Source organism: Carassius auratus, chromosome 1 (genome assembly GCF_003368295.1).
Source record: "Carassius auratus strain Wakin chromosome 1, ASM336829v1, whole genome shotgun sequence".
NCBI classification, from domain to species: Eukaryota; Metazoa; Chordata; class Actinopteri; order Cypriniformes; family Cyprinidae; genus Carassius; species Carassius auratus.
In genome coordinates this window covers 34,261,315-34,540,949 of record NC_039243.1, presented here as the reverse complement: position 1 = coordinate 34,540,949, position 279,635 = coordinate 34,261,315, and the positions used below count along the sequence as shown (strand labels likewise).

At 39.4% G+C, this 279,635-nt stretch overlaps 1 protein-coding gene across 1 annotated transcript; it reads right to left on the bottom strand.

The window, feature by feature from the left end:
• Positions 1 to 68,181: 68,181 nt before the first annotated feature.
• Positions 68,182 to 197,046, bottom strand: LOC113108623 (zinc finger protein basonuclin-2-like). The gene is given in 7 exon segments (XM_026271847.1): positions 68,182 to 69,241; positions 76,345 to 77,968; positions 77,971 to 78,661; positions 103,306 to 103,541; positions 106,048 to 106,150; positions 144,722 to 144,952; positions 196,542 to 197,046. Coding segments are annotated over 7 exon segments (3,648 nt in total). The 5' UTR covers positions 196,545 to 197,046; the 3' UTR covers positions 68,182 to 68,481.
• Between the last annotated feature and the right edge of the window lie 82,589 nt (positions 197,047 to 279,635).

Here is a 279,635-nt window from a genome sequence, read left to right as displayed (position 1 = left end):
TAGATAAAGTATTTCACCTCTGTGCTTACTGATTTCTATTTGCATGTTTTCCTTCTTTAACACCACCTCATCCACTTTCTCATTTCCTTTCACTCCTTTGTGAATCGAGACCAATTATAATGTAATGCCCCTGCAGTTAATACTATGCACACACTGCCATCTGCTGGGAAGATGTGCAAATGCTGGATTATAGAAATCAATGGATGAAAAGGTAATTATTACTATGATTTACAGAAGACACCCACTAAAAATGTAATTCAGTGTGAGAATAGTGTATATCTTGTTAACCATATTTAGAACCAGAATCATGAGATATCATGAAAAGACCATTGTTTAAAAGACTATCACCTGTGTATTTATATGCCCTCAGCTTCCTTTGTATGTCTTTATGTGTGAAGATGTGACAGTCTTCATTACCTGTTGGATTTCTGTTTTGATCCTCAGCTCCTCTTCCTCCTCCGTCATGACATTTTCTGCTTTTGTTTAAAAATGTTAGATTTTTTTTTCTTCAATATGCCAATTTTTGGCAAATTGCATGGAAACTAACGTAGGTCACCTTGACCCCCAAAACAGTTTTACCCAGTTTTTAAACACAACAGGATGGTTAAAAAACATTAAGTTCAGATTTGTGTTCATTATTACTGTAGTGAGCTTCAGTTTTATTAAAGATAAAGGGTTAGTTCACCCGTATAGCAAAATTATGTCATTAATAACTTACCCTCATGTTGTTTCAAACCTGTGAGACCTCCGTTTATCTTCAGAACACAGTTTAAGATATTTTAGATTTAGTCCGAGAGCTCTCAGTCCCTCCATTGAAGCTGTGTGTACGGTATACTGTCCATGTACAGAAAGGTAAGAAAAACATCATCAAAGTAGTCCATGTGACATCAGAGGGTCAGTTAGAATTTTTTGAAGCATCGAAAATACATTTTGGTCCAAAAATAGCAAAAACTACGACTTTATTCAGCATTGTCTTCTCTTCCGTGTCTGTTGTGAGAGAGTTCAAATCAAAGCAGTCTGGATATCCGGTTCGCGAATGAATCATTCAGTTCACCAAATCGAACTGAATCGTTTTAAACGGTTCGCATCTCTAATACGCATTAATCCACAAATGACTTAAGCTGTTCACTTTTTAATGTGGCTGACACTCCCTCTCCCTAACCCCGACGAGCTGGATGGCGCCTTGAATGGCTGACACCGCAGTCGGTGTGTGAATGGTTGAATGTGAGGCAAATTGTAAAGCGCTTTGGATGGCCATGTGGTCTGTTGAAAGCGCTATATAAATGCAGTCCATTTACCATAAATGGAGGTCTTACGGGTTTGAAACAACATGAGGGTAAGTTATTAATTACATAATTTTGCTATCTGGGTGAACTAACCCTTTAAGGCCCACTCTAGAAACTCAAATGGATGGCATGGTGTCTGTTTTACTCACCTCTTGGTCTGTAGACAGAGCAGGCGATTGCCTCGGGATTCGGCTCTGAGGAGAGGCCTCCATAACTAAAGCATCTGCTATATACTAGTCCACCAGTCAAGACCGGCAGCAAATTTTAGCCTTATTGTTCATTGGATATAGTTGAATTGTCACTCACCTGCAAATTAAACCAATTAATGTTGCCGTTTAAAGTGGGCCCAGTCTTCTGAATGTGTGCGTAACGAATGCATCCATCAGGTGCTGCGAAGTGTGTGATGCAAACGGCTAAATAGACCCACAAAGAAGTACAGCTCCTAATGCAGGTGTGTGAGATGTCATCATCTATTTTAGAGTGATTGCAGTGTATTCTAACTATTAACTTTTCCTGTCGATCAGCGATCAGAAATCATTCACCGCTTAATTACGAGTTTAAAAAAGCATTGAACAGTGAATTACGGCGCATCGGGAGCTGACTGTCAAAATAGCTACAGAAGTAAAAGCAGAGAAGTTTGTATTCAAAGTTAAAAAGCAAACACACTAGAATTTTTTAAAAAAAATCAAATAAAGGATCTCATATGTGTGTGTCTTCTAAATTCTGCTGGTGATAATATATTACTGCTCTACAGTAATAAAAGAGAACATAGATAGAAAATAGAACAGAACATTTATAATTTCAGTTTCAACTAACTAGAAAATAACTTTGTAATTTTTAATTTAATTAAAAAAAATTCTGCTAAGTAGTTTTTCTCTTCCACTTGATTTGTGTGTGTGTGTGTGTGTGTGTGTATATATACATATTCATCAGCCTGTACTCCAGTATTCAGTGTCACATAATCATTCAGAAATCATTCCAATATGTTAATCTACTATCAATGATGTTCTTTTTAGCTTTCTATTCATCAAAGAATCCTAAACAAAATGTTCATTTAATAAAGATCTTCATTGCTAGCAAACAATAGCCTTTGCAGATTTGCTTTCAATTCAGATCCAAAGTCATGTCTTCAACGCTCTTGATGCTCTTAAACTTTCTGTTACAACTCTGAGTGAGAACCACTTCAGACGGCTCAGCGTGCGCTGCAGGGATCTAAACAAAATTCACTGCTCATTAAGCAATGTTTCCAGCACTGATAATAAATCATCATATTATTCTGATTTCTGCAGATCATGTGACAATGAAGACTGGAGGAATGATGCTGAAAATACAGCTACGCATCACAGAAATATATTTTAAAGTATAGTAAAATAGAAAAACATAATTTTAAATTGTAATAATATTTCACAAAATATGTTTTCTCACTGTATTCCTGATCAAATAAATCCAGGCTTGATGAGCATAAGAGACTTTATTCAAAAACATTAAAAATAGTAATATGTCCAAACTTTTGCACTGTTAACTGTTACTGTTGTAAGTAAAAACATACAAAATGTAAAATTAAATGTAGTACAAACAAAAAGATTAGGGATCATATTTGTTTCAAGATCTTTTTATTGGTAGTTGGGGGGGGGGAGGGGGGGGGGGGCTCCAACTAGAGCCTCCTAATGTCTAGAACTGGTGTTCTGACAATTTGTGCTACCCTATCATATTTAGCTGCTTCCTATTAAAATAAATGGTACCATAATTCGATAGCGAAAAGTGCTACCTATCAGATCTCAGTGTGAGGCTTTATTAACATGTACACCTACCCCAACCCTAAACCTACCTTTACAGTATGATAAATACAGTGTTGGTAGCCCTGATTATCATTTTTTATAAATAAACTATTTACCTTTTACTTTAACTACAGAAGAAACAAGTTTTAAAAAGGAAAAAATTGAAAATCTTTGATCATTTTTGAGCAAGATGCTAACGCTCTAATCAAATTCAATAATCTATGCTAAGCTAAGCTAAAAGTGCTACGGCCAGACGTGGAGATCGGCTGAATGGATTCGAAAATGGTAAGAACCCAACTGAAAATTAGCATTTTTTTGGAGTGTTACTTTAAGTGTGTCTTTGATTAATTTTTAGATTTCTATAGTTTTTGGCTACTATAATTCACCTTAGATTTTGTTTTAATTTTCCAAAGTTCTAAACAATGGGAGGAGGGAAAAAAATCAATAATCTATTCTAGACTCAAATCTATCAAAGTGGATTCTCTGTTTTTTGTTTTAAAGTGGGATGTGTGGCACTTTAATGGGATCATGCAAGCTGTTTGAAATGTATGCCAATGATTCCTGTCATTTCGTGGCAGCCAAGCCATGGTTCACTGAGCACCCACTTCTCCATGTCAGCTCCACAGAAGACAAGCATTTAGTTGCAGTCTTTGAAGAGGTTGCAAAGACCAGAAATAATGTGACTGCTATCCTGTATCACCTAGCTATCTCCATTTAAAATCTTCCTCCTATAAAATGCACTGTCACTCATAGCACAGGGCAAACAGATTTAGAGTCATTGCCCCAATCTTCTATGAAGAAATTAATTCAAGCTATCATGGCTGAAGGTAGAGAAATGAAGATGTACTTAATTATTCAATACGTCTTCTTAAACAGTATCTTATCAAATAAAATTAACTAACTCAAGATCTATATATGTTTATGTTGGTGTATTTCTGTTGGTGATTCTCAAATTTTATCATGGCCTGCTTGGCAGTGCCTACAGCTGTGGTGACATAGCCACTGCCTCCTAGTATTTCCTGCCTTGTAACACAGTAAAGTAAAATCACTTGTCAGCCAGAGGTGTCTGTGAACTGACAAGATGCCCCAGTGACATTTGAGCTCCAAAGAGCAAGTGTCTTGCAACTGAGTGGTCAAATATCAAATAATAGGTCAAGCAGGGAAGAGCAGAGTGGGAGCCCTTAGAAAGGCAGGCTCTAGCAGCCAGCTTGACAGGCATGGGGGGGTTTGGTTGAACGTGTGACTGAACAAAGTGGTGCTCTGTAGGGCATTGTCAAAAGTCTGTAGTTTATTGCCTTCAAAAAAGCAGACGTTGACATTGATTAATCTCCTTAACCCCTTGAACACGGAAACAGGAGGCCAGCTTCTCCCCAAGGAGTAGGACAACTTCAGTAATTCATGGCCAATGAAATAGTCTCATTACTTGTCATTCTCACAGTAATCAAACAATCCTATGTGCTGTCCATGATCAGCCACTGAGGACATTTATGTTAATTTGACTACTATATTTACAGTAATTTCACTACTGATAAGTAAGATAATAGATCAATTAATGCAATAGGTGGAGAATACAATATTGATTAAATGCAATACATATCAAGTAACTTCTATCATTCAGCTGTTCAGCATTATCTTTCCCTGTTTACCTTCATTCTTGGGGTCTAACAAACATGTGGAATACATTTTCCTCCCCATTCAACTGGAACCAGGAACACTTCCTATGAAACCAATGTCAGTGGAAACCATGCCAACTAGATGCAGCCCAGAGACAGATCCCCAGTGAAGATCTCATCACCTCAACGGTCATCAGCACAAGACCACGGAAACCAGATGAGTCCTCTGCTCAATCTGACCTGTGTTGCAGCCTGGAATTAAACCACATAATGCTGGTTTCGTCTGGCCAGAGGAGGTCTGGCCCCCAAAATGAGCCTGGTTTCTTCCAAAGTATTTTCTCCATTTCTGTCTCCTTTGGCTTGTTGGGTGCACTTCACCCACTGTGAATGCAGGTCTCTTTGTGTCAGTGTGAAATTAATGCCTCCAGGATCCAGCAGTGATCACCGCAGGGCATGACTAAGCAGAGATCTTTGTCCAGTCAAGTTAAGTCACCTTTATTTATCAGTACAGATTGTGACAAAGCACTGTACAGCATAAATTGGGAACATATTGTGTCATTAGTGCAAAATTACAATGGTAAACACTTAATTTTCAGTTAAAGGCAGTTCATTGTTGAATTCAGTGATATCATCATCCAACTCAGTTCAGTTTAAATAGTATCTGTGCAATCAAGTCAAGAATAATCGCTGGATATTAAGCATCCCCAACTAAGCAAGCCAGAGGTGACAGCTGCAAGGAACCAAAACTCCAATCCTTGGGAGAAACCAGGCTCATTTGGAGGCGAGCTCTCCTCTGATCAGACGAAACCAGTAGTTCAATTCCAGGCTGCAGCAAAGTCAGATTGTGCAGAAGAATCATCTGTTTCCTGTGGTCTTGTCCTGGTGCTCCTCTGAGACAAGGTCTTTACAGGGGATCTGTATCTGGGGCTCTAGTTGTCCTGGTCTCCGCTGTCTTTCAGGGCAGTAGAGGTTCTTTCTAGGTTCTTTCTATCCACCATCTGGTCTGGATACGTACTGGATCCGGGCAACTGCAGTGACCCTCTGATCTGGATACAGACTGGATCTGGTGGCTACGGTGACCTCGGAACAAGAGAGAAACAGACAAATATTAGTGTAGATGCCATTCTTCTAATGATGTAGCAAGTACATCGTGTGTTATGTGAAGTGTTCCCAGTTCCGGTTTACCTTATTAATGCAGCCTAAAACTCCTTAACGGATTTGAATATTAGATATTTGTTAGTGTGTTATGTTTAAGCCAGGTTAAAGAGATGGGTCTTTAATATCTAAACTAACAATATTAGGTAGATTATTCCAAAGTTTGGGTGCTAAATAGGAAAAGGATCTGCCGCACACAGTTGATTTTGATATTGTAGGTATTATCAATCAGAGGTCATGGCAGGTGGCATGATAGCAGAGGTAGAGGAACTCCTACACATAAACCTCCAGGTCTCTGCCATACTGGAACAGGCATACTGTCACTCCTCTAAAAAGTTTGTGTCTCCCAAATGGGGAAACATTAATGGAAGCGATTTCCATCTTCCATTTAGGGTATATTTTTCTGTCACACATACAGTAGTTGTAAAGCAAATGGTGATGATGAAGAAAATTATGTGAAAAGTGTTTAAAACTGCATTTTTCCATCTCAAAAATATATCTAAATTACGGCCTATGCTCTCAATGTCAAATGCAGAAATGTTAATCCATGCATTTATGACTTCAAGGTTAGACTATTGTAATTCTTTATTGGGTGGTTTGTTCTGCACGCTTGGTAAACAAACTACAGCTAGTCCAAAATGCAGCAGCAAGAGTTCTTACTAGAACCAGGAAGTATGACCATATTAGCCCGGTCCTGTCCACACTGCACTGGCTCCCTATCAAACATCGTATAGATTTTAAAATATTTCTTATTACTTATAAAGCCCTGAATGGTTTAGCACCTCAGTATTTGAATGAGCTCCTTCTACATTATACTCCTCTACGTCCGCTACGTTCTCAAAACTCAGGCAATTTGATAATACCTAGAATATCAAAATCAACTGCGGGCGGCAGATCCTTTCCCTATTTGGCGCCTAAACTCTGGAATAACCTACCTAACATTGTTAGGGAGGCAGACACACTCTTGCAGTTTAAATCTAGATTAAAGACCCATCTCTTTAACCTGGCATACACATAACATACTAATATGCTTTTAATATCCAAATCCGTTAAAGGATTTCTAGGCTGCATTAATTAGGTCAACCGGAACCGGAAACACTTCACATAACACCGTACTTTCTACATCATTATAAGAATGGCATCTACGCTAATATTAGTCTGTTTCTCTCTTGTTCCGAGGTCACCGTAGCCACCAGATCCAGTCTGTATCCAGATCAGAGGGTCACTGCAGTCACCCGGATCCAGTACGTATCCAGACCAGATGGTGGATCAGCACCTAGAAAGGACCTCTACTGCCCTGAAAGACAGCGGAGACCAGGACAACTAGAGCCCAGATACAGATCCCCTGTAAAGACCTTGTCTCAGAGGACCACCAGGACAAGACCACAGGAAACAGATGATTCTTCTGCACAATCTGACTTTGCTGCAGCCTGGAATTGAACTACTGGTTTCGTCTGATCAGAGGAGAACTGGCCCCCCAACTGAGCCTGGTTTCTCCCAAGGTTTTTTTCTCCATTCTGTCACCGATGGAGTTTCGGTTCCTTGCCGCTGTCGCCTCTGGCTCGCTTAGTTGGGGTCACTTCATCTACAGCGATATCATTGACTTGATTGCAAATAAATGCACAGACACTATTTAAACTGAACAGAGATGACAACTGAATTCAATGATGAACTGCCTTTAACTATCATTTTGCATTTTTGACACACTGTTTTCCAAATGAATGTTGTTCAGTGCTTTGACGCAATGTATTTTGTTTAAAGCACTATATAAATAAAGGTGATTGATTGATTGATTGATTTAACAACACACTAAGAAGATAAATTAACAAATACAGTCACAATAGATTAACTAGTGCATTAAAGAGAACAGACAAATTAAAACTGAAAAGACTGAAATTTAAATACCAAGAAAATAAGGAAAATAATGATAAACACCTGAGAGTAAATTAATCATGATGACAAGTGATATGTGTGTGGGAAAAATAAACAACTGAGAACAGGAACTAAAATACAAACTAAGAGTCAGTTAAAAATAAAACTGAAAGACAAGATAACTAAAAGTCACATGCACATGCATATCACAACAGTAGGCGACAAATATTTAAACATGCAAATAACAAAATACTATACTAAAACTAAATAGTGGCCAAAGACCAAGATGTTGTTTTCTGGTGTGTGTGTGTGTTTCCCCTGCCTTGAAAGTATTTCAAATTTAACATCAGTTTAATACTTGCCTTAAACAAGCCGATGTAATTCCAGATGACGTCAATGTTAAATCACTTTCATCATAAGGACATTAAAAAGAATCAATCCTGGAAATAAATGGTGTGGTTTATTTAGATTACACCAGAAATCAACAATCCATCTAGATTCATAACTTTACAATACAAAACAGTGTTAAAAGGTGACTTGGAAGGTTGCTATTGTTCATGGTTGTGTTGTCATTGTACACAGCTTTGATCTACACAATACTGTCATAAATATTCAACAATGTGAGGTTATGGTGGCAAAGTTGTTTTGTCTTGTTTTGTTGTTAATCTTGCCTGACTCAAGCTGGACCTCATGACAAAGCACGTGTTTTGAGATAAGTTTTAGTGAACAATGTGTTTTGTTTTGAGTGTGTGTGCATGGCCCTCAGACCTGTGTGATTGTCCTGCTCTGATCGAAGGAAGCCTGTGGCAATGTGAACCATAGGGCTGCAGCCTCTGCAGTCCTCTGAGTGAATGAGCACTTCTCTTTTTCTCTTTTCCTGCCAGTGGGAAGCCCATTGTCTCCTTAATCAGCCAACTCTGCAGTGCCTTAGGGCTTTTGGGATGTGGTAATCCCAGCGTAGTGTGTAATACTTTGCCCTAATGAATTCATCTTGTGACCACCTAACACCCACTGCAAGGAATAGACTATTATTATTATTATTATTTTACATAGTTCATTATTTTTATCATTAGTTTATCAATTGTATTCAATAAGTTCTTATTGTAAAAAAAAGTACAGTATTAGGAAAGGTTTTTTTTATAGCACCTTATAGGGCAAACATCACAGAGAGCTTTTAAATCTAATATCTAATATCCAACCCAAACTTCCTCTGGCGTACAGGAGGGTTCATTACGTTTTTTCATGTCTCCAAATTGACTGGACTCGAGACAGAGGGGATGTGAATTTCAGTACCTGGTGGACTCGGAAGATTACGATCTGGAGGAGAGAAGTTGGGTTCCTGCTAGGGACATTCTGGATCACTCCCTTGTCGATGAATACGATTGACAGGTAAGTTCCTCTGGGAGTGCCAGGCCGTGCTCGTAGGGTGATTGGTACTGTCATGGTTGGTATATTCACTGCTTCTTTTCTTGTTTCATGTTGTGTGAGTGTCTGGTGGGTATGGTCCCTGTTCACGGCTGCTGATCCACACGCCAGCTGATTCGATCAGTGCACCAGCTGCAATGGATAAGCGTACCATATTTTAGTCTCCCTGTTGTTGCCTTGTCTTTGTCAGATCGTTGTGGATGTTCCCGGTCGTGTTTCCCAACCAGTCTCCTGTGATATTCACGATTAAGCTCTTCTGGTTCTTCACATCACCATCTGCCAGATCTCCATTCCCGAATCGCTTCCTGTCTTCGTCTCCAGAGAGATTCGGTAGTCCTCAGCGCTCCTGTGCTGCCAAGGGCTAATGCCGGAATTTTACCTTCACGCTTCCCACATCTGATATTCTCTCAGTAAAGATACTTTGTATTTGCTACTGAATCTTTATTATCATTACAGAACGATCTGACCAACACGGATTCAGCAAATACCGGAGACTTGAATGTGTTCTTGTCCTGAAGCATTTCCAGAATGGATCAACAAGAGGAAAACCTGGCCGTTACGGGATGAGCAATGCAAGCCTTGGTAGCACAGGTGTCCGAGCTCACCCAACAGCTTCAACATCTAGCTAAACCGCCTGTTCCCCCCACACCTGTTACATCTGGCGGCCAACCTGAACCATGCTTACCTACTCCTGAATTATAAGCCGGCGAGCCAAGCTTTTGTAGGGCATTTTTAATGAAATGCTCAATGTTTTTTTTTTTTTTCTTTAACCACAGACTTTCTGCATGGAGGAATCTAAGGTGGCCTTCGTGCTGACCCTACTTTCAGGACGGGTGGCTTCGTGGTGAATGGTGGTATGGGAGAACCAACATCAATGCTATTCCTCATTCCAGGCACTTTCCGACGACATGAAGCGAGTATTCGATTGAGCAGTTGCAGGACGGGAGGCAGCCCATCAACTCACTGACCTCCACCAAGGGAATCGATCTGTATCGGATTACTCGTTTGACTTCCGTACCCTGGCTTCCGAGTGCCACTGGAACGAGGAGGCACAGTGGGACATGTTCCTGCATGGATTTGCTGATCAGATCCAGAAGGAGATCTTCACCCTGGACCTGCCTAAGAAGCTTGACGGACTCATTGATTTAGCGCTGAGGGTGGATGCTCTCTTACATTGACTAGAACAGAGGACCAGAACGAACTTGCTTCCTGGAAGCAGGAGTGCTGAATCATGAAGATCACAGGAGACTGGTTGGGCAACATGAGCGGGAATATCCACAACGATCTGACAAAGACAAGGCAACAACAGAGAGACTAAATGGGGTATGCTGATCCATTGCAGCTGGTGCGCTGATCGAATCAGCAGCCATGAACAGTGACCACGCCCACCAGACACTCACACAACATGAAACGGGAAAAGAGACAGTGAATATACCAACCATGACAAAAATACAAATTTTCAAAAATAAAACCTTGCAAAACAAACAAAATAACTTTAGACTATGTATAAAAACAAGTAAACATTATTGCACAATTACTTTTCATTAAACATAATATTTCTCAAAAATGTTTGTATCACATGCACTTTTTGTGTAAAATTGTAACTTTAACATTTGCCTTGTGAGAGTAATTATTCTAGATTAATGCCGGATTCACACTGCACAATTTTCAGAGTGGTCGGATCACACATGCTTCACACTAACAGCTTGCAATCTAAGTTGTCCGTTTATTTTTTGCTAAGGAAAATAAAACATAAACAAAGAAGAATATGAGGGAGAGTTAGTTGCTTGCAGAAGCCATGAGTGCTGATGTTTGATTGCAGATCTATGACTACACCCTCTGAAATGTTTCGTACTCTCTCAGTAGCTGTCAGTCGTCAGCGATGTCAAAATCGATGTCCAGTCAAAGCATATTTCACACTGCAGCAGGGGCAATTCTATGATTTTTTTTAATGAGGTGGCACAGAGGGGACCAAGTCTTGTGCTATGGGAAAACACATGTGCCCCAACACAATTGGGATGAAATAAAAATGGCACTGCACAAGTGCTTTTAATCTTTGAAAGAACTGGAAGAAACTTAACATATGATTTTTATTTTAAGCGGTGCAGGTGCATTGCGCTAAAAAGCACAACTAAGCACACATGTAAACATACATTAACATATTTCATATATATATATATATATATATATATATATATATATATATATATATATATAGATAGATAGATAGATAGATAGATAGATAGATAGATAGATAGATAGATAGATAGATAGATCTGGCTTCATATAAACCCTGTCTGGGAAACAGCTCGTATGCGTCTGGTATTTCTGAGAAGTGGTAAAGTACCAATGAATTATTAATATGTGAAAGCTGCATATTTGTCACTCATCTGCACCGAACTCTACAAATTATAAGTACACCTATCTTGCCCTAGATGGAACTTTGCCTATGGCAGTACATCAGAGAGATGCTGAGTGGGCAGTGCTTTTTTAAAGGATATCTTCTTTTGGTTTCCTGCACTTAATGTTTACATTTCCCCCTCACCTTGTTTCTGAATAGTGATACCCATTTTTGAATGCTTTCGTTAAAATGTCCCTTTAGGGCAGGTGTGCAGTTAGCTATAGTACTGTGGCATCACAAAATCCCCAAATAAAGCATCTTTTCTCTTTTGACAATGTCCTCACAACCAGAAGTGTTTCAGCTGTGTATGTCCATGAAACTTAATGGATTCCTGTATATGTTTAAGTACGCCAAGTATCTGGGTATTTCTGGAAATTTACTGTTATGTGTTACTTGGCTCAGTTATTTTCCACATACATCCAGCAAATTTGAAATTACATTTTAGTTTACCATGTTCAGATATTACCAGAATTGACCATTTTCAGTTGCAGTGTTTTGTCAAGTAAGCTTGAATGAAATTTGAAAAATAATACTGTGTAATTGAAAGGATTGCAGACAGCCTTTAGATTAGTAGTTACACACATTACCTTGAAAATGTGCATTTAATCTTGTCAAACTTCTTACAATTAATGGCGTAAGACTACAATATGTTATTCATTTTTGTGTATGAATGCCTTTTTTATACTTAAAGTACAAAAAAACAGGAGTTTTGAACATCAACTTGCTTTAACACACCTGCCCAGCTGTTTCTAGGCTGTGTTTCAGTTTGTTTTTTATGCCCGTCCCTCACTAACTTTCCTCCATCTTGTTGACTCAGATGTATGTCATTGATTACATAGCTTGGGTGCCCACTACTGGCGGAACTATTGCAATGGGCTGAACTGGAATGTTCTAAGGTTAATTAATTGTGATCTGTGATAATGTCACAATCATTTTGCTGCCAGAAGAGTATCTATGAAGTAGACACACTCCCTTTGTGAAAATCGAGGGGTCAAGGCTCTGTCTATATAAACACAATAAATAAAAGAGCATACTTACTAGAGACTTACTTTTTGGGACTAGAAAATAGTAGCATCTCTCAAAGAGGAAAGCCTCAGTCCCTGTCTCTGGTCTGGAATTCTGTTGGTTCCTCTGTACTCCAATTAGTGAGCTGGGACAGGAATCAGGTGGCACCCATCATCCTGTCAAGCAGACAGTAGGAGGAGCAAGAGCATCATAAAAGAAACACACAGCATACACAGAAACAAGCCCCACATCAGTTAATTCAAAATAAAATCTCTATAGACGTAGTAAGTGGACAGGAAGCCAGTGGAGCGAAGCTAAAACTGGGGTAAGGTGCTCATGCTTTTTAGTCGCAGTTAAGAGCCAAGCTGCTTCATTCTTGACTAACTGTAAGCATTGAAGAGAAGACTGATGCAGTCCTACATATAAAGAGTTACAATAGTCTAGTTTAGATGTTGAATTACAAAAATATGAATTACTCTATCAAACTCCTTACACAGCAGGTAGGGCTTGATTTAATCCAACAACACTGATTTACAACAAAGCTAATCTGTTTTTCAAAACTAAAAGCCTTTGGGACTTGAAAAATATTCCCAAGTGCAAGAGAGTCCAGGGCTTGGTGAAATATGCTCAGGACAGTTGATGCAATTGTTTTATTTATAACGTATCAGCCAATAATGCACATATGAGATGCACATAAATTACTGATTTGTAATCAATCACTGGTTGATATGTAGTTTATGCTTGGTTTAAGCCATGTAATTATTCTCTTGTTAAGTTGATCATTCTGATAAGACACCAGCTGAGATCAATTCTGTATTTGCAAAGATGTACTCACTGGTTGTTTGTTAATTTCTTTACAATGTTTATGTTCTCTGTTTAAAACATCTAACTTTGTAAATCTATTTTGTGTATTGTTAATATTAGTGTTGGCAGAATGCATAAAGACTCCATACTAGAACCAAGTTCTGCTCAAATTAGAGTACTAAGCCGCAATAAAGTATCAAAGCTTTATTTATTCCTATGGTTTAGAATGTTTTGCATTCTTTATTTGTTACTTGATTGATTAACAGATCATCAAATAATCCCTATCAGTTCTAAAAAGAAATCTGTATCTCTAATAGTTAGATATTAAATAATGACAAAATTTACTTTTTTAAAAAAAAATTATGCAGTTTGAATAGGTATTTCATATATTCATGTATTTAAACTACTGGTTTCGTCTGGTCAGACGAGAACTGGCCCCCAACTGAGCCTGGTTTCTCCCAAGGTTTTTTTCTCCATTCTGTCACCGATGGAGTTTCCGTTCCTTGTCGCTGTCGCCTCTGGCTTGCTTAGTTGGGGTCACTTCATCTACAGCTATATCGTTGACTTGATTGCAAATAAATGCACAGACACTATTTAACCGAACAGAGATGACATCACAGAATTCAATGATGAACTGCCTTTAACTATTATTTTGCATTATTGACCCACTGTTTTCCTAATGAATGTTGTTCAGTTGCTTTGACACAATGTATGTTGTTTAAAGCGCTATATAACTAAAGGTGACTTGACTTGACTATTCTCTATACTAAGAATGAATTTTGTCTAAAGAAGCCTGAATGTGAAGTTTGTACAGGATAAAAATTATTGTCTTTTGGAAGACCTCTTAAAATACAAAAACCCACTCTGTTTTACACTCTCGATGTGGGTTTAACCAATTAATGGCTGTATGTCTTTTTTCTGTGGATGAGTTACTGAATTTAAGTTTGCAAAGAAAAAAAACTGTTATATGATACCGTAACACAAGTTTTGTGTTTGTGTGTGCACAAACATATGTGTATGTGAGTGTGTCTATTTTGTATTTATGTTTTTAAAGTTTTTTTAAAAGTTAGCCTTGACATGGAGGTGACTTTGGTGCTATGACCATGACAAATGGGATCAAGGGCTTGTTTGCAGCATGATGGTAACTCAACAAACTCAAGAGTTATAGGATTAGTTTTAAGTTGACAAAACTATACAAATCCAATCAGGCTTTATTCATACCATGATGCTGCTCATCAACTTTCTCTGTCAACTCAGGCTTTGATCGGTAAACTATGAATAGTCAGTGGCCAATGAAAAGCAACACCAGCTGCATGAGTACACTCTCAGGGAATTAACACTCAATTCATACCCTCACAGTTGGCTGCATTTACATGAAACCAAATAATCTGTGTGTAATCGGACAGATGGCTCAATCGGACTGAAAAACCTTCATGTAAACATCTTGATCAGATTGAGCTCGATTGGAATGAAATTTAGATCGGATAGAAGGGGGTGATTTATCCCTTTTCTAATACAATTGAGAGTGCATGTAACCACTCATTTAGATTGAACCCCAAAACCGAAAGCACTGTGCATGTGTAATGACACAAAAATAGTGTAATGACGCACGGAACGAGTGGTTCTTCCTTTTGATTAAAGTGTTGAATAAATGTATCCTGTCATTTTAAAACACTCTTTTCACTCAGCAACTGTGAAGTGGAGCACGACAACTTCCCATCAGTCCTTGTTTTTGATACTCCGTCACGGTTGGTAAACCATGATCTCTGGGTTTTGCACTTTGTGGTGAAGTCTGTGTGTTTTGTTTCTGCACTGATTAGTTTGTGGGTGTCTCTGTTAATTGTCATCAGCAGCAGCTGTCACTCATTACTCTCTCCCTATATATTGGTTCGTCTCATATCTTGTGTTTGTGAGAACGTTGTTTAATGTCGGTACCTCTGTCTTTTGCTTCTGTGTCGTTTGCGTTGGATGTCTGTGTCTTTCCCCGGAACCTCATCCACTCTCCGCACTTTCACTCAGCATCAAGACTTACCTTCAGTTCCATTCCCCGCAGTTCCTGTGCCATCCTCTCCTGCTGCCTTCTCACAGTCACCATCCGGATTACTCACCGCCTCACCGCCATCTTGGATTGTCGTCTTCCCAGCATTGTTTTTGTACTCTTGTTTGTTTGTTTTATAATCATTAAATTGTTAACTCGCACTTGTTTCCAGCCCCTCCTTCACCCAGTCGTCACAGAACGTTCTCACCACCATGGAAGCAGCGAGCACCAACACTCTCACAGACTTTATATACAACAGTGTTAAACGCATGGATCAGCAGCAGGAGAGCATCTCGAACACCGGATGCGCTATCCAAGCGCTGGTGGCACAGGTGTCCGAGCTCACCCAGCAGATCCATCAGCTCACTTCTCCCACTGCGCCCATTGCACCGCCTGCACCACCCGTCCCCCGGGAGACCCCTCAGGATCACTTCTGGCCAGAACCGCGACTTCTGGCGGCAGAAAACTACTCCAGTGAGCCAGTTTTCTGCAGAACTTTTCTAAATAAATGTTCTATGCACTTCACCTTGCAGCCCCGCACCTTCGCCAACGAGGAATCAAAGGTGGCATTCACGCTCACTCTACTTGCGGGCAAGGCCACCCTATGGGGGACGGAGGTGTGGGAGAATAAACATCCGTGTTGCGCCTCGTTCCACACCCTCTCGGAGGAAATGAGGAGGGTATTCGATCAAACCGCGGCCGGCAGGAAGGCCGCTCACCAGCTCTCAGACCATCATCAGGGAACAGCTTCGGTCACAGATTACTCCATTCAGTTCCGCACCCTGGCGGCCGCATGCCAGTGGAACGAGGCAACGCAGTGGGATCGATTCCTGCATTGGTTGTCCGACCATGTTCAAAAGGATATCTACCTCCTCGAGCTGCCCCTCACACTAAATGGTCTTATCGACTTGGCCTTACGAGTTGATGCACGGATTAATCGCCTGGGTCGTCAGACCAGACCAATTCACCATACCATCTCTCCGGTTAGGGGGCGCTCGAGTCGAGAGAATGTGGTCGGCCCCCGTCGACATGCAGGTGGATAGAGCTCGTCTGTCCCAGAGGGAGAGAGAACGGTGGAGGTCCCAAGGACTATGTCTGTACTGTGGAGGCTCAGGACATACCATCATCTCTTGCCCAGTAAAAGAGCCAGCCCGGTAGTAAACTTGAGGCTACTATCGGGTGGGATCTCCGCTGGGAAGTCCTCAACTACATCATCGACTCTCCTTCCGGTGAAACTGCGGTGGGAGAATCACTCCCACGACTGTCACGCCCTTCTGGACTCCGCAGCCGAAGGTAATTTCATCGACTCACTCCTTGCACATCACCTGAACATTCCTGTCCTACCTGTTTCTCTTCCCATCCATGTCACCGCACTAAGGAATAACGGCCAGGAACTGCCTCACGTCACACACTACACTGAACCCATCACACTGCTCACCTCTGGCAATCATCGTGAAACCATATCCTTTTTACCTTATGGACTCCCCTGTAGCTCCCATTGTGTTAGGTCACCCCTGGTTAATTAAACATAATCCACGAGTGGATTGGGGTTCCAACACCGTCACATTGTAGAGTGAAAGTTGTCATGAGTCTTGTCTGGTTTGTGCTTGTCCTGTTGTCCCTATTTCTGTCTTTCAGAAGGAGAACATGGTATTGCCAAACGTGCCTGCAGAGTATCTGAACCTGAAGGAGGTGTTCAGTAAGTCCCGTGCTGCTTCTCTTCCTCCGCATCGTCCTTACGACTGTGCCATAGATTTAGTGCCAGGTAAGTCTCCGCCTAAAGGCAAGTTATACTCTCTTTCTTTTCCTGAGAGGGAGGCCATGGAGAAATAAATTTCTGATTCCTTAGCATCTGGGTTCATCCGTCCTTCCTCTTCTCCAGCGGGGGCGGATTTTTTTTTTTTTGTGGGTAAGAAGGATGGTTCTCTGTGACCTTGTATTGATTACCGAGAGCTGAACAGCATTATGATAAAGAACACTTATCCATTACCACTCATGTATTCAGCTTTTGAGAGGTTACAGGGAGCATCCGTATTCACACAATTGGATTTACGTTATTCTTATCATTTGGTCCGCATCAGGAAGGGGGATGAATGTCAAGGCGGAGAAATGCGTATTCCATGCACAGTCTGTCCCCTTCCTACGGTATATCGTCTCATCCGAGGGAATACGTATGGACCCTGACAAGGTTAAGGCTGTGATAGATTGGCCATCTCCAGATTCCTGTAAGGCCCTACAACAGTTTCTGGGGTTCGCCAATTTCTATCAGCGTTTCATTCGCAATTTCAGCCAACTAGCCTCACCTCTGACAGCTTTGACCTCTCCCAGTACTCTGTTCAGGTGGTCGGACGCAGCTGAGACTGCGTTCACTAACCTCAAAAGCCGCTTAGTTTCGGCTCCCATCCTTGTGGCCCCTGATCCCACACGGCAGTTCGTGGTGGAGGTCGACACGTCAGAGGTGGGGGTAGGAGCAGTGTTGTCCCAACGTGCTGTTTCGGATGATAAGGTACCCATTGGTTATCTTCTGCTGAACGCAATTATGAAATTGGCAACAGAGAGTTGTTGGCCGTCAAATTAGCTTTAGAGGAGTGGCGTCACTGGCTGGAAGGCTCAGGGGTACCTTTCATTGTTAGGACCGATCATTAGAATTTAGAATACATTAGAACTGCCAAAAGACTCTAGGCAGGCTCGGTGGGCACTTTTTTTTCGGTCGCTTTGATTTTACTTTATCGTACCGCCCGGGTTCCAAAAATGTCAAACCCGATTCTTTATCATGTATTTTGATCCCTCCACCCGCCTGGTGACTCCCGAGTGTATTTTACCTGAGAAATTAGTGGTCTCCGCACTCGTATGGGAGGTCGACTCAAAGGTCAAGACGGCCTTACAAGGGGTAACGCCTCCGCCCGGTTGTCCACCGAACCGTTAATTTGTGCCGGAGGAGTTAAGGTCCGAAGTCGTCCAGTGGGGTCATTGTTCTAACGTGGCTTGTCACCCAGGGATAAGTCAAACTAATGGGTTGGTTAAACAACGATTCTGGTGGCCACGTATGGCTCGTGATGTCTGCGATTTTTGGCTTGCTCAGTTTGTGCCAGTGGTAAGTCATCTAATCGACCTCCTGATGGGCTCCTTCAACCGCTGTCTGTCCCTTCGAGACCCTGGTGTCAGCTACGGGCCTTTCTCCGTTTCAGTGCAGTTTAGGTTACCAGCCACCAGTCTTTCACAGTCTGGAATCTGAAGTCAAGGTCCCCTCCACTCACGCGTTTGTCCAGAGGTGCCACCACACCTGGACCAGAGCCCACGAGACTCTGGTCCGTATTAGGGAGCGCATTAAGGCCAAGGCCGATCGCCACCGGTCAAAGCCTCCCGTTTACGTCGTGGGTCAAAAAGTGTGGCTTTCTACCAGTAACATTCCTCTGCATTCCGTATCTAATAAATTAGCTCCCAAATTTATTGGCCCGTTTACAATCACCAAAATCAGCGTTGGGTACCTGCTAGGGACATATTGGATCACTCCCTTATTGATGATTACAATCAGCAGGTAGGCCCTTCTGGGAACTCCAGGAGACGTTCTTGGGGGGGGGGGTACTGATCTCTGGGTTTTGCACTTTGTGGTGAAGTCTGTGTGTTTCGCGTCTGTACTGATTAGTTTGTGGGCATCGCCGTTAATTGTCATCAGCAGCAGCTGTCACTCATTACTCTCTCCCTATATATTGGTTTGTTTCACGTCTTGTGTTTGTGAGAACGTTGTTTAATGTCGGTACCTCTGTCTTTTGCTTCTGTGTCGTTTGCGTTGGATGTCCGTGTCTTTCCCTGGAACCTCATCCACTCTCCGCACTTTCACTCAGCATCAAGACTTACCTTCGGCTCCATTCCCCGCAGTTCCTGTGCCATCCTCTCCTGCTGCCTTCTCACCGTCACCACCCGGATTACTCACCACCCCATCGCCATCTTGGATTGTCGTCTTCCCAGCATTGTTTTTGTACTCTTGTTTGTTTATTTTATTATCATTAAATTGTTAACTCGCACTTGTTTCCAGCCCCTCCTTCACCCAGTCGTCACATACTCATCCACAGGCAACTCATTTTGGGCTCAGGAAGGGGCCTTTTTACTGTGTGATAAATATGAGCAGCATGGCATGGTGGTTTATACGGATATTTATAAATTAATAAATATTAATTCTTAATTTCTGCTCACACAAAGATGATATGATGCATAATTGTCAGGACTACACAACATATAAGTGTTTTAAAACCAAGAATACACCAGATCAAAGTGAAAGACTCTGACACTGTTTTCACAAAAAGCTCAGTAATATAAAGGATGATTGTCTGTAAGGGAGCTGCTCTTGACAGTTTATGTCTCTAGCCATGTATGTTCTACAAAAATGCTCTGTGGCTCTGGAATGTGTATTTTTATGACCAAGGTGCCCATGTAAAACTGTGAAGTCTGAGTGACAGAAACAATTGCCCACCACTCTCAGTCAAAGGCGGACCAGTTACACTAAATATTTTCACAAAGTTGTATCTTATCGTAGAGTAGGGAAGACTAACCTGAGCTACAGAGCTTTCTACAGGCACACAGAAATCAGAGAGCATGTTCAGATGATAAACAAGGCCATTTTCAACAGGAACGTTTGCTTATTTTGGTTACAATATATCGTGAAAACTAAAGAAAACAAGAACAATACGTTTCACTTTAAAACCTAAAAACACCAGAGACTATGTCAAATGATGCACCATGAGTTTTGAAAGACCCACACAAGAAGGGCAGTCTTTCTTTCCACATTGTATCTGCGTTCACAGAACACCAACATATGAATACACATAAGAAAAACATGCAATATACAACAATTTATGAAAACCATTTTGACAGCACAGAGCATGAAATATAATTGGTAAACTCTCCTTGTCGCATGTGGATGCCTATAGAGTCTCCCTGACCGTAAGAGTTGAAACTAGCTTTAAACTCATAATAAAGTGATTAATCCTCCTAATTAGTCAGGCATCTCATTTTTGTAATGAATGTAACAACTTAACAAGATGGATAAAATAAAATAAAATTAGTAACACAAAACAATACAAAAAAACAGATGAGTATGGGTTTGTGAAGTGCTGGGTCTGTAGCAGAGCCATGCTGTAAAACAGTTGTGGGACAGCTGAGCTAAAAATGCTTGATGAGTATACTTGCATCGCTTTTCCACTAGCATGAACCAGATGCTAGTTCAGAGCCAGTGCTATTGCCGGTTTGGAGTTGGTTCAAGTGGCAAACCTTCTAAGAACCGGTTTGCCTTTCCACGGGCTAAAGAGCCACCACAGAGCCTTCTTACATTCTTACATCACGGAATACGCTTCATCTTCTCCAGTAATGCTACAGCAGCAGCTGCGCCAAACACAACAGGCTTGTTTGAGATGCAACGATGCCATGCGGATCAATCGGTGCATGACGCCAAAGCACCATGAAAGCGATCCAAAAGCATAAAAAGAGTCATCTGCTCACCTGCAGCACCCTGACCGGTACACACAGTGATGATGTAGTCCGAACAAGCCTAAAAAACAGAATCAACCAGTGGTGGATATTGCATTGCTATTGATGTTCATGGCCTTGCAAATCTACATCGACATCCAAACATGGCAAATTCAACACGTTTCATGTTTAGCTGACATTTCAAAAATGGTGGTCAAAGGTTTCTGTTCATTTTTGTTGGTCACATTAACCCTGCCCCCAGTCTCTGATGCAAGTGGTTTTTACTTCTAGACAATTCAAGTCAAGTCACCTGTATTTATATAGTGCTTTAAACAAAATACATTGTGTCAAAGCAACTGCACAACATTCATTAGGAAAACAGTGTGTCAATAATGCAGAAAGAATCATCATTGAATCAAGTCAACAATATCACTGTAAATGAAGTGACCCAAACTAAGCAAGCCAGAGGCGACAGTGGAAAGGAACCAAAACTCCACCAGGAGAGAGGCGAGGGGGGGGGGGGCAGTTCTCTTCTGACCAGATGAAACCAGCAGTTCAATTCCATTCAGATTGTGCAGAAGACTGTAATCTGATCACCGCTAATTTAAAGTGTAATTATAATGAAATACAGTTGCTCATATTTTTGTCACGATCGCATAAAGGACAGGAAGCAAGTTGCAAGCGAACATTCCTTTATTTGGGAGTTGGGCAGGTGGATTAATAGAAGAATGAAATACAAACTTTATTTTAGATACATGAAATGCGGGATGAATTCTCCTGTACGCTGGAGGAAGTTTAAGGCGGACTGCCACCGGACTAATGATCTTGGTGACCGTGAATGGGCCAATAAATTTGGGAGCAAGCTTATTAGAGACGGAACGGAGAGTGATTTTTTTGGTAGAAAGCCACACTTTTTGACCCACGACATATACGGGAGGCCTAGACCAGTGGTGGTCGTCTTTAGCCTTGGTGCGCACCCCCACTTGGAGTAGAGTTTTGTGGGCTCTAGTCCAAGTGTGGTGACACCTCTGGACAAAGGCGTGAAATGAGGGGACCGCGACTTGGGATTCCAGACTGGAAAAAAAAAAAAAAAAATCTAGTGTGATATGGGACCAGGGTCTCGAAGGGACTGGCAGCAGTTGAAGTAACCCATCAGGGGGTCGACTGGAAGTCTTACCAGTGGCACAAACTGAGCGAGCCAAAACAAAACTGTGAATGTCGCGAGCCATAAGTGGTCACCAGAGTGGTTGCTTGACCAAAAATTTAGTACAGTTAACTCTTGGATGACAAACCACATTAGAACAATGCCCCTACTGAATGACATTGGACCATTCCCTCCGCACAAATAATCGATTCGGTGGGTACCCGGGTGGAGGCGTTACCCCTTCTAAGGCCGTCTTGACCTACGATTCAACCTCCCATGTGAGTGTGGAGACCACTAATGTCTCAGGTAAAACACACTTAGGAGTAGACGGTCATTCGGAACGGTCAAAAATGCGCGACAAAGAATAGGCTTTGATGTTCTTGGATGCCGGGCGGTACGAGAAAGTAAAATCAAAACATCCGAAAAAAAAGTGCCCACCGAGCCTGTCTGGAGTTCAACCTTTTGGCAGTACTAATGTATTCTAAATTCTTGTGGTCAGTCCATACTATAAAAAGAACCCCCTAGCCTTCTAACCAGTGGCGCCATTCTTCCAATGCCATCTTGACTGCCAACAATTCTCGGTTACCAATATCATAATTACTTTCGCAGGGGATAATCGATATGAAAAAATGCGCATGTGTGCATCTTGTCATCTGAGGGAGAACGTTGGGATAACACCGCACCTACCCCCACCTCCGTAGCATTGACCTCCACCACAAACTGACATGATGGATCATGGGTGATTAGGATAGGGGATGAAACGAAGCAGCCCTTCAGTTTGGCAAATACAGCATCTGCTGTGTCTGACCACATGAAAGTAGTTTTGTGGGAGGTCAAGGCGGTCAGAGGTGCGGCTAGTTGACTGAAGTTGCGAATAAAATGCCGGTAGAAGTTGGTGAATCCCAGAAACCTCTGTAGGGTCTTACGGGAATCTGGACTTGGCCACTCTACCACAGCCTTAACTTTCTCGGGATCCATGCGTATTCCCTCAGTCGACACGATATATCCAAGAAACGGAAGAGACTGTGCATGAAAAGCGCATTTCTCCGCCTTGACAAAAAGCCCATTCTCTAGCAACCTAGAGTCGAACGTGCTGCACGTGTTCCTGGAGAGAAGAGGAAAAAATCTATATATGTCGTCCAGGTAGACATATATTAATTGATCGATCATATCTCGTAGCACGTCATTGATGAATGCCTGGAAGACTGCTTCGGGAGTTGGACAGCCCGAAGGGCATGACCAAATATTCAAAGTGCCCCCTAGGGGTGTTAAAAGCGGTCTTCCATTCATCCCCCTCTCTAATACGGGCCAAATGATAAGCATTACGTAAGTCCAATTTCATGAAGATTGACGCTCCCTGCAACCTCTCGAAGGCTGAAGACATCAAAGGCAAAGGGTATAAGTTCTTTATCGTGATGTTGTTCAGTAATCAATACTAGGTCACAGCAACACGTCTTTCTTCCCCACAAAAAAGAACCCCGCCCCTGCTGGAGAAGAGGAAGGGCGGATGAGCCCAGAAGCTAGAGAATCAGAAATATATTTCTCCTTTTCTGGAACAGAAAATGAATATAATTTGCCTTTAGGCGGAGACTTACCTGACAGTAAATCTATGGCACAGTCATAGACGATGTGGAGGGAGAGAAGCAGCACGAAACTTACGGAACACTTCCTTCAGGTGGAGGTACTCCGTGGGCACGTTAGACAAATCCACTGCTTCCTCCTGAAATATAGACATAGAAACAGACGGGACAAGCAGACACTAGACAAGACTCATGAAATTTGTTACTCCAGGCCAGGATGGAATGCAGTTGCCAGTCCACTTTGGGGTTGTGACGGAGGAGCCAGGGGTGACCAAGAACTATGGGTGCAAGGGGAGAGTCTAGTATGTAGAATGAGATGATTTCTGAGTGGTTGCCTGATGTGATGAGGGTAATGTTTTCAGTGATGAGTGAGATGACCGGCAGTCTTTGTCCATTGAGGGCGTGAACCGTGATCTGGTGAGTGAGGGGTCGGATGGGAATTTGAAATTTGCGTGCAAGTACATAGTCCATGAAATTACCTTCAGCCCGGAGTCCAGAAGTGTTTGACAGTCGTGAAATTCGTGCTGACCATCTTAGTCTTACCGGGAGGAGGGTAAATGATGATGAGGTCTTCTCGGCAGAGATCCCACCCGATATTAGCCTCATACTTACTACCGGGTTTGGTCTTAACCGGACAGATTTAGGCGTGTTGACCGGTCCCACCGCAGTAGAGGCAAAGGCCAGGGACTACCTGCATGGGCTCGTGATCGTAGGTGGGGCTGGCTGCGTCCCCGCCACTGACTCGGGCATCCGTAGGAGCTCTCGGTGTGGGATTGGGTAGGTTACGTCGTTCCGCTCGTGTCAGTCGTGCATCTACCCTTAGTTCCAGCTCAATGAGTCCATTGAGTGAAGTCAGAAGGTCCAGAACGTAGATCTCCCTCTGTATGCGGTCAGCTAGCCCATGCAGGAACATGTCCCACTGCGCCTCCTCGTTCCATTGACACTCCACCGCCAGGGTGTGGAACTCGATAGAGAAATCTGAAACTGATCTCTCTCCTTGTCGTAAATACGGCTAGCCTCCTAGCCGCCTCTCTCCTGGTGATGGCCCGATCGAAAACTCGCTTCATCTTGGCGGCGAGTGTCTGGAACGAGGCGCAGCATGGATCTTGATTCTCCCATTCCCCCGTTCCCCATAATGCCGCCCTCTCAGTGAGCAGTGTCAACATGAACGCCACCTTGGCTTGTTCGTTGGAGAAGGTCCTGGGTTGAAGAGAGAAGTTCATAGAGCATTGTGTCAGGAAAGCTCTACAGTAATTAGGCTCACCAGAGTAGGTTTCCGGAACTGGAAGGCGTAGTTCCGGCTGGGAGGGGGTCTCCGATGGTGTGGGAGGAACGGACAGTGTGAGCGTCGCAGTGGGGGCTCGCAGAAGCTGTATTTGCTGGGTGAGCTCGGACACCTGCGCCACCAAAGCCTGAACAGCACGACCAGTGTCGTTAAGATTCCGTTACTGGGAGTCCATCCTTCGAGCACTGGCACTGAGGAACTCTTCCGATGCCGATTATGGGTTACTCGCTGCTTCCATGGGTGGTCCAATCATTCTGTCATGATCGCATAAAGGACAGGAAGCAAGTTGCAAGTGAACAATCCTTTATTTGAGAAGGATTATTATGGTCAGGCTGGGTTGATGGTGGGTGACGCAGGGACCTCGATGGCAGCACAGACTGGTGAGAAGGTGATTGAGTGCGCAGGTGGGTGATGATGAGGGATCCATGAGATGAATGGTAATCCACAACGACCGAACAGGAACAAGACACAAGGAGTAGCTGAGCAGATGGGACACAGACAAGATTCACGGAGGACCTCAAACAACTATCTGACAAACAGGAGACGAAAGACAGGGCATTAAGTAGGCTGGTGGAATGAGCTGCAGCTGTCGCCCGCTTTTTTAGCACATTTGTCTAAATTGTGATAAAGAAACCATTTTATTACTTCTCAGGTCTTCAATTGAGATCATCCCTGAGATGGAGAGAGGTACAATGAGCAACAACAACATACATTTGGGTGGCTAATTATTATAAAACACTCATTGTGACCTTTGAGTAAAGTGATTGACATGAACTGACAGTTACAATCCCTAACCTTCACAAAAGTCTGGCTGTGCCTAAACAAGTGAGACAGCAGAGCCCTCTACAACATGAAGCCCTTACTTTACAGTATTGATCCATTTTGAGAAGAGGCTGTACTTGTTCAGCATATTCATTGTTTTATTTTCTAGCTTTTGTTTTACTATGAATTAAAAGTACTCTTCTAGTGTTAATATTTTGAGTGATCAGACAGCTTTTGTCAGTAATTAATTTTCATGTAAACATTTTACTATATCTTACACCATTTTTACTACATATTTTTGCTATATAACAAAATATTTTACAGTTATGTTCATTATGATATTTATAGTTTTGTTTTGAGAAGCAGAATTTTAACATTAACTAAAACAGACATTTTTTTATTCTTCTTTATGTGTTTGTCCCCATATCTGATTTATAAAAAATAAACAAATTAATTATTATTATTATTATTATTAATAAAAGCTTAAAAAAGTTATTATGATTTATTTAGTGTGTGTGTGTCTGTGAGGTTCATAAAACCATTCAACCCCAAACACAACTTTTTTTTTCTTTTTCCCCCCACCAATTTCAGTATAGCAAACTGTATCTTTTTCCCCCTCAGTTGTGAATATTGCTTGAAATTAGTAAAGTAGTTGAGGCAGATTAAAGTATTTCCCGTTAATTCTGACATTCCCAGTGGAGCACACACCGCAGTCAGAGTGATTAGTTGTGGCTGTGGAGGCCAACTCCGTCTCTTACTTAAAAGATTGGTCCTAATTTCATGAGAAGCCGAAAGGATCTATTTCTGTTATTTGCACTTTTATGTCAAAAAACTTCAAAGATCCTGTCTCATCTTCACCTATCATCAATGACAGTTACTGCACCTTGGGAAGTGAGGGAATAGCTGAGTTTATTTACTCATTTGCACTCAATAAAAAAAAAAACACCACACTCTTCTCTGTCTAAACAGAAAAATACATAAATACATGCAAAAAATGGTGAGAAGGAAGCTAGTGAGAGGTTCGCTGTTAATACATTAAAAAAGTGTTTTAAATCCCCTAAGGATCTTCAGTAATCAGTTTGTTCCTGTCTACAGTTTCTGGGTGAGGGGATGGCAGGACTAATCAGAAGTGGCATTTGCAGGCATGATGCCTAGCAAGAGGAAAAGGAAGATGGCATCTCAAAGATTTATTACTTCTGAATCCTTCTGAATTTTGCCAGCCTAACTTTTTCTCTCCGGGAGGATAGAAATTGTATATGGATATTTGAAGTTTAAAACCTTCAGATAAATGCTAGGCTAAATAGCTTTCCTGCACACCTTTATTATTTTCCAGCATTTGTGTACAGTGATAGTGTGTAATTCAGGCTGAGGGTAGCACCCAAATGTTGATTCAGGTTGTAAATACATACAAATAAAATCTATCTTACTCTTTTGTTATCTTGATGTAGAATATATTGTGTTTGCATGTTGATTTAGAACATTACAAGCTGTGGAAGAAAAACATCTGATTCTCACAAAAAATATCAAACAAAGACTAAACATTTCAACCTCTACTAATTTCCATTATCTCCCTTGCTCCTGTTCAAGGGACAGTTCACTAAAAAATAAAAATTTTCTCATTAAGTACTCACACTGGTTCGTGGTTCGGTACGTACCTCGGTTTTAAAGTCATGGTTCGGTTCAATTTATGTACAGTAAGGGAAAAAAATGCAAACATTAAACTGCAGGTTGTTTATTACTATAAACTTTACTTAACTTTACTTTTACTTAAAAAAAATATATATATATATATATATATATATATATATATATATATATATAAAATAAAATAAAATAATAAGAAATAAAATACTGCTGCAAAGTTCTCCACTAAATAAAATACTCTCAGTCTCAAACCAATATCATATAATGAAAAATATAAATAAATAATTATGATTACAGTGCAGCATTACCAATCCCAGCATGTAGGCCTGCTCATATTTAAAAAATATATACATAACTTTTTCAAAGTTTAAAATGCAGCATCAACAGTTTCAGTTTTTAGACCTGCTCAGATTTCATTATTCCGTTGGACCGATCGGAATTAAGGGCAAAGGTCTGTTTAAATGCCGACGGGAGCTGCGTTTTGATGTCACTTGTGTGATTCCTTTTGAAAACCTTAGGCCGGTGACACACTGGCATATTAGTCAAACATTGTCTATTTTGCCGTCAATACTGTTGAAGGTGTCCTTTATCAGTAGGCTTTGTATTTATGCTCAACATGAAGTATAGATATTGTTGTCGTGAAGACAAGATCCTGGTCTGTCGGCGGCCTCCCTCTATGTGAACTACAGTAGCAGCAGCGCGCCAGCGCTGAAACGGTCCGGTATGGATACACGTATCGTGACACCCGATATATATATATATATATATTAATATATACATATGTACGCACGCACGCACGCACGTGGGGAAGTCGTGGCCTAGTGGTTAGTGGTTGCTCCTAACCCTAGGGTTGTGGGTTCAAATCTTGGGCTGACAATACCATGACTTAGGTGCCCTTGTGCATGGCACTGAACCTCCAACTACTCCCTGGGTGCTACAGAATAAATGGGTGCCCACTGCTCCAGGTGTGCGTTCACTGCTGTGTGTGTGCACTTTGGATGGGTTAAATGCAGAGCACAAATTCAGAGTATGGGTCACCATACTTTACACACACACACACACACACACACACGTATATATAATATATATATATTTCTATTCCTGTCTGTCACGGTGCTGAGTGGTTTGTGATTGTAGCTCTTTGCAGCTTTGTTTTTCTGGTGGAATCTGGTATTTAAACAGCTTTTAAATACCGACGTTGTTCACTTTTTAAAGGGATACTCCACCCCAAAATGTTTTGTTTAATTAATCACTTACCCCATGTTGTTCCAAACCTGTTAAAGCTACATTCATCTAAAGCCCTATTCGGATTCGATTTTTGTGTACCAATTCGGATGGGACTAACATCTCTGTGTTTATTACAGAGGTGGGAGGGTCTGTTTTGTGCATCTGGGTGTCACAGAGATCACGCTCTCCATATGCGTGCATTGCATACAGTCGTTTGGATTGATTAATATCATTACACAATAAATACTACATGGCTAGTATACCTGGTTTACCTTTTCTTTTTTTCTTTTGTAGTAGGCTAAACACATGTTTAATTTTCATAAAGGTACATCTGTAATTAAAACATTATGTAACTGAGTGTGCATAAATGAATGTGAGTAATCTAACCTGATGCTGATATTACAATAGCCAGTATTAACAGTTTACGTGATCTGGCCCTTGATTTTATTATTATTATTATTATTATTATTATTATTATTATTATTTATATATTATTTATATTATTGGAAGCAAATATATAAGTGTGGTAAGAGCATCTACGGTAATTTGCGTTGGCCAAAACACACAAGGAAACGCGTAGTGAAATAAAATCTTGCTGGCAATCACAGACATTCGCATTCGGACAGGATTAGTTTTCTCAGAGGTAATTTAGTAATTTATTCTGGAATTATCACAGAGGATGTCTATCCTAACAACATGGTAATCACGCTAAAATCGCATGCTAATAATGTTAATCATGTTAAAGACATGCTAGCGACATGCTAGCAACATGCTAATCATGCAAGAAACACGTTAGCAAACATGTTAATCATGCTAAAATCATGATATCAAAATGCTAGTAGCATGTTAATCATGCTAGAAACATGCTAACAACATGTTAATCATGTTAAAATCATGTTAATCATGCTAGAAACATGCATGTTGCATGCTAGTCATGGTAGCAACATGCTTATCATGCTAGAAACATGCTAGTGACATTCTAGCAACATGCTAATCATGCTAGAAACATGCTAGTCACATGCTAATCATGCTAGAAACATGATAGCAACATGATAATCATGCTAAAATCATGCTAAAATCATGCTAGAAATATGCTAGTCGCATGCTAGTCATGCTAGAAATATGCTAGCAACATGCTAATCATGCTAGAAAAATGTTAGCAAAATGCTAATCATGCTAGAAACATGCTAGCAACATGTTAATGATGCTTAAATCATGGTAGCAACATGCTAGTCGCATGCTAGTCATGTTAGAGACATGCTAACCATGCTAACAACATGCTAGTGACATGCTAGTAACTTGCTAATCATGCTAGCGACATGGCTAGTCACTATTAATTATGCTAGAGACTTGTTAGCAACATGCTAATCATGCTAGAAACATGCTAGTCACATGCAAATCATCTCAACATGTTAGTTGCATGTTAATCATGCTAGAAACATGCTAGAGACATGCTAGTAACTTGCTAATCATGCTAGCGACATGGCTAGTCACTTGCTTATTATGCTAGTGACATGTTAGATGCCTTGCTAATCATGCTAAGTACATGCTAGTCACTTGCTAATCATGCCAGAAACATGCTATCAACTTTGCTAATCATGCTAATGACATATTAGTCACTTGCTTGTAATGCTAGCAATATGTTAATCACTGTCTTTTTTAAACTTCTTAAACTTTTAAACCTTGTTAAACTTTTTAAACTTTTCACATTTTCAAACTTTTCAACATTTCTAAAATTTTCACACTTTCTGGCCAGGCTTTCTCAAGACAACTTAAAGTTTGTCTTGACAATTAGAAGGCTTTTCAATCAACAAATCACCAAAGTTTACCATGGATTTACTGTAGTAACACTGACAGTAACCCTGTATTGCGTCAGAAATGTTGGATATTCATATAAAAATATTCCTATATCATTAATGGATTAAATGTAATAAAGGAGTAATGGAATGGTCTTAAAGAGGTGAAGTAATGTTCTGATAAGTTATTTTATATAATTCAATGATACCTTGATGTACCTTATGAAGTAAGCCACCACCACATAATTTTTTCCCTCTCATCATCTCGCATTTGGAAGTTTCCGCTTAGTTCGAGGTAATACAGACAAATGGGCCATTAATGTGTTTCAGAGTCCCATTCTACATTCCATTGCTTCAAGGTTGTTCTCAGTTTGCTGTTCTTTAAACACATTTTCCTACCTTAAGCAGCACTTTATTGTGGCGTGTTCCTTTTTGAAATCACATTAAATGGACACTAACCAGAAATCCATTTGAACCTGATCTTTAGTGAAGCATTTCCAGGAGACTCCATTACCTGTCATACCAGTGTACATCGGCCTACTTGTCAGGCTAAATTAGTAAGATGATGCGTTGTCAATATCAGCACTAAAGAACCCTTGTTGTCTGCAAAGGAGTCAGACCCAATTGCAGTGGCTTCATTGCAAGCAGATCAAATCAGCTACAGTTCAATCACACCCTAACACAACTAATGCTGATGCATGGCAACATGACACTCTTAAACAAGTACAAGCTCTCTGGATTGGATACATTAGCCTTTGCTGTTCTTTTACCAATATTTAGAAGCATCTTTCAGGGGTCTGTGAAACTGCTTTGAGATTTCTGTGCTGAAATCTTGTTTATGCAGTTGCTGCTTGTCCCTGAGCATTGGATAGCCTTAGAGAGAGAGATATGTCAACCCCAGAGACTTGAGAGAAGCCCTGAGCATAGCACTGCCTCAGATTTATTGAAACCCTGTGTCCTATCTCTCTGCACCTCATTTGTCAGGAGACCTAATTTACACTGGCCCTTAAGACTAATTGCTAGAAAATGCTGATGTTGTTGGAATGGGGATAGTTTTCATTTAAATGTTATTTATTTATTTAACCAATGTCCTGCTGAATCTTTATAACTATATAGTTTTTATATAAGATTAGCTTAGAGGTAGCTTTTTCCTGCTGAAATCGGACATAAGGACACTCTTTCAGTTGTAGTCAGTGTCATTGCAATTAGCATTTGGATCATTATAAAATAAAATTTTGCCAAAATCATTCTCTGAAAATATTATTTGAAAAAACATTATAAATAATAAAAAGCTTATTTGTTAAAAAATGATAGAAACTTTGATTTAACTTTTGTTTTGCATTCTAAATGATTTAATATATATATATATATATATATATATATATATATATATATATATATATATATATATATATATATATATATACATATATAATTATCAAGTGAGTACATATAAATATATTTCCCATAAGGTGGTCGTACACTGGAAGAGAAATGCACATTTTACAAATTCAAACACATTGTTTTCTATGAGTGTACACATACTGGTTGGCGTCTGTCCGCAACACCCAGCTATGACTCAGGACACGGTTTAAAATCTTGCCACGCCAATCACATTGTTCCATTGAGTCATATTTGTCCCAAATAATTGGTCATGTACAAAATGACATCACCCTGGAATGGAAGATTGTTTAGTTTTTTTGCAAAACATTTGTTTCTGTGGCTTGAATAAAGTCCTGTTTATTCTGAACTCCATCTTGGCTCCAAGCAGACCATAAGATAACAGTAGCACCATTTTACTGTTTCTAGGGTTCAAAGTAAGCAGTGCTGTATCAAAACACCCAGGTTGTTTATGGTAATCATGTTTTGGTGCTAGAGGTGTAAAGAGTACCTACAACCCATACTTGAGTAAAAGACAAATAACTTATAGTGAAAATGACTTCATTACAAATTACAAGTCACCTATTCCAAAATGACTTGAATAAAATTTTTATGTATTTTATGTTAACAGTACTTTTTACAGGTGCACTAGTGAAAAGCAAGTCCAGGGAGTACACACATTTCTAGGAAAACACACACTCTCTGAGCAGGAGAGCTCAGTGGCTTCAGCACGCTTTCAGAGACTGTAACATACCTAATACCTAATGCACATGTGTAAATTTGTGTTCAGAATTTGCATTTTTTTAAAATAAAATACAGATCACTATCTTCTCAGTTGTGTAAAAATAAATAAATAAATAAGGCAATTATAAAAAATTTATAAAATGTTAAATGATAATTTATGATAAAAGGTCTCCATTTTTACATTTGTTACATTTAATTACCACTTGGCAGATCTTGACTCATATATGAAACACTGTGATTCAGCAACTCGCTGATGATGCACTCTAAATTCATGAAAAGTAGATTTCCTGACAAGTTTGGGTGAGTAAGGGCAAACGCACAAGATATAGTACCTTCAATAACCTGTAGATGGTGATATCACTTCTTTTACAGCAAAAAAATAATAATAATAATTTGGATGCCATGCAAAAATTTATGATTAATTGCATTACTCATCACAAATGTAGTGGGGTGAAGAGTACCTATACTATGTCTAAATTGTAGTCAGGTAAAAAGCTACATTTGCTAATATCTTTGATACTCAGTAAAACTACAAAGTAGCTAAAAAGTTACTTAAGTACAGTAACTAAAAACATTTACTTGAATACTTTACACCACTGTTTGGCGCTATGTCCTCCAATATTTATATCTAGTGCCAAGCCCTTTCCATTCCGTGTGTGTTGCTTCTCTCCCCTGCTAAAAACAAAGTGCTACAAGAGCTCAAGATGACACCATTAATTTGACAACAGCAGCAGAAACACAGAGCAGCTAAATAGATAGATACCTTTGGTAAAACACTGCAGAAAATGAGAATGCAAGAAATACAGGTATTTTTATGTCATACATATATAACTCTGACCATTCAAAGAAATCAGGGTTGTGGGATGATGTTTTTTTTTTTTTTCTTCTGCCACTGGCACTCCTTTTATCGCTATTTTCCATTTCAATCCAGAATCCTTTGCTCATTTTCAAAGTTTTAAGGATGGAAAATCTCAAGGACATAACACCTCTATTGAAGCAACATGTGCTTTAACTGTAAATTTGTACTTGAATGTACAAAAGAGAGTTGGTGTGTGTGTGTTTGAGACAGAGAGAGAGAGAGAGAGAGAGAGAGAGAGAGAGAGCTAAGTGCAGTGAGACCTTATGATTGAGTCTCATATTCCCCACTGATGTTCTGAAAGCTGAGCATTGATCTCTATTTACATCCCTTATGTAAGTAAGAGGGCGCTAATGACTCTACTGTTCCAGCTCTCTGTGTGTGTCCGCTGTATATTGTGTGTGTTGTATATGAGTGTGTGTCTCTGGTAGCAGGGGATTTGGAGTGGGTGTTCACTCACTTTCAACAGTCACTCCACATGGCCTGCTGCCTCTTTTGTCTTTTTATAGCCTCGTTCTGGGAGACACTGCACTCCCCCAGAATGCAACACAAGCCAAACACCTCTCAGTTCCTCCGCCAGAGCCAGCCCTCAGGGATTACTGTGATTCCTTCCCTCTTTTTCAGCACACCTTCTCTGATCTCTCTCCACTCTGCGGTAACTGGCTGCACTCTGTGTTTTAAACATATGTGGCAACATGGGAAATATTATAGCAATCTTTTGGTAAAATGCAAAGGAATAAACTTGTGACAGAGAAGGCCCTTTTTCCACAAAACATAAAATAGATTTGGTTTCTTGTGAATGCATGTTTAATTGATGCATCTTATCCAAGTGAACACAAATATTTTCTTTGAGCTGAACTGACCTGAGAAGCCAACAAATAGCTCCAGATTGTGAATCTCTGAAACAAATGAGATGGATCAGTCATGGAATTACTTGTTATATTCAACAAATAATCCACAATAGCCCTCACACCACAAGCAAACTAGAGTTAGAGTTCTGTAAATGACCCCGAACTGCATGGCAGCAAAAACATTTTAGCAAGATACAACCCAAAGGAATTTAGAGAGTGTTTCAAATCTCACTTAATTGGCTTTGAAACAGATGAATAAACCCTTTTAATCCTATATATTATATATTTAACTACTTGAGAAATGTGTAAACATGCATCCATTTTTTCCTATCTCATGACTTTTCTTACTTTTTTGCATATATATTAATTCAAAATCTTTTTGAATTGTATACTACAGTTAATTTCAATGACTGGTATTTCTTTATTTATAATATGTTTTGATACAGTAAGTCTGTTGCACATTAGTATACACACACACACACACACACACACACACACACACACACACACACACACACATATATATATATATATATATATAAGTAAGGTTTCTTCTCTTAACACCAAATCCAGTTTCATAATAGAACTGTGAAAATAACTCATTTTTTAATTGTGATATATTACAATTCTTTTTGTATGATTATTCACACACTTTTTGTGAAATTAAGCATACACAATTTATCTTGTTTAGCACATTCATTTTGCCACCACTTACTATATCCAGCAAAGTAAACCATCAGATTAAAGGATGATTCTCAAAAAAAAATGTATTTTCTGTAAGCTTTTTCAAGGTCATTTAGATGTCTTTCCAAAAAGGACAATTGGAAACTCCAAAAGAACACCAAATAACCACATGATAAGAGTTCATATAATTAACTGATGAATTTACACACACACAAAACTGAGGGGAAAAAAAACTTTACAGTGTGTACAGTTCAGTGGCAAAGAACAAAGTCAAGTCAAGTCACCTTTATTTATATAGCGCTTCAAACAAAATACATTGTGTCAAAGCAACTGAACAATATTCATTAGCAAAACAGTGTGTCAATATTGCAAAATGATATTAAAAGGCAGTTCATCATTGAATTCAGTTATGTCATCTCTGTTCAGTTTAAATAGTGTCTGTGCATTTATTTGCAATCAAGTCAATGATATCGCTGTAGATGAAGTGACCCCAACTAAGCAAGCCAGAGGCATCAGCACCAAGGAACCGAAACTCCATCGGTGACAGAATGGAGAAAAAACCTAGGGAGAAACCAGGCTCAGTTGGGGGGCCAGTTCTCCTCTGACCAGACGAAACCAGTAGTTCAATTCCAGGCTGCAGGAAAGTCAGATTGTGCAGAAGAATCATCTGTTTCCTGTGGTCTTGTCCTGGTGGTCCTCTGAGACAAGGTCTTTACAGGGGATCTGTATCTGGGGCTCTAGTTGTCCTGGTCTCCGCTGTCTTTGAGGGATGTAAAGGTCCTTTCTAGGTGCTGATCCACCATATGGTCTGGATACGTACTGGATCCGGCTGACTGCAGTGACCCCCTGATCTGGATACAGACTGGACCTGGTGGCTACGGTGACCTCAGAATAAGAGAGAAACAGACTAATATTAGCCTAGATGCCATTCTTCTAATGATGTAACAAGTACATCGGGTGGTATGGGAAGTGTTCCCGGTTCCGGTCTACCTAATTAATGTAGCCTAAAAATCCTTTAACGGATTTGGATATTAAAAGCATATTAGTATGTAATGTGTAAGCCAGGTTAAAGAGATGGGTCTTTAATCTAGATTTAAACTGCAAGAGTGTGTCTGCCTCCCGAACAATGTTAGGTAGGTTATTCCAGAGTTTAGGTGCCAAACAGGAAACGATCTGCTGCCCACAGTTGTTTTTGACATTCTAGGTATTATCAAATATTATCAAGAGTTTTGAGAATGTAGCGGACGTAGAAGATTATAATGTAAAAGGAGCTCATTCAAATACTGAGGTGCTAAACCATTCAGGGCTTTATAAGTAATAAGCAATATTTTAAAATCTATACAATGTTTGTTAGGGAGCCAGTGCAGTGTTGACAGGACCGGGCTAATATGGTCATACTTCCTGGTTCTAGTAAGAACTCTTGCTTCTGCATTTTTTACATTAAGACAAGTCAAGTTGTTATACCGAATGCAAATGTATGGATTTGTGTTTGCAGAAATGCAATGTACAATCAGTGCCTCGATCATGCTCATACATGGTTTGATTGCACATAATACATGCTAACTGTTTGACTCCTGAACATCATCAAATCGTATTAGGTTACGAATGTAACCATGGTTTCCTGAGTAGGGAACAAGGCACTTCATCTTCTAGGGAAGCATACACTGAAAAAACACCAACAAGTTGGCAGGCGACAGCCCCTGACGTCACTACCATTGTGACTATAGAATATAGAAGGTGCCAGCACATCACATCATTCACTTCTTCATCTGAAGCTTGTGTCTGAAGCATGGCAGGAAATCTAGATTCTTAACATTCTTACATTCGTAACATGAGACATTCTCTTTCAAGGGAACTTCGATCTGCGTCCTCTATGGATCGCTATGGGGAACAATATACCCACACCATGCTGAGGGCAGTGCAGGCCAGAACCATGGCGAGTACGAAGTACGACTCTACCATTTCCATGGGAGTTGCCTCTAAGACGTTAGACAGCAGTCCGTGACATTATACCTTGTGGCCAAAAGCCTATGCTACATAACCAAACTTATCTGTTAGGGCTAGACTCCAAGGCCCGGGACAGAGCTCAATGCTTGGAATCAAGATAGATTCCTTTAAAGGGATATAACCTAGAGCCTAGCAATATACTAAGTATTGACCTGTCACACAGGGGCTACTACTTGCTCTTGCAAAAGCTTGCTGAAGGATCTGTCTCAACAGATCCCTAGTAGCAAAACCCTGTTTAAATAAGTATCTTGAGGATACATAGGTTGAGTGGTGCCCAGAATGAATGAGGCCTACCAGCTCAAGAAATGGCACAAAGCAACCGTGTAAAGCCCTCACCATATAGGATTTTAGAAAGAACTCAGAGAACTTGCGTGTAAACTTACCACACTGTGGATTTTAGAAAGTGCGCAAAAGCTTCACGTGCACACTTACCATAACACGGATTTTAAGATACTGTTCTAAGAGACTCTCATGGCACTCAATTAGATGGAATGGTGCATCCCAAAAACAATATGTTTGAGAGTCATCAACTTGATCTATGGTAATAATGCTGGAGCGGCTAGCATTAAATATCTAGCTGAGGGGATGGGCAAACACCCAACTCTCAAACGAGAGGGTAGCTCGACCTACTGCATGACCCAAAGCTGGGACAGCTAGCAGGTGGCTACCTAGCTGATGAACCACAAACCCAACTCTCAAGAGAGGGGGGCTCGGCCTACAGCCTGAGCATGAGAATCAGAAGGGTAATAATAATAATAATTAATTACATTTATATAGCGCTTTTCTAGGCACTAGGGGCTATGTCCTCCTCCACCACCCGTGTGCAGCATCCAAACTCTGCTTGTAATAACCTAGAACACTGTCTAAGACTTGATGGTTGCTCTATCAATTCTTCGTCATCAGTTAGGAACCTAGGTGTGCTACTTGATCGCAATCTTTCCTTAGAAAGCCACGTTTCTAGCATTTGTAAAACTGCATTTTTCCATCTCAAAAATATATCTAAATTACGGCCTATGCTCTCAATGTCAAATGCAGAAATGTTAATCCATGCATTTATGACTTCAAGGTTAGACTATTGTAATGCTTTATTGGGTGGTTGTTCTGCACGCTTGGTAAACAAACTACAGCTAGTCCAAAATGCAGCAGCAAGAGTTCTTACTAGAACCAGGAAGTATGACCATATTAGCCCGGTCCTGTCCACACTGCACTGGCTCCCTATCAAACATCGTATAGATTTTAAAATATTGCTTATTACTTATAAAGCCCTGAATGGTTTAGCACCTCAGTATTTGAATGAGCTCCTTTTACATTATACTCCTCTACGTCCGCTACGTTCTCAAAACTCAGGCAATTTGATAATACCTAGAATATCAAAATCAACTGCGGGCGGCAGATCCTTTTCCTATTTGGCGCCTAAACTCTGGAATAACTTACCTAACATTGTTCGGGAGGCAGACACACTCTTGCAGTTTAAATCTAGATTAAAGACCCATCTCTTTAACCTGGCATACACATAACATACTAATATGCTTTTAATATCCAAATCCGTTAAAGGATTTTTAGGCTGCATTAATTAGGTAAACCGGAACCGGAAACACTTCACATAACACCGTACTTTCTACATCATTATAAGAATGGCATCTACGCTAATATTTGTCTGTTTCTCTCTTGTTCCGAGGTCACCGTGGCCACCAGATCCAGTCTGTATCCAGATCAGAGGGTCACTGCAGTCACCCGGATCCAGTACGTATCCAGACCAGATGGTGGATCAGCACCTAGAAAGGACCTCTACTGCCCTGAAAGACAGCGGAGACCAGGACAACTAGAGCCCCAGATACAGATCCCCTGTAAATACCTCGTCTCAGAGGACCACCAGGACAAGACCACAGGAAACAGATGATTCTTCTGCACAATCTGACTTTGCTGCAGCCTGGAATTGAACTAATGGTTTCGTCTGGTCAGAGGAGAACTGGCCCCCCAACTGAGCCTGGTTTCTCCCAAGGTTTTTTTCTCCAATCTGTCACCGATGGAGTTTCGGTTCCTTGCCGCTGTCGCCTCTGGCTTGCTTAGTTGGGGTCACTTCATCTACAGCGATATCATTGACTTGATTGCAAATAAATGCACAGACACTATTTAAACTGAACAGAGATGACAACTGAATTCAATGATGAACTGCCTTTAACTATCATTTTGCATTATTCACACACTGTTTTCCAACTGAGTGTTGTTCAGTGCTTTGACGCAATGTATTTTGTTTAAAGCACTATATAAATAAAGGTGATTGATTGATGCGATGGCAGCCGTATTGCACCAGAATGCCCACCATTCACCAGCTTACTGGTGGAGAGGGGACAGAGTGATGAAGCCAATCAGCAGATATGGAGATTGTTAGGAGGCCATGATGGTCGGAGGCCAATGGACGAATTTAGCCAGGATACAGTGCACTTACTCTAAGCATAAGCACACCGCAAGCTAGCCAAGCTCAGTACATCAGAGAGGCGAAGGAAGGGCTTAATTAACCTGATGCTGCTGGTTGCCAGGTGCTCTGGGAAAAACAGAGAAGTGAAAGGAGAACTCTGAATTCAGGAAGAGAGTAGCTGGCTCATAGGCAAGTTTTTGGTAAAGGGGAGCACTGCTAGACTACCATGAGAACAGCCCATGGAGCAAGGAATTCAACTCCAATGAAGGGGAGAGAACACGGGTGCTTAAGGGGGAGAGCCACGCTAACAATAGCCCTGCATGTTGAGGGGAAGCAATGCTTGAAGTGTATTAATAAAGACACATTGGTTGAGTGGAGCCCAAGGAGCCAAGATCTAAAAAAAAACTCTAAGAAAGGGAACGAAGTTGAGTGTGTAACCCTTACCGTGCAGGAATTTAGAAAGTGTGCAAAGTGATAGCATGCACACTTACCACTTACAAGGATTTTAGAAAGTGTGTAAAGTGTTCAATGTGCACACTTACCACCATATGGATTTCAGAAAGTACACAGAGCTTAGTGTGTGTACTTAAAGCTTCGTAAGCATTGCAGAGGTGCGGATCTGAATGGGAGAGGCAAGCTCAAATACAATCCTCAAGGGTGAGGGGAGCACTGCCTGAGACAATATTATACAAGGAGATTCTCACAAATGCAACTTATACTTCCCACTCGATGGGTCAGTAAGAAGGGATATCCAGGTGACAAGGAAGCCCCACAGGGCGAACATTCAATTTTACGATAATGAGGGGAGTGATGCTTGAAAGTGTCTTACTAGAGACACGCTGATTGAGTGGAGCCCTCAGGGCAACTTGGCCAAACATCCAGGGAATTCTTGCAGTGCCGTGCTGGGGGCCTGATGATCAACAAGGCTCCCGGAGAATCCTATGACCTGACCACATGATCCAGGCAGTATGAAGCCAGTAGCAGGGCTATCATATCAGATGGGCATTATATTGATAAGTTTTTAGGAAATACTGCAAGTAGAGCACCCAGTTAGGAATCCAGCCAAGGGGGGATTCCAGAGGACCTACCCTAGACAAGACAGAAACCCACAGGTCCCGGAAGAACACTGCAACGAAATCTCACAGAGGAATAATACATTCTTGACCACAAGCTAATTAATAAATATATATGTATTGTAATGGGGTGGAAGGAACACATGACAAGGAGAGCTCAAATAAATACCCCAAAGGGTGGATTTATTCACAAATGACGTGTCCAAGTGAGTGCAGTGGGTGCTGAGGTTAGCAGGTGTATCTCCAGGAGTGTGTTCTAGTGGAACCGCTCATACCTGGGCTGACTGGTCACATTCTGGAATGGAAGGGGAGACAGAGCATGTTAGATCTCAGCTTCATGGAGAGTATTTCTCAAACACCGTCGGGCCTCATGGGGCTTATCAGGCTGCGGGCTGATTACTTGCAGCTGTGACCGATCACGTGCAGGTATTCTTCATCCATTTCCTGGGCAATGCTGATGTAAGCTTGGGATGCTCGTCACACTCCCTCCGCCCAAGCATTGTCCTGGTCCTGGTTTAAAAATATGGTGGTAACAAGGGGCATATTTCACATAGAAAGGACATCGACAACCCTCAAAGACAGCATAGACCAGGACAACTAGAGCCACAGATACAGATCCCCTGTAAGACCTTGTCTCAGACAACCACCAGGACAAGAAACAGATGATTCTTCTGCACAATCAGACTTTACTGCAGTCTGGAATTGAACTGCTAATTTCGTCTGGTCAGAGGAGAACTGGCCCCCCAACTGAGCCTGGTTTCTCCCAAGGTTTTTTCTCCATTCTGTCACGGATGGAGTTTCGGTTTTCGCTGTCGCCTCTTGCTTGCTTAGTTGGGGTCACTTCATCTGTGGTGAAGTCTGTGTGTTTCGCGTCTGCACTGATTAGTTTGTGGGCGTCTCTGTTAATTGTCATCAGCAGCAGCTGTCACTCATTACTCTCTCCCTATATATTGGCTTGTCTCACGTCTTGTGTTTGTGAGAGCGTTGTTTCATGTCTGGTAACTGTTCTATGCTTCTCTGTTGTTCTGCGTTGGATTTCCGTGTCTTCCTCCGAAACCTCATCCACTCATCGCATCTTCACAAGCATCACCACTTACCTTCTGCTCGATTCCCCGCAGTTCCTGTGCCATCCTCTCCTGCTGCCAACTCACCATCACCATCTGGATTACTCACAGTCTCCCCACCATCTTGGATTGTCGTCTTCCCAGCGTTGTTTGTATTCTTGTTTGTTTGTTTGTTTGGTTTTTATTAAATTGTTCATACTCGCACTTGTTTCCAGCTCCTCCTTCACCCAGTCGTCACAGTACATTTTAAAAATGAAGACAATTTTATTTGTCTCTTTCAAGAACACATTATATTATCTCTATAAAACACCTATTTATTTAATGTTTTATTTAAAAAGAGTAGTTAACTGTTGAAGTGGATTTACATGTTGTGGATTTAATGGAAGCTGTCATGTGCATTGTAATGTTCGAAGCAATGTCATTTTAAAATGAGTGGTTCATCAAAAAAATCAGATCGTACCTTCTCACTGTGGAAATACAAACTGGAAGACAGAAGTCGCAGTGCAGAAAAGGGGCAGAGCTACATAAGGTTAACACTGGGGGTTCGTTCTTCATACCTCGCTTAATATATCTGACATGATTTAAATGAATGTGGTCTAATAATGTGGTTATTCCAACAAATTTCTATTTCTATGACACCAGGACAAGACCACAAGAAACAGATGATTCTTCTGCACAATCTGACTTTGCTGCAGCCTGGAATTGAACTACTGGTTTCGTCTGGTCAGAGGAGAACTGACCCCCCAACTGAGCCTGGTTTCTCCCAAGGTTTTTTTTCTCCATTCTGTCACCGATGGAGTTTCGGTCCCTTGTCGTAAATTTGCTTTATGAAACCAAATCAAGTGAAAATAAGTCAGACTAACTGAAATAAGCCTGGCTAATTCTGTAAACTTGATTTATAAAACAGCCCCCTGGATAGGCTTTGAAGAACCAAATAATCTAAGAACATGTTGACTTAAGTTATATGACAGCCCCCCCCCCATATTGCAGTTTTCTATTTTCTATAATGAGCAAACAAGAAATACAAATAAAGTAAAAGTTATTAAAATGGTTTTCTTGGTTTTTGTTTCAGTTCTACCAAACATTGCACATGTGAATTTAAACATATCACTGTACACAAATACACTGTATAAAAGGGTCAGTCACATATGACATTGACGTAGTTGTTTCATCAATCATATGGGAATCAATCATAACTTTTTATAATTATCAGCGTGGATTCAAGATGGACTTTGATTTAAAAAAATTACTTTGTATGGCAGACATCTATGGTATAATAAATATCAGTTAATTCATTTCAATTGATTTGAATGACTGGAATAAATTTACTGATGAATGGAAATTGTTATGACTCCAGCCTCTAATATTCATTATATTTATAAATAATTATTGTAGAAATGAGTTACCAATGTAGCATATTTTAATTGTAGTATTTTTAAATGATTTGATGTCAAACTTAAGCATTATTCAACATAATTTTTGGAAACAGTCTGTATGCAGGTTCCAGGTTACAGCATTTTCTCTTTTTTCGTCTTTCTCTCTCTCTATGTTTTTTTTTTTTTTTTTTTTGATGCTACACCCCTGTGTTCTGCGGTGCTTTTGAAAAGCTTTATGACTTTGGGTGACTTTCTGAGGCAATTGATTCCAGATGCTCTCTGCGTGGGAATGAGGGGTAGAAAGGAAAAAGAAGGGAGAAAAATAGAGAAAAGAAGAATGTAGTGAATAGGCATTATCAGGTGTGAGCTATTATAGTGGCTAATTACTTTTTTTCCTCAATAACACATCTTTATACATGCACATATGGAGGGCAGTTGATGTTGCCATTAAGGAGTATATGGCTAAACTGTTGTTTGCAGCAAGATCCAGTATCCAGTGAATCCAGCAATGCTCTGTAACAGCAGCTTTTTGCAGGAAAAAAATAAACGGAAACATTTAGTTGTCTGGTAAAATTATTTGATTAGCATGATTTCACCAAGCACAATATGTTCCACAATATGAGCTAAATTCAAATTAACCAATCAGAATTTAGGGATAACTTTTCACGATATACCTGTTTTAGGCTTAAGGTCATGGTTAGGAGCTTCTACACCCTTATTAATCAGCTATTATTTAAAAACAGATTTTAGGAATAAATTAAGGGTAGGGTTAGGGTTAGGGTTAAGGGGTTGGGATTGGATTTAGTCTATATTTTTGTACAGTAATGTTGATCCAGAGTCAACAAAAGATGTTGATCCAGGAACATGTCTTACCTTGCCAAATCATTGCGACCAAATAATTTATACTGTTTAATTGAACTAGTAATTATCAATAATGATATTTACATTTTGTCAAGAAAAATTTATTTTAAAAGTTGACTGCTGGTATGTGCTATTGCTCATCTGCATGTCTTTCACATGCTATTCATATTCTTGGTTTCATATTTTGGTATTGCTAATAACAATGTAATTGCTGCAGTGTGAGGGAGCCCAGATCAGTGGGAAATGAAGATCCATCCATCCAGGCCAAAGGCAGCAGATGCACACCCTGCAGTCCATCACAGGGAAAAGGAAAATAACAGATTCAAACTTCCACACTAGCACTCAGAGGCCATCAGACTGAAATATGTATAAGTGAACATAAGCAGACCAGAGTCTTGGTCAAATCTCTGTAAAGTTAATTTACAAAGATACCAAATTTCTCCTTATCTCTGGCTTTAAAGGTTCTAAGGTTGATTAACAACACTCTTTCCTGTTTATCAGTTTAGTACAGAAAAGAAGAGCGATAACTGCATAGACCATTGAACAGTCTATTTCGCCTAATATTTGTCGACAACCATCTGATCTCCTTCCACTTTAATTAAAAGGAATTCCCCTCTGGATTAGGTCATTACAGTACAGGCAGTGGATCTGGGAGAAGGGTTTGTTATGATTTCAGCTTTTTCTTCTGTCTCTAGGTGGCGACCCCCCATTCAGCTCTCTCTTTTCAATCTCACCTCTGCTACACTATCCTTTTCACCACCTAGGATTCTCTCTGCTAAAGTACATGTTAGTCTTTTAGGAAAGAAATAGCCATTCATCTAGATTCCTGGTAATGTTTTAGATGGTGTAAATATGTGCACCTGTACATGTCAAGAAAGCACCTCAAACCCGCTACCCTGTGGTCATGCACAATGGTTTGATTGGCTGAAGTAGGATCAATACAGCTGTTTACAGTCTATCTCTCTCCTTGCTTTTGTCTTTCCTCTAATTTAGGGTTCCCAAACCATAGACACAGTCCTTAGTGTGTCTGCTGTGCTTGCATCTTGGCCCTGGTCTCTGCTCTCCATCACTGTCCATTGATGTTTTTTTCCCTACTCTCTTCCCTCTTGTCTCTTCTCTGTGCTTGCTAGAAGAAGCTGCATGCCTCCACAGTTTTATACAAGACTGATGGCTCGTCAATAGCATTATCCAGCATTCCAGGCCTCACTGGTGTAGAACAGAATCAATACCATTCACTTAAAAGTCTAATATGTTGACATGCCCATCGTTGGCTAAGCTTGTGTTACCAAAAATGAGTTTGTACAAAGAATGAGGCTCCCTTAGTACACTTCTGAAGGGTTAAGTCTTGGTCTAGATCTGTTTTGCCTCTTTCTTGAACTGATATTCACATAAAAATACAGTAAAAGCATTTTAGGTTTTATAGATTAAACTTAATTTGCAGTTAAATACTGCATATTTCATTAAATTCATTCATCTATAAAGAGATAAGAACATGAATTTATTTCTGTTTTCCATCTTATTATGGCACAACCCAGACAGCAACATAGTGTTGGCCCAGATCTGGCCCACGTCTGGCCCGCATTAAATCCATGTGGGCCAGATGTGGGCCAGACCTGGGCCAAACTGCTTGCTGTCTGGGGAATAATAACATTTCATGATTTATTTTTTATTTTAATGTTATGTTCCTTTGGGGTATAAATTAATTGAATGCTTGTCTGGTAATGCTTATTACAACATTTTAGCCATATTTTAAAGCATATCATTATTAATTAATAACTCACAGTAAATATTTGTTGTAGCATTCTGTTAAAGAATAAGTATAAATTCTATTTACAAATATATTAACCTACTGTATCATATTTGATACACAAATTTTTAGGGCCTATAAATTATCCACATGATCAAAACTTTGCTAATAAACCGGTTATACCTACTGATAAACCTGGTCATTAATTTTCATGTTAAAATATTAATGTCAAATATTACACAACAGACTTTTGAAAAAGGTATATTTCTCTCAGTCATCACCAAACTGCAATAAACAGCATATCTGACTCATAAAAGCTTGATGCTTGAAATACAAGATTTTTGGAGGGGCTGTAGCTTCAAGAGAAGGGCGAGTCTGTGGAGGGGAGCCAGACTTTAACTATTAAAACTATTAAAACCATATAAACACAGAGCGTTCATTTAAAAAAGATAATTATTATTGCTGAGTGCTTATAAATGCAGTGTATTCATTTAAAATTATGTACTGTAAGTATGTTGATGTGAGAAAAGGAATAGAAATCTTTATGACACCATTCAATTAATTTCAGTGCTTACCATTCAGTGATATGCAATAGGAACATTCTGTAGTTTTCACTGATTCACTTTTTGTCAAGGATGGGATTCTGCCAGTTTCTTCAAAATGCCTCCTTAAGGCCTCAGGATTTTGTAAAGCCACTATGCAGCAATAGTTTAATAGCATACAGTATACCCACACAGTAAATATCTAATTTGATAAAATTTAAAGGGGGGGGGGGGGGGGGGTGAAATGCTATTTCATGCATACTGAGTTTTTTACACTGTTAAAGAGTTGGATTCCCATGCTAAACATGGACAAAGTTTCAAAAATTAAGTTGTATGTTTGAAGGAGTATTTTTGTTCCCAAAACACTCCTTCCGGTTTGTCACAAGTTTCGGAAAGTTTTTCTTCGAGTATGGCTCTGTGTGATGTTAGATGACCCTTATATGGGTCCTAAGGCACTTCTGCTGGAAGAGCGCGCGCTCCCGTATAGCAGAGCACTGAGAGCACAACAGACATTCACTGACCAGAGCGAGAGCGTCGCCAAATGTCAAGATTGAAAATTATTGTAAAATAAAATGAATCAGCAATACACAATACAATTGTATAAACAATGAGATTGTCTTTCTCTTTCCCTTTAAGAAATGTATGGTTTGAGCTCCTTGGTGGTTACTTGATGTAATTATATATATTTGTATTATATTTATTTACCTTGGTATTTAAATCGTGTTTTTGTATATATCAATTTGTTAGAGACTTAGATTAAATTTTACTGTTTATGTAATTTTTAGTGTTCTAATTTATTATCTTTTTTTTGTTGGAGCTTTTTTTCTTATTAGCTGGGTTGAATTATAACCTTTACCAAAAAAAATGGAAATACAATTCAAACAACAGATTACTTCAAGAAAAAAACAAAACAACTGAAAATAATACAATACTTGACAGTAATTCAGTAAATAAACAGTTTTCAGTCGATGGAACAATTGTGTGTTTGTGTGCAAAGCTGTCTGTAGTGCAACAATTGTCTCTTTACGATACTCAGTGTTGTGGTAACTGCTGAGAAATACCACTTAGGATGAATTCCACTTGTGACGTCAGATAAGGCACTGATCACTCAACGAATCACAGGATTTCTTGTCTCTTTTTTAGGACTTTATTTAGCATTTGTAAGGTCTTCAGCAATACAATATATTCAGTTACATCACATTACACATACCATCTGAACACTTAATGCAAATAAACCCATATAAAACACTTCAGAACGTGAATTAACTCATTAACACTTCATTTCAGATAATTGGATGTTATATTGTCATGAAACCCACCAAATCCGGGGGATTTCAATAAACAATTAATCAGTCACATCGGATTCTACAGGGCTCGCAATCGGCTATCATCCACTCCAAAATCAATCAATCATCACACTAAAATGGCCCAAATAAGATTAAAATAAGGGTTACAACAACATACAACTTATTATTCATGTATATTAAGCAAGGATGATTGTTATATTTGCCTTTTGATCCAGTTTGAATTCACTCGCGATCTGTGAAACTGTGCTCTCTCTGCAACCATGCGTCTCATTACAGTGACGTCATGCACAGCGCCCGTCTTATGGCAAACGTCACGCTTTAATTATTATAGTAAAATTAATTGGTTTTAATGTTCAAGATACAGCAGAACGACTTTTGCAACACATCTTGTTACTTGTTTAAACATTTTGAGTAAGAATATAATTATTATAAATTATATTTATTTTTCTGATCAGCTCAATTTTGACCTGGGTTACACCCTCCCCTCTTAAGTCTATGCAAGTCCCTTTGCATGGCTGTTACATAAGGTATTAGGGCTTAGAGTGTCTAATTGATCTAGGTTGTTCTGCAAGTGACTCGACAAAGGCAGTGTTCAAACCCTGAAGCAAGGATTGAATTATGGATATCATTGGGTTTCCCAACTCTGGGTAAGTCAATCTTTTTGACTTCTGCTTCACTCTTTTAGACTTTCTTAGAGGACTTTTATCCTCACTTTCATCTTGATCTGTTTATTCCTCAGGTTCATCAGATTCAGCTAACTCCTGCTTGCTTTTCTTCAACGGAACAACAGGTACGGTTTCCTCAATTTTTACTGAAGGCGTTTCATTGTCCTTTCCCTTTTTCTTTCCACCAGGTACATCCACTGTCTGCTCTTCTACTTGAGGTGAGTTGTTTCTTTCTTTCAGGGTTTCCCTTACAGGTTCTGCATGACCAGATGAAGATTCCGCTTCAGGTAAGTACTGTGTATCAGTTGAGTTTTGGGTATCAAGTAAGTATTCTGCTTCAGGCGAAATCATCTCTGAATCATCAATTGGGATTGATGGTACAGTCTTGTTCAAAATAATAGCAGTACAATGTGACTAACCAGAATAATCAAGGTTTTTCGTATATTTTTTATTGCTACGTGGCAAACAAGTTACCAGTAGGTTCAGTAGATTCTCAGAAAACAAATGAGACCCAGCATTCATGATATGCACGCTCTTAAGGCTGTGCAATTGGGCAATTAGTTGAATTAGTTGAAAGGGGAGTGTTCAAAAAAATAGCAGTGTGGCATTCAATCACTGAGGTCATCAAATTTTGTGAAGAAACAGGTGTGAATCAGGTGGCCCCTATTTAAGGATGAAGCCAACACTTGTTGAACATGCATTTGAAAGCTGAGGAAAATGGGTCGTTCAAGACATTGTTCAGAAGAACAGCGTACTTTGATTAAAAAGTTGATTAGAGAGGGGAAAACCTATAAAGAGGTGCAAAAAATGATAGGCGGTTCAGCTAAAATGATCTCCAATGCCTTAAAATGGAGAGCAAAACCAGAGAGACGTGGAAGAAAACGGAAGACAACCATCAAAATGGATAGAAGAATAACCAGAATGGCAAAGGCTCAGCCAATGATCACCTCCAGGATGATCAAAGACAGTCTGGAGTTACCTGTAAGTACTGTGACAGTTAGAAGACGTCTGTGTGAAGCTAATCTATTTTCAAGAATCCCCCGCAAAGTCCCTCTGTTAAAAAAAAGGCATGTGCAGAAGAGGTTACAATTTGCCAAAGAACACATCAACTGGCCTAAAGAGAAATGGAGGAACATTTTGTGGACTGATGAGAGTAAAATTGTTCTTTTTGGGTCCAAGGGCCACAGGCAGTTTGTGAGACGACCCCCAAACTCTGAATTCAAGCCACAGTACACCGTGAAGACAGTGAAGCATGGAGGTGCAAGCATCATGATATGGGCATGTTTCTCCTACTATGGTGTTGGGCCTATTTATCGCATACCAGGGATCATGGATCAGTTTGCATATGTTAAAATACTTGAAGAGGTCATGTTGCCCTATGCTGAAGAGGACATGCCCTTGAAATGGTTGTTTCAACAAGACAATGACCCAAAACACACTAGTAAACGGGCAAAGTCTTGGTTCCAAACCAACAAAATTAATGTTATGGAGTGGCCAGCCCAATCTCCAGACCTTAATCTCATTGAGAACTTGTGGGGTGATATCAAAAATGCTGTTTCTGAAGCAAAACCAAGAAATGTGAATGAATTGTGGAATGTTGTTAAAGAATCATGGAGTGGAATAACAGCTGAGAGGTGCCACAAGTTGGTTGACTCCATGACACACAGATGTCAAGCAGTTTTAAAAAACTGTGGTCATACAACTAAATATTAGTTTAGTGATTCACAGGATTGCTAAATCCCAGAAAAAAAAATGTTTGTACAAAATAGTTTTGAGTTTGTACAGTCAAAGGTAGACACTGCTATTTTTTTGAACACACCCCTTTCAACTAATTGCCCAATTGCACAGCCTTAAGAGCGTACATATCATGAATGCTGGGTCTTGTTTGTTTTCTGACAATCTACTGAACCTACTGGTAACTTGTTTGCCACGTAGCAATAAAAAATATACTAAAAACCTTGATTATTCTGGTTAGTCACATTGTACTGCTATTATTTTGAACAAGACTGTATGTCAGATGAGATTTTGTTTGCTGGATTAGAATTAAGAGGAACCTCTAAAGGCTTCCTTATGACATGGTATTCCCGGATGAACCTTTCTGAGGTAATAGCTGGCACTTCAGAGATCTGGTGTACATAGTCATCCTCATCCAAACTTTGATAGTTCTCAGGACATTCCTCAGCTTCCTCATCTCTGCTTTGTCTGGTTGCCCGTTTTTTCGGAGGTTTCGTCACATCAACTTCATCCTCAGCAAGTGAAGACAAAAACCCACAAGGTAGTAATAAGTCTCTATGCAGTGTTCGTAAGGGACCTTCTTGTCTCTCAGGTTTCACCGTGTAGACAGGTAGTTTGCCAGCACGTCCCACTACAACGTGTACCACAGGGTCCCACCTGTCGGCCAGTTTATGTTTCCCACGTATCCTAACGTTTCTGACCAGCACACGGTCACCTTCATCAAGAGACGACTCTGTCACTCTGCGGTCGAAATGGACTTTGTTCCTTTCTGCACTTTTGGCTGCATTCTTCTGAGCTAGCTTGTAGCTTTCCTGAAGGTGAGTTTTCAAAGACTGCACATGCTGTGAATGAAACTTGGGACTTTCACGATTCACTGAGGTGTTATAAACCAAGTCTACTGGCAATCTTGGTTGCCGTCCGAACATAAGTTTCTACATTGAATCCTGTAGTCTCGTGTTTTGTACAATTATATAAATCAATCAATCAATCACCTTTATTTATAGTGCTTTAAACAAAATACATTCCGTCAAAGCACTGAACAACATTAATTTGGAAAACAGTGTGTCAATAATGCAAAATGATAGTTAAAGGCAGTTCATCATTGAATTCAGTTATGTCATCTCTGTTCAGTTTAAATAGTGTCTGTGCATTTATTTGCAATCAAGTCAATGATATCGCTGTAGATGAAGTGACCCCAACTAAGCAAGCCAGAGGCGACAGCGGCAAGGAACCGAAACTCCATCGGTGACAGAATGGAGAAAAAAACCTTGGGAGAAACCAGGCTCAGTTGGGGGGCCAGTTCTCCTCTGACCAGAAGAAACCAGTAGTTCAATTCCAGGCTGCAGCAAAGTCAGATTGTGCAGAAGAATCATCTGTTTCTTGTGGTCTTGTCCTGGTGGTCCTCTGAGACAAGGTCTTTACAGGGGATCTGTATCTGGGGCTCTAGTTGTCCTGGTCTCCGCTGTCTTTCAGGGCAGTAGAGGTCCTTTCTAGGTACTGATCCACCATATGGTCTGGATACGTACTTGATCAGGGTGACTGCAGTGACCCTCTGATTTGGATACAGACTGGATCTGGTGGCCACGGTGACCTCGGAACAAGAGAGAAACAGACAAATATTAGCGTAGATGCCATTCTTCTAATGATGTAGAAAGTATGGTGTTATGTGAAGTGTTTCCGGTTCCGGTTTACCCAATTAATGCAGCCTAAAAATCCTTTAACGGATTTGGATATTAAAAGCATATTAGTATGTTATGTGTATGCCAGGTTAAAGAGATGGGTCTTTAATCTAGATTTAAACTGCAAGAGTGTGTCTGCCTCCCGAACAATGTTAGGTAAGTTATTCCAGAGTTTAGGCGCCAAATAGGAAAAGGATCTCCCGCCCGCAGTTGATTTTGATATTCTAGGTATTATCAAATTGCCTGAGTTTTGAGAACGTAGCGGACGTAGAGGAGTATAATGTAAAAGGAGCTCATTCAAATACTGAGGTGCTAAACCATTCAGGGCTTCATAAGTAATAAGCAATATTTTAAAATCTATACGATGTTTGATAGGGAGCCAGTGCAGTGTGGACAGGACCGGGCTAATATGGTCATACTTCCTGGTTCTAGTAAGAACTCTTGCTGCTGCATTTTGGACTAGCTGTAGTTTGTTTACCAAGCGTGCAGAACAACCACCCAATAAAGCATTACAATAGTCTAACCTTGAAGTCATAAATGCATGGATTAACATTTCTGCATTTGACATTGAGAGCATAGGCCGTAATTTAGATATATTTTCGAGATGGAAAAATGCAGTTTTACAAATGCTAGAAACGTGGCTTTCTAAGGAAAGATTGCAATCAAGTAGCACACCTAGGTTCCTAACTGATAACGAAGAATTGACAGAGCAACCATCAAGTCTTAGACAGTGTTCTAGGTTATTACAAGCAGAGTTTTTAGGCCCTATGATTAACACCTGTGTTTTTTCTGAATTTAGCAGTAAGAAATTACTCGTCATCCAATTTTTTATATTGACTATGCATTCCATTAGTTTTTCAAATTGGTGTGTTTCACCGGGCTGCGAGGAAATATAGAGCTGAGTATCATCAGCATAACAGTGAAAGCTAACACCATGTTTCCTGATGATATCTCCCAAGGGTAACATATAAAGCGTGAAGAGTAGCGGCCCTAGTACTGAGCCTTGAGGTACTCCATACTGCACTTGTGAACAATATGATACATCTTCATTCACTGCTACGAACTGATGGCGGTCATATAAGTACGATTTAAACCATGCTAATGCACTTCCACTGATGCCAACAAAGTGTTCGAGTCTATGCAAAAGAATGTTGTGGTCAATTGTGTCAAACGCAGCACTAAGATCCAATAAAACTAATAGAGAGATACACCCACGATCAGATGATAAGAGCAGATCATTTGTAACTCTAAGGAGAGCAGTCTCAGTACTATGATAAGGTCTAAATCCTGACTGGAAATCCTCACATATACCATTTTTCTCTAAGAAGGAATATAATTGTGAGGATACCACCTTTTCTAGTATTTTGGACAGAAAAGGGAGATTCGAGATTGGTCTATAATTAACAAGTTCTCTGGGGTCAAGTTGTGTTTTTTTTATGAGAGGCTTAATAACAGCCAGTTTTAAGGTTTTGGGACATATCCTAATGACAATGAGGAATTAATAATAGTCAGAAGAGGACCTATGACTTCTGGAAGCACCTCTTTTAGGAGCTTAGATGGTATAGGGTCTAACATACATGATTTAACAAGTTTATACAATTCTTCCTCTCCTATAGTAGAGAATGAGTGGAACTGTTCCTCAGGGGGTCTATAGTGCACTGTCTGATGTGATACTGTAGCTGACGGCTGAATGGTTGCAATTTTATCTCTAATAATATCGATTTTAGAAGTAAAGTAGTTAATAAAGTCATTACTGTTGTGGTGTTGGGAAATGTCAACACTTGTTGAGGCTTTATTTTTCGCTAATTTAGCCACTGTATTGATTAAATACCTGGGGTTATGTTTGTTTTCTTCTAAAAGAGAAGAAAAGTAATCAGATCTAGCAGTTTTTAATGCTTTTCTATAGGATATGCTACTTTCCCGCCAAGCAATACGAAATACCTCTAGTTTTGTTTTCCTCCAGCTGCGCTCCATTTTTCGGGCTGCTCTCTTTAGGGTGTGAGTATGCTCATTATACCATGCCATTATAAGCATGTACCAGTGGTCTCACAAAGTCTTTCCAATGTGTTTTCTCTTTAGCTTTCAAAGTACCAAGCATTCCTAACAGTGTGCGGTTGAAGCGCTCGACCAGGTTTCCTCTAGGATGGTAAAGTGTAGTTCTGACCTTTTTGATGCCAGCGATTTCACAGAGTTCTTTTATTGTGCTGGACTCAAAATCAGGTCCTTGGTCACTGTGGAGCTTTTCGGGCACACCATAATGAAAAATAAAATTCTCCCACAGACTCTTAGCGACTGTTCTGGCTTTTTGGTTTGGGGTGGGAACTGCGACCGCATACTTGGTGAAGAAGTCTGTTATCACCAAGATATCTTTGGTGTTGCTACGGTCGGGTTCCAATGACAAAAAGTCCATACACACCAACTCTAGTGGTCGGGTGACTTGGATGTTCACTAGAGGTGCTGCTCTCTCTGGCAAGGTCTTTCTACACACACAGCAGCTGCAGGTTTTGACTTTGTCTTCAACATCAGTAGCCATCCTGGGCCAATAGAATCGGGACCGGATGAGATCAAGAGTCCGTTCTATTCCCATGTGACCCATGTCGTCATGCAAACTCTCCATAGCCATGGCTCTTAAGTCAGGTGGAAGGACGAGATGGTAAGTTGTGCAGTCTCCAACAGTTCTTTTGCGATAGAGAACACCATCCCTTATCTCAAGTTTTCTCCATTCTCTTAACAGGAAAGGAAGTTCTGGGAGCTCACGTCTCAATGAAGGTAATATAGCGTCTCCTGATTCTAATTGAAGAATCACTTCTCGCAAAGCTGGGTCATTTCTCTGTTTTTCTTTTAACTCCTGTTCTGACATACAGGGAACAACTGAAGATCCTTCCATCTGCTCATAACCTTCTGGAATTGCTTCCGGGCACATAGAGAGTGACTCAACAAGAGTGATGCAACTGTTGTCACCAGCTTGACATAACAAATGTTTGTCACAGATGGCTTGTATTACGTCAAAGGGAACAAGGCTGGAATTGGCTACTTCAGGTGAGTGATACAAGGTAAACTGACGTATTCGATCTTGTTCTTTCTGAGATATTAAATCATTCACCAGATCACCATGAGGCCGTCTTGAGAGTGCATCTGCGTCAAGATTGCTCTTCCCAGGACGATACTGGAGTGTAAAGGAGAAAGTGGACAAGGCAGACAACCACCTATAGCTAGTTGCATCCAACTTTGCTGAAGTTAAAACATAAGTGAGGGGGTTGCTGTCCGCGATCACCTTGAAACTACTCCCATACAGATAGTCGCAAAACTTCTTGGTAACTGCCCATTTCAGAGCTAGGAACTCCAGCTTGTGGGCAGGATACTGGGCCTCGCTCTTTGACAATCCTCGACTGGCATATGCAATTACTCGTAGCATGCCCTCTTGCTCTTGATAGAGCGCTGCACCTAGTCCGGTAGTGCTTGCATCTGTATGTAGCACATACGACAACCCAGGGTCGGCAAATCCTAACACTGGTGCTTCAGTGAGTCTTGCAATCAGTGTTTCGAATGCTTGCTGACAGTCAGTTTTCCATCGCCCTCCAAAAGGTACTTTTGGGATCAAGGTAGGTTTTCTCCTTGCCTTTCATCTTGCAACTCTTTTGAAGAGGAGGATATCCTACGGTTAGTTCGTTCAATGGTTTCACTATCTTCGCATAGTCCTTAATAAATCGTCGGTAATAACCGGAGAAACCCAGAAAGGAACGCAACTCTTTCAGGTTCCTTGGACTTGGCCAGGTTTTAATGGCTTCTATCTTTTGGGGATCCGTCTCCACACCATTTTCTGAGACGATGTGACCGAGATATTTCACTGACGTCTGGAAAAACTTGCATTTCTCCAATGAAAGCTTTAAACCATAGTCTTTGAAGCGTCCCAAAACATGAAGAAGACGTCTCTCATGCTCTTCTAAAGTATCTGAGAAGACAATTAAATCGTCTAAGAACACCAACACTTCTGAAAGGTTGATGTCACCCATGCACTTCTCAATCAGCCTTTGGAATCTGCTGGGAGCATTAGTGATGCCCTGAGGCATCCTATTAAACTCCCAAAAGCCCAATGGGCATACAAAGGCAGTCTTGGGTTTTTCTTTCTCTTCTACTTCGATCTGGTAATACCCAGATTTGAGATCGAGCACTGAGAACCACTTTGAACCTCGAAGTGCTGAAAAGGTTTCCTCCAAGTTGGGTAAGGCATATGCATCCTTGATGGTCTGAGTGTTCAACTTGCGGTAATCAATGCAAAGTCTTACATCACCATTCTTCTTCCTTACTAACACGATAGGAGAAGAGAAAGGGGATTCTGACTCACGAATGATACCTGCTTCAAGCAATTCTTCTAGGTGTCGACGGACAGCTTCAAGATCGTTAGGATGAATTGGTCTTGCTTTATGCTTGAAAGGAGTTTCGGTGTGTAACTTGATATTGTGCTTCACTTTGTCTGTTTGGCCTACATCCATGTCATGTGACGCAAAGACTTCAGGCATGGTGCGCAGTTTCTGAGTGATCCTCTTTCTCCACTCCTCTGGCAGACAGGAATCACCAAAGTCAAAACAGAGTTCTTTGTCAGACTTTTCAGGGCCACTTGACACTGAAAAATCAGATTGAACATTGTGTGACATTACTTTTTGCAAAGCATGTATGCCTGCAATCACGCTCTTGCCAGGGATGATAATGTCATGTTCTGTTTCGTTCTTTAACACCACTGGAACCTTGCGTGATGGATGCTGAGGTAAGTTTAGCAAGCAGCTGGCAACTAGCAGTCCTCCAGGAAAGGGTGAACATGAAGGAGGCTCCATCACAGCCCATTTTTCTGCTACTTGTCCTCTAACACTCACCACTCCTTCCAGAACGATATTTTGACCTGCAGGCACAACAGTAGGAGTACCATCAGGGAGCCTAACAATTCCTATGCTACTGTTTACTTTCTGCAGGCGTCTGTGTTCAATGGTCTGAATCACGGCTCTGTAGCCAAATGGAACAGCTTGACAAACTGAATTGTTGGTTTCAAGGTACTTGTCATATGCAAGATCCAAGTGTTCGTCCCTATTAATACATTTGGCTGGGCAGTGCCACCAGTTTCTGGAATCACCAAAGCAAGAGTTGATACTTCAACGTCAGATCCAAGAAAGTCTCTGGGGAATGAAATTTTTACTTCAACAAACCCCAGGTAGGGTACTGCTTGACCATTGGCTGCTTCTATTTCCAGCAGGTCACCTAGGGAAGGTATGCTTAGTCCAGGCAAATTCTGCTCATAAAACGAATGGGAAATGGTGGTCACTTGCGACCCTGTGTCAAGTAGACAAGAACAAGGGTTTCCCTCAATGTTCACCTGAGCAGTGCATTTTGTACCAATTAATCCTTTGGGTAGGCCAACTGGATGCCATTTTCCATGAGAGTTCAGTTTGCTTATATTCGCTGACTTCTTGAGACTAGTTTGACAAGTGACAGCCCTCGTACGTCTCTCTACAAGGACTGGTTGGCGTTTAAAGTTCCTGAGGCACTCGGACCATATTGACTATCCCATAGGGCTTGGCGCTCTTTCAATTGCTTCCTCTTATCGGTCACTAGGGTCGGGTTTGGATCATTTTCGCAGATTGAAGCAACATGCCCATCCTCACCACATTGAAAACAGTAGCCTGGCCTGGGCCGATGATGCGGCTTGTGGTGGTCAGCTGTAGGAGAGTTCTCTCTGGGAATGTGTATGCTTGTCTGCTTCACTTTGCCTGGATTGTTCTGTGGATCTGGGTTCTTTTGGACGCTTAGCTTTGTCATCTGACTCTGGAGCTCTGTGACTTGTTGTTTTAGCTCAAGAAAAGCATCGGTAGAAGGCAACAAACTTCTTCCAGTCGGTTTACTCTTTTGCTTGGCAAGCTGACTCTGGAGCTTGGCAACTTGTCTTTTTAATTCAGCGACCTCAGTTCCTTCTAAAATTTTGTTTAGACCTAAGTCAAGAGGATTAGCAGTGACAATATGGGAGTTGGCTCTTTGCCTCTGTGCGCCTAGGTGCTGTCTCATGCGGCTTTCTTTGGAAAAGTGTTTGTTCTCCTCACTGCGCAACTGTAAGAGTAGCTCAGGGAATGGGGGTGGTCGGTTTCTTTTATGCTCAAGCTGAAGGTTTGCTATTAGTGTGTCGTCCCAACAACACCGACAGAATTGTTTCAGAAGTTGTCGGTCAGCTTCATCAGCAGGAATACCGCCTCTTTTCATCACTTTGAGAAGGTTAGTGTGCAACCGTTGCAAGTACAAGGAAGGCTTTTCACCTGCGTTTTGTAGCGTACTCAGAAATTTTGCGAAAAGGTCATCCCCATCCTTTACGGTATCGAAAGCGGAGTCCAAGATATCGAGGTAAGCAACAGGTAAGGCTCTTGGACCTAACTGCTTGACAATTTCAGATGCTGGCGGCAGTAGGCGGTCTACGATCCTCCTAGACCGATGTAAGTGAAGGGTCTTGAAGAATTAACTCTACACTGTTCCGCCAGGTGTCATAATCAACTTCGCCAGTAGGACGAGGAACTTTGCCTGAGAACACTCTTAGCCTGAATGATGCACTACTAGAGGAAGAAACTCCATCACTTTTCACAATGTGCTCAATGACCATTCTTTGGACTTCAGGTGGGTTCACATCCTTTGCCTCAAGTGTGGGTGAAAAGCTTTCTGCACCCACTCTGTGAACTTTATCTGAGATTTGTCTTCCTTCTGAATTTTCAGTTCCCTTGGGTGGAAAAGGAGTGTCAGATGAAGAATCAGTCGTTTGTGATGACTCAAGATCGTTTGCATAAGTCAGATTGTCAGCAACGGAGGCAGCACTTGGGTAAAGCTGCTCTTTCAAGAGATCGTCAAAAGATCTGCCACTGAGCTTTGCTATTCTCTTCAGTTCAGCAAAGTAGAGGTTTGTTGCGTTCTCAGTTACTGCTGATGTATAGACATTTGACAGAATCCTTACGAGGTAATCGACGTTGCGCGGGCTCTTGAAAGTGTAAGGCAACAAGGGTTTAAGAGCCACTAATGCAGAACAACTGCTGTACTCTACTATGACTTCCCTATGATAAGGTGATTTGGGATCATCTATGGAAAGGTGTCTATGGACATGACCATACTTGTGTAGAAAATCAGTCAGATCTTCATCAAGTTCTGTATTTGTGAGTCCTCTAATTATCACTGAGTTTCCAATTATGACGTTTTCAAGCTCAACTACTTCCATATTGACACTATTTGCACAACTTCAAATCTTAAAGTTATTTTCCTGGTCTCTTGTGTCTTTAAAGGTTTTTTTTTTTTTTTTAATACTACAATGCCCTCCTGGCTGGCTCGCCACTTACTGTAACAGGCAGTGCTATGTACTGCACCGTAGCTACTCCTTCTCTGTGTGTATAATCTGTATGTCAGAATACACACTATGAACCAGAACTCTAGATTCGCTACAGATGGCAAAATGAGTTAAAACACATTCACACGAAATAACAGACAGACCAGGAAAATGACTTGTACTAAATTGTTTCCTTTTACTTTGCAGCAAGATTGAAAATTATTGTAAAATAAAATGAATCAGCAATACACAATACAATTGTATAAACAATGAGATCATCTTTCTCTTTCCCTTTAAGAAATGTATGGTTTGAGCTCCTTGGTGGTTACTTGATCTAATTATATATATTCGTATTATATTTATTTACCTTGGTATTTAAATCGTGTTTTTGTATATATCAATTTGTTAGAGACTTAGATTAAATTTTACTGTTTATGTAATTTTTAGTGTTCTAATTTATTATCTTTTTTTTTTGTTGGAGCTTTTTTTCTTATTAGCTGGGTTGAATTATAACCTTTACCCAAAAAAAGGAAATACAATTCAAACAACAGATTGCTTGAAGAAAAAAACTAAACAACTGAAAATAATACAATACTTGACAGTAATTCAGTAAATAAACAGTTCTCAGTCGATGGAACAATTGTGTGTTTGTGTGAAAAGCTGTCTGTAGTGCAACAATTGTCTCTTTACGATACTCTGTGTTGTGGTAACTGCTGAGAAATACCACTTAGGATGAATTCCACTTGTGACGTCAGATAAGGCACTGATCACTCAACGAATCACAGGATTTCTTGTCTCTTTTTAGGACTTTTCAGCTGGGTGGCTCGCCATCTCAGGATCACAGCTTATTTCGCAATCTCAAAAAAACCTGACCTGTTTATACAAACAGTGCCATAGCTATCATAAACATCATAGACAATTAGTATGATTTTTAAACTCAATATATATTTAATATATTAACTAAACCAAGTGGAAAATACTATTTGAGCATTTTTGTTACTCAAAGCATAACAAATAATTCTCATAAATGATATAACTCTGCTTATTTAGCATTTGTAAGGTCTTCAGCAATACAATATATTCAGTTACATCACATAACACATACCATCTGAACACTTAATGCAAATAAACCCATATAAAACACTTCAGAACGTGAATTAACTCATTAACACTTCATTTCAGATAATTGGATGTTATATTATCATGAAACTCACCAAATCTGGGGCATTTCAATAAACAATTAATCAGTCACATCGGATTCTACAGGGCTCGCAATCGGCTATCATCCACTCCAAAATCAATCAATCATCACACTAAAATGGCCCAAATAAGATTAAAATAAGGGTTACAACAACATACAACTTATTATTCATGTATATTAAGCAAGGATGATTGTTATATTTGCCTTTTGATCCAGTTTGAATTCACTCGCGATCTGTGAAACTCGTGCTCTCTCTGCATCCATGCGTCTCATTACAGTGACGTCATGCACAGCGCCCGTCTTATGGCAAACGTCAAGCTTTAATTATTATAGTAAAATTAATTGGTTTTAATGTTCAATATACAGCAGAACGACTTTTGCAACACATCTTAATACTTGTTTAAACATTTTGAGTAAGAATATAATTATTATAAATTATATTTATTTTTCTGATCAGCTCAATTTTGACCTGGGTTACAAGAGCATCAACGGAGTTGTGCAAGTTTTTTTGTTTGTTCCCTGCATTTCGAAGATGCGAGTCATTTTTTTGATTGTTCCCTGCATTTCGGAGCGAGTCATTGCTGCTGCTGCTCTCATTCAGTTTCAGCCTCGGGATCTGATTCTGGATCATAAATAAACGGCTGAATCTGACTGTAAGCCATAGTTTGTTTTGGATGATGGTTTTTCCCTCACGTTAATGTCACAGCTTCCACATGCTCTCAACGCAAAAGCCTACTGGCCCTCGTGATTCTTTAGCTCCGCCCACACATCACGCCTCCAGGCGCTCTTGTTTTTCCGGGAAAAATCGGAACAGACAATCTTTCTCTTATGAATATAATAAAACTAAAGACTTTTTGGAGTTATGAAGGATGCAGTACTACTCTATAGGTACTCAAGATTAACAGGATTATGAGTGAAAACGAGCATTTGACCCCCCCCCCCCTTAACATGAAAACCTCACAATTATCACAAAATAACTACCTTCCTTAGCAACAAAGATGAACTCACAATATTCTAGCTAATTATTCTGTTAAATGCTACACCAATTATTTAATTTCTATTATAGAGACCAGTTACAGATAATAGTTCAGCATGGATATTCACAGTGCCTGACTTTATCACTAGGCAATGGCGGTGGCATAATATGGCAGATGGGTCCTCCTGTGGCTGTCAGTCTTGATGAAGTGCTTTATAGAGTAATTCTTTGGAGAGGGTTGCTAATTATGTCTTGCTGAACAGACAGCTTCTATCAAGCTTTCAGAGCATCTCTCTTTCTATTGCATGTATTGCTCAGTCTTCAGCTCCCCTGTCTTAGCCTATTCACTGTCAAAATGAATGATGCTAATACATTTCATCAGTCCGTTTAAAAGACATTTTATCTATAAACAATACTATTACTAACAATACAGTACTATAGCAAACTATTAACAGATTATACTACACCCCCCCAAAAAAAAGTAAATAAATAAATAAATATCTCTCTCCAATAATTCCATGTAAACATTTAAATATATCTGTCTAATAAAACAAAAGCCAGCAATTAATCAGACCCTCTATTCATACACAGCTGATTTTCAATACTAAGTTGTAATGCTGCACAACAGTCTGACATACAGACATAATTACTGAGGCACCATTGAATCACTTGTTAGACAAACCTTGACCTCCTTGCTGACTGTTCAGAACACACTCTGTTCTACAGTGAAAGAGTCGGGCTTGGACTTGATGTATTGGTTGTGCTCAATCGATTCTGCCTCATTGGGAACACAGTAAGTTATGTTGCAGGTTTGCTGGATGCCAGCAGCTCTGTGTCCCTTGTGTGGACCTGTCATCCTTGTGGCAGTGGGTGGAGCAGTGGAGAAAAAAATCTTTAACAACCCTTGGATAATCAATAGCCTTGGGTCTATTATTCAACCATGTATTGACAGAGTCTGAATGAGAATGCAACGAGTGACAAAGAGCAAATTGGGCTCGACTCAAGGTCAGAGCACTCTCTTCATGTCCATCATGACATTATGCATTATCCTCAGTGCTGGGGAGTAACTAGTTAAATATAATGTTGTTACATAATTTAATTACAAAGTAAATGTAATTAAGAAAATAAATGAATAAAAAAATAATGATTACAAAGTGGGGTTATATCTGAATATTTAATAAATCTCTTGGTTTATACTGAAATCCTTCTAATTCCTGATCAGTGTTTTGTTTTGCTCTTCCTTCTGCTCTACCAAGTTCATCACTTTTCACTGGAGCTTATGCTACGTCTAATAACTAGAGATTATGGTTGATAAAGTTTTAAATATGTATATTATTCTTACACAAATCCATTGTTTCACTTTAGAAGGCCTTCATTTTTGCTTTAGAGCCATGGGGACAACCAGGTCCAGAGGGCCAAGGCAGAGCTGACGGCTCAAGTAAGCGAGGCAGAGATGGGGACCCAGAAAACCTTGGTGGAGTCAAAGCCACTGAGGATAACAGTGGAGCCAGAGGGAAGGAGGAGCCAGACAAAGCCAGGGGAATAGAGGGACATGACACAGCCAGTGGAGTGGAATCCTGCAGAGGAGGAAGGTCAATGACTGGCCAAGGTGGAGTCAGAGGGACTGGGAAGCCTAGTGGAGCCAGTGGGATGACAGGCCATGGTGGAGACAAGGTTGCAAGGAGCCAAGGCAGAGCCAATGGGTCAGAGGGCCGAGGTGGAGTCCGGGACTGAAAGGCTGGAGACAGGGAATCCTCATGCATAGGAGGATCTGTAGACTGAAAGGCCGAGGAAGGTCAGGGCGAATTCTGATTGCCGGTTATGTCACTACCTTATGCCATTTGGCAAACTAAAATTGTAGTTCACATGCTAAAGTGGATATCCACATCAGCTCAGGTCTTCAGGGAACTCAAAACCCACTGTCCCAGTGCCATTATCTTAAAACACCCATTTCCCACACTCCCTTTCATGGTGGAGTTTAATATTTTCTGATTCTAGAGTTAGAGTTTTCAATCTCAGTGTCACGGATCCCCTGCCAAGCTGTTTGCTTGTACCTTTTGTTCAGAGAAAACTGTCCCCAGTGAAGATAATGTAAGACATGGGGAATCATAAACTGTTGGCCATGAAGGTGGTTTTTAAGGATTGGTGACATTGGCTGGATGGTACTCAACATCCATTTCATGTCCTCACAGACCAAAAGAATCTAGAATATATTCAGGGAGCTAAGAGATTAAATCAAAGTCAGGCCAGCAGCTGCTGTTTTTCTCCAGTTCAAATTTAACAATTTTAGAATCAGGATGATATGTGATGGCAAAGCAGATAATTTCTGTCCCATTCATGATTGTACTCCATACCATGAGGAACCATTGCCTATCCTTGCATCGTCTTTGTTTGTTGCCCGGCTCCCCAAGGACATTATGGAGTAAATTACCCACATTCAACAAACTGCATATATACATTATAGTTTTTCCCCCCATCTCTCAATATTAGTTTTTTTTTTTTTTTTTACTCACTGTGAGCACAACAGCAGTCTTTGTGGGATAACTGGTGGATCCCCCCGGAATATTGTTTACACATAAGCTGTTTCCAAAAGGTAAAGGGGGAGGTGTTGCTACAATTTATACTAATATTTTCAGTATTTCTCAGAAATCTGGTTAAGTATAATTAGCTTGAAGCAATGGTGCTTCATAAAACATTATCCAGATAAACAAGTGTTAATGATAAATATTATGTGATGTTCATACTGGCTACTGTATACCTTAATTGTTGGTGATTTTAATATTCAAACTGATAATGAAAAAGATGCATGGGGATCAGCATTTATAGACTTTATGAATTCCATTGGGGTTAGAAGACATGTGTCAGGGCCTACACGTTGTAACTGTACTTTAGATTTAATACTGTCACATGGAATTTATATTAATGGTGTTGAAATTCTGCAGCAAAGTGAAGATATATCAGATATCATTGTTTTATATATATATATATAGAGAGAGAGAGAGAGAGAGAGAGAGAGAGAGAACAAAATTGTTTATGTTTATAATTGTTTACATATATATATATATATATATATATATATATATATATATATATATTAATTCATTGTATTTTCATATAGTTTAATAAAGCCCTATATAATAAGTATGCATTGTAATTTCTTACTTAAAAACCTTTTTTTATCTTAATTTTAATGGTATTGACAACATTTTTGTCAAATTGTCAGACATGATTAAATGCATGTCCAATTTAAGATATTGTAATATTGTGCAAATAATACTTCCATAAAGACTTATTTTCTTGAAAACAGACATGTCCATCGGAAAACTATATCATCTACACAAGCCATGGTGTTTGGACCACATCTCAAGTTAACCTGCTTTGCATTGTCCACAATGCTTTGGTGACAGCTAACCCTGCTCCTCAATTTTATTGACTCATTCTGATGCTGCACTAACGCAAGCAGATGTACATTATTATTTAATAAATATACTTGAATTATTAAATATAATTGAACAATTATATTTATCAAACATAATTCATGTTTCAAAAGAATTTTACATACACAATATTATTATAGTAATATATTTAACCAAAGTAATTGAAATTAGAAGAAATTATCATATTTGTTACACTATTATTAAAATCGAACAATACTGTACATTATTATTAGAACTTCTACTAATAATGTATTATTAGATTTTAATAATCTACTGTAGAAGCTAATAATACTGACACAAACAAAAACTTAACCAAACCAAACTCCATGCTGACAGTACATGAGCTTACGTCAATTTAAAGTTTTCTAGTTAGCTTTTGCCGATTAGCTGTATTCACTGCACAATGACACATAAACGCATCAAAGCAGATGTAACTGATGATGAAAGATGTAGCAGATCAAATGCACATTATGTGCAGTACCACAACATCAAACACACCAGAAATTATTGTTGTATTGTGCATAAAATTTTGTGTGCTCCAAAGATTTTGTTCAATAATTTAAGTAAATCTATATGATTTGATGTATCATATTTCAATAATACTCTTTGACATAAATAGGGCATTTCTGTGTTGATTTTAATGAAGAATGCAAATAAACTAAATAAATGTAATTGTCTGATCCAAAAGAATAAAGTACTTCAACGTGCCAGTGACTCATAAATCTTTAATATAAAATTGTACAAGAATTCTGATTTGTACAAAAATTCCATTTACACCCCCAAAACCATATGCATTTTATGCCAAAAAAAAGAGGTTATGATACAAAATATTCCAAGAAATGTAAAATCGTTAAAGGAGGACATCATACTGTCTCATGGGACAAAAGTAAACAATTTAGACCTAAAGTAGCATTGTTAGGCTATCAATAATCACCCTTAGTAAGTCACACAATTTTTTTTTTACTTCCTCTATTGTTAATGTACTTTTCTTCAGTTGGCAATAAAGGACGACCAAACAAGACAACTACATTAAACACCAAATTAGAACAAAAGAAAAGTTTAACAATTATTTCAGGCTTATTATTGTCTTTGTTGAACAGAATATATCATACTTGTACTGAATTATGCATTATGGTTTTTCTTTCCTTTTCTTTCCTTTGTATCATTGATCTTCATGTAACTTATCACACTGATCAGAATGCTCATCTGTGTTTGCTTTCACAACGTTTATTTGTATTTTTTCCTGACACAAGTCTTCTATTCTGCAGTTTCAATTCCATTTGATCTTATTTTTGTCCTGTATCACTCCATGTCCTCGAAGGAATGGCATTAACACAGCAAACTTAAAGATCACCATCACAAGATACTACATACTACAGTCTGGGATGGTCCTGTCCTCAGAGCTGCAATGAAATATTTAAGGCTGACAGACTCTTTTAGCCAGTGGTTCCATGGGAAAAGCCTAACTCTATGCGGACAATGCAGGACAGTTAATGAATGCCCAACTTTGGCCACCAGAGATCCTAGAGTACAACAGAAGGAATTTACTCTCCAAACGAAGATCAGCACATTACAGCAGAATGTCCTGAGAAACTCTGGCTTATTTTTATTTGGTTCTTCACTTCTTCCTTCTTACTGTTATACATATCTCTTGTTAAATGAGTGACACTAAAACCCATTTTGTAAGACCTAATTTCCCCTTCATATATTATTTGGATATTCAATGTACTGTACTTTTTTATAACTATCAGACACATTTATTGCTAATAGAAACACAATGTGCATGTAATCAGGGATTCAGATTTGGAAGCCTCAATAGATTGAAATACAAAGCTTTTCCTTTGTGTCCATGCTGTGTCTCTCTACACGTATTAGTTTGACAGTCTGGAAAATATGGAGGCCATGAGGATGATAACCTTCACTTTGTGATATCACGTTACCCATCTATATACATGTCTAAATATTATTATTATTATCGTTATTATTATTATTACTATTTGGGTTTTAATAAAGCACCAGCCTTTGTCAGTTTTAAAAGTGCATTCTGTTTGAGGGTAACAGGTTAACCTTATGTTAATGTCATCTTATTGATTAGTTATTGGTGCATGAACTACTTTGGCCATTGTTTTTCCGACATTAAAATGTCTCTGAAGTGGCACTCTTTCATAGGCCTTTCAGAGAGCAGGAAAGTAGAACACTGCTGTGACTCTAGAGGGAAACTTGGCTGTTTGTGCTCAATTTTTCCCTTTATATGGAATAAACAGGCAATTACAACTCCTTTACTGTGTTGTGTGCCATCCGGTGAAGTTAAGCGTACACTATTAGCCAGCATCCCTGTAGGACCCCCACACTGTCAGCAGTTGTGATGGGGGTAAGAGGCAGCGGATAGGGTGGTGGAAGAGCAAGAGAAAACAGAGGAAGGAAAGAAAGGAAAAGAGAAAACCAGAAGGAGAGCTTGGCTCTCTCTCCATGATGCAGTACTGTCAGCAACATTTTCTGAGTCACAGAATGTAACAAATTTACATTTGATTACTAGACAGATCAGTGGTGGAAATATCTCCAGGTTCTGTGTAACAACACATTTTTAGTGACTCACACTGCTGCAAATATCTCTTAATCTTCATTCCTTCCATCAGGCCTGCTACTGTCACTGCACATAAAGGAGGGAGCAACTCATCTAGTATTTGTCCAACATTAATAACCTTTTGAACGAAATGGAGTTTCAGTAATGTAAATTACATTTAATTCATTCATAATTATCTTTCATTTAATTTATTACAAATGACAGTAACATACATTAAAATGGCTAATTTGCATTCAGTTAATTATAAACAGATAACTAGAAATAAATACTCATTTCAAAATACCCACTAACTGGATCGAATTGAATAGTGCTTGGTTCGTTGTCTTGATATTGTGTGGCCAATAGAAAATACTTGCCAGGAACAAAATAAAGATGAAAATATCAGAGATTCTCAGAGGTTCTGCTATAAATTAACATCTGTACTGAAAGCCTAAACTCCTTCTCAATGTGTAGTTTCTGATCGTCTTTGATTTTGGTCACAGTTTAGAGCCTCTCTTGTGTGGCACCATGAAATGTCAATTTTTATATGATAAAACTGCTCAAATTTTAGAGACAAAATAAATTACAGGACACTTACTAACTCTTTTAAAGTAATACTACATGCAGTAGAAAGATTCTCTACCTAACCTCTGGGCTAATTCAGCCTGTAACCATACACTTATACTCATTAAATGATATGATCAGAGTCAGTAATACTTATTTACTGCATTCAAATGAATATACCTGAAACACTTACTAAATGGGAAGAATATTGGGTTTAATCATGTCAAATGAGATTACTCTCATATAAAGATCTGGCACACGTCTATTAAAGGTACAGTAACTATCACTTGGCACTGTATCCTTAAAAATGTCACTTTCACGTTGGACAACCATCATTGTAAAGTGTTATCCTTGTAATAATATTACAAGTCCCACTAGGGTAGATGCAAAGTGCAAAATTATATTTTTTTCTCCTTTTGATTTTTTTTTTTTTTTTTTAATTTTTGTACTAAAGCTATAAACATGAAAATAAAAGAAAAAAGGTACTTTGTCAGAGCTAAAAGCATGCCAGCTCCGTCTGTATATCTAACAGGTAGATAAAACAAGTCACAAGTCACATGTTTTTACTTTCTTTTCTAAGGTAAAACATTTTTAAAGCCAATATAAATGAATCAAGCTATGCATATGCTACTTTGTCTTGCTTAAATTTTAAAATGAAACTATTAGACTAAAAGAAAAACAATTGAACAAAAAAGAGAAATATCAACCATCAATACAACGGTTTCACACCAAAGCCCCTCACAACATTAGTATTTACATTTTTAAGCCAGTCATGCTCTTGTATGGAATTCTTTAAAAGCTATCATTACACAAATACGTTTTTTTTTCTTCTTTTTTTTTCTCATTATCGTTTCTGCAGGCAAGAGTCACAAATTAAAGACTGAAAATAAGTTTGTGTCAGGGATGGACAGATCTATGGTGTTCAGTCTTTTGTGTCCAAAAAACAAAACAAAAAAAACGGAAATGTCAAAAGGGCACAATTCTGCTCTAACTTTTCATACTCGAAAAGATGCCTGGAGAGAAATGATGCTGTTTTTATAGCATTATGGTATTGTTGCCTGGGAACAAAGAGGGGATTGTTGCATGGAGCATTTGGAACTTGAGGCAATGTGGTGGGCAGGGATGTCTGGGCTAGTCAATCATTGTGGTATAGGGGGCATTTTTGTGTAGGTTTGGGTTCTGGCTATGTCTGTTTCTGCTTCTCACAGAAGAAAACATCATGTTACAGCCAGGAATTTTGCATTTGTGCATTTCACGAAGGTGGACAGTCTTGTAGTGCACCCGAAGGGTCCCTTTGTTACTGTACAGTTTGTGGCAGATGGTGCAAAGGATGCCTCCTGTGCTATTACCTCCACTGGATGCCAAGAAGGATGGTGAGAACGAAGGGTCACAGCGTAGAAACCCCTCCTCTGTGGCTCCTTCTCTTCCTTCCTTCCTGGCGTCCTCACTATCTTTTCCCTCCATATGTAGTGTCTTAGCCACAGTACTAGGTGTGCGGTCCTCATTGTCACTAGCACCCTCCAGGTCATCCAGCAGGATGCCCTCATCGCTGCCCTCATCAGACTCCTGTGAGGATTGCACGCTGCCGCTTGACTGCACGCTAGAGGTGGTGCTCAGGTCCAGCACCATGTAGTCCTCACTGGGGCCATGGCAGTAGCCGTTGCTGTGTGGATATTCTCTAGTGACTGGGGATCTCATTCCCTCATGTCCTCTGCCTCGTGGTGGTCCAGCATTCCCTACCCCCTCCAGTCCCAGATGGTGGTCAGCATAGATCGTAGACAGGAACTCAGCACGTAGCTCTTTAGGCAAAGTCGTAAGCTGGGGATCCAGGACAATTTCATCCAGCTCTTTGGTCAGTAGTTTACGGTGCAGGTTGATGTTGGAGCTATGTCTGTAGGGAAGAGAGGATAGGGTTCTGTAGCAGTTTATTTGAACTGAAAATATATAAAGATCTTCAAACATACATACATACATACAGAAAAAAAGAAGAAGAAGAAAAAAAAAAATCACACTTTCTATATTTTCATGCTTTTATTTGAGTGACTGCATGGATGTGTGTTAGAGCACACTACTGTCTGACGCAGCAGAGAGTTCAATAACTCTAACACAGCTTAAACTGTATCCTGCTAAAGTGTTTACTCCTGTCAGCATGTCTGCAGGCATGCACAAATGCAATTGACTCTGACTCAATTAAATACTCCACCACATTGAATGGGAGTTTATCAATTGATTTGAGCCATGGTAATGCAATAATCGAGGGAAACTCAATAGCATATTAACTCAGACTCGGACAGCATTAGCACATTGACTCACTCCTGAAGATAGCTTAATCGAGACCCATAAGCATATTGTTAATTTAGGCTTCACTTTAATAAAGATGGGCTTTCTCTCACCCCAGTCCAGGATCACATAACACACAGTAAGAGGAAGTGACTTTACCTCATTTCATCTAAAGCTTGATTATATTCTTACATCTGCTCTGCCTCTAGACAACTGCCTCAAATAATTTCCTCAAATATGAGACCATGCAATAAGTCAGTCCTCATGATGTTCAGCCAACAATAGCATAAATATCGATGTAGAATTGGCTAAAAAATGAAGTAACAAAACCAAAATAAAGCAACCAAGATATCTTTGTGACTGAGCCTCTGTGAGTGCCATAAAACAACTGCCTACCACATTTCAATCTATTATTAAAAACAAATGTAGACACAAGAAAACAACAAAATAAAATAAAAATAAAACCCAAGGAATCCCAGGCCATGCAGAAGGGCTAAAAGTAACTTAAATAATCACCTAAATGTGACTGAGAAATAGATTGTACAATGTATTGTAGAGCTTACCAGCAGTGCCATGGTTGATGCAGTCAAAAAGGGTCCCTTTTCTTTAATTATTTAGTTCCCTATCCGACATTCTCCTGCAAGAAGTGAAAATAAATTCAATAGAGGGACCCTTTCTGGTGATAAAGGTATAGAGGAGTGGACCACCAAAGCATCATCATCAACACTGAAGAGAGCAGCATGTGGTGATCAATTGATAATAGGCATGGTACACATAGCTGATCGTTATCGTATTTTGCTTATTTATACAATATCAGACCAGTTTAATGTTTTAAGAAACAGGACAGGAAACAATTATCTATTATCAATGATATCTTCAAAATGCCTAAGGGGGTAGCTAGCTGTATTTGGGGGAACTTTTAGCAATTATTAAAACTTGTTCATTGTGACAGTCAATTGTTATGCAGTTGATGATGCTTAAGTCGACGGCTCCTTTTGCAGCATGTGACTATCCCTGGAAATTGCACCCTCACACTGCTCATAAGCTCTAGGCTGACATGACTAATTGGCATCTAAACACACTGGCATGCTGCATGATGTTATTACGATATGATATTACTGTGGTCTTAACTATAAGATGTATTTATGCTATGTTAAATCCCAGTGAAGTGGCTTGATGAGCACAGTGATGTTTTGACATGTTTCCTATTAAAAGGATTCGGGAGTGCTTCAATTGGCAAAAAAAAAAAAAAGATTTGCCAATAGTGTCTAGTTTACAGCACAGCTTGTCAAAGATGCACTTGACAGAAGACACTTCATTGCCACCAATTTTACCTACAAATCAATTTGAGCCGAGATCCATAGGTGACAGATCTAATGACAAACAGTGATGACATGTCTCAGTGGTATGCTTTAAATTATTTGTAACTGTAAACTACTGTATGTTGTATCTACAGGCAACCTTTCGATTTTACATCGAAATAATAGTAATAGCGAGCACAAAGCAGGACTGTTACAGTTGCTTTTTTAAATTAATATACTGCAGCCACTTCCTTCGCAAACAACTTACAGCTGGGAAACTAAATAAGTTATAGACATTTGAGAAACCCAAACACACAGACAACTCATGGTTCACTCTTTGTTAACCGCTATTAGTCATTAGTCAATAATTGGTACTTACAAAGGACCTCTTGATCAAGAACGCATTTAGTTTTACACATTTTAGGGATCCCTGTCCTCAGAAGAGAGAGACTGCAAATTTTAATTTTTTCCATTTTCTAAGAATTTTTATTTTATTTATTTATAAATTTGTTTAGAAATACACTAGTTTATATGTTATCTCAAAACTAATACATAAGATATTGAAGATCTTCATTAGGTCATAAAGGGTCTAAGAAAAGGACAAATTAATATTAATAATAAATAATATCACAAAAGCTTTAATGGAACTAGGCAAACAATCGATTTCAGTTGGTTTATTTTGATTAAAGTGGAAAAATCCAAAGGCCAAGACCTAACACTGCATGGTGGAGAGTCTACACTTTCATTTATCAGGTAAAGCCTTTCTGCCTCATTTCCTTCTCCCCTGCAACCCCATTTCAGGCCACAGCTCAGTTCTGCCCCTCAGTCCCCGGCTCCATCCCCCAACACCCCCACTGCTCGCTCTGCCTCCCTCCCTGTCGACCTCTAATGTGGCAGCCAAACTAATTTGCCCAAAGCTTGAGGCAGCTTCTCCTGAGAATCCATTTTTTTGCTCTGCAGAGGAGGCGAGAGGTATGGCTCTTAATGTGTCTTGTCTCGAGAATGTTAATCATCTTTAGGATTTGATGGCCCTTTCAGTTCCTGCCAAGTGTGCACATTTGTGAAATGAGTTGTAATACTCAATTGCAAAGGGAAAGAGAGCCGCATTAGATGATGAGGTGCTTTGTTTTGTCTTTATCTTTTCCTCTAATGTGTAGTGGGTAGCTGAAGATCAGATCACTTTCTCTGTGTCAAGGCCATCAATAGCTGAGAATATTCAACAAACACAAATGACAAAGTCTAGTCATAGTCTGGAGTTCTGAATTCTCTACGCCTGACATCACATGTCTCAACACCACAGGAAGAGAGGAGAGGAATGGGAAGATATAATTAACCTTCACTCTCCCTAACCACAGTTGGCTTGTGTGGGACCGTAGACTGAATATTAGCGCACCATGGGAATCTGGAGCCAGTCAGACACTCAGGGTCATTTGCAAAAGTGAGGGAGATCACATCCCTGATATTTCATTACACATTTTTTTTATTATTATTATTATTATTATAATCGCATCCTCTAGCAAATGTTTATTCATTTTAAAGCAGAAACAGATGCTTTTCTGAGATACCTGAACAGGATGCAATTTATGAAATCGACTTCTTATTCTGGGATGTCAAGAGCTCATTTAAAAGTCGGTGTGGCGGAGTCTGTTAACACTGAATTTAGATCCCACATCAGCATTTCTTATCTGGATTTTAAACCAGCTATGTTCAGACTGATTTTCTGTCCATCCATGCATCCATCCATCCATCCATCCATCCATCCATCCATCCATCCATCCATCCATCCATCCATCCATCCATCCATCTATCTATCTATCTACCTATCCATCCATCCATCCATCCATCCATCCATCCATCCATCCATCCATCCATCCATCTATCTATCTATCTATCTATCTATCTATCTATCTATCTATCTATCTACCTATCCATCCATCCATCCATCCATCCATCCATCCATCCATCCATCCATCCATCCATCCATCCATCCATCCATCCATCCATCTATCTATCTATCTATCTATCTATCTATCTATCTATCTATCTATCTATCTATCTATCTATCATCAGCTTTTGATGGATCCATTTCAAATTAGAAATTTTGCTAGACAATTAAATTGTTTAATGTGTACAACTGTAAAATGTGTAATGTGTTATTTTATCCCGACTTGACTGATTATTGTAAATCTCTTTTTACTTGTCTTATTAATTAATCCCTGAAACCTTTACAAGTGGATCAAAAAGTATCTGTTAAGCTTTTAACTAAGTCATCAAAGAGATCTCACGTAATCCCAATTTCAAAGCTCTTCCTCTGAAACTGAGATCTGTGGACATTTTTAAAAATCAGCAGAAAACTCACTAGTTCAAACTTGCTTTTGTCTAATCTGTTTTTTATTTTATTTTAATTATCATGTCTATTTTTAAATTTAATTTGACAATTTTGATGTTAAGCTCTTTGTGACACCTGCTCTTGGAATGTGCTATAAAAATAAATATTACTTAAAAACGAGTATTCAAATAATTACATTTTATGAACTTAAATTATTTTCAAACTTTAAATTATTGAAGGAATCTTAATAAGCAAATTTTGGTAATGTAAAACACTGATACTGACTAGTATATATTGACATAGGAATGTGTATGGTTTACATATTAGAGAGTTTACAGTGACAGCATTAGAACATATTTGAAAATATACATGAAATTATAATAAATGTGGATTATTAAATACATTTTCATAGCACACAACTAGTGTTCTTTTTAACCCTACTGCATAATCTCTGATCTTAAAATGCAATGATATATACATTACATACATTTAGCAGACACTTTTACCCAACACTTTTACTTTTTTTTTTTTTTACCAGTATGTGTAATATACTGTATCAGCAAGGGCATTGACCTGAATATCAATGAAAATATTTCTATCAAATACTATATTGTAATATTCTATTATCATATGATATACATTAAAACTCACAGTTGTGAGTGTTTTTCCTACATGTATGCTACTTACAGTATGTAAACTCTGGTTACACTTCATTTTACACTGTCTTTGTTACACGTTACTAAATATACTTACAAAATTAATAACAAAAAGTATGCATAATTACATGCAATTAACAATAAACCAAACCTCAACCATATAGTAAGTACGTGTAGTTAATTCAGTAATTAAACATATAATTATACTGTAACAAGGACACTGTAAATATGACCCTGGACCACAAAACTGAAATTGAAATTTGAAATTGAGATTTATAAATAATCTGAAAGCTGTATAAATACGCTTTCCATTCATGTATGCTTAAGTAGGATCGGACAATATTTGGCCGAGATACAACTATTTTAAAATCTTGAATCTGAGGGTGCAAAAAATCGAAAATACTTAAGTATACTTGAAGTGGTCCAAATGAGTTCTTAGCAATGCATATTATTAATACATTTTTTTTTTTAGTTTTTATATAATTACGGTAGGAAAATTACAAAATATCTTCATGGAACATAATCTTTACTCAATATCCTAATAATGTTTGGCAGAAAAAAAAAATCTAATTTTGACCCATACAAGGTTTTTTTTTTTTTTTGGGGCTTTTGCTACAAATATACCCTAGCAACTTAAGACTGGTTTTGTGGTCCATGTCACAAATAAAAGTGTTACCTAAACCCTTTTGAATTTCAGTTCTTGAGTTGATCTGATTGATATTCCATATACTCAATCTTCAAACTGCCCTGCTTTGGGTACTCTGTTTCTCTAGCCTTCTAGACTAGAGGAACATCCCCAAACCTTTGTTCTCCACTTCTGCTGGCAGGGATGACTCACATTAAAAACAAATCATTCTTCCCTCCACAGGTGGAAGGAAGTTACTGCAGCACTTCAGTATGAAAGCAGTGGCTCATAAACATCTTGCTACTCAAATTTCTACTCCACTCACCAATGATGTTTCCACTATAACACTAATAAACAAACGGCTGGGAACAGGTGCCACTCCTCACAGGAACTCAACAAATGCAAGGAAGATATCAGGGGTGGCTACACCTTAGCTTTTCAGTTTCAAGTAAAGTGGAATAATTGTGCACGAATAAACACACACACACGTACACACACATGTAAATTTAAATGTCATCTATCATTTGTTATCTAAATAAAAATGCCACTTGTGACCAGAGAGGGTGAGAAGAGACAGGCTCTTATCTCTCTTTCCTCTGGAGTTAATGAGATGGATGAGGTTTATTTCTCTCTCTCAAGTACTAAAAATATATAGTACTTAACTATGTCTAGAATGCTCTCTCTGACATGGGCTGCTCTGACACTGCTTTTTGTCTCACTCCACATCAGTGAATGTTGACTTGAGATGGATTCATGTTTGAATGTGCATGTCTGTCAATACTTTTTTATATTTCTTTATTTTGCCACTTCCTTGAGGTGTAAAATATAAAGACTGCATGCATTGATGTACAGTAGGCAAGTGTGTAAAAGGGCCACTAAATGAAACAAATTAGTGTAACTTTCAGCTAAATTATATTACTACTAACCATAAGTAACTTTGTGACAACAAGTCAGCTAACTCTCACTGGAGTATCAGTAGAATGTTATGGTTAGGGTTGGTATAATACTTTGTCATACCTGCAAAGTGACTTATAATCAGTAGAATATCCATCAAAATAAAGTGTGAGCAGATATTAAGCAAACAGTCGGCTAATACTGTAATCACTGCTAGCTGACATGGAGTAGCAAAGGTATTGTACATGTAGTTAGTAGAAAGTGGACTATCAAGATAAAGTGTTACCCATTTTAATTGCAGAGCCAAAACAATTACCTTTGGAGAGTCTACATTTGAGTGAAGAGAGGTTTGTGGCTTGCCCTCTAGCATACATGTATTTTGGGACTGTTTATGGTAAATGTGTTAACTAGCAGTGAGTGATAGCTGCACCTCCTGATGCGCTAATGAATGCAGTGGTTTGACAAGCTTCAACCTCTGCTAATGTATGCATGTCTACCTGTGTGTGACAGGTGAGCATGTACAGGTAAACAGCACATTAATGCATTAAATAAGTGTCTGCAGAAATGTACAATCAACACATGTTCTTCCTGTTAAAGCATAATTAGCCCCCCACCTTACTCCCCCAAAACATGCACTAATAATGAATGAAAATTAAACTGGTTCCCCAGACAGGTTATATCTCTATTTCATGCAACATAAAAAATAATGGTCATGATGGAACTACCTTTAAATGGATATCATTTGAAATAAATAATGCACTTAAAAATAGTACAGTGTAGTGAGTTATGCATATTTTGTTTCATTATTGTTTAAAACAATATATTCACATCTAATCTGCAGGTTTATAAATTTAAGATTTATAGAATAAGAATAAGATTTCAATGGAAAATGACAGTTATTTGTCTCACCTATCTCTGCTCCGTCGAGAAGGGAAAGCAGCATTGCATCCAGCCACAGTACACACATGCATCTCTTTTAGGTGCACATTCTTGTAATGCAGTTTGACACTGTATGAACTTTTAAAGCTCTTTTTGCAGACATAGCAGATCTTCGGATCAGGACTGGAGCAGAGTTCGCCGTCAGGGGATTGAGAAGGGAATTTTGGTGGGCTTGATCCATAGCTCATAGAGGAGATGAAACTTTCATGTAAAGCAGCCATGCTGGCAGCGGCGGCGGCAGCAGCTGCCATTCCCCCATTGTAAAGGCTATACTGACCCATGCAGAACATGTCATAAGTAGGATCGTTGATCTCTTCCTTGATTTTGATAACTGGCTGGTGTTGGGTGGGTGGGGAATGGGATTGGTCCTCCAAATCTTTCTGTAGGTGTCCCTCATCTTCTGGCCCCCGGTGTTCCTTGCTAATTTTTCTGTCCAGGGCAGGCTGATGTACGTCCGGGTCCATCAGCTCATCGCGGTACAGCATCTTGGATTCAGATGTTTCTGACTCATTTTCAAAGTCACGCTCATGATCTTGGTCCTCAGAGGTAAAGCTGTCAATACAGCGCATGTCGCCATGACCTCTACTACCGTGACTCCCACTGCAAACTTCTTGGTCAGGATGGAGCATGCCTCTAAGGGCTAGACTGGGACTCATTTCATCATGCAGTGGAGACTGGTGTCCACTACCTTCACAATGATGACTGCTGCTGCTGCTGCTGCTGTTATTGTTGTTGTTGCAGTTGCCATTGACATTGTTATGGATGTTTGATGGCTGATGGTGGTGATGGTGACAGCTATCTTCATCATCATCTTCATCTTTGTCCTCATAATCATCTGCCACATCTATCACTTCTTTCTCTATCTTTACTGGCATGCTGGACTTGCGAGGCTTCTTTTTAGGCATAGGGTCCAGAGTCACGGAATCTTGGGTACTGGGTGTTGTGGGCAGGCGATGAGAAAACATCGAAGTTTCATATGCATGCATATTGTGGGAGCTAGCAGTTAACATCTGTTGCTGGTCCGTCAGAGATGTGCTGTTGGTTGTGGTAGGTAAAATTGGACTGGTGGGCAGTGAGACTGGGGGACTAACTAGGTCAGCGGGAGAGAGAAGTGTGCGATAGAAGGGTGGCACAGGTTGCACTGGCTGCACAGACTTCAGGGAAGGAAAAACAAGAGGGCTCTGCAGAGGGGACTGTATCATGGCATCAAGAGGAGGTGTGGCAAAGCTTAGCGGTGGCCGACCGGGGCTGGTAAGATTGAAGCCACTTTTGCAGCTTGATATGACAGGTGTTGCTGTCCCAGAACTGGAGCGAATGAGATCCTTGTCCCGGTTGTTCCTCAACATGGGCATATGTAGCCGAGGATTGGGATTAGCGCTATGGCGGTTACGACTTCGCAATGAGCTGAAGACCATATTGCAGCCTTCAATAGTACAACGATGCTTAATCTTCAGATGCACAGCGTTGTAGTGGATCTTTAGAGTACCCTTATCATAGAAAGTCTTGCCACAGGAGTTGCAGCAGACACGACCCTTACGTGAGGTTGCACCCATACGACGCATGCGATGCATTTTGGAAGAGAAAGAAGAGTGTGTAATGTTTTCGATTGTTCGTTCTTTTCGAAATGGTGATGGATCTGGTGGTGGTTCAGATTGCTCGACTGCTGCTGTTGCTGCCCCTGCGCTTGCTGCGTTGGTGTCTGCGGTTGCTGGGACTGCTGTGTAGATGGTGTTGGAGAGATGGGGGAAGCTCTGTTGGGTTCTGTCTTAGGTTCAATGGCATTGGGTAAGGTTCCCATTGTTCCTCGGCTGGGACTTTGACCGCTACGAAATGGTGAAAGGGACACTTCAGATTCACTGGTCTCCACTGGCTCACTCTGATTGGGCAGATTTGGCTCTCGCATTCTGAGACCTGATTGCTCAATGGTCAGACCATTTGGTGGCAGCCCTAACATGGGGGCTGACACTGGGTTGATGTACTGAAAGGGCAGCAAGAAGGCCAAACTGTTTGGGATGTTTTCAAAATGGTGAATGCTAGAGGGGCTGTTGTTCTCTAGATGTGACAGAAGGCCAGGACTACGTGTGCGATTGTTGCTTTCAATGAAAGTTCTGATTCCAGAGTCAGTCTTTGATGAGGGCACTGTGACGGCCTGACCCTCCTTTTCCTGGATGGCCATCAGTTCCACAATAGACTTGGTTTCACCAAAGCGCAGAAACTGTTGAAGAGTAATGATCTCCTCTTCCCGGGACATTATAGTCCATCTGTCCAGAACCTTGCCTGCAGCATCCTAGAAGCCATATCAGAGAAAAGATAAAAACAAAAGAATAAATACTTTTATTCTGCATAGGACTGCAAGACATCAATCTATTTGGTGTATGACAACGAACAAAACTTCTCAGAAGATGTGAGAGGACAGCTGCCTCTTTCACAATTATCCACTGATTTCTGACAGACTGTAAATGCAGTAATAATATCTGCCTTGAATTTTGTGTCAAATACGATCTTAAAATATATCAGTATATCAAAGGGTACATTCACAACTTCACAAAATCTAAACAAGTCAGTTTTAAAACAATTTTCATTTTTGTGGTGGCAATGTTGGACATAAAAAATAAGCGGCTCATGTTTTTTTTTAACTGGGTTTAAAGAAGCCTTTGAGGTGACCGCAATCTTGCATTACTTTTATGAGGCAGGATGCAGATCAGTATTACCTGAGCTTTATGTTAAGCAGGGCTCAAGCTGTACGATTTTTTTAAAAGTCCTTTAGGATTGTACTTGTATGAACATGACGATCATGTCACACAGTGGGATCTCAGTTATCATTAATGTCATACTGTACGTTAGTCAAGACGTGTTAAAAATGGGTGCGTGCAAGAAAACTTGTCCGGAGTTCTACATCATCAACCCAAACACGTCCAGTGACTACGAGCTGCATTGCACGTGGATCTATAATGTTGGCTATCATTAAAGGTATATGAATGGCATCAATACCAGCTTATTTATGCAGAATAGTGTAAGCAGCACTACAAACCCACATGAAATGGCAATGCAACCGGTGTTTATATTAGCAAAGGCAACGAATCATATGAATTCCGTGAGCAAAGGATGAGAGCACCGGAGTTTATGCGGTTAGAAGGAATGTCTAGCATTAATTTTGATCATGACTTGTCTTGAAAAAACAAAGCTAGTTTGACATTTGTCGTAAGAGATGTCACACTGCAGGACTGTACGGCAAACCTTCTTAAAGTCAAACTAACGATCAAAGACTACAGATTTTAGCCTAGGATTATAGGAATCTTTTAGGATTTTCAAAATTTGTCTCAGACAACCAAATAGTGGTCAAAATCGCACAGTGTGAGCCAGGCTTTAATTGGAGTTTAGGGGATGCATGTCTCAAACTAGATTAAATATTAATTTGAAAGCATTCTTTATCAAGAAGATGGTGTCAACTTATATCTTATATACTGTTTGCCTTCAGGCACACAAGTCTGAAATGATGTAAATCTCAACATATCATAAAATGGCCTTGGTTGTTTGGTTTGTTTATTTATTAGATATCCATTCATTCATTCATTCATTTTGCAGAAACAGATCCATGGGATGTGGGAAGAGCAGCATTGCTCCAGGAGGAAAAATAAGCAGCACTTCCAAGGAGCTTGTTCTTCGGCCAGAATTCAAAGTAATGGTATTATTAACCACTGAAAAATAAAACAGTTTGAGCTTTACACACTTGCCTATTGCCAGATGCTGAGACATGGCAAGAGATTCTGGGAATGGAATCTTGGCAGAATTTTTTCAGTGTTGTGGTCAGGCTTGTAACTTTGATACATAAAATTTGTTCTGTTCCTTCTCTGGTACCTGCATTATTTGACTCTGAAGTATGTTTCCTGACATTAAGTTACTGTGCTTCATAACTGCTACCGATATGTGAAAACGAGAATAACAAGTTTGAAAATTAATCAACTGTTATAAATTACCTAACCACCAAAATCATCTTCATGTGACCAAGTAGGCTTTTAAAGCCATGTAGAGTAAGAGGCATTTCATGTACTATTTATGAACCGTCTGTAATTGTTCAATGGTATTTGGCTGTGGTACCAAAAGTGTGCTGCTCTGCTCATCCTTCCATGAGAGTTTATGAATGGCACTTCCAGTTTAAAGGGATAGAAGATTAGTTTGCTCTTCTCATACGTGATCCAGTTTACCCTTGACACAGAACAAGGGAACATCAAGGGAGCAATGGTTGTTCTGATGACAATTAGAGATGACACAAGGCAAGGCTTTGTCTGCCCTAGGCTGCTAGGCTCTATGAATGATAAATGGTTACTCTGGATTTTAAGAGCTGTAAAAATCAACAGCACAAAGCACAAAGGGCCTTTAAGGCGCAGACAGAGAATAAATGTTTAAAGAGAGTGGGAGAGAGAATGAGAGAAAGTAAAGAAAAGAGCAGATAGTAAGAGAGAATGAGAGGTGGGAATACAGAATGGTTTCACAACAGCATGGCCTCAGAAATTTAAGCAAGATAAATTCTTCAGAGACAGCACATCAATAGTCACTGGGGTATTTGTTGTTAAATATACATTAAAAACATTTTACACTTTCATTCTGTGTTTGAGTATGAGTTTAGCCTGGAGGTAAGACTTTAAATTTCAGCCACAACAATATTATTTTTTATGGCACTGTGGTTTGAACTCCTGTATTTCAATTTGATGTAAGTAAAAGGGAAAAAAGCAAATTACAAAGTGAATTTTTAAATGGTACTAAAAAATGCTTTAAAAAATAAATACTATGTGGAATATTTAAGCAATTCTCTCCTTAGTTCTGCTCTTTCTGTCTATTTTCTTACTTCTAGATGTTCATCACCTTCCTTCAGTCTTTACATTTCTAAAATGCATGTCATGCATATTCACACAAATGGTCTGCTAAAAGTCTGCTAAAGAACATCAGGAAAGTACCTATGTGTGTACATTTGATGAAGGTTCTGGTTCCAGTTTATATTGTGTCCCTAATACCTGTGTACTTACATAGTAACTACATGTGTATATAGTAGTATGTAACCACAGTGTAAGTACACATTGGTACATAGTATCTACAGCTGTAATATTTATGTAACTACACACATGTAACAACCCTCAGGGTTGCTTGTGTAACAGTACATTGGTAACAACACTTTTTTCACTTCACTAAGTACTCGTGTAACAGGAATTATATAACTACATTTTGTAACAACATGGAATTGGAATTTTGGTAATTGGAACCATTTGATCCAGGGGGTGGAGATGGGTAGGTTTAGGGATTTGTAAATGTCCTAGTGCACATTTGTACTTACACATACCATTCATTGGACTGTCATATATGTGTAATTACACAAACCTTACAGCTGTGTACTTACACTGTGGTTACATACTACGCACACTATTACTGTTTCTAGTTACTATGTAAGTACACAGGTATTAGGGACACAATATAAAGTGGGACCCAGGAAACATTTTAGAGATATACAGAATATGAGCAAACAGACACCTCATATGTTTTCCAAATGTTGTTGTTTTCCAAATGAATGTTGTTCAGTGCTTTGACGCAATGTATTTTGTTTAAAGCACTATATAAATAAAGGTGATTGATTGATTGATTGATGTATGTGTGCTATCTGTACAAATTACTATGAAATATTAACCATAAGCAGAATGTATACGTCACTTTCCCTTTAAAATCAATATCACATTTGCACTTGTGCTATTTTGGACAAAAACTGCACTTGTATCATTGTTATCCAGCACTCACTGTATGTGTGATATTGCGTAACTATATTATATGATATAAATATGAGACAATAACTTATACAGGGGTATTTGTGCCTGTATGAAATGTAAGATGGTTAGTTAAGTTTGGGGTAGGTGCATGAAATGCAATAATAATTTTAATGCAATATTTTAACCATAACTAATTAATACAGCCCCACAGTGTTGTTACATCTTTAATAATAATAATAATTCCTTACATTTACATTTACACTCAAAGCGTTTTACATAGAAGGGGTTTATCTCCTCAACCACCACCAGTGTGCAGCACCCACCTGGATGATGCGGTGGCAGCCATAGTGCGCCAGAATGCCCACCACACACCAGCTTATTGGTGGAGAGGAGACAGCGTTATGAAGCCAATCAGTGTATGGGGATGGTTAGGAGGCCATGATGGTCGGAGGCCAATGGGTGAATTTAGCCAGGATGTCGAGATCATACCTCTACCCTTTCTGTGTGATATCCTGGGATTTTAATGACCACAGAGAGTCAGGACCTTGGTTTAACGTCTCATCTGAAGGACGGTGCTTGTTGATAGTATTGTGTCCCCATCACTACACTGGGGCATTAGGAGCCACACAGAGCACACGGTTAAGCGCCCCCTGCTGGCCTCACTAGCACCTCTTCCAGGAGCAGAGTCTCCCATCCAAGTACTGACCAGGCTCAGCTCTGCTTAGCTTCAGTGGGCAACCGGTCTTGGGCTGCAGGGTGATCTTTGAAAAACTGTCCCAGTTCATAATGATAGTTAGTGACTGGTTCAAAGAATAAGATTAACTGCAATAATCCAAAAGCAGGTGTTGTTTACTAACTGTTTGCTAAGGCGTTGATGTCTAACTATAAACGCTCAGAGCTGCCTGAGAGCAGCCAGAGTACAGTTATTTTCAAACAGTGTCATTTGCATTCATAAGTTCAGCAAGAAAGACCTTCGACCATTTGTACCGCTGCCACTATTCAGCACTGGGCTTTTTATACAAATGTGACATGGCCAAGTATCACTTATGAGTTTAGCTAATTTTTTCACAATTTTCAATCAGAGTTTAAAGCAAGAGAAGACATTAGACTGTAATGTTTAGCAAATGGAGCTGGTTAGAAACAGTTGGGCCAGCCAGCGGTCATGACACAGGTCACTGACGGCGCTCTGTGTAAGAGAGGCTATACAAATACACCCATCCACAGTTCCAGAGACGCCTGGACCTGAGAAAGCCAAAGCTACAGAAAAGGTCCAGACTGTGTGAAAAGGAGAAAAACATCATGTGCTTTTGGTTACATTTAAGAATCTTTCATTGTTGCAATAGCTCTTTCCCATAGCTATATTTTATCAAGCATTCAGTTCTCGATTCAAGAAATATTATACTGGATGGAACCCAAAACTAAAGGGGGTGCTACATTTAGATTGACTGGTACGATAAAATATTAGTATGTCTGCCCACAAATCAGCCTCAGGTCTTTAGCCAACTCCCTTGCATTAGTCAGGCAACAAACCTGCCATTAGAAGCACTTTTACACCAAGGCACTCATCTCCCAATTAGCTTAATGTTGCTTCTATCTATGCATTCTGCAGATTTGCCATACTCAAATGAAATCTCATTAGAAGCATTCCCCATGCCCCCCACCCCCACCCCCCGGTGCTGTGATGGATTACACTGTCATTACACATCCCTGACTCCTTTACATAATGTGGCTGAACACTGTTTGTGAGGTTAAAGACAATTAGTTAATAATTATAGCATTAAGTCACAGGTCTCATCTATCCATGGGGCAGTCAGCAAATGCTGCAAATGTGTCAGCGGTGATGGCTGTATTTATCTCACTGCTGCTGGTGTCACTTACTGCAACCCAGTAATGATGCTAGAGGCTTGAGCTTTGTAAACGGTCTCTGAGGACAAGCAAAAGATGGCCACATATTCACCATGCCAATGCTGTCGGCATAAAAAAGCAGTCAGTTATGCAGTTATTATAGTAACATCTCCTAGTCTTGTGTTAAAGGCTGAACATGAAGTCCTTATGAAAATCCTCACTCGTCATAGTCGCCGGATCGTTAAACGTGGATAAATATACTACAGTGGGTACGGAGTATGAAAAGGCAAATGCACAGATCACGCCATTCCACCTTTTCTCTGATACTAGTGTAATATTCATATTTTGTGTTGTATTTCTTTATGAATATTTTTTTTCTTTTATTTGTTTGATCAAAATACATTTGCTTCTGCCTATGCCTCATACAGAACTAACATTTCAAAACACATCTAATTCGCCATGGACAATTGGTCTGGGAACCATATTGATCCAGTGACTCCCAGTGGACACAACATAAATTCACTATTGATCAAGGGCTAGCTATCATATCCCAGAACCAAAAATCCCTTCCATCCCCTGTGTTCACTACTTCAAGGGAGGTTAAGCAGAGGTTTCCCTGTGATCTTAGAAGGTCTTGAACCCATGAATTGCTCAGTATTCTACTTTCTGACCTTTTTTATTTTAAGCACTGAATAATTGAGTAGGGAAGTGGCAAAAAAGGGGGAAAGGCTCAGTCAAAGCCCAGCGCCTGGAGCAATGACATCAGAGGGAGAGCTCACCAGAGTCTTGTGTAACTCTCATTGGTCAAATAGTGCCTAGTGATTATCATACAGCCCTCTATTCTTGGATGGGCAAATGTGGACATACAATGTTATATAGCGAATCAACATCATGTTCAGTTATACTAAAATGTGCAAATGTACATGTCATTAGTGAGGTGTGTGGCTCAGCCACCCAGTGATACATATCATTTATCTGACACATATGAAGTAATCCAGACCTCCTTGCAAAACCATAATCATGAATGACTGCTCATGATCTCTGGGTGTACACTGACCAAGCTGAAGAAAACCTCAGCATCCAAATAAAGCGTGGCATATTATACAGCGCACACATGGCCCACTGTGCATATTCATATTTTCTATAATTTGGAACAGGTCTACTCTAATTGCATTGCCTTGCATTGTCTCTGTGCAGAACAGAGGCTAAAAAATATATCCCACGTACACCATAATCCTGATGATTTTGAATTTTCAGACATATTTGCTAAATTTATTTGAAAAGAAAAAAAAAATTTAGAAAAGGATGAATCAATGAATGAATTAATATTTATTGGCATTGTGTGCACCAGTTGTAAAGAACACCAAAATAGTGTTAGCAGCTCTTTAAGACACCAGATAATATGTAGAGAACAAAAAGTAATAAATATATAGATAAAATAAACAAATAATATAAACAGTAAAAACCCTTAACAGTAGACCAGCACCAGTTGTGTAATAAAATGAGATTGTGCATAAGAAACAAAGGCATCCAAGTGTGGCAGAAACTGTGGATTATTATTTTTGTTGCTATGAGATTCCCTGTGTAACAACTTTGGAGTTTGAGCTTAAACCCTTGTCAGTTTTCTTACTGTAAGAGAAAAGGCAAGTACAAAATGCCAATTGTGGTTGTATCTGCATCATTGTCGTTGCTGATGTTGGGCAACTTTCAGGTGCAGAGGGACTGAGGGAAAAGAATCGGTTCCATTTAATTAAAGAGGATTTCTGTGATCTCCCTCTGTGAGGGAATGGAAAGGATTTGCTGATCTGGGAAGCAGATGTTAGGTGGACATTGAATTCTTTAGGGAGAACAGTATAAGTGCATGAGAAATGTCCCGTCTGAGGGTCTTTGGTGTCTTTTTTATATTCTTTTTCATATCACATCTTTTTTTCTTTCTCTTCAGTGGTTCCCTGCTAATGCCTGAAAAAGGTGTAACATATGCTTACAATTTGCTTCTTGGCTGTCGTGTATTGTATCTGTGTGATACTAGGAGGTATTTTACATTACTGTTATCATTTAGAGCAATGCGTACACCTCTTACTCGAAAGCTATTATATCATTGCTTTAAAAAATAAGTCAAAGAGCAACCTTCAAAAGATAAGCTCAGCTGGAAGGAGAACAGACGGAAACATGGAGAAGATATGTATGTGTTCTTCTTACCTCTTACTTTAGACAAAATCTATGCCTCTTTGGTTGCAAGTCAAACAAAACAATTTTTTATATCCCCTCTCTGATCCTAATTTGACTGTGAGGTAAGCCAAGTGTTTTACATTTGGTGGCTTAAGAATCTATAGCACTCTCTCTCTCTCTTTCCAGCACACAAACCATTAGAGAGGTTATGCACAAACTGGCGCTGCCACGGCGCATGCAGGCGAAGAGAATAAGCTAATGGACTCTTTGCCTAATGTGATAAGAGCCATTATTGACATGCTGCCAGGAAGATGCAAGACCATTAGCTCAGAGGTGGCTTTTCCCTTCCCCTGTCTGCTTCAGCAGCATCTCTTGAGTTATTCCTGTCCGCAGGCCTCTAGAGATAGAGCTCACAGACCCATAGCAAGCACAGCTATTGTGACTGTCACCAGCAGCATTATTTAGTGCTGACGCACACATACAAACACTTCTCAGAGTGAACGGAAATAACGTGGAGGGGCAGGAGGATCAGCTAAACAGACCCATTAAACAGGGATCTTGGTAGATGTCAGTAATTTACCAAAGCAGATCTCTGGAAGGATGGATATTACCATCAGTGCTGTATGGCTAGGGATCAAAATAATAGCAAGAAGCTGTATTAGGGTTTTAGGAAGACATAGGTCTAGAAACAGGCCAATCTACTTCTGCTTCCAGACATGAATATGCTGTAATGACTGCCTGTGAAAATGAATGTAATTACCATCATGTATTGCTGCATCTGTCTGTCTATCCACTACGAGAACCAGCAAACCAGACACAGACCTGACTTGTGTGATTGACAATGTTAACAGGTATGAGCTACTATGCTTTATCATCAAAAAAAAATAAATATGTATAAATTATTACAGTGATGTGGACATTTTGTGTCAACCAATGCTGCTTGTTCAGTTTAAATAAGTCTGTGGAGCTTTCCATTGTGGACATTTGGACAGATTTGTTTATCTTAACGTCTTCAAAGATTAAAAAAAATTTCAGATAACTCTGAACTATGCATTTTAGCATAACTGACTAATAAACATGTTTCAATCTATGTTACGTTTGACTTCAACTTTGTGTAAAAGTAAAAAAAAAAAAAATTCTCTTAGAAATATATGTAACTACATGGACTCCTTCTCATGCATATTTCCTGAATACTAGTGTATGGTTTTCAAGCTTTCTGGGACAAAAAGTAGAACATCATCACAAAAGAAAAAACTTTCTTTGTTTGAACATCAAAAATACAGTTCCTACACTATTAAAAAACAACTTCAAGTGAAAAAAAGTAATCGAAGATGATGCAATAAAAATAGGTGAATATAAAAATACAGCATGTGACCACTTTTACCTTTTGTGACACAATCACAATGTTATTTATTGTTCTTAGCTACTGGTTCACCCTCTATAATCATCTGCACAGCACTCAGCTAGCACATATCCAGTTTATGCTGTCCCAGGGGTTTCTGGGAGATGGAGTCACTGAAGCACGCAGACTTGCCTGACAATCAAAGTGAAAAGTCATGCCAAGGTGCAGAAAGGGGAGTGCCCGTATCCGGAGGGAGTCGACACACTACATCACTGAGCTGCAGCCACTGTACTCAAGAGCCATTAAGCCCGAGTCCTTCTCTCTCCAGCCCTCCCTCCTTTCCCTTTCAAGAGTCCCTCTGGTCGAAGGCAGGTACAAATGGCTGTTTGCTGTACAACTCCCTCAACGTGTTTGTATCAGCTGCTGCCTCACTAACAGCATGTAGAACAAAAAGAGATCATAAATGGTTCCAGCGGAGATGGAAGTTTACAAAGTAAAGACATGGGAGTGCCATTAGAACCCACTCATACTCTTTCACAATTAGTCATGTGCTTCTCTTAGTACCTCACAGGCCTATACATTTTTTGAAATTTTTCAGATAGTAAATGATTTCCATTGCTATACTCCATAATGCATTAAATGGCCATATTCTGCAAAATTCTAATTGAACCATTAACAAAACTTGGTGTAATTTAGCATCTTTTGCATTCTATTTTCAAGAATTATGACCAAAACGGATGTACTGGCAATACTAATAATGATATATTCCTTCCGAATGTCTGGACATATAAAGATTGTCCAAGATGGAGTGATATGTACTGAAGGATGGAGCCAAATAAAGAAGTCCCTAATGTGTTCTGCTGTCTGCTGAAAATCTGCGGTGTATTCTGTTCTAGTTGTATACTCTCTGAAACCACCTAAACACAAACGTTCTTCATGTCTTTCTCTTTGTTAAGAATACATTCACATGACATTACAGAGAGCAATGTGAGAAATACAGTGGGGGGGGGGGGGGGGTACATGCAGCATCTCTGAACTTGACAAAATGACAAAAAAATTTCAAACTAAGGGCAATCAAAGGCATACTGTAAGGTACAGTTAGCCTTGCACTAGTTTGATAAGGATGTCATCCATATGGCTGGAAGTGAGAAAGACAGTGTGATCATCAGGATGTCAGGGCTGCTAACTGTCACCAGCTGGGCTGAAGACTGAATAGAGGAGGTCTCTCTCACACCTTGGCCTGTCTGTCAGGATAACAGCGCCTCTATGTCTCTGTGGCATTTTGAATCAGAGACATATTTCTCGCCTCTAATTAGTGTGCAAAGCTCCTTGGGGCAATCAGTGCAAGGTTAATTGGAGCCAGCCGGAAACACCCTGGCGAGAAGTGGCGTAGAGCTGTCTCTCATCATAGATTGTCACCCAAAGGGATCTCCTCTGAGCACGGCACACGCACCAAAGCCCTTCCCTTATCTCTCATAATAAAAGATCAGAGAGAAACAACAGCACACTGCTCTCATGCTGTCACACGTGTGCAATACATGAGTGTGATCGCATGTTCTCTCCCTGCAGAAACGTTACCTGACACACTGGAAACAGCTCAGGGTTTTATTTTATTTTATTATTATTTATTTTTTGGTCTGGGCTTAAATACCACTGTCCTTTTTCACTAAGAGAAATAAGGAAGGAAAAATACAGAAATAAATCCTATATTGTTCATAGCATATATTCTTGTTCTCTCTGAAGGTGACATAAGATCACTAACTAACTTTAAAGAGATCAAGGGTTTAAAGCAGCAGAAGACTAAACGTCAGTGTGGTATTAGAATAAACTACATTTATAATGCATTACTGTAGAAGCTAATATTGTTATCATTAGAGTTATCTTTCCAGTTCTCATTTTAGGTGTGGACGGGTTTACACTCTTACTGTTATTATGGCTACTATTTATTTTCCTCCTCCTTACTGTAGTTGTGTATTTATTTAGTCTCTGTCTATTTACACTAAGTTTGCATCAGCGGAGATGAGATGAACGTATCTCTAAAGAGAGCTGCTCTCTGTGATACGGTTGTTACTCAAATAGCTGTTATTATGATCATCTAGAACTAAAGCATGATAGCTTTGCCTCTTGCATGCTATAAAATATACACAGTTTGTTCTTATTCAAATTCTTTTGCCTTTTATTTTTAACAAATTTGCATGTTTTTGCATTGGCGATTTGGTTCCTTGCCTCTGTCGCCTCTTGCTTAGTTGGGGACGCTTGTCTGATTTCACAGATCCTGTTGGAAGAGAGATGAACTGATGATGACATCACTGAATCATCAGTGAACTGACTTAAGCTTGAAAATGATAAAAAATGATTTGTTATGGTCCTCTTGTATTATTTACTAATTATTTTCATGTTTGACAACGTAAAGCTGCTTTGAAACAATCTGTATTGTATAAAGCACTATAGAAATAAAGGTGACTTGTCTTGACAGATTTTTCTTGAAATGCTGACAGTAAGTTAAAATCATTGATACCACTTTGACATTGACGTCCTCGTGTTGATGCCCTGTTAACAGCTAACATTAGCACGGTCACACATTAACATGGTGTTAGCGACAGGCTCCTGTCGTGTCCCTGCGTGCGTTGCCTGACCCGCGGCCCTGTCCTGACACGCGACCATGGTTTACCGCTAATGAGCGCAGGACCACTAGGGGCCAGGCAGTGGACATTTCTGCTTTAATCTGTAAATCATGTGAGGGGAAGTGCGTTCCTCAGAGGAGATGGAGCACAGCCTGGCATAATGTCTGGAAGATGTGTTATGATAAGAGCAGCATGCAAGCTCTGAAAGAAATTATCAGATGTGCTTACATTTTTAGCAACTTTTTTCTTTTCATTCTGCTCTCGCACAGCAATCTGCACATTTAATTTGAGCAATAAAATCCAATTGTTTAACTTATTGTGCTGGATTGTGTGAGTGTGTGTATTTGTTCGTGAGTGTGTGTGCGTGTGAGTGTGTGTGTGTGTGTGTGTGTGCTTGAGCTGGCACTGAATGCAATAGTTACTTTGTTCAGTCAGCTTTTTTTCATTTTAAATAACTTCTCATATCCATGCAGGGTATATTTTATATTCACAATTTCTACATATTTGCTTTTATTATAAGCATTGAGAACAGTTTAAAGATCCCAATGCTTCATTTTGTGTGGAAACTGCTACTTTTTCTTCTTCTTTGAATTCTTTGTTAAATAGAACAGCAACATAAAAATGACTGTTATTACCAAGATACTTTATTTAATCTTGAGAAACTGTATGGTTAGAAAGTTTGGGACTCCATTTTCAACCACTATTTTTTGATATTTAAAAATTCTTCCGCTCAAAACCTTTGTGTAAAACTACAAGTATCACACGGTTCTCCTTTCTTGATCAGTGTGGCCAGGGCTTAATAACACAGTAACCCTTCATTCATGAGCAGCGAGGCACTGTGCTGTGTTTTTCACATCGGTCCGCTGTTTGCACAGGTCTAGCAGAGCATTACGCCGCCTGTAGCTTCTAAACGATACTCTAACAATCAGGCAAGCACCACGCTGAGGCGCCCATAATGGAGCCTCAATTACCTACTCCAAACACTGAGGCAGAGAACCAGAAGAAAAACAACCGGGGAGAGAGAGAGAGAGAGGGAGAGAGGGAGAGAGAGAGAGAGAGAGAGAGAGAGGGAGAGAGGGAGAGAGAGAGAGAGAGAGAGAGAGAGAGAGAGAGAGAATCATTGAGTATTGTGCTTCATGGCTCATTTTGCACATTCATTCTGCACATCTGAATGAATTGATTCCAATTTGCCTCCTCACTTAATAGTAACTGATTAACTGTTGGCGTTACTAAGCTGCTTAAGTTAACTCTTACTCTTTTATCACCGGGGGACTGAGCTCAATAGATTTTCTACATCTGTAATATTATATAAATGAACCTTAACGGTCAGCTTTCACACCCCAGAGATTTCTTTATAGAGATTGTATTGTTTAAATGGCCAATGAAATAAGCAGAAATACATAGTTAATTAACATACAAGACAAGTTAAAGTCATGCCCCTGAAAGTGTGGCTACACGGACCAAATCTTGCCTTCACAGAGGTCAGTAAAATGAGAGTTTTCTTATTATTTTAACACTATACTATACAACAACAGGACAGCTTTATTAGGACAGAACTTACTTTGCATTCCCTCCCATGGAGATCCAGTATAACAGTATTATTACTGAAAGAGATATTTTTAACTTTTGTAAATACTATAGGGATCCTCTCTAAGTGCACACACCACTGATTTGGGAACACCAGAGAAAAGTCTGCACATTCCTATTCATGCTGTATGTGTGTGATTTGAAAACTTTTTTGAGGAAATAAACATGACGTAATTCATTTTGCAGCAATGCCCTCATACTCCAGTCATTTTACTTTTTTTGACAGTTTCTCATGTTTTTACAGTCATGATATGGTCATATAATACATAAAAAAGGTAATTATAATCATGAAATTTGTTCATGTTTAGTTATTGGTTATTTCTTTGAAATAACATTTACATTATTATGTATAAAATATATTTACATATTGAAATAACTATAATATTATATAGTGTCACAGATTTACATTTAATGGACAGAGCTACATTACAACACATTTAAGAGGTCCTTTGTCTCTCTTGGGCTGATGAGTCTGTGACAGGCCCCCCACCCCCCCATGCTGCTGACCAATCAATAACTAGTCCTACCCAGCAACTTTAAGGAAAGATCTCTGAAATTCCCACTATCCTTAATGTTGCTGATCCTGAAGAAAATTCAATCTTCCTTCCCATCAACAGTGACAGCCATTTCTGCCCCACCAGCCATTTCCTTACTTGATTAATACAAGCACAAAACTACATCCACAAATGGAGGTAAAACAGCAAAAAGAAATATGAGGATTAAATAAAATACAAATTGCTAATGAAAACATGTTTCAGCTCCCTTTGAGCAGCAGCATCACCACAGACAGCGGCCCTTAAAGACTTTACAATGACTTTCCTTGTGTTAAAAGTCCCAACTTGGTTTCATTTACCAAATAATTTATCCCAAATAGCTTTTTGTCATTTACAGATTAAAGGAACCACACCAGCACCTGCTGACCAGTCTTTTATTGGTTTAAAAGAAATGGTTAAATTAGGTGAATTCTGTCACCATTTACCCAACTTCATTCTTCATCTGTGAAGCATATTTTAAGAAGTATCTCACCCTTGTTGTTGATTCATAAAATGAAAGTCAATGTTAACCAAAACTGTTCAGTTCCCAACATTCTTCTAAATATCTTCTTTTGCGATCAACAGAAGAAAGAATGCCATTTAGGTTTGGAACAACATGAGGGTCAGTGAATGACGGCAGAGCTACTGAACAGAGCTGATGTTCATATATTACAGGTAGGTGGCACAATTTCCATTTAACTTTGAAGAGGTAAAGAGAAAGAAATGAAGAAAGAGGCCACTCTGTGCTGCTTGTGTAACAAACCAGCCATTGCGATAAACCCGTTATATTAGCTTCAAAGCAAATCATTGAAAGTCCTATAGCTGGTTTCCTTGGACCCTAAATTGATTATAACTACAGCCATTTTACCCAGACTGCTGCCACCAAACATATGAGTTCATTCCCTAGCATTCATATTGACTTCAGATTGTAGCATCTAACAGCATGTGGCATCATAAAATGCTTCCCTGCAGGGAAGTCAGCCGTACTTTACTGTAACCAGAAGTAGGCCACAAACACATTAATGCACTTGTTCAGCCTAGTTTGAAGTGTCTCGTTTCAAATACAAAGCCTTTCAGTGAGAGTGGTCGAGCTATAGATAAAAACACTTTATTGTGATAGCTTGAGCTCTGTATTGATGGTTGCAGAGAAGGTCCCCCAAGGTTGAAGACGCAGAAACCGTGGAGTTGTGCCATTACTTTCACTGAGTGGATTTACTGTCAACAGACTCTAAAAATCATTTCTCTTTATCAGCCAGAATTGATGACCAAAGACCCTATGCACTTTGACTTGTAAATATTGTGTTATCATGATACAGTAATACATCGCGGAGACCCAGCAAAAGGCCGAAGAACTTCATTAAAGCAAATGCAGGTACAGAGACGCACACACATTGCCCTCATATATGACAGGCGTGCTTTCACGTCGAATCCTGCAAGGCTAACAAATAACTAGTGAACAAACAGGGCTGTGATGCATAAAAACAAAACGAGTGGAAAAAATGCTCTGAAGTAAAAAAAGAGAGGTGTAGTTCAGGACTTCCCAAACGGGGTTCGCCAGTCACGGAAAAGCTATCAATTAATTCAATTATAATTAAATAATAAATTTTAAATAACTAAAAAATAAAAAACCTACGGTTGAAATGTGTAAGAAAGTAATGTTTACAAATGTAGCAGCTGCTATCTGCACAGCGGTTACCGTGGAAACAACTCTGCTGCTGTTCCATAAGTGCCACCTGCTGTCACACGGTGGAGTTACATTTTCATTCAAGCTGTCTCCTGTTTTTGTTCAGATCAATGAGAAAACTGGACCAAATTTGGGTTGTAAACCTTAACCAGATGGAAAACAAGCTAATGTGCATTGTGCTTCAGATAATAAGGTAGCCTATGTAGAAACACTTATGGGGAATAATTTTGACTGAAATGAGGTTTATCATTTTATACAACTTTTTTGATATTACATATATTTAAACCAATATTTTAAATTAGTTTAAAATATGTTAGTTTTCAACATATTACTTGGTGAAATTATTTCAGTGTGTGTTAGGGTATTTATTTTATATGAGTATTTATTTAAACATTTCCAGCATATTTTAACAATGGCGTGATAATATTGATAATTGTGATCCTAAAATAAACAATTCTGATACAAACTTTAAAGCAGATTAAAAAAATTCAAACTTTTTTTTTTAAAGCAAACATGCAAAAGTGTAGTTAAATTATAGAGATATTTCCTTAAAGTCTCAGGAAGTACTTTTAGTAAATAACTGTCAGCTGATGAAATATTTTGAAAAGGTAAAGGGAGAGAGATGCAGCTGTCAGTGGCGTGATGCTCCGAGCAGAGAGGACGCTGACGTGACCTGAATGAGCTCACTGCTCTTACTGCCACTGAGGATCGATGACAGCAGTCCGGCAGGCACTGCTCAGACTCAGGGCTTGCTAATGAAGGCCAGATCCACAGCTCGACTGTGTGACGCTTCCAGGGACCAGTGCACACACTCTCTGCAGCGATGTGCCTGCACTTCACCACACACGGACCTGCATATGAACCTCCTTAAAGGTACAAACTACAAACACAAGCTATTTAGAGATGTATTTGCACACAAGTATAGAAGTAACGACTACTGGGTAAGAAATTTTACAGAATATATTTGATGGAGATAATGAGATTTAGTGTCAAAACCCTAACCCTGTCTAATCCTAACTCTGGTCAAGAGAAATGCAAGCGTATGTTCACACTGCGAAAACATTTAAAACTCTGATCCCGAAAGTTCTCTTTTTCCCACACTGGAGCAAACGTAAGGTCTCGTTTCTCCTCTGATCTTCTAATGCTTCTTTCTGCTTCCTGTTTCCAATAGTCTCCTCGAATCACCGTGGACTTATGCAAACTATCAAGGATGAGGCAGACTGGAGCTGTGTGCGTATCCAATATAAGAAGCATTACTTCTAAATTCCCTTGTACGTTGTAACCTACATGTAACCCTCCAACTTCAAAAACATCCGCTCATCTGTTTTTGGCACTAAGAGAAATGTGTTCACAATTACATAAACAACCTGGAACACATAGTGCATAGCGCTTAAAGGCAGCTAAAATGGCAGAAAGCTCAAATCATTTTAAATACGATGAGAATGTAATCTTTTAAGTCCACAATGTTGTAGAGTGGCTAACTAAAAGTGGCAATGCTACTAACTTTTCTTAGTAGCTTACAGTAGATCAGCGACATTCAGAACAGTGTTTTCTTGCAACAAACAATCTTTTTTTTTTTCTTCTTCAACAGATAGCTTTGGTGGATGAAACACAAAAGTTTGGCCATGCATCTTTTCTCTTTTGGGGAGAGTGATTTGCAGATTTACAGACTCATTTGAATTCCAGGTTACTGTTTTCAGCAGGGTCATCATTAGGGTTTTATTTGTTTTGTTTTTGTTTTATTAATGTGTTTTTTTTTGTTTTTGTTATTGCTTTGTGCCTGATAAATGCTGTTTTAAGAGCAAATAATAATAATAATAATAATAATAATAATAATAATAATAATAATAATAATAATAATAATAATAATAATAATAATAATAATTGATTAATATATATTTTTTTTAAACTGCACCTTAATGCCTTTATAATTTTTTTTTTTTTTTTTTTTTTTTTTCTGGTGCAACTTGAAAATGTAGCTTGACTTAACTACTACTCTAGTTTTAAACTAGCTCTCTAAACACTAGCATATGAAGTTTGTTCTCAAAAGACAAAATGAAATAAAAGCCTGGTGTTTATAAAAGGTGTGAGTAGACAAAAGAAAAGTGAAGACGGTCGTGATAAGTGATGTGCGAGTTTTGCCGCAGCTGGCCACATGTTCGGGTGGGTGGGAAGATGCTTCAGGCAGGGGGCTGAAGGGGAGATCGGCTTTGGTGAAATCACCTTGATTCAGTGCAATGAACCTTTGATGTGCCTGACGCTGACTTGGCTAGCCCTGAGCAAAGCATATGCCTTAAAAACTCAAATCCAGCTTGACGTACTGAAATCATAACCATATGCAAGAATTCCACCTTCAGAAACATTGTGGCTCCACAGAGCCCATGGACGAAGCGCTAGCCAGCGATAACAAAGAGCAGGTTAGATGACGGTGGGAGTCTGAGGAGGAGATGGAGGTAAAGGGATGGGACGGAGCACGAAACGGGGAGGGGGCGTCAGGAGACATGTGGTGCATAAAAGGTTTGGTTAAGGATCAATTCCAAAATTTCAGAACAGTGCTAGACTACCTAAAATGGAAGTTTTTCAGGAGTGATTAGAAGTAGAGCGAGGTGAAATGTAGAGCAAGAAAAAAAATGAGTGAGACTGAAAGGTTTGAATTAAACTGACTGAAAATACTTGAACTGACTCTTATGTTTCGGAGCACAGACCTTTTGGGTTCATCTCATGTTCGTCCAATGCAATGCAAATCTATGCACCACTAGCACAGTTCACTAAATGCTCTTTCTAAACTAAATTTAACTACATTTCTGTGCCGCCTCGAACAGATCACGATGGAAGATAAGTGAGGCTTCTGTATGTGGGGAGAGTAAAAAAATACAGTCTTCTGCACATGTGTGAAAATAAATAAATACATTGGATTCATATTCTCCTTAAAATAGTGACTTGTGAGTGAACAACTGCACAAATTAATAAGGCCAGACCAGGAACAATTGCTGGACAATATATCTCTTCCAGCATACTGGATCATATAAAGAAATGCTTGTAAAAAGTTACCCTGTTTTATTAATTTATTTTTTCTTCTTCTCAGTTAAATTATATGTTATAATTATATTGATATGTCTGATTGTTTGTTTAAATGATGTTTTCTCATTATGTATAAAAAACAATTTAAAACAATGTACTCTGATAAAAAATGTTCCTGTCATTCAAACATTTCAAAACTATATGCTTTCAGGGGAAAACTCCCAACATTTAATGTGAACATATTTGCATGTTTATTCAGTAATATGTCTAAGAATTGCATTTATTTTCAAAATGAATAAAGTCTAGGTATTTTTAGCGTGCTCTTTTGAGCACATGTGCTCGAGTGAAACACGCTCATGGCACTGAAGGGCTACTGTGCGATGTGTTTTTGTCTGTGTAATGACTGTCAGGCAGCTTGTGGTTGCTGTTTTCTGGGGTCTGTTACCTCCTCTCTTAATCAAATCATGTCTTTTGGCTAGAGGACATCCTTCATTAAATGTATCAGGAAGGGAGCATATTGTGCCTCACCGAAGCACTATGGGTTGTGCCCCTACAAATTCCTTTGCGCTATGCAAGATGGGCCAAGCATACTGCACCCAGATGTCAGGTTTATTTGAATAAAATAGGCTCATTGTGTGGACACCCTGCTCTGTCCCTGAGGGAGAAAAGAGAGGGGGGGGGGTCTGGGTAAATGAATGCTGTGGGGGGTTTCGGAGCTGAAGGAAAGCGGAGAGAAAAGGATGGGGCAAGGAAGGAGTTTGCTTCGCTTAGCAGTTCCATCTGGCTCTCCTAGAATCTATGTCAGAGTCAGAGAAACTGCTTCTCATAAAAGAGCTAAAGGAAGCCAGCGGAAGCTGAATGTTCTACAAGGACAAGAACATTACTGGGAATGTCGCTTAGCCTGGGGCGAATCCACAAGTTGGCTGCCATAGCCCCTTCCTCCACTTTCCCGTACTCCTCCTCCTCACTCACTCTTTCCAAAAGAACAAGAGACAGCCCAGACTGATCGGAATTCCATCTGTTGGGGAGCGGCCAAGTGACAGCGGAGAAATACAGGCATCTGGTCTCCATTTCTGTCAGGCTGGTGTTCCAGCTTACATCTTACAGCTGGGAGAGGATGAGGGAGAGGAGAGGGTGCTGGCCAGGGACTAGAAAGAGGGAGTGTGCTGGCACTCGCAGGCTTCTCCTCCATTTTTCACACATCACCCCACATCCTAACGGGAGATGTCTAGAAAAATGCACACACACACACACACGCACACACACACACACACACACACACACACACACACACACACACACACACACACACACACACACTCTCCCTCTCTCTCTTCTGAAGGGCCCAAGAAGAGCACACAGTTATCAGCAGTCAAGATTCGGACAACAGATCAGAACAAAAGCAAAAGAACAAAGGAGCACATGAAGCCAGCAGGCAAGACTTTGGCAGCCAGCGCACACTTAAACATGCACATGTGCATGCTCTTCTACTCCCATCTGAGAGTATACTCCGAAGTATTCTCTGCTGATCATCATATTCACTCGATGGATCATTCAGACTGCAACTCTTGCATTAATTTTGCACTAATTTACTCTGTGGTGCATGGTTTTTATTCTTTACATAAATATGCTTGTATTTAAAATATTATAGAAATAATATAAATTATTACAATAATATATACAGTACACACACACAAAGGTGTTTTTTGCAAAACTGAAAAATTAAACAATGCTGCAATCCATTGCAACTCCTAGAGTCTCGTTCACCTTCTCAAAAACTGATTCTATTTTCTTTTTTTCTTTTTTTTTTGTTTCATTAGATTTTTTTGTTTTTGTTTTTAATATTTATAAATGTTGGAATGTTCTAACATACACTCCATTCAGCATCTGTGTCTCAAATTTTGACGTCATATTTACATAATTATGTGTTACAAATTTAAGTAAAAAAAAAAAAATACAAAGAGTGCTTTTGTTACAAACTACTTCAAAACCATGGTGAGCACATTTAAAATACTCTGTATACATTTATTATAGTTAATTTTACTTCATAAATGCTTATCAACAAAATATTACACAATAAACACTTAATGAGTTAAATATAATTGCCATCCTACTCTCCAGAATACCACAGTATTCCCTAATATATTTAGACTTATTTTATCCCTCTAAAAAGCATTTATATTCTAAGTGTTTTTTTTTTTTTTTTTTACGGTTCAGATTGATACTGGCTAATCACAACCAAATAGTTATCTAGTTATATTTTATTGCTGTCAATATAAAGTAGGTTAACACATTTATGTTTTTATACATGTGTATAAATGGAGCTCATTCAGTTGTAATTTATTTTATTTTCTATCAAATCTGATGTAGTATAAGTGAGTTTTTATTTGTTTTGAAATAATATTTCTGCCTTTATTTCAGTATGTATGTATTTGTTTGTTTGTTGAATGGTTAAAGTTGTAGGGTACACAAAGCATATACATGTGTCATATTTTAAAATAATTACTCTGAAATTATGTGTGTCTCACTTTAAACAGTGTTAATTGTATATTATACAACTGTGGGGAAAAAGTATTATTGATATAGCATTATTTGATTGATATAGAAATAAATAATGGACTGAAACTGCATTAACTGGAATGGGAGCATATATACATATATACATATATACGAATGCCATATATTATAAGACTGGTTATGTATTTGTGCATTTCGGGATGCTTTTCCCACTAACAGATATCTCAAGTAGTAAAAATGTTACGAGTGGAAACTATTCAGAGTCAGAGAAAAAGGTAAAGAAAGAAGAGCAGAGAGGAGAGGTACAATGCTGGCGTATCTGATGTGTAGAGTGTCAAGATTCCACAGCGAAATCTCACCAAGAGGAAATCACCATTGTGTGTGTGTGTGTGTGTGTGTGTGTGTGTGTGTGTGTGTGTGATCTAGCAGATGATAACTGCACCAGAGAAAACTATGACAAGCAACGGGTTTGACTTCTGAGAGAAAGCGTTGTTGACTTATTAGTGGTGACAGGTATGCTATCTGGGAGACAGCTCGACAGCAGGCGGAAGGAAACAGAGCGAGTGAAGAGAGCAGAAGGGGATTATTCATAAAGCTCAGAGTTTAACAATGACCCGTGAACACTCTGACTCAATAAAGAACAGAACACATCACACTGCTTTACCACTGTGGCACCATGTGACTGCCAGAAACAAAGCGCTCCAAACTGACTGCTCATCTGTCACCCACACATGGGAAAATCTGATCAATTACAATGAACACTAATTCAGACAACATCGGAATAGGTGTACTGTCAGAAAAACAAAATCAGAATATTACAGAAAGCAAATCTTTAAATGTTCCTCTATCTCAAGAACATTCTGAAATGCTGTAAAATAATTAGATATTTATTTTTATTAACACAAGGGCCTGCTTCACTTAAAACAAAGATATTGTTGTTACAGATAAAGCTTAATGAGCAGAGCTTTTAAACAAGCATTTTATTAGAGCAAGCAATTTATTTGAGAATCATGTTTCTAGGCTGCATATGGAAAACAAATGAAGACATACAAAAATTATTTACACTACATTACCCTGTAGTTTTTCCCGATGACCAGTTACTGAGTCACAGGTTTGGATGACATATATTTAACCAAAAAAAACCCGCTGGTCTAGCTGCTTTGGATCCTTCGTTTTTTTTTTTTTTTTAAGTTGGTGCATCGATTATAGCTTGAGCCTCTAACATACATTTTAAATCTATCCATATCTACAGTGGTTCTATCTACAGTTCATCATTTAGTTTCATCAAAGCAGTTGTAAAGGTTATGAACGATATTTATAATGCCTTAGATTCACAACTAAATTCACAATTTTGTGCAGCAAGTTTTACTGATCTCGCTAAAGCTTTTGATACATTTTGATCATTATTCTGTTATTCAGATCACAAAGTATTGGGGAATTTAATTTAAATTTGTCGAACAACAACTATCTGAGTCACTAACGGTTAACAATGGTGTTCCTCAAGGCTCCGTGTTGGCTTCAACCCGGTTTTCAGTTTCTATTTAAGATTTTCTCCAGGCTATCTGTAGTAAGAAAACCTAGATTAATCTATATGTAGATGAAACCATTCTTTACTCTATATGACCCTTCTATGATAAGGTTTTAATATATTTACAATTTTAATAATTTAAACCTTGTCTGAAATAGCACGAAAGTAGCAACCAATCCTTGAATAGGTCAAAACTCGAAGTGGTGTCTTCATACTGTATAAATATTGTGGAATTTGGCTTGATAGCTTTTAAACTTTCTCTGATCATATAATCTTCAGAAGAAATTTAAATCTAGTTGCTTGTATCACAATGGATATATGTTTACCACGTCAGTCAAGAAATATCTTGTTGAATCCATTATTGTACTGTTATTTGACTATGGCTATGTGGTGAATAAAAATGAATGCCAATGTGTTCTAGAGCAATTAGATATGTTTCATGGAGCTATTAGATTGATTACTAATGCTCCTTACAGAACATATCCTCATTAATTATATATATATTTTTTTAATTAGACAGGAACTGTTTATGGCAGTTCTGCTTTCAGATTTACTGCTCCGAATGATTGTAAATTAGAAACATATATTTATTTGGATGTGTATATTGGGTTGGATATATATATATATATATATATATATATATATATATATATATATATATACACATACATACACACACACAGATACAAATGCAGTAGTGTGCGCATGCATGCATAAACAATCACTTTGTGTCTTTCCCTTTTCTCATTCTTTCTCTCTTCCACACCTCTTTCTTGTCTTTTTTGCATGAAATATTTATGAGTGTAGAATTAAGATTCTTGCGCACATGCTCCTGCTGGCACCTTCTGTGGGTTGTGACATCATGTGTCAAGGCTCTGATTAACAGTGCTCAACACTCTGCCTCCAGACTGACAGACAGATGAGGTCGAGAGGAGAGCGAGCAGGTAAATAACAAGAAAACAACTCCAAAAAAGAAGAACAGGCATATAACAGACAGTATGGGAATGAGCGAGAGAGAGAGAGAGAGAGAGAGAGAGAGAGAGCATTCATTAGTGCAGCTGCAAGAGTTGAAGTGTTGGGTTCTTTGTCAGTCCTGAATCAGACCTCTTACCCGCATTTTGTTAAGAACCGAATAAGGAAAAGTGCAAACTTTTTTTCTGGCCAATGGTAGAAGTTTATATTTAGCATTTATTTACTTTAGTTAGCATTTTCAGCAATTCATTAGGGTAGATGGGGTGGACGCCAAGATTCAAAAGCTATAAATTCCGCCATCTTTTACAGTCTAAAGGCTGAACTACAATTATATTAGAGTAGTATTGCATACAAAATGAATTATTTTCAAAAGTGATACTAATATCAATGTTATGAGCCCGAATGCCTGAAGTTTTCCTCCTACTGTACTCCCCGACATCTGGAACAATATTACAAACTAAAGACGACAACCCAATGTCCTTACTTGACTGCAAACCCACAAAAATTCTGGACTCTGCTGAGAGACATGATTTAATTCTCAAATTTCAGACTACATCAGTATTTTGCCATTTCATATTTAATGTCTGGGGGATTTTCCGATAACCGATCAGGGGCAGGGTGACGAGAAACACAAACAGCGAGAAACACAAACAGACAATGACTGTAAAACTGTACAAAAAACAAAAAAAAAAAAACTGCAGCCTTCCACAATTCCTTCCAGTCCAACGATTTGAGAAAAAGTGTGCGAGAGGGAGAGATTTACTCACAGAAGCCATTTCCTCGTACAAGGCCTCAAAACCGCCTTCAAGCTCAGCATGCTGTTCCACTTAGGCATGGTCTCCAAACCAAAGCCATCCACCTCGCTCTGCTATTGGCGTTGGACACACAAGGCTAACCACAAGCACATGTTCAGTTGCTCTTAACTAATTCATACAGGAACACTTTGGTTTTGTTGCGAACCCAAAAGCCCTGTACCTTTGATTAAGAAATGTGTCTGATTCCAATTAAAGGAGTGAGAGGGAGGGAAAGCATCATGGCGGCTCTATCGTCTGCTATTGGCTGCAGTCGTGACAGATTTCTTATCGCACTCATTTTCTTCCCTCGGTTTATTTATTTATTCTCTCTTTTCTCTGGCAGAAAAGGAGGTAATGTTATTGTGTGCAGATAAACAGACAAATGCACAGAACTGAAAATCCATGGTTCACAGGTTATTTTATGCATGGCTTTTAACATTCTTGTCTAGATATGAAAATTTAATTATGTATTAAAATTATATAGGGAACATATGAAAGTTCATTTTTGAAACGGCATCAGCTATGCCATCTAGTTAGTTTCTTCTTGTTGTTTGTAATGTACCTGTAGTATGTATCCTCTGACGTAGTCTCTGAGGGTCCAGCCCAGGCCGTGGAGGATGTGCAGAACCTCCTCCTGTTTGAGAACACTGAAGAGACGGTCCAGCAGGATCTTCAGTCTGACAGGAACAGCCTGTGTCCCGTACAGCATCAGACTGCTGATGTCAAACACCACGTTGGACTGTACGATCTCCACCTGCGTCGGGTGGTAGAGATGCTGTGTGCTCAGCTTGTCTAGCGCTACAATCAGAAAAACACACACAATTATTATCATTGTTAGTAATGCTAAACGCATACTATATCAGATTTTCTTTTCATTAGAAGGCTTATATTTAAACACGTGAACACACTATGCATTACATAGGAAGTAGATTTACATAGTGTGTGCTTTAATGGCTCTCCACCTTAATTATTTGTTTGTCTTATATTAACATGTAATGTGTAGCATGGACAGATATTGATATGCACATATAAAATGTTAACTATCTTCTGTGAAAACACTAACACATCAGAGAGAAATCTTAAGTGCATGAGATCATGATCAAAGGGCAGAGAAATAACTCAGGCTTTAAATCTCCAACACAAAGCTGGTCATAGCAAGGCACCCATAATATAAGATAAATGTGCTGTATTGTCTTTGATTTGAAGCATATTATTGATCTGTGAACTGTGTCCACACACACACGTTCTTTATTTTGCTGATTTTCCATGTGAACCAAATGCACTTAGATAATGATGCTTGTCTGAAGAAATTGACAGTGGCATCAATGTAATCCCTTTCTCTTTCTTCTCCAAACTCTCACTCTCTCTATGAGTTTGTCTGTGTGACACCTGTTTTTCTCCCCTCAGTCCAGGAATGACTTTTGTGCTGACTGGGTCTTTGCCTGACAACAGACCCTGCTAGACACGAACATAATAAAAAATGAAGAACTACTTGTCAGAATGGCTGCCAACACTACAGACAAAATGAGAACACTATGGCAGAGAGGAGTGAGAAGAAGAGGAGGAGAGGAAGGATAGCGGCTGACAGTTCTCAGTGAAATTAAGACTAGGCGAAGGGCCCCTGTGATGGTCCCTTTAGGCCTGTCTCTTTTCCTTTCATCCCAACCCAACAGGTGTTTTCTTTTGTCTCTCTATGAATCCAACTGTCTTTTTCTCCCTCTGTCTTTCCTTACTTAACTCTATCCTTTCTGACTGTCATCTCTTTCATTTGATGTCTGCACCAGAACCTCAGCTACTTTTTGACCTTTCTATTTTTTTTTTCTTGGTATAATGAAATAAGTGAGAAGACCATTATCAGAGAATTAAAAGCTGCTCGTATGAAGACACAGAGGCGCACAGGGAATGGATCTGCGAGTCAGAACACATCGACTGGATAAAGAGGCAGTTTTATGAGGAGCAATAACTTCAATGGGCTCAGATGAGAGAGAAGGGGACCAGATAAAAGGACAGATAAAGACGGATCGGGTGAAGACCATCCCTCGTGCACACACACACACACAAACACACACGCCAGCGAGAGTTTACCTGATCACATAGCATCATTTAATTAATTCAACCCATCAGACAGATGAAGTTCTACTGTAACTGCTGCACTGTATCCTACAGTATCCTGCTGTAAACACAGTAACTTCCCAAATCATGACAAAGGAAAACCCCTTTCTTGCTTATTTTTATTTTATATATATTTTTTTGTAACTAAATGATGGAATGCCTGACCATATTCTCTATTTTCACTTAGGGATTTTTGCGTGCTTTGGCTACAGCAATTTACAATTCAAATAGAAACATTTAGTATGTAAGTGTTATTAATGTCAAATAATAAATCCACGACTAAATCAGCTTTATATTTAAACTTGTGTTTCGCAGATTTAGAATCATCTGAAAGCATCACTGTGCAATAAAATGTAATGATTTTACTCAATTAGTGTTTAATGAAAATCAAAGATATGTGTATTGAAATAAGAAATGTGTGTGCACTGAAAAGGATGTAAGAAATGTATTGAATAATAAACCCATGAATTACAATTAGTATTAATAAAAAAAAAAAAAAATCTATGAATCTAATTGAATCTATGAATACTAAATTAATGCAATTAATAAGCAGATTCTATTGTATTTATGATCGATGAGTTTCCAATCACTTTTTATTTCAATTGACTCATTTACTTCATTTAAAATGACAACATTTGATTCTGTTTATTTTGTGTCACTTCTGGTGCAGATTCATTTCAGAGTAATACATCATTTTAAACAAGGCTACACTTTACAATCTTAATATAAATAAAACATTCTGCAATCACTTCACTGTTAGGGAATATTTATTTTGTTCACCGTGGAACACAAAATGAGTTTCTGAATACATTGTGACTCAAACATGGCTATAAAATAAACCACAAGGGCATCATAAAATGATCATAAAAGTCAATGTACATTTTTGTTTTGCCTGTTATCTTTTTATTGTTGAAAATGCTCAGGTTTGAGGATAGGGTTTAGGAATATTGTAATAAAATACATAATAACATATATAATTTTTTTATTTTTATTTTGTAAATAATTTAAAATATGAATCATTTTTATAATGTAGTGTAATAATGTTGTTTTAGATGCTGTTTGTCCCTATGGCACGTTTAAGCATCTATTCGTATGTATGATTTCACGCCTGTAAATGCTATTTATAAATACCGATGTATTGCTTACACACACACACACACACACACACACACACACACCGACGGATACTCACCATGAGCGACCCATCCATGCTTGCACTGGTCACATGTCCGTAAGTGGATCTTTCCAGGCTGGAAACACTCACATGTGCAGTTTACCAGAGTACAGCGGATGGCCTGAAAATCACAAGCAAATTATCATCAATGAACAATTCTCAAACTGTGATGTGATTATTAGCCTATTTCTGATTTATTAAACATGTATAAAAATAAATTAATAACCATATCATTTGTTAAATCATGCAGTCTTTTAGTTAAAGACAACATTCTTTGCAATAAATATCCCAAAATACCCCAAAAGGTTTTCAGTCAAAGATGTGGTCACTTATTAATGTAAATTGTCTCAAACGAATGCAGTCATGCTCGTGTCGGACTGTCAAGCTGACTGACGTTGTGCTAACAAGGCGTCCGCTTCTCTGTCTTGTGCCATATTCATGTAGGGGCATTTAGATGAGCTCTTCCTTCCTCTCACCTGAAACCTGGCCTGCTTTTGCCCCATTTGAATTTCCTTTGTTTTGACAAAAGCTGCCATTACTCGACGTGAAGACTTAACCGGAGATGAACCCAAAAGCTTTTAGCGATGAGGGGTTAAGTGTCCCAACGCCTGGCAGGACAACACAATGGCATTGTGTGATAAGACATCTCTTTAATCACTGCGCCACTGAACGTCTCCGGCAGGAGGAAACGTGTTCCCTCACACCTCGCCTGACAGGGTCCACAGATGATGAATTTAAAGTGAAAAAATAAAATAAAATGTGTCTTCCTGATTGTTATCTTTTCCAGCATTCTATAATAATATAATAATAACATTGTGTATTTTCAGTGTCGAGCAGTGACTTCATTAACAGGGTTTGCTATCTAACTGATGGGAGAACACAAATATGAAACACGAGGCGGTGTGGATCTAAAAGCAGGGCTGTTGCTGTAGTGAAAGTCATCTACACATTTGTAATAAATTCTATGCTGAATAATTTTATAAACCAACTTTTTTGTAATGTGTATTTGATGTTGATTTAATTTTACACATAATAACATATAAATTATCTTTTGGGGTAAATTTCTCAGCCAAATTTGATGCATGATTAATTTGTGATTAAGCAGATTAATTAATCACCATCATAACTGGAGACAAGACAAGACAGAACAGAGCTCAGGTCAGGTCAGTCTTTATTTACTGGCAACTATTATTCAGATGGGCTTTTTAAAATTGTTTATTAACAATATTATTATTATTATTATTTTTTTTTTTTTTTTTTTAGAATAAAAAAAATCGATAAAGCTGAAAAATTACTCTGAATCAATCATTGGAACAAAATAACTGCTGCTATGACATCAGTTTACAAGCCATGCTGACTTATGGGCAATGTGGTCTAAACATGTATGATTCATTGAAGAATGAGGCCTATTGTATCGCAGTCATTTATCACATAAGCCATGATAAATGAGAGAGAGAGAGAGAGAGAGAGAGGGAGAGAGAGAGAGAGAGAGAGAGAGAGAGGGAGAGAGGGAGAGAGAGAGAGAGAGAGAGAGAGAGAGAGACGGAGAGAGAGAGAGAGAGAGAGAGAGAGGGAGAGAGGGAGAGAGAGAGAGAGAGAGAGAGGGAGAGAGGGAGAGAGAGAGAGAGAGAGAGAGAGAGAGAGAGAGAGAGGGAGAGAGAGAGAGAGAGAGACGGAGAGAGAGAGAGAGAGACGGAGAGAGAGAGAGAGACGGAGAGAGAGAGAGAGAGAGAGAGATAAAGCAGGAACACTAAGGGAAATAGAAACATCAAATGTGGGGTCTGACAACTTATGTAATAGTTATTTTTTTGTTTAATTAACAGATCAGCAGTGTCAATGCTGCTCTTTTTCCATACTCTACATTTACATTAATGGCATACGCTTAAAACAATAAACAACAACAGATCATGTGTCCTTCTAAGATACTAATGCACAACAGTATGAAACAGCAGCTAAAGGTTTCCTCCCTTCACTCCACGAGGAGAAGATGCTAAAATACTGAACGATTACAGACTGAACCTGTAGCTGAGATCTTAAAGCATCATTCTAGCCATCTCTATTGATTCCTGTGTTTGTTACATTTACACACACACACACATTGCTGACATCAGGTCACCGGCAAACACTAAAAGCATCTTGTTCTCTTTACCACCACAATTTGTGATTTGATCTTATTCATGGCTTAGCTTTCAAAAGGCTGTCAATATTCTGCCATAAATGCACTGGCAGTGTGTGCTGGAAAACATGTGACAAAGAAAGACAGGCAGTGCACTATGATTATTACACATTATTATACAGCAACTTATAATAAATTATATATATGGAATTTACTCTCTCTTGGAGTTGATTTTACTGAGACTCAAGAGCAGCATTTCATTGCACGTATCCAGCATATAGTGTATATTCATTTGTAAAGTTTACACGTTAATTTTGTGCATTTGGATTTACATTGTAACATACGACATACAAGACAATTTGTAAAATACAAATGCTGATAAAATATAAAATGTGAACCTTTTTTTATGCATATGCAACTTTAGAGATGTACAAATCTTTTAATACTCTGAGCTTCAGAATGAGATTATTTAATATCAAATGTTTTTAATCAATGTGATGGCATTATAAAAAGCATTTAGTTGATGTAATTGACTAAAAATAACACTATTTATTCAATGTTCTATCAGCATAGAAGGATTCATAAACATTTAGAAGGGTTTACATGTGTACAGCTGTTCACGGTTCAGATGATGATACTGTATGAATCAAGGAACTCATGCGCTGGAGCTGGACACGACTGACACCTTCTCCTCATTCCCTTTACCGAGTTGTTTTCATGCATCTCTTTGACTTACTCTCTTTCCCACTAACTGTTTTACTTTTTTTAACAATGACTAATTATGATTTGCTTTAAAAATGAAAACAAATCATTGAGTTGATGATCATCATTGTAGAGTAATTTTACACAACATAAAGAGGGATAAATAAATAATAAAAAGTCAGATTTTCTCCAGGCTTTGGCCCTTCCATGCTTTCCTCAGTGGGATTGCATCTGTGATATTACAGTGAAACCGTGTGCTACTGACCCGAGGCCTGAATACTGATATCACACAGGCTACGTATGTTAAACAAGCCTTAGTTACAGCTGGAATAGATACTTTAATATTCAGCTGAATCGCTAAAAGATTTCTCATTAATAACCTACTCATCTTCTGAGACATTTATTTAATTATTGCTTACACTTTACATTAAGGTCTCTTACTGTATTTAATATTTTTTGTTAATGTTCGTTTATAGAAAACTATGTGTGCCATTGGTAATCATATCTGTGCTGATATAAAACTATAACACACAACTACGAGCGTGATATTGCGTTTATACACCAGTTTGACAGCACAAATGTGTAAATAAAGATTTTGTATGCAGAACTACTTCCTTCCACCACAGACTCAAATCTGTTTTACAGTTTAACAGATAAACTCAAGATCAGTTACTAATTCAAGCATGTTACTTTAGAATATTATAAGAGAGATTATAAGAGATTATAAGAGTGGTCGAGTGTGATTAGCTGCATCTGATACAGCATTCCTTCTTCAGATCAATCTCATATTCACAATAAAACTTTAGACTGAATGTCCGCTGAAGAAAGCGATATCTTTGTTGTACTATCTTTCATCTGTGCGGGGTCATCTGTGAGAACACTACTCACTCTGAGTGAAAATTAACTTATTTGTTTACAATTCTGTTTCAGTCTCTTTCAATATAAAAGTCTTAGAGTGGAGGGTTATGTCTCTTTTTGGAATAATATAACTAAAATCACCATCACAAACACACACACCATTTCCTAAATACTATTTATATAAAATATTACTTACTGAACAATAATGTTTAATGTTAAAGTTGAAAGCACTGATATAGGAGTCACAGATTACTTGAAATACATTAGTCATTTTTTATACAAGAAACAAATATAGGTGCAATAATTCATAATACAATTGGTATATTTTCACCAATAAGGACAAAGGTTAAGTTAAAGGTAGAAAAATAAGTACAGACAAATGCTGATTTCTGATTGGAGGAATTGAGTGTGTTACAATTGCCCCGGGTAATTAACTTCATTAACTTCTTGCTTTTTTTCTTTTCTATAATATATTATGTTAACTATGAGTCACAATAAAAAGTATTTAGAATAATACTTATTGAGAATTGAATAGTGAACATTTGTGGCCTGTAGAGCACCATCCTTTCTGGCTCTAGGTCTGAGCCTGTTCTAGTCAGCCAGTTTGTTCCATCAACTCTAATAATTCTGCTTTGCTATTCACATCAGTGCAGACAGGTCCAGCTAAACACAGAGCACAGTGAGCATCAGTCAGAGTGGACACTGAGCGGAAGAGAGAGACAAAGAGAAGTCCAGGACCACTGAGGACCCTGTGAGCTGCTCTCAAAGACTCAGCTGACAGAGATCAAACCAGTGACAGCCTGCTGCAGTATCCAGAGACAGAACTGTGTTCAAAGTGCTGGAGAGAGGGGCTCGGGGGGGGCACGCGGACGCCTCGGGAGGACAGGGGAGGAGGTGAGCCGCGTCTGCCAGCGACTGATCTTCTTTCTCTCTCTCGTTGTCTCTGTGCTGTCACCCGCTGATTGATCCAGGTGTTTTATAGCTATCTGGAGGCACAGAGCATTCAGACAAAGAGAGGCCTCTGTCAATCCTTTTGATTGGGGCTGCACATTCCTGAGCCAGATGGTGGACAGGCCTTCTTTGGACAACGCCAATCCACATACTCTCCCCAGCACTCAGGAGAGCTGCTGCGTGTGTGTGTGTGTGTGTGTGTGTGTGTGCTTCCTCTCGGCTCAGACAGCGCAGGTCAATCTTTACACGCATTCACAATGCTATAGAGAAAAAGGTGGCCTATTATGCTCTTTAAAAACTTTCAAAGTAAAAGGGGGAAAAGTTTCGAAAACCCATGTAAACGTGAAAGCAGTTTGAGAACTGTAATATTAACAATAATATCAGTCGTAAAATAGCATAATAATAATATCAGTGATATCAAATATAAATACTAAATAAAACTCTTCATCAGTCACACACACACATGTTTGTTTCTCTATCTTAGTGAGAACATTGCATGGGCTTCCATTGATTTTCTATCAGCTAACAAACCCCAAACCCTAAACTTGCCGATCAAAAAAACATGAGCAGAACACTAGATTTACATCGACAGCATCTTTCAGCTGATTTATAATCCTTTGAGACTTGTGACGACCTGTCAGATGAAGCACTAGTGCGTCGTCAAAATATTTCACAATAGAAGTTAGGACATCTAGTCTTCAAGTCAAAACGTAAACCTCACAGAGTGACCCTCACGGCCAACACACACACACACACACACACACACACACACACTCTCTATTGACCTCTGGATGAACTTCGACCCACAGATGAATTTATGAAATAGAACAGAGCAAAGTAGTGAGCAAAATAGTTACTATATAGCACTACGCAAAATACATAGTTACACATTCATCAATTATAATTTATGTATAGTAAATATATATAATAAATATAAATATGTTGAATATTTAATTAAATAATAAGTAATTTAGATGTGCAAGAATTATTTCAAGTATTTATAAAATAATTATGTTAGAATGAGAAGCTATTCTCAGCTGGGCCAACAAGAGACCAAATGTGTCAATTAAAATATAAATATGGATCAATATAAGTAATTACTGTGTGTGTGTGTGTTAAGAGAAAGAACGACTGTGGACTTAAAGCTTTAAATCCAGTAAAAATATTTAGTTAAATATTGCAGTTAAACATTAACTGAATAGAATATTACAACTTGTTTGTAGATAATGTCTCTTGTAAGTTTTGTATTTTGTGCACTTGCATATAAATATATATATTTTTACTTGTTTTAATTCTGTTTAAAAATCACTAATATAAAATAAATCCATGAATTAGACGGACATTATTTGTGCATCTTCATCAGGTGCAGGACCATTCAATGTGAAATTAGAGTCTGTTGCTATTATGACTCTTCAGTAGAAACACATCGCAAAAATTGTAACATACAAATCAGCTGGCTTTAAGTAAAAATATTTTACATCACTGAACCAAACTATATCCATACATTTTTCTCATATTTTTTTTTTTGGGGGGGGGGGGGTTGTGTTAAATCAGGTTGAAATAGCTCTTAATATTCTATCTATTAGCTTGAATCTTGAAAGGATGCACTGGGGGCATCAAGGTTAGTTTTTTTTTTCATTTACAGCAATATGACAACAATGTATTTTTTTTTCTCTCTTTGTAATTTCTCTTTCTCTTTCTCTTTTTTCCCCATATAACTTAATAAACAGGCTACAGAGAAGTGTTGTATGTAGTGCTCTCTGCATGTTCCAAGTCTTCTCTTATCAGTCTTCTGCTGATAAAGTCTTATTCCCAGCAGGCTTTGCCACCTGCTCTGATTACCCCACACAGATTATGTGGGATAGCAACCAAGGTAGAGTAAACTGGACAAAGAACAGAAGACTAATAAAACACACAGACACATCGTCAGTACCGCAAACACAGACACTCAGTAACTCTATATGAAACAAACTCCCCACTCCACTCACAAAGAGCAGCGGTGTTTTTCTGTGTAAATGTGGATCACAGTAGCAGCATTAGTCAGAACACAAGCATCTGCTCCCAGGTTGACCCCAGAAGGAGGGGACAGTAACATACTGACTACACCGCACCAGCGAGGATGTGTAGACATACAGACAAGACCTCTGGGGCTTCTGGGAAATATCCTGACCTTTCACCTATACACTCCCTATAAACATATACAAGTAACTCACATTTAATCTCTTTAAATTCACCTCTTAATGAATTGTACTCCTCTTGGATATTTTGAAATGCTCACTTAACTTGTATTTTATCTGGTTATTAAGACATATGAATAAACAATGTGTTTTCTTAATTTAAACATTTGGCATGTAAAAATGAATTTCAGTGCAATGTCACTGAATGTTTTACTGGTATTGTTGTTATTATAATTATTATTATTATTATTATTATTTACTTTAACAAGAAAAAAATACAAAATAAGAGCATGATCTTTTTCATTTCAAGAGTAAGCTGTAATATTCGCCTCCTTCTGCGTGTGTGTGAGCATTACCTGTGTCTGCATGATGTACAGCTTCAGACAGCTGTCCCTCTGAGAAAGGTATTGCTCCTTTAAGACTGTGTTTCTTCATTAGCATAAAGAGCATCAGATTGTAACAGAAAGGCATGAGAAGAGTGTAGTCGAGAGTGAGAGACTCCTACATGACCACAGTGACACTGCCGTCCGTCCCTCCCTCTGCAGCGCTCCGGCGCGCTGGATACACGCTGGAATGTGTGCTCCACCAGACTCAAAGAAAGTCCATCACACTCTCTTTATCAGGACAAACAAAGTTCAGAGATAGAGAGAGGATGAAGAGGAGATGAGGGTCTCAGCGTGTCACAGGTCATTCTCTGAGCGGACTGGGCTTTTTCAACCACCACAATATTGCACTAGACAAATGAATTTTGACTATTAATTTTTTGTGCGGATTAAACCTAAAACAGAACCCAGTGGAACTGTTCCTCAAGAGTTAAAGCTATACAAAGAGTTTTTTTTTTTTCATGTTTTTTTCTTTCTTCACATATGCAGCAGGGAATGTTTGCCAAGGATTTGATTGCCATCCTGCAATCGACCCGACAAAATTACCACCCTACTCTCTGGATCCTACAATGGTCCACTTCATTTGACTAAGATGGCCCAATGCAATTATACAGCTATTGACGGATGTTTGTGCGTCTTCTAGGCTGTGCAGTATTAAGTCATTAGCACTACAAATTGCGGCAGACCTTTTATTGCCACACAGTCATGCGAACAAGCAGTGGCCCGGAGTTAACGAGTCACAGACCCCACCCCCTCCCCCAATCTGCATCCCATATTTATGATTTTACCACATCCTAACAATAACACGACTAGAACTGGTGCAAAACACACGTCCAAGGATAATGAAACACACGCGTTACCACAGAAGGCTGTAAGTACAACCAGCTGTAACAGTCTCCACCGAGAGCGAAGGAGGGAGAGAGAGAGAGAGAGAGAGAGAGAGAGAGAGAGAGAGAGTCAGACACATGTGAATGCAGCTGTACTCGGGGGGGAAACCACACGCTCCATGTTTCCAGCTGCCTTCTCCGTGGCTCCTTCTTTCTCGGGCCCCTGTCCCTCTCCAGCCTCTCTTGGCCATCTTTGTTTTGACAGGGCTCTGCAGTTCCAAAAACCTCTCTCAGATGTGCTGAGGTAAGGGAAAAACAAAACAAGCGTGTTTTTTTATTCTTGTGCGCGCTCCCGGTCCCTCGTTCTCGCGTATACACGCACGTGAGAGAATTAACACAAGCGGTCGTTAGACTCCACTCTCTCCTTATTTATGTGTTTACTTATAGCTCTTAAAAATCTTGGAAGAGGAACTTTCCCTTGGTGAAAAGGTTTGAGTTAGCCGCAGTGATTTGAGGAAGGACACATTCTTTTGACGCTGTGGGTCTGCCTCGAATCCAAGACCTCAGCATGTGCTGAATTTTGAGCATACCTCAACATGTGTTACCTCTTTGTAATATTTATTTTGTAGGGCAATATGAAGTGGATAGCACAGCCAAATGCTGCTTTCACTGCTTTTAATGGGGGCCTCTCGCCCTTGTTAAAACCCAGTATTAACTGTGAAACTTAAAAACAGCACACAACCGTTTCATCGAATCACATTCAAATAAACAGTAAATTGTCCTCCACACCGTCTCTTGGCTTCTAGATTGTTTGTGTATTCTAATGTACCCAAGCATTTTCCTGCTAATTGCAACTTGCTTTATCTAATTATCAGTTTGATCATAATCTTACTGTAAGCACATGTGTAGTTTGTAAGCTGCGAGCAAATATTCAAATGAGCAAATACATTTATATGCAACATAACTGTGTCAGGTCTAAGTGTAATATAATGCAATTTAAAAACCCAGTCAAACGGACAGATAAAATTGCAATAAAACCAAAAGGAAGAGAGAAAGAAAAGTGTGGCCTGTTGGCTGATGATTACAGGATCACAGAGATTTTAGTAGAGAGAAGAAATGACTTGGAAGTGTAAATATCTGTGGTGTCTAGCTTATTGGCGTAGCATTCTCTCTCTCTCTCTCTCTCAGTTTTCTCCATTCATGTTTTTTGCATGATTATCGTGTTTGTGCCGTCCCCATGTGGCGACTTTGCATAGACATTTGAATAATGAAGGGAAGTCATTTAACTATTCTCCAGATATTAAAAACCAATGTTTTTTACACGATGCAGCAACATTAGCCATGTTAATTGGGCTCTTTGGACTTACCCAAAAAAGGGCCTAAATTAATTACTCATGTCGACAAAATGTCAGAAACACAGAGTGGAAAATAATAACCCAAGGTCTCGTTTGCATTTTAACATTTCTAATTTTGGAAGTCTTACATGTGAGTGGACTTAAACAACATTGATTAAAAAAATCGCTTTGAGATGCTTGAAATCAACATAAGTAAAATTCTTTACTGTTATACATAACATTTCTTGGATGATATTTAAACCCATTAGTGTGTAGCACACATCTTGTACTGTACACACACACACACACACACACACACACCCTTTCTGTAGCCGTGACCTCTGACCTCAGTCGAGTCTCTCGTGACACACAGAGGAGAGGCTGAATGCTGTTAACACTGTCTCTGGTTCAGTGCTGTCATTGAAGTACAGCGTTCTAGATGTTGAAACAGAGCAGATATGCACTTTTATCAAGCTTTGTCTTAGATCTTTCAGGTAAATATTACTGGCTCTCTTATGGGGTTTCTGGTTTGTTATTACTTTTAACCCGTCGCCCCTGGTACTGCTGGGCGTTTTCCAGCATCAGTGAGAAAAGGGCTGTACACTTTGCCATTTCCCCCAGCTATATGTAGACACGGACCCTTTCTTCGTAGCATTGACATGACAGAGAGAGACGGGAAGGGACTGCTGATATCAGGTTTCAGATATTCCCTTGAAGTGGAAATGAGGTTTTTCCTTGTAACGAGCCTTTTCTTACCAAGTCAGCAAAGCCCCGTGCCCACACACAGACAGAACGAACATTGCAGCTCTACAGACAGACGGTGATGTTAAACTGACTCCGCTGGAAGTGCCAAGACTCTGTTCACCATCTATCTCAATGTTTTTAATCTTTAATCTTTATAAGAGATCATTATTATCCGTACAGAGAGAGCTGGTGAGGAAGCAGTGGATACAGCTCGTGAACACACATCAGTATGCCAAACAAAAAATAGCCAGTTTAAAGCTGCTGTCTAATAATTACATACTATATGTTAAATTACCTATTGAATTAATGATTGAATTAATATTTTACAAGTATTTCATCTCTTCTCTAGCTTGCTTCCTAAAGTAGTTGACATTATATTTTATGAATATCCTTTACAAATAGTTTTTTGCTTTGGATAAAAGCCTCTGCTAAATGTAAATAACTGTACTTGCAGATAATATAATATTCATGGAATAAAGGCCATTTTTGAGGACGTTTCTTAACTTCCTTTAGTAAATATCTAAAATGCACCTTGTAAAAATGTCAAATTACACATTTTGCTTTTTGAATAATTTTGGTGACTGAAGTGTACTACTTTTTCACAAGTGCTGGATCAGTAGATCGACGATGATGCCTGTGTCTGAATGAACCACTGCTTTTGTTTATGTTTATTTATTTTTCATTATTGCTTCTATTTGGTAACAAAATTGTTTCCTGTCACACATTGCTGCTATGTGCATGATTAACAATTCGGCGAGAGGTCACTGTACAACTGGGTCATGTGTGCCTCCTGGTCGCCCCGTCGCTGTGTGTGTGTGTGTGTGTGTGTGTGTGTGTGTGTGTGTGTGTGTGTGTGCACCTGAGGGAGACGCACCGGGACAGATGTAACACAGAATGATCAGCATCAGCGCCCATTCAGACTAATTAGACCAGCAGCTCTGCTCAGAATGGCCTCACTAATTAATTAGACAGGCGGTGAAGCTGAAATTTTTAATCAAGAAACTGTATTTAAAAAAGTGAGAAAAAAACAAAAACAAGATAATAATTACTTGTAATAAACCTGACAGAAATCCTGTGCATTTCGATTTCCACTGAAAACAGCCTGCATTTTGTATATTACATTATGTCCCAACTGAAAACCCTCTCTCTTTAGGCTCGGAGGCATTTTTATTCTAAACCCAAACTCCAGTTTGAGAGGAACGGCAAATTATTACAAGTCAGCATAATAACATTTAATATGACTATTATAAGGAAAACACAGTTTATTGTCCCTGAAACATTTAGGTGCATTACAGATTACGGATTTAGGTGCACACTACTAATACTACAAAAATAAAAAATTGTTTAGTGTAAACTGTCGAACAATGTGTGTGTGCATGTCTGACAATGTTTTCTGCATTTTTTTAATTTTTAGATTAAGACAGCTGGCAAAGAAATGTTTGTCACTGTAATACGGATAGATGTCATGCTTCTACAGACTGTATTTAGGAAGTTTTTGTCCACCCAATGTTCAGAACCATTCAGTTTTTAATTAAACATTAAATTAAAATTAGAATCTCTCCCCGAAATCAGAATAATGTGGAGAATCACTCTGTTAGAAATCAATTACATAGAGACTGGTGGTAAGAGGCTGATTAGTTTATCTGATTAGAGTTCAGTTTAACCTCCAGAGCGCCTGGTATTCATATTGGTGATGTATTTTATTTTGATTCCCAAAGAAGTGTTTGCAGGAAGCCACTGCTTACACAAATTATAATGTTTATTCATATCGTGTCTTGTGGTGACTCAGAAAACACTGCATAATTGAAAAGTTGGGTTTTCATGGCTTTTTACCAGTTGTGTAATTATGTAGTACATACGCTTTAACTTTCTGCAGAAACCTTCACAACCAGCTAGCAGACAAATAAAGGCTCAAAGTACTCATCTATTTTACAATGATCTTTATGAACAGAAGCAAATTTGGAGCTATAAGATCTAGTGGTGATTCTAGACAATCCGTTTTATAAGGATGATTACAAATATTATATAAATATATAATAATAAAATAAAACTGAAACCACTTATCATTTACCTCCGTCACTGAGTCTAATACTGATCAGTGGCTAATATATATATAAACACACAGTACTGGTAATGGTTAAGTCAGTTATTTCTATCTTTTGCTGTAGTGTGTCAGTAGGAAATATCATTTTTTTGCCATTAATGTTAATAATCCAGTGAGATTTTTGTTTGCGGTCGGACAGCAGCCAGTGCTCCACACAGAGATGTGATCTGATCATCATCAGTCCGTCTGGAAGAACATGAAGAAACAGAACAAACTGAGACAGACTCAATCCAGAAGATCTGTGCCAATGTCTCCAAGACTCTTCAAGAAACCTACCTCCAAACTACCTGAAAAACAATGTGCAGGTGCAGCTAGGACAAAGTGCTAGTGTGGTCACGCCAAGTGTTGATTTAATTTAGTTAAGTTGGTAGAAGGTTATTAATAAAATCTATTTATGGCATTATTTTTTTTAATCTATACACAAGTGTCTAAAACTGTGCACAGAACTGTGGTGTTGCAGGTTCTTGAAGTGTTTTGGAGACACTGGCACAGTTCTTCTGGATTGAGTCGGTCTCAGTATGTTCTGTTTCTTCATGACATTTCTTCTGATTAATCCAGACTTTATTAACCATGCAAAATTGAGGGAAAGTCATAACATTTAAAATCAAGTGGCAAAAATTATAAGGCATCTTAAGAGTGAAAATATTTGATTCTGATTGTAATACTGGGCTGAAATACATCAGACTCCCTCTTTAATAACCTCTCGTGTTCGGGAGGTTAGAAGATGAAAGCAAACCACTCAGACATAGATTTAAGCTGCAAACTCCTTGAGATGAATGTATATGTGCAGACAGTACATCTCCAGTCCTGTGAAGAGACTAACAAAGCTATTTCCTGACAGTCCGATCGCCAGCTGTCACAGAAGCATGTTATTCCATGACTGTTCCCAGATCAGCCTGCTTCTCATTAACTCATTCAGCTTTCCCTATCTAATGCTAAGTGCTTTTCTTTTCTCTATTCTTTTGACAAAAGACAAAAATAATCATGTAGCACAAGAGACATCTGAATCAATATAGTACAGTCCAGAGTCACCCTTTTATCTGCCCCAAAAGAAGAAAAGAACTGCTGGAGTTAGGGTAAGAGCCGAGATGGAAGAGTGTTTGTGCAGAGCTTTGCTTCACTGACTACAGTATTCTGTATCCTTCAGGTTATTTTTTTTTCACCCCAAGGCTTTTAAGTCGGTGCCACAGCCTAATAATCTGTTCTAAGTGGAACTTAAGAGTTCTGGTCTACAGAGACATGGCTAGCTCTGTTGTGGAATCATTAGTGTGTGAAGTGCACTCATTTAAAGACAAATGGTGGGGCAGGAACCATGCAAATGACCGATTTCTGTCTGCCAGCCTCCCCGTGTGTGCCAGCCCTGGTGTACTGTGCCAACCTGCGACGGCTTGCCTTCCTTCCAGTCCCCGGGGAAGCAGCAGTGTCACAGACAGCAGTCCTCGTGCTGCTTAACACATTTATCAGCGTGTGAAATAGTTTAGGCAGCTGGTGACATGAATTTGCTGTAGCACATCATGCATAATTCAGACCTACAGGACCGCGCTGTAGCACTGAGTGCAAATTGAGATAGCAGATCTATGTCAGTGTTGGTAAACAAGGTCAGTGACGAGAAAGGGATGACAGCAGCGCTTTCACACATTCACGGGGTTTGGAATCAGTTTTTAATGTTTCAACTTTAATCTGTGGAGCTCCTGAAATATTCTGACGCTACAAAAAAATCCAAAGACGATGCACAGTACTGCTATCTTCTTTGTAATCAATTAACAGTAAGGTTTAATTACTATTTAATAGCCCTCAGAAACTCCTATAAAGTCCATGGAAAGATGTCTCCTTTTAGTGGCCAAGGAAAGACCAGGAGGAGGAGGAGAAGATGAAGAATCAGGATATGTGATGTTGAAAAAGACGGAGCCATCAGAACCAGATCTAATTCAATCAGTTCTGTGAGGAGGAGAACACTTGCTGTTCCAGCTGCTGTCCGTCGTTCTGAAGGAGGAGTCTGCAGGTGACAGGGCTGTGTCTTATTCAGCGTCACACTCCCACACGAATCATTTCTGTAGTACATCCTCTACCTCCTAACACACACACACACACACCTCCCTCCTCCATCACACTCTCTCGTCTTGTCTGTCTCAGAGTTATAGACCAGATTCAAGTCTCTAGAGGGAAATCTAAGTCAAGCTATTGTCATTTCAAACACTGTGATAACTAGACTCAAGGCTGCCCATGGAGAGCTCGGGGGAGCTGGACAGCGTGGACCGTTTCTTCCTCTCTCTCTCTCTCTCTCTCTCTCTCTCTCTGTTTCTATCTTCTCTCTGCTGTGAGATGAGCCCACGCTCTTTGCCATGAAGCAGAGCTGTGTTGTTGTCTTGACTGCATTGCTCTGAGCTTCAGTCGGGAGGCTGGGAATTGGGGAATAGTTGTCTTGGCTGTTCCAAGGTCAGGCCTCTCCACATGACAGTTACTGGCTTCCTACAAGCAGGGAAATCAATACTTTCGGACTGTGGCTGTGCCCTCAGTGTACAACAACACCATTCCTTGACATCTGGCACGTCTCCAGCCAATGTCAGGCCTCAAAACTCTATCTGATACACATTCAGGAGCAACTCTCTCTCTCTGCCTTCCTCTTTCAATTATTATCTCTGACTCACGTCTCATATCCCTCCATTCTTGTTAAAATTGTGTTACACATGTTGAGATAGGTGTTACACTATGTTTACATTCAACCAAATAATTACTAACCATTAGTGATCAGACTGATGAAAACCCACCTCAGAGTTTGATCTGAATATATTTCTGATTGGATTGGAAGTGGTAGACCTGAAATAATCTGTTCAATAGGACAAAAATTGGGCCTGTAAACACCTGAACCTGAATACAAATACCTTGTGCACATATGCAGTGTCACCTTACAAACATGTGTATGTTTATATATTTACATCTTAGCCTACATTTACAATATTTACATTTACATTAGCCTTACAAACATTCAGTGGAAGAAACTGAACATGTACTAAATATCTCAATATAAGTCTTTTTAGATATGTTATGAAAGAAATAATAAATTATATCCACAGTAGCTTTTGTGACATTACTGCATTTGCTTTCTCTAGTTTTATGTGTGTTAGAATGCACACATGAACAAACGTGAATCAGATCGCAACATAAAGGGTTCATATTAAGAACTTTCAGAATTAGAAATTGGATTGGATTCATTCAGATGATAATTACTCGTCTTTCAGCTTTTGGTTCAAAATGGTGCTTTATTTATGAAACTGGCCCAAATTTGAGTGTTGATAAAAATAATAATTAAAAAAAGAACGCATGAAGCTAGAATAAAACTGTTTTTTCTTTAGAAGTGAAGGCTTTGCTCTTTATTTTGACATATTGCATGTTCAGATATTCATTCAACAAAATAATTGGGGGCCATGAAAATGATGGCTGGACGGGAAAGAGTTAATCTTATATGTCATGCAAAAGTACAAGCAGAAAAAGCCACAGTACGGTCACATTTCGGTCCGCAAGAGAACGAGACAGAAGACCTGAGCAAACACAGGAAGAAAAAGGCGAGGACTCGTGTCCCAAAGCATCTTGTCACCTTCCTCTAAAGATGAAATACTGCAATGGTGCTCTCTTTTTCTAGCGATTTTCTTTCCCCTGCAACGGGGTAAGCCAAGAATCGACCAAACCTCTATTGCTTAGGGACGCGCTGAGTAGCGCTTCTGTGACTACGATCCTATCAAGAAAGGGTCAGACTCTCATCCCTTCCAATAAACATTAAGCTTGCAATTCATTCCTCTCCAGTTGCCTACAGAAATGCATCAAATAAAACAGTCACTTTAATGAATTGGATATTGAACCATTCATTAAAAAATTCAAATTCACTTAGGTCAGCATAGGACACAAAGAGACCGTAACCTGGGCTTTTGTAGCCTAGGCTCTTAAATCCAACTGGGACATTAAAAATCACTCTGTGAGGTTAACCCTTAAACTGCCTGTCTATTAACCACGGTTAGTCTTTGCTTTACTAAGCAGCACAGCATTTCCTCCAGTACGGCTTCAATAACGAAGACAGATGCCTTCACTTCAGAAACAGAAGTTTGTCAAGGACTCGACACCGGTGGAGAACAGCTCTAATTGACTCATACTTTATAATCCACCTTCCCTTCACTATCAGCCTCTCGAACGAACATGACAAACAGAGTAAGGGTTAAAGAGATCAACGTGTCTTCATGACACAGATGTGTTTATTAAAGAGATTGGGCCACTAAAACACATCCAAGAGCTGGAGAAATAAATATTATATATATATATGCACACACTTGGGGCAGTACATGTTCTTAATGGACTGGTCATACTGTAAAAGCCTCAAAGTGGCTATTTATTTTAACAATGTGCTGACAGTGAGAGATGGTTTTGAAAATTATTTGGTGTTAAGATGTTTATTTTTTTTAAGTACTGTAATTCAAGTAATTAAAAAATAGTGACGAGTATACTTTTTTTCCATCTATTAATGCCAATTTATTACAGGTGTAAATATTAAATTGCATACAGTATGTTAGATTTACATGTGCATTCTTGTGCAGAAGCCTGAAGCAGTGTGTGTGTGTGTGTGTGTGTGTGTGTGTGTGTGCTCGAAGAGAGAGAGGACACTATACAGGAACTTAACCCACTCAAAAATGATTAAATGACATGTTACACAAGAACCACCAACTGGAAATAAGTGGTCTCACTGAGAAAGAAAAAAAACACTTGTCCATTTCATAGGAGTAGAAACAAGACACCAGAACCTCAAGAAAACTCTGCAATAAATACACTACAGCACACTTGTGTATGACTGAGAACTGACAACATAATGCTCTCATCTGTTTCTGCTCTCTCTCTCTGTTTTACTCTATTAGTGTAAAAGTAATATTAGAGTAAAAGTATTAATTTGAATGCATAGATGTATATGTTTATCTGTCATACACGATGTGCTGGTGGTCTCGCGGCTGTCCTCACAATGCCATGCCCAGCCTGCAGCGTCTCTGCCAAAGATTTGCTGTTTTTGGCAAGCGTTCCCATGTGGCTTTGAGGAACTCGCAAAGACTGTTGTACCGTAGTGTTTACACACACACACACACACACATATTCAAATTCTTATTCTCTTCTAACAGTTCACATTCCATTCTCTTTGTCTCATACACACACACACACACACACACATATATGCTCATCAAGTATCCTTTACAGCGCCTCATCTGTTTCCATTTTCTTGCAAATGCTCAGGTTTTATTGCCTCAGTTTAGTATTTCATGGCAGATTTACCCAGTGGTTTGGTCCTTCACCAACTATAGCTCTAATGACGGCATATCTCTTGTAAATTGTGGCGTACCAATAATCTTCAGCTCAAAGGGACTTTTACCCCCTCCCTCCCAACACACACATTCTCTGAGTAAAACACACACACACACACACACACACCTAAACACACACTCAGCACTCTGAGGTGGCCTTGCTTGCATTTTTGCCCTTTTCAGAGAAACACCTCCTTATTTCCTGCACTGCACAGGCCACACAGTTTGGGCCACTAGTAAATGTGCTGTTCATATAGAGCGAAAAAGATGAAGATGAGATGAGAAGATGAATTTAAAAGGATCCCACATTTAATTTGGCACTTTTTTGACATCTGATTTCTAAATAGATTTTTTTCTTTTGGCATTCATTTTTCAGTTGTTTTTAACTCTTAATTCTCTTTCCTCCCAATGCTGTTTCTCAAGCTTCACACAAGCAGTGTTGTGTTTAAAGAGGCAGTGATGGAGGAAGCAGGAAATGTCATGTTAAACATGAATTGGGTCTAATGCCTCGCACGTCATCTGACAGGACTGAGAGGAAAGAGAATAACTAGTGCCGAGCTAAACCTTTACAATTTGCCAATTCAATTTACTTTGCTGCTTTCTTGACCCTATTTTCTGACAGTTCTCTAGAGCTCAATACCTAGATCATTTTACAATAAAAACAGAACACCAGACATGTTGGGCTGTATTTTTCTTAGAAACATACCAGTGTTATCCATGCTGCAGAATACATGATTCCTCACATTTTAATAATGTGTAATGCTCACACTTGCACTGTTTTACTCTCTTTGTTTTACAGTTGTCCAAAAAAAAAAAGTGTGTGTGTGTGTATCTCTTATTTAACCATGATGCTATGAAATTATTTCATCACAAACAATGACAGCCACTGAACATCCCTATGACATGCTGCCAGATGTTCAGGGACTGGGTCTCTCACACACACACACACACACACACACACACACACACATCTCTCACTTCAGCTGAAGAGTCACTTACTCTTGTGACAGAGGGCTAATTTGTGTTGGCAGGCTTTAAATTAATAACACTGGAATGTAGAATTAGACATGAAAATTGGTCTATTATGGTGGCATCTGCTCATAGTGTGCACATCACATATTAAATGAGGAATCAAACCTCAACAAATAATTTGCTTTATTCTATAAAAAAGAAAAAAAATCATACATTTGCAAATTCAAAAACGTTCTTGCTCATTTGGGGGGGGGGTTATTATAGAAGGTCAGATACAAGGCTGGCACAATATAATGCTAAATTATTGCTAAATTCTGGATTTATGCACAATAAAACTCATTAAACGAGAAGCAGAAGAAAAAATATTTTTTAATAAATTGGACTATTATGTACAGAAAGTTATGAGCGATTGAAAGTATTTTCTCAAAGTTCTACACATTGACGAATATCAAATATCAGTTTAAGTGAGCCACACATGGAATAGATTATGCTAGGTTTAGGGTTTATTTTCCTCTATCTGTTTGTAACATATATTTGACCTGAGCTTGTTAAGGCAGAAATGCAGTAATAGCTCGTATGATGCCAGGACTTGTAAACTCTCAGAATATAAACCACTGAATGTGCAAACCTGTGTGTATCTGATGCGCCCAAAATGGCTAATTTAATTTTCAAATGCTATTGATTTTTTCTACTTCCTTTCATTTTGCTAATGAAACACTTCAGAGAAGTGCAGCGCCGGGTTGTTAAGGACATTTTAATTTGCATCGATGCAAAAGGAATCACTTAAATTGAATCCAACTTTCTGTCCTTCCACTGCATTGTGTACACTGGGCTGGATCACGTCCAGAAGAATGAGAATAATTATAAAATATATATTTTTTTATATACAATGCAGTACAAACTGGTCTTCAAGTGTACAGTTTTACTGTCAGTATATGCATTTGTGAAGTACAGGGGTTAATATCCATGTTAACAAGAAGGGGTTGTTTAAAAGACAGGGATAAAGATTATAAGAAGTGCATTGATCAGAGGACAGGGAACTCTTTAAAATGAGCTTTCTTATGGAGATGATTGGGTCATTCATTTCACCACTGAACATATGAGAGTATCGACTGTTCCCACAGATCTCTAACCCGGCCCCGCTGAAATATAGCAGGAGCCTCGCAGCACGGGATTTATTCATTTGCAAAACAGATAAACAAGCAATATATTAAACCATTATGTTATTGCAAGCGGATGATATTGATCAGCATGTTTGTGGTGAAAGTGACAGGGACATGATCTAGTATTTACAAGTGCTTTGAGCTGGCTTGTATTAAAAATCTGAGATAAACGACATGTGTTGTCCGGATACACACGCTTCCACAACAGGAAGAAAGAGCTGCAGGGCTGGATATGATTAATTATGAAATATGAACAATGACATTCTGCATTCCATTAATGTTTGAGCAAGTCATCTGGCAGAGAAGTGCGGTCACTGCGGAGCGGTCAGGGACTGTTCTGTGTAACAGGACTCTCCTTTGGGTTCATCACCAGCCCCAGAGACTCGGCACAACCCAGATCGGTTCTGTGGTGCCCAAGAGCTTATATAAAAAGAAAATGTCAAAAAAAACTGCATTTGTTAAATGAAATTATTATTTGCAAATAGTTCCAAAAAATGACTTTATAATAATAATTATAATAATAAAATCTTTTAAAGATAGGTAAGGTACAAAGATGTCCCTCGTGAGGTACAAAGCTTCCGAGTCTGATTCCGTGTATAAGGAAAGACTGAGACTAAACGTTATTGAGGTGTGAGGTGTGGAGCGAGCACATTAACCTGGAGATCAGGAGCAGAGCACGCACCTCCGAGTCTCGCTGAAGCATCTGTAGCTCCTTCTCTTCTCCACACAGAGACGATCACTGTCACCTTCACTAACCACCGCTGCAGGCTTCAGACGGAGGACTCACTTAAGGCTTTCTGCACCTCATTAACAGTAATAAGTGGTATCTGCCACCTTCTTTGTCAGCAGGGTAAGCAATCAATAGGGTCATTTCACATCATAACAGCTACCGGGGCACATTACTATCTTGTTCATGGCGGGAATAGCAGCCATTAAGAGCTGGCGCAGATTAGATGAGAAGAGAAGACAGATGGAGAGAATTACATAGGAGTAAGAGACAGATCAATAAATGGATAGCAATGAAGATAATTCTACAACCGGGAAAGACAAAGAGAAGCCCCCCGTCCTTTTCTTAAGAGCATGTGTGTGTGTGTGTGTGTGTGTGTGTGTGTGGCTCCATGGCCTGTTGCCCCTTGCTGCGTGGTGCCAGTGTGTTTGCACTGCGCTGTCATCACAAAACAACTCTGATCAGGGCTAATTACAGCACCGCCGCGTCTGAACAGATGCACCCGCTCCTTTAATTACAGGAAACCCGCTCTTTAATATTTTATAGAAATGGACTTTAGCACGGAACCCCGACGAGTCTGACATTGAGAAGAGGAGACAAGCTCCATCCTGTGCTGGGGAAGTTTCTGTTTATTATGATCACATCCATCAGGTTTGTGTGATTCAGCTTTGCTTTGTTTAGCGAGACCCGCAGTAGATCTGTGCGCATAAACAGAAAGTGAGGGAATCTTGTCATGAATGCTTCTGAAGTCCTCGACCCATGACTGAAGACAATTAACAGAAGGAGGGCACGATTTCTCTTTTTATAATTAGCCGCTGTGCTGTCCATGTTCAGAAGGAAAGGGTTAAGAAATATATATTAAATATGAGGGATGGAGCAGCGAGGAGGATAAAGCTAAACCAAGCGGTCCCGAGGAGACGAGTCCAGACGTTTGATCATCAGCTGGTGGGCTTCTTCCCACGAACCCATTAGTCTCACACTTCACTGGAATCATCACCAAAAAAACGAACAACAACAATTACAGCCGATCAATTTCTGCCACTTTCTTGATCTCATTTTCCATCATTTTCTAGGCTAGACACAAAATCCCATTTAATATAAATAGCTCAATAAGCACAATTACCAACGCAGAGTCCGTCGGAGAGTACAATAGTGTAATATAATTATAATAACGATATTACTGTGGACATGTGTTAACACTCAGCTCTGCGATGAGATTGCATGAGCCCAAAAGCTCTCTGAGATGCGATATACTTAATGCTCTTTGATATGTTCCACCCATTAAAAATAGATGGCAATAAGTCATTAAAGGCATGTGAAGTAATTTAATTAGCCATGCACTGCTACGTGCAGCAGAATGAGGAAATACATACTGCAAACACAGAGAACGATGTGGAGACGGGTCAGTGTGTGTGGGAAGAGCTGGATTAACCATATGGGCATCTGGGTGCAGGACAGCTTTGGTGTGTGTGTGTGTGTGTGTGTGTGTGTGTGTGTGTGTGTGTGTGTGTGTGTGTGCAGCGAGCGATGGTTTAGGTGGAACAATCCAACTCATCTTCTTAGCATACGCAAACAAGATTTATTTCATCAAAGCAGAAGAGATGCAACAGCATGAAGAAATAATTCACATACACACAGATCACATCCAAACACAGCAGTTTAGTCACTCAAACTAAACTGAGTAAAAGTCTTTCTAACATCTTTATACTGTGAAATGTCATCAGATAATGTGCAGACGATGACTGCCCCGTCCCTGGTCATTCTTCACGACCGTGACAGCGTTTGAGAGCAGACTCCAGTCTAAACTGAGTTTATGTGAAATCAAGTGCTCCGCTCATGACTCTGTTTGACCTCGTCATATTTACGGCTTCAGTAAAGAAGTGGATGGTGATGTGCAGTCTTTAGAGTCTGTTTCCTCTGCTGGCCACACACACAAGCACCAGCGAAGAAAACTCCTTCCTCCTCATCATACAGACCCCAATAAAACCTTCATCACTCACGAAGACTGTCAATCAAGCCTTAAATACCTGCTCATTATTCTACTGGACAGAAGAAGAAAAGAAGATGAAAAGCAATGGAAAGACAAAAATAAAATCAGATTTTTTGGGAGTGTAGTATGACGTCTAAATAAAATCTTCTGAGTAAAGATATCATATGTTTTTTTTTTCTATTTTATTATTTTTATCCAACAGTATATATATATATATATATTTTTTTTTTTTCTTCTTTTTTAATCATGGACAACTTTATGTCATTGACCAATATGTAAAAAAAAAAAAAAACATTCCTGTGCAACTGAATAACCATGAAATGCCTTAATATAAAATGTCAAATCACTGAAGCAGTAGTTTTCATCAGGACAAGATTGAGAAAGCAGTGCTGTGGCCAACAAGGGGTGCTGGTAGCGACCCGCTTGGATCCTAATACTTCTGCTTATTCTAGTGCATTTCACTCTCGAGTCTCTCTGCCATTTTTCTATTTCCATTTTCTCCCCACCACACACACTCCAACAAACAGGCCAGCACACTAACAGCTGGCATTGTCTTTAGTCAACACACACACACACACACACACACACATACACACACACACACACACACACACACATTAATATCTGTTTGTCTTGGAATAACAGCAGAGTTCAAAAAATCATTCTTGACCACAACATCTAAGATCCGCTTGTCATGAAATAATCTAATCAAACTTCTCTCCACCCCCCCCCCCTCTCTCTTCCTTTATATATATATTTTTTTCTTTCTTTTTTTTCTTATAAACAAGAACAAGAACAAGAACTTATAAACAAATATTTTAGGGAAACATGATTTCATGGTCGATCTCTGTATCATGAGAAAATGTAAAACTGGTGACACATCTCTCAAAGCACTGCTGAACTCTGTAATCTGGGCCTGGTTTTCTCTCCGTCCTCACCCTCCTTCGGTCCTCTCAGGTTAAGTTACTACAGCAGGAATGAGGGAGTGCGAGCGGTAACACAAGGTACCATTATGAGCGATGGCCCTCTGTCAGAGCGGAGCAGATAACAGGTCGAACCCCCACCACACACACTCCTGCTCCAGAGCCTGCCAAGAGCAAACACCTACTCAGTGCCTCCAACACACTCCAGCACTCGCACGCAGAGTACACACACACACACTCACACACTCACACACACACACACACACACACACACACACACACACACACACACACACACACACCTCACTGCCTCCAACACACTCCAGCACTCGCACGCAGAGTACACACACACACACTCACACACACACACACACACAACTCACTGCCTCCAACACACTCCAGCACTCGCACGCAGAGTACACACACACACACACACACACACACACACACACAGTCACACACACAACTCACTGCCTCCAACACACTCCAGCACTCGCACGCAGAGTACACACACACACTCACACACACACACACACACACACACACACACACACACACACACACACACAAACACACACACACACCTCACTGCCTCCAACACACTCCAGCACTCGCACGCAGAGTACACACACACACACTCACACACACACACACACACACAACTCACTGCCTCCAACACACTCCAGCACTCGCACACAGAGTACACACACACACACACACACACACACACACACAGTCACACACACACACCTCACTGCCTCCAACACTCGCACGCAGAGTACACACACACACACACACACACACACACACACTCACACTGAACTAAATCCTCTGCTTCTCTCCTCCTCTCACATGTGTCTTGTCAAATTGTCTTCAGCTCGTATTGTCGCAGTATTCTTTCTTAAAAGTCACAGTTTAAAGAGAGTGAAATCCCTCTTAGTGACTGCCACAGTCTATTAGACTCACCTCCTACTTTTTGTTCAACCAAGTGTTTTCATGTCTCTCTCTCTCCCATTTGAAGCTCGGTCGAAGGCTTCCTCGGCCACTCTCCTGAGGCCCAGACAAGGACCTTTGACACTCTTGTGGCGATAAAACATTCATGCGACTTGGAATCTGAACACAATGCAATTTCCTTGGTTTAACCTGAAAGGAATGTACTAGTCACAACAGACTACATCATACTGCCATTAGGCCCTGCCAAGGAACTGCTTTTCTGGCTCTGCTTGGCTGCCTTTGACGGGAAAAGCACAGAGAGAGAGAGAGAGGGAGAGAGAGAGAGAGAGAAGGAGAGAGAGAGAGAGAGAGAGAGAGAGGGAGAGAAGGAGAGAGAGAGAGAGAGAAGGAGAGAGAGAGAGAGAGAACGGCGAAACAGAGAAAGAGACACACAAAGCCCCATACATGCTGAGTTTGCACAGGGGCCATTTCTGACTTCCTCCGGTGACTGTCTCCACCTACTGTCACACACACACACACACACACACACACACACTACATGTTCACGTACACTGATCTAGGGATCACCAGTGACTCTTTGGCTGACCTCAGCACCTCACATTCCTGTGATGCATGGATCTTTCCGTCGTCGCCACCCCATCTATTTAGCACGACACTGAAAACACACTCAAATACAAACATTTTCAGGTAAAAACACACTTTTTTTTCCATATTGTATTGCCTGTGGTCTCTCTCAAGAATACTTTTTAACAATAATAATAACAATAATTCCACCGAAAATATGTTTCTGACTGCTTCTGGAGAGGAGCTGAATGGAGTTTCTCTATTAGTGCTATCAGACTCTATATTGGGGCTTTATTGAGTGTTTTATGGGAGCTGTGGACGAAGCAAGCGGACATCAACCTTTCAGCGACTAATCGCACAACACATCAGGGAAATGATGCTCGCTCTCCCCAGTGAAGAAAGAGAAAGGAAGAGAGGAAAGTAAAGAGGAAGCAGACAGGACTACTAATGCACACATGTACTGTACGTATGTAGATGTGTGCAGAGGTCACACACTGGTCAGCAGATGGAGGGTATTTAGGCTAAGTTCACATCCAAAAACAAACAGTCTCCCGCTCATTCCAACATCGACAGAAAGTGCTGGGTCACCAGAACATCTCTTGGGTCAAGACAGGGACAGAAACAGAACTAGCTTCGAGAAGTTAAATCACACGGTGTTTGAGCGCAGACATCTGCTGGACACTGTAAAAATGGCAACCTTACAAATCACATTTACCTGATTTAAACCATGTTTCGATGATTTCATTGATATAAAATAAACATTACAGTTTTAAGTGCCGTCTCCTCCACTAAAATGCCTTTTCAGTGACTCTATACTTTGAATATAGCACCTTTTAGGAAAATGGTGAAGTACAGTTGGCACTGTTTCTGAGCTGAGTTACTGACAGGAAGTAACCCCCCCTCCCCCCATCCCAAACTTTCAGATTGCCTGCATGCCCTGCCAGTATCTCATCACAGAGTATCTATGCTGTGCCCTATGTAGTGTACACTAATACTATGTGAATGCAGTTGTGAAGCGAGCTGAACTGAGCTGATGGTAAATCTATTGCCACTGTGCACGGTGTGTGGCCGGACACAGTCTGGATATGACTCAGCCACTCTCTCCAAGGGAACCTTGGGAACTGCTTATGGAACACTTTGGCTACCTAATAAAAATGTGGACCCTCAGAGCAGCCAAACTCTATTCTGACCGAGTACGGCTCCCAGTCAATGTCAGACACAGCTGGGAGACACAGATTCCACTGGATCCTGGCATGAGAGAGACTGGCCGGGTTACGCTGAGTTAGCCTTCATTATTCCCCCAGTTTCATCTCACTACTGCGCTGGTGGTGGTGGTGGGGGGGGGGGGGGGTAAATGGAAGAACTCCATCTAAATTTGATGAACTCAACATGGTGATGTACTACAGCACAGAAGTGTTTTTTTTTTTTTTGTCTCCCCAAGAGATTGCGCAAGGGTCTGTGTGTGTGTAGCTGTGTGTCCTGAAGACAGGGAGAAGCTGGGTTTGCTCTGGGTCACAGCTGAGGTGTGTCTGCAGTATGTGTGTATGTGTAAGAGAGAATTAATGAGAGTTAAAGAGAGAGCGTGTGTGGCCCAGAGAGAGAGAGAGAGAGAGAGAGAGGGGCTAAGGGGAAATGGGAAAGAGTTGTTAAGGAGAAAATGAGCCCACGGCAGCACAGCAGTGAGCGGGCGGTGGCAGCTGGCGTTCTCTGCTAATTCAGCACTTTAACAAATCAATGCCACTTGACAACTACTTTCCCAACACATCACATTCAGAAAGCCTCTCTGTGTGCATGTTTGGATGTACACTCACAAATCTTTCTAGCATTATAAGAGTTATAGAGTTTTAGTGGGTGATGATTCTGTCATTATTTATTCACCCTCATGTGTTTCCAAACCCGTGTGCTGTAATTCTCTGTGAAACGCACAAGGAGAAATTTTGAAGAATGTTTCTCTACCATAGCATGAAGAAAAAATAATAATAATAAAGTATCATAAATGTAGTCCTATATGTGTCCCTGGAGCACAAAACCAGTCTTAAGTCTCTGGAGTTTATTTTTAGCAATAGCCCCCCCAAAATTATCTTATGCTAAAAATCATTAGGATATTAAGTAAAGATCATGTTCCTTGAAGATAATGTGTAAATTTCCTACTGTAAATATATCAAAACTTAATGTTTGATTAGTAATATGCATTGCTAAGAACTTCATTTGAACAACTTTAAAGATGATTTTCTCAATATTTAGATTTCTATCAAGTATTAAGAAAAATAAATATTATTAAAATAGCAATTAAATAGTATTAAAATAAGGGGCTAAGTAATTATCAAAATAAAAGGCATAATATGAATTTTAAATGTAAAATTTTTAAATTGTAAAATTTTTATTTTTATTTTTAATTTAAATGTAAAAGGCATAATATGCTATACATATTTGACATAATAAAAAACTGTAATCTATGTATGTGAATATGTTTTTGTGATGTTGTTTAAAGAAGTGGTTTTTGATTCTGTTTGAACTCCAAGTGTTTTTCTTCAGGATCCGGAAGGCTGTGCTTGATCCAGTTCCAGTGTGGAAAAGAGCTGCATGACATTTTTCTAAATTTCCCCCTTCTGTTTGCCACAACGTGAGCGTGAGTAAATACTGACAATGATTTATATCACACCGCTTTAGGAAATCCTGACCTATTCTTTTCTCCTCCTTTCTAGACTAAAGCTCTTTTGACTGAAATCGGGGACAAAAGCAGCGCGATGGGGTCACAATGAAGGCGCAGGAGGTTGTGATCGTCCGTCTATCACACAGTTCTGTCCCTTATTCCCTCGTCCAGACTTCAGCTGAAAAACAACAACACTCCTTCTGAGGCATCTATATTTCTGTGGACTACATAGCTGTTCTCTTTATTCCCTTTTTAGCGGTTTTAATTTATTGAATTTGATTGTTTGCATAATTTGTGTGGCCCATCTGGTTGTACACTCTCAAGTGTGCATTCTATTTTACTTTACTATTTAAAAGTGTATTTTCTGTTGTGAGTGTGCACCTTCACTGCCGTCAGCAGCTGGAAGCACTAATAACACACACACCACCTTTATCAATACTCGTATGCATTCAGTTTCTAAACAAGAACATGTTCCCTCTTGTCTGTGTGATGTGGATCAGAGAACGTAGCTCACGCTGGTTCCTTCTGGAGAACAAATGTAGCCAGAGGCTCTTTGCAGGTTTAAGGCTGTGTGAATTAGCTGTGTGCTGAATCTCAAAAATGCATTAACATTAATTCAGAGAAAAACCGTGGACTGCAGCTTTAAAGAAAGCAGTCCTCTGCTTCATAATGATGATAATAAAGTCAATAAGCTATTAAGACCAAGTGTCTGCCATGGAAGAATATGCAAAAAAGCATGCATTTACCGTCTCTACATGACCAGCAGTCTGCAGGAGTTACTCAAGATAACGGAACAAGAGCTTAATATGAAATCGGTTCTCACATGTTGGGTTTAATCTTAATATTAGTTCATAGCTCTATACTCCTACTATATACCAAAGTAATGTCTATTATGTATCATTAGCTATAAAGACTAAATTTTTTGATAAATCAAATTGAAAAGAACATAAATGAAAGCACGCAGTCTTTGTGTCACAGAATTCCTTCACTCCTCGAGTCATTCGTCTAGACGGAGGGACAAGTCAGCAAAGTTGTGTCCCAGACCGAGAGCGAGAGTCCGTCCTCAGCCCTCCCTCCTGACCATGAGGTGATTACACTCGTCTTCCCCAAAGAAAACCGCCCTTTCTTATCGCTGCAGAACAGTTAATCCTGCCTCTGTGTCCCTCAGGGGTGTCAGAGAGGTGGGGAGGGGAAACGCTGGAAGAAGAACACATTTGCCACTTGTCTATGACACATAATACCCGAGGTCCTTCAGGCAATCAACTTTTACCTCACATGTATTTGCTCATCTGAAGACCCCTGCTAGCTCAACTGCCTGTAAAAGGGGGTGGGGGGGGGTCACAGGAGAGACAACCCAAATTAACACTTGACATTCAATACGGTCAGGGCCTTAATTGGCCAGAGCCTTCCTTAGAAAGCAATTTTCTATTCCCCAAACTACCTCAGGAGTGTCGTGCATGAAATGAGCTGGAGGGAGTGTGTGTGCGTCTGTGTGCGCGTGCATGTGGCCTGATGGCGCCTCGCTCTCTCTAATGAGAGGAGATCAAATATTGGTACACAATATGAGTTGAACCGGGACAGGAGCGAACACACACACACACGGTTCCTCTCCTTGTTTTTCTATTCTTTGTGAGTTACGACAAGTGTCTAGTGACCACAAAATGCCAGAAGCAACCTCTGGGCGCTTTATTTTATGTGCTCACTCTTCTCTAAACAACACACACACACACACACACACACACACACACCGCTCCTTCTCAGCCCTCACTTCACAGAGGATACCGTTACCGGTGATGCTATTAACGCTTTCAACCTGAAAGGAATTACACTTCCTTTAGCTGATCAGACAGCATTTTAAACTTTGAAACGCATCCTCTATCTGTAATCCTCTCTATGCCGTGGGTATTATCAATTGACTTTAAGACCAGATAATGTACTTCTCCCACACATATGCTCCTGGAAATAGAGTTTCACTTCACATGATTATAATCTTCACTCCTTGAATCGTGTAATAGTTGTTGAATGGGTGCAAATCAATAGTGCTGAAATAACAGAAGCTTGCCTACTGTTAACTGCTCGTGTACATCTCACGCAACGGGAGACGGATTTATCTGCGCGGATCGATGCCATGCGCAACCCACCCCGCGAAAAAAATTGGATTCTCATGTTAGACTAGTCTTAATATAAATGTTTAAATATTCTTATTTCACTGGTCACTCTTGAAATAAATAATAATAATAAAAATCTGCATTGTGTTCTAGATAAAACATGTAATGGTCAGGAGAAGATAAGGTGAAGTCTAAAAATGAGCAGATCTGGACCTGAGGAGGACTGCGACCTCTGACCCCTTCGGTTGCTTAGATACACTGGCCACTTCATTTGGAGTCTATCACAAGAGCAAATGAGTTTATTTGAGCTTTAATTGACACCATGGATTGGAGAGAAGGAAGAGCAGTGCCGCTCAATATATGACAATAAACCCTCCCTAAATCACACCGGCCTTGCATCTGGGAACTTACACCGTGACATTTCGTGCATTTTAGGCTATTTGATTATTTAACATGCACACTTTTATATCCTCTGTGAAAATGATTTTTGCTGCCAGTGAATTCCTTGTAAAATTGACTCTTTTTATCATGTTTTTCATCCTGGTTTTGATCATTTTGAAAATGCTCATAAAAAATCATGAAATCGCTGCACGTGTGTTTTCATACAAAATCACAAAATAAGCCGAGCAAACTAATTTGGCAGATATGAGTGAAGCAATGGACTTCATCCGTTTGGAGAGTGCAGAAAATGGTAATATTTAAATGAACTGGAGTTCTTATGTCAGAACAGTATTTAACTAAACCAGCCTACACAGTCTATACCAACTCTTATTTTCTGTAGAAACAGCAGGTAGAAATATCTCTTTAAAGTAAGATAACAATTAGGGTTGTGGTACGTGTGGAGTGGATGTGTTTCCACAATCTGAGCTGCATCAGGTCCAAGCAAAGCAAGAAAAGCTGTTTCCTCAAGCGTAGAGCTACAGCACACACCGGCACAAGAGATCTGGATATAAAATACACCTCCGGATGATTGCCGTTGTGGCTGATGACCGCACAAGCCCACACACACACACACACACACACACACACACACGCACGCTCGCATATCAACATTTTCTAGTCAAGTGCTGGTCATAATTCATCGGGAGAAACAGAAAAACACACATGAAACGAAGCTATTTCAGGGCTTTTCAGATTTTTTATGCATGCAGCAAAAGATCAAACGAGAGCTTGCATGCTCAGTAAATCTCTTTCGATACAGAACTTGGTGATGGTCGTGGGATAGGGTTTTTGGGCTCTTTTCTTTAAATCATAAATCTCAGACAATTTTGCGCTGCAAATAATAATATTGTACATCTTGAAATTCATATGTGTTTTTATACTTCAAATAGCTGCACTAGAGCAAATTTTCTTGAATGTAAAATGAAAAAATTACTACATGAAAATAATTCCTTGCATAAATGGACCATTTGCACATATTTGTAAGTTTTTTTTTTGTTTGTTTTTTTTTTTTAATGCAATAATTGAAATACACTCCAGAAGAGTGACAATCAGAATTCATATTTCTGACATTAGTCTTTAGGAACTCAAATCAGAGAATGCACAAGTGTCCGTCCAGCAGCTGAGAAAGCATCTTTTCTTTGCATCACTATTTCGGTTTTTATGACTTGGACTGAGTGCTTTCCTTCATGTTCAACAACACCAGTGCAGTGTCACTAATGAGGAAAAGCACTGCGAGCAGCTGAAATTACTGTCATTATCTGCAGACATATGTAACTACAACAGTAATAATGGTGGAAGCTAGTAATAATAATAATAATAACAGTAAATTAGCCACAACATTAGATGGAATTATGGCGACACAGTCAAACCACACAGAAAAATGGAAAATGAGAGACTCTTTCCTGCAAGAGGGGAGTGTGATTTTCTTGTCAGTGTTTTGTTGATGGGAGAAATTGCCCTCTTAGCTGTTTAAGATGAGGTAGACTAACAGCTTAAAAATAGCGGCCTCTGAATGTGCCAGTGGCATTGGCAACAATCCAGCAAAGAACAAGAAAAATAGAAAAAGAAAACAGGAAGCAAAGAAAGAGATGTCATGCCCTCGTTTCACGGCCCATGTTCCCGTTACACTGTCATCCAGACACAGTCTCCCAAATATTAAAGTCTTGCTTGTTGTTCATTGTTCTAAAACAACGGGTAGTTTCATTTATTAGAGATTTATCATTATTCGTTTTTGTGTGGTTTGTGTCTTTAGAAGTTATACTATAATTATAGCAGCTGAGAATAAGGAGGAATTTCTATTGTTATTCGTAATTTAAATGTAATTATTAAAACCTCTGTTTCTGATTTCCAATGGCCTTTCTAATCTCATACATACCACACAAATTCAGTGAAGTTTCCTAACATTTTGCCTGAACGATGTCTGAAAAAAATAATACATTATATATATATATATGATTTCCCTGGATATCTGTATAAATTTGCCCAATGATTTTCAGGTCCTTGAACACACGGTGTTAAGATCTCTGTACCGACAGGAAGTGAGCGTTTGCGACTCCATCAATCACCGGGGTGCTGACATTTGATTGGCTTTCCATCACCACAAGGCTCTCACACCTGTTAAATATGTTAAAAGTGATAATAAAAATCATGTGAGAGCTTGAGGAGCATAATTCTTCAGGATCTCAGGTGGTGTGGAGTTGAAATGTGAGACTGACTGCGGCGTCCCGGAGTTAAAGATGAAACCCAGCGGTGAAGTGAAAACACTCACACTTTGGGGTCTGTCTGTCTGATCTGAGGGACCTTTACGGAAGGGCAGGTGTTTTCTGGATTGGACGTGGCATTGCTCCATATCAGCCAAGGTCTCGGAGGACTAGATAACTGACTCCAGTGACTCGGACGGACTCTTGTTAGAGCAACTGTGAATCATAATGCAAGCTCTTCCACGACTAAAGCTCTCGGCGCAGACAGCCGAGGGAAACCTGAAAATCACCTGTTTATCTGAGGCTTCGGACTCAATACTGAAACAGAGTATTACAGCAAAATCTAAATCTTACTTTAAGTTTCAATGTTTTCAATAAAATAAAATAAAAAAGTCTATAAATGACAGAACAACCATTCCCTCAATCTAAAATAAATCAAATGCATAAAAAAGAAGAACCCCCAGATTGACTGTAATCATATAATTCCAGCACATTCTCTCTTTATTTGAAAGGGTTTTCTCTCCGTCTCTGTGTTCACAACGCAGCCATCTTTCAACTCCTAACTAGGTTATGATACCTCTCCTCTCTCTTAAATAATTTAGGAACTGAGACCTTAACACTTATGAACATTTATGCATATTCTTCAGTCTAGCAACAAAATCCAAATATCATCTTTCTTAGAATTTTGCCACTAAAATGTTAAGCAGTTCTGTAAATACCAGCGCAGGTTGAATAGATTTATATATGCATTCAATAAATTAAATATAGATGTATATATATCCGGACAAATGTAACCGCAAGTTTGTGTAAGATATTTTTTTTTTTTTTTTTTTTTTTGGAGAGTATTTAAAAACATGAATAAATAAAATGTTTATGTAAATTTGTGTGTGGCTCAGTTTATATTTACATGGGTGTAGTACATGGTGTGTGTCATCTCTGGGAACACACTCCCTCAGGTCTGGCCTATCAGATCTCTCCGTCTCTCTCTCTCTCTCTCCATCTCTCTCTCTCTCTCTCCGTCTCTCTCTCTCTCTCTCCATCTCTCTCTCGCTCAGATCTCTGAGGTCCGAAGGGCAGCTGCTGCATTCTGATTGTGTCAGGCGCTCGGGGAACTAACAAGACGCAGAATGATGGTAATGTCCCCTCATTACCGCCACGCCGGGGGTGGTGACATCCTGACTCGAAGACTATTGAAACAGCAGTTTCCCTTTTAACCAACACTTCCCTTCTCTTCAGAAAAAAAAGGGGGAAAAAAAATTCCATGTCTAAAAAAAATGAAAAACTTTTCAAAGCTTTGGCTAGCTTGAAAGGGATCAAAAACACACACAAATTGCAACCTTAAATGGTAACATCTAAACTTACTGGTTTTATTAATGTCAAAAATATTATTTAATATCGCTGAATCAACCTTAATGCATTAATTTAGTTTTAATGGGTTAAATCAGGAATAAATCGTGCTTTAAGGTTACAGTTGCATGTTAACACTACAGTGCAGTAGTGCATTAAAAAGCAGCTGAAACTACTTCTTTATAAATGAAGCAAATACAGACATCTGCTTCACTGCAATCCCTCAACTGAGGGCAAGGTATTGTTTTACATTATTTCACAAATATTTGGCTCATTTAAAGCAGGATATCAGTGCAAACTATTTAAAATAATTATGAATGCTTGTACTGTGTTTAATCTGCATTTACCGTCAGGAAACACAGCTACCTTTTAACACGCACGGTCCTGATAAGAGCACGTTTTTATCGTGTCTGTGTCTGTGGCATTGACCCGCAGAGAGCACAACATCACCTCTTCTCTCCCGTGCAACGCCTCGGTTTTCTGACACTCCAGAAATATATTCCAGAATGAACATGTGAGTGTCCGTGTGGCCCCGGAGGACAGAGCGAGAGCAGAGAAGCATGTGAGTGATGTGCCCAGTGTCAGCTATTGATCATAGCCCAAGGAACACACCGATCTCAAACACCTACTCATATCCACTCACCGCTCCAGAGAATAGAGGAAAGATAGCAACCAAATCTTTGGTGAAGCTGAATGAAAATCTTAACTGGATCGATTTGTGTGCTTTTCGTTGTGGGACTGCGGGGTTGAGGGGGGGAGGTTGTCCCCGTTGTGAAGAGCTGATGAATCTGCCTCCAAACTGGCTCCGAGCCAGTCTCTCTCGACCCACCAGAGACCCCTTCCTCTTCCCCAAAAACAGCCGCTCACGTCCCTCACATTCACTCGCTCACGCTCTTCACTTTGAAATATTTGAGTTTAACAAAATCAAAAAAAAAAAAAAGCATGCATATTGAGGACAAATTAAAAGAGAACAAAAAATTGGGTTTTGAGATAATAAAATATCAGACATTTAATTTAAAGAAAGAAAAAAAATGAAGAATGTTCAAGACACAGAAACAGAGTGTGATATTTCTCAAGAGCATTTTAGCTTAATATTCTAACACTGCTTTGTGAACAGTGAAGGAATTAAATCATGAATATTAAAACTAATTTAACACAGAAACCGCTATAAACAACATGTTTATTAAAAGCCATAAATGTAGCATATTGATTAATACACTAATTATGTAATCACTTAAATGGAATGCGAAATACTGAATAGTTTTGTGTGTTATTTTGCTGGGCAGGAACAGTAATAGCTCCAGCAGATCTCCTGGACGGAGGGATGTAGGCAGAGGTGTAGGAGGCACAATAGTTGGCACAACATACACACGCTCACACACTCAGAAAGCACAGGATTCTCGTATGCAGTCGCCAAACATCTCTCGGCCGTTCCTCTCTCATCTTCTCATCACCTTCTACATGCACCTCTGTGTAACTCTTGACTTCCACAATAAAACACTCTCGCTTTACAACAGAAACAGAGAAAAGTTTGGCTCTCTCTCTCTGATCCTCTCCCGCCCTCTCTGCTTCCTCCACATTCCAGTTTCTCCTTGAACACATTAAGAGGCTGTCTGTCGGGGAAAGCGAGAGGAATTAGGAAAGAAAGCATCCCTGAGCCAGGTGAGATTACTCCCCTCGACTGAGTCCATTAGTTAACGGCAGGCGCCGGATCCTGAACCAGCTCTCGGAGAGCGACTCCACCAACCAAAACTCAGATTTAACTCACATTTTACTCAGATTTTACTCTGTTTAATTCTTTTCCAACACATTCTCAACCAGTGTCTGAACAGGTTTGTTGGCTTTAGCTGCAGCTGGGTTCTGACAGTGACCCTGTGACAGACACCTTCCTGTCCCCGATGGCTCTCTCTTACTCAGCACTAGCTGCCGGCCGCTGTTGGCACTGCCCTGGGCTCCGCTCCATCTCACAGAGAAGGTGGTGGGTGTCTCCCGAAACACATATCCTCTTTCACTCTCCTCTCCTCCACTCCACCCTTCTCTGTTTCTCAACCAAGGCCAGCCAAGAGTCGTTTCATCTCGCACCCACACACACATGCAGCAGGGGGGGGGGGGGGGGGGGCACTTCACTATAATCACATGTACACACACTCCTCTACACACACTCAAACACACACCTGTACATACACTCAAACACACACCTGAGAGAGAGAAGAGGAGAAGGAGAAAGAAAAGAAAAGAAAAATATTCTCGCAGATTCGCCACAAACCTACATGATCAGTAAATAAAATAAATAAACAAAAGTCTAAAAAAAAAGACAAAAATAAAAGATTAATATAGAAAAAAATGCAATAGAAGTGTTTCCTTCGCTGAAGTCTAACACTGTCCTGTTTAGTTTATTTGTTACATTAGAGAAGAGATTTGAAAAAGAGCAGCGCTCATAAACCTCACAGAACTAACAGCTGTTTTAGGTGTTAAACCTTTTTTTTACTTAAAAATATATGAGCACAAATAATACATGTTTTTATACATTTAAAATAGGTAATCAATTAAATGAGAGAAGCGGTCTAATCAGACGAATCGAACGGTTTTATGTCTGTTTCTTCTTTAAATGATTCTCTATCGCGTGTCGCACCTGCAGACGAGGGTCTTTAATTCTGCGGCTTTCATTGGATCAGTCCAGATTTAAAAAAAAATATTAAAATTAAAAATACATATTTAAGATTAAATATATTATACAGTTACATTGTTTTACTTTTTGATGTTGCGATTAAATTAATTCGCTCCTAAATAAGACTGGAAATCAAATCATCAAGAAGCAAATCATTTTGCAGGAAATCTTTAATTTTAAGCTTCATTCGTTTTAAAATTATTATCATTATTATTAGCAGCAGTAGTAGCAGCAGGCTAGTATTTGTATTATTATTAAACATTATAGCATTAATAACAACAATCTATTTGCCGCTTCCGTTGTATTATACATTCCTTAATCGAACATTTCTCGAAAATTGTAATGCAAAATCTATACATCTATAATATCAAATAAATGTCCTTTTTTATTTATTCAGATTTGCCGTTCACTGAAAAGGAAAAGGGGAAATAAGAAGTGTTTCAAACAGGAGAGGATGCTGAGAGAGTGATGCAGGAGCATCTCTGAGCTTCACACAGATCTGATCAGATTCAGCACCAGAACTCTTCACAGTCCTGATCTCAGCTGAAGAAGATTTAAGTGCTCGTTCATTCTGCAGAAGATTAGTCGGATTGAGCAATTAGAAGCCATTAATAACCAACCCACATTAACAAAACTAGGCTACTGCATTAAAATTAACCCCAGCACAGGCATTCACAATATTTGCTCGTGTGGTTTTGATATTAATTTCGGCCGCTGCACGTGGTCAGTAGTGTCAGAATCATTTGTGGAAATGCACAGGTACCTTTAATAAAAAATAAAAATAAAAATAAAAAAAAGAAAGTCGGATCGGAAATTAATTGCTGATGGTGTCTTGATCTTCTTGTTAACAGTAGTCTACAGGAAACGCTGAAATTAATTTAAGACGCACACATTTCGGTAAAAACACACGACCAAAAAGGCTGTTTTAAGCCGCTTTTTTTAAAATACAGAAAAAACACACATTTGGAAAAATACATATTTAGGAAAACAAACTGCAAACGTTGCATTGCATTTTAAAATAAGGAAGGAACATTAAAAAAAATGAGAGCCTAACTATTTGTTCTCGCCATCAGTGAGAGCCGCATCATATTTCATTATTGATTATGAGCAAGAATATACTTTCTTTTTTTTTCCTTTTCTTTTTTTTTTTTACATTACTCTATAAATCTTTGAGATTCATGACTCAAAAAGGTTTGTATGCGCATCATCTACATTATGAAATTTAAGCAGCACAAGTGCATTTGTAGAGCTGAGACAATGTTGTTCTGACATAATAACAGACAGCAGCCAGATTCTACTGTCAACGATGTTCAATACACACGAGACTCTTGATAAAATTATTGTATCCGATGATTATTGAGCGATTTACAGTCGAATTCAAATACACCGCATTTGATGTATCCCACTCATATTTTGTGTCAAGGATAAACAGTGTAAACATTTAAACACACGTTTAACAAATACTCTAATCCGCGTAATGATGCAAGAATTCAGAAGAATGCATTTATAGAAGCAGCGTCTGTGACTGAAGTGTGTGTGTGTGTGTGTATCGTGTGTGAGTGAAGCGTCGCGCGCTCCGTGTTCCGCTGAATACACCTGCGACGCGCGGAGACCAGCAGGAGCCGTGGGGGTTAAACCTCACAGTAAAACACAACACTGAATGATTTAATCACAAATATAGTTCATACTAAACGAAAGAAAAAGGTGTTGTTATTTTTGTTACTCTTATTTCATGTAAAAATAAATATTAAATGTTAATTCATATTGTTTTATTGCATTCAGTTTAAAGCAATACGCATCTTGGTGTTGCAAATACAGAGAGCAGATCGAGTGAAGAAAAAAAAAAAGTTTGTGAGGAATCTGGAAAGATATGTGGCTGGACCCCAAAATGTTGTCCAGAGGGAGTCCAGGGGCCTGTGCTCGTATCAGTGTGTGCATGGCACAGAGAAACCAGCCCTGATGATTAATGTTCTGCTCACCATCTCCCCGATCCCCCTCCCAGAAACACTCTGTCCTGATAAAAGCCTTCAGCACAGGAACTTTACATTAAGGACACACACTGGTATAGAGCTGCTGATTAGTTTTGCACCGCTACAGAATCTGCGGTGCTTTTAACGGCTGATGACGGTAAGGACTCCAGCAACAAGCAAATGAAGTCAATTAGATGTGTGCCACAGCCTGAACTACCAAGGGTCACCAAAACAAAATGAAAACCTCCCACACTGACCCGATGCATATTCACTAACGCAATTTATAAAAGCTCATTTTACCCCAGCACTCAGAAACTTTACAAAGAAGGCTGAAATTTGCATCAACCACAGCAAAAGTAGCAAACATTACACCACGAAAAAAAACATAACATTGTTTTTACACATTCGTTAAACAATAATCACAAACACACATTTTAACAGCGATAACAGCTGTACACACACACAGGGAGCATCCCGCTTACCTGCTGGGACATTCTGAAGAGGAGGTTGCTGTCAGTGCTCTGCTGTGTCCATGTCCCCATGAAGCCCGGCTCGGCGCTGGCCGGTCTGGTGCTGAACTGCATGGAGCTTTCTCCTTCTCCTCCTCCTCCCTCTGCACCGCTGCTGCTGCTGGCTCTGGCCGTGGACTCGTGTGCCCTCTCTCGCTCGCTCCACACCACACCGCCTCTCACATCCAGCTCCGTCTCCTCAGACTGCCGGCACACAACAGGGGAAGGGGGTGGACGGGAGCCGGAGAGAAAAGTACGTGAAGGTGGAGGTTCAAAGAGGCAAAGGGTGACTGCTCTGTTCTTTTTTCTCTTCTGTCCTATTCTTGCTCTTTTTTTCTTTCTTTCTTTCTGTTTTCTCTCTCTCTCTCTCACTTTCCTATCTTCTCTTGAGGGAGGGGGCAAAGTGGAGGGTCTTGCCTGCCAGTAGCAGGAGGAGTGTGTTGAGTTAATTCAGGAGCAGGGCTGCACAATGCATATTTCCTCTGGGGCATGTGGTGGTAGAGGGCAGGATGAGCCGAGTGTCGGAGGTAAGGAGGGAGGAAGAGAGGGATGGGGTGTGAATTGAAGTGAAGTGAAGGAGGGAGAGAAAAAAAGGGGATGGAAGAAAAATGGAGGAGGAGATGGTGAAGGAGAGGAGTAGCTTTTTTTTTTGTCCGCACCCCCCAAACACACACTCACTTTTTTTTTTCCAAATGTCAGTCAGGCGGTGTATGAGCTGTCCTCCAAACACATACACAAGCATACATTCCAAACAGAAATCAATCGCACTTTGAACCTTTGCACACATCGACATGCAACAAAAAACAAAACAAAAGAAAAACTCAACAACAAGAAAAATGCATCTATATTTTGCACAAAACACACTTTCAGTCCTCGCATGTCTATACACCACATCTTCTAATCAAAGCAACTTTCTAACCCTGTAACAATTTTTTCAAAAAGTTTAATTCAAAAGAAAACGAGTTTCAAACATTTTTGACAAATGGACCATCCCTTCTCCCCAAAAGGTGCCCTCTCTCACCAGTGTGTCCAGCGTGGTTTTCCTCCCAGCTGTGTGGAGATCAGGTGTTGAGTGTGTCAGTTCCAAAGCAGCCCCTCCTCTCTCTCTCTCTCTCTATCCCTCTCTTTCTCTTCCTCTTTCTTTAAGGCCCCTTCTCGCCCTCAGAGATGCCTGTCCTCTGTCTTCAGACTAACTCCAGCTAGCGCTGTGTCAGTGTGTGTGTAGCCGTGAGTACATGTGTGTTGTTGTGAGGTAGAGCGTGCCTGCGTGCGCGTGCGTGTGTGTGTGTGTGTGTCGGGCCGCAGCGCGTCTGAGTTAACTGCTCCTCTCTTCTTGCTGGCACTCAATGACACGGCTCTCTCTCTCCTCCACTGATCTGCTTTCCCACTGAGAGAGAGAGAGAGAGAGAGAGAGAGAGAGCGCAGGAGGGGAAAGGGTTGTCCCTGTCTTATTACCAGCTCTCCATGCCTGATGCTTCTCCACTCCAGACCTCAGTGGGATTGAGCCACTCTCTAATACATGCACTCACAGAGAGAGAGAGAGAGAGAGAGAGAGAGAGAGAGAGCCGGCCCATCCACACCACTATTCCAAGCAAATAATGCATTCATCAATACAATTGGACAAGCTCCAACTTCTATAATAACCTCAATGCTAAACGAAGAGATGCTTCTAAGCGTTCCAATTACGCTTTGTTTTACTTTTCTTTATTTCGTTTTTACTATTGACAGGCAGTAAACATGCAGAAGATGTTTAAGAAGTACCTGCAAAATAAAATAAATAAATCTAAATGAAATAATACAATAATTGTCTTGTCAACTTTCTTTTTTTGGAAGTAAAGCCGAATGTGTCATTGAGCCAGGTATTTTAAGATGGGCACACAACCATTTGATTGTATTACAAACTCTGATTCCTTTGTCTGTTTTTTTTCTCCTTGTATTAAACAGCTCTAGCTAATGGTGCTATGTAATCAGTCCACGCCCCCCCCCACTCCCCCTGCGAATGCACACACACACACACACACACACACACACACACACCGTCTTGTGGAGTAGTGCAGCAGAGCACATAATCATACAGACTCTCTCCCACTCACAAACACTCTCACACACACACACACACACACACACAGACACACACACGGGGAAACCTCGAGTGGATGCTTTCAGATTTTAATTAAGAAAAAAATGAGGAAGAGGCTCCATTTTTGCCAAATTGGTCCCCGCAGCAGACAGTCTCACAAAGGTGGGGAAGAGAAAGAAAGCCCTAACATATGCACTTACAGTAAGTGGCAGCATCTCTGCCTCATTGTACATGCCAAAACATTTTACATGAGAAATGTATTGTGTAATGAAGCTATTTTTTGTTATTATTGCGTGTTTTTCCTCTCGCACTTTCTCCCTCCAGCACTTCCCTCACGTCAGCTGTTAAAATTATAGTCTTTGACATTGTCGATTGTGTCTGAAGATGTCACCGTGATCTCCCTTCTATGAGACAGAAAGAAAGGAAATTAACTTTTCTTCCTTTCGCTGCATTAAATGGCTTCTCGTATGTAGAAAGCCACTTGAAATTTTGTGGCAATTTGAAGGAGACAGCTGTTACTGTCTGTTAAAAGCCTCTGTACTGGACTAATGACAGCTCTGGATAACCTTTACCTGAGTAATCTGCACAGCATTTTGTCTGATCAAATCTAGTGTCTTCTTTTTAGATTGAATGAAAAAATGCACAAGAAGCAGTGGCAGCCATGATGAGAACTTAATATGCTGTTTTGTTTCTCTCTCTCTCTCTCTCTCGAGTGCCCTCTGCAGTAACCAAAGAATTGAAGACTGCACATCTTTACAAGCAAATGGACACTAATGAGAGAGACGCTTCGAGTCCATTGTCACACATTTCATCTGTCCTCACAGAATATTTCTTCTTCTTCAATTCATGGACATTTAGAACTGAACAAGAAATATTCTGTGTATTAACTAGGACTAAAAAAATAATATTTAAAAATAAATATATATCTTAAATGCTTCCAGTTCATCAATAACTCCAATTCCAAAGAAATTGGTGCTTTATTTAGTCTCATCTCTCCCATGTCAGTTTCTCTTCCCCTCTTCTGTTCCCTTTCTCTCTGGAACGTGCCGGTCTCTTGATTTTTCGAGTGCTACCGAGTGTTTGGAGTCAAGCTGGCAGATCAGCTTCTGACCTCCCCATTAATAGTGGTTATTTGTGAGCGGTCTGAGAGGACTCCATCCCTTTCTCTGGGTTCGTCCGGTCCTCGTTCTCTCTCTCGGTGTCCTGTCACTGGCAGCAGCAGTCAGGGAAAGCAGAGAGCCACAGTAATGGACTCCTTTATTAAAACTATTATTCTGCAAGACTTCAAATTCCCCCAGACTAGGGCCATGTCGAAGCTGATATAATTAACTAGAGGCTCAGCTACGGATCAATTACCAGACAAGCAAGTGATAGCCAAATCAATGAAAGATCATCAGCCACATTATCTGTGTTGCAACTCATTAGAGTAAAAGAGAAGAGAGCATGCTGGGAGTCCTGGGGCTGTGGCACTGCGGCAGCACACAGGCCATTGACTTTCTCTTAGTGACCCATGTTTGTTCTAGGGCTGGGGTCTGGGACATTTTTGCAGACGTCTTAAAAGCCGTCTTTTTTTTATTTTTCAAGGTACCTCTGTAAAATCTAAGAAAAAAACGGTGGAAAGCGGATATAATGTCTGTTTGCAAAAGACTTGACATTGATGATAAACTTTGCCTGCGCTGAGGGAAAGCTGGTAAACAACCGAGAGAGGGAAGAAAATCGTTATGTGACAAGTGAATGGCAAAGCAAAGGCTAATTAATTATTCATGAGGTGACATGATGATTTCTGTTCCTGTAGAGGATGGTGCTGGCAACATCAAGGTCATGGGTTTGATACCCTGGGAATGCAATGTCTATTATTATTTAAAATGTAAGATTTAATGTAATTTGATATGGCCCCATTAAACAACTATTTTATGTATACAGATTCCATTTTTTTCTGACAAAATACAGTATCTCATTCTGTGTCGAGTTTCAGTAAAAAAAAAAAAAAAGACGGGAAAAATAAATTACAAAATAAATAAAAACGTATACATAAAAAATAAACAAGTTAGGTAGATTAAGTTAGGCGAGTGAATGATTCTCTTCCTCCCCTCATACTCCGGAAAGTCTTGGCATCCTTGAGTTTCTCTTAAAATAAGGGTTCTCCTTTTAAAAACAACAACTGTCATAATGACATTTTCTCCTCTCATTTTTAATCATTTTCATGTCTGCAGAGAGAAAAGAGTCTGTCTTGCACAAACATGCTGTGGTCACAAGCGAATGAATGAGTTGGATGTTAGTGTGCTCTTCATGTGACTTGAAGACAGCATGTCGATCAGATGGCAGCAGATAGGACTGTCACTGTTCTATTCTGTTGGAAGACGCAAAGGGCCACAAGACATCATATGACACCAAGCATAAACAACCTTTCACTTGTCTAGAGAACGAGAGAAAGTGGTGGTCCCCTGAACTCAAGAGCCACACATGATCTAAATGTCACTGATAGTGCAGTCGTTCAGTTTTCCAGTGTGACCAGACAGAGCAAAGGAACATTCAAGAAATTCTCATCTTGGCCTACTTAAAAGTGCAATTTAGCATCACATCCTTTCTCTTTCGGTTCGCTCATAAGAGATGTGACGTGACAAAAATAAACCTTCAACCTTCCTCTATTCTACTCATGGTTGATGGAGCCTGTTGATTCGGATTCTTTCCCACAATTAGCAGCATTACTCTTTGTCTCACATCTCCTCTGGGACTGAGGTGAAAAACAACGCTTGAACTCCATCAGTTTTGAAAAAGGTTTTGTTGTGTCTACTCTTTTTGTCACTTTTTTATCTCAGTTTCTTGCCCCATGACCTCTCGCACAGCCTCTCCAGACTCAACCAATTATAGCCCATAATTTAGTTTGGAAACCTGTCTATAGCTTCCTGTACAACAGAATATATGAATACAGTATGTTCAAGAAATGACTGCTGATCCCCAAAGTCACAGCTTAGAGAACGGAGCTTAGACTAGAATTCAATCACAATATATATATATATTTTTTTAACAATACCAGCCTTCATAAAAAAGGACTGCCTTAAATTATTAAGTGGCCTTTTGATTTTCATTCTTTTGGTAAATTAAACATGTTTAGTTTTATCTAATTAATCATTCCTTTGAATTTTGTATGTATGACGACTAAAAATCATATTGTAATTTATTATATATTTTCCTCGATTTTTGATGAGTTACAAACCAAGGAGGTGTATGATTTCTGCATTGCTCTGTTGTTAAACTTCATTGCACCACATAACTAATCTTCAGGTGTGTCTTCTTGACAACATGCACACCTGTTCCATATCAGCTTATTGTGTGGATAAACTGCATCTGCTGTTTATTTAGTTCATTGCACTGCCAGTAAATTGCAGCTTCATAAGTCCAATATCTCATTATTGGGTGACTGGGTGATCCAGCTTTTTTCCTCAAAAGGCAGGTTTTTTTTTTTTTTTTTTTTAGCTAATAAAGTACAGGCTGAATTTGAAGTTCTTCTGGAACTGCACGGTGACATGAAGGTAAAGGGTTCCAAGTGCAGTAGTTTACTGAAGGGGTAATCCACAAACGTAATCCAAAGGCAGGCTAAGGTCATACACTAATAGTCAATCCAAAACAACAACAGACATACAGAATAACAAGACCAGCAACCAAGATATGGGAGAACCGGAATAGTCTACTATCGCTGCAATGAAAGATTATTAAAAGTGTTAAATGCCATGTATTTGAACTGCAGAAATGTTCCACCCACAACCATAATCATGCATTATGGTGTATTCACACCAAACACAAGATTTATTATTCACACGAGTAGACTACATACAAAGTCAATGCAAAGATGCGAATAGATGCAAACATGCAACACGAATGACATGAAATGTGCGACATGTCGCAACTCGTCTTACACACAAGTTCAAACATTTCAACTCGAGTGGAAAATTCACCTGACGCAAGCCAATCAGTGAAGAGCTTATTGGCACATGAATCAGAAAGAAAAATGGAGGAGTACATTATTGTAGCTGTTTGTGGGCACCCCGAAAACTATTATGCAACTTCACTGAATTGTGTGCACCTCTGTATGGTGCTGTGAACTCAGACACGTCTGCGTTTGGCTTTCTGGTGTTTTTGGGAATTCCACAACAGGAAAAAAGCAGTGAACGCATTTTTTTTTGCCTCACTCATGCGAATAAAAACATACTATAGTACGAGTGAAAACATTTCACGAGTAATCAAGAGCGAGGGACATGATGGGCATATTCGCTTCACTTTTACAACATTAGATGTCAGACAGGGTGTCCCTCAAGGTTCTGTCTTGGGGCTACTGCTGTTTTCCACAGATATGCTTCCAATTTGGGAAATGTAAAAAAAAAAAAAAAAAATACAAAGAAAAAAATTCTCATATTTTTAGGTTTTTTATTTCAAAGAGAATTATTTCATTATCATTAATTTAGTTTAATCATCCTAAACAAAGCCTTAGTTCTTGTGCATTGGCAGGCCTTGTAACATTATCAAAAATAGATTTACCCCCCACCCCCAAGTTGTCTTGCCCAAAATACCTTGACAAGACATCAAACTAGGAGCCTCCACTCTTGCAGTACTGGAGTCTTTATTATCAATTATCTCTTTGCTTTTTTATTAATTGCTAATTATTTTCCCCAAGGACTTCTTGTTTCCTCTTGAGGAACATACCGCAGTGAGCCACGTACAGTACCTGCAATCCCACCAAACCTGAAGCTGAAATTAACACAATTGTCAGGTTTAAATATCTGTGTCATGACGGTTCTGCATTCTTGTATCATGTCTTATGTATAAATTATATTAATGACTTAATGATTTGTTGAGAAATATGGTCCTTTTTTCATATAGATATTTATTATTAATATTTAATATACATTGGTTAAGAAATGGTCCAGAGCAGCTCACAAATACTCCAGAATTTCCATTCATTACCTGTACTGTAAATTCACAGCATGGTGCAGAAATTTTTGAAAAAAGGAGGCAGCCAGAGACAGAGAGAGACAGTGACACAAATTGTGAAGCTTTCCTATTCTGCATATAAGAATCAGCGGTGCGTGTCCCTGGAGCTCCTGATGAGGTTTACTCACTCACACGCCTGTCATCAATTACTCCTCTTTGACACATGGACCAGTCCACTTCACGCTGCATACAGGGGGGTTCCTGCACTGAGAATGGTGTAGTCCTCACAGACATTGAAAAAAAAAAAACATTCGAAGCCCAACTCAAATTAAATGACATGCTGTGACTATCGTGCCATCCTGTCTATAGTACATCCAACATCATTCTCTCTACATGCTTTTGATAATGTTGCAATGTAATGACCTCATGAGGGAAGAACCAGAAAGCTGTCTGCCATCTGATTCCACTGCCCGAGCTCCGAGAGGAAGCAAAAACATGTGTGTCCTATTAGCCAGGGGACATTTATTGATGGCGCAAGCTGTCGTAGAACATGAATGTTAACAATCAGGAAACAAGGGCCTGCATGCAGTACAGTACTGATGAGCGCAAGTCTGCAATGAATCACATCTGAAAACAAGGCAGAGGTGCTATGCTTTCCTGAGACCGAAAGAAAGAAATATTTGATTATTTAATAATTTCCATAACACCAATAAGGTGAACTTTAATGCTTAAAATACACAATAACTGATACAGAGCCAAAGTACCTCTTTATAACTAGTTTACTCCCTATACTTTAATAAATTGTTTCAAAATTATTATTATTTTTTTTTTGCGTGTACACACACACACACACACTTTTTGGCTTGTCTGTACCTTCCCTCCCTCTCTTTGTGTTCGTATTCCCTCTTCTTCCAGAGACGGGACAGCAGAGCCGTAGCAGATACCACAGTCCCTTTTACCCAGAGACACGACTGAATAATTCAGCCACTCTTTACTCTTCTCCTGCTTCCCACCCATTAAAACTGTTAGCCTCTTGAATGCACCCGCCACCCTGTTTTTTCATCCCGCAGTGCCATAAGACCTTCTTGCTTTGCTCTGGCCTTTTAAAACGCAGTGATGAGTGTGTATGTGTGTAGAGTAGCCGCTTGAATGGCTCTCTGTCATGGCAGTAAATAAATAAATAAGCAGGTGTGTATAAATGTGTAAACAGGGCCGGCCACAGAGCTGACAACTGAGAGAGAGCCACCATGCTGCATCATGACAAGACGAGAGAGAAGTGTATCTCTGGGGTCCTGTCCACTCCATGTCTTTCACTTCTCTCTTTCTCGCTCTCTTTCTCAGGCGTGCCGTGACCAGCCTCGCTCTCACTTACAGAACCTGGAGATTTTGATTAGGCTCAGTCCAGGGCTGGTCACACCACAGCGTTCTGGTGTTAATTCAGAGGGCGCCCCAGAAAGGGTGATGAGCTATTTTATCAGCACTATCTGCCAGTGTTTCTGCCTCTTGAGAAAACCCTGTGCACTCTTGCTCTTTATTTTCTTGTTTTCCGTTTTTACTCCATTGATCGAGGTCATCTTTCTTTTTGCTTTAGTTAATGTTTTAGTCACTTTGCATTTATTAAATCTGCCTCTGTTTATGCAAGTATGTACACTGTAAAAGATACACACACAAACAAAATTTCACTTTTCACACAATGTGATGCCTGCTGCCTTTTCTTTGTAATTATTTGGGAACTTTACCAGCAATATGAGTTAAAGTAAATAACGTTTTTCCTGTATGATGATCTTTTGTTTGTACACTTGGGCAATGTAACAAGCAGGGAGAAAAAAAAATGCATATATGCACTCATATGTGTATACAAACACAATAAAATAAATGTTGCTTCTTTTTCAGTTATCTTAAATAAAACCAAAGTTAATCCAACGCTGTTATTGTGTTGTCACAACTTTAAACCAATTTTAATCTGTTTGAGATGTTAAAGTAGCATTGCAGCAACTGGTTTTCCAGTTCCCTTCATGATTAGGACATGACTGGACAATGAGGGCAAATGTTAAAATAAATTGCTATTGTTATTTTTTAGCACAATGAGAAAGGGGGAGACTTGTTCATATTTAAGGTTATATTATGATATCTATTTGGTTGATTTCTATCTATATAAGAGCATGTACTTTAACATAAAAGCAAGCAGTTACTATGAGAATGCTATGGATGCACTCACTGTTTTAGGAATATTAAAATATGATGACATTTATAAACAAAACACCAATTTCTGTAGGAGTGGTTTGTTCTTTCTGTTTGTAAGCATATAACCCTTCAGATTTCAAGGCTTTTTAAACTCAAAACAAGGTTAAGTCGACATTCTAAATTCATCTTGATAAACTATGATTTTTCTTTAAAAAAAAGGACAAATTGAATATCGATTTAAATTTTACTTCCTTAAATCCAAATTCAAACCACAAAATCTGTCGATTAAATAAATTGCCCTACCCACAATCATACTTCATGGTGTCCATCAAGGTTCTGTCTTAGGGCCACGGCTGTTTCCAACAGATATGATACCTCTTTGGAAAGTATTGAACAAAATGGTATCTCTTGTGTAGACGACAACCACTATCTACTTATCCAGGGGAACTGAAAGAAACGTTTTTTTTAATAAAAAGCTGGGAAGCCAACATTCAAAATTCCTCAACAATATATATATATATATTTTTTTTTTTTTCTATGATTCTATGATTGATTAGATTAAAATAAAATAAAAAATTCTTACGTTAAAATTTTAATTGTGACTACTTCTAGACCTGCGTCCACCTCCGGTCCAGTATTAGGGTGGTATTACAGTGGTACCTCATGGCATCAGCACAGCTTCTCTAGTTCAGTGTCTCCTGCCCACACCAGCCCAAGTACTGTGTGAATGCAAATTCAAGTCTTATTAAGACATGTCTTATTCATATCTTCGCTGCAAGTTTCAACTTATTAAAAGTATAATGATTGTGTCTAAGGTCATCCATTTTAAAACTCATTGACTGCAATTGATTAAAGATAGACGTACTACAGAAACACCAGCTACACTTCCGCTCTTCTCTCTTTTTCTCTCTCTCTCCCCTTTGGGAAGACACTTCTCCTTTTTCCAGTTCTGGCCAATTTGGATGGGTCCCAGCCAGAGATAGATTACACAAAATAGCATATCAAACATAATCAATCTTCAACCCCTGGAAGCCATCACTCTCACTATGAATAATTACTGTTGTGCGTTGCCAGAACCAAAATGTTGCCACCACTGTTTTTAGTCCAGACTGCCATTAACTTTGAGGATAGTATCAAGATGTATTTTTCAAAAAAGTTTCAAAAACCCCCCCTTTTTTGCATGCATTCCCTCTCTCACTTGTATGTTTTGTTTTTTCTCTTTGTCTGTCTCTGAGTTTGGACATGTAAAAAGAGCAGGAGAGAGGACAGTGCCTTCTTCCAGCTATTAACTTCTCTCTCTGCAGGTTTCCACCCCATTCGGACAGCAAACCTGCACAAGTCATCATTAACCCCAAGTGCTGTTATTTGTGCTTCAGCCAACACATTTTCTGCCTACTAGAATGTGTGGCAATGCAGCAAAAGCCTTTTTTCCTCCAGACTGCACTGTCAAACACTCTGAAGGAAGTGTGCAGCATTGTGTCTGGACAGCAGGGTAAAAGAGAAGGGAATGGAGGGAAGAAAAGAGTCAAGTACTCTGAAGAAAGAAGAGGCAGAGAAATCTTTAGACGAGCGAGCTGCACACTGGAGTTGGTTTCTGTGAAAATGAGGAGGAACCAGGAGTGGATGGCTGTCTTATCTGCTGGCAGCTGACTGATGTGCACCTAAAGTCAGAGTAGTGGGAGCAGAGAGACTCCTCACTCTACAGCGCTCGACTAAAGATGGTGGAGATGGGCGCAGCACATTAAATCACTTCAGATGGTGAGGGAGAATGCCTGCAGATCTACGAGCTCTCAAAACAAATCTCCGCTGAGCCGCTTCTCATAATATGCCACCTTTCATGCATCTGTATCACTGGTCCAGCTCTGTGAACTCATCTAATCTTCATGTAATTTTCCATTCACTCATCTGTTTCATTCCATTAATTATTACTTTAGTAATAAATATTAGAAAAACAAATTTATTGTTTATTGATAAATGATAAAATATACAACAGTTCATGCTAAAATTTTCAGAACTTTTAATGAATTAGTAATGTGTTTGATGGTGCTAATAATGCTTAGGTTATAGGTTCAATTCGCAGGGAATGCGAGGTAATAATAATAATAATAATAATAATAATAATAATAATAATAATAACAACTAGACATGTACATTTCCTTAAGAAAATGTAAGTGGTGCTTGTCATGCACAACTACAACTGTATACAGTCCAAAAAAGCTCACAACCATTTTTATAATGTATTCTGAGAGGTACATGGGTGTCTCTTTACGAAGATGCTAGCACAATTAGTATTTTCCAAATTAGTTTTTTGTCAGTCATGTTAGCAAAATGCTAACAAGACTGACATGTTTTTCAGCTTTTAACAAGATTAACATGTTTCTAGCATGAATAGCATATTCTTACCATGATGCTAATATAATTAACTAATATAATTATATTGCTATAATGTTTTTAACAAGATGTTAACATTAGCATGTTGCTAACGTTTTTAATAAGATGTTAACATTAGCATGTTGCTAACGTTTTTAACAAGATGTTAACATTAGCATGTTGCTAACGTTTTTAACAAGATGTTAACATTAGCATGTTGCTAACGTTTTTAACAAGATGTTAACATTAGCATGTTGCTAATGTTTTTAACAAGATGCTTACATGATTTGCATGTTGCTAGCACTTTTTAGAAAGATGCTAATATGATTAACATGTTGGTAGCATTATGCTAACACGATTTGCATATTGCTAGTATGATGCTAAAACAACATGTTAGCATGATTAGAAAGTTGGTAGTGTTTTATTTAACATTTACATGTTTTAACACTTGGCTGATCGCTAGTAGCTTACAGCTATTCACAGCTAGCATGTCGAAAATATTAGAAGTCATGTTTGCTAAGTCAAAAGAGCCAACCCCCGTGTCTCTACAATGTTCTTATGCAGAGATATGGGTCTTGCTGAATGGTTGCTAGGGTACTCTGTTTGGTTGCTAGGGAGTGTTTTTGCAGCTCTCAGTGTTTATACTCCAAAGGCTGCTTGCCAGTATGAATTATATAAAACAACCTTCATGTTTCTATGACATTCGAATTTGAAGATATAAGTCTTCGGCTTTGGGTTGCTAGGGTGCTTGACAGTGGTTGCTATGGCATGGCTAGGAAATGGTGAAGGGGATTAGTGATTGGTTGTTTGTTGCCTTGAGTCGTATTAACCCACCCTCATCTTTCTATGACACTTCTATCCAAAGACATCCCTTTTGATCTCTATGAATAGAAGTCTATGTTTTTTGTTGCTAGGGTACTCTAAATGGTTGCTAGGGCATGGCTTGATAACCTCCCAATAATCCAGAGAGAATGATTGGTTAACTGAGTGAAATTAGCAAAAATTAGTACAGAATTATTTGTGTTTTTGGATGTTCTGATCAAGTGATATTCCTCTCATCTTTTTTCACTGGAAGTCTATAGGGTTGTTGTTAGGGTGCTGTAAATGGTTGCTAGGGTGTGGTTATGAAGATTACAGCTCATTACTTATTGCTCATGTGAAGAGAGAGTGAGTGTGAGTGTGAGTTTGTAAAAGTTGAGACTCAAATTCACGAACATTCATTCGTGACATTCGATTTTTCTGATAATAGTGCATCATATTCATATTAGCTCGAAATGCATTGAATGTCACTTTAGTTAAAAGCATCTGCAGAATGCTTAAAATTCATTCCACAAAACTGAAGCATCGGTTTTCACCCAGTAGCTATACGTTACAGTGCTGCTGAATAATTTTTTCAGGAAACTATTTTTGTATTTTTCAATAATTTGCACCAAGGCAGCTGTATATTCTGTCACACAGCAGCAGAATATGGCTGTCAGTCCTGTATTTGATCCCTTTATACAGTTACGTTCATATACAGTAACCAAATTCACACCCGTAAATGTTCCTGACTCTAAACCTCAATTCTCTGAACACCAGTGCTGTGGACTGTAGTCTGTCACGTCATACAGTGTGAGAGAGAGCCGTGTGCTGTTTACCGTGTGCTGCGTGTTTTCATGTGTGCTTTCAGGAACCAGGCTACGTTCACACTGCAGGCAAATGTGGCTCAAAAGATTGGTTTTGCTCACATGTGACACAGACTGAACAGTCATTTTGGAATTCATGTGACTTTTACGTCACTCTAGAGCAACATTTGTCATGATCCTGTGCTCATGGGAGTCACTTCAAAGATTTCACACACCCAAAGTTATCAAGACAGTTGTGAAAGGTAGTCAGAATCACAGTGACGTATCAGAACTCATAAGTATTACAGTGACTCTACACTCAAGCAGAACATGAGCCATGCATCAAAAGCTTAAACTCTTCGGTCACATCCTTGTCTTTATTTTCATTTTGCCTGCGTATAATTTAAATGGCTTCTGTAGTAGATCACACTATAAATAAACGCATAATCGCGTTCTTTAAGTCACCTTTATTTATTTATATATATCAAATACTAAACTTGAACTTTATAAGTAATTAACGTAGACTTAGTAGACATTTATTTGAAAATGTTATGATAAATATAAAGGTTTATAAAAATGTCATATTATTTAACAACCCCCCCCCCCACACACACACACACTGAGTTAGTGTTATGATCGCTCGAGCTTATTTGGAATGGGTTAGAAATGTATAATGTGACAATTTCCCCATCTATATTATATCAGCCCTCTCATATTCATTTTATTGCTGAATTAAAGGTTGTAATTATCTCACATCCTTGAAATAAAAGAGAATAACTTGTCAAAAGTTAGATTTAAACGTATAAAACTAAATGCAGCTTAGGACAAACAAGGCTTGCAATTAAATTAAAGAGAGCTCAAATAAATTAAACAAATGTATTTATTTACAATCATTGAATAAATTATTGCACATCTGAACCTCACGGCTTTGACACACTGGATAGAGATCACTTATGATTGGACGTTATACCAATGGCTCTACAAATATTCAAATGAGGCTAAATGTTAAACATTTTTGTGTATGTAATATACACCGAAAAAGCAATAAACAATTATTTTTCTCTCTCAAAGCAGCAATCAGATGGCATAGTCCCTTTACATTTTCAAAAATATATAAAATGAAATATTCTGGCACAAAGCCTGTAACACAGAATATTAACAGGCTTTAAAAACACAATGCTTAACTATATTTCTATTAGTGTGGAGTCATGAAAGCAAAGCTGTACGCAGCACACAGACACCGTGACCTAACACACAGCCTTTAGGACGCGTTTCTCTCCGTTCTAGTCTAGACGTGTTTGGTCCTGAAGCTCGCTGCGTCACTGTGCTGTAAAAGTCTGCAGCTGCATTAGATTTGTTCACATTCCACTCCAGCTGTAGGTTTGATCAACAGCGTCACCTGTCTTGATAAATCAGAAGAGGTTTGCAGCAGCATTAATGTATTATGTGTAAGACCACAATGGTTTTAAATTTAATCAGGAATACTTTGGTTCAAATGTGCAGTAAATGTGGCTACATCTACAATAGATAGAAGAGGCTGTTATTACAAATATTTAATTGACTGACCCTTTTCTCCTACAAAAGACATAAAAAGTGTGCATTAAAGATGCATGAAAGTTTTCGCTTCCTCTTCTTCCTTCGACGAGGTACTCTGTCGGCTTGTTGTTGCTATACTCAAATATTCAACTTCTCCACAAAAAGAAAAGCATTTCTATGTAACGTAACAAATTATGCTTGAATTGAGGGAGAACAAAAAACTACTAAACTGAGATTCAGATATGACACGAATGAGAGTGTGACGCCGTTCTGCATTTTATTTCTTCGAGAATTCAAGACAGTCTGCTCACATTTTCACCATATGTGAATTTAAATATAAAAGAAAATCACAAACAGAGTAATGCTGTTAATAGTTTCTTATTTGTTTTAATGGTCTTGGTTATAAAAGGCACGTTTACAAGTGACAATGATATTTCAATGGTTTATTACATTTTTTTTTTTTTTTTTAGCAAAAAAGACCAGGAATGGTTCTAACACAGAACTGTTACACTGTCAGTTCCAGTTTGCAAATCAGGCAGGTTTCATTATTATTATTATTATTATTGCTACTACTATTATTATCTTAATCAGCAGATTAAGATACTTTTTTTTTTTTTTCATTTTCATTTTCGGTGGGGGGATTGTAACACTAGTCCTCACATTTTATTTTACTGAACAAAGATCAACAGCCAAATTTTATTTCTCTCACAAAATCTCCAGTATTTTGGCCTGTGTTTCATGTGTTTGTTTAATAATTCTCTATATATTTTGAAGTGTTGAGTGGTCATAATTTTGAGCGCTGGTCAGCATATATTGGATGCCTGAAAGAGCCGCAGCGGCCGAGACGGTGTTGTTTACAGCACAAATGCTAAGCAGCGAACGATTTCCGAGACGGCCGCACCGTTGTGACTGTTTTCTGTTTAATAATCAAAGCGCCATTCACGTGCGTCAGTGTGCACGGTTGATCCAGGGGGGGTCAGCGCCTTCTCTCACGCTTACTCACTTCAGCCCAGTGGTGTGGGGTTTGGGATCGAGGCATCAGTATTTTAATTGCCTCGCTTCTCATGCAAGAAGGGCTGGGAGTCTGCTTTGCCTGGAGGGCGGCTGGCCATCGCTCTCTCCCTGGCCTCAGCACGCACACGGGGAGTAGCATTAGTCTAATTAGCAGCGGTATTTTTGTGGCTTGTTTTCTTAAATTTGAAATGTGTGATCTGAATTAAATTTGCCTCAGTATTTGTTCCTAATAAAAAAGAAAACCGAAAAAACAGAGAGGAACAGAAACACTAACCTTACCCTCTTAGTCCTCATACGAAAGTAATTTAGCCTTCCAGAGAACTGTGTGCATTCTTTTCTGGGACCACTTCTCTCGGTGGGTGTCTGTGGGCCCTCAGTGCCAGTAATTGCTTCCATACCTCCGGAGAGAGCTGTGCGCTGTGGCCCTACCCTGTGCTCCAACACGTGGGATGCTTTCATCACATCCCTCCTCAGACTCCCACCGACGCACGCACACACACACACACACACACACTACAGCTCTCCGACTCAATTTCACTACACTTACACCCCTTTTGATCCTTCCAGCACAAGCTTCCCAATCGCCACTCTCCACAAGACACTAGACACTATTCAACATGCCCTGAAGTCATATAAGCAGGAAGTTGTTCTCAATCTGACATATTGCAAAACACAAAGCCCAGAGCTCTGAGAATGTGCAGCCGAAACGCTCGCCGATTGGAAGGTGGTCTGGGGCTATAATGTCAGAGCTAACTGCTACCTCAAAGACAGCTTTTATTAAAATGATGTTTACAATATGCCTTTTTATGAGCCTCGGTTGTAGTAAAGCAGCTCTTGTAAAGTGTGTTAAATCAGCACGGCTCAGTGGTGCTGATGTAAGAATATGAATCTTTGAGAAACTTCATGAGAACTATTGCAATGATTTGCCGTTGTTCTTTACTGATTGACATAGGTGGCATAAGCGTGAGCACACAAAGTGAACTACACACACAGCCGGCTGAAATAAAGAGACACTGGTTACACGCTGTGTGTGTTTGTGGCAGAGGTGTGGTCTGCCAGAGCTAGAACAATGGAGGGATGCTACGCAGACGAGAACAGATTACAGGAAAGAGAGAGAGAGAGAGAGAGACAGAGAGAGAGAGAGAGCATACTCTACCATTGACTGCTAGTCTGAATGGGAAGAGCAGATGCAGGACAGCACGCAGCACTGATCACACACACACACACACCGCAGGTCCAGCGTTTATACGACAATGTGTGTGTTCCCAAATGACCTTTATATGTGAATATGGAATCGCAAAAATAAGCAATGCTCAATGGAAAGATCGTGCCTCTACCTAGCTAAAATAAACTCTAGTGGCAGTAAAAGACCAGAACCTTTTTTCTTTTTCACACAAATTATGCAAACAATAGAAGATTATGAATTCATGAAGATTTATATTTGTGTGGTTCCTTGCTCAATGCTTCTATACTTTATAACTTCAGAACACCCATTCCAAAGTGCATGATATGTAAACTTATATATTTTGACATTTGCAGCACTAAACCAGCTCAATATGTATGGTTTACAGACTCTGTGTTAGCTCACCTGGTGCTTCGCTGCACGTTTGATGCAATGCGCTTTGGTTTGAGTCCCACTACAGTTAAATTACTGCATTCAGAAGATGCTTTTATCCAAAGCAACTAACATCGCATTAAAGCTACACATTTACATGTGATTAGATCTCACTTTCCCAGGAGTCAACCTCACGAGCTCGGTGTTGCTAGCGCTATGACCTGCAGGAGAGCAGTCCCATGAATCATGTGTCAGGATAAAAGAGTTCAGAGACTTGTAGAAGCAAGAGAAAATGGCACGGCTTCTTGAGTTACATTTTTAGTCTGGTCTGCCTCAGCGGTCGAACAGTGCTCGATGTCAAAATCATTGAGACGGCCAATCAAATGAAAGTAGGCGGGGTTTACTGTCCACCGAAGCAGGGTGCGAATTCCATTTCATGAAGCAGCGGTTTTAACGTTAAAGAGCAACATAAGATGGAAGTAGCGAAACGGTTAATATTAGGCGACTGTTTTACGATAGAAATGTTAAACGACTGACAGTTATATCAAGTGATGCGAAGTACTTGACTCTTTTTATGGCTGATTTGAATGGAAAAATATGGGATCATTTATGTGATTCGTGTAATTCCTAACTGAATGTGACGAGACAAGAAACGTTTTGTGTTCCCAACATATTAGACACACAAATAAACGTACAAATACTTCAAAATGACCATTTACAGACTAGAATTAGATCTAGAATTCCCATAACCATTATGTTTCTTTATGCAGTAGCCTATATAAAAATACATAAATTAATTAATTAATAATTAAATTAATAATGTTTGTCATTTTGTAAATGCGATAAAGCAATTACTTTTTAGTGCCACTAACTGAGCTGGGAATTTCATTTCCGAACTGCTGCGAAAAAGACAATAAAACTAATAAAAATATTGCCAGTTTCATGTTCATCTGTTTCTGATAAAACCAAACACACTTTTATCACCACTCACTGTGAATCTATCATGAATTGAGCAAAAAGAAATGTATATTATTCTGCAGAAAGGTTGCCAGAAGCACAATTCACCCAATTTTTGGGGTTGAAATAAATAAAGTGTTTTCCCAAACCTCCACTGTCTGGACAAACAGAAAGTCCTCAAACGATACACCATGAAAACAACTTGACTGAAGGAAATAGTTTCATTGGAAATTGTGTTGATTGATTAAACTATAATCAGATTTACTAATAAAGAACAACAACTAACAGGATTCATTATAAACAGGTTCCATTTATAAATATACTATTGTTGATTGTTACTTCATGTTCTTTCACAGCACATTCGTTCATTCTCTTGAGATATGCCATATGTGTTCAGCAGCTCAGGTGTCGAGACCTGTGTTTATCGTGCAGTGATGCTTCAGAGGAGATCAGAGTATCATGGAGACGATGTGAAACAGCGGTGACCTGCGGCTGGACTCGTGTAGAGGGATCTGGACGTCTGTGAGCGTTGGACCACACCTCGCACATCGCTCTCGCTTTAGAAGAGAGGCATGGTGCTGCTTTTACTGCGAGGTGACAAGGTGCGATTAGCTTCATGTGCGCCTCATCACAAGCTGTCAACAGTGCTCAGAGAAGGCTTCAACACCAGCACCGTGAGTCTCTGGGACAGTGACAGGAGGGCAAAAACCATTTGAGAAGAGGGGGAGCCATCATCACACCTTAGATAACAGATGAACACGGTGAAGCACGGCAGGACTGCAGCATTAAGCTCTGCTCCTCCTGCGGTTTGAGCCGGGCTCGCAGTATTTCTCCACTATAGCGGTCTAAAAGACAATTCATGTTGAGTAATATTATTGATTTGACTGCACTACTAGACAACGAGAACAGACTTTCAGTGGTGAACTGAGCGAAATAATGACTTTGCAGCATTGACACTGTTATTGAACTTAATTGAACGGACTTGAGCTGAACAATGAGACTCTTGTCTTCTGCTTATAGTTTACTTGAACCGGTTTGCATCACTGAATGAAACACTGAACTAAACTACTGATGAGCTGCTTTACAGATTAAATCCAATTTATTTGATTAAAAAAAAAGTTCATTTCAAGTTTATTTGTATAGTGCTTTTTACGATACAAACCATTACAAAGCAACTTTACAGAAAATTATGTTTCTACAATATTTAGTTGTACCTTAAGTGATGTACTTTACAACATTAATGCGATTATCTTCATGTTTTATTAATACACAAACACACACACACACACACACATATACATTATATATATATATATATTTTTTTTTTTATGATTAAATAAGATGATGGCATGATGGACTTTTTTTTTTTGAGGTGAAATAATCATATGATGCATGTATAAATGCTCAGAATATACAGTAGGAGCAGTGGGATAAGGCATGTCTGTTTTTCTCATCCAGTGTTGGACGGACTGAGGGTTTAATAATGCAGCTGTGTCCAGCAGAAGAACAGACAGACTGAGCTGAACAGGTGCACAAGCTTCTCAGAAACCGTTCATCAGTTCCTCTCAAATGAGGGTGCTCCACTACTAACCCTCGTCACAAATCAGAAGCCTTAATTTATTTTTATTATTCTGTTAAAATATATGTCATCAACATTAGGATGACCCATGCTATGTGTTTTGAACATAATGTTTAGGACTGGGCTATGATGATATATTGTGGCAATGATAAATGATAAAGTGTCGATCAGTTTTGTTACGTCATGTATGTCAATGTAAATACACTGAAAAGTGCTGGTACTGATGTCTTCGGTCAGGATTTATCCACTTACTTTACAGACATTTCCATTAACCCTAAAACAAAGTGCAAAATTTAACAAACACTTGTGTGTCACATCTTTTGAAGTCTCAAAAATAAATATGAGTCGAAGTTCCAACAGGAAGCTATTTAATAAAAGAATAAACACTGGGTAATCACTGCAGCATACACAAACAACAGCCCACGAAGAACTGAGCAAATACAGGAACCTACATATACACTGATAACTAAAAGACTAACAGGTGTGATGATCAAACGCATTGCCATAGTAACTAAAGAGAGCGGGAAACTAGAACAATGATGACAGGAAATGAAACGAAAACTACACGAACTAAAGACCGTTCCTGACACTGTAAAACAAATAATGGGAAACCCATTAATACACTGGTCCCTATAATTTTTTTTACATTTATTATAATTTTTTACAGTGTATAGCCACATGTTTTTGACATGTTAGAGTGGTAAAGAAACGTGCATGAAAGCGGAAAAAAGAGTGCTTAAAGTGTTTGATGTAAAGAGTTGAAAAGGAACTGCAAAAAAATAAAAAACTGCACACTAACCAATGAAGACAGCTGCTTCACACACACACACACACACACACACACACACACACACACACGACATGAAAATGCCCATCTTGGCAAGTATGCAGGTAAACATTTCTTAAGCTAATGTACTGTAAACATTAAATTGCACATCAGTATATTAGACTTGTGCATCTTCTTAAGCCTAAAATACCTGCTTCTGTCTGTCATTAATGCCAATTAACCAACAAAAGAAAATCAGTTCATATACTGTCTTTGTTCTTATATTTTATTTTAAAAATATAGCTACACGGCTATATAAACACACGTTACAGTGAAATTAAATTATTGTAAAATATGATTTTGGTCTGATCCCCCCAAATGTATGAATTTGCAAAATGTGATTTGTACAAGAACTGTACAATAAAAAAAAAAAAATAAAAAAAGAATAAAAAAAAAAAATAGCAACCGATTGCAAAAACGTAAAAATGTTGCTAAACGTTTCCTAGTCGCCATGTCAAAGAGATTATATAATCAACATGATTACCCGGCTCTGAGGAATACTTGATTCTGATTGGTCAATCGTGCCATCCAGCGGTATGTTATTCCCAGATAACAAACGCTAAAGTGAATAACACACTGCTCATACGGGTATTACTTATATTCTTAACGACTCACACCGCTATCGTTGAGTGTCTGGTGACATCTTCACGTCAGGGTCCTGATCTATCAGGGTTTATTCTGCCATAACAACAGACTGGACGTACATCATCCCTTACACAAACCGTCGTGTCCAGCACAGAGCAAACTTCTTCTCTAGCCGTTGATGAGGGCATTGACTCCCAGCATCTGACCATTGTGCGGTTCTTTCTTTAATAATGGAAGAAAACAAGCTGGTGAAACCCCCGACTGTGATGAAACATCAAGACCACACAGATTTTATGAACACTAGGTTTCCTTTGATGTGTTTCAAAAAGATTTGGCTTTTACCTTTTTTTATACTATTTTATTTGGCAGACACGGCAAAGGTAAATGAGTTCCAGTGCATTTAATTCACCGAAAGCGACTGACAGTCCACTAAATGCCGTCTCCCCGCTGAGAGCTTGGGTCTTGATCAAGGGCTTCTCGCAGTGACGCTCACATCTGCATGAGCCACCGGCTGCCATCGCTCCGGCTTGGTCCTCGTATGTTTTCCTAACCAGAAATCAAAGCCAGTAATTAAGCACGTCTTATTCTGTCAAACTGTACTTCCTAGTTTAATCCTTAAAATAAGTACTTCATCAAATGCTGAAATCAGAGGGGAATCCCGCTAATTATTCAGTTAGACTGAGGGCCTTAGACAAAGTCACACTTCTAACAGCATTTTAAAGTGTTAAAATCTCACACAGGATCCAGTTATTAAAACTTTATTTCACTGTGGCTGTGGGGAAGGGAGAACGGAAAGAGGTGAAACTTCCAGAAGAGTTTTTCCATTCAAAAATACATCCTCATACACTACTGAATGTGCTGTAGTAAACAAAGCCAAGGGAAAGGTCTTGAACTGAACTGCCATACTGTGATCAAATGAAGGAGAAGACTGTACAAACCAATCGCAGAAAAGGAGAGAGACAGAAAGAAAGAAAGAGGAGATGACTAAACCAAACAAACTGCGGTTTGGAGAGAGAGATGGGAGTTTAAGATTTCCAGGGGTCTCTCTTTCTTTCTCTGTGTCTGGCTCGAGTGAGAGTGTGAGGGAGTGTACAGCACACACACACACACACACACACACAAATGAGTAAACATAATCACACACAGCACGGGAGATTCCTCACAGGAAACCTAGTGGAAATACTAAAGCCATAACCTGTAACTCTCCAAAATATAATTCTGCAAATATATTCTATGACAAAAGTCATCATGATAAAGAAAAGAGAGATTTAGTTTAATAGGTAAAAGTAAATGTATTGTAAACATTAAAAAATAAGCATGTGACTTACTTTGCTTTATAATAGCTCAGATTATCTGAGATTTCAAGACATAATATATAGATGTGGTGCATTCAAGTCTTCGTATGTATACATTTTATCTTCTTAATGTATTTTTGAGTAAACTAATATAATAATAGGACATCAAAAAACCTGCATCATATCATCAACTCATTACTTTCTGTAGCAGTGCCTCCTTTTATAAACGCACAAGATGATGAGCCATAAACAGAATAATATATATATATATATATATATTTCCATTTTTAAATCCAACATAATTAACCCAATCAGTTCTCGTGTCTGAGGCTGAATGTCCATCTCATTGCTAACTAATGTACTGATCTTGTGAGTGTTTGCACCTCAGCACTACATTAAGAAGAATACAACTAAAAACACAGAGACGCCCTGTTAGTGCATGCATCTGTAAGCGAGCATTGCACTGAACCTGAGCGATGTTGTGTAAATCTGTAATGCTGGAAACCCCCATCAGAAAAACTGTCGCTGTACTTAACCTCTTCAGCTCCTGCACAGAGCAAATTTATCTGACTTTTTTAAGCCAGTCTTCCAAGAAGTAGATGTAATAGCGCTGGTAAAGATGGAGCCAGACTAGCTCGAATGATTCATGGTTCCAGAATGACCCTTTGTGCTCTATAATACACTGAATTAGGCTGACCGCTCCACTAAAACAATGACCTGAGCCGAGCACTCGCTGCACATTTATTTATTTGTGCGGATTTTTCATGTGTCCTAGTTGTTAATTCCTGGCTTAGTTCTTTCAGAAATGCTATTTTTTTCCTTTAACTGTACATTATGTACAAAGCTATTTATCTGTCTGTCTATGTATTTATCTATATTCACTGTCCTCTTATCTTCACTCAAACATGATGAGCACACACTGGTTTCCATGTTTAATGGGTTAATTCCAGAGCTGTAATGGTTTTTTCTACAGTACACACTGTATTTTCTATCCTCTTACCCTAAACATACACCGAACACAAAACAGGCAACTATAGGTCAAAATCTACTGCTATTACTATCCTGGTGGGAACATTTGGTCTTCATAATGTAAGGAATACCAGTACACACACACGGAGAATTGTGAGTACACTTAAACACAATCATGATGGATGTTTCCTGCTGCGCTGATGGAGGCCGCTGATATACAGGCCACAAACAAACAGGTACGACTCTCGCATTATAGACCGGAGACACAAATGTGTAACCTTTCATTTCAGCCTTTATCCCAAGGTAGATGGATCAGAGTAAATGGAAGAGGAGCAAGAGACTGAAAGAAAAACAGAATAAGAGAAACAGACAGACAGAAAAGTTTAATAAAAAAAGTACAACAAACAGGCGAGCATCTGTGTGTGCGCGTGTCTGAACCAAGGAAGCCTGATGTTTATTGGTTGTTGGAGAGCAAATGTATGTTCCCTCTGAATCGAATGAGGACAAAAAGATCGTAATTATTGCTGAGGAGCCATTAGGGCCACTTCTTTAGCTGGCTGTGCTGCCATAGCTAACTAATGGACTAACAAGAGCAGCGCCATCTCTTACTTTCCCACTCAGTCCCTGGGGCGTGTGTGTGTGTGTGTGTGTGTTTGTGTGTGTGCTTCTGCAGCTCTGACTAGCCTTTCAGAGTTGTTGACAAAATCACAGCGCTGGACGATTAGTTGGACTGCAGTGACTAATAGTCCTTGCTCTCATTAGTTGTATGCGTGGGGGGTGTTGGGGCGGGGGTCAGCGGTAAATGACCATTGTCTCTAGCTGCCCTTCTCTTTTCTCTTTCTTTAATCTGCTGTCCTCAGAACTTTGTCTTATTCTCGTCTCTTCTCACCTCAATGCTCACAGATGTCGTGTGTCTGTGCCTTCTGCCGTTATTTATGGAGACAGATGCATGTTCTGCATTCAGGTTTTGCAGACTTACAACCTTCCAGGGATGAGGAAGATTGCCACATGTAAATAACGACGACATATATACTCATGTCCAGGACAAAAAGAAAATCTTTCAAAGACAGGTCTCCGATGTCATTTGCCTGTTCAGAATGGCCAAAAAAGCTAAGGTTTCCTCAAGCACAAAGTATAGCAAAATCAGCCTTATCTAAGTAGCATGTAAAAATGCTCATAAATTCATTTAGTGAAACTTAAACAGATACTTCCCTTTCCTTTCAATTTATCAGAGACACATGTTTAATAAATGTGATTAAAGTGATAGTCATTGTACACTATATCTGCGGTAAACAGAGTTGGTGATATTTATGTGACGATGAGTGAACACTTCACACACTCAGGAAGAGCACACTGTTTAGTGTAGTGCACTACCTAGTGCATGTTTCCTATCAAAGAAAAGAAGGCTGTAAGCTAAATATTACTCACAATAATGCCAAAATGATCCAAATCATATCCCATTTTTAGGGAGAAAATTTCATTTAAATTCAAATGTTGACTAATTTTCAGTGCCTGTTTCTCTTGCATGTTGGCAGCATCGTCACCCGACTGACACACTATTTTAAGCATCAGGAAAATGACACTGAACCTCACATCTCCTGTCATTTCACCTACAGTGAGTTTCTAACACATGATGAGATGATCTTAACAGCGGCATATGCAACAATATCTCAAAACAAGGATGCATTCCCTGACTGAATGTTTAAAGTTTGGTATAAATCATTACGCTCCTCTGTGTTATTGTTAAAGACATGAATATGAATTAATAAGTGGATTAAGTTACTGTGAAAAATTGCTAAAATGCAGCTTGTTAAATTGCATGCCCATCCTAAATCACAAGGTGCATCTCCAGTATCTCCAGAAGAGAAAATGGAAAATCCTATACAGATTCTTGGTGAACTGTAGTGCATGGAAATGTGTTCACTATACTTGACTTTTATGCCCTCGGGTCAGCAATTAGTAATAACATAAATCTAGCCTTTATTTGTCATTCCAAAAGTCTGAATGAAACTGCGAGGGAGACGAGGCAAGAAAAGGGAGACAAAAGTGCACACTCATTTAAACATGACATAACTAGAGGACCATTCACACTTGACCCTTATTAAACTCAGCTCAGTTACTGTCAATTACAACAAACAGTGATCATATTCCATCATGCCCATACGGTCTCCTTCTTCCACACACACACACACACACACAGCGCATACACCGCTTAGACGTGACATTGCATGTGCAGCTGAATTGACTTATGTTACACAAGCGTTTAATTGCCCAGAGTGTTGCACCTGCTCGCCTAGGGCACTGCTGCTGGCACAATCTCACATCACACACTTCCTCAACACTGGTGTGTTAACCTGCTCTGGAAGACTCTGTCACTTACCTGTCTGCAGGGAGAAAGAACAGACACTTACCTTAAAGAGTGTGACAGCAGAGGGAAGAGCCGGGATCAGGAGCACATGGCAGGAGGAGAGAGAAGAAACAACAGAGTGAATATTAAACACTAGAAGCTCTCTGGGACTTTCACATGAACCGTACAACATGAGGGATGTTTGATGTAAATATTAGAAAAATACATATTTGGGTTATTTTAGAGCCATGCAGGAACATACAGTATAAAGGAGTGTAGGGAGAAGAAACAAAAAAACAGAATTGATTAGAGTTTGATCTGCAGTTTCTGGGCCTCGACCCTCCACCGAGATCATTCTTAAACTGAACCATGAAAAACACATTTATACGGCCAAATATCTGCCACTGATGCCAGGAAAGCTTGAGAGGACAGCTGGAACAAAACAGCTATATAGAACACAGTTTTATCAAATATTTTTGTAAAATTCATTTTATATTATCTGTAGATTTATTTTGTAAATATCCATCTTAAATCAAATCTTTAACATATAATTGCTATTGATGATCACTATGACAACAGTTTCTAGAGGGGGATAGCTTATTATTAGACATTTTAAACTGGCAGCTGGTTAAGAAGTAAAGTATAACAGTGTCTTTCAGACTGGCCAATATTAGCAATAACCTCAAGAACAGCTTCAGTTGAAAGAGAAACGCAGTGTGTTGCTGATGTTAGTTGGATGCTGGTGAGAGAAGGGGATCGTTTGCTGATCTGCTGTCTTTCACATGGCTCTTTTGACGCTGGCATGTGTTTGATTTGACCTGGTTTCCTGGTTTTTATTTTCCCGCCTCTAGCTTGTTTCCTAGGTTACTAATTGGTTAATTGATTATGTTCACCTGTGCTAGGGTTGGGCTGAGCCCCGAATGTTTTCAGTAAAGTCCCAAATGTTTTTATTACTATGCTCTGTGTGCATCAACACTGAGTTTTCATGTGCATTGAAATAATTTCCATTATAACTGCAGATTTGCTCTTTGTACATCTAGTGGTGGCAACTTGTGTTATTATTGACTTCTGACAGAGAACCGCCGCTGAGGACCGTGCTTCTGACCGACATGAACTGGCCAGCTGTCGATGAGAATACTGTAGGCCTCAGTTTGAGTTGTTCTTGGTCTGTCCTCGTTTATGTTTAGTTGGCTGTGATACTTTTGTTTATTTGTTATTTTGTCTGATTGTTAATAAAAGAAAAACAATTATGATTTACACTTTAGTATTGTTGTTGTTTTAATAAAACCACATAAAGCCTTGCACCACCTGCAAAATAATGCAAAGCAGTAATAAAGAAAAAGTCTCTGCCAAAATGATTTGCACTGTTAAAAAAAACAAAACAAAAAAATCATTATGGAAAATCAATTTTGTTAAGGTATAAAATTATTTTCCTGTGATGTGAGCTGATTTTATTCGGCTAGAGATATGTGTCACTATGCTTCAGCTAAAATAAAAAGAATCAGGATCAAATCCTCCCTAACTAAACTCTGTCGTTCAGGTCTCCACTCACGAAGCTTAAACAAACAGAGACGCAGCGTTTACACTTCACAAGGAAAAAAACTCTGGACATTAAACTTGGACTGGGGAAAGAATTTTAACACAGAAAAAAATTACTTTCACTTTAAGCAATGAATGAACGGCTCTTTTCTGAATCCACCCTGAGGAACACCATGCCACTTTGGCACAACGCACTCTTTAAAGCATGTGAATTATAAACTCGTTTATGTATAACATTGATGTCACAGTCTCTTAACGGCAAATGTGTCATATGGTGTTAAACAATACTTGTGTAAACTGCAAGTAAATAAAAAGATGTTGTGCAGGAAGTGCTTGTTTCTTTCTGTTTTTAAACAAGCACAATTTTGGCTATGACCGCCTCGACAGCTCAAACTCTTCTCCACTCAGAGGATTTACTCTTTAACCTTTTCTGTTCATTTCAAACTGTGAAAGGACTGTAATGGAAAACAGCACATACGCTATAATGAATTCTGAAATGTGTCTCATGTTTAGGCATTTATCATCTGACCTGTGACAGCATGTGAATTTTTAAGGGACAAGCTGCTTTTCGATAAGATGCCGCTGCACACAGTAATGGAGCAACTGCACTGATGGGAAAGACATGCAATTATAATCTGTTACAGGCCCCACTGGACAAAAAGTGATTTACTTGGAAAGCCACATTTTCTGTACTCAACTAACTGCTTGCCAGTCCACTCGGGCCCGTGACAGCCTTCCAGATGTCAATCAAATTACCCGCTATTTACTGCTGATTTGCTGGTGTCATTGGCAATCTTCTTCCCCTCCACTGATGACCGGTCCAGGAGCGGCTGGGGACGACAGCAGAGAGAACCAGGGTCTCTGTGAGATGTCATATGTCCACTTATTGTCCCAGATGAGGCTGGGGGAGGACTGCAGAGGAAGGACATCTTCCATTTGAGGTGCATTGCAGCGGCGCATGCAAATCTGACCCGGGGGAACGACAAGCACTGCTTTTAATGGAGTTCAGGAAAACTCATTTTACAGAGCCGAGACTCAGCAGATAATAATAATAATAATAATAATAATGCATTACGATAGGACGGGGTGTGTGCATGTGTGTGGTGTGTCCTTCTGTGATCTATACATGACTGATAAGCGCCTGAGATTGAAGGAGGGTTTGTGGCTAATGAAAGAGACGAGACACCAAAACACATCTTACTGAGAATGAATTCTGTCTCAAGTAAACACTCAAGTACACTGCCGGTCAAAAGTTTTATGTCTGTATGATTTTTAATGTTTCTGAAAGAAATCTCTTCTGCTCAAGGCATTTATTTGATCCAAAATACAGTAAAAACAGTGAAACATTATTACAGTTTAAAACCGCTGTTTTCTATGTGAATCTCTGTTAAACTATAATTTATTTCTGTATTTTCAGCATCATTCCTCCAGTCTCCAGTGTCACATGATCTTCAGAAATCAGAATAATATTCTGATTTGATTTTCAAGAAATATTTATTATTATTATTATCAGTGTTGAACATAGTTGTGCTGTCAGATATTTTTGTGTGATAAAAAGTGACAGTAAAAACATTGTTACAAAAGATTTCTGTATCAAATAAAGTGGTATCTTGAATGAAATAAATGCAGCATTGATGAGCAGAAGAGATTTCTTTCAGAAACATTAAAGATCTTCCTGATCTCAAACTTGTGTCTGTTAGTGTATATACTGTATGAATCAGTTGCCATCTACAGGAGTTATTTCCCAGTGACAAGAAGAAACAAATGCACACAGAAGAAAAGAGCAGACAAGGTGTAAGAAAAAAAGAGGTGGAGCAGGAATGAGTCTCCTGATTGATGTGGTTTGACTCAGTTTCCAACATGTGGAGACATTTGGGTGCCTTCGGCAGCGAGGTGAGTAGAGAGAAGATCAGCTTGAGTCGAGATGAGCCGTTCAACATTAAAGTCTACCCATACTCAACTTATATCATAAATCCCTTTCATAGAAATTCACAACTGGGACGAATGCAGAACAGAGAGTTTTTTCAAATTTAAAAATGTAAAATATTTCAGTCAAATGTGACCGAAGAGGCCCAGACGGTTTAATGCATTAAAAACTGTTCTACTTAAACAAAGGTTTCCTAAAATTGGCTTTCATTTGTTTCTTATAAGATAAACAGAGTAAATGCGTTCTGAAGCGCAGCTGGTCCTCGGGTTCTGACTGAATGTTCTCGGAGCAGCGTGTCACAGCTCTGACACACAGACCCTGATGCAGCTCCTGTCCTGACAAGAACAACACACCTACGAGCACCACACCTTCCCATCATCCCCCACTCCAGAGACACTCTCAGCTCCGCTAATCTAGCCTTAGTCATCCCCAGATCCTCTCGGCTCTCTCCATGCCACTGCTGATAAGTGTGTTTTGTGCAGTGTGTGTGGGGAAGGTTTCTGCTCAGATCTGCTACTCGCCCACCGAGGCCCACAGCCAATCAGCTGGTGACTGAAGACCGCTGCGAGCATTAGATGCCCTCCTCTAAACACACACACACACACACACACACACAAACACATTAAGCCAGTGAAGAGGAAACTTCCTGTGGGCCGCAGGAGAGGCATGCAGTAATCACTGTCTCTCTACTGGAAAATTACCTGAGCTGATTTCTGCTCCAATCTGTCTCCGCCGTCTCTGGAGAGGAGAGGTAGAGGGACACATCCCATCATCTGTAAGCGCAGGCGCACACACTTCTTGTCCTCCTACCTTTGGCCCATGTGACATCGTTCTGCAGTCAATACACTGGTTTCTGTGTGTGTTGTTACCAGGACATAACTCAGCGGCCTTCACCATGTGCTTTAGGTTTGTGTGTCTGATTGTTGGCCGTATCATTGCACACCACGCAAGGAAGGCAAGGCAAGGGGCATGAGAGTAGAAACAGAGGAGAGCGAGCAGAAGGAGGCGGATAGAAAGTTAATGTGCAGGATGTGCTGCCCTGTAATGAAGGCTAAGCCCTTCAGGGAGCTCTGCACCCCACCCCCAGACCGCAGCAGTTAAGAGTCTGATTGGGGATAATTGGGCGGCCTTCACTTGAAGTTACACAGTCTGTGCTCACTGTCATAAGACCAGGCCAGACCGGACCAGACCAGACCTCTCACAATGCCACCTGCTGTCATGAAAACTGGACATCTGCAGGGTCAAATAAACAACAACCTTTAGCTGTTTTATTATTGTTATTATTGCATCGTTGACTTAAAACAACAACTTACTGGTAACGATTGACGAACTGGTTAATGATAGTTTAATAGATTCCACTCTAAACAAAAGACCAAAATCATGTGCCAAGTTCTTAGAAATGTGGGTTTCATGCTTTTCAATTTTGAAAAAATAAACGTGATTTCTTAATTCACTTGCCGAGGAAGAATTATTATTATTATTATTTATTTTATTTTATTTTTTATTTTTTTTGTTACAGTACATGCTTTCAGTAGTGCATGTAATTGTATTAGTTTTAGGATAAAAGATAAAAAAAAGATAAAATTATAATATATATATTTTTTTTTTCACCATTTATTTATTTATTTATTTTTAATGAGAATTGAATTTTTACATTTGTTTTCCAGGAAACTATAATAAAACATTAGATTAAATTAATTTTTTTCAAGAGTTTTGTACATTTAATAAAAAAATAAAAAAGGAGTATGAAACATTTGTAACGATTTTACATTTTGTCCCCCAAGAGATTCATTCAAATCTTTTTTCTTTTTTTTTTTTTCTTTTTTTTATAAATTAATATAAAACACAAAGTTAACAGGACAAAGAGTATTGACCTAAATGTGAAACCAAACTCAAGCGAGCTTTTAGCACTTAATTAAATGATCTGCCAATAGTGTAAGTGTTCTTAGCTCATGTTGTAAAGGCATGTGTCAAATTAGTACTGGCACACTCTATGCAGTGTAATGAGTTAAGGCACGCATTCGCACACTCAGCTGCACAGAATGTGTTTGCACTTCTGTACACGTTCTCAAACCTGTTAGTATACACCGATCCATGCAGCAGAACACTGAAGACACCGTCTCCGAGCACAAAGGGAAGTGTGACCCTCCGAAGCCTCACACAGGTTATTGTTTTCCTATGCGTTTCTCTTTCTCTGTGTGCGACTGGAGGTGAGTAAGCGGCATGCTATGGAACAACACGCAGCAGCACAAGCAATCAGGAGGGTTCAGGAGCCTTTTTCCGCCCCTGACCTGGAAAGAGCCCATCAGCACTCGCGCTCAACTGAGTTAACATGCTGACGGGGGAGTGATAGGGAAAGGGGGGTCCTGCTTTTTGTTTTGAATGGCAGGAAATCCCTGAGAATGTTTTCTGTTCTCCTGGTGACAATCGGTAAAGGAGAGAGAGAGAGGGAGAGGGACATACAAAGAGACAGAGAGAGAGAAAGGCCAAGTTTTGCCCCTTTTGCCCTCCCCTCCTTCTTGCCCCAAGTTGTCTGGGAGAGGCAAGTAAACATGCCCTTAAACTCACAAAAGCACACACACATTGGCAGTCCCTCCTCCCAGATTTGTCTCTCTGCACAGATTTCCCGTGGTTTGCAGGAGTGGCTGAGCTGCTGTGTTTTGGGAGGATGGAATGAGGATCAGACATGTGGAGGTGTTGGGCAGAAACACCAGTGCTGTGCACGCCAGGGGTGCCGCCCAATCGCTCTTTTTCTCTTTCTCTCTAGTAGCCTTTTTATTTTTCTGTATGTTTTTTTTTTACCTTTTCCACTCTCTCTATAACCTTTGATCTCTATTCACTCAAGGCGTTTTCTTTAATTTCCCTAACTCTTCTATCTAACATTTTAATTTAGCTCTGATTTGTATTCCGTCTCAGCTCCTGTATACTTAACTGGCTCACGGTGACACCCTGAACTTTGTGAAGGCATGCATATGAATGTGAAAATGCAAGAAAAAACAAGTAAATGTTGGCTCATGGCTCAGCAGTTGAGGACTTCGGCTAAATCTTCTACAGCAGTGAAAGAGGTGCTTCCTGGAGTTTAAACTTCCTTTTTTTTTGTCAAAATCCCTATTATAAGAACCTCCCCAAAGTTTTTTAACTTGAGAAACCACGGGTTGATCTTTGTGACATGACCTTTCTTAAATTTCTAAAAGTTCAAAATGAAAAAGAATCCCAGAAAAACAGAGTCATCTCAGTACATGTGCGAGCACACTGTCACAGTCCTGGTTAGACACACAGCTTCACTCCCATCTCTTCTCTCTGCATCGGATCTCTTAAAGGGTCAGTGCACTCCATCATTACTCAGCACACAAGACTTTGGTTCTTTGGTTCTATCCCTCCAATCAAAGTCCATGGAGCCAGTGTGTTGATGTTTCATTGTAAATATAATGTATCAAGCAATTTAATCCAAGTATGGGAAAATATTAAAAATTAATTTCGTGTTCCGATTATGATTGAAAGTATAATTGGCTTGAAGAAACATAAGGATGACTAAATGGTGGCATTTTTAGGGGAACTAGCCCTTTAGATTGCTAGAACCACAACCAGTTCTGAGGATTTGTATTTTTTCATTTATAACATCAAACACCTCCATCATATTTGTTTGTCCTGCTTCTTTCTTGGGACACTCATCCCGAGCTTGATATCCTTCGGTGTTAGTGACTCCAGCCAGAGAGCAGGGACACCTGGGATGATCTTTGTCACATGTTCTTTCATTCAATCCCGTATGCGGCTCGCTAGAGGATGATGGGACGTCGAGTCCATTATGAATCCACACTGGGAGATAATGAAGTGTGTTCGGTTAGGAGCGCTCCATGAACTCAGTGCTTCAATTATAGTTTCAGAAAATGATTTGCAACGTTTAATCTCCTGTAAAACCACCTTTAGAGGTGTGCTTGCATTTGCATCTCCCCTGGTTTCGCACCAAATCATTTGGAGCTCAAACAGCGAATTAAACAATGCAGATGTTGGACTGGAACAATATGCTCACGGCGTGCTCCTGCCGAGGAGGCCGCGAAGACCCTGTCCACGGTCAAACGGAGCCCCCACTGACCCTCAAATTACATTTCTCCATCGTTATTACCACTATAAATATCACTGCGCACACTTTTATGGCTCTTGTTATCGTCTGCATTATTCAGCGTTCAGGACTTTTGAATGATCTTATTGTGTAAGTGCGCATGAATGCACGGTTACAGCCCTCGTATTTATTTACATGTGTATGGCTCGTTCGAGTGCTTGTTTTATTTCGCTTTTTTAATGAGAAACAAAGTGCTGGCAGTGGAGTAAATGTGACTCAAGCCAATAAAGCTGATTGAATAAAAGCAGATGTCTGTCTGCAATTAAAGCTCTTTTCATAAAATCAGCTCCATGCCAAACGGCCCTTTGATATCATCTGTGCTGGAAGAATCGACCGCCATATCTGGGGTCCAGGACGGAGGACATGAAAGGGTTGTGTGTCAAAACCTCCTGTCCTGGCCTCCACCCTCTCTAGAACTTCCCTCACTAGGTGTCTGAGCTTGTAAGACCGGGTGACTAAAGTTAGGAGGGAACTGAAGAGGGTGAGTCACTCACGAACCAATCAAAGACATTGTGTCCTACCCAGAAAACAGCATCAAAAGAGCACAGAGAGACGGGGAGGTGTTCCGCGAAAGCGAGCAAAATGGCATGCGGAAAAAATGGCTGCAAATTATGCATATTTTACTCTGACATTCAATGCTTCCAGACGATGTGTTTCAGAGCTGTCCGGTGGAGCTAGTGAGGGGCTGTGGGCATATGAGGCTCTAATGACGGGCTTGCATGGTTAACGCATCCTTTTAGCGCATTGCGACTCAAGTGGGTGGAAGTGAGTTAAGAGCAGGAGCGTAAAGGTAATTGAGTTGCAGACCTGACATACACGTTTGAGTGACAGCTAGTGCCACGCTAACACTACAGCGACGCCAAACTCTGGCCTTTCAGAGCATCAATAAGGCCCCGCTGAACACGTTAGGAGGAAATGAGTGCCTCTCCTCTCACATCTGTCAGCCGGGACAACACAAGAGGACGTTGTAGAAGACACGATTGGAGGAAGATATGGATAAGGGCCGATTTGTGACAATCGTGTCACCTTCAATGTAGAACGCTCTGTACTTCAAGCAATCAGGACGCGCGACACCTGATGGACAGATACAGGGACACGGATCAAACATATTGAAGCCGTTCCTAGCTGTGCTTCCAGATATTTGAGCCAAAATGCATTGAGTCTGAGAAACAAACAATGCCTTGACAAATTGGTATGAATAAGTCAGGCGTTTGCCTTGTTCAGATAAACAGTCCTCACCAAAACACACAGCTGAGATGCTACTGGTGACCACAGATCAAGCTATCACAAGATGATTTTCCAGCTTCACATTTACAAAGAAATATAAGTCAGTGACACATGAGAGTGCCCACTATAAAGATAAAAAGACCAGTTCTTTACAAGGCATTCTTTGGCTTCTCGTTGGTTTCATGTGGTTCTGAAAAACTGACACCAGAAACATTATTTACACTATTCTCACAAATGTTAAACTGAATGGCTGTGGCTTTTTCTGTTGTTGAAATATTATTATTGTTCTATGAAATTATAAAATATTGTTACAAACTACTTCATAAGATTTCATTTCAACTATTAACTTTTCTGAGGCTTTTTATTCACTATGTTATTAGAAATAAATATGAGCAAATGTGTCCAAGATCGAGAATACAATTTATTAATAATAGTCATATTAATAAAAACTAAAAAATGAATGCCATGGCTTTGACTCAGATACATTTCATGAGCTTAAATGTATTTTATATTCAAAAATGAGCTGAGGCGAGTGAGATTCGGTTGTGGTAAACCAGGAAGGATCAATAATTCTACAACTGCTGAGAAATGGATGGACATTCCTCGCAGGTTGTTGGGTAATTCTGAAGAAATGCAAAACAAATAATGTGACAGTGATGGTATTCGAGTTTTCAGTATACACGAGTGTGTGAGTGTGTGTGTGTGTGTGTGTGTGTGTGTGCTTGAACGAGTGCAAAGCTCTTCCTCCGGTGGCGTCTTTAAGAGGGGGCTGGTGCATTCCTGCTTCTGGACTCGCTCAGGGTCACTAATCCCCTGCAGCTGTGTGTCTCTGAGCAGCACAGCCCTGTGGAATAGATTTCTCACTGCCTACAATCTAGTGATACATGTAAACCAGTCGCTGCTTCCTCTAATGCCCCCTCCTTCCACTCTATCCACGAAGACTTGAGTAAGAGTTTCATCTCTCTTATTATCCAGGCTATGCTCTCTTTCCTACTGAGAAACAGAAAAAAGGCTTAAGCTTGTTTTCTGGCCTTGACTTGTCTAGTGTTTATTTCATTAGTGTGCATTATTTAGATGCTCATAACTGATCATCAATTTTTTAAATATAGGTTTGGTTAAATATGAATTTTGCTACACGGCAGTGTTGAACTACATTGTAGTTGTACTTGTAATTTCTATTTGGGGTTTTCAATTAACTTTTTACTTTTGTATTTTTAACATCATATTTGTTAATGTTCACCGTGATAGGAAAAATGAAAAAAAGCACAAGTATGAATTGTATTTATTTTTCTTCTCCAAACACAGGAATGTTTTCTAGGAAGGGTAATAAGTGCCAAGTTAAGCTGTTCCCAATGACATCGGTGAGAAGTTCAGTACAGTGTTTTTTATTTTATAGAAATACTTTTGAAGAACCACTGATAATGATTTACTCAATTTTAGATTTTTTTATCAAGCTCTAAGTGCATAAATGCATCAATTATTTATAAGAAATTTTCTCGGGGCCATTTCATAGTGGTACAAAGTTTCCATCTGTTTTCCTTATTTATTTATTTGTCTTGCTATTTTAATGGAGCTATTGTTTAACCATTAGAACATTATAAATGAACCATTAAAGAAACATTTTAAATACAACAAAACACAGTGTTGTAAATTAGTAATCATTTTATGAAAAAATAAAAAAACTACAAGCCTTATCTGACAAACCAAAAAAAAAAAAGAGGAAAGACGGCGGACAGAAGTGGACTGCTCGGCTGGCACACTAACCCCCAACCCCCCAGCACACATTCCTGCTCAAGACATCAAATCGGGAAGATGAGGCAATAATTCAAATGGTGACAATGTCAGGTTAGGGGGCTCTTCTCAGGAATGTCTCCTGTACAGACAAGATGTGGTTAATAATGTCAGACAAGAGAGGGAGCACATTAATAAAGTGACCCGTGGTAGGAGCCCTCTGTGTTCCCTGCACCGGGCTCAGAGGTGTATCGCAGCAGCTGGTATGTGGAAGGGCAGTGAGGACACTAACCAAAACAAACCTCACACAGAGAGCCCTTCAAACGAGGGAACGCTACACAATCCCAAAAATACTCTTTTGTCTTTGGCACATATCAGCTCCAAAGAATACTGTTTGCCATGCAGGGAAATTCTCAGAGTTTTGGCTCAAACACATGATCACCTTGGCTGAGGGCATCAGAATTATTTTTTTTTTCAAGCAATTTAAAAAACGTCTACGAACACCAGTTTTTAGAAACAAATACAAGCCTCCCATAGTAGTCCCATCTCTCATTCTCTCTGTTAATTTGTTAAACTTCCACATGAGAAATCACATCAGAGTTCTAAGGAATGCAAATGGAGCATTTCCTGATCTCTTCATCATGTCCTCTCCCTTTCTAAACTCCGGCCTTTGAAAAGGCCCCAAAGACGCTGCCTCATCCGTCGTCCAGGGGACTTCCCCTACTAGACCTGCCAAGAGTTTCCAAAGTCGCGCCTCCACAGCGAGTCAGAGATATCCATCTGTGTAGACAGGTATGTCGCCCCCACACACATGTGGATGAGATGAAGCACGAATGAGATGACTCACAGTGACTCTCAATCTCTTCCTTTTTTTCTTTCCATTCTCTCTCTCATTAGGAACCATGAGCACTGCTGCTGATTGGTAAACATGTTGCAGTTCTGTCACCTAACTAACTCCCCAGAGGAACCGGAGAGCTCTCGGTGCCGGAACTGCTGGGAATAGTGCTGTACCATTAGAGCCTTTTAATTGACAGTTTGTTGAGTTTTACTGCAGGGTCGACTGATTTCTTAGATCACACAACATCCTACTTGAGGAAGAAAAGTGCTTTCACTTTTCTTCCAAATGCTTCCCTCTCACCATTGGCCTTTGAAAGTCTCTTAAGACAGAAAACTATCCCATTGTCCTGCCGAGTTGTGTCTCAGAGGAGGTCGGGAGGGAGAAGAACACATGTGAGACTCCGAGTTAAACCTTGTCACACCCTAATCGTAATAGCTCTGTGTTTTTTCTCTCACTATGAGTGTCAGTTTAAAGAGAGCTCTCACAGTCAGCACTGACAATGCAGAAGTGAAAATTCCCCAAAAGAGAGCCGAGGGTTTTCTATGTCATTCGTTATGAGAAAAGTTTATAACGGTTTTGATGCTTGGCCCCTTTGCGTGTATAATGGTGATTCAGGTGGTCTTGAAACACTTCCAAAGAAAGAAAAGAGTGCTCACAGGGGGAGGGAACAGTATCTTGTGTCCAGCACTTGAAACTCCAAGAGTCCCTCTTGAATAAATATCAGACACTGTACATCACACATGCTCCAACACACACATTCCACCACAGTCTCTCATTTGTGTCGCAACACAACAGCTTCTGCAGACAAAGGCTTTCCGCTCCCTAATAGTTTAGCACTAACGGTCCACCCCGTAACATCTTTGGCTTTTTCCTTACCATACGAGGGCCCTGTTTTACTCTCCCACCAAAGACAATCATCTTTCTTTTGGCAGTGGCCTACAAAGTCTCTTCCAAGTGGGACACCTCTGTTATTCTTCACTTCTTAACATATGGGGCCAGGACTAAAGAGAAAGTGTGACTAAACAGGCTCATGTCTTTCTTTGACCCCCCCCCCCCCCAATCGTCCCGGCTCTCACTACCGCCACTCCCCCCGTCCAGATGCATCAGACCTCTTATCAGCACAATGTGTTTCTACTTTTCTAATCTGCATAATTTATTAAGGTCAAAAAGAGAGACTGGGGAACAAAGCCATGTACAATATTATGTCTTGGCTTTATGGGTGTTGTTGAAATGAACACCATTGCCCTGAATATATCACACACAGCTCTCCCCAACCACAAAAACTGTACTGGTACAGAAGGAAAAACACGGGGAGTGATGGATTGCTGGAAAAGTGTGGAGGTGGGGGGTCACAGGCTTTGTGTAGCTTGCAGCTCAGCTATGCAGAAGAGTACCATGGGACAATGGTACCAAAGAAGACTTAGAGGAGACCTGGGAGAGGTCTGACTCTGGAAGAGAGTGATTAAATCGCATGGGTAACCTTGGTTTTTGCAAAATATCAATGTATAAAGTCCAGTAAGTCTGGTCGAATGTAGTCAAGAAAGAAAGAAAAAAACCTGGATCATTTCATGTTGGACAAATATGGCTTGATTGGGCAATGGTAATTAAGGCCATTAGAAAACTGCAGATGTCGTGACTCACATGAAGAAATCATATTTTGCCCTTGGAGTCACAAGAATATTAGACTTCAAACTGAGCACATACCATTTCTATCAGGGCAGAACAAATACGTTATTAATGGGCAGGATATTTTTTGACAAAAAAGGTATTTTTCTTCTCTGAACAACAGAAGAAAACATTTTCGTCAACTCATTTGTGTGGAGTTATGTGTCCGACAAATGGCAAAGTAAATGTTCCCTTTTACTGGTAAAAGCAATAGAAGATAAAATAGCTTGCACACTCTCGAGCTCAAAAACAAGCCACTGAATATCTGCAAATTACTCTGCTTGTTGTGGAAGCCAGCCAATCAAAGGTATGCACTGAATGGACAACATCTGCAGGAACACATTTTCTGAAGGCGAGCGTTTCGGAGGAGGAGGGTCGGGAGGGGGCTTCACCCAAGAGCATGGTGGACGAGGTGGGAGAGCTGGACATTCCTGCCTGATGACAGCCGTCACAGTCACACACAGGCACAGGAATGTTCAGGGGGAGAGGCCAGGACCTGAAATGCGCTGATGGATTAGAAAAAAAAGAAAAGACAGAACGAGAAAAAGAGAAAAGAGATAAAAAGAGAGAGCGAAGGAACCAGGAAGAATTTCACTGCAGCACTTTGTTACAGCTTAAGGCTGATGTACCGGGAGGGCAATGGGATCTGTAATTACTTACCCCCCCCCCAAGCAATAGTAGCTTCAGTTTTCGCATTCGTACCCCATACCCTCACCTCCCTTCCCTGTCGTACAGCGAGGAGAGAAGATCGCCATAACAACATCTGAAATGATCTCATGGAATGTGTCTAGTGGCACTGGAATAACCTGAATATGCGCTCCAGATGTGTTGGCTGTCACGGAAAGAGTAAACACATCTGATGGACAACGAATGACTGAATGGCCTCTCGGTCCACCCCCGGGGAGTAGACAGAGGAGGGCCGTTACGCTGGAGAAACAGCGATAGAGTGAAAGAAGGAAGAGAGAGAGAGGGATGGGGCACGAGGGGAGCGAGGGTGAGAGAAAGGCACCAGGCACCCTGAGGACCCGAGCAGCCTTACAGGCTGCCGAAGAGGCAGGAGCACTGGGCTTGATTGTTCCCGGCCTGTCCCTCCTCTGTGTGGCCTCCGAGGGGCTCCTGCAACCTCAGCAAATTTCCGTCTGGCACAGACCTGCGAGCTCCTGGGAGCAAACTGAAATATGAACTGCAGGAAGGCAGGATGAGGGAAAGAGAGAAAAGAGGGGTCTGGGATGTGTTCGGGGCCGTCCAGATGGTGGTCGCAACTGTAAAAAAGACATCAGCCAAGTCGAAATAGCATGTTTGTGTGCACTCGAATGCGTACACACTAGCAGACATCTGTTCATCTCTTGGGGATGAGTTCTAACTCCTTGTCTGTTGGTTTAGTGGAAAAAGTGTTGGAACTTCTGTGAAAGCCTAGGGTAAATGATTGGTCCGTGCTACTTGCTATGTGATACTTCCCTGTAACATTATTATAACCAGTGTTGGAGCCTGCTGAAGTTGTTTCAAACAGAACCACACACACACACAGAATAAAGGAGGGGGGCTTTAAACTCAAGCAGACTACTTGAGCTCAGGCTCTGCGGTAGATCTGCCTTATGTTAAAGCATACGACAGCTACTTAAAATGTGAACAACCTAATCCCTGTCCAGTACGTAAACACAGATTTGTTTGGCTGGTTTTACAAATTTTGTGTTACACACCCTGTGCATCAGGTTGTTGTGCCCCAGGTGAAAGGGACGAGATATCAGCTATAGTTTCCAGATGTTACCCTTGTACCCTCGGATGCCAAACTGGTTGTTTATGTTTGATAACACACTACAGATGCATCTATCCAACAATAATGCTCTTTGAGTGTAGCAAACCTGGCCTGATTTTGATTTGAAAATATATTTAAATTGATGAAGTGAAGATTATATGTAGTAGCTTTACGTGTAAGCATATGTATACTGTAAAAAGTGGTAACCTGCAATCGTTACCTCAAAGAGCAATTTCTGCCTTATATAACTCATACAAATCATTTTTTTGTGGTACACATTAATTTATATAGGTTCAGTTAAGTTTTTGTGTGTGTGTGTGTGTGTGTGTGTGTTGCAGCTTGCATAAAGTGTCCATATAAAGCAGGTTTCACGCAATACAGTTTTTCTGTAGATTTCAAGAGTCAGTGGTATGGACTCTCTCTGATCCTCCAGTGACTATATAAAAAAGCTTGAAATCAACAGTCAAAAATCGTCTAGTATGACAGCTTCTTTATATAGACAGTATAATCCACTTCGATTTTCAGATATACTGTACACTTGTGAACTACCCTAAGAACTTCCCACTCAGGGGATCCTCACTGCCATTTTAACTGTATGTTCCACTTTGTTTTTATGGACAACCTTGACCCCTCAACTTTGATTGACAGAGTGAGCATACTCTTATGTACACTTTAGTCAGCTCCATATACCACAATGCAACCCGACCGTGACACCACAGCAGATCACACTTAAATTTACTCCACGCTACATAAATCTAGTATATGATAGATTAATTAATTAGAGATATAATATATATTATAGATTCTAATAATATATTTTATACAACGGCATGCATACAGGCCAAAAAAAATAACAACATAAACAACAAAATTTAAAATAGCGTTTATTAGGGCATCATTAGGGCATTTCCACCAGTAGTGGGTACTGCAGCATCGTAAGCAGTGACGTACATTTGAGTCTGCAAAACGTAGGGAAGTTAGCCAGGAAAGGGCATAAAATTTTTTATTGGAACAGAGCCCAAGTCTTTCAGCAGGTGGGTGTTAACACCCGCAGCGACTCAACTCCTTGCTGAGTTAATGGCTCTACCGACCCAAAGTCAACTTACGACATGTTTGAAATTATCAGAGGAAGTCAGTGGTGTCAGCTCTCATTGTCTTGGCAGTGACCAATAAAGAACTGACAAGATCCTGTCCCGCTGCTCATCCTAGTTTTCTACAAGGACAAACACTGCACACACTGATTTTATTATATGATGATGGTGTAACCAAACACGAAGAAAGAATAGACGGTGTTTTATGAATTTCATAATTTTTTCTCAGTGAAGCTGTGCATAGATGTATTCTTCCCACAGTAAGCCTCAAAAGGTTAAACACACATTCATTCAGTGGTTTTTGAGACAGAGACGCTATAATTCCCAGAAGTCACAATGTGCAAGCAAGAAAAACAAAAGCAGTTTGTGTCTCCGGAATCCTCCAGAATCACTTAAAAGTTGGAGACCTACCATCTTGCTGTCAGGCTGGGATTGGGTTCACCCTCAATGCACCAATGCACATCTCGCTAGGTTTAATGAACTAAGTGACCAAACTGCTGACACGCTGTCAAGTCATGGCACATGAGTGAACCTCCTGATTGTCAAGGTGATCCACAGTAAACTCAAGCACAAACCTGGTCCGCGAGTTTGACAGCATCACAGCAAACTGACAAAAAGGCATAGCTTTTAAACAAAAAAAATGCACTTTAGCAGATATAGAGAGAGAGGGGTTGTGAAAAGATTGTGAAGATGCCACTGCATTCTTTTTGCAGTGCTGTTTAAGCCCACTTAAAGATATGTTGTTATCTGGCCAATAAAATGTAATTGGAGCTAATTATACTGCTGATTAGCCTAATTAAAGCTTAGCTTATCCACTTAAGGATTAGGGGCTAAAGTAAGCCTTACACTGATTATAATGTGAGTGTGTTCAGAAATCATAACTGTACAACTCCCTGGCCTGCCCATGAGACAGAGTCCACATTAAATCACATGACTGCAAAGCTGCCAGAGGCTACACAGGAAACCTGTAGGTGACGGCAAGATTAAAAAGACTCATCCGATGCAACCTACTGACAGATTCAGAGTTGGTCATAGGGATTCATAAATACATTTGCATTGTGGTTTTTGCACAGCCAAATAACATGAAACCCATCATTTAAAGTTGAACATTTCTGAACTGTTTACTGTAGGTTTCCAAAGAAATGTAATCTCTCAGACGTCCACTTGGTTTGCAATCACGTCCCTCTAGACTGTAAGGAAGTCGTTTGTGTACTGTATCGTGTTTTATTGGTTGGGTCTGCACTCTTCTTGTCTTGTATGAATTCACAAAGGAGATCATTAGCTGGGACACAGAGACAAATGCTGGATTAAATTCTGTGGAACACTGAGTCTGAATTGTTGTTGAATGCTGTCTTCTGTTTACCACTTTAAAAGGCTGAAGTCACTCAACCTTCTATGGAAGTAGCCAAATGTTGTTCAGTGTATCAATAAGCTTTTTTTAATGTTACATAAACATTTTCTAATGTTGGGTTCCAGATAACAAAATGTTCTTAAATCATTTCCAACAATGACTTCAGCCCTTTACATACGGTAAACTAGATTGGCACTTGATTCCAGAATATTGCCATCAGACTGTCAGAGAGCTTGCTGTTTGAATGCAAGCTGGATTTGGAATGGCAAAAAATTCAATCCAAGCTCATATCAAGACCTTTGTAATATTACTGGGACCAATGAGCTTATGACTGTCCTGCTCTCGCTCGCCATGTACATGATATTGCAAAATACATAAATTGATAGGATAAACTACTAGCCAAGATGGGCCCACAGCACGAATCATTGCTCTCTCACTCCAAAGTCTAATGGTTCAGTGATCGAACATTAAAAACTTTATTCCAGCAGATGAATACAGATAGCTATCCAGTGCAGCAACTGATGAACTGCTTCCTTTTTAATTTTTCCACTGCTACGTACATAAAAAATAAATACCGATCACGTCTTGATGTTGAAAATGATCTGCGAGTAGCTCTATCCACCATCAGGCCACGGATAAAGCTTTTGAGCTCCCCAAAAGTCCACCCAACCCATTGAAAGGTAAGCCAAAATGAATTTGATCCATAGCAAATATAGTTAAAATATTATGAATGGCTTAAATCAATTTGTTTTGTTTATTGTTTGTGTATGCTATGGGGTCTTGTCGTTCTTACATTAGGGGTTGCTGGCTTAAAATTCTGAGAACCACTGCCTTACACAATACAATGGTTTTCGAGAGGATACCTCTTGCTCTGGCATTGTGAATGAATGAATGCACATGCAATGTCAGAAAACTATCAGTGTGCTGAGCCTCAGTGAATACCAGATTATAGTGCCATTTCAGTTTCCGTGGCTTCAGGTAGACATCAACTGCTGTTTATTTGAAGTATCCCATTATGTAATGTAGTCTTGTAGCAAGCCATTCAGCTGCAACCCTGCTTAAGGGCACAAAGACATGTTTGCTGAAGAGCAAGATGACCAGCACTGGTTTAATGTTCTCTCCAAGCTCGATGGCCTCTGAGATACAGTGTTGCACCCACACTGATATGAAAGAGGACATGGAAAGATTCTAGTGCTTTATGAAGAACTCTGGCCTAGTCAAGTTACCACGGGAGGAAAGAAATGGACAAGCTGAACAACTCAAAGGCTAAACTGTAACATATGAAGTTAGATCTTCCGTGACAAAGGAAACATCTCTGGGGTATGCTTTGTTTTTCATTCATCATTGCATCCCGCATTGCGTTCTATTGTTTCTGAGTATACTCTGAAACTCATGTTTGGGACATGCACACTACAACCACCTTCTTTAAACTTCTGAATTAATTTTTCTGTTTTTGTTGTTTCCCTGTTGTTTAATCAGCATTTTTCTTTGCATAGTAAAAAAACTGAGGCAGAGATCTTGAGTATGACCACCCAGAGGACCAATCAGTGGACAAAATCCTGGTGAATGCACACTTGTCGTTGTTTAGTTAAGGCACACAAATACACACAAGTGTAGAAAATGTGGGCTGCACTACCATTGTTAAACTCTTTCAGCCCCAAATTTGAGTACAAAATTCTGACCTGAAATATGTTTTTTGTTGTTTCCTCCTTAATCTTCTTTTGTTTTTATTAGAATTTTGTCTTTTTGTGTAGTAACAAAACGTGAACATTGCCACTATTCTGCTAGCATTATTGTGTGGCGCTCCAAACATGCTACATTTGCTCTGAGCTAATGCACTCTACAGGCTAGCAGGACTGTGGCTGGACAGAAGATGCCAGAAGCTTTGATGTGGGAGCCGGGGGAACTCCTGGACTGCTTCAGCTAAAGCTTCACAAAGACATGCTGGATGAAAGCTACAAAGGCACTATGCTAACATACCAACATGCTCTTAACATTTAATGTGGGCTTCCTGGCCAGCAAGATCTGAGAAATGAACTTACATCTTGCATACTTGCAAACAGGTATAAACTGGTATGAAAGCCCCGTTTTTAAGTTGAATGATATTTGATGAAGGTCCTTTGGCCTAAAAAAAGCAAGCGTTTTAGCAGCACTTTTTTTTCTTTTTCAAGTCAAAAGGGCAGCTGAAATTTTCATAGGCTCATAAAAGAGGCCTGAGGCGCTGGAGTGGAACAGAGTGGCGTTTACATGTGAAAACAGGAACGCAGGGCTTGCTCAGACGACACCGCTGAAAGGGGAAATCATACAGGGTGTCACCAGCCAAGCTACTGTACTAGCCAACCCTTCCATTAGCCGCTTATATACAGAAACAGAAACTACAGGCTCACTTCAGCTGTAAATAAAGAGGAAAGTGACTCTGCCACTCAAGATACTTTGTGTTACATGGTAAAATTATTAGGGCTCTGGAAGCATCTAATTATGAGTATTTATGACAGGGTGCTCCAGTCTGTAATAACAGCTTGTGCGAGTGGCACTCTTTGCGTCTCACTTCCCCTTCGTTCTCTGTGTCTCTGCGCTGTTATTTAAGTGTATCTGAGTGAATTCAAAAGAACAGAGGAAAATCCAGGTATCACAGTCCAGATCTGAATATATTATTAAGACACCCCTTTTTGGTGTTTTAGCACATAAACGTTTAATAATACACATCAGTAAACCCTTTACAATGAGTGCTCCTTAAACACACATAAATGTTTCTACAGCACAGTTCAGTGTCCTAATCTCTAAGCTCAGAGCTACTGAATAGAAAGGCTCCTTTCATAAGTTTCCTCAGACACCAGCCACACAGGACTGGCCACAGGCAATCCGACTTAACCAAGGACAAACATACAGGCAGGAGAGCATTTCTGCAGACCTCCTTCATCTCTGTTTGACATGTGCTGACTCTCTGCTCCATTAGGACATGAATAAAGCCTTCCATACAGAGACAGAGCTCCAGATCGGAGCTGTACTGTATGTTCACAGGAAGGGTACACTGACTAATCCATACTCATCCCTGCTTCTGCCCCTGAGACACAACATGCTTTATTAGTCTGCTGCCCCTCACCTGAGGCACAACCAAGAGAGATATTTGACCAAAACCACAAACCCAATAAGAGAATATCGATTAGCAGCCTTCACTTCACTATGGCACACGGTTATATATCTATAAAGAAATTAAAAAAGTGTCTCATAGCGGGAAACATTCGGAGGGAGGATCCTCACTAGAGCCCGAGCTGTAGCTTTCGTTCGGGTGCTGTTGGGTTACTGGCATCTAGCAAAGGAGAAAGAAAGAGAGGGCCAGGAGAAAAGACCTAATAAAGAAAAACGGCTTTATTGCATTTCTCCCCAAGGCTTTCCAGGTAAGATATTAATCTTTACTGTAGTTTGGAAATTCAAGAAATTTATTGGAAACCAACAGTTGCTTAACAAATCATTCATGTTTATGGCTATACGTGATTATGTTTAATCATTGGATGAATAGCAGGTTACAGTTCGTGTTAGTGGCATGAGTTATAATGATGCCACCATTGTCATAAATCTACACATCCTCCAGAACGGCTCAGAGAGAAAACAGCAATCACATGGGAGTCCATGAGCACTGACCGTACCTCCAAACATCTGTGAGAGGACTTTCATGTGCTAAAGAAAAGCATATTATTCTACAGGAGTAGCTTCAGTAGTCTTTTAACATTAACGCCAAAGACAACCTCACACTGGTCGGCCGATTTAAGAACTTTATATTGGCCCAAAAGTAATGTCAAGTTAAAAGTTTAAAACGCTGCTTTTTATTTCCCTTAGTTCAAGGTCTATTCCAATGCAAATTAAGCTCAGAACACAGTATTTGTGGCATAATGTTGACCATCATATAAATACATCAAGTGTAATGCCTCCAAATGCTTCTATACGTTTAATTCAATCTTGTGCTCTATGATAGGAGCCACAGTATAACCAACACTGTCCTATTAAAAGGAATCAAAATTCTTCTCCACACAGTTCCTGGAAAATAAATTTGCAGTAATGATCTGTTGAGGATTATTTCATCAGTTACTGAAGTCTTCAGGGTATAAAACAGCTATCAATGAGAACAGGTCAGAAGCAAGAGTGTCACCAATGTGAGCAACATGAAATGAGGAGCTAAAAGTCTGATGAAAATAGTTAAAAACTTCTCAGCTCTTCGCAATAAAACGCAGTCTTATTAAAGCTTTGAGGTGTGACGACTGATACGTGCCCCAATTAGCCAGTGAGCACTGATTTCAGGGATATAAACGCAGTTCTAGATGCAGAGGTACATTGCTACTTGTTGCTGTTTTTTTTTTTTACCATACAGAAGAAGAGAAACACGTGTGTACACGTCCGTCCTGTGAGCGCGGGCGTCCCGCTCTCATCTAGACACTAGTTAAAAACTGAATTTGTGCGCTAACTGTTTGTGTTAGCAGTAACCCCCCCCCCCCCCCCCTCGCTGTGTCCTCCTCACCCTGCTCTTCTGCTCTTCACTGCTATCAACATGTGGCACATGTCCTTGACACACTCAGCAAACTCTATCCACGGCTCATTTCCCTCTCTCTCCCTCTCTCTCTCTCTCTCTCTCTCTCTCTCTCTCTCTCTCCCTCTCTCTCTCCCTCTCTCTCTTTTAATATGAGGTTGCCTGGTAAAGAAGCAGGAATCTAATAATGGTGACAGTGGGGCTGTTTTGTTATTGTTCCCTCAATCTCAGACAGAGAGGCCTAGCTGATGTTAATGAAACTGATAGAAAGAAACAACACGGAATAAAAACATTAAAATAAAATAATATTGATCGTATTTTAGATACAAAGCAACTACTTATTCAAGAAATACACAAATAATCTGTGCTAAGGGACTTGATGTGAGAGTCAGTGTGTGTGTGTGTGTGTGTGTTGGTATTCTCTACATTACACGGATAGTAAAAGTACTACATTTTGACCTTTTTGGTCCCTATAAGGAAACAAGCGTATACATCATAAAGAATGAATTTTTTTGAGACTGTAAAAATGCCTGTAGTTTTGTGTGAGGGGCAGGTTTAGGGTTAGGAGATAGAAAATACAGTTTGTACAGTAGGAAAACCATTAAACCTCTGGAATGAACCCATCAAACATGGAAACCCAACATCGGTGTGTGTGTGTGTGTGTGTGTGTGTGTGTGTGAACATGTTCGCTCCCCCCACTGCACAGATGCTGAGAGGAATTTTGCACAGGGTTCTCTGATAAATGCTGAGGTCACAGAAAGAAAGAGAGCGACTGATGAGACGAGGGGACGCATGTCTCGTCTTGTGCACCGCTGCTGTGACTGCATTAGTGGAATGCTCCAGTCACATGAAAGAGCTCTCAGAGACACGGCTCAAAGCTGCACTGTCCCTCGCTCCACACACACACACACTTCTACGCCATTACTTATCAAAACACCTTAAGAGTATATACGAACTCAAAGCTGCACTTTTAGAGTAAGTAGTTAGTAACAAATAAAACAAAATGTTTCCTAACATGTCTGTAAATTGAAAATAATAATAAAAAAAAACACCAGGAAAAGGGATTATTAAAACACTAGGAATTTAGGATTTTCATAATGTGAATTTATAAATGTAACATTTTAAGATCTTCAACTTTACTAACTCACTCGATTTACTCCAAAGAGCTTCACTCATATAGAGAAGTTAAAAAAATGGAAGAAGAAATAAACAAAAAAAATGAAAATCGAATAATACAATTGTTGTTTATTCAGCTTAGTTGCAGAGAGGAGAGAAAACATGCATTTCTAATGTGCACTATATATAATCCATCGACTCTGTGCAGTTCTGGAGGATTTATTTAAGACCTAGCACTTATCTTGTCATATCTTATTTCTTTCAGCGCTCCGCTCCAAGCTCGGTCAGAAGTGACACTTTTTAATCAAACCTTTCCTCAGACCTCAAAGGGTCGCTAAACGGGTTTATCCCTGTTCTTTTTTATTAAAAGACAAATGCACTTCTGGAAATCCCATTGTTTCCTCTTTTTCCAGCACACTCTGTACGACACAATGTGAAACATCTTATTCTGTAGTACCTCCATATAAAAAATAAATCAGCCACAATAATCATACACCTCCCCACTGAGTACTTTAGTTACTGCAAGGCTTCTGGTTTGTGCGAGCTCGTAGATCCACAACATCCCCGGCCCAGCGCGCTTCACTCCACCAACAGAAGTGAATTATTGTCTTAGTTCTTTAAGAGAGCGGAGGTTACCCTTAAACTATCATTTCCTCAGGTCATCAATCCAGGTCTAGCAGCTGACACACTCCAGCATTTCTGTTTTACCTCAACATTTACTGATAATCCACAACAAAACACACTTGGCTGTGAATCACAGCAATACCACTTTTTTGCGGAAAAATTTAAATATGCTATTTTAATTTAAAAAGTGTGTGTTGGACACTTTGCTGATGTTATTGTGTGCATACAGCAGAAACATTTCATCATTTCTGAGATGTCTCTGGTACTTAAAACCTTTCTGTTGCATTTCTTGATGTTTCAAGAAAAAACCTGTATTTTATTTAAAAAACATGTTTCTTGATAACTATACATTGTGATATTGCATTAGAAAATACAGAGTGCAATTCAAAATAAATGAAATGCTTTGAAATAATCTCTGCATCTGTATGTGTAATTGTAGTTGTTCTTTAATAGTTTTTCTACCAAACAGAATATGATTAAGGTATAAAATGGATGTTAACATAATTGTATAGAGTTCATTTAGGCATTAATAGCTCTTTAAGGTAGGAATTGCAAGTTACCATTGTTTATAACAATATACAGCTGGACAAAGGAGAAGAAAATGCCTTTTCTAACCGTACAAATGTATTAAACGTCACAAGCAATTTAATTAAGATTCTGTGCTGGGTGCTCTCGCTGTTTCTCAGGTGTTGTGACACACACATTACAAAACAGTCTGTCTATTTATTATTGTTTTTATTATTATTATTATTATTAAATCCTAGATTTCCACTCGGAAACTGAGCATTTTACATGCCTCACCAACACGACTCACTGAGAGGCTGAAGAGAGCAGTGTGTGTGTGTGTGTGTGTGTGTGTGTGTGAGCAGGCGGAGGGTCAGAGAACACAGGGCTAAATGGACCTGCTCTTCATTAAGACGATGTCTCCGGGGGACGTCACTAGGGCTACCTGTCCGTGCGCTTATTGAACCGTCTAAGCATCATCTCTCCTCTCAGTCTCTGCCCGGGCCCCTGGAGAATCACACCAACACAGCTGACAAGTTCAGCCTTCGACTGCGCCGTAACATGAAAGCAACTCTTGGTTTCACCTCCTCCTTCCTTCTCTCTCACACACCCTCTCATTACTCCCATACTCCTGCCCTGGACCTATGCTCTTCCTTTCCTTTTCTTTTTCTAGGAAAAGAGGAGTTGAGACTGAGAAAGACAAAGAGAAAGAAAGAGACGGAGAAAGGGGGACATAACTGCGTTTGACTCTTGACACGGACCAGATGAAATGTTAAGTGTTCAGACAAGTCAGGAGAGCCGTGCAGATAAAAGTCATCAGATGACACTCTTGGAATGCAAATTGTCATTCTTGACCGCAGCACTTTTGAACAACTGTTCCCCGTCACAGACAGCCGCTGAGATTAGGACCAAAAAAAAAAAACCCTTATAAAAACCTCATAAAACCTGAAGTAAAGGAACAGGAGATGTTTTTCCTCTGATTGTATATATTCAGAGATATCTCCTCTTGTCTCTGTGTTCTCTGAGACTGAAATGCCTTTACAAATCACTTTCTCTTTTCAGCAAAATTAAAGCAATAAACGGTAACACACACAGGAAAAAATAAAATAAAAAAACATAATAGAAATTATATTTTTTTACTAACAGGTTACATAGGAATCTGTAAATTATCTTTTTAAATGTTTGCATTTATTATACTGCTCAGCTGAGAAATGTAGAAAAACTACATTCAAAATAAACCATGATGAATGCTGCCTATAAAAATATCATAACACTTTTTTTTTTTTTTTTTTAAAGAAAGAAATTGAGGGCTGATTCATTTTATCTTATAATTCATAAACATCTGGGTGAATACATTTTATTTGATTTGATGATAACTCATTGCATGTTGCTTATTATAAAGAATACTTAGGATATTATTTAAACGTTAGGATTTGTCATCAATTATATTAGTGCATGCTATACATTTCTGTTATAGTTGAGTTAAAGCACAGATGATGTGGACGGATTTTAAATGTGTTTATAGTGTCAACGATTTTCACGTGACCCTTATCATTTTGATTTATTTCTATATTTATGTTTTGATGTGCTTTTACTCAAAAGGGACTTGTGCACTCCTGAAGAGTGTTTATTTGAGAGAAATAAAGCACGAGTCGAGTGAGATGAGCGCAATCCCCAGGTAAAGCTGTCTGTGTTTTAACTTTAGTTTGTGAATATGCTGAAGGCGGTTGATTTTCTGATTAAAATGCCCAACTAACACTTTGGATAAACTTCAGTTAACTGAGTCATTAGGAGAGAGAATAGTTCGTCTATTGTTCACGCATATGTTTCTGTGGTTATTAAAGTGCGCGTGAAGCTCGGTTCGAGGCGCGCGCTATACATCAGATAATGTTTGCTCGTGTCATTAATGAGGTTTATGGTAAAGAGTGCATGTGTCGATAGCTCAGACTCACCATTTCTTCATATTGTGTGAATGGCAGAATGAAGTTCAGTCGGCTCTCGCCCTCATGTGGGGGACGCGCTCCTCTTCCTCTGCTCTTCTGTGCGCCAATCTCTCTAAACTCACTCAAAACTTTATGTCTGTCCCCTCACTTTTGAACCGATAGTGTTATTAGGGAGAACGTCACCGGCAGTCATTGGTCGTTAAGAAGAGAACCAGACTGGTTTTAAGAAGCGCAGCGCGGTGGTTCTGGCTCTCGTCCCCCGCGTGTGAAGCGTCAGAAGCCCGCCGCTGAGAGAGAAGCGGTGTCGGTGGATCCAGAAGAACAGCGCGGGTTCCGCTGCTCCAGATCCGCTCGTGTCGGACTCTCCTCCGGGACTGGAGCGGGACAGAAGTGGGTGGGAGGTTTGAAGCAGCGGGGTAAATCTCTGGCTGTCCGGGAAGAGAAAACTGACTGTCTTACTCACTCCCGGCTATTTCTTCTGCATAGTCAGCTCTCTCTGACTGCTGCATTACATCCGAACGAACATGCTCATATATTTTAGTCTAGTGTAGGCTACTTGCTAGTGCATTATCTTCTAGCGTAGTTGATTTTAGTCTGTTATCATCTTGTAATTTGGGGTAATTGTCTCCTAGTATATTTAGGTGTTTATTATCTTTAAGTAAGTTCAGTAATAAATTGCATTTAAGATTAGAGTATTATAAGTTCATATATTTACTGGTATATTAGCTAGGAGTTTTCTTTCTTTTCCTTTTTTTTTCTTTTTCTTCTGCTAGCATTGTTGGTGTAAACCCTGAGAGACTTTAGCTTTAAAACATGTTATGAATAGAACTATGTTATCAAACTTCAAAAAATCCTGTAGACACAAAACATTTAACTGTTTTCATTCTATTTTTTTTTTTTTTTTTACATTTCTACAGACTCTGAAAAAAAAAAGAACTGAATAATAATAATACTAATAATAATAATACCAATAATAACTGGGCTTTCATAGCAGTTTTCTTGAACAGTATAATCATGTCCTAAAGCAATGACTTTATGACCCATGGACAGAGCTATCATCTGTAATTCTGTGTGAATCAATGATTTTGAATCAGATTTTTGTCCTCGTTCTTAATATTTGCTTTACATTCATCAGGCCCTCTTTTAGCCCCTTTAATTTCACTTAATGCAGAGTCCCCCTAAAAAACACACACACACACATCACTAAGATACTTTCCTTTAGAGATGTTTGAGGACACTGATTTCCTATATATCTCCCAAACTTGTGTCCCCAGACTGTCTGAACATAGCGCTTATAAATGTTTAATTATGGACTTGTTTCTTTTTTTCCCCTCAGCGCGCACAGAGCTCGATTCTCCAGAGTGAAGGCTGAGGAAAGTCAAATGACAGACTTCTCCTTTGGACCAATAGAAGCCCCTAAATCCCAAGGCAGTCATTTTGATCAAGCTGAGTGCCTACAAGCCCCACTCACATGTTTGGTCAAGAGGTAAATAATAGATCAGGGATTAAACTTGTGTAGAATTTGTTCCAGGGTAACAAGCTGCACACTCCCAGGATATGCATATTCATCTGATGTGCAAGGCCATGGCAGAGTAAATACCATATGCCCGGTAGTTAGAGAGCATAAATCCCTAATTAAATGAGATATTACTGTACATTGCTCCCTGATATTTATTAACAGAAGACAGAAAATAGACCTTTAAAGAATTATGAGTAGTGGTAATGTTAGCATGGTCACGTGGGTTCGGTTTTCTGCAAGTAATTCAGCATTTGATGTTTGATGCAACTTCTAGCTTGTAGATGTAGCATTAAATAGCTGTGAAATTTTTATCCATTGCATAATCTTATGACACATTTTTGAATTTGTTTGATTATACTGCATGAAATGAGCTGAATGCAGTCATTTAAACATCATTGCCATCTTCTACGCAAGTCCGTCGAGTTATGAATTCAGCAGCTCGACTCCTTTATTTGCTAAAGAAAAACATGACATTACAGCAGCCTTCTTTCTGAAATCAGCTGCAGAAAGCCACTTGTGGGACCCCAGTGCAAGTATTGGTTGATGTCAGACCCCTTCCAATTGTCTAATTACTCAAAGGGCAGTTGATGATGAGCTATTGAACCTTCTACCGGTTTTGGTCCATTGGGACGGCCATCAGCTGTCATAGACTCTGTGTCTGTTCGATAAATGCCACACGTATTTCCTGTTTATGGGCACTGAGGAGAATGTCAAGCTAATGGAGTCACTCAACTCAGGAGAAGAGGCCAGGCGTGCTTCGCTCTACCCTCGCCATACACCCTCAATACAGAAGGCTTTTTTTTACCATTGATCTCTTCTCTTGCGTAAACTTTCCACACCCTAGAAGGAACATTGATTCGCGGTGGAAAGAAACAAAGTATGTATTTGTTAGCTATACGCTTAATGCCATAGTTTCAGAGGATAATGGCCGTGGACACCTCTTTGCACACATGCATAAGCATAAACAAAAACAAAGGAGTGAAAAGGTTCTCTGTGTTTGCCAGGGGCTTACATTATTTGAGCTGCATGATCCTCTCGGGGGAAATCTGATACAGCCTGTAGGGGAATCACTTCCCAGCTTTTTTCCCACAATTCAACAGAGGCACATGGGGCAAGCACTGCTCCCTCCACCCTGCTGGCTCCCTTTTCTCCCCACATCGCCCACAGGAAGAGAGCCCTTGTATCAATCCCCTCATTATCCAAACCCACTGCCTGCTGAAGACAGTTAGAAGGTCATCAGATGGAGCCAGAGACTCATGCACAGGGGACAAATGCTCAACAGTGGAGCCCGTCCTGGGATGCAGAGCTCCGGGTGTGTTTGCACGCAAGCGGACGGGCGCGTGATGACAGGTTTGCCGATGGGCGAGTGGAGAGATGCAGATCTGTAGTTTGCAAGCCATTGCGCAGAATAAATGACTGACTGTCACTGCTATGAAGGAGCTGCATTGTGCCTGACTGAGAATTATATGTATGAAGGAGTTTAGAGCTCGCTTTATATTAAGTGCACCTAAAAACAATAACATCTAATTCATCCGGTTTTATAAAAGTTTTACATTACTGAACAAATATACGTGAATTTGTATCAACTAATTTTTATATGTTTGATCGGACAGAAATATATATTTTTTTAAATTAACAATTGCAGTTGTCACTTTTTACAGTGTCTTTAACTAGTATGTGTTAACATTTAAATTAATAAATAGATACAATGATCTCTCTCTCTCTCTATGCGATAGTGATATCACATGGGTAGGTCTACTTGTGATATTTAGTTTATAAAACAGTTTGATGGCACAAGTGTGTAAATAAATAGTCTTTAAAAAATTTAACTACTTCTTTCCACCAAAGATTCGAGAACGTTACTTTAGAACTAGTGATGAAGGAACATTTAGTTGCTCCATTGAAAGCTTAATGTATCACTGTATTAGTTCCAGTCCTTGATTCTGATTGGTCAACAGCTGTGTTTTATTCACCTTGCAAAACCCTTAGCAACATAAACAATCAATATATAATATGTGTTTCAGCAAAATTAGCTGTTTATTATGTAATGAAGTATGAGTGACCCCTGCTGGTGTTGTGTTGCACCTTCAGCTATAACTTATTCTCATTAAAGCACGGTCTCTCATTCTTATTGCTTACTCGGGATCTCATATTCACAATAAAACATCGGTCTGAATGTCTGCTGAGGAAAGCGATATCTTCCGTCTGTTAAGAGTGATTTCTGATGACAAGTGTTTGTTAGCTGCGTCTTGCAAACCGTTGTTAAAAGTAAAAATAACTTGCTTGTTTACAACCCTGTTTCAGTCTCTTTCAATATAAAAGTCTTTACTAACTAAAATCACTATAGTCTCAACTAACTAAAATGACCATCACGAACACACACACTGTTTTATAAATACTATAATTAAATATTACTATCATTTGTATAAAATATTATTTATTGAATAATAATAATAAACCACAATAGCTATTATAAAAGTTACTAAGCAATTCAGTCAAAAGTACAATGGCAGCGCTCTGATATACAGCATTAAACACACCTCATATAAAGTGGGAACTTTTATTATTAGTGTTATCATTGTCTTATTCCTGTTTTTAATCATAATTGCCTGTTTTGGTGTTAAAATTTGGTTTATGCACATCCAAATTATTCTCGTACCTTATAACTCCAAACTTTTACCCGAACACACTTACTGTAATTCGGTTACATTTCAGGATAAAACAATAGACGTGGGAAGTAGGATAGGATAAAATTCAGTTTCCCTTTTTAAAACCAATATCCTGGGGCACATAAACTGTCAGAATCAGGTTTAACGCATCTCCATTATCTCAACTGGATTTGCACACCCACATCTTCATCCGCTGGGAAATGATGTGTTGTGCTCCTTTTTAAAGTGTCTCTCATTTCCATTCCAAAGTGACACTGCCAGATTTGCAGCCAGCATGTCTACAAAGCGAGCGTCTTGTACGTTTTTAGAACGTTATAAAGCGCGACGCCTTTTCTTTCCTTCTTTATCAAAGGTGAACGCTCAGCAGATGACAGTCCTCCTACCTCGGGTTGCAGGCGGAGAAGCGGGGCTTTCCCAATCCTCTGTGGCCAGATACTTCCCGTGCTCTGCCTACTCAGCCCACCGAGGGATTGTTGATGCTTCCTGATTTCTTGTGCTGCACGGTGTGAACACATCTCTGTTTCTCAGTGACATGGAAAAGGAGGAACAGATGAGTTAAATGGAATCATTTTATTTTACATCTCATCAGAAACAGCAAAGACCACATCAGCAGTATGAAATAGTGTTCTAGTATGCAATACAATTCCTGCTATTAGGGCTTCACAACAAGTAAGTAAAAATAAAAAATACTGAGATTTCACAACCTTATAAAATCTCCTGAACTTCTTACTAAAAACATCCAGTGAACAACAAAGGAAAAAGGTCTAGAACTGAAATACTACAATCATGCAGAGATGGGGACACAATTATTATCCTGAATTAATAAGCAATTTAATAATATATTGCTACCAATACTATAATAATATATGTAATATGCTATTGAAAAGGAAAATGAAATGTTATATTAACAACAGGATTTTACAAATGTTTTATTTGCAGTGTCTGATCGAATCACACAAATAAACTGAACTCAAGCCTCAAACCGCTGAAGATATGTAAACTGTATGACAAAGCTGGTGACTTTAAGATATGAAACGATTTAAATGTGTTCAAAATTAGCATCACTCAAGGACATTCCGTTTTTAACATTTATAGTTATTATTTTTATTCTCTATTTCCCTTGCTGCCGATTAAAATGAAATAGATAGCTGAAAAAAAACATAGTACTCACTCAAGCAGCATTTGCGTGGTTGTCTTTGTTGATCTGAACTGTAAATGGAGCATGTTTCGTTTGTGACGTTTGGCTGCTGTTGAACGGAAACTGATATTAGTGCCAGAGAGTGCATGTAAAATCACATTCGGAGCGGATGACTGCTAACTATCCTGAGTGAACAAAGGGCTTTGTTGAGCAAGAAAGAAAAAGTTGATTCAAAAGTGCCATGTGTCTGCGCTCCGAAGAGGGGCAGATGTTGTAAATTAGCAGCCAGTCCACTGCCTCTGAAATCGCAGCTCAAATGAGCATCCTAATGAGAGGCACTGTTTGCGGGTCAAAGAAAAGCCTAATCACGCTAAGTCAATTGACTTCTTCTGGAGCAAGAGAGCATGCGAGCTCCAAAGCAGATGACCTGCTGTCTGCTGCGCTCCTGCAACCTCCTCTATATCTGTCTAATCTAGTTTCTGTGGTTTAATCATCTAGCCTTCTGACTGTGATACGACTCTAGCCAGTGAGGACCATGTTTGTGCTCCATTATACAAGCTTATGCAACCAAAAAACAATGTCACATTCCTTAATCAAATCAGAATGTTACCCGAGTACAATCGATATGACAATTGATATTGTGTTGAGGGAGATAAACAACCCTTGTAGACATTTTAGCCTTGTGAAATCCAAAAGTTATAGGAGGAATAATCATTTTAACAAATTCAACATTTTGTTTGTGTGGATTCATTAATGTCACCTTAAGGCAAGTTTTTTTTTTTTTCATGCACTATTAAATTTGGAAATGTTGGGCTATTTGGCTTTTCATAACATGTTGTTTCAAACTAGTGGAAATAAAACATCCAAAATTGGCTTTTATTGCTCTTTATCTATTTGCATCTGTAGAGTTCAATTACAGACACATTTTCTCAAAATGAGTTGTTTCTCCTGCACTGAGCCATAAATCTTCACTTATTTTACATCCAGCACACTTTACAGTTTCTAGATCTACATATCTATATTCTCAAGATTTTTAAATAGGGGTTTGTTCATGTCATTTGACTGATGTTGCACAATATTTTATTCCCAAAAACAACTGAACAGTGGAAGTCTGAAAATCTGGCTTTCTGATTCATGCAGTGATAAAAAGATGCATTATAAATAAATAAATAAACTTTGACCCTAATATGTCAACAAAATGAAACCAGAACTTTGAACCTGACTTTATACAGTGTTCATATTCCTGTGCTGGAAGTGTATGCAAATTACTGCACATTTACATAGAAAAGCACTCATTTGCATATTTAAACATTTCAGAAAACTTGCAATTACAAAAAATGTTTGAAATATTATCAATCAAATAGGATGATATGTAGAGTGGCTCAGAGAAAGTTACTATATGAATCAGATTTTGAAAAACAATATGGTTAGGACTACTATAATAATTATTGTATAAATATAAGAAAGAAAGAAAGCAGCTGTATAAATAAGTCATATTAATTTATTGTTATATACAGTAGTAACAAGTTTTATAGTAACTATTGTAGATATTTGGAGACTATGGTTAACTATTTTCTAAGGCAAATACTTCTTAAGGAAGGTTTCAGGTTTCTGCCACATTTGTAAATCATATATATTATTATCATATCTTTTGGTCTTGTCTGTGAATTTGAGCAGCATCAAATAATACGAGAGTTAAATCATTTGATCCGTGTGTTTTATTGATAGCGTTCATATGTGACGTGTCCATGGAGACCAGCGAGCCGTAAAGTGTTCTGGACTGTTGTGAAGTGTGGTAAACGTTGAGCGGTTTCTAAGGACAGACTCAACAAACAACATGATAAAGAGACAGATATAGAGATAGACGGATACAGATGAGCTGTTTTCGGTTTAATAAACACTTATCAGCCTGTTGCGTTAGTGTAATGTACAGTAGTAAGTGCTTTTTATCTTTATTGTCGTAGATGTCATTAATTAAATGTGTTTTGCTGTGCTTTATTTCAGAATGCTGGACTGAGTGTCTGTTTAGTGAACTCTACGTTATATATGAAGCTGATCAGCTCAGTGCCAGGTACAGAATAGTACAATATTTATTAATATTTTCTCTGTGTCTGAGTATAGTATGGTTCTAAACTATGTTTGAAATATTCTAATATTCTAAGACCATATTAGAAGCCCATATTCCTTTGGATATATTTATTTATTCATTCATCTTCACAGTAGCAGTGCGTGACTCAATCCTGCTGCACATTGTTAAAGCCCCAGCAGGTGGTGCCTAAAAACAAACCCCTGCGCCGTCAACAGCATCTCAAGCTTGTAATCAGTATAGACAAAACAAGCCCTATTACTAATATATCATCATTTCTGAGTTCATAGCTTCCTTACAGACATCTGATCACGGAGAAGAGCCCTCAGTTCCTGGCTGTCCAGCAGTCGAAGGGTTACTCTGACCTGTTCATGATCAGTGGACGTCGACCGACTCTGTCCAGCTGTTTTCCACTGATTTCACTTCTAATGACAAGCATGTGTTTATAAAGCACCACGCATCATGTATGTGAAAGGTGCAGTCGCCTGCATTAACTGCTAAATGTTTCTAGTGGACCTGAGAATCATCAGGTAGGCAGTTTTACTTTAATAATATTTGTATTAATAGCAACATTCAATGAGTGCGCTCATCCAGTGGGCATTCACGGTCTGCTGTACCAGATAAATAATTCATCAATACGACTGCCTTTCAACATATCAAACACCTTCCATTCCACGAGAACATCCCTGTAATGTGCGGGAGCTGCTCAATCTTCTGATGTGTGAGCTTAAGCACCACCTTTCTGATGGAGGACTCTTCTTAATTTGTCATTAAACACAATGAAGACTAGGAATAGTGAGATCTCTATTTCTTTTCATTTGCACAGTCTCTCTCTCTCTCTCTCACACACACACACACACACTACTTTGTATGTTTAGCCCATGGTCTATCAAGGTCTGCCTGCACCATTTAGTAAATAATTAATTAGACACTTTTGAATAGGGTTTAAAATTCATGTACTAATTGGACACCAGCAGATTCTGCAGGGATTTATGACTTTAATCTTATAATGATGTGGACATAATTTAACAGATAATTTTATATTAAGTTGATCTGGTATAATTCTGTTTTTTTTTAAATGTCAGAAAATGTAGTTTTTAGATGTCTCTCATTAAATGTAATGTAGCTTAAAATCTTTGAAAGCCTTTTTTTCTTCTTCTTCGCAGAGTCACTGTCTCTGCTGCCACTTTCTTCTTCAGTCGACTCCAGTGAGTTTCTTCAGTCGTTCCTCTCTCAATAGGATTACTCTGATTTCATTTCTTTTTGGTTCATTTATTAGAGCAGAAATGTTTGATGCGTTTTGTTTGATTTCAATATCGGTCCACCCTATGATATCATATTTTTTCTTTTTGATTAGATCACATGACATTTGGCAGAGATTTTTTTTTAATATTAATAAGCAATTGTTAACCAGTTTCTAAAAATGAAAAAATGTCAAACTACTTCAAGTTTTCTTTTCAAGAATTTCTTTATTACAGTTATGACGATTTGCTCCATTTCTGACTTAATAGATTGGACCAAAAAAAAAATAATAATAATTACACATACCGTATTAAAGCCAATTTTTGCTGCTGAAAAAAAAACAAAAAAGATATTTGTGACTTTTTATCTCACACTTTTTTTTCTTCTAATTGCGAGAAAGAATGTCAGATTTGTAAGTTATTGTCAGAAACGGGCTTCCATACGTATGTGCTGCTCATGTGCTTAATAAAGCAAGCAAAAGAGAATATAAATGGACACGAATGACTGGAAATTGCTAATTCGGATGCTACTTTGAATGATGTTGTAGTTGTGTTGTGTTGGCGTCTCCGAGGCGGACGAGGAGTTTGTGTGGTCGTCCAGATCTCACACAGACAGTAGTCTCGAAGTGTAAAGGTGAGTACCTGTTCTCAGTCCCTTCCTTCTACTGAATCATTATGTTTTTACGTCTCAGGCTTGAAATAAATGCTGAAATCCCTGATTTGGCAGCGGTTCTGCAGAGGTGTGTGCCCAACTCAGTTATGAGAGAACCCCAGAGCAGATGATGATCTAAACCCTCTTATCCTCCCTCTCTTCTCATCTAAACGCTGAAAAAATGCCTCTTTGAGGGATATACACTAGATTTAACATGACTTATGACCCTCGGAGAGGAGTGGGGAGCTGCAGGAGTGGCATGGGAACGCGAGAAAAGAGTTCAAATCATCGTCTTTCAGAAGTTATTATGATGACGATAAGAGGTGCAGATAAAGCAGTATTCAGCACACGGGGGAAACTGAGGCCACTGGCGCGGCTTGGTGGAACAGTTGTGTATTTATTTGGGTGAATATGAAATAGTTCTTTCCACCACCTGATGAAAGGTCAGAAAGTTTTAGAGACCGAAAGCTTGAGCGAAAGTGTTCCTTGACTCTAGAAGCGCTGATAAACGCTGATCCGGTCTCTCCCGTGTCCCTCCCGAGCCTCGTCCTCGGGCGGAGCTCACACCCAGCGGCTCCTCAAAGAAGCGCAGCGCACCTGAGGGCCTGTGCATACATCAGCTCACGCCACCCGGGAGATTGACATGATCATTACACTGGCTCTGAGAAGCACACAGGCTTCTGGGAATTCTGGCCGGTCTGGTAGCGAGCGAACGCTTGGCTTGGGATACGGTTAACATCAGCGAGCTTCAAGGCAGAAGCGCTCTCTGAGGACAGCCGTATCATGTCAGATGTCCTCGGGGAGAGACGGTGGAGGAGATTGAAGAGTGAACCGGGGAAAGCAGGATCCCAGGTGAGTGGCGGCTGCTCAAACAAACTTGCCCCGATTGTGATTCTTTTGTCTTTTCCCCCCAAACGCCCACTAAAGAGGGTTAGATGCTGAAAGGGAAGCAGTGTTTGTGTTCCCCAGTGAGTAGTGTTCCTGTTTTGATATCCTGATAATTACTGATACCTGGAGACTGGAGTTATATCCCAGCATTCCCTGTTGACCCTCTGCGGTGTAAGCTCAGAGAGTGCTTGAAAGGCAGTTTTGCCTGTTTCTTCTCCCACAGCATCCAGTCTATCCTGCAGTGTTTTATCTCCTAACCGAGCATCGCTGTTGCATCATCCCAGTGTGAATGGCTGAGGCCGGCCGATCGCTGCTGTGTTCTGTTACTGTGACGGCCTGAGCCTTTAATTTGGCTCTTTTGTTGTACTAGAGAAAAGCGGAAAGCTGAGAACAAGGACGGGAAAGTTCTGGAGATCCTTCAAGCTATAGACGACAGAATCCGAGAGCTGGAGCAGGTACTGGGAGAGTTTACCCGACTCAAACCGAGAAACCTTCGGCTCTCCTTTTTTAATGAGCGCCTCTGACTGCTTGATAGATCTGCTTGGATGACAGCTAATGATGAAGCCGTGTTGTTAATTCACCTTTAATCATGCTTCTTAATGAAACATCTGTCAGTCAGCTTCATTAGGAGCTCAGTCTCTTCAGAAGCAGCGAGTCCGTCAGACGTGTGTGTGATCACACACACTCTTCATTTGAGTAAATAAGATTAGCCACAGCTTGATAACCCATCGCGGAGCAAACCAGAGCTTGATAAACACCAAGGCCGTGTTATTAATGGAAGGATGGTGTGTTTGTTTTTTACGTTTAGCCTCAGCAGCGGTGTAGATATGAACACCTAGGTGGCACATTAGCAGCGATTGCTAATTACAGTGATGCGTCTGCATGTCTGCCATATTGGAAAGGTCAAGATCTGCTTGTAATTGCAAGGAAGTGAATGTCAGACAGATGACAGCAGGCTGTAACAGTCCCTTCTTAACGATTTTCACAGGATTCGGTTTGTCATAAATGTCAGATGGTTCTGTGTATTGTTGACGATGCTCTGTTCAAAATGGAAGCGTATCGGTGAAATCAATGATCTGGAGAAACTGTCTGATTCGTGAACATTTGAATAAAACAAAGCTGTAAACCATAAATGAACCTGAAGATTGAAAAACAGTCAAACATAATCTATCTTATATTGTAAAATGGTATAACAGGTGGACCTCTAGGGATAAACCAAACTATTTAAATACAATCTTAATAAAGCAGTGGTTAAAAAAAATAATATTTAGTCCAGACAGGCTGCACAGATCTAGGGTTTCTTGAGAAACACGTGTTAACTAGACCTGCCACATTATGGTGTTTTATTTAGATATCCGATTGTGATTTACTCTCCATATACTAGCAAGAGTGTTGATAAGCATGCTTTGGCACAACAGCTTAATTGCAATTGTGATGTCTATTGAAACAGTTAATATTATCGCATGTTTCTGTCGTAGCATCAATCTTTAAATGTTGGCCGGCAGCAGAGTATGTGAGTGGACAGGAGTAACAAAGAAAGTCCCTCTCTGAACGATCCTCAAGCCAAAAAACAACAACAAAACTTCAAGTTATAACTCTGCTTACGCTGCTCACATACTCTGGTCGGGAATTCTGCAAAAACATAAGCAGAGTGATGCAAATATTGAAACATTCCAGTGCCGTTGTGCTCCAAATATACAGTGAATATGTAACACGATGAGACACAGAACTACAGTAACCCTTGATCACATTTAGGACTCATAGCGCTCTCAGTTGGTCACATTCATCATGCGCACAGTTCTAAATGATTAATCTGATAGTATTTATATCTGTATGAAAATAGCATCAAGTATTTATGATAGACAGTGGATTGTAAACGCCCAGCAGTATATTAACATTATAGACACATCCAGAGCTATGTGTTCATGTCTAATCCCTCCGTTCAGTGGTTTTTGCACACGTATGGCATTATTTCAGATTCAGATCCAGCTGTTGATATTTCAGTATGCTGTATTATGAAGAGATCCAAAATCTTTCTTCCGTCAGCTTTTAGTTTCACTGGCCATTTAGTCCTGTTTGAGAAACTCATTAACAGTCAGAATCCTGGGTAACAGTCAAAACCACTGGCATTTGTCTCGTCCAAATTTTGCGCCAAACGAACCCAAATGTGATTAATTGCTTTTTCCTTCCTTGGCTGTGTGATGGTCTGCTGAATCCTCGTCTCATCTCTGCGTTTCCACCCTAACTTTGACCAGCTTTCCTCTCACCCACTCCCTTCCATTACCCCTCTTCTTCCATTTCTGTAACATAATTAGCTTTCATTTGAACTGCACTGGGGATTTCTAATGCTAATCTCTCTGTCCTAGACCTCTTAACTTCTTTAAACCTCTTTTCCTACCAAATGAGAAAGACTGGGGTTAAAACAGTGCTTGCCTACCTCATTATCAACATTTTGAATTGAGCTTCACTTGTGCTATAAATCTCTATTAAAACCTGCATTTGCATGGTGTGCAGACTGAACATACGTCCTGTATCTTCAGAGATTCAAGTGATTTCTCCCAACATGGCAGTTAATTGCCTCCCGCAGCTCAGGGTTATTTTTGAGATATCATTGTCGAGGCGATACAACCGGTTAAAGTGCGTGTCAGCGATAGGAGCGTGTTATCGCAATATAAGAGATCGTAGAGGGATAACAGTGACCCATAGTGAGTATTTGCACTCAACACTTCTTAAAGGGGTAGCTCACGCAAAAATTAACGTTCTGTCAATCAATTATATACTCTCATCCCATGAGATTATTGTTCATCTCCAGAACGAAAATGAAGATATTTTAAATGATTCCTGAGTGATTTCCATCCCTACATTGAAAGTGCATTACACCAAAACCTCTATGCTTCAAACCGTTCTATGCTTTTTTTTTTTTTTTTATAATGCATTATGCATTCATTATAATGGCTTAGGAATACCATTAAAGTGTGTTATAAATGCAGGCTTAATAGAAAGTGTTAGCTTTCTATTGTTCTCAGTCGTAGTAAGCAACAAGCCACCTCTCAGTATTTCAGCTGAACAGATGTGACATATTCATACTCTATCATCAGTTTCAGACACGTTCCACATTGATTTCTTCGGATAACGATTACAGTTTTGGCCAAATATTACCCGTTGCAATCCCGACACATAGCAGCAAGTGAACCACTGAATCATTCTTGTTATCGTGCTTCATCATGTCCCGGTACAGCACCGTGATCCCTGCGTCCCGCTGCGAGCGTTTAGCAGTGCTTTCCCTTCTCCGTATCATGGAGCTGACCCCATTAAAGAAACCTAGCTCTCAGTCCTGTAAACACTCATACCCAGATTGCTTGTGACTAACGGCCGTCTCTCACGATCAGCCGTATGGCTCTTTAAACAGAAAGTGACGGCACAGTAGCAGGAGGTAAACAGCCGAGTCCAGCGATGGCGTGGCAGTGAGGAGGAGTGCGGTCTGATGAAGAAAGGACTGGCAGCTCTGCAGCACAGACTGGGGAATAAGAGTTGACAACTTAAGGTTTGGACAAATTTCCACTGGCACCACTTTTAAAGCTCTGCCTCTGTGCCTGTGACTCCGGGAAGCGAGGGAGGGGAAGAACTGACAAGCCCCCGGAGGCAATCGCCTACGGCCTCAAAACCCCGGATCGGGGCGACAGCAGAGCTCCGAAAAGCAGCTAACTTTCTCCAATAAATACTTAATGATGGCCAAGCAGGGGAAAAAGTGCGTATGTGATGTGGCTTCTCCTTAATTACCTTCTGATGTGACTGGCATGATTAATTGATAAAGTGAAGATCTGGGGAGGATGCGTCTTTGCAGGGCTTCTCTTAGCAGAGGGAGGGAAGGATAGTGAGAGCGAGAGCCCAGCATCAAAGGCAGGCTGCAGGACTAATGGGCTGTAGAGGAGCTCTTCTCATTAGAACTAAAGATGGCCTTCCTGCATGGATTCGGCTTGCCCTGTCAGCGCAGGTAAGCTCCAGACGCCCGCTCATCCCAGCGCTGTGACCGTCTCTTGCTCTCTCTCCCCCGGCAGGAAGTGAGGAGGAGGCCAGGCGTGCCCTACAGGAAACCAGACAACAATTAGATGTTCAGCACTCGGTCTCCGGTGGAGCGGACCAAGAGGCCCTCAGCGGCTCCAGAGTCAAGGTAAGGTCCCCCGCTTTGCACTCCGTTCCTCTTTCTTCATGTAAATGAGCATGTCTCACAGTGCACAATTGTTAAATATTGATAGATATGTTTGGGGGGGGGGGTGACCGTAGCTGTTTTACATGTGGCCTGCTGTCGCGGTGCTGTAATGACCCGAGCTGTTGTTAGCACGTTCCACAGGGCCTCGTTCAGCATTTGTGTGTGTTTAATAGGGCTTGTGTCCTCTTGGGCTGAGTGTCACTCAAGCACCTGTGTGATTACCTGCTTTACATACAGATTTGTGTTGGTTGCTCTCTGCGGTGAAGGGCTGGAGCAGGTCTATGTGGACTTTAAACTCTAACTAGTCCAATTAAAGGAGACTGTAGTGGTGTTTGGATGGGGTCCCCTGTCCTCCTGCGCTCTCCGTCTCTCAGCACTGGCTAGTTTTAATGAGGGCTGGCCTGTGCTCTCACTGGCCCGAGCGTTTGATGCTCTGCATCTGTTTGCTTCTCATTATCTCCATCAGCTCCTGTGATATAGGCTTCCCGCTTTAGCTGCTCGTGCTTTCCTTTCCTTCTGCTGTCTGTCTTTTGTTCCTTCTTGCTCTGTGCGGTCAGCTCCCTGTGAGGAGGGTCGGGTCTACAATAAAGACAAAAACAAGTCTTTCAAAAATGCTAGTTTAAAACAGATGTCTTAGTAATGTACTCTCTGGATTCATGTTGGATTTATATGACTTTTAAAAATATTATCTTTTAATACAAAAAAACTAAAAAAGGTTTTTATTTATGATTCATCAGTGTCATGTGGTGTAACCATCAGGTGGAAAGATTAAATCACATTTTCACACCTTTTTCAATACACTTATTACACATAATTTACACTTATTCAATAAATGGAATAAGAATAATACGACACTATAGGCTGTTACCAGTCTAATGACAATATATGAATGCATCATGAAAACATTAATTTGTTAAAAACGCTGATTTGTTCGGGAGCGAAACACCATTGTTTGTTGTTGGTCAGAGACGCACAGTAGTTCCATTGTGGCTTCGTTTGGAACAGATTTCTTTGCGAAACAGTGTAAATACAGACCATATTGACATTACTGTGTCTAAAACGTAACTCTAACCTGTTGTATACAATCAAATCATATTTGCAATCATGCAAATCATGAACTAGGCTGAACTATATCATATAGAAATAGAGGGCCATTTTTGCCACAACATATTGAATTTTGTGGACATTCTAACTGCATTCTAGTAGGCCTTTCTTTGTTTTTCAGCTTCCAAATATTTAAAATAACAGCTACAATATCATATTGTAGACAGTGCATATCTCACACTAATTATTCCAGCATATTTCCTACATATTTACATGACTCTGTTGGTCCACCACATCATATAATAAACAATAATAAAATATTTTCTTCTCAAGAAATTGATGCTTCAAACTGGATTTTAATTCAGAAAATAAAAATGTTCCTCACCTTACATTAGGCATGAATTGCATTTTTAATGGATTTCTGAATAAATGAATGGACTGGGACGAGCAGTATATGAATGTCATGTTACTGAGCCAGCTGCCGATTAACCTTCAGTGTCTCTTACAGGATTCGGAAGAGGAGCTGTTCAGAAGCAGACAGGACGAGCTGGAGACCGCTTTGTCCCTTCAGCTCTCCACCGCAGAACGGGAAGGGGTCTGTCAAATCAAGTAAGCAGCGCTCGCACAGACCTGGCTGTGTTTGATTAACCCCGTGTGTATGAGCTGACCGTGAGCGGTGTGTCCGTGTCCAGGTGTGAGCTCCAGGACCTGCGGTGTCTGTACAGGCCCACACGGCACACACCGGCTCCTTCCAGAAGGTACAGGAGCGCATCTGTTGTTTGAACTCAGCGGCTGTCCTCACGAGCGAACACGGCCCCCTGGAGGGGTGAACTCGTGCTCTAGCAAGGACTTAACTGCATTAACCGAGCTTGTCCTTCACTGTCTGTTTCTGCTGTGACAGCTCCACAGCGAGCTGAGCGTGTCATCTCAAGCCCAGGAAGAGATCAGCAGGTCGGAGAGCTCCAGGCACAGCTGCGGAGCTCCACATCAGCCGCGGGGCACGCCGAGGTGAGACCGTGTGGGGAGCACCGTGACAGATTTACATCATGCTCAATGCCCTTTGTATGCAGAGCAAGCTGAATGAGCACTTCTGCAAAACCTCACACCGTTGGCTTGCTTTTCTCCTCTTAGTATAACCGCATCCATAATAAATGAAATGCCTTTCGGTAAGAGATGACCAGGAGTTTTTGCTCAGTTTTGCAAGACTTCATGCTGTCTGACAACTCCAAAGCGTTGGCATTAACCCTGCGTGAACACGGCCAGAGCTCCTCTCAGCAGATCTGCATAGGGAATTAAAGTATATGGAGCTGCATTAGCTTGATCATAAATACTGTCAAAGAAGTAATACTGCCAAATTTTCATTACAGTTTAAATAAAGGTTTTCTGTATGCAAAATGTTCAGCATCATTCCTCCAGTCTTCAGTGTCACATGATCTTCAGAAATCATGATAATATGATGATTTACTGCTCGAGAAACATTTCTGATTATTATCCGTGTTGAACACAGTTGTGCGGCTCAATATTTTTGTGAAAACTGTGATGCATTTTATGTTTCAAGATTATTTTATCAATATAAAGTTAAAAAGAACAGTTCTCTTCATAAATTTTACATTTAGTCATTTAGCAGAAACTTTTATCCAAAGCTACTCACCAATGAGGACAATAGAAGCCATCAAACCAACAACAGGGCAATGATATGTGAGTTAGTCTAACACAGCACACGCAGGAAGGGTTTTTATATAATCAATAAAAAGAAAGATTGATAAAGAAAAATATTAGAATAGAATAGAATAGAATAGAATAGAATAGAATAGAATGAAGAAGAAACAGAAGAAACTGAGACAGACTAAATCCAGAAGAACTGTCTCCAAGAAACCTTCCTGAAAGAAACTGTGTGCATCAAGGACACAAGCTGCTCTAAACACAAAGAGTGCTCACACCAAATATTGATTTGATTTAGTTAATAGAATTTAATTGATAAATAAAATCTATTTGTCGTTATTATCTATTTGTTCCTAAAATTTTTCACAGTACTGTAGCTTGTGTGTCTGATAGCCTTATAGACTTATGAGTCTGTGTGTGTGTGTGTGTGTGTGTGTGTGTGTGTGTGTGTGTGTGTGTGTGTGTGTGTGTGTGATTTTGGGCATGCGCCAATCATCCGTGCATTCTTTATGTAGACTTCCAATGTAGTGTTTTGAATATGAAATTGTGTTTACTGAACACATGTAGCGGCTGCCTTGCTGTTTTGTTTCTTAACAGTTTTACCTACAGACATCAAAGTGATCTGATCAGTTATCCCAAGGTGTAACACAGTCAAGAGGGCTTTCCGTTCTGCTGTAATTGCACTGACTGGGATGTGTATTCTAGTCGAATCTGAAATTCTGTATCAGCTTCTTCCTCAACACCTGTTAAATTCTAATGCACTGGTTGTTAGAGCTTTATTTTAATTTTAAATGTTGAGGATGATCAAAGTGCTGATCAGCAGAGGGATCTGAGCGAGTCCAGACTCTCATTTGAATAAGAGAGGAGTGATAGAGCAAGGAAAGTCCGAGAGGAGCAGAGACGAAGCCCATTGTGTGTCTGTTTGGGACTGAAGAAAGGCCATGTTCTTCTGAGGTTAGAAAGATGGATGTGGCCTGTCCCACACACAGTGGGTCTAGAGAAGAATCAGCCCCCCTATAAAATAATCACATTTCGTTGCTTCGCAGCCTGAAATAAAGATTGCTGATTGACTGGATAAAACAAAAACCGTCTTCATTTCAAGCTGCAAAATGTGAATATTAATGTGATTCTTTTTTATAATCCAAAAATCAAAGATACAATAAAAACCTTGCTTTAGTGGGATCAGGCTTAATAAATCAGGTTTTTTACATTTTATTACATTTACTTGGAAGACAGTTGTCAGCTTTTAATTAAGAAATATTTTGGTTACACTTTGTTTTGTTAGTCCAGAAACTAACTTTGCAACCACATGTTAACAAACTCTCATTAATGTGCATCTACTGTACATATCTACCCTCATTAGAGTATTAGTACTGTTAGATTCAGATTGGTAGAATATTTTGACATGTATTTGCAAAGATACTTATAATCAGTAGAATATCCATCAAAATAAAGCTAGCAGATATTAAGCAGACGGTCACTGATATTATGAAGACTGTTATCTGACACGGAGTTACTTTAGTTACTAGAAAGTGGACTTTCAAAATAAGTACATTACTCAATAATAAAATGATTCAAAATTTTTGCCATAATAAACTCTGACAGAGGGATTAGTGTGTTTTATCGTGTCAAATATTGAGATAATCATGGACTGACTGTTCTTTTGTGAGAAGAAAGAGAACATGAAATGATCCAAAAGACATGAAGCTAGCTCACATATGTAGGTACTTTTCCTGGGACAATAGTCCATTACAATATTAGGAAATAATTATATGACTGGAATAATGCAGCTGACCAATCAGAATCAAGTTTCCAGGAAGTGATGCAAGGCTCCATCTGTAGAGTTCACTCCAAAGCAACAGTAGGACATGGTTTGTTGTTGACTTTTGGTTTGACTTTTGGGCTCATAGTTACTTGCAGCTATATACTTTAACTATTATATAATGTTTTATTATGAATGCTCTCAGAGAACTGAGAACCGCATCCCAGTGTTTCTTGCTCTTCTCTGGAATATTGATCTTGCGGTGTGGATTGATTAGACATGCAGATTTTTATTAACCTGTTTCGAGTGAATTCATTGATTAATCTCAGAATTAATTCATGCTTTTCTTTTCTTTTTTTCTGTGTTTAGCCAGATCTTTATAGACAGCCCGGGACATTTAGGTGCCACTTAATCAGCTCCATCACCTATAGAAGTATTTATTTAATAGGTGGAATGTTATGAATTTAATTAAAGTCTGAGATTGCAAGAAACCTCCCAAGTGATGAAATTTCAATGTCTCTCTCCCCGTTTCTCTCTTTTCCAGAGTGCAGACGCTCCTCTCAGCATCTGGCTCTGCGTGTTATTAGTGTTAGTGCAAGCCGAGCTGTCAGATGTATAATTGAAGTGTCCGCTCCCTGCACACACGGCTGGTTATGTGGGGTCATGTTTAGATGAGTAGATGTGTTTCTTTTGATCACTATCTGACGCTCAAACCCTGAGCTTCCAGCGTACTGAGAGTCTTCAGGAGGCAGATCCCGTTTGTTTCACTCAACATGTTTAGATAGCATTCGTCTCATCAGGACTGTTGTGCTTCCACAGTAGGTGTAAACTAAACTTTGTGTGGCTAACACTGGTTCATACCAAACGCAGATCACAATACTTCAAAAAAATATTTGAAGTTGCATTCTAAACCGTTATTGGTGCTGCTTAGTTTGAAGGTTGAAAGCTAATGCATATATATATATATACAATATTACTCTGAAATCATTTAAAACAATCTGTTTTTGTGAGTATTGCGTGTTGGAGCCTCTTTCCATCTTTTACCTGACATGACTCCACCATACGATGCAATGTAATAAATTATATTTTTCTACGTTTATCTGACTCTTGGTTGTGTCCAGCTCACAGCTGACAGTTCAGCTACTGATTATGTTTTGTATGATGTTAAAATGGTTTATTTTGATTTTGCGTATATTTTGTGGGGTAATTCACCACTGGCAATATGTCCTCTTAATAAAATGTGATTGTCTATGCAGTAAAAAGGAAAGATTTTAGGATTTAAATAACTAGAAATCATAAAAGAGAAACTTCAAATCCCATAATGCACTGGGCTTCTGTGGGTGGGGATACAAAAACACATCATGGAACTAGGATCAAACCTAGAGAAGTCAGCTGGATGACATGAAATAAAGAGGAAAATCTGCGTTTTCATGGATCGTGTATTTATCTACAGGTCTTCTACTATATAATGGACCTCAGATCACAAATAACTGTCAACACATAGGTGTATTACATCAGTCACTTATCACAGGTTAGGATGTGTTGCTATGCTAAAAATTATTTAGATTAAGTAAGACAAAGTAAAAAAAAAGTGACAATATAAAGTGACACTATGACATCTGCAAATTCACAATTTCAAGAAATTACTTTCGAGAAAATAATTTACTTACTCTTCCATAACTGTTTATATATAAATATTAATATTAATAATATTTATAAATATTAATGAACATAGTTTTCGTTTAAAATATATTACAGTCTAATGTTTTATTATTATTATATATATATTTTTTTTTATTGAGTTTGCAGGTATGCCATAAGCATTTGTATTGTAAGATGAAACATAATTTTTTTAAAAGCTGTTGTCTTAGACAAAATTTGTAGATAAAATATTTTTTCCGGTGAAACACAAATATCAAAGATGAAAAAAAAGATGAATATTTTTTTGCAGATGCTCATGGAAAGCACTGTCGGGGAATAAAGCTTTAAAGTCCTTCCTTTATTTTTGGCAGCAGTCAGTCGGCTGGAACTCTAAGCCAATCTTACAGTAGATGTCTGATTTGTATAAGAAAGATGCGATGACCTTTCAGTAGTTTGACTCGGTGTAGAGAAGCGAATCACGGTCATTCCTTCCTTCAACGTTCTGCAATGCAGTACTGTGTTTGAACAGAACGCCGCTGAATGAATCCAGCCACTGGCTGTCCTGAAACACTCGTCTGGATGCTGGTGAGTTTGTTTGGAGTGTTTTCTCCTGTAATGATATGACCTCTTGTGCTCAAGTGCTTTCATCAGATGAGCAGCGTGTGTACTGAGACTCATTAATAAACCCCAGCCATGTGTTAAAGACCCGACCGGTCACTTGCTCGCTTGCTTGCGATCCCCGCCATCTGCAGGCCTCTGATCAGCAGCTGAAAACACGGCCCTGACCCGAGAGCCGCTCACGTCTGTGTTCACACAAACAGCAGCTCGGGCCCCGAGCGTAGCTTCATGCAGTCAGGGGCCTGATTATAGCTGTTTGGTAATTAACAGTGATCAGATTTGTTTTGTGGCAGGAAGGGTACATGTGTAATTCAGACGCAGCTCTGCCAGCAGACGGGTCACGGGCCTCGGGGAGAGCGATCACGAGCCGCTCCATATGTTCCCTCTGCTTCTACATGGAGACCACCAGCACCAGCCAAACTCCCAGAACATCCTAATCGTGTTCTGTAATTACAGCACGCTGTCTCCCCCTCTCTCTTTCTCTCTCACACTCTTTCGCTCTTTTTCTCACCATTTTATTCTCCTTCTTTACCCCTCATCTTCCCTGCTGGAAAAGACTCAAACACTCCCTCATCAGATCATTTGTAAATTGCTTTATGCGGCTGATGCCGAACTCTGTTGGTTTTCGACTGCTTGAAATTATAAATAATTGTAACAGATGCGCCAATGTGGCCGGCCTCCAACAAATGAGGCCCCAGATAATTTGGCCGACCCTTTTGGCAGGCCAATTTAATAAAATGTGAACAAAATCTACCTGCTAATAATTTATCATCCCCTCTCCCAATTGGTTAAACTTAATTACCCTGGCAGTTAACAAGGTCACGCCCAGACGCCGAGCCCGGCTGTAGTTTTGATAATGCAATCAGGAACCCGAAGGTGATGACAGCGCTGTTGTTTTTCATTATCTTGCTCTCAGAGAAAACACAGGTGCCAAGGCCTGCTTGTGTAATTACCAGTCATCACAGTCTTCAAACTCGCTGCCGCAAATGTGTCAGAAACACGACTCAACTTTACACGCTTTCTTACAGTCGTCTGTCTGCAGAGAAAGAGAAGGGTTATGTAACATCTGTTTTCATCCGGTCCAAAAGAAAGCGTCGGCTCTTGTGTTTGCCGGACTCTAAGATTCGCTTTCACTTGTCATATTAGTTTGCTAGGAGTTGAATTGGTAATGCTGTAATGCCTCTTTCAAGGCTGTGAAACACATCCAGCGGTGAACATGCCGTTCACTCTCAGAAAAAAAGTCAGAAGTAAGGCACAAAGCTGTCACTGGAGCACAATCTTTTCAAAAGGTACACCTTGAAGTATTATACTGTAAGTAGTACTATATACACTGTTAAGGTACCAATCTGGACCCTTAAGGCACAAAGATGTACTTTTTAAAAAGGTTCGGCCCCAACACATGAACCAAAGCCATTAAATGAGGAACATTTCAAGCGAATGATTCACACATCACTTTAAACATGAGACTCTAGAGCACAAGGAACAGAATAGAACGTGAAGCAAACACGGTCTCACTCCAACTCATCACATACTGATGCTTCGTCAGGACACTTTGCCATCGCTTTTCGACGCACAAGGTAACGTTACCCCTCTAGCATAATTTTTGGATATGCAGGGTCCTCCATTGCTTTAAATAAGAAACCCTTCGCGTCAATATGCCAACACACAAAATGCTTATCATTATGATTAAATTATATATTGAGCAATAACATGCCATTATTGCATACAGTATATGTTGGGGTGTGATTTTTCAATGTAAACAGTCACAACAGTTTTATTTATATTACACTATTTACACATTTCTGAGCCGGTAACCCAAGCCCTGTCCCTAAACCTGCCATTTGTCAATAAGACACAATAAATAACAGGCAGATTCAACTACCATCATGATTTATTCTACATTTATTTACTTTTATTTGCCTGTTACTTGATTTATATTGATCAGAAGTGGGTAGGTTTAGGTTAAGGGTGGGGTCACGTGCTCCAATGAAAGTATAAAGTTATATAAAATTATTTATATTTAATACAAATGCATGAAAACCATTAAATTAAGAGAAACAATAGAAAAAATTACGCTAAAGGAGTACCTTCAGCGTTAAAAAGCGACACCAAAGTGTCCTGACCAAGCGTCGATATATGAGGAGTTGGACTGACCGTGCTGGTTCCAACAAACACTCAGCAGGACATTCTGTCTCTTTAGATTATTGCAGAAATTAAACTCTAAGTTTAGGTTCATCAAGCCAAACGCAGGTTATAATCTCTCTACTCCACGACCGCATGACGTCAAAGTCACAACCATTAATAGGGAACTACAATCTCCACGATGCCAAAAACACAGATGGAAAGCAATCATAAAAACATAATTTACAGTACAACATGGAATGTCATGGAATTTGCCAAATCTTTTGGATAAATAAATCAAAAGTAGATCAACACACTTAAATCTAAACACAATACAGATTAGTGTTTGTTAATATTAAGCCACAAAAATATTATTTCAATATGAAACCTGCTCAGAGAGTCACCTCATGAGAATTTAACCATTTCAGACTATCTTCATATCATATACAAACAGAAACTCAAAGTACTTCACAGCAACCTGTCAAAATAAAAAATGGTTTAACTTGAAGAAACTGTGACAGAAATATATGACTTATTTTAGTGATAGTACTACTAATAATAATATGATTATTATGATGATTTTTTTTTACTAAAAAAATTGTTTTATACACAACACTGTACTTAATGTACACTGTATATATATGGTTACATTAAATTTTAATAATCAAAAGCAACTCTAATTAACAGATTTGTATATATATATATATATATATATATATATATATATATATATATATATATATATATATATATATATATAAAACTTAATTAGAAATGCTTTTATTATAAAAAAAATTATGAAACCATTCAAATGGAATCCAGAAAATAACTGGAAAATACAGAGTTTGGTGAAAATAAGTATTTCATACAGTAGGTCCTTAAAAAATGTAATTTCTGTTAAAATTATAATAAATTGATGTTAAACTGTGTACGTTTCTTGATTTCAATCAATTAGGCATGCTTTTGGATTAATATTTTTTAATTGAATCATTACAACACAGTCTAAAAATGTAAATGGAAAAATGGAATTTGGATTAAAAAAAAGGAAATTGAGAAAAAGTACAAAGGAATTCATAGGGCCCTACATTAAGCTCCAGCAACTATTTCAGTCCTTTTTAATAAGAAAAGAAAAGAATTAAGAGTTTGAGTTTCACTATTTTGCAAGCGTGTGATTATAAGGGCACCTCAAGTCTTTCCCTGTTCAGCGTGACGATGTTTAAAGCCCTACAACCTCTGGATCCCATTGAACCCCTTACTAGATAAAGCTTTACAGAAACACAAGGGCTCATTACTGATTCATAAAAACTGAAAATATCTTCAGATCCTCAGCCATTTAATACAATGTAACAAAAATTTGACATCAATTTTTTTTTATGGTTCTATTACTATTACTGTGCTGTTTATTTTCTCATAGCATCAGTATTCTGGTAAATATTCAAGTCAGGTAAATTTCAGAATTTCTATCATTAAACTATAAACCATAAACTATTTGCACAGAGAATATTTGTACCTCAAACTCAATTACAAATTAAATCCAAACTAAACTTTTATAAACATGTTTCACTGTGTTCAAAACGGAAGCAAGCTGATAAATATTGACACGCCTGTCTGTCAGAATTTAATGGGTTTTATATAAGTAGTAGTAGTATTAGAAGTATTAGTATTATATAACTAGTTTTATTGTTAGTCTTTTCTACAGAAATATTGAATTGGCATTAATGTCACTAGCAGCCCATAAGTTGAAGCATTCATACATTTTCATTCGTACATGGTTCCCACATTTACTTCTGCTTGTTTGTTCTGCTTTCAGATGATGTAAAAATCTGAAAATATTTCAGCTGTATCAGAGCACACAGACTGAGATGCTTTATATTATACACTTCATAACAATGAAGAGGATTAATGTTTAATACAGATACAGAACGCTAGCTCTCAAACATTTGTGTTGGTATGATTTGTAAAAATAGAACTCTCTTATGTAAGTCTACATTGATAAAAAATCTGGTAAAAACTGTGATACTGTGATTAAAAAAAAAGTATTATATAGTCTGTCAGAAATCATTCTAATTTGCTATTTTGGTGGTCAAGATAAGATTTGTTGCTTTATTTTTATTTATTTATTTTGTCACAATCTAGAAGATATTATATTGGCGCTTTTGATTAATTTAACACATCCTTAAATAAAACAATAATTTGCGTCCACATACACCGCTGTTCAGAAGTTTGGGATCAGTAAGACTTTTAATGTGTTTTAAAGAAATCTGTTCGGCTCATCAAACCTGCATTTATTTAATTAAAAAAAGAAAAAGAAAAAGCAATTTAAAATAATGGTTTTCTTTTTTAATATCTGTTAAACTGTCATTTATTTCTGTGATCAAAGCTGAATTGTCAGCATCATAATATGCTGATTTATTATCAGTGCTGGAATCTCTTGTGCTGCTTAATTGTTTTGTTTTATTTTTGGAATATGTGATACTTTTTTATGATTCTTTGATTAAAAAAAGTTTAAAAGAACAGCATTTATTTAAAATATAAATCTTTTCTAACAATAAAAGTTAAGCATTTCTTTCAAAAAAAAGGAAAAAAGAAACGAAAAAAGAAATAGAAATTGTATGTTGTTAAAAAGATTTCTGTTTTTAGTAAATGCTGTTCTTTTTATTCCTCAAAGCCTGTTTAATGGCACTCTGTACTTTACCTGCTGGACCGTCATACACTCATAACACATCTGACTGATGATTTAATCACTAGTCTTTACTCTGACACTTCACAGTTTGTCACTTGCACTGCACATTTATTCTGTGTATAATTTTTTTATTGACTTTTATTATTATTATTAACATATGGATTCTCTTTTCCTTTCATCTCTTTTTTTAAGCTATTATTTTTCTATTTTTACTTACTTTAATGTATTTTCAATCTTTTTTACATACTTTGCATTGTCTGTGTAAGTTATATTTGTTCCCATTATACCGTCATTCTCGAGAGGAGTAAGCAAAGTAAGAATTTCATTGTACTCTACTACATTTGTTAAATAAAGTCCTTGAATCTTGAATGTTGAAAAGAAACCTGAAAAAAAGTATCTTAGGATCCAAAATGTATATATGAAGCAGCACAAGAGTTTCTGGCACTACTAACAAATTACTTTTGAAAGCATATTAAAATAGAAGACCATTACTTTAAACGATAATAATATTTCACAGTACTGATGTTTTTTTTCTGTGTTTTTGATCAAATAAACGCACATCATTCAAACGCATCCCAAACTTCGGAGCAGCGGTGTGTGTAAACTGCACAAGTACAGGCCTGTGACTGCAGTGTGTCTCTGTCTTTGTCTTGATGGAAGATTAATTGTCCCAGTGCTCCTGCTGATTGCAGCTTAATTAACTCCTGAGGTTTTCTGTAGTTAGTGCTGTCTGTTGTTTTTTTATTTTTTAATCTTTACGCTCTCTTTACTCTGATTCCCTCCAGACGCAGTGACGTGTTCTCAGTGTGATGGGATCGGTCAGTTTGCCAGAAACAGCACTGAGCTTTAATGCTCAGAAGTTCAAGATTGGTCTGATCTGTGATCTTCTGATTGTTTTGTTGAGTCTCTCACAAGCTTTATGCTCTGTGTTTGGGGACATATTACTTACACTTTTAGTTTCTCTTTGGTCTTGAAAGTGTCACAATGCTCTCAAATACATGTCAGCCGGCTCACCAGTCATCATTTATGCCAATATATGAAGAAACCTGCTTGCTTCAGTGATTTATTGTTGTTCTTTTCTCTTCACAAATGGCCAAAGCTGTTGTGATTATACAGTAAGTCAATATAATCACATCATCATGAGCTGTTCATTTGTTAACTCTGAAACATACAGCACACACATTATTTAATTCACACCCTTTGCTATTTTTATTAAAAGTCATGTTTGTCTCTTGTGATGTGATAGAGTGATATAGTTTCACGTTAAAGCAGTATTTTCCAGGCTTCTGTTCTTAATGAAGGTGAATGTGAGCTGAACACAGACTGTGCTTTAACATTCATCATGTGATAGTGTGTCTCTATCCCGAGGATCCACGCATGACAGGAGCCTAGACACTCAGAAAACACTCTTGAGCTCCATCAGATGTGTTTAAGATTAATAAATGCTGAAGAAGTGTTGCTCATGCTTAGTTCCTGTTAACTAAACCAATCTTATCTAATGTACCTTACTGTAAATTCACAGACATGACTTAAGGTAATAAAACACTAATAATAAAGAAAGGAGATAATAAATTATAAATAACTATATAGTAGTAAAATACAGAGAAATAGAAAATATCCGTAGACAGAATTGTGAATGTGCATGTGTGTTATTTACAGATGAAAAGTTAAGCTTGATAAGTTATTAACAGATGTACAGTCCTGAGATGTCTTTAATTGATTTATTAAATCAGAACTACCACATCAATAATAAATCATAAGAAAGCATCAGTAGTAGCTGTGTGAATGTGGTCTGAGAGCGACTTGAGAAGTGCATCAGTCCAGTGTTTAACAGAAGTCCTCCTTCAGAGCTGATATTTGGGAAGTGTTCTCACATCTCACATCACTTGGACACTACTTTCAGGACGGCTGGAACCCTTTCTTTGTTCTCCATATTCAGCTATCGATCGCTCCTCCTTTGTGAGCTTTAATTTGTCTTCTGCTAATCCTGGCCGAGCCGAGGTCTTTGATGCTGAGGACAGCACTGTTCCCATGAATGTGGTGAATGTTAAGTCTGGTTTTGGGACAGGAAAGTTCAGCTCTGCTGTTAATGACTCGACTTCAAGACGTCAGTCAGAAGATCCTTTGGACGGAGAGCTCCAAGTTAGTTGTGATTAGCCTAGTCAAGAGCTAATCAGCTTTTAAAGGATCTTTTCCAAGTATTGTTTTTTCCCTATATTAAGAGTTTTTGATCAGCTCCCTGCAGATCTCCTGCTCTCGAACCGTAGCGGTGCGTCTGTGTTTCAGAGTTTCACTCTTTCAGTCGCACACTGCTCTCCACTGCTTTTAGGAATTTAAGAGAAGACCCTCTCTCTCTCTCTCTCTCTCTCTCTCTCTCATTTGCTCTTTTCCTTCCTCCCCAAAGTCTGCTTCTGTTGTCCTATCAAGTGTAACTCTGGGCCCTGATAGAGCAATTAAAGGCGCCTCCCTCCCCACCTTTGGTAATGAGGCCTGGCGCGTTTCTCACTCTATAACCCTTTAGTCTCCCCTAATGGGACATCATTATTGTCAAAGAAACAATGTAAATGGAAATGAACATGCTCATTAGGTCCCTTCAGCAGCGTGTCCTCGTGATTCCACCGTGTCCCCCGTTAGATTTGGTTTGTGTGCTCGTTCGTGAAGGGCTATTGCTCATCTTTGGCTTCTGATAATTAACAGCTTGCCTGTTGTGTTGATGAGGAGGGTCTGGGTGTTGTTCACAGATTTGGTCTCCAGGTGATGAGCAGAAGTCTGCAGGAATTACTTGTTTATGAGGTGAACACTAAACACTGGCTTCATTCTGTCACTTTGGCCAAATTCTCTTGCCTCCTTGACAATGTAAACGATGAAAACAGTAAAGTATGACACGCTGCAGTAAAGAGTTTTCAAAATAGAAATCTTCTGTAATTATAAAGACTTTCATTGTTAGAAAAGATATGTATTTCTGAAGATCCTGTGACACTGAAGACTGGAGGAATGATGCTGAAAATACAGAAATAAATTCACATAACAGTTTTTTGACACTGAAATAAACAAAAGATATGTAACTGGGAAATAAATATTGGAGTTGAGGCACGAACAAATTTTAGTTTTACTGAATGATATTAGAAATGACAATTTAGAACATCATGCTCTGCAAAATGTAATGTTGTGAAACAGTTTGAAATTATACCATTTAACAAATAAAAGCAAATGAATTAAATATAAAACAGAATAGTTCAGTAAACTATAGTCATTTGAGACAATAGTGTGTGCATCTGAATAAGTGTGTGTTTCAGCATGAAGAAGCTCATAGCAGATCAGACACTGACCACTGACCTCTGACCTCTAACTGACCTCCATCCTTCATCATACACACACACACACTCACACACACACACACTCACACACTCACACACACACTCACACACACACACACTCACACACACACTCACACACTCACACACTCACACACACACTCACACACACACACACACACACACACACACACACACACACACACACACACACACACACACTCACACACTCACACACACACTCACACACACACACACACACACACACACACACACACACAAACACACACACACACACACTCACACACACACACACACTCACACACACACACACACACACACACACACACAAACACACACACACACTCACACACACACACACACACACTCACACACACTCACACACACACACACACACACACACTCACACACACTCACACACACACACACACACACACACACACACACACACAAACACACACACACACACACACACACACACACACACACACTCACACACTCACACACTCACACACTCACACACACACACACACTCACACACACACACACACACACACACACACACTCACACACACACACACACACACACACACACACACACACACACACACTCACACACTGTCTGCTGGGGCAATGAGGCAGCGGGAGAGAAGGCTGCTAAAGAACTCCCGCTCTTCACTAAACCAATCATCCATATCTCTCTCTCTCTCTCTCTCTCTCTCTCTCTCTCTCTCTCTCTCTTCTTCCTCTTATATCTGGAGTAAACTGATCTAGAGTGTGTTTTGTCTGTCAGACGCTCAGCTTGTAAGGCTCAGTGACAGTCAGTGTGGAGCGCTCTTCCTCCAGTCCGTATTGATCTCCATGTCCAGGTGGACGCGCGCCGGCCGCTTTAATGCGGTGATGTCACTCAGACACGAAACATTGGTCACTCAATCTGAGCAGGCCTTCATTAGCGCTCTGCTTTCCTTCACGTCTCTGTCTCAGATTCTCGCTCTTTCTGTCTGAAGGCTGAGTGTCCTCTTGTGAATTTCTGAGCAGTAAATCCATACTTGTCACATTGGCAGCCGTTCTGGGGCCGGCTTGTTCTCTTTGTCCTTGTTAATAATAACAGGGTTCAGGGCCTGCATTTCCTGCCCAGCAGGGCTCTCGTGTCATAGCAGCGGTAAACAAGCTCTCCTCCCTTTCAGAAAGCCTTTCGACGAGTCTCCTGGCCCTGGCCACTCAAGCTGAAAGGTGCGCTTGCTGTCTCTGCCAGAGTTCGCCTTGGCTAAGGTCAGAATAATAGAGGGCCTTCTTGTCAGGAAAATCTATATGTTCACCCCTGAAAAGTCCCATGTAATCTTCGGTGGAGATCCTTTTTTTCAAATAGCTGTGAAGCAAAGAGCAATATTTACGGGCATTTGTGGAGCGACCCGGCTCACCGAGGCGTTCCTCCTGCTGCGGGGTTTAAGAGCCGGGAGAACTCAGCCTTTTCCTATTGGCTGACAGGAGAAATGTCAGGCCACAGTAATGCTACAGGTGACAGGGTGTGTGGAAACACTTATCAGCGCCAGAACAAACCCAGAAGGAAAACAGCCTCTCTTTGATAAAACTTTGGTAGTGATCTTCACATCTGCTGCCAATGACGTAGTGACTTTGGTCTGTTAGCTCTAATGCTGCTAGCTTTTACTGCAGCCTCACGGTGTATTATCAACTCAAGAAAGACACCTTAAGAAATATAATAGGAAATATTACAAATATTCATCTGAATAAGCATATGTTTATCATATCGATTTATCTTACAGCAATACAAACTGATGTTTTACTGTTTCACCAAAATTAACCTTTATCTTTTCATTTTAAGTCAGAATGAAACTGAATCAGCCACAGATCTTTCTTCTGTATTGTCACATTTGTCTCTTCCCATGACCTGTTCTCATGACTTAATGGGTGACATTCACAAATAAAAATAAAAATACAGAATTTTTTAAAATCGATATTACTGCAATTTAAAATAACTGTTTTCTATGTGAATATCTGTTAAAGTGCAATGTTTTTATGTGATGTGCGGCTGTATTTTCAGCATCATTGCTCCAGTCTTCAGTGTCACATGACCTTCAGAAATCATTATGAATATGCTATCAATATGCTGACGTATTATTGATGTTGGAAACTTCGATTTTTGGAACTTGTGATAATGTTTTCATGATTATTTGATGAATAAAAAGTTGAAAAGTACAGCATTTGTTCAAAATAAAAATATTTTCTAACAATATACACTACCTAAAACTGGAGTAATGATACTTGTTGAGGTTTGGATTGTGTAACAGGTAATGTTTACACCCCAAAATTAAATGTTTACATTATAGGGCTGTTAAAATTAACACATTAATTGTGTGATTTTTTTTTTTCAGTTTATCGCTTTGAAAATATTTTACAGAATTAAAGCAGGCATTATTTGTATTCTGCCGTTGCCAGGGAAACCACTGTATTTCTGCTGTTCCGAAAGCGCCTCCTGCTGGCAGAGAATGAATGTGCATTTTTATAAAGCCCATCTGCTGTTATTGTGAAAATAAACATGTTTTTTATGCAGCAAACACAAAGAGTTGTAAATGTGAACTAGTGGATTTACAAGCAGATTACAAAAATTTTAACAATTAAGATTAATAAATATTTATATTTTATTTAATAAATAGACTATAATAAAGTTAATCATAAATTTTTTTTTTGTGGAAAACAGTATCTGAACACTAAATCATGCTTTTTACAGTCATTTTAATGTTATTTGTGCAGGTCTTAAAAAGTCTTCAATATGAGATTAAATATCATGCAGATCTCATTATCTCATTATCATTATCTCATTATCTTTCAATAACTGTAAATTCATGTTTTAAGGTAGACCTGTTTAATTGTCCGGACTTGCTGTAGATAAATCAATGAAATTATCATGCTTTCTGTTTTTTTTTATATTTAAAAATAAATAAAAACACTAGGCTTATATAGGCTCAGGTTAATTTTGCAATCAAACTGACATTAGTTCTGCAGTATCATTAGATAATCACATAATGCAGAGCTCTCTGGACAGTGATTTTCTTCTTGCTGTTTATGTTCTGTGTGTTTGGATGATCGCTCCGCTGCTGAGGAATGTTCTTGAGCTTGTTGAGACTCAGAGCCAGGTGCGTCTTTTATTAAAAGCAATATGGCACTTTTCCATTCCTGTGTTGTGATTGGCTGTTGAGATCAGAAAGGGTCGCACTGGGATGGCCCTAGCCATTTTCTCCATATGGAGTGTGTTTGCACAGTCTACACACCCGGAGCACAGTGCCTTCTCCTGTGTTTTCTTTCCAAAACTCTCTTTCTCAGAACAGTGCTGGCATTATGTGGCATGCAGAAGACCGAACACGAGCTGATGGTTGATTGGTCAGCCGTGCACTCGTGTATATTTTGACAGAGGATCACACTAGTCTCTGAATCAGCCTGAAATGGCTGTGCTCCAGTTTTATCTATATTTTGTGAAAAGAAAGTGTGTGAAGAATCATCTGTTATTGTGGCCTGGCTCGGGTAAGGCCTGTTCACACCAGATGCACATGTTCAGGGCAAGGACACTTAAAAATAGAAATATTCACATGGGGGATCTGTTATGAGCATTCACGGGGCAACAGGCCAACAGTTTAAATTGTTTTCTATGTTGAGCTGTCAGATTTTTTCTTCTCATAGGACTATAAAGAAAACCACTTGCCAATGAGATTTTTTTTGTAACTTTTACACAATCCACTGCATTAGTGCCATTATTATTTGTAATTATTTATTTTTATTGCCTTTCTTTAAACACATTATTATCCTGTCAGCAAAATCCAATATCGATCAACCTCTAAATCGTATGCATTTATATATTAGTGGATTCTAAACAGCAGAGAGTGTCATTCTTGTCTTGTAAAGAAATTTCACAAATGAAAGCACTGTGTGATTGTTATCTGTTTTTGGTGTTTTTTAGATCAGTGTTTGCTAGAATTATGAAACAATGACACATTAAAAGCATGTATGAAGTGTTTTGTTTCTGTAGTTTTAGTGCTTCAGTATTTTGGAACACGTCCTCGGCTCTCAGGAAGAGGAGTGCAGAAGTGCTTCATCCTGAAAAGGCCAAGGTGACTGTTTTTATCGGCAGAATAGAGAGGAAGAAAAAAGCATTGGGAAAGATTGAGAGAAAAGGTTTTGATTCCCTCCTTTGAGTCTTTGGTTTAAACCTAAACCCCTGGAAGCAGCAAAATGTCGGGACAATTTCCCCAACCCCCTGACATTTCCCCCTTTCTTTTTCACAAGCCTTTTAAATGTATATAATGGAGGCGTATGTAGAGTATCCACACGGGATGCAAGTGTTGACCTTGTCAGCCGTGCTCTCTTTGGGTTAATTAAAGAAAACAGCAGTGCAATGTGATCCCGTGTGAAAGCAGTGTGATTTTACCCACCTCTGCTGCGTGTGTGTGTGTGTGTGTGTGTGTGTTTCTAACAAAGGCACAAAGAGAAAGAGCCTCTGATAATCTCCTTCCTCTTAGTTTTGATAAGTGGGGAAAAAAACGCTTGCTTTTCCATGGAGCTGTTTTATTAAGCTTTCCAGGCTTGTTTGGGGAACGCTCTTATTCCGCACAGAGCTGCTGGTGTCAGGGAGTTGAGTTACGGTTACCTGCTGAACAAACTCGTCTTGAACACTTACACTCATGAGGCTAATGCCTCAAAACCGGTGTAAATCAGTTAGCGAGCTGCTAGCCTGAGCCTGTTTCTGATGGTCAGGCCTGCATCGGTCAGGAGTTAGTGTTATTACGCGTGTATTAGCACGAGTCTCATTAGAACGCTGCAGCCCTGAGTAACCCTCCACGTCACTCACCATTAACAAGACCACTATTAGCAAAACATAAAAACACAGCCTCTCTTTCTCCAGAAGGGATTTTCAAGTTTTTAAATCAGACTGGGTGCATTGGGATGTGTAAATAAAATTAAAACTTATTAAAACATCCGCACGCTGATCAAAGTTGCGCTCATAAACAGATTCGCTGAATCAAAGAAATTAGTCGCTGCGCCTTTCCAGAGAAGCCCTGGCCGATTACTGGCTCTGTGCATAATGATGAGAGACGGAGCTGGAGGAGGCTTGAGGGGGATGGAGACAGCATCCTGCAGGAGGACACTCATAGCTTTACAGTGGATTAGAACAGAAGATCTGCTGTGAAGCTGTTAGCGGAGGAGAGAGCGTTCTCATGACGTGGGATCAGAACCCAAAGGCGCTCTGCCATACAGCAAGTTCAAGGACGTTATGAGCTGAAAGCATCTGTGGAATAGGGTTTAAATAGTATTTGTGTTGCAGAGCTCACCTGCTCCAGTAATATTGACTTAAAAGTGGTGCTCAAACTGAGAGAGACCTCGCAGACTCTAATACAGTGTCAGTGGAAGGAGCTGAGCTGATCGTTTTCATTTTCAATCAGCAGTTTGTCTGGACGTAAAGGTTAGGTTCACACGGCAGATTAACGCAGCAGAAACTGGATTTCAGGATTTTTTCTACTCTTTATTCATTCATTCATTCATTCATTTCTTTGTTTACCATATGAACAGCAAAAATCACACTTAATATGACATTTTCACTTCTGCTCTGCAAGTAAATTTGATATAAATAAATCAGACATTAGATCATGATGATGATGATGATTTATACACACACACACACACACACACACACACTGATCTTAATACACATTTGCTTCACTGATGTGTAATACAGTACTGTGTTTATTACTCATAACATGTGAAAGCACTGCTCAGCCACATTCTGGTGAATAAATGAGGAATCATCTGATTTCATCAGGGCAGAATGTAAACTAGTGCTGTCAATCAATTTATAAAAAGTAACTATCAATAATTTTTCTGTAATTAATTGCAATTAATTGCATATTAATATAATATATTTATATTGCCGTAATGTCTCACTGAATCTCCAAATGAATGTGGAAACAATATAAAGATGGTATCTTATTAATAAGTAGTCTGTTAACAAAGCAATATGATAGCAATACTGCTACTGAAGTCTCTATTAAATGCATTTAATTATAGCCATTCAACTTTACAGTATCAGTTAAAACCAAATTGTCGCTTTAAATCCTGACATGGATCTGACACACATTTGGGTTTAACTATTTTTTAACTCATTTCATATATAAAGCACACACAAAAATAAAAAATCCTATCCCGCTGATGTGCTTCACACTGGGTCTTTTTTTACCAAAATATCTGCTGTCGATCAATGACGCCGTCTGGTGGCTGATTTGATTCTGTGACCAATCAAATATGTTATGAGTTATTAGAGCTTTAAAATATTATGTATAGGTTAATATTTTGTCATACCAGGGGCATAGCCATCATTTCATTAGTGACAGAAATGTCAAATACAATCATTTTATGTATGTATTATTATATTATATTTATTATATATATATATATATATTTAAAAGGAATTATTTTCTTATTTATTAATCTATTATTTTCTTCCTATAAGAACATTAAATACTGCAGGACCTAATCAATCATTTGTATTAATTTTCTCTTTCAGTGCGAAACATCTTCATCTCATTTTCATAAAATAAAATGCTATAGTATTTACCTTTCCTCTCCATCAGTGAATGATGAATCTGAAGAAAAGGCCGATGTCTGTTTGCTAAAGCAACGAACACTAACATGCATCTGATTATCAGATAACGCTAAACCTTGCACGCTTATTTCAAGTTGTTGTTAATGCTGTGGTTATTTTAACAGTTTCCTTCTTACATTCGGATCAACAAAACTGTTAAAACACATTTATCATTCAGTGGATCTGTGCGTATGCTTCAGACACATTACATTTCCATCCATGCAATAAATATCCAGCTTTCGACTGCTCTGGTTACGTCGTCGGTAAGATGCCGAAAGCCTTTGAAAAATAACCCTCACGTCAACATTTTGTCACAAAGCGAGACACGCAGAAAAATGAAGTGCAAAGGGAAAACGGCATCGCAAGCTCAAACTAGACTGACACGCAAAATAAAAGCAGCGTTGCAAATAAATTAATAGATATGACCATAGAAAATATGTATTCAAAAATCATTGCTTTCGGGCTGTTTCATTTATGTTTTGCAATCCTTTTTTTTTTTTTTTTTTTTTTGCTAGCAAAACTTCATTTTATTTCCCCCAATACTTTTACTTTATTTGTTTGAAAAAAGCACATTTATTTTCCTCAATACTTTAATTTTTGTTTGCAAATCTTTATTCTTTTGTTGTTGTTTTCTTAAATTGACTCCATATTTATTAATTCAAAATTCTCCTTACTAGATTGTTATTAAAATTAATGGCTTTAATTTTAAGATATTTTCTACTGACACACTACAGCAAAAGATATAAATAACTGTCCGAACACCATTCTTTGGGGTGAAAATACTAACGTAACTAGGAGTTTTGCACAGTAGTGTATGTATAAATGCCAGGAAGAGATGGGCGGAGCCAGCAGAGCTCATTAACATTTAAATGAAAATGCTACAAACATTAGTTTTTACAGTACCATTGAGAAATTTTAACCAAAGCATGTTACTGACTACATTAAGATCCTAATGAATCATATCAACTTGTGAAAAATGGCCATCCGATGACCCCTTAAGCACCCCCAAAGTTACAGCGCTTGCCTCTAGGACTGAAATGTCATCCTTATGAAGCAAGGATTGCAAAATCTTTTGATCCGTTGTCCAGGAAATTAAACGTTTCCCAAAGTCACACATTCTACACGGCGTCGACTGGAAGAAAAGACATGCAAACAAATGTTATTTCCTGGAAGCAGCGGTGAATACAGATGCCGGACTCCAGACGCTGGCAGCAGCTAAACACACTGACGCTCCTGTCTCAAGGTTTGCTCCCTGGAGGTTTTTCGGGGCTACGATCGGTGACAGTCGGTGCGCGCACGCGTGTTAATTACTGCTGATCTCGTCTGCTGGAGGTGTCGCGCTTCATTAGGCCGCCTTGGCCCTTTCCTTGCCAGGCCTCATTTGGCCCATCCTTTGCTGAGGGGTCTAACCCTGGCAGCCAGCGCGGCCGGCCCTCCCCTGCTTGATCTCTAGCCCCGGCTCGCTCCTTCAGGAGGGCTCACTCTTTCACGCCCCCACCTTGCCTGCTGCCTGTCCTCCTAATCCCAGCTGAGCTCATTATGATGTAGCCTGGCTGCCTCCCTCTCTCTCTTTGAGCCTGAGCTGTCCAAGCTAATTACAGGCTAGCAGCCAACGCTCCCCATTAAGGGCCTTCTGCCGCTGCGCTCGCACTCACGCGCTGCTTGGAAGTGACCTGCGAGGAGCACGAGGGAGCTGCTCTCTTTCCAGCCACGCAGCACCTGTCCTTCGGGGTTAGCCGTGATCCCTGTCATGCCCGATCCAGCGAGCACAGAGCAAACTTAGGCCGGCCTAACTCGTGCTTTCCAGAGCGGGAAGGAAGAAAAAAAGACAGATGTTGAGGTGAAAAGGGAGCGCTGTCTTTGATCTCCACTTGCCCGAGACGAACATTACCGACCGGTGTGATTGTGGAAGCACAGGGTTCTTCTTAACCTGGCTTTATTTATTGTTTGTGCTGAGAGGAATGGGTCGGGATGTGCGAGGTGTAATTAGGCCGCTCTTGTTTATCAAGCTGTTATGTGGGACAGCGAGCTAAATTATGGTTGATGGCCGACAATTAAGGACGGGATGGCAGGTTGCCGTTTTACTGACCGTATTAGGATGATTGTGCTGGTGAAGGTTGCGCTCATAAGCGTGCCGATGATCTGCTAATGCTTAATTACCTGATTGCGGCCTGTAGTTTCAGGCTGTCTTAATTGCTGGCGGAGACAGCGGTGGGCTGCTTCTGGCTTTTCTCGCTCACTCGTTTCCTTCAAGTACTTTTCACAGTCAGGAGGTCTCCGGTCCTGCACCCTTTCCAGCAGATCGGGAGTCTTTTTTTAGGCCTCTCCTTTATGTGGGTCAGCGACTTTACAGAGGAAAGGACAAATCTCTTAAAAGTGTACTTGAAAACATATGGGCGAGTTCATATACATCTACTTTTTTGTATGAAAACTGGAGTTTTGTGTTCATTAATCTCAAAATATTGTTGTGGAACCAAGTAAAAAGCATTTTGTCTTTACCCGTTGAAGATCTCAGATTATTTTTCTATATATCAATTGATAATATCTATTAAATAATATTAATCAATGTACATTCATTTTAATGCATTTAAGTCTAAGCAATCTGTCAATTATTCTGACTATTAACCGAGTAATTGGATAATTTTTTTATATCTATAGTAATAACACCTAAGCGAACAATAACCTTTACAATGACTGAAAATACATATATAATAGCAACTAAGTAAGGGATAATCAATGGCTTGCTGTGCATTCAATTATTTTAAATCCACAACACACTTTCACATCAAATCCACAAAACATTTTTGACCCCCCCCCCCCCCCCCCCAAAATACAGTAACTTCAGTTCAGTCGATGTAAACATTAATTACGTTTTAGTGTATAAATTAGTGAATGAGTTAAAAAGAGAGCGTTACCTGTATTAGATCAGGTGTGCCTCTATACGTCTGTGTATTTACGTGTGCGTTTACTGTAGATAATCATTGTGATTGTTTTGCCTCGGGGACGAATGTGTCGACTGCTAATAGCAAATTAAAATCAGCAGGGAAACAGAGCGACCAATGAAGGGCTGTGTTTAATAACAGCGCAGACGAGCCAATCCCATTGTCAGGAGCAGCTCTGGATGGCTCTCTGGAGGGAACATTCAATTTCAATCGAGCCGTTCAGTCAATTGCTGGATCATCTAAGTGTTGGATGCTTTGAGATTAAAATATCTAGTTTTGTAGCAAGACGCCACTGGATTCACTTTGGTATCATTTGCACAGTGCCCATTTGTAAACCCCCCCCCCCACCTCTAACAGCTTTTTTCATCTGCTCTTTCTTCCTCATTATGCATCTGCCTCTTCTCGGGATGTCCGCAGCTGTTAATTGTTGCTTAGGGTTTATGGGTAAAAAGAGCCAGGAATTATTTAGGCCTCATAAACAGAATAAACAGCCCTTAGACAGTGATAGCTACACTCAAACGACATCAAAGTATAAATTACCCAGCCATTAAGCTGGAAAAAAGCCTTTGAGATGATTTGCGCTGCTCGCCCTCCGCTGAGTGTGACCATTACAGACATGATCCCCGACTTTGACTTTAATGAAGTTTAATAAAGTTTACCCTTCTTGTGCCGCTGTTTTTTGCTTTTCATCTTGATTGCTACAAGGTATTAGGAGTAATGAGTGTCTTTTTGCCCTGGGTCCCAGAAATGGAAGAACGTATAAAGTCAGAATGCTTGATGTCTGTTTTGAAGACTAGCACAACTTTTGGCCCCTCCATTAATTATTTGTTTGAGTAATGATGCCTGAAAATATGCAGCTCGCTATTCAACGATCGAATGTTGACGGTTTCTTTTGCTTCACTCTTAGAAGCCGTAGACATTAGTGAAATATCTCTTTTCTTACATCAGAGCTCAGTTATTCTGGATTTGAATATTCAGAAGGGAGTGTCTTATCATTTTAGGAGTGAAAATGAATTCAAATCTAAAATATTTTCCTGACAGTAATGCAAGGGATGTCAGTGACCTCTAGTGCAGTGCTTTTCAAACTTTTTCATGCTTAGACCCAAATGTAATGATCTGGTTGCGAGGGTCCATCCATCCATCTCTTGTCCTGTGTGGGTCGTGGGGATGCTGGAGCCGGTCCCAGCTTCTTGGTAACACTCGGGATGGATGGCCGGTCCATTGCAAGGTTAACACACACACACTCACACATTCACACACACACACATACACACACACACACACACTCACACCGACGGGCAATTTATAGTCTCTGTTTCACCTATGCAGCATGTCTTTGGATTGTGAGGAACACTTTCCTAAAATATAAAAGCTATTACATATTCAACTATAAAGACTCATTAATACTGTGAGAGAAAAAGTGATCTTATATAAAAGTTGTATGTATTATAAAATATATATATATGTAAATATATATATAAACTGTGATATAATATTATTTATTGACACTGTACTGAAACCAAAGCAAATGATCACAATGTTGCATTAATGTACTGATTCGTATTAAATTGACAGAATATTGTTTTCCTCCCCACTATTAAATTAAATATGTTACACGTATCTTTTTTTGTATTTAATGCATTTCTAAAAAAAAAAAAAAAAATGTTATTTCACAAAATATTTGTCGTTGTGTGTTAAATTGTGCTTAATTGCATTATAATGGCATTAAAGGCATAGTTCACCCAAACTGGACTGGAGTGTTGTGAATGACTGTGAGTTATTGTGATGTTTTTATTATAATCAGACAGAACATTGCTTATCATATTTATTTATTTTATTTGTGTGATCTCACAATCTTTGTTGTAAATCATGAAGAGAGCAGGCCACTAATAATCCCTCTTAATGATAGAAGTCCTGAAATTTAAGTGAAAATAAATAGCACAATAATAAATAGCACCACAGAATTACAAAAGAACCATAACAATTTAAGCAAAGCAAAGTTATTGCTCAGAGGCCTGTGACTAAATCAGCGTAAAGATCACATGCTCTTTTTACAGAACATCGGATCACAGTTTTCACATATTCTTCTCCTTCTGTCTCAACTTTAGTAGTATTCTTTATTCTCCATCCCGCTCAGAAGCTCTAGAGAGGGTCTGCTAACGGTCCTGTACTAATAAACAGCTGTTATTCAAATGATGTACTCGCTCAGAGACGCGCTGGGACCGACCGATGGAGCAGAGGTTCACACCGTCTCACAAAAAAAGCCTAAAAACAAACCTGTGCTGTTGACATGAAGAGAGGAGATGCAGTAAGTGTGTGTTTTCAGAGAGTGGCTGGTGAGCTTCTCCACAGCTGGAACGATAATAAACCGCTCAGATCTGCTCAACAACACAAGCAGATGAGTTTAGATGCACAGGTTGTGTCAGAAATTGATGAAATGTGGTGATTAGAAGAGAGAGATGATGTTCATTTCTGTCACAATTTGTTAGTGGATAACTTCTTTGAAAAAAATAATTAATATATGTGTATATTAGTTTGTAGTTATGTAGTGGTGTTTCTTTTATTGTAACTTTTTACTGTTATAGCACGTTGACTGTAAGAAAGGTGCATTGCAAATAAAATGTATTATTATTATTATTATTATTATTATTATTATTATTATTATTGGGCAGAGAGTGTGACAAATGGACATGACTTTCACGGACTATATTGTCATCATAGTGAGAAACCTGGACCTGCTCATGTGGAGAGACTGTTTATGAATTATGAAAGAATTTACCATTATAGGCTGCTTGTTTTCACACAACTGTTCAAACACCTTATCAAAGTGATTTTGCATTCTATTGTAAGTTATACGATGCATTTTTAATGTAGCGACTCAACGCTCATTAGTATCTAGTTCTAAAGATACGTTTTTGAAATAGTAACAGATTTTGCTCTTATCTGTTAAACTGTCAAAATGAGATTTGAATCTGTGACAGGAGGAAGGAAGTAGTTCTGCACAAAAGTTTTTAAAGACATGCCGCTGTTGTTTTTCTTATGTATTTACAATCTCCTCTCGAGTGATATTGCTCATATATATATATATATATATATAAACGAGGTCCCTTGTTGTGTTACAACTGGAGTATTACCCAGAGTTCCTAGCAGGAAGTTCCTCTGCGATGGTTGTTCCAGCGCTGCTCTGGAGCTGAAGGGAGGGAACGAGGTGTGTGTTTCAGGTGCAGATGTCTCGCCGGGACCTGATCTGATCCTCAGCAGGCTTCTTTTGGGTCCTAATAATAACTTGAAAGTGCCTCTTTTTGCCCCTTTTAATTAGTCTCCAGAACGCATCCAGCTAATTGGTGGTTCTTAATTGGGTTTAGATTCGCTGCTTGTCTGTCGAGACCACAATCCCTCCCAAGCTAGGTGAAAAGAAATCCTCACACCCCAGCCAGGGGTTTTATGTTTCTTGTCATTTAGCACTTTGATTTCTTGGCGAATTAAGAGCTATTTAATTAGTGGGGTTTCTTTTTATATCTCCATCTCAGTAGGGGAGAGATTTGGATGGTGTCAGAGTTGAAGCAGTTTAAAGGTAAAAGAGGACGTTTCAAAAGCAGTGGCTTAGCACACTTTGACAGAAACGGATTGCAATCACACACACACACAACAGGCTCGGCTGTGACATTATAGCCTCCTTTACACGCGTTTCATACTTGGATAGAAACTGGAGGTTTTACTGTACAGCTGTCATGCATCTCGTCTCAGCTTGAGAAACAGAGCAATATATGAGAGTTTGACCAACTCTAACTGGAGCGTCACTGCTGTCTTTACTAACCCCTCAGTAACCGATGTGGATAGAGATCGGTAGAGAAGAAAAGTGAACAAAAGGTTTGGTTGCACTCTTAATTAAATTTATTTTAGCTAACTAGTTAACATCATTTCTCATTTTTGTTTGAGTTCTAATCTAATAATTGTATTTTATTTTATTTCAGGTCGATCAACAAACACTATTGTTAGTAACTGTAGTTGTTGGTCTGTCCTGCTCCTGATATCTGAGATGATTTCTCCTGAAATGTAAAAGCGTTGAGGTTTAGCTCAGTGGCACAGTGGGGTCTTCCACACACTTTCATCTTTCATCCGCTTCCTGTTCCAGTGAAATCACGAAATAAAATTATGACATGACCATTAACCCTTGAGAATTTGAGAGAGGTGAGTCCAGATGTGCTTTTGGAAATCCAATTTGCTGTATTCCCAACTGATTTGAACCTCACATGGCTCTCTGCAGCGCTCAGAAAGAGCTTGTACATCCCTATCCGTCAAACGCTCCAGCAGAGCGATCTCTAGTGTATAGACACCCTTCTTCAGGGAAAATTGGCCAAACCGTGGTAGGGACATTTCTTAAGTTGGCAGAAAGTTGGTACCATTCCTACCTAAACCAGCGCCTGTGACGTGAGCAAGTGGAAGTTATTTTAATCACCAGATTCATAACCACACTGTCTTCTGGCTATTTCCTATTTTTATTGTGCATTGTACCTGCTCCATACTGTTCATATTTCTATTTATTTGAATTCATTTTTTTTTTCAGCTTCAGTTTTAGTTATTTTAGTGTAATTACATAGAAAATCCAGTCATCATTCATGCTTTTCCAAACCTGTGTGCCCTTCTTCTGAGGAACATGAAGATATTTTGAGAATAATCCTCTATTCTACAGAAATCTTCTGCAGGAGAAAGTAAGTCACACAGGTTCAGTAAACAATGACACAATTTTCATTTTGGGGTGAACTATAACTTTAAACTTTCATTTCACCATCAGATTACATTTTACAATATTCCATGCCTAAATCCATAACCACGTTGTGACAAAGTTTTATTTGAATACAGTTATATATATATATATATATATATATATATATACATGCTTAGCTCATGAGATACACAATATTCACAAGAACAAGACAAGATCAGATTTTAATTTTATCACAACATGCAAACGCTGCAGGTGTTTCAGCTAATCGTCTAGTAATGGTCATCACTTCAGATCTACTTCGTGAGAGTGAATTATCATATGCTGTGAAAGACAGAACAATATCTAAAAATGGAACTAAAACCTTCAGCTGGTGGCGGAAAATAATTTGTGAAATTTAGCAGATAATATAATAAAAGGATACATTTTATTAAAATTATATCTATATTTTTCCATGTTATCTCCAATGTTAGCATCACAGTATGAACACGGTTTACTCAAGTAAGAGAGTGTGTGTGTGTGTGTGTGTGTGTGAGAGAGAGAGAGAGAGAGAGAGAGAAAGAGAAAGAGAAAGAGAAAGAGAAAGAGAAAGAGAAAGAGAGAGAGAGAGAGAGTGTGTGTGTGTGTGTGTGTGTGTGTGTGTGTGTGAATAGGTGAAGAGTTATTGTGGGTTTTTTTTTTTTTTTTTTTTTTTTTGCTTCTTATTGTCCAAAGGTCAGCTCAAAAAAAAAAAAAAAACACTGACTGTAAATATTTCACAACATGTTCATTCGACAAATGAGCATCCACATTCACCATGAAACTTTTATCAACCTGAGGCGGCAGAAAGTTCTGCTCTGCAAATGTGTTTATTTTCCCATCTTTAAACAAGCAGAGCAACAAAGTTCCTGCCGTGAAGTCGTGAACACAGACTCCATCATACATCGAGAATTACCATCCGAATCCATCTGTGTTACTCTTCAGTAACCTGTGCGATCTGAGGTTAGGAGTCCATTAAAGGCCTCTTTATCAGCTCAATCAGCTGAATGGAGCTTTGAAAAGATGAGAAATTATGTGTCATTAATGATAATTGATTTGAACAGGGAAAGTGGCTGTCAGGTGACCGTATGGGTTGTTATTCTTTCAGCAGAGCTTCTGTTTCGGGAGGTCAGGAGGAGCAGAACCCCATCAAGACGAGACGCAGAAGAACCTTCCAGTCGCCGGCTGCTGCTAGTTATTTATTTCTTCAGTTATTTGAATGGAATCAACCTTTAGCTGAGTTATGTGAAGTCAGTTCTTTGCATCATGCATCGAGCCACATACTATTGGCAGAAACAAAATGTAGAAAAAGTCAGTGTTAAAATTAACATTTGTTAATGCTTAACCCTTTCGAGTCGATTAACGCATATATGCATTTTGAGTCATTTTCTCCTGATAACCCCGGAAAAAAAACTTAAATTACACTCTCAGTTTTAATCGTACAGATAAGAGCAATACATCAATGATTTTCACATAATTTAGAAAGAAAAATTTTAGGCAACAAGCTCCAGTTCTCAACAATCCCGGGAACTGATGTTATGTATGTGTTTTATGGCCTTATTCAAGTGATTTAACATTTTTAGTTTTTCACTAACCATGCATAACATTTTTCTCAAAAATACAATCATGTACATGCATGCATTTAACATATTATTATAGCCCAGTTTGTGCTGATTACAGTGATATTAGACTTTACCCATTTAGATATTTATAAGAAACTGAAAAAAGCACAAATATCAGGGCATGACAAAACTTCTCCAGGCCCCAAAAATACCCTTAGACTCCAGAGGGTTAACTATCATAAACTTAACACTTGTCTTTTTTATTTTATTCAGTTTTATTCATACTAAAGTGATTATTTGTCCTCCACTAGACAGATTTGATATGTCACGGCAATATTCATACGTCACCACTCTACAAGCATAAACATTATAAAGTGTTAAAAAGCCAATGAAACAACTAGATTATTAATGTGAAAGTGGGGATAGACCAAAATTTGGCACAGATTATTTTGCCAAACACATAAAACTCCATGAATAAAGAGTATTTACCCATACACCTGAAATGTCCTAAAGGAGCTGTCACCTTCCCTTTAGAAATGGAAAAAGTATATGTCCTTTGAGGTTTCCCAAGCCCTTTACAAGATAAAAAATGTGTGTATATTGGCCAAAAGTAAATCCATGATGATATTATTGAATGTTGTAGGGGCATTGGTAGTAACTCCACCTGAAGGAGGAACAAGTGCAATCAAAAACTGTAAAAAAGAAAAAAAATGTTTAGAGATTTTAAAGTCTAATTTAAAATGTTGGTTTTGGGCATGAATTTTAATTTCAGTGCAAAACTATTGAAAACCAACGCAAGTAGGTTAACTGCAGAGCTCAGTGGTCTGAAACTGGATGGAGGTCATGCAAAACACAAAACAAAAAACAACACTAATTTGCTGAAGTACAGCTGTGGTAAGAACCACCTGTCTTCCTGAGGTATGGATCGCCGATTTAAGCCCTGAAACACCCTGAAGACTCATTTGGATGAAACTAAACGGCTCTGTTTGCGTTCGCTGGCTCCGCTGGTGTCTGAGAGCGGGCCCTTCACTCATTTAACACAAGCAAATCATTTGTCATTAGTATTTAGCCTGAGCAAATCAAGCTCACGCTCTATTCGAAAGCACTTGACTTCCCCTAAAGCAACATTTAGCTTGTTCTAGCTGGAGGGGCTGCTAAGGACTGAGGGAGCGTTCTGAGCAGAGGAATGAAATGGTTTGTGGAATAATTCGGAGCAGATGATGGCATTGTGAGTGGTGCCAGCAGCTGCCATATGGTCGTGTAATGGGGGCTGTCATCGCCTTTATTACCGAATGACAAGCACCATGTTAAACTTAATAACCCACAGGGGCAGACTGCTGTTTATGTGCTCCTGCAAACGCATTATAAATGAAATAATTTTTGATGGAGTTGTGGGAGGGGGGCGAGTGGTTGTCAGCCAGCCGTAAAGAGGCCTAATGTTGTTTGAAAGGTGGTGCGGTGTGACGGCGCGGTGCGAGAGTGCTAAATAAAAGGCAGTGATTTGCCTGGGGGCAAATACACCCAGCAGGCATCCCCTCCTCTCTTTCACACCCTCCACCAGGATTTGACAAGCTGCCTAAATGGCCCTCTTTTATGTTTAGCCATGAGTAACAAATTTGGGTGGAATCACAGAGTGCTTGTTCGCCTGCCCCAGAACAGAGCCTCTCTGTAAAGGCCAAGCGAGAGTTTAAAGCTCAAACGATGAGGTGATAATCTGCTGTGCTCGTGTTCCCACAGAGAGAGCAGTTACAGAGACAAAGGTTTCTCTGGAGAGTGAGATCTTCTACTTGCGAGAAGACAACTGGGCGCTCTGCAGACGATCTGCAGGAAGGAAAGGAGCCGGAAGAGGACCAGGACAGAGAGGAATGGTACTGGCAGCTCGCCCGGACACAAAGCTTTGAGAGAAAGGCGACGGAGGCCACGAATGCTTCCGGCCAGGCCAGACGCAGACTGCTCGAGATTTCGATTGGTCTGCAATGAAACACAAGGCGAAAGCTGGCTCTAAGGCAAACCACAGGATCAGGTCAGGAGTGGCCTTCAGCAGGAGACCCGTGCATTCGATGCTCAGTACTATGGACAGTCTCACCAAAGATGACTGGGAGGACATGAGCACAGACAGGTACTTCCCCCTCCTCTCAATATGCTTGTCTCTCTCCCGCTTTCTCACTCTCACACTCTCATTATTTTTCTGACTATAGGGACGGCACACATATGCAAAAACACAAGCAAACGGCTGATTGAATCCCAGCTTCTGTCTAGTTGGTATTCAAAAGAGAAAAAATGAGCAAGAGGGGGGCAGAAAGAGGAAAAAAATCAGATCCTTTGAATTATCCTGGGATGTCTTGCTAGGAGCTTATTGACTGAAATTTGCATGTAGAATTAGCCACCTCTGAGCAGCCGAGTTGAACCAGCGCCAGAAAGCACCTGAACCCGCCCGCAGCCCCTCGCCATTTTCCCAACGTCATGAGCCCCGAAATTGACAGTTTGGCAGGTTAATTTCATTTGTGATTCCTTTGCGTATTCATCCCTGACGGAGGAGGCGTCCCAGGCAATCCCTGGCCAATCGATCGAGTTTTCCCGTGATGCTTGTGGTTCCCTTCTCTCCTCCTCTTCCTACACTTGCTCTAATTGAGCAGGATACATTTTGAACAGCTCTGTTCGACTCTCTACCAGATGTCTACAAGCTGTTTAACATCCTGCAAAATCCTCAGTAATTATTTCATGAAAGTTTTATGTCACCTTCTGCATCAGGGTTTATGGCGTGATGGATGGTAGGATGATTTCCAGTGATACCAGTTATTTCACCCGAATACTCACAGAGCGGCTTGCTGGAACCTCTCCAGATCTGTCTCTCGTGTGAGAGCGGTGTGAGTTACACACGCGGGTGTTTGGGTTGTTTCTGCTAGTGAACTGCTCTCATATGAATGCTGTGGTATAGTCCCCAGTCTGTTTATCTGGGTGGATAAGATTTCCTCAAGTCTTTTTTTAATCAAGATTTTATCTCCACAGTGACAGTCAAGAGTTCTCTGAAGTCGATGTTCTAGTCAAGCTTCTAGAAAACTACAGTTTGTTACACAAAATGCTTTTTGGACCTTGCAGTACTCTGTTCCTTCAGTTTTATGATTTTGCTCAAATGAAATAATTGTGTTATTTCACTACATGTCAGTATGTTAGTAGTATACAGTCAACAGATATACTAGTAACAAGGTTGTGTCTTTCTAGGCACCCAATTCCATGAAGCAACAATAATGCCATTACAAATACACTTTATTTTAGTGCCCTTGTTATACATTCACTTACTAGTAAAGTACGTTAACCCTAACCCTATAGTAAGTACATGTTGTTAATTAATATTGCTCACTTGTGTAATTACAGTGTAATTACAATGACACCTTAAATAAAGTATAACAGAAATCTCCGTCTGCCATTGGTCATCCAAACAGACTGCGTCCTGCAAACTAGGCTGTATCTGAGGTTGCATGCTTTCCTTCTTTATATTGGGACTATGACCTGTTTCCGGCGAGACACACATCCAGTGGACTCTTTACCATCCCATGAGGCCGCAGGAGAGGATTTGTAAATGGCAGTAAATCAATACATCCGATGCTGGAAGGTCACATGACAATGATAACATGATGAATGTAGTGCATCTGGATTACACGCATTCCTACTACACAGAGCATCATCTTCTCGTTTAACAAGAGCTAAGTAATTACAAAAGTGTGTGATTTCAGATGCAGCCCAAGTTTCATTCTCAGCCGTTTCTCAGTCTGTCAGGATCTGATCCGAAGGGCTGGCTTTACACAGCTTCTTGAACTGCACAATTGTTTTTGTCCTTCCATATGGAAACTAAGTCATATTTACTAGCTGTTGTGTCAACACAGCGACTGTAAAAGAAATGGAAAGGATTATTGCACAGGCAGAAATAATTATTTTATTGCATGACATACACAAATTTCCCAAACTTTGTCTGTCAGAAAGACTTTGGAACACACATCCTTATATATTAATTTGAGCATATCTTATTCCTAATGAGTCCAGGTGAATTCTGATTGGCTGGCATTTTCTTATTGCTCTTCAGCTGAAAAAAACAAACCCTGCTGAAAGTGAAAGCTTTCTGTGACGTCTGCTCATAGATAATGTTGCTGTGTCCACACATCTGACATCAGTCGACGGAGAGCTCATTTAGAGTGGAAGAACGTGGCTCTTCACCTTGAAATTGCCTCTCTTCATTTGCGAAGTGAAGAGTTCAATAAAAGGTTTCTCTTCTTGACTTTAAGCAGCGACGTGTATCAGAGGTGTCTGTTCCTGTGAAGCGCGATCTCTCCTCGACAGACTCTGTGTGCTCCTCTGGCTCTCCCCATCCCCTCAGGGAACACGGAAGCTCTGTATCTTCTCCTTTTCGGCTTCCTCTCTGCTCCACAGCTGTCAGGCCTCTCTCAGATCCTGCCTGAATGCCTCTGTGTACTCGTCAGGCACGCAGGCTCACTTCGGCGTGACAGTGGAGCAGAGCGCTGCGCCGCCGTGTCACACTAAAGAGCTTCTGAATAAATCCCTGATCAAACCCGTGGAGAGAGAGACTGATCAAAACCCTTTTAAATAGTGTTCGATACAAACGAGAGCAAAAGCCGAAGCCTCTTTGATGTGACTACAAACGCTTCCTCCGTGTCACTCCGCCACGTTTCGTTATGTTAAACTGTTGGCCCAGCTCTTGGTGTCATGTGTTGTGTTTCCTCCCAGGTGCACGTGGATCCAGCAGGTCTGGAGAGGAATCTCACCAGAAGCATACAATTCCAAGGAAGCTGCTTGATGCAATGTGCTCCGGTGCTTACATAATAACTGAGAGGTCGCTCATGATTGCTTCTACAGCCCTTGTCCTATAAATTCTTTAATAATAGAATAGAAAACTGACAATACTCTAAGCATAGTATCTATTTCTCTTGAGTTTCATCCTTAAATGCCGTAAATGTCAAGATAATGGTTGTTTGAAGACAGTCCTGCTTGTGTGTGATGTTTTTTTTAAACAAACAAAAGCATCATAATGTTTCATTCATTCAATCAAACAGATTGTTTATTCCGTATATTTTTCTATTGGTGGTACAAAAGAAATCATTTTATCATCAAAAGATTTTAAGAGGCTCATTCACAATACAGTACAGTACAGTTATTACAGTTTAGTCGAAAATAAATCAAAATCCCAATTTCTTGAGCATCAAATCGGTATATTAGAATGATTTCTGCAGGATTATGTGACACTGAAGACTGCAGTAATTGAAAAACAAAAATATATTTAAACAGACAACAGTTACAGTTTTACTGTATTTTTAAATATATTTACTGTGTATTTAATCCAATATGTATAGGGTGGAACAGATAGTAAGTGCGCAAGACTGTCCCAGGTCCTAAAAACGCCAAAGCACAGTGCCTTTAACACACACTGGAGCTGGAGTGGATTCGAGGCTTAGTGTATCCCATCATGCATCATGTTCTGGAAATAAATCATGAAACTTTTTGTTGAGATCTCGCAAGAGGTCACGGAAACCCTTACAATGTATGCTAAATATTAACAATAATTATTACATATAATGTGGTAGTGAAACAAACAGTATATTGGTGCAAATGTGTGGTGGTGATAATTATTTTGTACAACATCACTTTTTATCACTAAAATTAGAAGCACCACACAAATAATTGTGTCATCTGTTATAGGGACTACTGAACAGAAAGAAGTTCATTTTAAAATGCAAAGCATTGAAAATAAAAATAAAGCTCTGTAAACACTTGCACTGTTAGGTGATGGAATGTTCTTCATGCACTTGTGGTCTTCATGCTCGATCATGGTTAATAGATGATTACATTCATTGTTAATATCTGACAGTTGTTGAATAGTTGTTGTTGTGATAATGTCATATTGACATTTTAAATTCATTAAATATTTGATTACTTGCACTTAAGGACATTGTTTATATTCTATAATATTTACATTATTTGAAAACCACTTAACTATTTATTTATTCCAGTCATATAATTTTATTAATTTAAAAACATTCTCCGGACACACGTGTGTGTGTGTGTGCGTGTTTGTGTGTGTTTATGTGTGTGTGTGCGCGTGTGTGTGTGAGTGTGTGTGCATGCGTGTGCGTGTGTGTGTGTGTGTGTGTGTGTGTGTGATACATGATTGTTTGTGTGTTGGACTCAGTATGCTGCATTATTAATGCAGTGGTGAGAGGGCAGTGTGTTGAGTGCCCCTCTCTCTGCCCCCTGCTGCCCTGCAGTGTGATCACACGCTTTAATTGGCTGAGCTGCAGTGTCCGGATGTGATTCTCTCGTCTGATTAGCTGATGAAAATCACAGCAGTGTGTGGAACGGGATGACTGTGTGTAGTCTTTGTTCATTTGAGAGTTTTGTCTTTTTCCCTTCTCTTTGGCTTGTGTAAGAATGTTTTTCTGTGAGAAAACTTTACATCAACAGACTGACTGACTTCTGAATTCTGTTGAGAGAAGTAAACACCGGGAGAGGAAACAGACCCCTGTGCTCAGCTCACCTCAAACCCTCTTAAACAGTTACAGCAGTTCTCCCGAAATCTGCTTCAGCTGGAGAGCCACTAAGCATCACTTGATTAATTGTGTTGTGTAATTAATCATAATTAATTACACATAATATTATTTATAAATATAAATTCCATCTCCAAATTGATGTGGGGGAAAAAGACTTCAACGAGACTAGTTGTCTCAGAATATTTGGGTAGTCGTTTGTGGTGAATCTGGACGTACGAGCCTGATAAAGAACAGGAGAGGAGGCAGTGAGGTAGATGTTGATCTTACCATGGTAAACCCAGCAGCCCGGCTCACACATCAGCTGGAGATGTGTGTATATTCATGAGTTCACCTCGCCGGGTGCTCTGCCTGTTATTCTAGATTGAAGTATTAGTATGGCAAGCCGTTCAGGAAATAATTCATGTGTATTGTGTGAATATGGATTGGTTTACTGGTTGAATGTATGGTTCAATGACAAACACATTGGTTTATAATACATTGGTATAACCAGACATATACTGGTTTAGATACATCGGTCTGATCAAGTGTATATGGGTTTGCTCCTTTATACACTGGTTTGTTCGAGTAAACATTGGGCTCCTCAAATATGCATTGGTTTCCTCAACTATATATTGGTTTAGATACATCGGTTTCCTCAACTATATATCGGTTTCCTCAACTATATATTGGTTTCCTCAACTATATATTGGTTTTCTCAACTATATATTGGTTTCCTCAACTATATATTGGTTTTCTCAACTATATATTGGTTTAGATACATTGGTTTCCTCAACTGTATATTGGTTTCCTCAACTATATATCGGTTTCCACAACTATATATTGGTTTTCTCAGCTATGTATTGGTTTCCTCAACTATATATTGGTTTCCTCAACTATATATTGGTTTAGATACATTGGTTTCCTCAACTATATATCGGTTTTCACAACTATATATTGGTTTTCTCAACTATGTATTGGTTTTCTCAACTATATATTGGTTTAGATACATTGGTTTCCACAACTATATATCGGTTTCCTCAACTATATATCTTTTTCGTCAACTATATATTGGTTTCCTCAACTATATATAGGTTTCCTCAACTATATATTGGTTTCCTCAACTATATATTGGTTTCCTCGACTATATATTGGTTTAGATACATCGGTTTCCTCAACTATATATTGGTTTAGATACATCGGTTTCCTCAACTATATATCGGTTTCCTCAACTATATATAGGTTTCCTCAACTATTTATTGGTTTAGATACATCGGTTTCCTCAACTATATATCGGTTTCCTCAACTATATATAGGTTTCCTCAACTATTTATTGGTTTAGATACATCGGTTTCCTCAACTGTATATTGGTTTCCTCAACTATATATCGGTTTCCACAATTATATATCGGTTTCCTCAACTATATATTTTTTTCGTCAACTATATATTGGTTTTCTCAACTCTATATTGGTTTAGATACATCGGTTTCCTCAACTATATATAGGTTTCCTCAACTATATATTGGTTTAGATACATCGGTTTCCTAAGCTATATATTGGTTTCCTCAACTATATATTGGTTTCCTCGACTATATATCGGTTTCCTCAACTATATATTGGTTTAGATACATCGGTTTCCTCAACTATATATTGGTTTAGATACATCGGTTTCCTCAACTATATGTCGGTTTCCTCAACTATATATTGGTTTCCTCAATTATATATTGGTTTCCTCAACTATATATCGGTTTCTCAACTATGTATTGGTTTTGATACATCGGTTTCCTCAACTATATATTGGTTTCCTCAACTCTATATTGGTTTTCTCAACTATATATTGGTTTCCTCAATTATATATTGGTTTAGATACATCGGTTTCCTCAACTATATATTGGTTTTCTCAACTATAAATTGGTTTCCTCAGCTATATATTGACTTCCTCAACTATTGTTGTAGATACATTGGTTGGCTCATACATTGGTTTAGATACATTAAAGTTTGTTAATTTATACAGTGGTTTGTCTAAACAGGTTGTTTGCTCAAATGTAAATTGGTAAGGACACATTGGTTTGCTGGTGAGTTGATGGGGTTGTCACAGCTATTTTATACATCAACATTATTTTATTACTTTAAACAAGAGGTATAACAAAAAGCATGTATAGAGTGCAGATAATTTGCTTAAGTATTTTAATTAATATACACTCCTTAACATATTGATTCATCCAAATTGTATTTCCTTGAGTGATTTCTTTGTTACTCAAGTGAAATTGTTGGGGTATTGTCGGGAGTTAGTCCTACACAGTAATAAATTAACAACACAGACACAGGCCTGTTGATTTTTATTATAATTAAAACATTTGTATCTGACAGTTTCTTCAAATATATGCACATAGTGTGCTGCTTTTATGCATTCATGAGCAAAAAAAAAAAAGATAATTTAATGAAATCTGTTAAAAATTTCTTTAGAGGATCTTTTATGAGCATTTGATATGTTTCTTCCTATGAACATTGGAGAAAGATTGCACAACTGGATAACTGACAATTATGGCGGATACGATAAAATACGGTATACCCAAAATATAAGTAATAGCAGACAATGGAATTATAATAAATTCTATTTTTAAGCAATTAAGGAAATTATGATAAATTATATTTTTAAGCAAGTACAAGCAAATAGGATGAACACATACTGAGAATTTAGGAATATAGAAGAGAGGTCATATGTCATACCAGGCCTGCAGGAAACGGTACATGAAGAAGTAGGCTAAGGATTGTTTTTGCATATCAGTATTATAGAAATCAGCATTATGCCAAATGGAAATGTCAAATTGTATGGTACTGTATTTAGATCTCTTGGAAGTATACAGATAAACTCTAGGTAATTTTTGTAATGCACGTTCAAGAGCAATTAGATACATATATATATATATATATATATTTGGCTCCTGTTACTTTGTGTGCCAGTGCATTGTCTTTATAAAATTAATATATAATAATAATAATATAATAATTATGTCAGTTATGGATTATGAGTATGGTCTGGATCTACAGCAGGTCAGTGAGGTAGGAAGGGGTCTGGTTATAGAGGGCTTTATGAGTGAGGAGAAGGATTTTGAATTGAATTCGTTTTGGCACCGGGAGCCAATGAAGGTTCTTAAGGACTGGAGTGATTCATTTTCCAAGTACAGTAGGATCCTACCTGTGGTCACAGTGTATATGCAGTGTAAATAAAAAAATTCCATTAAAAAGTCATAAGGGATAGTGTAGCTGTGTTTACTTTCCAAAACATTAGCTTTTCAAGATGTGCATGGAAATTTGTCTGATCCTTTGTCGATCGTGGGCAGCAGCACAGACTGTTAACTGTGTGCTAATTTGGTCTAATATTAGTTTTTATTTAAAATGTTGTAGATTTCAGTAGCAAATGAAAATTGCTAAAACTATTGAATTTTGAGACAAAGGTTGTTATGGATTGCTATAGCACAATGGTATGTGTGCCAGGCAAAGGTTCACTTAAAGCTGCAGTAGGTAACTTTTGTAAAAAATATATTTTTTACATATTTGTTAAACCTGTCATTATGTCCTGACAGTAGAATATGAGACAGATAATCTGTGGAAAAATCAAGCCCCTTTGGCTCCTCCCAGATGGTCTAATTGCCATTTGCAGAAAAACATCGCTCAGGTTAAGAAACAACCAATCAGAGCTGCGGTCCGTAACTTTGTTTGTAACTTTGTTTGTAACTTTGTTTGTACACCATGAATCCATTTTCCAAACCATGTTTTTGGCTTGTCCTGAATCACTAGGGTGCACCTATAATAAGTGTTTATATTCGGACTATTTTAGATTGCTTCGGGGATACCGCGGCGGAGTAACCCTGTACCTTTGTGATTCTTCATAGACATAAACAGAGAGAAGTAGATCCGGCTACAATGTTCCTCCGCAAGACACAAGCAGTTCTGTTTATTAACCGCTAGAGCATCAAAAGTTACCAACTGCAGCTTTAACAATACACAAAAACAATTAACAAGAGACAAGGGAGAGTGCTCTTCATAATGATTTTCAGTTTTGTTCAAGTTAACTGAAGCAACAGTTTTTCAGCAACGAAAGAATAAGTAAAATGATGGTATTTAAGGTAAAAGAAACCCTTGCTGTCAGGGCTAAAAGCACCATATACATATTAATTTAGAGATTACATGGATAGATTACTGTAATATGGTAGGCTAGGCTAAATATAATTAATTAAGTTGAGTCTCTACCTTAGAGAAAATCAACATATTTATAATGAAACCATCATTTTTTAAAATATGATATTAATCATATCATGTAATAAAACATTATTTTAAAAAAATGTCAAAGTTTTGTAAGTCTGCATAGGCTTAGTTCTTCAAAAGTTGCCAGTCAGCGCCAGAATTTTTTATTTTTTTATTTTTTTTTAATCATTTTCACAACACTCCCAATCCCCCAAAATATTTTAGAATATGTCAAAATAAAGAAGAGCCTCGAATCGGGAAGCGTGTCAGAATGTCGGACAATGGTGGGGAAATAGTAAAATTATATTATTATAAAACATCATAACAATATCTACACTACAGTCCAGCTGGTGGCGATAATCCACTATAAGATACTTAGTAAGCCGCCGTCTTTAATCCCCGATCAAAGTCACTCTCATCCTAGAATGGTTGACAGGGCAATATCAATTACAGAGGCTATTCTCTGTAATGAAGACTTAATAAATACACTGGCTAGTGCAATAAACAGACAAAATAATGTCGAAAGAGAGGTTGACTCTCTCTTTAACAGACGTGTTTCTCCAGCAGCGGGGACGTCAAGATCAAGCCCCATCAGTGGTCCCAGGTACAATTTGCGGCGCCATTTTCGTCGCGACAGACCCAGGTACTTCTTCTTATTACTAAAGAAAGTACATAATTATATTTTTTGACCAGAGAAGCAGCCATATGCCAACACGTGTATGCATAACTGCTAGATAGCTCAGTCAAAAATCATAGACCGTAAAATAATAATAATAATAAAAAAACGGCAATTTATGAGATTAATAACTCATAACGTCATAACTCATGACGTCAGTAGTGTGTTTGAACTTTGAAATACCACCTTTCTGTGATCTGATACTGCTTCCTATCACAGAATGAGGTAGTAAATTATATTATTATAGCCTATTAACTAAATAATAACTAAATTAATATTGCATTATACATAGTTTATTGTTATAAATTATGAAAGTACCCGAGATGGCTACAAATGTTTACTTCTTAATTACTTTACTTAGTTGTGTTTGCATGTAATGCAGTTTTCACTCAAAAGACTAGAAAATATATGTAATTTTGTTCTTAAAAATCTGTTCTAATCATGCAAGTGTGTACTGAAAAGATATTGTCCTGGTGATTATCTCTGTAAAGAAAAAAAAGAAAAAAACAGTCAAAACAATCTTATTTGGCAAAGGGTGCCTAAACTTTTACATACTTATATATTTGTGTGTTGTTATATACTTGTCTCCTTAGGTCTCCAGCATCAGCTGTGAGGAGGCCCACACGAGAAAGTCCCACATTTATGAGGGAGCTTGTCCTCCTCCCTGGTCCCAGATTTAGTTCAGTCCCCAGAAGAGGCACAAAAGCCATTCTGTTCGATGAAGGACATATCATTTCTGCCCTTGAGTTCCACATTTCATGGGATGAGGAACGAGTAGTTGAAGTCATCAAGGACAGTTTTGCACAAAAATTATGTGGTTCAGGGTATGTATTGCTGATCACAATACACTTATGTGTGTGTGTAGCTGCATTAAACATTAAGATGACATTTCATGTACATTAATTTACAACTACATAAAAACGTTTGTAGAGAAACCTTAAGTTGGCATGAAAAGGCCTAGCCCAGGGTTCACCAATCTCGGTCCTAAACTCTGCAGGGACAGCAGCCCTCCAGGACCGAGATTGGTGAACCCTGGGTAGCCAGAAAGTTTGAAGAAGTTTAAAAGCTTGAAGTTTGCAGGTTGTTTGTTGTAATTAGGGGCCAAGCACCGAAGGTGCGAAGGCACCTATTGTGTTTGTTGGCGTTATTATTCTTCTTCTTCCACCCCAAGTCTATGGTAGCCCATAGAACCGATTGCGGGAAAGTTGTATAATTTGGCACACTAATAGAGGACTGTCTGAACATTAACCGTAGCAAATTTGAAGTCTCTAACTCAAACTCTCTAGCGCCACCAATTGTCTAAACTTTCAAAAACTTGATGCTAATAACTCTTGAACCGTAAGCCACAAAATGAAAATTCTTTTTTCCTGTGATTCCTTGGCTCATGCCGAGTCGAATGGACACCAAAACTAAAAAATCGCAAGGTTTAGTTTTTTCGCTATCGTCAATTGTTTGTAAAACCTACTTTTTCGAACTCGTCCTAGGCCGTTGCACCGATTGTCACGAAAATTGAATCAGATAATCTTCAGACCATGCTGGCAAAAAGTTATGGAATTCAAGTTGATTTCTCAAACCGTTTCCGAATAGCTCATGAACGAATTCTTCGAAAAGCACGCAAACGTGAACGTGAGGCTATATCTCCGCAACGGTTTGGCCTATTGAGACCAATCTTGGTGGGTCTTATAACAACCAATCCCTGGGACTACCTGCAGTGTTTCGGCGCTGTGCCCCCTAGTGGTCAGGAGATATGAAAAATGCATGTTTTTGCTCATAACTTCTGAACGGTTTTGCCAAAAATCACAAAAGTGGTATCTTTAGATTCAGTGCATCATTCCGAGTCGAATGATACCGAATTTTCCCAATTCGGCCATTTTGGGCGTCGGCCATTTTGAATTTAGTTGTAAATTGCTGTATCTTAAGAATGAAGTTCCGTATCGTTTTGCAAATAATTACAAAAATGTCCGGCTCCATGCCCTGAATGTACACAAAAAAATTGGGGGCAGCGCCACCTTGTGGTCAATAGTTATAACGATTTTTCGAAAAATGCTAATAACTTTTGCATACATTAGCCTATTGTAACAAAACTGATGTTGATAGATTCCTTGGGTCATGCCGAGAACACCGATACCCCATTTGTCAATTTTGGCAAAATTTCCTGTCCGCCATTTTGATTCATGTTGAAAACCTACTTTTTCGAACTCCTCCTAGACCGTTGCTCAGATTTTCACCAAATTTGATTTGGATCATCTTCAGACCATGCTGGCAAAAAGTTATGGAATTTGTGTCGATACACGTAACCGTTTTCAATTAGCGTACCAACGAATTTGCTGGAAAGATGCCAAACTGCATCTGAGGCTGTATCTCTGCAAAGGTTGGAGATATTTACACAAAACTTAATATGTGACATTGTCACATCACATTGACCACGCCACATAATTTTGGTCACAGCGCCACCTATTGGTCAAGAGTAATAAACCAATCAATAACCGCTAATTATTACATTTCCAATAATGCTAATAACTTTTGATTGCATTAGCCTATTATCATGAAACATGTCTCAAAATGTTCCTTGAGACATGCCGACAACATACATACCAATTATGTCATATTAAGCAAAACTTCCTGTCCGCCATTTTGATTCATGTTGAAAACCTTTTTTTTTTAACTCATCCTCAACCGTTTGTCTGATTTTCACCAAAATTGAATCAGATCATCTTCAGACCGTGCTGACAAAAAGTTATGGATTTCGTGTCAATAGACGAAACCGTTTTTGTACAGCGCTGCTTCAGATGTCAGGCATCTTCACAAAATGAGTCTGAGGCTATATCTCTGCAAAGCTTTGTTGTAATTAAGCCAAACTTGTGTGTGCCATTGTCTAACATGGAGAATAGGCTCACAGACACTCACACACAGAAATGAAATGGTTCAACTATTATATGAATAATCAATAAGCATGAGTACACACACACACACACACACACACACACAGAGAAGTACATGCCCACACATTTTGTTGTATGTAGATATTTGAAATAAATTATAGGTGACACACAACTCACAGAAAGACTTCTTTTCTTACATTTCTATGTCAGGTTTCATTGCATTCATATTCTGACATAATAGTAAACATTTGATATACATGTATGAATAAATTGTTGAACTTTCACTCAATGTGATCTTAAATGCTTGAACAGTAATATTAAATAATAGTAATATATATTTTTCTAGATGAATCAATCATCGAGACAATGAACTGTAATGTTTTAGTCTTTAGTGAGCCCATTAGTGGTCTTCCAGTGACATCTAGTGGTCGTAAATGCAATTTATCATACAACACTGTCTCTTTAACCTTTATAACTGTTATATGTTGTCTTAATTTCATTCCAAAGAAGCATACGCAATTTATGTATAATTTCACAGTCTAGATAATAGTACTGCACTGATTTTAAATAACCTAGATATGGCTGACAGTAAAAGAATAGAACAGAATTACAGACACACACAAACATGAAATGTTTAAACTACTATATTAATACTCAATAAGCATGCTTAAACCCACACACAGATGCACACATTTTGTTATATATATAGATAATTAAAATAAATGATGGGTGATAAAACCTATTGCAAGTCTTCTGTTTTTATGGGCTTCTATGTCATTTTTCAGGTTTCATTGCAATCATAATCTGGCATAATTATAAACATTAGATATATCTGTATGAATAAATTGGTAAACTTTGACTCAATGTGATCTGAAATGCTTGAACAGTAATATTAAATAATAGTAATATACATTTTTTCTAGATGAATCCCTCAACAAGCCCATAAACTGTAATGTTTTAGTCTTTAGTGAGCTCATTAGTGGTCTTCCGGTGACATCTAGTGGTTATAATTGCAATTTTTTATTCAACACTGGGTTTTGAAGCTTTATAAATATTACAATGTTCTTTTTTACCTAATCTCTGTTAAATTTTGCATGATTGTTTAGAAAAAATACAGATCTAATGCATGTGTGATTATATTACCCCTTTTTTTTGCAGTTTAATGCCATTCACAACAGAAATCTTTTGTTTTTTAGGCCATTTTAACTGTTATAGCACCAGCTATTTTCTGATCTTAATGAAACTTTGCATGCTTGGTGGGTCATCTTTCACATGTTATAACCAAGTTTCATAAAGTTTTGAGTTTTTGTTTCAGTTTTATAGGCTTTAGGTAACATGTGGCCACGGCCCTTTCCTAAATGACCTCTTATAGCTAACCAAAGGACAAAATGCAACATATTTTTGAAAATTATTGATCTAGAGAGTCCAGAGAATATTATTGCAGTGGTTTGATCAAGACTGAACAAAAAACCAGGTGACCCAAAACATTCAAATTCGTGGACCAATTTTACGAAAAAGGCTATAACTCGGGAACAAAATGAGATATCTTCACCAAACTCAGAACTCATATGTATGAACAAAAACTTTAGTCAAATTATTATTTTTTTTCCATATCTGCCACTTGGTGGCGCTACAGGATGAAAAAAAATCAAATGGCTATAACTAAGCAACCGTTGATCCAATCAACTTGAAAATTGATATGGCCCAATGTGGCACAAGTGCTCTATGAGGAATTTCACTTATCTTAAAAAACATGGCCGCCATTGGCCAAACAACTTTAAGCACCTATTTGACAAGGTTAATGGAAGTCGATCGGAACGAAACTTGGTGGGCATGTTCGACTCATTGCCCTAAAGGTCTGTAAGTATTTTGAAAGAAATTGCCCACAACATTGTCACCTCCCACAGAACACAACAAAGCGATTTGATTACAGCGCCACCTATTTTCCAAAAATGATAATGCATCATTTTACTGGAGTTTTACTGGCTGTTTCAATTACACTCTTCCAATAATTGCTTTTCTTACTCGTTGCATTTGGTCTGATGCTCCATGCCATGCTTAGCTCCTCGCTGTGGAACTTTTATTAACGATTTTCAGCCATTTCAATTACAATCATGCAATTATTAATTTCATTATTCATTGTTGCATTTGGTCTGATGCTACATATGCTTAGCTCCTGATGTTACCGCTGGAATGCTTGGCCCCGTGATTGCTGCTTGCAGCTATATTTAGTTTAAGTTTTAGTTTAGTATTTGTAAAAGTTGGAAGTTTGAAGATTTTCTCCCCTCCCCCACCCTTCCATGCTTCCTTCAATTGCACGTACACTAACCCCAAACCCCACCCCCAAATCGGTTATTGGAGCAGTTTGTTATGTTTCATGGTACGGGTGAGCCCAGTGTGTTTTTGTTACCTTAAGTGGAGCCTGGGCTGTCTACAGAGACCGCGTTTCTTTACAGTGTGTTCAGGTGAGAGGCAGCGAGCGGATAGTGAGGAAATGTTTGCTGTATGTGACAAAAAATGTTTTGGCCTAAAAAACGCATGACATCGCTTAGAGCAGTGGTTCTCAACTCCAGTCCTCGGGACCCACTGCTCTGCATATTGTGTATGTCTCCCTTATTTAACACACCTGATTCAGATCATCAGCTCGTTAGGATAGACTCCATGAACTGAACTGAGTCTGTCAGATAAGAGAGACATACAAAATGTGTTAGAGCAGTGGGTCCCGATGACTGGAGTTGAGAACCACTGGCTCAGAGCACCTTTAATATATTGCAAATTAAATTCGGGAGAACAGACCACAAATGTGCAGTATATGTCCTTTTTCATACTTGTACAGCGGATTGCAAAGGGAAAAAAGAAAATAATAATGAGAGAGATTGAAAGATCTTGCCATAGATATTCTTGTTATAACATGTCACGTTAAAAAACCAAGTATAATGTTATTCTCATGATGTCTGAAAATAACTAATGAAGGAAAATTGACAGCTCATCCAGTCAAACTGACAGATCAGTTTTATTTGTAGAGCAGTCTTATGATTAAAATGATTAGTTTCAGCCTTTTTTAATTGGAATTTCCCAAAATTCATTTTTAGGAAAACTGTAAGAATGGCAGCTAATGGAGTCTAATGATCCAACTGTCAACATTTTAATTTGTTGAAGTTTGAATAGTATTGGCCCATCTGAACATTCCGTGAGTGAAAGTCTATGCGATTTTTCAGAGTTTGATCAGCATTTTTAGGAAAACTGTAAGGCTGATCAGTCTGAAAAGATATAGCACACTAATTTGGAACAGAATGAAGGTCTAGTCTGAGTTGGGTGGATGTAGCTTGAACAGTTTAGGAGGAGTAGCCATTCGAAATTTTAGTCTCAGAAAGTTAATAATAACTAGAATTAAAAGTTAGTGAACTAACTTTGATGTTGGCTTGGCCATCTTGGCCATGGGGCAAAAGAGCCACAGTACTTGTGTGCCCAACATTGAGTTGCCCCGCTGCAAAATAAATACAAATAATAATGCCATAAAAAATACACCTGCAACAGTCTTTTTCCATGCTCCCTTGCTGTTTTCTTTTTTTAATAAAAAGCCTGGGCTATGATAACAGCTATGACAGGGTTGTCTAGCTGGATGTGAAATAAGTAATGCCTATTTTTCTCGTGTATGTATTTCACAGTCCTGCCACCGTCGCGTTGTGGGCAACGACACACAAGATAACTGAAACAATGCATTTTAAATCAAGGAGATCATAAGTGTCATGAGTCCGGACCCGGTGGTCCTCCCTCTCACCACCAGAGGGCACCACTTCCTTTCTCCCAGACTCATCACCTTCACCCACTCACATATTCACTCTGTACACCTGTTGCATCCACTCACTCTGTACACCTGTTGCATCCACTCACTCTGTACACCTGTGCACATACTCACTCACACAGCTGTTCCCTATTTGTTCACAAGTATATAGTTCAGTCTCACCCACCACTCTGCCTGGCTATAGTGTAATGTCTATGTAGATTACCTGTGTTTCTCGTGCTCGTGTTCCCTGTGATTCGTTTTGGTTTTGTTTTTGCCGTGTTGGCCTTTGAGTTCTTGTTATAATAAAGTGTCTCTTCCCTGCACTTGGACCCAGATCTTGTTCTTTCCAATAAGGGGTCCAAGCACAATGGTTTGTATAGATGATGCAGTTACACACTGTTTAAAATTGTTTAATTTGTACTGTATGTTCATTCTATTTATTTATTTGTGCTATTTACATAATGTTTACATTTTTTTAAGTTTGTTTTTGTTAATGTAAAATAGCACTGCATAGTCTTCACTGTAAGATAAAATACACAATCAAACCAAAATGTATTCAGACACCTTCAACATTTCTCACATAATCACAGTTTATTTGCTGTAGTTTAGAAACTGGTAATAATATATGACAATAACTCAGAACAAATTCATCTTGATAATTTCGGATAACTTTGATAAAAAGATATGTAATGGAATCAACCAAAACTTCAGACTGTCAGTATGACAATATTTACACAACTATCAATACTTTGTTGAACAGTTACCAAGCAAGAAATGCTTCATTTGGTTCAGTCTGTGGTGTGAAAAGGTTGCATTAACAATTAAAGAAAGAAACACTTAAGCAAAACATGGGCAGGTCCTTAATTATTTTTTTTTTTTAAATCAATTTCACTGGTAGCCTACAGTATGAAGAATTAGTGGGTATAATATTTCACAGATCACTATTTTGCCACACTCACTTACATAAATGAACTAGTGGCCTGCACCCACTAGTAAAACAATTCTATCTGATTTTTGGATTGACTTTGGATAAATTCTTGTACTACAAGGTAATTCAGTCAAGAGCAGTGAGTGATTTACTTTCATTTTCATACATTAAAGACTCTGACAGCAGAGCTAGTAAATTAGGCGCGGTCCCTTTAAGAGACAAACGCATCCATTATGATGATACACATCCGATTTTTTTTTTTGCAAATCTTTACTTTCACTTAAGACATAACCACATACTTATTCGAACACACTTTCCAACACGGGTATTTCGACATATTTTGTATGTATTTGTTGTCGGTACAAAAGCAAGAAGACTTTGAGACGCGTCTCTGCTTGCTCCCTGAACACCAGAACACCGCGCTGCTGAATTGAGCTCTTTTGCTTTTCGCTCTTTTTTCTGTTTATTTAAACTGCGATTTGAATTTGTTCGTTCAAGTCCAGGAGGAAGTGAACGTCCTGAACGAGAGCTCGGTTCAGTGTTGACGCGCGGCTCTCTCTCGTGCACACGCGCGTCACCAGCTGTTCAGTTCAGTTTTCCGCAGCGTTGGGCTGAAGCCAACTTGATGTGTTGAATGCTCGGAGCACGTTATAAAACGTATTCTTAAAATACACATTTCTGTTTTAATAAATGGTCATATTAAATCATAGCATAACACATAAGTAGGTACAAAAATAATCAGTGATGCATGCGACCCTTTTGGTCTCAGTGTAGCTCGATCCTGCTTTACGCAACGCTGAGCAATCGCTGCGACGTTCAGAGAAATCTCACAAGCACATATAAACACTCATTTTCATGTGTAGGCTATAATATATTATTCAAATTGTTTTGTGCTGTTTCACTGCAGTGTTTTAATGCGAAAGGCTGTAAATTCTCTGTGGACTTCAAGTGTTCAGAGAAATACATCGCCAGCTCGCGAGCAGTTGGCTGCCGCGAATATATAATGTTATTACTTTAAACAGTTCAGAAACATCTGAATTTAGCTCTTGGTGTGTTTTAAGGTGTGGATTGCGTGCAATCGCGTTTTTAAAAGGTCTTAAATAAGAATGAATTCGCTCGTTGTGAGCTCCTTGTAGACAGCCTGGGCTGAGCAGCAGTATTTACATCGCCAGCTCGCGAGCAGTTGGCTGCCGCGAATATATAATGTTATTACTTTAAACAGTTCAGAAACATCTGAATTTAGCTCTTGGTGTGTTCTAACGTGTGGATTGCGTGTAATCGCGTTTATAAAAGGTCTTAAATAAGAATGAATTCGCTAGTTGTCGGCTCCGTGTAGACAGCCTGGGCTGAGCAGCAGTATTTTTAACCAGTTTAAAAGTGAAACGAAACCCGACTCCGCCCCTAAATGTCATTGCAACTGTAGGGGCGCAATTTTTTTATTTTTTTTTTACATTTAAAAATTAATTTAAAAAAAACTTTAAGTCTGATCACTCTGAAAAGATATAGCACACACCACCCCTCTATCCCGCAGGTGTCTGCCGAGTTTGGGGCTTGTGGCTTTAAAGCCCTAGGAGGAGTAGCGTTCAGAATTTTTTTCTCAGAAGAATAATAATAATAAAAATAAAAATAAGTTTAAATAGCATAACAGTATGTTGGCTTGTTGCCAAGCCAACATAAAAATAATAAAAATAAAAATAAAAATAAGTTTAAATAGCATAACAGTATGTTGGCTTGTTGCCAAGCCAACATAATAATAATAATCGTAACTACAATTGCAGAAAGTTGGCTTTTCAAGACAAATTAATTATAAGAATACTGGTGACATTTCTTTTTTTTTTTTTTACTGCAAATAGCATTGAAATATTGATGGGCTGCCACAATAGACTGGTACAACCAAGACTGGCTTCCAATCAGTCACTAAGTGGTCGCATTCTAAAAAGGATCTTCACTCAAAGGACCATTTACATTCGTCCAGAAAGACAACTTCTTGAAATAGACCATACAGTAAGTTATTATTTTAATCCAGTAAGTATTATTTTTACGTATTCTGAGTGTATTCATGGTGTAAAAAAGGAATAAATGTTATATCATGCATGCCTGTCTTACATGTGATTAGCATTTTCTCGTAATTTCAAAAACATTGCTTTTCCTGATACATTTTAGACCGATGTTTCCGAAGAAGAACTAGATAGCCCCGTTGAAGATTCACAGATGTCATCTTCAAGGGTAAATTTTTTCTAATGTCTTTGATCAGTATTTTTACATTCCTTTTGTTTGCTCACAGACAGAAAACAACTAAATCCAACATGGGTCTTTTATGCATTCATGTTGGTTGTCTGTTTCATGAATTCTAACATTTTCATACATTTTCAAGGTTTGAAAACAATTCTAAAATGACCTGATATTTACAGGCTCTCCATGACTGTGGGAACCGTGTTATTACACCTGTGTCTTTGAGACACATTATTTATTTAATTTATTAATTATTCACATTATTTATCTCCCCACTCCAACCCAAAATACAGGTCCAAAATGTGGGGTCATGGTGTGCAACAGCAGAGATACAACCCGTGTCTTCACAAGCAACACGCACTCGTCCTGTGACTGATTCAACAGCAGAGATACAACCCGTGTCTTCACAAGCAACACGCACTCGTCCTGTGACTGATTCAACATCAGAGATACAACCCGTGTCTTCACAAGCAACACGCACTCGTCCTGTGACTGATTCAACAGCAGAGATACAACCCGTGTCTTCACAAGCAACACGCACTCGTCCTGTGACTGATTCAACAGCAGAGATACAACCCGTGTCTTCACAAGCAACACGCACTCGTCCTGTGACTGATTCAACAGCAGAGATACAACCAGTGTCTTCACAAGCAACACGCACTCGTCCTGTGACTGATTCAACAGCAGAGATACAACCCGTGTCTTCACAAGCAACACGCACTCGTCCTGTGACTGATTCAACAGCAGAGATACAACCCGTGTCTTCACAAGCAACACGCACTCGTCCTGTGACTGATTCAACAGCAGAGATACAACCCGTGTCTTCACAAGCAACACGCACTCGTCCTGTGACTGATTCAACAGCAGAGATACAACCCGTGTCTTCACAAGCAACACGCACTCGTCCTGTGACTGATTCAACAGCAGAGATACAACCCGTGTCTTCACAAGCAACACGCACTCGTCCTGTGACTGATTCAACAGCAGAGATACAACCCGTGTCTTCACAAGCAACACGCACTCGTCCTGTGACTGATTCAACAGCAGAGATACAACCCGTGTCTTCACAAGCAACACGCACTCGTCCTGTGACTGATTCAACAGCAGAGATACAACCCGTGTCTTCACAAGCAACACGCACTCGTCCTGTGACTGATTCAACAGCAGAGATACAACCCGTGTCTTCACAAGCAAGATTTACTGGAGAGTCATGTGTAGATATGTTGGATACTGTTGTTGAAGCAAGTGACAGTGAATACAGGTGGGTGAAAAACGTAAATTCATTCAAATCCTGCTATGATGCTTTTAATCAGGGTGCTCATCAATTCAGAACTCCTACTTTACCATTGCAACATGTAGTGAGAACATGTTGTTTAATCTCCAATGTTTTTTCTGTCTGTGCCGATATTACTTGGTCTCCTGTGTCATGCTGTTCTGTTTGTTTTGTGTTTTGTGACACTTCTGTCTGATTATCCTGACCCCATGCATGTGTCTCTGTCAGGAGTGGCTTCCTTGCCATGTGATCCTATGTCTGTTTTGTATTTATTTAGTTTTTTCTCTGTTGGATGTGCTCATCTGTCTCACAACTTGGTTGTCTTTGTTTTTTATCCTCACCCCCTTGTCATCTTGTTAATACTTCATTTGCTTGACTTTGTTACCCTGCCCAGTGAGTCTGTGTTCTAGTCAGCCAGGGGTGTGTCCTGTAGAGTTTAGCTCCAACTTGCCTCAACACACCTGCCTTGAAATGTAGTATACCTGGTAATATCTTGATTAGATGCCTCAGGTGTGTTGTAATTGGGGTTGGAGCTGAACTCTGCAGGACATTGACCCTCCAGGAGCAGGATTGGACACCCCTGCACTATGTTATTTTTCAGTTAGTGTGAGTAAAAAAAATAAAGGCCACTTACACTCTCTGTTCTCGTCTCTTACCGTTATGGGACAGGTTAATTTTGTAGCAAACGTTGTTATTTTACCTTAAAGGGGTGGTTGATTATGATTTGACTTTAGTGTGTAATGTTGCTGTTTGAGCATAAACAACATCTGTAAAGTTACAACGCTCAAAGTTCAAAGCAAAGGGAGATATTTGCTTTTAAAGAAATCTTTTTTTAAGGACTACAACAAACGGTTGATAGAGACTACACCACATTCCTCCCGGGTTAGTGACATCACCAACCCTAGAATTTACATAAACCCCGCCCCCTGAACACGATTTATAGATTATCAAGACAGAATATGCTAATCAATGACTAGAAGATAACTCCACATCAGCTTCATAAATTCATCAACTAACCATTCAGAAATGTCCTGTTGCTTCTACATGTTTCACTTCTTCTTGAGTCTCTTCATCATTGTCTGAATCCGGTTTGAACATAAAAGGCTAAAAGTTTTTGACATTTTCAGTGTGTGTGTGTGTGTGTGTGTGTGTGTGTGAGTGCAAGCTCCTGAAGCTCCATCCTCTGTGCAGTGAGCTGCAGCTCATTTGCATTTAAAGGGACACACACAAAAACGGTGTGTTTTTGCTCACCCTCAAACAGTGACAATTTTAACATGCTATATAAAAATATCTGTGGGGTATTTTGAGCTAAAACTTCACACACACACTCTGGGGACATCAGAGACTTATTTAGCATCTTGTGAAAGGGCATTATACCACTCCTAAGATGTTGAATAAAATGCTACAGTACAACAAACTCACTTTAGGAAATGAAGTAACATTGTCTAAATATATTGACATTAAAATTAATTTTTAAAGGTAGGGTAGGTTGGATTTTTATAAAAAACTTTTTTTCAGATTTGTTTAAACTGTCTTTATATACCAATGCATAATTAAAATGTAAGTGCTCTGAAAAAGAGAGTATAAAAATTGAGTGACTGTAGACCTTTTAATCTGCAATAAACACAGCTCATTATTTCCATTCGGGACAAAACAATTGATTGGTTTGGGTGACTGTCACTCACTATTGCAACCATGGTAACCACCCCTGTTGCTAGATCTGCCCATATGCACGCGCACCCGTTTGATTTGAGAGGTGCAAGAGAGGCGTGAAACCTACGAAGAGTGAAATTAAGGCAGAGAAAGAGCATTCAAAACTCATAGCACCTGCATATGCAGTCAGCGAAGGCAAACAAGGCAATAACTACTTCCTCGGACCCTGGTTGTCTGCACTCCTGAACGACCCCTCTGCTTGGCCCTCGACCCCGGACCTGTCCTCGAACCGACGATGCAGTTCTTGTCTCTGGAGTGTAGTCCTCTTCAGAGTCGACAATGTTTTTCATCATGTAAACTCTTACATGCAAAACATTGTATATGTTATGAATCTTACACGAAATTCACCTTCAGCACAGTGTAACTGATGGTAATTGAAAAACGTGTATCAATGGAACCTGTTTTTAATTTTGCCTTATAAATATAGCTTGTTACCTATAGCCTAAATAAGCTCGTTACCGAATCAAACTAAATATATTTTAAACTTTAACAGTATTGATATGCTAGCTTGATGGTAAGTACTAAAAGCCATCTTATTTGTTTATATTTATAGTGATAAAGTTAGGTGTTTTATTAGCCTGGTTAAAACCCGACCCTTCTCAGTTGAAACTGAGTGCAGGGTCTGGCGAAGGCATAGACGGTAAAAGAAATGGACACAGCGACCCCATTGGAACTCAATTGAGACAAGTGAAGCCCATTTTTAGCATTTTTTAGCACTTCCGTTTCTGACGCGCAGACTCAAACGAAGCTTGACGACGTCAGCAACCTGTCTGACAGATGTAAATCTTCTAGTAGCTGTGCGTGCAAACTGCCATCGTTAATCTTGCAGAGACGGCGAGCTTGAGCAGGGAGATCTTTGGCGTGAGTGAGCAGGAGTAAGTATTCTGATTCATTATTTTGTATAGTATTTTAAAATGTAACGCCAGTACGCCATATTAAGTTAATTGCCTGCGAGCTTCTCCTCCTGTCTGTACGGTTATGACGCAATCGTTAGCCTATTTTTTACAAAAACTGTTTCTACAGGGCCATAATGTAACATAGAAGGTAATGGAGCCCTTTATACATTGTCGTGTATCTTTAGAAATAAATAATGGAAAAACTGAGTCTTTAAACGCCTCAGATGTAAAGTTATTCGCTGTCAAAGTGACGACAAAATGAATGGGAGTCAATGGGAATGATAACGCAAGTGAAGTTCTGCTACAAGATGGCGGCACCCGGCCGACTTCAACTTCCGGTCGAGTTCCTTGCCGCCTGGGCGAAGCTATGTAGACAAATCATTTCCAAAGGGCATCACCAACCGAAGTAGCTCAAATTCCTCTGGGCGCAATTGGATAGTTTTAAAACCAATCAGATCGATGAAGGAGATGACGTATGCTTTGAGTGTTGTTCTTTGCTCCGGTTTTAACAAAAACGGTAAGTTTAAATCGCTCAAAATAGACGCTATAACTGATTCGAACCAGGCGGCAAGGAAGTCGACCGGAAGTTGAAGTCGGCCGCATGCCGCCATCTTGTAGCAGAACTTCACTTGCATTAGCATTCCCATTGACTCCCATTCATTTTGGCGTCACTTTGACAGTGAATAACTTTACATCTGAGGCGTTTAAAGACTCCGTTTGTCCATTATTTATTTCTAAAGATACACGACAAAGTATAAAGGGCTCCATTACCTTCTATGTTACATTATGGCCCCGTAGAAACAGTTTTTGTAAAAAATAGGCTAACGATTGCGTCATAACCACTTGACTCTCTGTTGCATTACCGTACAGACAGGAGGAGAAGCTCGCAGGCAATTAACTTAATATGGCGTACTGGCGTTACATTTTAAAATACTATACAAATAATTAATCAGAATACTTACTCCTGCTCACTCACGACAAAGAACTCCCCGCTCAAGCTCGCCGTCTCTGCAAGATTAACGATGGCAGTTTGCACACACAGCTACTAGAAGATTTACATCTGTCAGACAGGTTGCTGATGTCGTCAAGCTTCGTTTGAGTCTGCGCGTCAGAAACGGAAGTGCTAAAAATTGCTAAAAATGGGGTTCACTTTCAACAATGGGGTCGCTGTGTCCATTTCTTTTACTGTCTATGATTCTAACCTATGATTCGAACGAGTGATGTTCCACGGCGGCATCCATCTTTATGAAATCTCTCAGCGTCGCTGCGCTGTCGACATGTAAATCCCTCCCCAAACGTTTCTGATTGGTGCCGCGATTTCGGCGGCACAGAAATTAGTTTGAATGGGCTCTTCTCCAGACTATCCTGGAGAGAGAATTAAAATTCGCCGGAAGTAGTCTGGGTTTTCCCAGGCTAGTGTTTTATTACATGTGATTCTGACATGATGTCACTACATGCACTGCGGTAAATAAATAAATAAATAAATAAATAAATAAATGTGTCTTCCAGCTGAGGCTGAGCGTTTGGCGTCGCGCGTTCATGTGTTTTGGGGGCGTGGCTTTAGAAGGAGCTCAGAAGGGGGGGGGGGTTGTGGAGAGAATGGAATTAATGAGCTGTGTTTAAAACAGTTGAGAGAGGTCTACAAACACTCGATTTTTATACTCTCTTTTTCAGAGTTATTACATTTTAATTATGTATTGGTATATAAAAACAGTTTGAACAAATTTGGAATGTTTTTTTTTTTTTTTTAAATCCTACCTACCCTGCCTTTAATGCCTTTAATATATCAAATATGTGCTCTAACACTCTAACAGTGTAATAAAAGAATATGCAGTGTAACACTGGACTGATATGCTCTGTCATTGTCACAGCATGTGCTCTGTCACAAAGCACATGCAGAAAGTGACACTGCACTCTATACTGTACATTCTTCTGTGCAATAAAGTTCTGAATTGACCATTAACAGTGCATCTAATTTATGTTATGTAATTTGGCAGCTTCAGCTTTAGTTAGTCTTCTGTTTACTATACCACACAATGGACAACGGCGGCTCAGATCTTGTTTTCTCTGACAGGCTTCATCTTTAGACAGTCACAGATTCCTTCCTGTATCCTGCTTTGTTGACAAACTAAAAATGCATTTATATACATACACTTTAAATGCACTGTTTATAATTCAAACTGTAGTGGTCACATATTACATTCACAGGGTTGCAACTAAATAATTGTTCGACTGTCCTCTATCGAACCTTAAGATTATGATACTTTACAACACAAAATACTCAAGGCAGTTTGAAAGGTTTGCTTTTAATATCAATGTAAATTAAAGGTTTATATGTAGATGAAGCACATATTTTTAAATGTATGTTTGAGTGGTACGACCTTGTGAGCAAACAAAATATTCTTGAAATGTACATAATTGCTTGATTTTATTAGTCTTGATGAAAAAACGTTTCTCCTGTAAGTGATGGTTCTGTCTTAACTGAATTTTTTTTTTATGTTTTTGCTAGATGCTATGTTGATCTTTTTGATGACACAGATTCGGATGTGGATTTGAATGAGGCAATCGCAAGATCCCTCCTAGACATTAATCAGTCACAGCACACAGAGTGAGTAAATGTTAATTGTACTGTATATACAAAATTAATTATAAGTTATACACTACACCTGAAAACTGAATTGTGAAAGTAAACACAGTTACAAGTAAGAAAAAAATGGACTGTCAAATTCAGTTATGTGTGTTCAAGACTGTTACCTACTATGTAATACAATCTATATACTTACATGGTGCATTCTCATTTTCTTAAGAGTTGAAGAACTCACTTTAAAGGATATCTTGTTACCACTTGGGAATGCGATTTCAAGTGACCTGATCAGATTTAACATCACAAGGAAGAGTGTGTGGGAAGGAACTGAACGGGCCATGAGACGTCCAAATTTCCTACCTTCAAAGACCATTGTCATTAAATTTACAGATGATGTTGGCATTCCCGAAGGTGCAATTGACCAAGGGGGTCCAAAAAGAGAATTCTTTAGACTTGTTCTTGAGCACATTTGCAACTACAGCGGAATGTTCGAGGGTGTAAAGGATGAGAAAATGTTATCATGCAACTGTCACGGTAGGAAATCCAGTGTTTCCTCCGTGTCATGTTTTGTAGTTGTTTTTGTACTTACGTTGTCTCCATGTGCTCGTTTAGTTGATTGTGGTCACCTGGGTGTTGATTGTCTCGCTCCAGCTGATCCTCATCACCATTCAGCTACTTATACTCACCTCTCTCTCTGTCTGTTGTCAGATCCTCATTCATGTCACAGCTTCCCATGTTGGATTACCGTCTCCGTGTTCGTGTTCTGGATTGTGTCGTGTTGTCGTCTCCGTGTGAGTGTTCCGGTCTGTTCCTGGTTTCATCCATCGACCGTCTTCACATTCACCACCGACTTCACCATCCAGCACTTCTCACGCCACCGTAGACCTTCTGTCACCATTGCCCACATCCTGGACAGTGCCTTCATCATTTACTTTCGCTGTGTTTTCTACCATCAATAAATATCATTCTAATTACCTGCATTTGCTTCCTCCTCTCTTACGAGTCGTCACAGTAGGATCTGACCATCATGGAAGCAGCAGGCAATCGCTCCCCATCTCAGCTGGAGGACGTTTTGCAAAGAGTCGTTGATCGTATGGAGCGCCAAGACAAGGCGATAGATGAGATGGGTCGAGCCTTCCAAGCAATGGTGACGAAGGTGTCCGAGCTCGCTCTCCAGGCTCAACATCGACAACAACCGCCACCCGCTGCGCCTCCCTCGCCACCCACACCGCCGATCATCTCCGGAGGGATTTCCCAGCCCGAACCACGCCTCCCCATTCCGGAGAAATATGCGGGTGAGCCAAACTTTTGTCGATCATTTCTGTCACATTGTTCTCTACACTTCGCCTTACAGCCCCGCACGTTCACCACCGAGGAGATGAAGGTGGCTTTCGTCTTGTCTCTACTGACGGGGAGGGCTGCCCTCTGGGGAACGGCGGTGTGGGAGAACCAGGACAGCTGCTGTGCATCGTTCCACAACCTTTCGGTGGAGATGAGACGAGTCTTCGACCGCTCCGTCGCCGGGAGGGAGGCGGCTAGACTTCTCACGGATCTACGTCAGGAAGAGAGATCCGTATCCGACTATGCCATCGAGTTCCGCACCCTGGCGGCGGAGTGTAAGTGGAACGAGGAGGCACAGTGGGATCACTTCCTGCATGGGTTGGCTGACCGCATCCAACAGGAGATCCGCGCCGCTGAACTCCCCACTTCTCTAAATGGTCTCATCGATTTCACCATCAGGATAGACAACCGACTCGACCAAGCCGACAGACGGAGGGGGAGAGTGGTTCTCGCGACCAGACCGGAGAAGTTGCGGTCAGCCCACCTGGAGATTCTGAACCCATGCAGGTGGGGCGAGCTCGGCTCTCCCGGGAGGAGAGGATCAGGCGGAGATCCCTGGGACTGTGTTTATACTGTGGCAGCCAAGAACATCACATCCAACGCTGTCCGGTAAAAGACCAAGCCCGATAGTAAAACCGAGGCTACTATCGGGCGGGATCTCTGCCAAGAAGACCTCATCTACATCGACACTCCTTCCGGTGAGTCTACGGTGGTCTACCCACGCACTCAATCTTCACGCTTTGTTGGATTCTGGGGCCGAGGGCAGTTTCATGGACTTCGAATTCGCCAGGAAGCTCAACATTCCTCTCACCTCCCTCAAACACCCCATTGCACCTTTCGCACTCAACGGACACAAACTGCCGGTCATCACACAGACCACTCTACCGGTTTCGCTCATCACAGCTGGCAACCATACTGAAGAAATGTCATTCCTCATCACGGTCTCACCTCTATCCCCCATTGTTCTCGGTCATACCTGGCTCCAAAGACACAACCCAAGGATCGACTGGCGTCTCGGATCTGTGGTTAGCTGGAGCGAGGAATGTCATTTGTCTTGTCTTTTGTCTGCTGGTGTTAAAGTTTCTGAGTCTGTGTTTCAGGGGGAAGCAGTGGATTTGGCTAACGTGCCCGCGGAGTACCACGACCTGAGGGAGGTGTTCAGTAAGTCTCGGGCTGATTCTCTTCCTCCTCATCGTCCCTATGACTGTGCGATAGAGTTATTGCCAGGTACTTCTCCGCCTAAGGGCAAGTTATATTCCTTGTCTATTCCAGAGACGGCGGCCATGGAGAAATATATATCCAGTTCTCTAGCAACGGGGTTCATCCGCCCTTCTTCTTCTCCAGCGGGGGCGGGGTTCTTTTTTGTGGGAAAGAAGGACGGATCCTTGCGACCTTGCATTGACTACCGAGGGTTGAACAACATAACGGTAAAGAATACCTATCCTTTACCGCTTATGTCTTCAGCTTTTGAGAGGTTGCAGGGAGCGTCTGTTTTCACTAAATTGGACTTACGTAATGCTTATCATTTGGTCCGCATCAGGGAGGGGGATGAGTGGAAGACTGCTTTTAACACCCCTAGAGGCCATTTTGAGTATTGCGTCATGCCCTTCGGGCTTACCAACTCGCCGGCAATCTTTCAAGCACTCGTTAATGACGTGTTACGAGACATGGTTGATCTGTTTATATATGTTTACCTGGATGACATATTGATTTTTTCTTCGTCTCTCCAGGAACACGTGCAACACGTACGACGAGTGCTTCTGCGGTTGCTAGAGAATGGGTTGTTTGTCAAGGCGGAGAAATGCGTTTTTCATGCACAGTCTGTTTCTTTTCTAGGACACATCATTTCGACTGAGGGTGTTCGCATGGACCCTGATAAGGTTAAGGCTGTGGCAGATTGGCCATCCCCAGAGTCTCGCAAGGCCCTGCAGAGATTTCTGGGGTTCGCCAATTTTTACCGGCGTTTCATTCGCAATTTCAGCCAACTAGCCGCGCCTCTGACCGCTTTGACCTCCCCTAGATTGACGTTCAGGTGGTCAGACGCAGCCGAGGCTGCGTTTACCAAACTGAAGAGCTGCTTCGTTTCGGCTCCCATTCTCGTCACCCCTGATCGCTCACGTCAATTCATAGTGGAGGTCGACGCGTCAGAGGTGGGGGTAGGAGCAGTGTTGTCCCAGCGCGCATCCTCAGACGAGAAGGTTCATCCTTGCGCGTATTATTCTCACCGTTTATCCCCTGCGGAGGTTAATTATGACATTGGTAATCGAGAGTTGTTGGCAGTCAAACTTGCACTGGAAGAATGGCGTCACTGGCTTGAAGGGTCGGGTGTACCTTTCATTGTATGGACGGACCATAAGAACCTCGAATACATTAGAACCGCCAAAAGACTTAACTCCAGGCAGGCTCGGTGGGCATTATTTTTCGGTCGTTTCGATTTTACACTTTCTTACCGGCCGGGTTCCAAAAACATCAAACCCGATGCTTTATCCCGTCTTTTTGAGCGTTCCGATCGTACTGCTACTCCCGAGCCCATTTTACCGGGGACCATCATTATCTCCGCGCTCAGATGGGAGGTCGAATCGAAGGTTTTGACTGCCTTAGAAGGGGTAACGCCCCCGGCTCGTTGCCCACCGAACCGATTGTTTGTGCCGGAAGGGTTACGGTCAGACGTTCTCCAGTGGGGTCATTGTTCCAGTGTTGCTTGTCACCCAGGGGTTAGTAGAACTAGGTTTCTAGTCATGCAACGATTTTGGTGGCCTGGTATGGCTCGTGACGTCCACGACTTCGTCTTGGCTTGTTCGGTTTGCGCTATTGGTAAGACTTCCAATCGACCTCCAGATGGGTTACTCTTACCGCTGTCTGTCCCTTCGAGACCCTGGTCCCACATCTCGCTAGATTTCATTACCGCCCTCCCGCCCTCTAAGGGCAATACGGTGATTTTAACCGTAGTGGACCGGTTCTCGAAGACGACTCATTTCATTCCCTTGCCCAAATTGCCATCAGCCAAGGAAACAGCGGTAGCTGTCATTGACCACGTCTTCCGTATACATGGCCTTCCGACAGACGTGGTTTCTGACAGGGGTCCCCAATTTGTGTCCAAATTTTGGCGAGAATTTTGTAAATTGTTAGGAGCGACTGTTAGTCTTTCGTCCGGGTTCCATCCCCAGAGCAATGGTCAAACCGAGCGAGCCAATCAGGATGTCGAAAGGGTTTTGCGATGTTTAGCTTCCAAGAATCCTTCGTCCTGGTGTCAGCAACTCTCTATTGTGGAGTACGCACACAATTCGTTGCCAGTGTCATCTACGGGCATGTCTCCATTTAAGTGTAGTTTAGGGTACCAACCACCTAATTTTGTCAGTACGGAATCCGAGGTCTCGGTCCCCTCCGCTCACGCACTAGTCCAGAGGTCCAGAGGTGTCGCAGAGCTCTGCTCCAGGCTAGGTCGCGCACGAAGGCTAAGGCCGATCGCCACCGGTCGAAGCCTCCCCGTTACGTCGTCGGTCAAAGAGTGTGGCTTTCTACCCAGAATATTCCGATGCGTTCCGTTTCTAACAAACTTGCTCCCAAATTTATTGGCCCGTTTTCTATTACCAAAATTATTAATCCGGTAACCGTGCGTCTTAGCCTTCCTCCGGCGTACAGGAGGATTCATCCCGTGTTCCATGTATCCAAAATTAAATCGGTGATTTCTTCCCGTCTTAATCCGCCTGCCCCGGTTCCCCCCCCGCCTCGTCTCGTTAATGGGGAAACCACCTATTCGGTTAATCGTATTCTGGACTCTAGACGGAGGGGACGCGGATTTCAGTACTTGGTGGATTGGGAGGGTTACGGTCCGGAGGAGAGAAGCTGGGTTCCTGCTCGGGACATATTGGATCACCACCTTATAGATGATTACAATCTACAGGTAAAGCAGGCTGGGAACGTCAGGTGACGTCCTAGGGGAGAGGGTACTGTCACGGTAGGAAATCCAGTGTTTCCTCCGTGTCATGTTTTGTAGTTGTTTTTGTACTTACGTTGTCTCCATGTGCTCGTTTAGTTGATTGTGGTCACCTGGGTGTTGATTGTCTCGCTCCAGCTGATCCTCATCACCATTCAGCTACTTATACTCACCTCTCTCTCTGTCTGTTGTCAGATCCTCATTCATGTCACAGCTTCCCATGTTGGATTACCGTCTCCGTGTTCGTGTTCTGGATTGTGTCGTGTTGTCGTCTCCGTGTGAGTGTTCCGGTCTGTTCCTGGTTTCATCCATCGACCGTCTTCACATTCACCACCGACTTCACCATCCAGCACTTCTCACGCCACCGTAGACCTTCTGTCACCATTGCCCACATCCTGGACAGTGCCTTCATCATTTACTTTCGCTGTGTTTTCTACCATCAATAAATATCATTCTAATTACCTGCATTTGCTTCCTCCTCTCTTACGAGTCGTCACAGCAACCTGGCTGGTAATGAGCTGAAAATGTCACTGAATTATTTCAGTTAGTAATTGTATTTTTTGCTAATATTTTTTCAAGTATCTCTTTATTTTTTTACAGCTCTTAATAATGGCAGCTATATGAGGGCAGGACAGTTGGCTGCTATGTCAATTGTCCATGAAGGCCCCCCCCCCACACTTCATGTCACGACTGTGTGTTGATGCACTGATTCATGGTCCCGAAGCTGTACATGTGTCAGTGAGTGATGTTGCAGATGATGAAGTAAGATCCCAGATTACAGAAGTAAGTGCAACCCTATGATTCCAATTGCTTTTTATAATCAATTTCTTTTTTTTATGTTTTCTAAATTAAAAGGCTTCTTGGGTTTGTTGTGCTAGCCGATCAGGTTCTTCGGATTTAAACTGACATCCAGTATTGCAGACGGAGAATCTTGAGAACGCAAAACCTTTTGGTTTCTCCATTAGAGATGTACCTTAAGCTGTGCCCTCTCTCTCCATGTTTTTTCTGTGATTTTGTGGTAGTGTCACAGACAAATTTTGAAGCTCTGTATCAAAACTCTTAGATTGCAGTCAAATGATGATTTGATTAATAATTGTCTAACATTCTTGAGCTATCACAGATGCTGCAATTTATTTTCAAGCAACATTTGCCATTTTTACCCATTTGTTGTGATTATGGGCATAATGTTTCCGTCGAAAACAGAAAAAGAAAACAGTGTTCAGCTAGTTACTGAAAAGACTGTTTTAATATATATATATATATATATATATATATATATATATATATATATATATATATATATATATATATATATATGTGTGTGTGTGTGTGTGTGTGTGTGTGTGTGTGTCCTGAGATGCTCTGACTCTCATCATCAATGAAACGCATTGTTTTAACCCTTTCCAATAAATATCTGTAAAAGGTAATCTTTAAAATACAGTGTCCTGAAAAAAGGATGTTTTTTAAAGAGTTTATTTGAAAAGATCAATTACAATTTGATTCCCCAAATCATGACCCCGTTACTGTAATATGAATTTTTTTCTAATGCCAATGGGAAAATTACAAATTATAATTTTTTGTGTGTCTAAAATATTTCAATTACCCAAAACTTTTTGGTGTAACTTGTGTTATTTAAAACATAAATCATTTGGAAATATTTATTTATAAAATATCTGTTTTGGAGCTAACAAGCTTTACATAAACCATGTTTGTCCTATATCAGATTATGAATGCTGATTCCGAAGCCCAATTGCAAGTCAGTGTGTCTAAGGCCCAAGCTGTTATCTCTATGGCTGGATGCTGCAGGGCTATAAACTTGAGAAATTGCAAGCAGGTAGCAGAGGAGCTAGCAAAATGGTATGTTTTGCAGCGAACCAGGGCAGCTTACGACAGGTAAGAAGTATGATGTTTGAATAACTTTTCCAGGCCAGAACAGTTCACAAGGTGTAGAAATAGAAGAAAATGACAGTGATGGCTTTCTGAAATTACATGAAATATGTTAAGTGTATTGTGTAACACAAGGAGACATACATTTTAATACAATTAATGTATTTTGTTCATTTGATTGTATAAGTAGTAATAGTAAGCTTTATTGATCTTATTGTTTATAAGTTCTTATTGTTTTTCTGCCCTAGCCATTTTTTTGTTCAGTTTGGAGTTTGTTGAAGTGTCTATTAGTTATCAAAAAGTAACAGATTGCCTTGCAGCCTGTGTACTTGATTTGCAGAGACAATATTACACCCATTCGTTATATTATTATTATTATATACTTTTTAAACTTTGTTTAATTTAGCTATTTTTTTTTAAAAAATAATCTAAAAACAAGTGTTTATACTTAGCTTTGCAGAAGGCCTTAAAGCACTTGGAGTGCTAAGTGCACTGAGAGAACATCCCAAACAAATGACAGCACTGTTCATTAAAAAAGACCTACCCCTGACCGCCGAATTTATGGAGGAAATGTTCAAAATTACACTCTCTGAACCAGGCAGCAATCGGTACAATGTGGAATGCAGAACAGTAGGCTACTGGAGAGATTTCTTGCAAGACTGCCAGTGTAAGTATTGTATATATTATATTTAGTTTATTTTCACAGATCTACATTAAACAATGTACCATATATACTATTGAAACATTGTGCATTACCTCAACAGTGTCAATGGCATGCGTGTCACTAGAGGATATTCTAGTGTTCACTACTGGAACAAATTATGTTCCAGCACTTGGATTCAACCCTGAACCATCCATTTACTTCCTTGAGGACAACCAAGATTGTACCCTTCCGCTGGCAAGCACCTGTGAGAATATAATACGACTCCCTACGTTCCCTAAAACCTATGAGTCGTTCTGTGAGAAAATGGGTTTTGGTATCAGGAATTCCCCTGGTTTTGGTTTTGCATGAACCACACATATTCTGTTTTCTTCAAATAGCTGATTTTTGTTATTGTGTTTTACACATATTTTGAGACATATACTGTAGGTGTTTTTCCCCCTTACTGCATGCTTACAAATAAGCACAATCTCACAGATGTGGTTGGACTTCAATGTCACACTAATTTTCAGTTTTTTATTTTATTTTTTTAAACACATTGAGCTTGAAGTAAAAGTTTTATTTGTCGCTTACCAACTACAGTATGTACGACCCATGTTTTCCAGTGTTTTCACTGATCATGTTATTGGTCATGTTAATATCACAGATTTTAAGCTTTGAACAAAATCTGTTGAAAATGTTTGGATTGTCAATAGAAACATTGTTTTTCATTAAAACAAAAGTTCAGCAGCATTTGAATCCTGTGGTTGTTGTTTTTTTTATCGTTACTCATAATTCACAACTGATTACACAGCTGAAAACACCTAATCACTAAACCTGAAGCATCCTCTTTGGTAACACTTTATAATAACGTTCGGTTGTAAGTCATTTATAAGTGATTATTAGCTGCATAGCTTGGTTGAATTCTACTGTCGAATGCAGTGATGAACAACAGAGCGTTGCTATGGACGCGGAACGGACCATTTTCTTAATCGGAAGAAATACAATCGTTTGTAAATCAATATTTTGTTTAAAATTATTTATTTATTTTGTGGGTAGCCATGCAATAAGCGGGATAATGTAGAGCGAGGCGGTTGTTATAGCGATTGACAATCCCTTCAGGCTGTTTCAAGCTCCGCTTCGCGTCGGGCTCCCGTTCAGCCTGTCGGGGTTGTTATTCGCTATAACAACCGCTATAAATTATCCCTTACTTAGTTAATGATGAAAGAATCATTTACAAAACATTCATAAATTATTAACAAGTGATATACTAACATTTTATGTATGTTTTGTAAATTCTGTTACAAGTCATTTACAAGTGAATAGTAAGATTAACATAATTTATGAAACATTGACTATGCGTTATGTAATGTTATGTAGCAATTAGAGGGTGCAGAAAGTGTTATAAATGCCTTATATACTTACAGATCATTTGTAGCAGGTAAGTAACAGTGTTCAACACAATGATGTGTAAACGCATGAATAAATCATTTACAACACTTTCTGCATCCCATAATCTAAAGTGTACACTATTAATCACTTGTAAATGTGTTACACATCATTCATAGATTACCACTTCAAGAATCAATAAGGCATAAGATCAACAAATGATGTGTAACACATTTACAAGTGATGAATAGTTTACACATTATCTACAGGTGTTGAACACTGTAGTGTAGTGTGTACTGCAGTGTAAGTGCTGACTGGTGAGGGTATAGATAGAGAATTAAAAAAAAGTATTAAACATGAAATGCATAGTCATGTTTTGTAAATAATAAGTAAATCATTAACTTGTAAATGACTTGTAACACAATTTACAAAACACAGCCTACATAAAATGTAAGTATATCACTTGCTAATCATTTATGAATGTTTTGTAAATTATTAGTTCATCATTAACTAACCACTTATAAATGACTTACAACTGAACGTTATTATAAAAAGTGTTACCATTTCGGTACACTCAAATTAACAGCATTTGCAAGTGTGATTTAACCAAGATGTACTGCTCAATACCATGGTTGCCATCATCTTCCATCGGATCAACCCTCTCTCTTAAGAATGCATCTTGGTCATCTGTCAGTGTTAGTGTACTGTCAGATCTGTGATCAGCTGGACTGGAATTTGAAAAAGTCTCTTCGAAGATGTCCTCGCAGTCATCCAGTGGGTTGTAGCATGAACATCCAGTGTGCTGCAGTACACCAGATGTCCACAGCTGAAGTGGTGTCCAGTTTCGCTCTGTTCTGAGTGCATGGTGATTCCACTGATTGACAAACTCATTCACTGCTTTGTTTATTTTTGGTAGATATACGTAATGCAAAGCATGGATATCTACAGCAGAAGTGGAATCAAGCAGTGAATGTTGCTCCAAAAACTGAAAA